Source organism: Macrosteles quadrilineatus, unplaced genomic scaffold, assembly GCF_028750875.1.
Source record: "Macrosteles quadrilineatus isolate MER2022 unplaced genomic scaffold, UCM_ALF_1.0 Scaffold_153__1_contigs__length_253293, whole genome shotgun sequence".
Taxonomy (NCBI): Eukaryota; Metazoa; Arthropoda; class Insecta; order Hemiptera; family Cicadellidae; genus Macrosteles; species Macrosteles quadrilineatus.
In genome coordinates, this window is record NW_026542746.1 from 1 (window position 1) to 253,294 (window position 253,294).

Below are 253,294 nucleotides of genomic sequence, written 5' to 3' on the forward strand. Positions count from 1 at the left end.
CAATGAAAACCACACAAGACTTACCTTGATGTGTTTCATGAGTTGGCAGAGATTTATGATCCGACGAGTGCCGAGTACATTGGTGTTCAAGGCGTTAGGCAAGGGAGAGCTGAAGTTGAGGCTCGCTGCCACATGGAACACCACCGACACTCTGGTCTCTGAGTGTTTGACAATCCGAGGGGCTCAGTCCGAGACCCACAGCTGACATGTCTGCGCCTACTACCAGCTACACTTCTCTAGGGAGGCCTTCTTAGTCTGACTGAACACCTGCAGACAGTTAGATCAGTTCTGTAGATTAAAAAGAATATAAGAGAAAGAATTGGCTTGGGATATACTATTGAATCTCCATGATCCATGTCTATCTTATTTTGCATTGACTTTAAATACTTGTAGACATTCCACCTAAAATGAACCAGCTGCAGCTGGTTGTTTAATCAAAGAGAATTATACCTGAAGGAGCTTCTCATAGTGTGCTATCATTAAATTTTTTATTTTATCTTTCAGTTATTGGTTATCAAATATAAATGAGTAGTTGTTTGCTGAATTATTTTGAAAATCCCCCTTTCAGTTGGTCACAATTAAAAAGTTAAGCAGCAAACTCTCCACATATTCGAATTAAGTTATGTTAATATTCTAAGACTGTCAACAACTTTAACATGGGGAATGTCTACTTCGCACTAGTTCATCTTTAGTGAAAGGTTATGGTCCCTACCTAGATACATTTTATAGTAATAGAAATAACCTACGCGGTGAAGCCAAAACTTTCTTGAGACGAGTTTCTGCATCTTGTCCCGTCTTTTTGTTTGCCCTAATCAAGACATAGACGGTGTCAATATCGGGACAAGAAGATCGGAGAAGTTTTTCCAAAAGCAGTTTTCCCAAAAATCCAGTCACCCCAGTGATGCAGAACCTTCTGGTTGCTGAAGAACTTGGACACTGGTGGCGTATTTACATCAATCTCCTTTTGAATGAAAGGTGTTGTTTTGGAGGAACCGAACTCTGTCTTGTAGGAATTCATTGACTACATCATCCACTTCGGTAGCCATAGTTGACTGGTACCTGAAAATCATGTAAAGATTAAAAATACGAGCTTAAATTCTGTATCAACTTATGATCTCATACTCAATGAAAATTATGTTCCACTAAATTAAATCTTTAAGCAAAGGGCTTTGTTTAAATCTTTCATCAAAAGCACAAGAAAATCTTATGCGCATTTATAAAATGGAAGAAGACCACAACATTCACGTTATTAAATGGATTATTGCGAACATTTTCCATCAGAGTAGTAAAATAACAAAATGACAATTACTAATCGTGGTGGAAAAACTGTGTATAGGTACATCTCTTAAAATAACTTAAACCCAGCATCACTTTTCAGATTTCTTATAAATTTAATTTCAAGTCTAATAGCCAATGTTAACATAATAAATTATATTTTCAAGTCATAATAGCTGTCGTACACTAGGCATTGTTCATTATTAGTTTAAAACTCCAATATTCTACTTTAAACTTTTGCTGAGAGACTCTTGCTTTTATTTATTGCAAAAAGACTGTTTTTGTTTCCAGAATTTATTTTTAAATTTGCAGTCATGTCTATGGATTGTTTCCACATTTAGTTCACGTCAGTTTGTTGTTTTGATTTGTTAAGGAGCTCATTTCTTGTTTTTAAATAAATCTAAGTTTCTGTCATTGAGGTATTCTAATCATTTCGACATCATATGATGTGGGATTGTCCCTGAACTGGTTAACAACTAATATAATGGTTTTAAATACCTTCCATTACCAGTTCAAATTAAGTCGGCTGTTGCCCAGAGGCCAAAAACACTATCCGTTCAAATTCATATATATGTGTCCGTTATCGCAATAACTCGAGCAAAAATGATCTGATTTTGATGAAAATTGGTACAAACTTGTAAACTTAGGTTTATTCGAAGGAGTTCGCAAACCAGCATAATCGTAATATGGTAACAGGAGTTTATGGGGGGGTTTATGAGGTAAAAATGATTTTTCCCATTTTTGGCCCTAAAACACAAATTTCATAATTTCTCTCCAAACCATTTTGTAGAGCTTGAAAAAAGAAATAATTTTGTGAAATGAAGCAATGTTGTATGGCCAACGGTTACGGAGATAATAAAAAAAATTGTTCATTTAAAATACCCATGTTATTATTATGGAGAATAAATAAACTGTTGTAGTTTGCTTGTTATGGTTATATTTTAACCAAATTTGGAAATATTGTTTATTTCATTTACTAAGCTATCAACTCAACATTGCAATAAAAAACACACCTCAATATCTTCCCTGTAGCAGAAAACCTAAGTACCCGCTAAAATTAATGTTATTTAAATAGGAAATAAATCTGACAATTTTTAGGGAATATTTTACTAGAAATCCAGCCAGGTAAATGAAAATTCGCTTAGTCTGCAGGTTTGCTGCGGCGGGGGTATTATTTATAATTGCTAGCCTAGTGGTTAGCGTATCGGACTTCGGTGCGGGAGGGACATGTTCGATTCCCCAGCACATCCATAAAATATATGGGGTTTGGACCGTTTGCCCTAAAAGCGTTTGTGTACCGTACAATACCTACTTTGAAAATACCACAGACGCAGACATTTTTTTTATATTTTTATTTGCAGACCCATTATTTAACTACTAGGTCACCATATAATTAATTATACAGGGTGGTAATAAAGTCCGAAAATCTTAAATGGAAGCATAGTTCAATATGCACATCAAATGAAAGGTATTTTTTAGTAGAATACAATGCCGCAAACCGCACTTTAAAGGTTGATCCTGCGCAAAATGGCAGCCGTTCAAAAATTTCTTGAATCTGCCATTTTGTAGCTTTGAAAGACTGCCACTTTTTACTCAGGCGTTCTTTCGAGCTTGAATTTACGGCATTGTAATCTACTAGTGAAGACCTTTAATTTGATGTGCACATCGACCTATGCTTACGTTAACAATTTTCTTCCGATTCCTAGGGGGCACGAGGAGTAAGCGTATAATAGCAATGCAAATTGAATTAATCTTTGAACAACTGTCATTCTTGGCTCGGTTGTCCGTTTGAGTTCAAATTTGCGGCAGTATATTCTGCTAGTAAAGACCTTTAATTTGATGTACATATCAACCTCTGCTTCTATTTAAGATTTCCTCCTGACTCCTTGCGGGACGTCCCCATGATATGAGAGAAAATTTATATTTCCTAAAAAAAGGTAGATTTTTAGGTGTTGTGTTGACGTACCAAATCTTATTGATTTATCTGTTATCGTTTCGAAAATATTTAACTGTCTTCGGACTTTATTACCACCCTGTATAATTATCTAATTACACTATAATATTGTTTAAAATAGACAAGCTTTATACACACATTTATTAAGTTTTGACACTTGTGTCTACAAAAAGGTTCGTAAAACGCTAATGTCTCGACATAATCAGAATTCTAGGATAATGGAACTTGGAAATCGTTGTTTGATAAGGACTATGGGATTCGGCAGAGACTGCAAACATCTGATTACGAAAGTACTACCGGTAGTGATAATCCGTCTCAAAATTCCATTCCAGCTCGAGTCGTCCGGGCGACAGATGTATGGATTACAACCAGTGAGATGTATAACCAACTACACAGTTCCCTTGATTTAATGGTTGCGCATAACCTACACCAGTTCAGCAGTATTTGTATTACAGTCGTCTCCCTCTCCCTTCCCCGCCAACAAAGAATGACAAAACCTCAATGTTTGTTTAGGTACGGCACTTATTACAACACGACACTGTAGTACGGTACTCAACAACATAAACAAACAACAAATATTTGTATTTGCGTAACATAAGCTATTATACCCAATGTGGGGCTATATTTGGATTTATCATTGAAGCAGTTGTTTGTTTGGGTGGGCATTAGACCTAATTGCGCCAACTACTCCAAGTAGCCAGCAGATAACGTTCCTTAAGTCAAGTGGCGGCCGTCATTGACGGTATAATTGGGTAGGTTAAGTTAGGAAATGAATACAAAAGGGTTTTTATCATTGGATTAGGTTAGGTAAGGATGACACTAACCAAGGACATTCCTTCTGCCTGCAACTCCGCGGCAACTCACCCCTACCTGGTTTGGGCTTAGCGCAACTAAGGAACGTATTTTGGGAACCTTTGAGGCCTTGGCGCAATTAAGGAACTCTTTGGCACAATTAATGCATGACCGTTTGTTTTTGCTGTTATTTAAAGCCATTTATTTTATTACAATAAAAATAAATACCGATCTTCACATGAGAAATTAATTTTGAACATTAAAAATAAGGATAGGCTACTGTACCTAGTTAAAGTTAAAGTTAAAGTAGCCGTTGTCATTATAAAAATTTCGAGACCAAAACAATGCAGTAACTAACACTACATACTATTAAGTATCCTTTATTGTTTTTCCTGCTCTCCGCAACGGGAGAAGGATACAGAAAGTAAATGTGGTTCTTTTGTACTGTAAAAACTAATACCTTCATTGGAATTTTTACGTGGAAAATTAATTAAATCCCTAAATAAACTGTTAACTCCGGAAAAAAACAAACAAGCATAAATGAAAGAAAAACAGCTGACACATATTTAATCTATATATTAATATTTGAAACTGTTTTTCTTTGTCACAGCTATTTTGAGAGAACGGCTGGGCGTAGAAACTCGGTAGAGGTGTCTAAAGAAAGGTCTTGGTCTGTAGATGAGCCATCAAAAAAAAACATGGTGAATTTCCTTGGGGCTCTGCCCCCGTGGCCTTTAAATTCCCATCCCATGTTATTCTTATGGAGGAAAACGGGGGTTTTGTCAGAGCTAATTTGAGAGAACGGCCGGGCGTAGAAACTTGGTAGGGGTCTCTAACGAAAGGTCTTGGTCTGTAGATGAGCCATCAAAAGAGGAAAGAGGTAAATTCCCTTGGGGCTCTGCCCCAGAAGCCTTTAAAGTTACCTCTTCAGATTTGTTTACATTACGACCATATGCATAATTCTACACTACTTTTTAATGCAACAGCTGTTAATATTTAAATTGTGATTTATTGAATTTGTCAAAATGAAGTACAAATGGATTTTTCTGATTTTAAAATTGATTTTCTTCTGCATCGTGTCATGTTTTGCAATATAATGTTCTATTACCAAATCAGTGGAAAATCCTAATATAGCAGTAACTTTTAAAGTTATTTATTATGGAGTTAACTTATATCTATTGTATGGGTTGGTTTCTGCCTTTTTTACCACTTCTTGGAGATTGTACATAGGTGATATTCTTTGGCATATTGCATCTGTAGACGAAACTTGGGTTGGTGTAATTATTACAATGGAAAAGAGCGAGAAATCTTGGACAATTTGATATAGGCTAAAAATAAAACTGAACTAACACTGTGCTACATGTCTTGAGCAATCATTTAAATAACCGATTTGCAAACAATGGAAACATAGAAAAAGTCATAAAACAGAACCAAGTAGAAGAAACAGAAATAATGTGTGTTTTTTTTTACACTAAAAAAACAAGATCAGCTTTTTGAAAAAAGATAAGATATTTAGAAAAAATTTTGATTATATCTAATTGTTGTGTAGATCGTGAGTATTTCCATAATCTTTGAGTCACCTTTTTAATGCTTCGCAATTGCTCGAATTCGAGCAACAGGTACACTAGTATTTAAAATTTTATAAAATACGGCCCATTATGGTTCATTAAATTTCATTTAAATATGTAGTTAAGGTGTGTGGATTACGGGTTTCTCAGAAGTTCGTGATCCTTATAGCTTCGGGATTAGCTTTAGACGAGCTGCTATGCAATGCTCAAGGGGCCGAGGACGCGAACGAAAATAATGTAGATCTTCAGACCTAACATGAAATATGACAAATCAATAATTTATTTTATGAAAAAACTTAATTTTACTAATAACCGTAAAAAAAAATATTTTCTTTAAATTCAGGAAAGGAGTTTAATTTTCCAAGGCAACCTAGTGATCGTTGCCTATAGTACGGAGTAATTTTCTACCTTGCTTGTTTAAAAATACTGTAACTATGGTTTAATATGAAAATATAAATTAGGCCTACTTGGTATTGATGTTTCATAAGATAACAAATATTATGTAAATAGAAAGTTGAATATGATTTTAAAGCCATAAATTAATTATTTTTTGATAAAAACATTCTGAAGTAATATTTAAATGTTATAATAAATTATGGATTTAGTTTTCATAGAGTTTGGGTTAATCTAAATACCAGAAAAAAGTTATTTTCAACAGGCTGCTGACCTTTTAAAATCGTTGTTTGTAATAAGTTGTGATAGATTGTATAGCAAATCAAAAACATCCTGGCATTAGTTATGATACGCATTTGATATAATAAAGTTATTATTCACTTGCAAAACTTATTAGTTTGAGTGAAAATTGTAAAAACATACCATATATACATACCATATTGGGCAATAAGTAATATTGTAAACAGAATTTTTTATATTATAACTTTTTTAGATTTGGATTTTTTAAGTGCCAAAATGGATAAAAATAATCACGCAAACTCGGAAATAGGTAAACTTCTACGTGGTGACCTATCTGATATAGAGGGTTGTAGAAATTCAGAACTATTGTTATTATCGTCTTAATTAAGTTAACATTTTACATAATTTTTTGTACACACAGTAATTTTATACTGTACCAATATAATAGGCCTAAGTTCTAAATATTGTAATTGCCAATGAAGCATATTTGCATCATGGTTGTTATTATTATTATAATGTTTAATTATAAGAAATAAATTTCAGTATATTTTTGGTATTTGACCCCTATTTGACAAAACAATTACCAACAATTTGTTCACCCAACCATACATTTTTGGGCTGGAAAGAGTTAAACAGGCCTACTGAAAAAGGCAGTTTCGTTGATGAGTGTATGACTTTACATTTAGCAAAATTAACTTTGTAAATTTTTTTTTTTATAGTTTAAAACCAATAGACAGTATTTCGCAATATAATTGTTGACGTTTTAACAGTAATTGATTGTTCAAATGACTTCTTCCCTGAAATGTAACTAGTTTAGGACATATTCGGAGAAGAGGAATGAAATCGGCTATATACTATACAAAGTGCATTGTGGTACTTGTACTACTTTGCACCCTGCGGTCGTAGCAATTGTTTGAATAATATTAATTAATCTTACCATCGATTTTAGGTAGTTAGCTAATTTTATAGTGCTGATATGGCTAATGGGATCAATGTAGAAAATCTAAAATCAATGCTTTTGTTGAGATTAACTTTAACTCGGTACTGAATCCGTTTCATAAAATTACATCTGGCATTTTATAAAAATGCGTCGATTACGTTCATACGTTTTCGGATTTACGCACCTTTATGGGATAAAATTGGTTTAATATACTTATCAATATTTTTTTTCGAAATAAAAAAAATATCTTTGAATCTCGATCTTATAATGTAGAAAAGTTTATAATTTAAAGTAGGCCTACTACTGATCTTAAAATTTGTGGTAGGTCACTGGGGCTGAAGCTTGGAGTTTGTAATTAATTGTTACTCACCTCGGCAGTGTGCAGGCGCACTACGACTGTGGCACTGCGGGTCTACGAGGGATGCATCCGGCACGACGGGTCACTTTCACCTTCCGCCCCTTAGGGTGAATCGCGACTTCAATTTACCTCACCCCCAGTGAAAGTGTGGGTTTCCTCTGAGGCTATTTCGGATAACACCCTCATGATCTTATCTATTATAAATAAAATCTAGTTATATCTCTGTTACTGAGAATAATAAATAGGCAGGCGACAAACAGGATGCGCATTTTAACACTGTTCTCTTAGGCTATGATTTTATGACATGTTTAACATAGATGTAAAAATGTCGATCTAAAGTCAGCTTTCACGGCAGCATTCCTGAAAATTCCTTCTTTATTTGTTTATTTAAGGGTAAAGTTTCATTCTAGTCAGCTCAGACAACAGAGTACTTGCGGTTCAGAGATTTTTTGGGAGAATTTTGCTTTACTTATTGTCATTGCCGATTGTATAAACTAATAAATAAGTAGCACAAACTTGTTAACTTTGTACATTATTTACACTTGCAACCAAATGTTGGATATTCACAATAAAAATTAGTTTGTCGTAATAACACGATTAGGCTTTCAAGATCGTGGGAGATTTTGTTGCGATTTCGTCTCCGCGATCGCAGGGGATGTTCAAGATATTGCCGCGGCAGCGGGAGTTGAACACGATAGTGCCGCGATCACGGACTATAGTCATGATAACATTACGATAAATTAACACTACACCATATTTATTATCAAATCATATCATAATTATTTAGAAACGGCTTTACAAAAATGACTGTTATAAAATACAATAAAAGTAATTGGAGAAGCATTACTGGGCCTAGTCATTCATAAAATAAAACTATCTTAACAACCTGGAAATCCTTAATAAATAAACAAGTATTGATTCTGTGAACAAGTTATGGAAAAGAGCCTACAAGGGACTCAATGGTCTGTGCGTGCGAGGTTTTTAAAATTGAACGTGTTGTTAAAAAAATTTTGAGACAGTTTATTTTGAAAAAAAAACTTTTGTTATGAGCTATTGGTAACTTGTTTATTTGAAAAACTTAAAACATGATCAAAAACATTTGATTTTTTAAAATCATAATAGTGGATGTCAAACTGGGAAATAAAAGTGAATGTGTAAATAGTGGATGTGAAAAAGAGTGATGGTTTTGGGGAGTACCTATGCGAGTAATCTTTCTCACCCGCCAGTTCAGTGCTGTCAGTCAGTGACGGATTCCTTATTATCACTGAGATAAGGGCCTCCTTCCTCATCGATGATAACCAATAACCACTATTGACCGATTTAAATAGCCTGCAGCACTTCATGTTACAAAATTCAATATTTGAGTTTCTTTACAGTAATTAAAGGAATAGTTTCAGAGAAGAAGAATCGTTGGTTTTTCAAATTTGTGATTTTTTAATAGTGAATATTTCAATTTTATCTGCACATATTTTACTATGAGAGTGAGGGGTCCCCAGGATTTCACCCCCAGAGCAAAACTGACACTGACGGGAATTTACTCCTTTTGATATGAGAGTCTAATGAAAATAGACAGAGCGTGATGGATTAGATTAGCAAAAAGAACCTTTTACCTGTTGATAAGATATAGAATTTGCTGAGTATTGTTATTTTTGTTCATAGTACGATTCTTTAAACCATTACAAGTTTAAATTAAATTATTAACTAGTTTCTGTGGTTTATTTTAATGTCAAATCCTCATCTATTTTTATAAGATAATTATGTTGAAATTATAAAATCCGAAATTATAAAAAAAATACAAAAATTATGCTTCCAGTATAGTCCATATTTTATTAAATTTAAATTATTTGGTTACTTGTGAACATGTTGAAATAACATAATAAATAAAGACTTTTATATTTATTTAGAGTAACGCAAACCATTTGTCACAAGATCAACCATATCAGTAGGTACAGTTTCGAGATGTTATATTCCATTTTCAAAATTGTGTTATGGATTACGGAAAATACTCTATGACAGGTATTGCGTGTTTTGATTAGCCTTAGAATACTTAGAAGTGTTTGCTCTTAATTTGTTGCATTATTATACAATTTAAGTGAATCTTTTACAAATCATATCATACAGTTACAGTATATTCATATGTGCATCATATGTGGCCTCTTATATTTCGTACTTGGTTACGTAGTGGTTTTAACCACTGAATTAAAAGAAAAAACTTTTATCAAATCATGTGATTCAGTTAAATTTTGTTTCTAAAATCAATATTTAGACCTGTACCTATCGTTTAACGATTTTACACTAATATAAACAGCTGAAAATAATAGTTAACTGTTTAAAGTTCTTTCTCTAAAAGAAGCCCATTATGTAAAAAATTAATTATTCTCACCAATCTCTCTTTATATCTAGTCAGGGAGTAAGTTTACAGAGTTGTAAAATTTCGACTATAGCTACTATGACGACTAAAGCTACTATGATACTTTTACGTGCGGGGTAAAATTTCAGGGCAAAATTTCCAGCCGTACATTTTGAGCTGAACTCATAATGAGGATATAATATTCAGTCCCGTACACTCTACTTTTTTTAATTTAATTTTTTTTGATTAAATTCATAACTTTGAAAAGATACGTTTAGTTCCACCTTTAAGCTATTCATGTCTTGTTGCGCGACTCAAAAGTCCGCTGGCAGAATTTTACCCCCATGTCTGTGAAGTTAGTTTTGCTCTGGGGGCAAAATTCCACTACCCCAGAGTGGGCTATGCTGTAATGAAGTTTTTAAATATATGATAATTAGAAATTCTTTAACAAAACATTTTTTTATAGAAAATTCCAATTTCTTGGAATAATAAATCTGATGAGTATCTTTTACACTGAATGAAGCAGCTTTTATGATATACTTTTGAACTAGAATCGGACCCAGAAGGTAAGAACTGTACTCCCCTCTGCAAGCTAATATTCTGCATAACAAATCAGACTGTACATAATGCTAAGTATGTTGATTTAATTTCATTTGAAAATATCACTCAATTATCTAATTTGAGATATATAGCTTTTTATAGTTTTATTTTGCAACAAATATACTCTGTCCATTTCATGCGTGAGTCAAAAGTTAAAAATAAGTATTATGAAGTTACTTTCTCTAAAGTCTTGTAATTGTTATTGAGGTGGTTGTGACAGTTGTGGAAAATCAACTTGTTTAAGTTATAGTCAGCTGTTGTTGCAAGAGAAATGGGCATGAATTTTGTTTTGGAAACATTGAAGGAAAACACATTTTGATTGAGCAAAAATTTAACCATTTTGAAATAAGTCTTTTGACAATCTTAAGAAGTACCTACTATATGCAAACTCAGTAGAATAACATTGCTTTGTCAATAATGTGTGTGACAGCTGTGCAAAAGTTTTAGTCAGCTGTTGTTGCAAGATAAATGGGCATGCATTTTGTTTTGGAAACATTAAAGGAAATAGTTATTTGTGCAACTAGTGAGTAAAGGGAGCAATTGACTCACTTGAGAGAAATACTTACTCACGAGCCGTAGGCGAGGTTTCTCGAGTGAGGCTATCACCCAACTACACTTAGCACTATATTGCACATGGCACTCGAGTTGCACATTATATTTTTCCTACAGTTACCATAAAACAAATAAATTGGTAAAGAAACGTGACATATTTTTACACAGAAGTGAACTTTTAATATGACATTTAATCATACAACAGTACAACAGCTGACCAGCTGATTTACAGCCAGTTCTGCCAACGTATTTCGCACGCATACAACCTTGTCTGCATGTTACGCGCTCACTATTTCGTGCCTTCACGTTGCAAATCTGGAGTGAGACAAAGTAATTAGCTCACTGATGAGCGAATTGGCCACTTTGCTTTCTCAAATCAGTGAGAGAACATGTACATTGTTAGGTAACTGTAGGAAAACACATTTTGATTGAGCAAAAATTTAACCATTTTGAAATAAATCTTTTGACAATCTTAAGAAGTACCTACTACATGCAAACTCAGTTGAATAACATTGCTTTGTCAATAACTTATATATGTATATATGTGTTTTTTATAGAAACTTAGGAATCAACATACAGCCGATTAATATCAATCTAGTATGCAAACATCACAACAAATATTTACTAAAATAAAATTGAACTAGGTCCTACTATAAAACTGAAAATGTCATCAAAGATAATAATTCATTTTATAAGACTGCTTGCACTGAGTTTGTACAGTATACTTTTTAAATTAAAATTCCTTGAAAGATTTTCCAAAAACTTAGTATTATAATATATTTTTTAATCAAGAAGTTCTGTCCCCAGAGCCTTCCATCCTGGAGCCCCTCACAAACATACAAACATAGAATACTATACAAATTACAACTGTTCTCTCCCCCTCTGTCTCTAGTGTACTGTCACTACATCAAATTATCTTTAGTATGTTGACTAATCTTATTAATTAAGCTTTCTTGATGAAATATTACAATAATTTTATTTAAAATGTCAATATTTCAAGAAACCAAATATTAAAAAAAATAATTAAAAACGTATTGCGGAATTGAGTTTAGCATACAAAATTAGTTCAAAATTATGGGTCACAACACCACCTTCATATTTTAAATAATTTTACATATTAAAATGGCAGATCCAAGATGGCGGCCGGAAATATAGATCCGTCATAACCAAGTGAAGATAGGTCGACAACTAATGGTGTATACTTATCTTTACCTAGCACTATTTTGAAATTATGGTCTTCTTTGTAAAAGCACAATGTTAAAATGGGCTAAAAATAAAGTTATATAGAGGTCTCATAACTTTAGAATGGATCAAGATTTTTTTAAACGGATTGCAGCATCGTATTCAGTGGTAAAAGTCTAGTTTGAAACGATGGGTCAAAACCCTACCTTTACATTTGGAAAAAATTTTTTTTTCCAATATGGCGGATCCAAGATGGTGGCCAAAAATTTATACCCAGTCAAAATGGAGTAGGTGTAGCCGGCAAAAGATGAGTCATGACTGGGCCGGCTACACCACGCACGCTACCGTACCAGTATTATAATTGGCCAATTTTTGTTTAATGTTCAGTTGTTTTCGTGTTTGTGTCTAGTGTGTTATAACGACTCTTCACAGTAATGAAGAGGATTGTGTGTTTGGAATGTATTTTCAACTTGGTATCAGCTTGAAAATGAACCTTTAGGTTCGAAACCTGGGTCGCTGACCTAAATTCCAGGATCACTGACAAGTACTACAGGTATTTAACCTTTTTATTAGTAAATCACGTGATCCAGAGGCTAAACATGTGTGTTTATTTGTACTTTAACATTAATAATAACCCTTTGATTACACAATATATGGTTATACAATGTACTAAATATTAACAATAATGCTGGGAAGATGGGTGGTTAAAGTGCTCGCCTGGTGATCGCTATAGTTCGATCCTGAGAAAAGTGTATAGCTTTTTGATGGTTCGAAACTGGACGCACCTGTTTGATCATTAGGCTTTAATTAATGGTCCTGGCTAATGAAACAGCTGGGTCTGAGTCAGTAATAATGCTACACATGGTATCTCACTCCATTTTTCACTCATATTTGTGTTAAAATAGTAAATACGCATTTATTTCGGCGTCCCCATTTCAGTTGGTAATTTAATATGCTCGTAATACAGTAATGGTAATTTTTAGGTTGGGTGTAGATTCGTTAAGAAATGTATAGTAACTGATTCAGCCTGTTATTTATTTATTTTTCAAAAATAGAGGAAACAGAACTAATTAAATTTTATCCCACTCATATTTTATGAACACATGTTAAATATCACTTGTTATTGATTTTTCAGACGGAAAACTATCTCTACAGTTTTGCTGTGACTTACATATTTTTTTATTTACTCGTAAAATAATAATTTATTGTACAATATTGCTTTAGTTATTAATCACTACCTATTCTAAAACTTCAAAATATTACCTAAAAATCACAAGGTAATGAAGCACAAGAAATATATCAAAATACTTCATATAATTAATACATTATTAAATAAAAACTAAAACATATATTACAATAAATATACATCATCTCCCATATTTCAAATTTTCTCAGATCTTTAATACTATACAAGTAGCTCGAGGAAACATGTGGAGAAGACCTTTAAAAATAGTGATAACATACTATTTATCCATCAAAACTATGAAAATGAGCGATAAAATGGAATACGAAGGAAAGTTGCTAACTAAGAGAGTCAGGTACTTAGAAACACCGAGGAGGAAGCTCGGGTATTTCACTAGATGACTAAATAATACAAAGTTAGAAATATGAATACGATCTCAACAAATTAGCATCACATTTACGAAGGACAGAGGAAAATATTTACAATAGTCACAGTAATAATCAAATAGAACATTTAGGAATCACATAGCATAGCTTGACAGGGACGGATTACTAAATACTTATAAAGCCTCTAAGAATTAAAAAATTCATTTAAATTGTATAAATAGATCTTAGGCTTCATATTACCCTGACAGTTCATTAATGTTCTTAGAACGCAGCTATGCCTTTGATCACAAGATAGATTCCCTTTTTATTTCTTCACTGGACAAAGCTTGTGTCAGTGGATTGTTTGGTTCTTCTGAGACACTTTTATCGTTGTGCAAATTGGTGTTATTTCGTTTACTTTTTGAATGTGGACTTCTTTATTACTGAAGAAGTACTTGTAGATACCTTTGAGAGTATAGCCGAGACCCAAAGCCATAAAACCACACGAGACGCAGACAAACTAAAACAAAAAGTAACATGTTAGTTCATTTGTATTAGTGTGTACAGTGGTTTATTTCTAGAAAGTAGCTTACTGGCACTAACGTATGTACTATGGCCCTATATCTATCATACACTATTCTTCTTGTTCCCCCAGTTTAGATACTCTGCTAAAACGACAAAAAAATAAATCGTAAATGTAATGCTTGTACAGTGTTATATATTTTATACGGCACTGTGCAGTTTTGGTTGGATGGTCGATGTGTTTGTTGCACTGTGGTTGCACTGTGCAGTTTTGGTTGGATGGTCAGTGTGTTTGGTGCATTGTGCAGTTTTGGTTGGTTGGTCGGTGTGTTTGTTGCACTGTGCAGTTTTGGTTGGATGGTCAGTGTGTTTGGTGCATTGTGCAGTTTTGGTTGGATGGTCGGTGTGTTTGGTTCACTGTGCAGTTTTGGTTGGATGGTCAGTGTGTTTGGTGCACTGTGCAGTTTTGGTTGGATAGTCAGTGTGTATAGTGCACTGTGCAGTTTTGGTTGGATAGTCGGTGTGTTTGGTGCACTGTGCAGTTTTGGTTTTGGATTGAATTTGAATTTGGATGGTCGGTGTGTTTGTTGCACTGTGCAGTTTTGGTTAAATGGACGGTGTGTTTGGTGCACTGTGCAGTTTTGGTTGGATGGTCGGTGTGTTTGGTGCACTGTGCAGTTTTGGTTGGATGGTCGGTGTGTTTGGTGCACTGTGCAGTTTTGGTTGGTTGGTCGGTGTGTTTGGTGTACTGTGCAGTTTTGGTTGGTTGTTCGGTGTGTTTGGTGCACTGTGCAGTTTTGGTTGGATGGTTGGTGTGTTTGGTGCACTGTGCAGTTTTGGTTGGTTGGTCGGTGTGTTTGGTGCACTGTGCAGTTTAGGTTGGATGGTCGGTGTGTTTGGTGCACTGTGCAGTTTTGATTGGTTGGTCGGTTTGTTTGGTGCACTGTGCAGTTTTGGTTGGATGGTCAGTGTGTTTGGTGCATTGTGCAGTTTTGGTTGGATGGTCGGTGTGTTTGGTTCACTGTGTAGTTTTGGTTGGATGGTCAGTGTGTTTGTGCACTGTGCAGTTTTGGTTGGATAGTCAGTGTGTATAGTGCACTGTGCAGTTTTGGTTGGATAGTCGGTGTGTTTGGTGCACTGTGCAGTTTTGGTTTTGGATTGAATTTGAATTTGGATGGTCGGTGTGTTTGTTGCACTGTGCAGTTTTGGTTAAATGGACGGTGTGTTTGGTGCACTGTGCAGTTTTGGTTGGATGGTCGGTGTGTTTGGTGCACTGTGCAGTTTTGGTTGGATGGTCGGTGTGTTTGGTGCACTGTGCAGTTTTGGTTGGTTGGTCGGTGTGTTTGGTGTACTGTGCAGTTTTGGTTGGTTGTTCGGTGTGTTTGGTGCACTGTGCAGTTTTGGTTGGATGGTTGGTGTGATTGGTGCACTGTGCAGTTTTGGTTGGTTGGTCGGTGTGTTTGGTGCACTGTGCAGTTTAGGTTGGATGGTCGGTGTGTTTGGTGCACTGTGCAGTTTTGATTGGTTGGTCGGTTTGTTTGGTGCACTGTGCAGTTTTGGTTGGTTGTTCGGTGTGGTTGGTGCACTGTGCAGTTTTGGTTGGATGGTTGGTGTGTTTGGTGCACTGTGCAGTTTTGGTTGGTTGTTCGGTGTGTTTGGTGCACTGTGCAGTTTTGGTTGGATGGTCGGTGTGTTTGGTGCACGCTTGGATGGTGGACTGACCTAAGGATTATACAGTGTTGGTATACGTTCGCACAGGCTGCTTCTGCAGAGAAACCTGTACTAATTTTTATACCCTACTCTAAAGGTTTTAAGTATATATATATAAAGTATATATAAATATATATAAAGAAGTATTTGAATTGTGATGTGCATCCATTTCAATATTCAAATATAAGAATAACATTAAACTTTGTAAAATTTGGGATTTCTTATTTATATCAACAAATTCTTCAAATTATTACAACCACAGTTTTAACGTCTATACATCTGCTTGTATCTATAATTGTAAAAAAAACTTGAAAAACTCACCTGTTCTCTGATTGGCAAAGCAAACATGTGCTTATTGGTCAGAATGTAAGTGAGAAGGGATTGCCACACGAGACCCAAGAATGTGTTGGTGCCAAATATGAGAGCAAAACTTTCATTCTTCAGGTGCTTAGCAACTTCGGCACTGCAACAATAAATATATTAAATTCACTGTAATACAAAATAAGACAATCTTGACAGTTAAAATATAACGTTTTCCGCATCATAAGCTAAAAATTTTATTAAATAAATTATGCTTATATTCTGACAGTAGATAGATTTTCAAAAGTACGTTTACACATGACTGCAAATGAGATTGGGAAAATAGTATCAAAATGCATAGTTAGACGAGAAGCAAAAACAATTAATTATATTTGGTGGAAAAATCTTTTCATTTTATGATGAGTCTATAAACCATTATTGGATGAAATAAATTTTGAAGTACTGTAAAGCAAAGATGTTTGACTTAAAAGTGTTTTAAACCATATATCTTTTAACACAACTTTACTATGAGGGTGGTTAAATAAGTCCTTAGAAAAATATAGAATGACATAACTTTTTAGGATAAATTTGATTTATTTTTCAACATAATCTCCTTTTATGTTGAACACACTTATAAAAATGTTTCACCGACCTCCTTATGCCGTCCAAATACTACAAGCTTGAAAGGTCTTTGAAATACTCTTCTATTTTAGTGATGACCTCATTATCAAACATGAAACTTACCCACCAAGCCACTTTTTAGGTTAGGAAGTAAATCAGCTGATGAATTTTACAAAATACTTTTCCTACAGTTACCTAACAATGTACATGTTCTCTCACTGATTTGAGAAAGCAAAGTGGCCAATTCGCTCACCAGTGAGACAATGTTAACATTGTCTCACTCTAATTAGGTACTTTGTCTCACTCACTCCAGATTTGCAACGTGAAGGCACGAAATAGTGAGCGCGTAACATGCAAACAAGGTTGTATGCGCGCGGAATTAATTATTAATTATTAAAAGTTAATTTAATAAATTTTAATTATTAAAAAATTAATTATTAAAAGTTTATTTCTGTGTAAAAATATGTCACGTTTCTTTACCAATTTATTTGTTTTATGGTAACTGTGTAGGAAAAATATAATGTGCAACTCGAGTGCAAAGTGCAATTGCCTCACTCGCCTACGGCTCATGAGTAAGTATTTCTCTCGAGTGAGTCAATTGCTCACTTTGCTCACTAGTTGCCCAAATAACTATTGTCAGCTGTTTAAGTTGTGAAGTTGGCTGTAAACAAATTATTTGCAATACTATGAGTGGTGTTTATATCTTTTACTAAGGACTTTTTGAACCCCCTTGTAACTGTTAAAATACTTATCTACACCTTATTGTAGTAAATAACAAAAACAAGTAATTGTTGATATTCACACCTGCAGATTAATAAGCTTGAAATGGAATCTTTAATAAGTGTCCTAGTTTATGGTTTAGTCCTTGAAATGTACAGTAAAAATACTGTGTTTTAGGTAAACCTCCACGAATAGCTATCAAATATTTGACAAGTGCAAAGAGCACGTGAGATCATCTCCTAAGTAAAGTTACAACATTGAAGAGTTATATCAGCTGTGGACTGTGAGTCCAGCTGTCACTTTTGTTTATTAGCTTTGTTATCAGCTATAGGCTATATATAAGTGAGTATAATTTCATCTGTGGTTGCATCTGGTATCTTAGGAAAAAAATACCAACTCATAATTTAGACCCTGTTTTGACGTTTTTATTACCAAATTAACAAACTGCTCTTGTCCGTATCAATACAAATAATACTTTTTGTCAAGGTGTGAGATTGAACTTACTTGGCAACTACGCTCATAATGTCAAACAGCATACAGAAAGCGACGTATATACAATATGAGACGATGATGGATGATGTGGTGGCGTTAAATAGCAGAAACATTCCCTTGAACAATGTGCAGATTCCAAGAACCAGTTCACCTCTGAATCTCCAGTCTATTTGAATACTTCCGATTAAATAGCAAGAAATGCCACCTGGAACACACCAAATTTAATTAAAAAGAAATATTAATGGCACATGTTTATTTAGCTGGAAAATCACAAATGTTATAATCCAACTGCCTAAAACCGTTGTTTGTTTGGATGTAGAACTCAGAGAAGTGACTTTTTGCCTTGGACACAAGCAACACGATTCCCTGCTCAGGTAAAGCTATAAATCACTAAAGACGGTGACACACTATCGATCTTTTCCCCAAACGGAGAAAAGGGAGGTCGAAGGGAGCATGTTCGATAGTGTGTCAGGGGTCCGTACAACGATTCAGACAGCAAACCAGACATCAGGCCGAGCAGGGAGATGAGCGCTCTGGAGGCGGTTTTTTAGCGAAAGATCAAAGAAAAGATCGGTCCGATGTATGGAGTGATGTATGATAGTGTGTCACGGTATATTTTTGCCCCTTTACGTTGTCGGGAGCGCCACACTGAGTGGCCGCCTGCGCTAGCGTTGATACTTCTAATTTAATATGGATATTAAACTCTTTAACTGGTAAAATAAATAAATGTTGGGTAATATTTTTCTGTAGTATATTATAGGCATTTATGTTGTAATTTTGTGGTTTGTTTGGTCAAGGTTGAAAATGTATTTTACATGTTGAAACCGTTAAATGAATGATACCAATAATGCTTAACTTGAATTAAGTAATTGATGTTAAAACCTACTTAAATTCTTTCAAAATTAATATAAACACAAATATTATTAAAGACAGTTAAAATTATCATTCCATGTTTTACTACTCTTTTAGGTACTTACGTATTATACGGAGGCCACTTATTTTACAGCGCGCTGCGGCGGTTAGGTTATGTTGGGTTATCATAAGTTTTTATGACTCATCTCGTATAGTTCGATTCATAACGAAACTAGGAAAGTTCTACAAACATATTTATGATAACCCAACTTAACCCAACCGCCGCAGCGCTCTGTAAAATAAGTGGCCTCCGTATAATACGTAAGTACCCTCTTTTATTATAACTGCCTCTGCGCTCTTACTTACACATGCTCTCCATCTCTCTCTAAACTCCCTTTTTCCGCACTCGGTAGAACTTGTCTAGTCTTTGTCTTGTTCAAGGAAATGTCCGGATTGAAATTTTGCTTATATTTACCTCCCATCTCTCTTCACCCTGCTCAGTTCGGGATCTTGATCGGGGAAAAGATCGATAGTGTGTTTTAGTCAATGTTTGCCGTTTGGCTCTTTCTGTTTGATTGGCATGAGGGAAATTAGGCTTCTATCGCCAAGCACCTTGGATTTTACTTTTTTAAACTTTCTACTTAATTTTTTTACAGCTTAAATTATTTATGGCAGCTGATTAAAGAAATCAGCTAGAAGAAAGGTCAGTAAGAAAAATCTTTTCAAACTTAACTTTAAAGTATTGCTTTAAATATAGAAAATTTACCAATTTTATGTATGGAAACTGAAACTTGCACTTTCACTAACATCATGAGAGTAAATGTTAATAGCCTAAAACAATCATCTTCACATTGTAATTTATGGTTTTGCTGTTTGAAAATTTTATGAAAATATGTATACCTAGAACTCAACAACTCTCGAGAAAATAAATATAGTTATTTGTTTTGTAAATATTGGTACAATACTTACTAACGATGGTATTCACAGCTTCCACCCCTCCGTTGTACTTATTCTGACTTCCATGATTGATTTCTGACCATAGAACTTGGATATAGTAATCAGTCACCTATAACACCAGAACATATTATCAAAGGGTTATTCTTTTCTTGGCAATAGTATCAGATGCTGAAGCCATCGTAAACAATGAGTAGATTTAACTTCCTGTAATATCCAAACATGGCCTTTTGTGTTGTGTTTACTTAGTTAATACACCTAAACTTTGGACTGATTTTCTCAAATGTAGGGATTTTGAGAACATGAATGAAGTTGGGTGTGTGTCAGATGTTCAGGAAACACATGGCACTTGTATACAATTTATAACCATCTCTTGATAAAATGGTTAGTGACCTGAATAGTACTATTAGCCTATTCATCTTATTGACAATATGGTCAAATGGCTTTTAAGTGTTTGACTAAAACAGGGCTAATGCTGCGGATAACATCCGCTATTTGATGGCCAGACTTTCTTTTTTACTCCTATATACGAAGATAGATACTACTTTGTAAGACTATTTACTTTTTAGAAGAGCTAAAAATTTCCAGAATCAAGTACAAAAGTAACAGTATCCAGCAGTTTCAAAACTTTTTAATTTAACAACCCACCTCTTCATCTTGTCTTTTTTTTTTTTTGCGACTCACTCATTAAATAATGGTACTAATTATTTCTTCTTTAAAAGAAATGTGATTATGACTGTTTTCATCATGATCAGTTAACTTAATAAAATAAAATCAAATCAAAATGCTTTATTCATAAAGTACAGTTTTGTACATTTAATGGAGTATACTAAATCTATCTTAAATTCATAATTTACAAATGTGCATATCTTAGACCATTATTATAATTAAAAACCTAGAACTAGTAAATTAAAATAAACCAAAAACCAAGTAAATTATCAACTAACGCTAAGAGGGGAGGTGGAAAAATACTCTTCCAGGGAATAAAACGCTTTCTCCACTAAATAATGTTTTGGTTTTCTCATGAAATTCCTCCTGATTCGTTCATTTCTGATTTCATTAGGGAGATGCTTAAAAAATGTTATTCCTATATAGGATGTTTTTTTCATAGAATTTTAATTTATGTTTACTTGAAACAAGGAATTATTTATGCCGAGCTTTGTAAGGGTGATAATTTGTCTCAGAAGTGCTCAAGCTGTTTTTTTCTAGAATAATTGTGTTGTAAAATATATTTACCTACGACCGTTTTTTAAAGTAGCCATTTCAGTCCAGTTCTAAGAATTGAAAAGTTTCACTTTACAGCTGTTTACTTTCATATCCGCATAGTTTCATTTCATATCCGCATAGTTTTCTCATATCCACACAGGTAACGGACCGATGAGGTTCAAGTATTGAGAGAAAAGAATTAAAATTGTAATGCTTCGAACGTCAACTAATCAGCTGATCAGCTGATCAGTTGACCAATTTAATTGTTGATCCGACTTGTTCATGTTGATACTCGTGTATTCTTAATTAAGTTGGTGGAAGTCCAAAAATAAATGAAATATTTGCCGAATTGTACCTGATACAATATTATTTATGGTAAGAATGCTGCTAGCAATGTAATATTTAACGAAGTTTAACAAACACGTAATTACAGGAAATCAGCTGATTATACAACAAGTCGTTGCATCACTTTCAGTGGCAATGACAATACACAAAAACATAACCTCTCTAAAAAGTTATCATTAGTGATTGTTAGTAATTAAATCCAGATTGATAGTAATTAAAAAACGGTCGTAGGTAAAGTAGTGTACGCAACTCGCGTTAATAGTCTTTACGACACTCGTAGAAGTTTTAAAGGCACTCGCCAAGGCTCGTGCCTTAAATTTTCTACTTGTGTCGTAAAGACTCACTTAACGCATTCGTTGCGTAAACTACTATTGCCATATACTGTTACAATTTTCAGTTCTTTGAATTTGTTTTTGGTTGTTTCGTTGTGTTCTAATTAAAACATTATTCTGATTGCTATTTTTTAAAGTATTATCATTATGTAAAGGGAAATCTGGGAAACATGCCTCTAAAAATAACTTAAGTATCAAAACATAAGACATAGTAAATGGTGGCTTTTTATAAACATGGATTTAGTTATTTTTAGGTTCGTAAAAAACCCCAGAGTCAATTTATCAAACTTTATACATGTGAAACTTGCTTGACAAGCTTATTAGGACAAAAGACCGACCAAATATAAATTTGTTTTAATGTAATATAGTTGGCCGCTCATAACTTTGAATAGCCAATAAACATTAAGTAGTGGTGTTCTGATAAAGCAAATCTGCGTAAAATGTACTTCGACACCTGGTGACATTATGACCACTGCAGGTATGTTAACAAGCTATTGTGTAAAGTGAAGTTTACGAGGAATAACATGGCTGATGTCATCATAAATGATTATAATGAAATAATGGAACTGAGTTTGGTAAGGTTAGATTAAAGAGCAAAATTAATTAGAAATCAATACAGGTTTTATAAAAAGAAAAACATGTGGAGAATTAATTTCTCATTATTCTACCTATTTGAAGTATTATTTTACTATACATGAGATAATGTTAGACAAATATAGTTGAGATATCTATCTTACTTGTTGGAATCCTCCGGTAGCCAGAATCCACCAGATGCACCATTTCACAACATAAGGGTTTGTGTAGGCTTCCTTGAAGTCCTGGAGCAATAACCACACTGCGTAGCTGTAAGTTTTCTCTTTTTCTGGGTACAACAGTTTTCATTAGAATGATTTTTCATATATGCATTAAGATATTGGTTGCATCTTTATAGTTATAATTTTTTGTTTTGTCCAAAAAATAGTATATATTTCATTACTAGGACCGGAAGTAGCATTTTCCAGTGCGTTCTCAATGTTTTTAGGGTTTTTTTCACATGCGAGGAGAAGCCGAGTATGTGACAGCTATTTTCACGTACGAGGTGAAACCAACGATGGGAATAATGGAGCAAGTGCCGGAAAATAACTCTCGATATGAGTTATAAACGATACTCTTCATCACACAAAAATACACAAACACAGAATAACATAGGTACCTCAGTAATATTACAACTATTTTATTTCTCAATTAATTTGTTTAAACATCAACATAAAATAAAATCTTCTGAAAGGAAACCTACGTATATTTTCGATAAATTTTTAAAACATGAAAATAAATGAAAATATTTTAAAGGAAACCTACATATATTTTTATAAATAAATTTTTTAACATCAAAATAAAAGAATAAAACAACCTTTAACAATACATACAGCTGATTCAAATCATTAAATTAAACTGTAACAAAACAGTAGCGCGTGTAGTGAGTAAAATTGGAGAACTAATCGAGAGAGAGGGAAAGTAAATTTAGAGCGAGGGAAAATCAGCTGATCGATTTTCCCTAAATTAGAGCTTGGGAAACAACTACTTTCATTGATGTCAGCTGTTATCAAAAATAGTTACTTTCATTACGGAGTGATGAAAAAAACATTTAAAACTGATTGGATTGAACGGGAAGTATTGATACATAGAATAATTGTTATGAGAGGTGAAGTGCCTAGGGACCGAGTCAATATTTTAGAAGATGAAAAATAGGTTTTGCTTGAACCAAACTGACCTTTTGTAAGGATAAAAAAAACAACAAAGCCAACTGAACCATACTAAGTGGGCATGTCTCTGTTTATAAACTATTTCACTATTTGATACCATTTGAGCAGATGATAGAATCAGCAAACAGTCCTAAAATTGTGATCCACCTGTAGAAATGTTACCATGTGGTATTTCAATTTTAAAAACCATTTAAATACAATCCTCAATTGTTTCAAAACAATGATTATAAGGTAAAATGAACAGAATCGCTACAACGACTAAATTAATATATTACATTTGTCCTAGTATAACCTTAAAGGAAACTTATGGAGTTAAAACTTAACAGAAAGAAAGAGAAATGAAGAAGTAGATGAGTTTGAGACGTAGGATAATCAAATTATAGTTTAAAATCTAAAAACTCAGAACAATCAAATTTAAGATTACCTGTAATTCCACTCTCTGGGTTGGATTTGCTTTCTTTAGCATACACACCTTGCTTCATTGAGGGTAGTAAAATAGCACATATTAATGCCATTACAGACGCTGAAAAATATCAATGCATTATACTATATTATATTACTTTAAATAGTTAAACTACATTTTAGTCTTGAGATATAGGACTTTATAAGTTTCAGGAAGGGGAGATGTAGGCATTCCATTGTTAATGTTTCTTTTCAATGTCATATAATTACCTACATAAATTCCTATTTATTTCTCAAAATCATTGAATTTTGTTCAAAATTATATCTGTAAGATCTTTCATCGGAAGACCCAACCTAAGGTAATTAAAATATAATATATATAGCTGTTTATGAGAATAGTTTTGAAAATAGGATTAAAACACATTTCCTAATTCTCTGAATTTTCAGTGTGTATAATCAAACAAACATTACTTTTCATGGTACAGAGGTTTTCTTGAAAATCTAGACTAAAAGTTGCTAGGAGATTGTCTTAAATAAAGCTTAAATATGACAATATGAGAATGAAAAACATCAATTGTTTCACTAACTCACCGACTAAAGATATTTTATTGAGATCTTCAATCTTGCAGTAGAAGAAGGAAAGTGCCACCTGAGCGAGGACGGCGGAGAAGAGTGTTCCAGCCTTCGGTGCGATCCTGATTACTGCAGTCACAATCTGGTAGTGCTCCCGATCTACTTTATTGTAGATGTATGTTTTGTACGCTAAACTGCAGGCTTTGGTTGTAGCGAAAAAGAATTGATTTAGCTGAAAATAAAACAAGAGTCAAAACTATTTCATGAGTGAGACAATTTGCAAGAAAATTATTAATAATTCTACAAGATTTTTTCGGTCTAATTACTCCAACGACGGTTTAAACTGTTTTCATGACAAACTTACATAGATTCACACTCTCAATTCATTACCTATCTACAAAAATGAATTTAATTGTGTCCTTTACATTCAAAAATATCAATTTCATCATATTTATTATTTAATTCTCTTAGTTACACAAACAAATTATATCATGCCTATTTTCTTCTCTTAAAATCTCTTTTTAATCGTTCATTTGCTAAATAATCAAGTAATAAATATAATTTAGGTATAATTTTTAATCACAGAAGAACATTAGATAGTGAGAACTTCAGATAGTGTGAACACTTCTCTAATTATCTCAAATTTAATAATACACAAACTCTTTTAATAGAACAAAATGATAAGATACCTTGATAAGAAGCTCTTACAAACAAGCCTTTATTATTTAAGAGCAGAAATCAAGGTATAGCTTAATCTCAATCACTCACTTGCATATCTAGCAATGTAACTCCAAATACAAGCAGAGATTTGTGCAGAACAAACCCAAGGGCACCACAGACGATGATGGGTTTGTACCTGAGGATGTCAGTGACCAGTAGAACCACTGATGTTTGTACCACGCTTCCATACACGGACACAGGGTAAATGTCTTGCGTCACCTGGGGATAGTAGGTTCGGTTATATTTGATTTATTTGTGTTTTTGTACAGGGTGTAATAATTACCATTAAAATAATTCTCATAAGCCAAGTTAAAAATTTTGGCACAGAGCCTAGACAACAACGGTTATTGAACCTTACTTATTTTCATCAATGACTTATTTCCCATGTAATTTGATTAAATCAGTGTGTGGAATTGGGAAATCAAGTGCATTTGGCAGTTCTGTTTATTTAAATTTAAATGTTAATGCAAATGTAAACATTGTGAGTTTTCCAGTTTTTGCCATAGAGACCATTCGAACTGTCAAATTAAAGTGTTTACAGCTGACTACAAGTAATATTTTTCGATTTACATTCTTTCAAAATGTAAACATTGAAACTTTGGAAGCCCATGGGTCATAGCCCAAAGGATGTATAAGAACAGAAATACATGTGTTAACTAGGTATATAAGCTACCTACAATAATGAGAAATTTTATTTAAATCAGTTCAGTGGCGTGATTGAGTAACACACACACCAGTCTCATTTTTATATATTAGTATAGTGAGATTGCTGCTGAAAACGAGTTTTCGTAGCTTGAAACATCTGTGAAATATACATTTAATAGGTAACCTATATCTGTCACTACTAGCAACTGGGTAAGTGGACTCCCATCTCATCTTATAAAATTTAATATTAAGTGTGTCAAGGCTGTTCAATTCAAAAATTATCATTCCGTTGTATAAGACTAATAACTTTTACAGGAATTTAGATTAGAGACACAAACAAGTCATGTTTGTTTATTTTGAAACTTATGGATTACATCAGAGTAGGAGTAGGCCTACTCTGATAAGTCAATACAAATGATAAAATAACAATGTGGACTAAGCCTTATCTGCATCCATAATAAAGACATAATATTTATCTTTTAAATAGCCATTCTAGTTCAAACATAAAAAAATATTCTATGATCCAAAAGTAAAAAACATCAAAGAAGTACCAAGACAATTTTACATTCCTTAATGTCACTGAAGTGAATTACCAAACTCATTAACTAAATATCAATTAATTGAAAAAATTAGCCTTGATCCAGAGGCTAACCCATCATGAAATTAATTGAAGGAAGTAAAAGGTTTGGTTTTATTTTTCGTGTTGTAATCTGTTTTTATTAAATTTACTTACAGACAGTCACATTTTAAAAAGTATAAACATTTAACTTTGTTTTCATTGTTTCTTGTTGGCTGAACAAACATTTGAATCTTTGTGGTGAATGTTACCATAATGTGTGTCCAACTGTGACTGTGGAAACTTTTGAATGAATCACAGCTGTTTATTGTGTCAAGTCTCATATTCTACATGAAGAATCACCAGTGACTGTAGTTATATAAATTATTATACTTTACAAAACTTACCCTTCTAACGTTTTGTGTTATCTGATTTTTAAAGACATAAATATTAATCACCTTATTTTGTTGTCTTCATTCTTGAGGTAAAGGTTTGTATTCACCCTGTACATTTCGCCAGCTTTTGTGGCATCTTCAGGGGGTCTTCTAGATAATAGACAATAGACAATTTGTAGTGTTAGAGTTATAGAAGATATGAAGGAAGAAACCCCCTGTAGATGCCACACAAGTTGGTGAAATGAACACAGGGCGAATACAAGCTTTAACCTCAAGAAGCAAAGGCAACAAAAAGTTAATTAATAGTATATCTTCCAAGTTTGACACAGTTAAGATAAAACTATGTAAAAAGTATACTCCAAGCTAAAATCTCACAACCAATGAGACATGGTTGGAAACGATTTTTTGAAGAGGGGGTGGATTAAATAAAGTTTAGAAATATTCAGTAAAGATCCTACAATACGAGAAATTACTTTATATGATTCAATCATCTTAGATTGTTGTTGGACAAATATTCTAAAACATTGTCAAATGTAAAATGTCAAGTTGCAGCTTAGTACCATGTGTAAGAATGAAAAAATGTTAAAAGTATTTAAACCACATAAACAAATTGTATTTTGGTACGCTATCTGTATCAGTGATTTTAGTAACAACTCGGTCATTATGTATTGCTCTGTTCAAACAACTTTAATACTAATAGAGAACACGATCGATCGCTCTCTCAGTGAAGTCATTAATTAGGATGGCAGAAAGTTATTCAACATTAAACCTAGTATTAAAATAGTAGTGGTTTTTAAACCTCCCTAGTGTTTCTTTACATACATCATTGATTTTTTAAAGCATAGATAAATTTATACAAACTATAGATGGATTGTATTTGAAATCATTACACTTATCAAGTCTAATAGTTTCTCCATTGAACTTACCTGTGTCACTGTGAAATTGAACTTTGGACCGACGAAGAACTCAGCTAAGTAAGGACTTTCTGGTGAAATGTTTTTCAAAAATCCGTAGGTTGCGATCAGAGCTGTGACAATAATCCATCTGTTCTGAGATTTCTACAACACAATCAGTTTGTTTTAACCTTCTGTTTTGCTGAGAATAAGTGAGGGTTCTAAGATTTTTGAAAATGTCTCTATGCTAGTTAGTTAAGATCGCAAAGTGATTATTATCAGTATAGAACTTACATATGTTTATGGCTTGATGGGAAACACCATAAGAAGTATAGGAAATAAACCTATTAGCTTTATAGGCCTAATATGTTATACAGGGTGAGGTAATGAAAGTGCCCAATTTTCTTTTACTGTTACATGGTAAGTAATGCTACAATGATTGAACAGCTGTGCTTATAATATCGATAAAACTATGCCATTGTACTTAACATGGTGCTACGGAGTTATTAACGCTTTGAATTTGACGTGGAAACCTTTTTAAGAGTATTGATTCTTTTGCAAACACTCAGAGATTGTTTTGATCACATTTCATCGTTTGGAACAACAGCTTCAACCCAAAAAATAATCTGTGGAAAAAAAAAAACTTTCTACCATACCAGTAAATGTGGTAAGAGTGCGAGTCGCAGTAACTCGACCCCCAAAGAGTTCTGCAGGAAGGCTTCATTGTTGAAAGCTTTTTCGTTGACTCTTTTATTTCTTTGGAGCTCTCCCTATAAGCTACTTAAAACTCAAGGTTTTTCAAAGTCGTCCCAAGGTGTACTAGAATATACTTGAACTGAAGCTACAAATTCCCCACAAAATTTAAGCAATTCCTGAAGAAATAATGAAAGTTTGTTTGATGGAATTTTCCAGCGACTATAGGAATGTCAAGTAGGATAAGGACATCACTTGAAGGAGGTTGTTTTAAATAAATGAAAGATATTATCCCATCAAATTAAAATGGAATAAGATAAGCTTTGTTACCATGTGCTATTCATATCTATAGGGTAAATATTATTGAATGTTACTATTTATAAATTGTGGTCTTCTCATTGCCTCATCCTATACAGTACATATTTTCAAAAAATATTTTCTTGTAATTAATTACAGTACATATTTATACACATATTTATTACATACATTATATGTACATATTCATTTTATTTTTAACCATACAAAATTATTGAAACCCTCCACCTGTGTTCAAAGCTACAAAATAATTTTTTAGAAAATAAATTATGAATTGAAATAGTTAGCAGTTTATAAACTCAATATTTTGTCAAGAACTTCAGTAAAAATGTAATTTACATGTTATAGTTCCTAAAATTGATGATACAAAAATATTTTACATCGTATAAAATATCTACATCAGTTAAACAACAGTAATTAATTAGTCATTATACACATTATTTTTTTATCAAATGAACAAAGAATAACCAAAATCGAGGTAACACACCACCTCTCTTCTCTCACTATAGAAATTTGGTTGTGCCCACAGTAAATTCCAATTCCATTGCCAGGTATATCAGAACGTTTTTAATTAGTGTAGTAAGTTTAAAATTAGTTTTTGTCCTTGGATGTGAAATGACCTATAATGCAGGCTCCTATTAGATATTGTTTCCTTTTTAAATCTGAGTTTTTATACTATATAGGGAATGTGTACTCTTATATCATGGATTCCTTCTACTTTAGAGATAACCAAAATTTAAAAAAAAATTAGAGAATCTGAGACATAGATGTTAGTAAATATTGCTTTAGAGCAGGGCTTTAAAGGATTTGGTAATGAATAATGATTAGGTTCAACAGCAGGCTTAAAAATAGATGAAAATTAATGAAAATATAAAAGTAATGAATACAGAAAGACTTTTCTGAGCTATAACTCCTTCTTCAGTAGATGATTATTTTTGGGAATCTACATTTTTCACCACAAATACTAAAAAAATGTACATGTTCAAAATACAGAACCACTTTCTATCAATGAGGAGGGTGATATAAATTCCTTTCCTGGTTGCACATAAGTATTATATTAGACACTTATTCTGGAAATATCATGTTTAAGGGGTTTTGAAAATCCAATATTCTGACCTTATGTGTTTGTTTATTGAATTGTATTACTTCAGACATATGGTTTGCTCTGGTAGGGGAAATGTCCAACTGCTTATCACAGTTTTTTACAGTTATAGTTAAAACTGTGTAGTAGATGTTCTGTTCAAGTAATCATTACATTTGCAAATTTTGAATATGTAAAATCCGGAGGGCAAACACAATTGTAAGAGAGAAATTAATTAAATACCCCAGTAAACAGCTGTTCTTTTGCATCAGGCAAACTTCAAACAACATGGCCATTTTGAGAGCTAACTGGTACATTAAAAGAAATAAATTGATAACATAGTCAGCCTAAATAATGGTACAGGATGACAAAAAATGTTCATCACAAGGGAAAAAAGTGTCTTTCTCGACCCTCACTCATTTTCCAACCTCATCTTCACCTGGGTCGTTAAACTTATGAGTTTTTGTCAAAAATCCGCTTGTAATTAAATAATATATATTGATATGAATAAATATTATATTGATCTTTTAGATAAGCACTAATTTTGATTTGTTTCACTTAAAACTAAAGCCATTTTATCTTTGATAATTAAACTTTAAAAACACAATCACACATCATACATCTTGTACTTATTTTAGCAATAAAATAAATTTCTGATACAGGTTTGATGTGGCATTACGCTTTACATTTTCTTAACAGATGAGGTGAATCATAAGATTTTGGAGATAATCATAACAACGGATCAAATGTGATAAGAATGTGACGCTAATGAAATCGTCAACAAATGTGTAATTATTCACTCTCCCAAATTAATTGTTTAAAACTCGTCTGAAAAAATTCATAACAATTTTAAATAGTTTTTGATTTTCAGAATATACCTACTGATTTTTATATTTTTTATTTACGGTGTTGATATTTTATTTATTTATTGTATTCACATTTCATAAAACAATAATTGATAGCTGTTTTGTCAGGTACATACCTATTGCGCTCAGCAGTCACTTTCGGGTACTTCAGGACTACCCTTCATTTGGTATTTCTCAAATTGAATTCTTTTGCGTAACTTCAGAACACATACTATTATAAGGTGACCCACCAAACAGCACCTCATAGTAATGGTATCCTTAGTTTGTTTGTGATGTACGCCAAAAGGGTCAACATACTAAGTATCCAGATGCTATTATTTTTCATTTGTTTTACTGCTATAAGATATTGAAACAGAATGCAAAGGCTGAAACTTTAACGTTAATAGGATTACATGACACAGTAAACGTAATTGTCAAATTTCAGACCAATAGGTCAATTAGTTGGATTTTGATGGAGGAGCATCAAACTCACCAACATCCAGATTGTTAGTATAATGATTATAATGAGTAAAATTTATCCTTACAACAAAAGTTCTAAGGATGTTTGATTAGTTAGTATTTGAAGCACATTGTGATTATTTGAATACATTTGTCTGGATAGCTAAATTTAATTTTCATTAAGGATTCGATTTGTCAGCCGGGTGCTGTAACGAAAAACACATTTCTGTCTCTTGGAGTAGTAGTACAGATAACGAGAGTACTATAAGAAATTTTAAAACCTACATTGTCCATTCAATTCTATTAAAATTCAACGATGTATCCCTCCTAGCTGACTGGAATTCGGAGTTGAGGAATAATTTCAGGGATTATATGAAGTTCAATGAGCAGAGTGACCGCTGAGCGCAATGGAGCTGTACCCTTGAAAGACCAAAAAACTAATCCACAACAAAAATCTGACCACTAAATGTAAGGTGTCCGTTTTGTCTGTCTTAGGACTCAAATTAGTCATAACAACTACAAACACTACTAATTATTCTATTTGTAGGAAATCATCCACTGAGTAGAAAACCTTCTCCAATAGCTATATAGTTATAGTTTTCATAAATTGGAAAATAACATCAATATCTTTTAAAGATGAAGGGAGTCTATTTTGAGTAATTGGGCTGGCTCTATACGAACTGTATATCTAATTTACTCTTAAACATTAGAGCATATGTGCAAGCGCTATATGCGGGTGAGAATTTTCAATCAGTTATTCTTTGCAGTGTATCTAGAGAAACTTTGGCTATAAGTATAATTGCCCTTTTTTGGAGGGTAAACACTTTCATTGAACAATCTCCACACAATAGCATTTTATAATAATTAAAGAGGAATAAGCATTGTATGTTACAATTTTTAATGAAATGTTATTGTATCGCTTCAATTAATTGAAGACAAGCCCTTATAATACATATTCAACATTAGTTTGCCAAAAAAAATTTTGATTCTATTTTATTTTTAATCCAAAATAATCAAATGAATTTTGAGGATTTATAAAAAATTTGAATGTTGGAATTATTGGAGGCAGAAAATTGTATCAATTGTGCTTTGATTATGTAAAGGCCATTGACAGTGAACCAGTTCTTATGAGAGTAAATGTGAAATGTGAAATGATGAATGTGTGAGTGTGTTCAAGGTAGAGACGAGCATCGATAGTCGATGTTTTTGAAACATCGATGGTAGGTTACTGCTGTTTTTGTTTTATCAAAGTTTTTCTCGCAAATCAATGTTTTTACCCAGGTATTGAAACTTTGATGTTTCTCATAACTGAGTTTTATTAGTTTCGATGAAAATGTAAATGTTATGTTGGCTTTAAAACAAAATTGAATGTTGGTATGTGTTTATCCTATTGAAAGGGTGATGAACTATCGAATCAAGAAATATGGCGTACTGGACTAGACTATTGATTATGCATCACCTAAGGGGTGATGTATAATCAATGACTTAGATAAGTATAGAGTGAGTTAGATAAACATCTATATTTGTGAGGTGCTTGTTCTAAATGCTACCTAAAAATCAATTTATATTTGTAATAAATTTCAGTGGCAGCTGGTAGCACTCCTGCTCTCCAGCATAATAATTTAATACAGTATTGATATTTATTTTGTCATGCAAATGTGAAAGAGAAACTACCAATCTAGAACGTCTAGTTAGCAGCATAGACTAACCGTAAGGGGGTGTTTAATCAATGCTAGTAGAGTATGCTAATAGGTTAATTAGCCAAGGCAGTACAGAGAGCAGATGAAAAACTGAAAAAAACACTAATAAACATTGATGTTTTAGCCTTGAAAACATCAATGTTTTCGCGGATTGATTGGCATCAACGTTACCATTGACAGTTTGAGTTTGGTTTGGTGAATGTAAAATAAATTTTTCTCTGATCATTGTGTCATCTGTATATTAAAAAGTGGCCATTTTTCGGACACTTTCAAGGTAATTTAGAAATAAAAAAATAAACATGGCTCTAGGACTGGTCCTTGAGGCACTACAAATGGAACAGCTTCCCAATCTCACTTGTAGTTTTTTATAGTTTTAATTGCTTTTTTTATTATTCGATAACATTCTTTTCAGATAATGAGTGTGCAATTTTAACACTTCAATCCTTATAGTGGAGTTTGATTAGATTATTGTTTTTTAGGTATTGTATAAGTTTTTGCACCAGTTTTCTCAGGGGTTATTAACATCATCTTTCTTATCCCTTTGATTGTAGATGTGGTGCACTGACAAATATAAGCCACTTTAGGGCCTTCTTCGTCTTAAATCTTCAGATTTTTGTCTTGCAGCTAAACAGTAGTTTGTTGTTTCAAGGTTTCAAAAAATCATCAAAGTAAAGTCCAATCCAAAGAACTCTTTTTCTCATTGTACTAATTCACCATGTTTTATGTATAATTTTGAGGATCAATCAGAAGCTTAACGTAATTGATTTCCGAGCATATCAGTATCTTGGATCCCTATCATTTTAAGACTTGTTTTCATTGACTGGAGGCTTCATCAAACTAGGTAACTGAACGTTGGGAACCTGCACATATGTTTTAAGGGGATTGTTTTTCCTTTATTTAAAGACTGTCATCAACACTTGTAGACTTTCTTACTTAAATTTATTTAGTTCTTGTTTTAAGATTCAGTCATCGTTGCTTTGTAACATTTTAATGGAGGTTGTGTTGGCACATGTGGATGCCTCTTCACGTTGGTTAACATTAAGTTACACTCAGTAAATTCATTACTTAAAGCGGAAAAACGCATTTTAACTCGTTGGGATGGACAAGTACCAGAAGTTAAATGTCAAGTAACAAATTACCTAAATATACCAGGTTGAGCATGCTAGACTGCTTATTCATCATTGAAACTGTGATGGCGCTGCTATTTGAAGAGTCTGGAGTTTTTTTTTTTTTTATGTCCTACCTTCACATCCTAGGACGCTAGCTCTTGCCCGGAACTGTTTTTCACATTACTTCAGGCTAGTCCTAGAGGGTTGCGGCATCATCCCATAGATAAAATCCATTGGTGATTGGCGAGATTTGAACCCGGGACCTCGGGCTGGGCTCTACAACTAGACCAGCTCGCTCCCCAGAGTCCGGAGAGTAGGTTTGTTATATAGTGAATTGCGAGACAAGACCTTTGTATTCAATCTGTTGCACTGATGTCATAACGTAGTGGACATGTGAGGAGCCATCAGTTTTAGTTGGAAGTGTATTTGTTCAATTCTCCTCTGAATTAAAAAACGCAATCAAAGGGGTATAAATAGTTTCTCACAACCGATTCTTCGTAAAAAACTGAGTATTTACCCATATAAATTTTGTGTGGGCTAGCAATTATTGTAAGATAAGGGTTACGTCTGCTCAGAACATCTTGAGAAAACATTTCTCCAGACATACTGTAACGCAGCTGTCCTACATCCTCAACAACAGAATATATTGTATTGGAACACTTCATACCCCAAAGAATTTCACCAGAGTACAGACATTCAAACCACATCTCTTTGTGTTGTTTATCACAACTACATACATGTTTTATAGACTACAATACTACTTATATAACTTGTTTGACATTTTGTGGGGTTTTAACACTTGTCTCAGTTGACTTAATATTTTCTGTTCGGAATACATTGACCCAATACAACTCATTATCCAGAAACATGACAAACTGTGCATTGCAAATAAAAATCACTCCACACAATGATTGAGTAAAAGTTCAAAGAGTACAATTCAACACAAAATGAATGTCCCTCATGTTTACTACACATTATAGCTACTGACCGACAGATGAATACCTCCTACTCATCTGTTGGGAGGTTGGTATTCAAATAGTTAAAAACAGTTGTGCTGTTGCAGGTGTTGTGATAAAATTAAACTATTTCAATTAAGTATGTGAAAATATTTGAACACTTTCAACTCCATGGACTATTTTTGATGATTTAGTTGCCGCTAGATTTAATTTAATTTAATTTTTTAGTTGGCTATTTCATTTTATTATTTTTTTTTATTTTTTTTACAAGTTTTTTGTGGACACACAATAAAGATAAGTGAAAAATAAAAAAAAGCTTATTAGAGGAGCAAATTTCAAAGCATCATCTCATCAAAGATCACCCATTGGTTATTTTAAATAGACAAGTATTAGTTGTAAGCTGATTCTCAGATTTTAAAAGATTAATGTAGCCTATAGCTTTCAGCAGTTTTCGTTCCGTTCTTGTATAAATACAGTATTAGCTAAAATAAATGGTACTAAAATGGTAACAGCTGATTCAGTTTCAGTACTGTTTATTTTGGCTTATACTGTGGTTATAAGTGGAAATTTAACTATTTTTTAATGCAACCTACTATTAATAAAATGAATTAAAAATGTTATCAAGGGGCTTTCAAGTTAATAAATAAAACGTAAATGTATAAATATAAATAAGGTGCAAAAATTATAAAAAAGTCACTCACCATTTTGTGATATCAACATGACTTTTCCTAAATCACATATCCTAGATCAAAATTACTAATTAAGTCCACCAGTGTACACTACTCTACTGCCAAAACTGAATCCAGTCGCAACTATCACTTCATCTCAAACCACGATGAATCATGAACCTCCAGTTTTAATGCTTACAACCTTTATCAGCAAATGGTTTAGTAATGGTCTCAATTCATTAATGACGAAGCTCCTCTTAAGAATAGCTATTGGAGACATTACAATTTGTAGATTCTTTGTATTAGGGAGCAATATTCTTTGATACTTTTGCCTGGCCTGGAAACCTTTTTACACCAGGTAAGAGTTTTTGGCATTAAAATTATTTAATGTAAACCACCCTGTTTGGACATCCAATTGTTAATACTTTTTGCAGCATTGTTGCTTTGTTTTTGTTAATCTTGTGTTCAAATTATAGTTTATTTGTTTTTATAAAAGGCAAATTTGGATACCTAATATTAAAGTAAATACATAAACAAAATGTTTATGACATTGTTTAAGACATGTTTAATAACATGTAATGTACCTTGCCTTTTATGATATACATTACAATTAATTTACGAGAGAAATTACACTAGTAAATGGATTAGTTTAGTGAGGGAGAGAGGGTGATAGTTAGATATAGAGAGATAATGAAAGAGTGATAGAAACTTAATATAGAGTTAATGTTAACCCTCTATTGCATGTTTGAAGCTTATCACCATGGTAAAACTAAATGTACACAAAACAGAGCTAGACTTTTGTAAAACTTGGTTCCAAATCACACTGAAACGGTTGGTTACATAATGTAACCAATAATTGTCACCTGTTATATGTGGTATTATATGAAATTGCTGTCATGGAGGGGCAACTAACTAAATCTCACAAGACTGCTAACAACAAAACTTTGTGCATGATTTAACCAGTGCGAGCGTACATTGAATATTCAATTTTAATATCAAAAATATTTCTTTTTTTGTATGTCATGGTTACACTAAGGTATAATTTAACTAGAGTATTTATCGTATTGTGATAAAGCAAACAAAATAGAACCTGTTGAGACTCCTGAACTAAACGAGGTCCCAAAGAAGACTGGTCATTATGAAAACCAAGGATAACTTTTTAACCACAAAATTTACATTGGAAAGCCATGTGTGACGCATAGCGGCACGCTATATTTTATATAGTGTAAGCATTAGTTATGTGGTTATAAAGGTATCTTCCAGTATCCATGCTCTGCAACATAAGTACAGAATATGCAGTTTAGACACTCTAAGCGTTGTTTATTTCTGATTAATTCATTCACATATTTCATATGGAATTGCTCTATGTGGAGCAACAAATAAAACTAATTTAGATAAAGTATTCAAGCAAAAAAAAAAACTATCAGAGTGATGAAAAATCTTTAAAAAATGAGCCAGTCAAGAGCATCTTTCGTGAATTAAAAATATTACAGTTTATAGTCTTTACATTTATGAAACAATAATTTATGTAAAACAGGTCCAACTATCATCCACCTCAACACAGAACAAAGTGTCTAACACCAGATTAAAAATTAACCTACCTCGGCATAATTTAGAATTCAACACTAAAAATACATCTTACATAGGGCTAAAATTTATCCAGATTTTACCAGCTCACATCCGAAAAGAAACACAATTTAATAAATTCAAGCAACTTCTAAAAGACTTTTTTATAAGAACTCCCTGCTACTCAGCAACAGACTTCAAAACAGTAAACTCAATTTGAATTCCAAATAATCCTTAAATCATGGTTTTAACAAAAAAAAAAAAAAGTAATCCGTTCATCTAAAATTATAAAGGCTAGTTAAGAGCTACAGGCTTAAACCTACCAACAATAGCATGAATTTACTTAGCTGTAAGCAATTTTGTACTGTATTTAGTTTATGACTTCATTCAAGTTCATGTAATGTGACGCTATAAAAACAATAATTAAAAATCTTCGCTAACCATGTCTCTCTGGTTTTAACTCGAGGTTTTTTAATTTACATTTTTTAATTTTCTCCGTAACCAATAACTGTAAAAAACATTTTAATGTACTAAATTATTTGTTTTTAAGCTCTACAAAATTCTTTAATGATACAATCAAGGTTAAAAATGAAAAAAAAAAAATTCTTACCAGCAAAATACCTATAAGGCAACCGTTTCTATGGCCTTATCATGCCGATCATGCTTCGCGATCTCGTTTTAATAAACAAATGTACGTTTACATGATTCAATGATTTATTAGGCCACTAAGCAAAAGCAATAGGCTAAATCACTTACAATACAAAGTAAATGATAAATAGTCCATCTCACTGATTCACAAATAAAAGTAATGTTTGTACCAAATTCCACTAAATCGGATGATTTTTGGGAATCATCGTGCTAACGGACGATAATAACTTTTTTGGATACAATTTGGTAAAATCTTTAGTTTTTTTGGATACAGGGTCTCCAAAAAACGCACCTAGTTTGAAAATTTATTTATTTATTGTACTACTATTTATTGATACAAACGACTGTTCAACGACTGATACCATAGAGAAGGCTATGCTGATACATTAAATGAAAGGTAATAAAATAAAAGTTATTTTAACACTATCACACCTCAATATGCGAACCATTTGTAGCCCTGCAGACATGCAAGCTATTTTTACACATTTTTATCATTAATATTTTATTATTTGTATTATAATTTATTACCAAAACTATGTTCAAGGTCAAATAGGTGTACGCAACTTATTGCCAGTACGAAACTAAAACTTTGAAGTATACTCTACACAGCACGAAATTATTATTACTCATCCATTTGAACAATAGTATCGTGAGGTATGTTTAAAACTATGGAGTCTTTTTCGGACACCCGGTATAGGCCTATATACATATATATATATATCTCAATTTCGTTGTCTCGAGCAATGCGAGAATGGCGCACGGCAACATGTTGCTCACTGTTAATGTTCAACTGACGTCATTTTTTATAATATTTCTCAACTTCCTACAGATTTGATGAGGACGGATCATACCAAGCGCCTATCAAGTTACAACATTTTGTCTGTTATCCCTCGTCCTCGAGTCAATCCACCAGAGCTTTTCATTGTCTTTAAGAGGGCCTGTTCGATGGCCCAATCAGACCAAATTCCACACCAGAACTTGTCTGTACGTCTTGTAGTGAAATTTCCGATCTTTGTGAATTTTTTGTGTTCTTCAATATCAATCCTGTATTTCAATTCATATTCAGCATGTCCTGTATAGATGGGCGCACTTGGCGTGAAAAAATAACCCGCTGCATGGAAGATCTGTAGAGTGATTGTAATTGGAAGATATTATTTGCCTGATCTTTCAGCCTCAATAAACTGTTAACTATGTTAAACTGTTTTATATTTGTTTTCATGTGAAAGTATTGTACCCAAAGCTTATGTTTATGTATAAACGTTTGACAGCTTTAGGAAGAGTAGTTTTGCCGTTGAAGGCATATTTTGAAGGTCTGTTTTTCGGCATGTAAACCTACATTTATTAAAACGAGTTCGCGAAGCAAGATCAGGCCATGGGAACGGTTGCTTTATAGGGTTTTTTTGTTAGAACGGGTTTTTCGTATTTTTGACCCACAAAACATACAATTTTACAATGTATCTCTAAACCATTTTTTAGAGATTAAAAACAAATAATTTAGTTCATTAAAATGGTTTTTACAGTTATTGGTTATGGATAAAATTAAAAAATGTAAATTAAAAAACCTCAAGTTATTCCAAAAGCGAAGATTTTTAATTATTGTTTTTTCCTTATTTATAGACACATTTTTATAAAATTGGGTAAATTTATTTGTTTCTTATCAAACTATTATTGTTTTATATACTATATTACCCTCCCTGTAGCAGCAAACCTAGGTACCAGTTAAACCTAATGTTATTTAAATAGGTTTGTGAAAATCAAATCAAGCAAATGGAAATTCGCTTAGTCTGCAGGTTTGCTGAGGTGGGGGTATTTTTATTCATACTTTCATTTATTTTCTAATAATAGCAAATAAACTGGCATACTCTCTAAATCAATACGGTGTTTGCTTCAAACAACTATATTGTGGAAATATTGAAAAAAAACACAATTTTTATACGTCTTTGGAAAATTTATTAATTTTGATGGTCTGTATTTTGACCATTATTTACGCTACATACTTGCTGTTGGGCTTAAACTGTCACAAATTTATTCTTCTTTAATGTAATAATATACAATTTTCGGTAAAATCAGCGGTTCGCGAGATTGAGTGAAAAACAATAGGAATTGCCATATTTTTTATATTTCGATAACAAGTGGCGCGCCCCGCGGCGAGCGGCAGTATCTCGAGGTGGATAACTTGGATTTTATGTTATGGGCCCAATACTAACAACATATCCAAAAATCAGAACTACCCGACTTTTTGCACAGCAACCCCATATTTTCTGACAGATTTACTGGACTATACTAGCTCAGCAACCAAGCTTAGCACAAAAAATGAGGGTCAAAAACACATTTTGGCCCAAGTGGTGACCTATATTTTTTGTCATACTGCACCATTTGAAGCTAAAAAAAATGAATTTTTTTTTTTTGAGGCGAACTTAGAAACACATGGTCCTTTCTTACAGCCAACCTCTAAAAAAAGTTACTTAAGCTAAGAAATAAACAAAACAAAACTTGTTCACATTGTACACCCTTATGAATTAGGCTGCAATTAATTAGACTAAATAGGGTTTCTCATTTTATATCAAGGTGATATGATGATGAATGTTTCTTCCCTGTCCCAAAAGAAAGTGGCTAAAAAAACTGATTCCTATTTTTTTAGTTACAAAGACCGAATTTATATTAGTTAAGATGTAGTTTACAGACGAAACCCTGTGAATTGTATGTTAATATTTTACTGTGCAGGGAAACTTTATTTGTAAATTACCAACGCCAATAGTCTATTTACGTTTACTATCGAAGTTCCATCGGTTTTTTACACGCCACTACGTCAAGGATAAACTTGCAATGACAGAAAATGAAGACATGTACCCAAGATCACATATGGAATGATCACATTCACCGTGATTACGTTTGGCGTTTGTTCACAAATGAAATGCTACCGCTTTTCCAATGTTTTGGGAGGGTTTGGATTTTAGTTTAGACAAAATCACCTATGGGTAAATAAACAATAAAAGTGTCTTGGCACCCAGTTAGGATTGCTTTACAATTGCCAAGCCAATGATTTGTGTGATTCGCCATAGTAGTCAGAAAATGCCGTCAGTAGATCATGCTGTGTTACTACCAAAATACCGGTACCTCCCCAAGAAATGATGGTACCGAGAGTTGTCTTCAGGTACCAACGTCTCTACTGGTCAGACACAATGTGAAATAAAGTAAAATAAAACCGTTTAAATAAAAAAAAAAACTTTTGTGGCCTATTCCAGCAAATGCAGCTAACAACATATCTTTGGAAGAACTATCTGGAGAAAAGGAATTTGATATACTTTTGTTGAACTTAACTTAAAAATATTCACTGCCATCCAGTAGCTGCAAACAATCTGCATCTGTCTGCAGTGTTGTCCCTCACTGTTGTTTAGCAGTGGATCATTACAGTAGTTGGTGTGATATATTCAAGCAAATTTTCAGACAATATTATCAGTGACATCTGGATAAATGATATCAGTCAACTTATGATTTAATTTTTGTGTAAAATCACACATCTCCTGATGAAAGTTTATTTCACTTTAGCAGTAAGATGAAACCCCTTTTCACATGGCATCTTTTAAAATTACAGTACCCACACCGCCTCATCACCAACAAAAGTTTCCCATCACCAAAAGTACACAACAGTTTAAAAGGAAAAAAAAAACTTGTTAAAGAATACATAAATAAATTTAGTAAATGTCTACTAAAATAGTTTTATTAGATTACCGTTGTTGTTTTTGCCTGTGTTCTTGAGAAGGTAAGATATTTGTGTTACCCTATGCATATTGCCTGCTTGTGTGACATCTTCAAGGGGGTCTTCAATAGGATATTCAATAGGAATAGGGGTCATCATAGGATGACACAAACATCTTACTGTCTCAAAAACACAGGCAACGGCGACAAAGATAATTTAATTTCCTGAAACTGGGTTAGCGAAAAAAGATATAAAACTTTTCACTCCTATAACATCTAGTTTATCTACAGGTCTTAGAGTTTAAAATACCAAGACATTTTAACTCAAAATAATTTGCAACATGGTCCTATACTGTTAGTTTTTTGCAAATTTTCGTTGTTAGAGCATCGTTTTATTTTGCAAGTACAACGAATGTTTATTATAACAAGAAAAGTCTTTTCTATACAGTTGATAACCTGAAAGTGGTGGTTTTCGTCTGTGATTTTTTGTGTTTGATTTCATGTTATATTCCAAAGTAAATGTCCAAACTAATCACCATCCCCTACTGTAGTGCTTATTTGTCTGCTATGAGTCTTCTGCTGGTCTAGCAGGCATTATAGATTCATCGTTTAATCTTTAGGAAGACCAAAACATTGTCAGCTTAACTGAGAAAAACAACACCAAAAACCATCTAGTTAGGATAAGGTGTGTTTATCCTTATTAGTATATCGTAGGCCTTAATGAATAAATCCTAAATATGCGGTTCTTGGTCTGACTCTTCCTCATAATTTCAAGCTGAATCTAAAGTTTCATTTATGGCTACTGGACCAGTAGATAACCCATAGCCCAGATCTAAGACAGACATGTAAGTCTACAATATAGGTGGATACTTGCTTAGCTTAGTTGGGTAAAGTAAACTCTATGCTGCCAACAAGTTCCCTGGCAAAGTATGATATGTTATGACCAATGGTTGGAACTGAGTGACAAAGTTAGCAATTACAGGGGAGATGATTGATGACTTTCTGTTCCATCACCCCAGAGTGATGAATTTAAAACACTTTTGGCTACTATGCTACACATAATTTGTGAATACTTATTTCCCACAAGTAATAATTCATCATTGATGTACAGGTGTATATGCACTACAGGTGAGTGTGGTGAACCTTATAAAGTTTACATACCAAGGTAAAATGAAAGGATTGCAGTACAGAGATCCTTTCATTTAACAAGGTGTACATGAATAATGTTGGATATAAGCAGTTTATTTTGTTTATTGACAGGTCCGGGGTGGGTATAATGTGACTCACCCTCCAAGCGAGTTGTCAGCTCGGACCCCATCATCTCGGCTTGTCCTGCCGTCATGTCAGCATCTGTCTCTACATAAGAAACTGACTCAGTTTCACATTACCCCAACAGCCGAAAGGGGGTTAACTTTTTGTTAAAGTATACTAAAAGATCTGTGGCCTTTTACCATTATTGTGGGCTAATTAGACATATGTTTGCTTTTTTTTTTAGGTTAATCTGACTTTAAGTGGCTTAGTTCTTTCATTGGGGACATATTTAAAGGAAAAAAATTATTGGGGATTATATTAACATTCCAGCAGTGAATTTTTTTGTGTAATTTTCTTCCCTGCATAAAAAATTTAAAAGGATGTACTGTACTGAAACTCACGAAAGCAAAGTTTTAAAGTAATAAGTAATATGAGAAAATTTGAACGTTGTATTCAGAAATTGAGTTTGATTGAAAGTGACTCTAAAAACCCTTAAAAATTGTCAACATTGTTATTTATTGCCTATAAAACTGTATATTTATCTGTTTGTTCAAACAAGGATGGTATCCAATATTTGATCAACTAGAAAAGTAGAAAGCAGCCAGAAAGCTTGTCAATTGGGACACAACCTAGGTGGTTCAGTTATCAAAACTGTTTGTAAAATTAGAATCCAAATTGTAAAAGAGGGTGAAATAAAATCCTCTATATGAACAAATCATACACAAGTTCAATATTAGCAACATTGGCGGGAATTAAGGGGGCATATATGAGGAATATATAGAAATATGCATGTAAAGCCTATGCAAAATAAAACCACCGCCCACCTATTTTAGTGGTCAATGGCCGCTACTGAATAGCTAGGTAAAATAATGTATAATGGATGATAAAACTAAAACAATCATCAACAATTGATCTAATTTCTCTGAGAGCAGTGTTTATTTTACCCAAGGAAGGAATTGGTTTTAAAATCCTTTAAAATAACTATTATGTTAATGGTTTTTCTTTTTCTCTTTTTCTTTTCATCCTCTACTGTTAAACACTACAACACAACAAGAACTTTGACTGATAAGTAAAAAAATGTTTAATAAATTAGTTATCAAAACTGATACCCTAATATAAGTGCTTTAGTGATTTTATGATTTTTCTAAGAAGTTGGTTTTAGATTTAGTTTATGTTCTAATTTTTTAAGCTTCCTTGAAGAGCAAAATATGAACTATTACCATAAGACTGTCTAGAAGTGAGTACAGAGAAAAGTTTCAACTTCATTAAAATGTTAGAGAGCCACTGTGGAAATGAAGACATGCTATACTCAATAAATTGGTGTTAAATAACATAATATAGTGACTGTACATAGCCTCTAAGTTAAGGAGTTTGTTTAGTAAGAGTAGAATCAAGATTCTTCATAAAGGAATGAAAATTATCCACACAATAAAGTACACGGAAGGAAAAAAAACTGCCTCTGATGAATTACTCTACAAAAAATGGTTGTTAAAGCTTGAATAGTGTGTCTGTCTTGTTATACATTTGTATGCCTCGTAAATTAGGTTTACATTACGTTATGTGATCACATATATTTTGGTTTGATGAAAACTGGTTTTGAACCTAAAGGTCCATTCCCATATTGAATACGAAGCTATTAAAAATCCTTACAATTTGAGTGAAAAGATTTATAAGGCTATTCAACAAAAAAGTACCTCTTAAGTTTTGTATTTCAGTTGTTAATTTTAATTAATCATTCCTCATTTTGGATTCCCCAAAAGGGCAGGATTATGATATTAGCTGCTATGAATCATTAGCTAATATGGCATAAGCGCTTAAATTTGTAATGTTTACAGTAACATGTTAAAATTTGGTGCATTCCTCTGCCCAATAAAAAGTGTTGATAAAGATAAGGGTAGTTTGAACATATGGCTGAATTTCTATTGTCATGTTTATCTATTAATTAATTATTTTTGTTTAGTTTGGCAGCTATGAATTTGATTTTTTTTAATATCATGGATGTATATTTGGTTAAAGTTGAGGCCATGTTGACCAGAAAATAATATTCCTTTTGAACTAGTTGATCAACAAAATAGACACATTGACTAAGAGTAATTTGAAAAGAATTATTTATTCCACCCCTGATAAAATAAAACTCAATTTGAATGCAATATAATTAATAGTCCCCCAACCTTGGTGTCAGACCAAATGTGTTTACTAAAAGAATGTTAAAAATATAACTTAATTTGAATGCAAAATAATAAGTGAATACTCCTGTTGCAGGAATATTGCTTACTAAAAGAATTAAAAGTTGATTTATTCAGTTCCTTGCTAAGCAGGTTAAAAATAAAAGGAAAATCATATGCTTGCCCTATACATACTAAACATTGTGCTAGAAGGACCACCAATATGTTTTGATAAATTTTCAAAAACTACTATAAAATAAAGAAATTTGTGTAGTTTAATGATGCTTTATTCATCAATTACTAATGTACATTGATTATTTGATTCCTCATTAGAATCATTATTAGTAGAATTATTATTATTTATTAGAATTATTAGGGGAAATATACAGAGATTAGAACTAAAATCTTTATAGATACCGTTTCGTGTAAAATACCCCTTTCAATAGGCACATTAGGCTGATTACTCATTTAGATTTTTTTTTATTTGTTTGAACTAAACTTTATGGAAATAACAGACATACAAGATCAGAATTAACAATTTGAAAGAATGTTTATTTTTGTATTTGGATAACCCTGAACTAAAAAAGTACAGTTTGTGGCTTTAAAATAAGTTCTCGCCATGATCACTGCAGTAATAGACATTTCCTTAAAGGGAAATTTGCTCATATTCTGTCATACAGAATAATGTTAAAATTTTCAATTTGTATTTGTTAAAACAATATTTATGTTAGTATGGGGGTTATTTCCAGATTAGGCAAAGTATTATTGATATTATTCATTTATAAAATAAAATTCCACATTTTGGTAGGCCACAGACTTATATTACCTTTATAAATAAACTTTAAAATATGATTTAGTAAATTCTGCATTCCAAAGAAAATACCCAAAGAAAAAAAGCATTTCCATTAAGTTTAGGAAATGTCACACTGCAAGTATATATCATAGCAAAACTGACACAAGTTGATTACAAATCTCCAGCATAGAATCATTGACTTTATATCTATGAACTTACATTTGATTTTAATCTATTACTGTTGATAGTTATAAATTATAAGAATGAGTTGCTGTTTGATTAAATTTGGATGTTATAATGATATGTCTTAATTTAATACTCATGAATAAATGTGTTTTTTTATGATGCAACATGATCTTCTTACTCTAAAGAGACATTTAGACTTTACAAGGTTTTTACAAAGAATGAATCTTGTGTTCCCATTTTAGGTTTAGTATTTAATTAAGCAACAAATAAACTTCTACTGACCAAGTTGATCTAACATCTTATCAATTTTACCTACCTCTCTTATCAATAAATTTACATACATACTTAAAATTAGAAGTACCGGCAGTAGTATGGTTATTTTTAATTTGTTAATATGTTTTCCTTTTTTTTAATAGTAATACATACAAAACAACTAATTAAAACACATCCCAAAATCACAGGAAAGGAACACTTAGAGGTTAGGTTTTCAAACACACATTTTATTTCATTCTAAAACCAAACTTATTGTATTATTTTGCTAAACATTGTGTTAAAACGTTGAATAGGTGTTTTTTTACTCACTTTGGTTTCCTTCGGTGCTGATATTTGAGTGTAAGGCACTGGAATGTGCCTATCCATACTCTTGTAAGCCTTCACCATTTTTGTTTTCATGTCTTGATCTAACAAGTCACCTTCCTTAAGTAACCTCACCCCCTCCCCTATCAACTCATTGATGTCTATCCCTTTATGAGGGAGTTTAGCAGCAGGCATTGTTAAAAGACAAGTTCCCACGTGACAAAAATACTAGATACAACTAAGTTCTTTACTCTAAATCAAAAAAGCAATAATAACAAGTGAAAAATAATTCCCCAGAAAACTTAAATCCCAAGTAATAGACAAATATTATTTTAACCTAGCAAATACAATTTATGTGAATGCCTTTCCCTAATTCTCACATAGGTCTACTTCTGACCAAGTTTGAAGACAGAATGGGATCAGTGTGAGCAGATATCTCACAAGTCTACATTCAAAAGGTTATCTGCAGTTCATTGTGCTAAGCCACAAAAGATAAACCTAGGAAAATTACTTTGGCCTTATCTCCAACAGACAATATTGTCATTTATCCATATAAGAATTGGGCAACCTGTTTTTGCATTCTGGAATTAACTGTGTGTAATTAAATTAAACTATTTAAACCAATGAGAACATTGTCAAGATAACTCAATAATGAATAAATGAATTGACATTTTTATGGGATTTCCGCATCAGGGCTTATCTTAACTAGACCCTGGCTATTAAATTATGTGTACCATTCTAGAATTTAGTAAAGAAAGTTGTACCTAGTTGAGCACAAAAAAAGATCCTATTTTATCTAAGCTCAAGCAAAGATATTAATGGGTAAGTGATCAAAATATCCCCTGGTCAACTATTTGTTTGACATACTTAAATTGAATTATGTATAGACATAGCCTATTATGTAATGTTTAATGGCCAAATAAACAATTTGAATTTGAAATAGGTTTTGCTGATGCTGACATTGATGAAACCCTGATTTACATACTAGTATCAACCTGGCAAGAAATCTTTAATGGAAATTCTACATTGTAATTCTTACAAGTTTACATTTTAAAGATGATCAGTCTTGAACAGAAATAACTAAAAATTGTTTTTTGTGTTACAACTTTCCCCTATTCTGTGTTCATAATAGAATAAAGAGATAATTTTACACACTACTTCGATAAATTTATACAAATGACTTACCTTGTTAGAATTCTTCTGTGTTAACATGAAAAACTTAGCTCAATATACATTAAGATGAACCACAAGCACAATTACGTGTAAACTATTTTGGGTAAAAGTTGCCGTACATTAAATTAATTCACATTTCAGGAAAATTAAGTGTAGAATAATAAAATTAAAACCTTAAACCTTAGATATATTACTGCATGATTTCCAACATGAACTAAACACTGATGCTGATGTCATTTTTAGTAATTGCAATGACAATATAGGAAAATGTGTCATTACATGTTAACTAAACTTCTTGTTTTAGACTAGTACAAAATATAGCTAAACTGCCTTGAAGTAGGAATTCTATTAAAGCTTCAAACCCCCGCCACAGCAAACCTGCAGACTAAGCAAATTTAATTTGCCTGATTTGATTTCCACTTAAATGTTCCCTTAAACATGTAAAATTTATCCCCCCTTTTTAAATACAATTAGGTTTAATGAGTAGCTAATTAGGTTTGTTGCAACATATAGGATAATAAAGTGTGTTTTAGCAAAATGTATACAGAGTGGCTGAAAAGTACCTTGCACCCCGTCCCCCCCCCCCCTTAACTTTGTAACCATTTGAGACATTTGAAATCGGTTTGCGGCAACCTTCAGAGGGGCTACAATAATTATCGTTAATTTTGAAAATTTTTCCCTTAAGAGGAGTAGGGGTTACCTCTAAATTTTCAAAATGGAAGTATTGTCGACTTTGGTATCATTTTACAGATCTTGTCAAAAGTAAACAATTGACATAAATAAGATGGAAATATGACCCCAAATAACAAAATGGCAGCTAAAAAATACTTTTACCAGTGTCTTAATCAGAATTCATGTAAAGTGGTGGTAAAAATATAGCTAATTTTAATTCACTTTCAATTTGTATCAAGGCAACATTTTTTCTATTTCGGATCATTGCTAATAAGATGTGTGGTTAAAAAACAGTACCTGGAAAATCCCAAACTCTCCATAATTGCTGTTATCAGTAATCTCTGTCCGGTTTCCTTGGTTTGTCGAATTCTTTTTTTCTAGTTGAAGGTTCAGTAGTACTGAGAACTGCCCATATATTGTACATGACCAAACTGCAGGCCTAAACTATTGCGGCTTTTTGATTGTTGTATGTTGGTTTGTAATTTGTCATGGTTTAGTCAGAATTAGTACAAATTGTTTTACTGTTTGGGCAAACTGGCACTTACAGTGGAGCAACAAAAGGCATCCTGAACATCAAATCACTAAACAAGCTGTGTCTAATCTAGTAAAAAAGTTTCATCGTACAGGGAGTGTTGTGGATGAGCCCAGATCCGGTCGGCCTAGCACAGGCGAATTAACAGAAGCAGGCGTTTTAGCAGAGTTTTCTGTTAATCCTCAGCAAGTGGAGTTGCACAACAACATAATATAAGTAGGTGGGCAGTGAACAAAGTTTTAAAAAACCACCAATTCCATCCATATAAGATCACGTTAGTCCAGGAACTGTCTGAAGATGACTTTGATAGAAGAACTGAATTTTGTGAATTAATGACACAGAAGTTGGAATCTAGAGAAATCTCTACTTTTGAAATAGTTTTTAGTGACGAGGCTTCATTCCAACTTAATGGACACCTTAACCGACATAACTGTAGGTATTGGGCACAAGAGAACCCCTACTGCTGATACTGAGAAAGCCACACTCAACACCCGCAGAGGCTAAATGTATGGGTTGGAATGATTGGTGACTTCATCATAGGTCCTTTTATTATAAATGGTAATTTAAATGGCACAGTCAGTATACAATAATATGCTAAGAACACAAATCATTCCAGCTCTTAACAACCTAATAAAAACAACTGCAACACCAGATGAAAATCCAGTTTTCAACAGTGATGCCATATATTTTCAACAAGATGCAGCTCCTCCACATTATGCTAGGGATGCAAGGGATACATTGAACATTGAATTTCCTAATCATTGGATTGGTCGAAGAGGTAGTATTGAATGGCCAGACCTAAATCCATTAGATTTTTTTCCATGGGGCCATTTAAAATCATTGGTTTATGCCTCACAGCCAAGGTCCCTCGAAGAATTAAGAATAGGGATAGAAACGGACTGCAGACAAATTAACAATCAAACTTTCCAAAATGTAAGGAACATATTTCAACAGAGATTGTACTACTGCAGGGAGGTACAGGGAAAGCAATTTGATCATCTGATTTTGAAAAAAGGTAATTTTTTGTACTATTTCTTAATAGACTTTTTAAACAAAAATTTTCATTATCATGGTTGATTGGATTTAATTAATTTTAGGGTGCCATTTTGTTATTAGTGGTCCGATTTTTATTTTATTTACATCAATTATTTAGTCTCGTTAAGACCTGTAAAATGATACCAAAGTCAACTATATAGTTCATATTTGAAAATTTTGGGCTGACCCATACCCACTCTGCCTTAAGGGGAAAATTTTCTAAATGAATCATCATTATTGTAGCCCTTTATAACTAGGAAGGTTGCCGCAAACCAATTTCAAATATCTCAAATGGTTAAAAAGTTAAGGGGGGTGCAAGTTACTTTTCAGCCCTCCTCATGGTTGATTAGGTTTTAATCGTTTTAGGGCGCCATTTTGTTATTAGTGGTCCGACTTTTATTTTCTTTATGTTAATTGTTTATTTTCGTCAAGATCTGTAAAATGATACCAAAGTCGACTACCTATACTTTCCATTTGAAAATTTTGAGCTAACCCCTATCTGGGGAAAGGCAAACATTTCAAAATTAACCATCTTTACTGTAGCCCCTCTTATCTAAGAAGGTTGCCGCGATTTCAAATATCTCAATTGGTTAAAAAGTTAATGGTGGTTGCAAGTTACTTTTCAGCCACCCTGCTTAGTATGAAACAAAAAAAATTACAAAAATTTATGAGAATGTTAATACATTTTGTGTTTATGGGTGCTTTTGATGTTTGTACTAAAATATTTGGGATTTTTGTAATTAACATGTTTTTTTCAACGGTGTTTGTTTTATCACATGGTTATCGTTTATTTTCAAATAAGCAAAGAAAACAACATAGTGTTGTTTCTGGCTGCAGTATGTAATGACTGGGTTTTGTGGTTTAAATGTTGAAAGAAAAGAAGATTGAACCAAGTAAGAAACTTAAGACACCCAAACAGGTAACCTTCAAGCCATAGGCTATCGAAGGGCTCACCCGAGCGCTGATAAATACTGATAGATCAACAAAATTTGACAGGATCAAAAATTATCTTATCGTTTTAATGAAGTGAGACCCCTGTAATGAGATCTTTGCTCTTAAACAATTTCTTAGATACTTTCATCACGTTTTGAGACATGCACTCATACTATCATCAAATAATCGTGTGATCGTTACATTTTAGTATCTAATCTTACTTGTAGCAAAAAATTGCATTGCTCAATCAAATTCTTAAAATAGGTTCGTAAAAGGGTATAAAATTGTGTACCTATATAAGCTATGATTTCACTAAATGGTGTTAACAAATTGTGAAATGTTTTAAGTCAAACATTTATAAAAACTCCCAGTTCAGAATCACTAGACTTAAAAATCTGTGTATGATAGTAGTGTATAATCTAATAGTAACGATTCTTGAACATTCCAATCCAATCCAATCAGCAGTGAGTAAAGTTTTTGAAGGTCTGGTGCTGGATTTTGTCAAGCCCTGTTTTAGGCAAATGGTCGTGGAAGAGCAACATGGATTTACATTGGGCAGATCTACAATCTCTAATTTACTGGTTTTCCAAGACTACATTTTGGAAGCATTTAGCAGTGGAAATCAGGTGGATGCTATATACGTTGATTTCGCTAAATCCTTTGAGAAGGTCAGCCATAGCCACCTTCTTGCCAGGGCCGTCCGAAGGGGTGGGGGGCAACCGGGGTAAGCTGCCCCGGGCGCCGAGCAACGGCTGTTTGTATTAACATAGTATTAAAATATGCGAATGCGACTATTACTGCTGGGGGGGAGGGGGCACCATGACCATGTTTGCTCCGGGTGCCGCCAACCTTTAGGACGGCCCTGCCTCTTGCCAAGTTGCATGGTTATGGAATTGTTGGGAATCTGTGGCAGTGGTTCGGTAGTTACTTACAGAATCGGACTTTTGCTGTAAAATATGGCTCTAACATGTCAGCTTCCTTTATTGCCACGTCAGGTGTTCCTCAAGGCTCACTGCTAGGACCACTTTTATTTGTGCTGTTCATCAACGACATTGGTAAGAACTTGAGTGTTAGTTATTCATTGTTTGCTGATGATGTCAAGCTATACCAGACAATAAGAACAGGTGATGACTTTCGTTTGCTGCAGGCTTCGCTCCACCAACTCTCACATTGGTGTGATTCAAACCTGATGGAAATAAATCCTTCCAAGTCCAAGCACATTACTTTTCATAGAACAAAATCTCCAATTGCCGAGGACCTGTACTTGGGTGGTGATCTCATTGAAAGGTGCAATATTGTGAGAGATCTTGGTGTGTATATGGATTCCTCTCTGAACTTAAGTACCGTACTCACTTTGATGGTATTTGTTTAAGAGCATCAAGGATGATAGGTTTGGTCTTTAGGCTGTGGAAATTCGGCCTCAACACCCGGACTATAACATTGTTATACAAGTCATTAGTTAGACCGATCCTGGAATATGCTTCCTCGATATGGTCTCCATATCAGCTGGGACAAATTGATAAGCTTCAGTCAATACAGAGAAGATTCATGAGAATACTGGGAGTGAAGAATGGATATGCCTACAGAGAGGTTCCTATTACCGAGCTCGAAATCAACCGAAGTTTACCGTCTCTGTCTTCTAGACGCCTGATTGCTGATTTGGTATTTCTCTATAAGCTGATAAATGGAGTTACTGATTGCCCCTACCTGCTTCATCTAGTCCTATTCCTAGAATGCTGAGAGCTGGTAACGAGGTCTGCAATCTGGTGGATTTCTTCTCGGACTCCTTGGGTACGTTTAGACGCTCAGTCCTCTACTTGGAGCAGTGATAGATGGAAAGTCTTCTTCAAGTACGAAGTGGCTAGGTCCGTTGTTGGTGGAATTGAGCTTCTGTGTAGTGCTGGGTGTTTGGTGGCTGCGTTAAAGGGCCACATCTGAGTGTTTGTGTTTGTTTTTTTGTAGTGGGGGCATGGTCTCCTTACTTTTCATAGTTTTTTTCAATATAATGTAGTGTTTGTTATCTTTTGGTAGCTGCGTTAAAGGGCTACACCAGTGTCTGTGAGGGCATGGTCTCCTCACTTTTCCTCCAAACACACTTCTCCTACTCTATTATTGTAGTCATCTGTTCTGCTACCTGTATTTTTAATCATGCTGTAATAATAATGCTTTAATAACGCTGTAAATAATTATGTTATCTTTGAGTATTCTCTTTATTATCTGTTGCTATTGTATTGAATAATTATCAATGTTTTGTTGTACAGTAGTGCTTTGCTTATTAAAATTGTAAATTACTTGTAAATACTTGTAAATTGTGACTTGAGTGCTGATACAGTTATGTTATTGTTATGTCATTTCTAATATTCTATTATATTTATTGCTACTGCATTGAGTATTATATTGTTATGGTTGTATTGCTTTGCATTTTAGAATTGTCAAATGTATTCTTGAACCATGAAACCTATGTGTAACTGTTATTGCTGATCTGTATATCAATTGTTTGTATAAGTCAATAATCTATTTAGTATTAATATCTTAGGCTACCATCTTGATGTACACAAATTTGTAAAATTGTTTTAACCGTGGGAAATAAATAAATAAACATTTACGCAAAGAGAAACAAAATTCACTTAGCCGAAATACTAGCTTTTAAAATCTGTATAGAATACCATTGTATGATCTTGTGAATTTAGAAATAAATTTTTCAAGAAAAATATATTTCAAGGGAATTGAAAAATAAGCAGAAATAATTTCTAATCAGTATTTAGACTATGAGTTAAAAGTGTGCAAGCCTTAGATTTTTGTTCAAGCCCAGTTCTCGGTAGAAAGCCTGAGCCTTAAGTTTCAGACAAGCTGTTGTATACGGGCGAATAGTTATGATGACAAGTAATAAATTGATTTTCCTACAGTTACCTAACAATGTACATGTTATCTCACTGATTTGAGAAAGCAAAGTGGCCAATTCGCTCATCAGTGAGACAATGTTAACATTGTCTCACTCTAAATTACTTTGTCTCACTCACTCCAGATTTTCAATGTGAAGGCACAAAATAGTGAGCGCGTAACATGCAGACAAGGTCTTATGCGCGCAAAATACGTTGGCAGCACTGGTTGTAAATCAGCTGGTCAGCTGGTTGTACTGTTGAATCATTGAATGTAATATTAAAAGTTCACTTCTGTGTAAAAAATATGTCACGTTTCTTTACCAATTTATTTGTTTTATGGTAACTGTAGGAAAAATATAATGTGCAACTCGAGTGCAAAGTGCAATTGCCTCACTCGAGAAATTATTCCTCACTCGCCTACGACTCGTGAGTAAGTATTTCTCTCGAGTGAGTCAATTGCTCCCTTTGCTCACTAGTTGCACAAATAACTATTTATTACTCAACTCTTCTTTTCAAAATCCATTTAAATATTAGGATATTTTTGAATTTGATATCGTATTGTGGTCCACTGTGGTATAGTGGAAATCATAAATTTGGTGTAATGTGTAAATATGTTTAATCATCATGGCTATAATCTGTGATTTTGGTACTATCGTAATCATCACCAATGATCCTGGCGACAATTTGATCAACTCTCGTGATTGTGATGATATTGTGAACTTTTGATTGTGCAAACTTTGCAGATGCTTTGTGATCATGAGTTTAATGCGGGATTAAAAACATGGCAGGTCTTGATATTCTGACTCAGTATTCTTTTGGTATTATTACTCGTTTGACTTGAGCTTTTATGCTAGGCTCGGCTCAAACATTTTTCACTGAAATCAACAAGTATTAGCTTTATTGATTTCCCTTAAAAACTAAAATAATGTTAGGTAGCGAATTAGGGATGGAGGTAAGAGCAATAGCTATATAGCATTTTGTTTTGTATAAAAAAGTTTATTGATCTTTAAATGCAGTAGAAAATAACACAGATACCTTACATAGATACAATATACAGAAACTTTCCCTATTTTATAAATAAACTTAATATATTCTATCCTAAGGTTATAACAGGTAAAATACACGCACAAACACACACACACATACAGACTCACACAAACATACACACATACATATACAAGTATTCTAAAAACAAAGGTGAAACATATTTACAAAATGGTATAATACTAAACTAATGGAAATAGATATTTCTTATCACATATAAAAATTTGTTCAGTCGATAAAACTACTTGAAAACATTCAATGTTGTGATCGTATGAAAAAAAGAAATTGCTTATTTATGTCATCTCTGGCAAAAAAAATATATTGACACAGACAACCAAAAAGTCCTAATAATACAAAACTTAACTATATTGGTGCTACGACTGAAAAGTCTACATCTTTCAAATGATTTTGGAATTGTTAAGTATCACATTTAGTTTTTAAATACCACAACCACAATAACCTGTGGCAAATAGGAAGTATTAAGTGAGAGTTAAAGCTACGACTGTCACCAACACACATACTATCAGCGGAGTAGCTCGAGTGGCCCCGCTCTGTCTTGGAGGGGCTCCTGCAAAAAAAGTAAAATTATCATACAACTTTTTGTTGAGAAAACTTGAATTTTACAGAGACAAAAAACTGAAGTGAACTCTTTTTTTGCATCTCATCTAGGTGGTTGTGTAGCCAAGTGTTCTACTTTATACTTCTACTTTATACTTCTATGACAATAACAAAAGAATAAGAAACCCTGCTATAATATATTAAAATGGTTTTAACCTAAGTCAAATTGTATAGAAAATTGTATTTTTGTGATTTTAGTTCATGATGTAATCATGCAAGCTTTAGTTCATTGAGCTAGAGCTTTACACGAGAAGACAATAATCCACCATCTTGTGAAGTCTAATTGTAAATGTAATAATGTTCTGGTGGTCCAATGCTCCAATACAACCATAAACGTATTCTTTCAATGTTAAAAGTTGTTAATAATTATGTGATGTTAAAGTATTCTACAGCCCCGGTGTTAGTGTACACACTCTCAACGAGTAGTGCTCCGACAGCGCAAAGCTTCAAAGGTACGAATTCACAGCCCAAACGAGTTAACATATCACTTTTTTTTAAATTCCAACATACATATAAATTTTTTCCAAATACAAACAGCTATTTTTAAATAAAAAAATTTTAATTTAAATTTATTTATGAACAACTAAATTTTAAAAATTTATAATTTTAAACAGCTAGTCATTATTATCTTATTTTTTCACACCTGAATGCCAATTTTGGTGAGAATCGCATTACCCATTCTCCCTGTGAATTGGTACCAAAGATGAAAAATTTACTACTTTCAAGCTCCATATCTCGCTTAATATTCAAAATATAAAAAATCTCTTATAAATTTGTATCTTTAATTTTTAGAACAATTGAACAATAACAAAAAATCAGACATGAAAATTTACGACCAAACACCCTTAAGGTGATACAGTGACTATCAATAATTGCAAGGAGACAATTTTGACGAGTGGTAGTCAAGCAAATGTATTGAAGAATTCTATTAAAAACAGTATGTGCTCTTTATTTTTTTTTTATTTTTTTAACTGAATTACAATTTCTATAACTTATTATCGCCATTCACAATAAATAAAGGAACCACAAAAACAACCAAAAAGATTAATTTTTTCCAGGGTTATTTACCATCAAACGTAAGTGTAAAATATAAGTTAATACGATTCAGTTGAATAGTTGGATAGAAGAAGGAAGTAAGCATGTTCAAGTTATTTTGGGTTCATGATCTAAATTGCAAAAGAATGTGTAAAGAAAAAAAAATCACTGTGGTAAACATGTTTACATTATAAATTCAATAATAGAAATTGAGATAAGTTTTGACTACGCTACTGATACAGACTATCTAGTTTGGTAAATCTGTAAACAAAAAGATAATTACTAGCGTTATCTAAAGTAAAACAATGTTTTCTTGAATACCCTTTTGCTGAAATGTACTTTAGTTAGGCAATTTAATGTTATGGCCACAAAAATATGACAATCACAAATAGTTCAAATTTATACCAACTGCTAATAATTTAACCTATATTTTTTGAAATTAGGTAATTTTACCATCCAATGAAATTATGTAATGGCAGCACTAAAAATATGGCAACTGCCAACCTGCAGACTATGTCAATCTCCAGTTGAATCATTCAATTTTTATTCAAACAAATTAACTATAAATAACAGTAGATAAACAATGTATATTAACACTTTGATTTTTGCTACACTTTTGTAACAAAGAGTGTTAACTAAACGAGGACATACTGGGAGAATCATAGAAAAATTATATTTTTGTTACAAAGACATGTGGTTTCAAATAAGTTTTCATATTCATTTCACGTTATTTTTCCAATTTGTTTGTTCTTGTTAATTTATTTACTAAATTTTTTTGTATTCCAAATCTACATAGGTATGAGAGTCACATAAGATCTGTACCTGTGATGGGCTTCCAAGGCTTGGTGGGGATTGATGGTCGTTTCGTCACAAACCACGAAGTTGCCGGAGGAGTGGTGGGAGGGTTAGGATCAGCAAGTTTGGCACCACCTGTAAACATAAGGATGGATAAGCTGTGGAAAAAGAAAACGTCTTTTGCAGTGCTTAATAGTGGCACTTCCTCGCCATTATACAGGATGTTCAAAAAAGGTGGGGACATATTTCACCTAGTGCTTGGGTGAAAATAAAGAGAAAATCACGTATAACATTTTTTCCAAAATCGCTTCATTAACCAGACTATCCGCCATTTTGTATTTTTTACATAACAATTTTTATCTTTGGACTTTTTCAACCAATATTTATAAAACTTGGTATGTATGATAAGGTAGAAGAGACCCATGTTAGAAAAAAAATCATCTTGATTCAACTTAAAATTTCAAAATGGCGGCCATTTTAATTTTTTAAACTTAAATTACTCAAACAAACAGCTGATTTTATAAAAAAAACGTCTAGAGCACTTTTAATTAGAATTTTTAATTCCCTATCAAACAATACCAAGTCCAAAAAGATCGAATAAGAAATAGCTGAAATATTAAGATTTTTAGTTGTAAAATGGGGCAAACCTGACTAGCCTTACAAAACCCCACTTCACCCCTTACAGCCTTATTCTATCCCATTTTACAACTAAAAATCTTAATATTTCAGCTATTTCTTATTCGATCTTTTTGAACTTGGTATCCTTTGATAGGCAATTCAAAATGCTAAATAAAAGTGTTCTAGAAGTTTTTTCATAAAATCAGTAGTTTTTGAGGAATTTAAGTTTAAAAAATTAAAATGGCCGCCATTTTGAAATTTTAAGTTGAATCAATATGATTTTTTTTCTAACATGGGTCTCTTCTACCTTATCATACATACCAAGTTTAATAAAGATCAGTTGAAAAAGTCCAAAGATAAAAACGTTTTGTAAAGAATACAAAATGGTGGATATCTGGTTAACAAAGTGATTTTGGAAAAATTGTTATACTAGATTTTCTCTTTATTTTGGCCCAAGGAATCACTAGGTAAAATATGTCCCCACCTTTTTTGAACACCCTGTATAGCTCTGTCATCAGGGTCTTGTAGACTTGTAGACTTATGACTTGGCTACAGATAACCTTTCCACACACTCTATATGCTGCCACCTCAGTCCGATACTGCTTATTCACAAAAAGGGGGGTTTCTCAAAAATCCACCAGATATTTCCACAAGATGCAAGAAGAGGATGTGTCTAGAAAATAAGGATGCATGATAGCTTTTTTCATGACTCAAACAGGTTTCTAAACACCGAGAGACTACCATAATATTGGTCCAACCACTAGAACAAGACCTCTATCCTGGGGTCTGGGTTCATATTCCACTAATGGCCAATGGTTTTTAGCTGATAATTTCGTTGTGGTTCAGAACCCCCCTTGAGCTACAGCTTACTTACAGGTACAAGGGAAAAAGGTTTTATGAGAGAGGAGAACTCTCCCCTTATAGATCCATCACAAAAAGTCATTAAATAATTTAACTGAAAATGTCAACATGAAAAAATTACCGTAAAATAAGTCTTATTACATCAAATAACTTGAACTTGAGATAGTAAAGAAAAAATAAGGCAATATGATACCTCGGACTTGAAGCTTCATGCCGGTGCGTAAAGGGTCTATTCCTCGTCCACAATGCTCTCCAGCTTCTTTGATGTAGATTTCATTGTTGGATAGGATAGAGCCAACAAAGCACTCATAAGAACCAAAATCTCTCCTTTGTGTGTATGTGTAGGTGACGCCGTCCTCCTCCCATTGGCCCAAACACTGATACTCTCGTTCTGCAAACACACAAACAAAGATTGGTTATGATATCAATATAAATTAAACGTTGAATATTTAGTTCCCATTTTACAACAATTTACTCCTACGCTTGAGGTTCTTTTTTGGTGATGGTGAGTTTACACTGTCTTACAGATTATTATGGACGTTTTTTGAGAAAAGTTCTTGCAATAATCTGTAATGTGAGTAATTTGTAGGTTGGAAAAGTGAAGGTATTCAACATTTCAATAATAAGGCATTTTTACTGAAATTCAAGAAACAAAGCAGCATTGTTATTGGCAGTAGAGGAAAATTGTTCAATTAAAATATTACAAACAGTTTAAATTATTCTATTTGTTCAAATAATTATGTGTGTAGTTATTATTTTACATCATAAGTATTGATAAGTCTAAACTACCAATAACATTTTACAAGTTTAACATAAAGATAAATTAAGACAAAAACTTAAATGTGAAGTCAGGCGTGTAAAAAAAGTGGAAACGACACACAGTGTAAATTTGCACCCAGACCTGTACTCAGTACACATTGTGCAGCACACAAATCCAGTGCGGAGTGAGAAAGCGATTGAGATGAGGTACCTTCTCTAATTGTACGTGGTCGTCCTACAGTAATAGCTCCCTGCACTGGTCTGGACATGTCCGGGGGCAGAGGGGGAAGCTGGATAGGGGGAAGGGCGATGGGGCGTCGGTAATTTGGGTTGGTATTTTGATAAGGTCGGTATGGAAAATTCACAGTCCTGTATCTTCCTTCCCAGTTCCAATTCTGCCTTGGATCTTGATAGTTGTAATCTCTTGCTCCAAAGTGATTAGGTCTGTTGGTAGTATTGAAGTAATTCCGAGGCGGAAGCTCAGGCCATTGTTGCGGTATGAGCCAAGGTCGACTGACGTATCCGTCCCTTGGCACCATCGTACTCCAGTTGTTCCTTACATTATAGAATGAACTGTTCATCTCTCTGTGGTCATAGCTTGTAGCCACAGTGCCTCTGAAGTTGTTATGATAGCCTCTGTAGGGGAATTCCGTTGGGCCTACAGTACGGTAGAAGTCCACTGGTCTGGGGTTCTGATAACTCGGTCTTACATTTGTTTGAGAAGAATAATTCCAAAGGCCAGGGGTAGGGGAAAAAGTAGTTCTGATAACATTAGGCGCCGGCCAAGAAGGGGAAGGATGGGGTGGCCAAGAGTTTGGTGGATTGAATGATCTAGATGGTCTGTAAGTGGTTGGAAAAGTAGGAGTGTTCGACAATTCAATACTCGGGCTACCTGTGCTGACTGGGCCATTTGTTGAAGAGCTGAAAACCGATATGATATCCGGCACAACTGTTTTCTCTTTCATAGAACTCTCTATTTGCTCAGAGTCTTCTATTCTTACTTCAGTACTTTCTTCAGTACTTGGTGTTGGCTGGGCCTTCACCTCTTCTGGGTTAAGCTGGGCAGGTGATGTAGGATGGACTATTTCCTCAGTTACAGTTACAGGGGTTGTGTTTGTGACACCAATAGTTGTAAGATTATTTACAGGTTCTGGAATGTCTTGATTCTCCCTCTTTTGTCGACCAGAACGGTATCTCCCTACAAGTGTAACCAAGTTAATGCTAAACAAAATGAGAACTAGTAGTAGATTACAAAGATATTACTTTTTGCGTTAGAATTTACATGGTTAATATCACTGAATAAGTAAGTATTCTGCAAGGAGGACTAAAGACACTTTTTTCAGGAGGAAAATAAGCTTTGAAATATTGTTGGGCTGTCTGTACAGTCTAAACACTGGAAACAATGTGTTTAGCATAATAAAATAAGTAGGGTAGTTTCTATGGAAGCGATCTCAACTTACCCGTAAAAGTGCTGTACAGAGCATAGAGAAAAGATTGTCAAATAGATAATATTCTAATTCTTTATATTGTTGTAGAAGAATCTATTTTTATTTTTAATAGGTGATACCTTATTTGACAAACGTTTAGGTCTTACATGAACTGTGACAAAAATAAGCTAGCTATGTGCTTACTACATAGTTAGCAATGGTAATGATTTAAAACATTCAAATGGTTAATTACACTTTAAGATAATGTTACAATAACCATAAACCTAAAAGTCAAAGAAGGGATTCTCACAACGCCATTAAAATAAATTATTTGCTTCTCCTTTTAGTAAAAGAATGCCGCTAACTGGCTTTTTGAATGGTTGAAAGCAGAACGGAAGTGGAAACTCACCTTCATAAACTTCTTGCTGTTCACAATCGGACACAGTGAAGTACATAATTTCTGGATGCAACTGATCAGACGCCATACGAGCACATAAACCACTGTCATTGGTGATAAAACCTGTGTAGTCACCAGTGACTGGGCAAGGAGAAACTTGCCTTCCTTCTAGCCCTGCAATCCAACAGATCATGTAATCACAAACTGTGGCATAGAAATACAAAAAGGCAATTGGTGGTAATATGTACAGTACATTCATGCCCATAAAAATATCAGAGCCCCGTACGAACATATCCTCTTCCTTGTGTTTTAGACTCCACAGTTTTTCTCATCCTCCTATCATATCATTCCACTCTTCTACGATCTCTTGTACATTTTGACACTCGTTATCAACTTTAGAGTAAAGAACTTGCATTAGAAAAACATAAGACTTAAAAAATTACTGAAAACATAAAATTAAAAACAATAAACTTTACTCATTCTACTTTGTGTTTTACCTGAATGGTTATGTTTTTTTGTTGTATGCACAATTATATATAACATTTCACAGTTAATTCTTCTTTAAAACTAAAATATTATATCTGTTGCAAGTCACAATTTTTTTTCAAATTCGGAGGGTTTAACATCATTTGCACATCGAGCTCAAAATGCAAAACAATTTGTAAGAACCCATGAAGATCCATGTAAGAATATGTTATTAGGACTGGAATTGTTGAAATCGTTAGTTCTTGTGTCTTTTGTTTGTACATCTTTGTGCTGTTTTATGTAATGTTCTTATTAAAATTTGAAATGACTAATTGAATACAAATTTTCATACTATAGAAGAACAATGGGTTACAATTAGTAAAGGAAAGCTGTTATTAGCATATTTGATATAACAAATCAATAGCATGATTTACTCACTTGCTTGTGTTACCCAGATGTTTCCTAGAAAGTTGGAATCACTACAGAGAGATGTGTTGAAAAATATGCTTGATGTAAGTCCTGGAAAAAGATTACTACAATAAATAAAAAGAACAGCAATTTTAACAATAAAAGTTAAAAGACACAAAAAGTGGTTAAATGTGACTAACGAGTATGTTGAAGAATAAAGCAAGGATATAGTTTGATGGTATACTGGTATATAATAAATTGTTACATTTACAGAGTTGCTTTTACTATAAAGGTTACCTTCTTAAAAAAATCAAGAAACCTACACTCTAGTTCATGTTAATGTCTATTAAAGTAAACTACTTTTATATTTACCAAGTTGGAATTCCAGAACATTTCCACTTCTAAGTTTCATTTTGATGCATTTGTACACTTCTTCGCCACTGTAAAGATACAGAACTGTTTTACAGTATACATATTATAAATATGATCATCATATTCCAGCAGCATTAAAGCATAGCATCAAATTGTGAAGTTAGTTTCATCCAAGTAATGTAGAATTAAATAACCTGCTGCCTATAAATAACAATAATTATTTTTAAGAACTGTAAAATTTGGATTCAGGGATTAGTACACTGTAAAGGGTTTGATTACATTTTGTCACATAATGATATGTTAAACACAGTGTAAAGGATAAAACCATTTGATGAGTTACTTTACAAATTTAGAGTGAGCAAAATTTGTTTTCAACCTACCTTATGTGTGCCATAAATAGCTAAAACTTATAAATTATAATTTTAATTTTTTCATCTGATTCATCTAGATTACTTTTAAGGCTAGTACTCACTAGGACACCCGGTCGCTTGTCAACCGGCGACCTGGTTGACGAGCGACTAAGTTGATGATCGAACGTTTTATTGCCGGGGGGTACACACTAGGATACCTAGCACTTTCAACCGAGCAGGAAATCAAAATTTGGTGGGGATGGACTGGGTTAGGTTCTGAAATCTGGTTCGAGCTCTAGTTGCACCAGACCTAAGTGTTGTGACAACATGCCCACCTACGAAGAAGAGATTGCTGCCGCAGTTATAATTCTAATTAATTGCAGTAACCATAGAAGAAGCAAGAAATTGTTCAAAAGATTTTGGGCTAAAGGGTGGTTTCAACGCAGACACAGTTACAGCCACATGGCACTTCTACGAACTTTGCGAGATGATAATCCTCAGGATTACAAGAATTATTTGAGGATGTCAGACGACAATTTCCGTCACATTTTTCAATTGGTGACGCCTCATATTGGAAAAAAGGATGCCCGATTGAGACAGGCAATTCCCGCCGAAGAAAGACTCGTAGCAACACTTCGATATCTAGCGACTGGAGCAGTCTACAATAGACTCAAACAATCGAAAAACCCCTCTAGCTTGAAAGAGACCACGTTTAGCACTAGCACTGTTTAGTTTTGACAGTTGACACAAACAGTGTACTGCGCATGCGCTAGCCGTCTTTAGTTGATCAACTTGGTCGCTGAAGCGTACACACTCTAGTTTTTTGAGAAATCTGATTGCCCGGCGATAAAATGGTTGATCGGAAACCCCCAGGTTTTCGATACATATCCGAAAACCAAAAAGTTGCCTGGCAACCTACAAATCGCCGTCAACCAAATTGACAGACACGTACACACACGGCGATATTTGTGCAATTTGGTCGCTCGTCAACTAAATTGTTAGACACGTACACACACGGCGATATTTGTGCAATTTGGTCGCTCGTCAACCAGATCGCCGGTTGATAAGCGACCGGGTGTCCTAGTGAGTACTAGCCTTTAGGTACACCTACAGTGTTAGCAAAACGGGAGTTTCGATGGAGACCAGGTCAAGTCCCTTCAAACGCACGCACCCCCACATCTCTCCATCGGCACTCCCGTTTTGTTAACACTATATGTATTTAGCCCCTCCTACAAATAAACATGTATTTATTGGTTAACTAACATAGTTAATTTATTTGAAAATCTTTCACAATCTGAACTAGGCGGCCAAAATACTCAATTTGTTAACATTTTGTTATTAATTAAATTATATAGTTACAGGCACAACATTGTTCCTCTTGAAATAACAAGTTGTTCCTCTTGAGGACAAACAATTTGGCAACTGCTTAAAATTCAAACTCTTTAGGTATGTGCAGAAAAGTATTTAGACTAAATAAACAACAGTTTATTTATCAATTCAGACTTGAGTATGATAACTTACCAGCCATTTTTAGAAAAGACAACAAATCGTTCTTCATTTACTGCCTGTGCGCATCTCATAGTGTAGGCGTTATAGCTGTAATGGTCCTTGTACGTGAGAGAGTTGAAGTCTATGTTCAGATGCTCCCATTTACCTTGGCTCCAATAGGGGAAACTGAAATTTAATTACCATGTTTTACACTTATGAAGTACTGTAACTACTTAACTACGACAATATAAAGCATTGAAACACACATGTCTACTTCATTAGCTTTTCACCTGGGTTGTGACATTGCTCTGACAAGAATGAAAGACTAAAGATCTTCTTCAAGAGCTGTTTCTTCCTCTTCGGCTCTCATCTTCACTATTCAAAAAATTCATAAAATATCCCACTATCATTTTTTAAATATGACCTGGTTGACTGGTAACTCTTCCTTATTTATTTTATGTTCCTACTGCCCTGGGCTGAACCCTTTTTGGAAAATTCTTACTTTCCTACAAAACTCTTTCACATAAATTTTTTTGCAGTCTTCTTTAGCTTTCAGGAGGGTATTATAACTATACCTTATCTTTTAAGAGTAATGGTAATATTAATAAGTAAGTCGGGAATAGAGTTACCTGCATTTACTGTTGATGACAACTGATGGCCAATGTACGCTAGGGATCGCAGTCAAATTCCATGTCATGTGGCCGTAACTAGCATTGTACAGGTCTGACGTACATGTGGAGTCACTGGAAAAAGCCATCATGATACTCCCTCTTTGTTCATCTTCTTTGTAGAGCTGAAAAAATCATAAGAAATTAATTATCTAGAAGCGTAAATATTCAAGCATATATTCTGAGATATTATTATAAAATGTGAGGGATATTGATGTAAATATGTGGATTAACTCATTTAGAATTGTTCCAAGTCTTCAAGATCCCTATAGCACTAAGGGGCTTCTTATTTAGGAGTCCAAATTTCAATTTTTGATAAATACAGAGACTGCAGCATTACTATTTTGTCTTGAGAGGTGACTCAAAAGGCGGGAGAGTACATATGGTTTTTCTCGTGTCTCCTCTTCTAACACCCATTTTCCACGTCATCGTAATAGCCTGTTTTTTTCCATTTCAAGCTGGTGCACTTGACAGATAGACTTCGCTGAGTTGGTAGTCTTGAACGAGCAGAGATTACAGGTTAAAATTGGGTTCAACACCTCCCAAACTCCCGGAGGGTGCAGGAGCTCAAATCAGCTTAGCCAGAAATTACCTGGCTGCCCTTTTAGCTGGTGAAAATCCCCTTATTTGTAGTAGATTAGATTGGACCATGAGAACTCTCTCCGAGGCCATTGCTCTTCATTTATGACTTGTGAAAAATTGATGCTGTGGATGCAAGGGAGCACAGACAGTTGGTCTGTTTAACTTTTGCTTTGGGAAGTTTTTTTGGGGGAAACAAAAATATTCTTGGGAGCCAATCCATACACCAAACAAGTCAAAAAGCTAAAATTGGAACTTTTTACTTTGCGTGGTGTGTTTATTGGCTTCTAAGAATGTGTGTGTGTTACCCCCAAAAATAAAAGGTGCCAAAACCTACCTGAGGTTCCGAAACCCCAACCATGAAATGGAGGAATAGCCGATACTCCCTACACCTAGCCATGACAATATCAAATAGGTTGAGAATCGCCCTTGAGTATCAATGGAATCGTTTTGAGAAGAGGTTTGAATTTAGATATAACACTCTGCTGGGTTGAGTCCAACAAAGGTTGGACATACAAAGAAGTTCTTCAATAGTTACATGCTCATATAAGAAAAATAGTCTGGGTTCTTCAACTGGGCATACAGTAGACTCCCTCTTACCCGGACTCCTCGGGACCGAGGCCAGTCCGGATAACGGTTTTTCCAGTTAAACGACGTCCCCCAAAACTCGTTAAAACAGACCGCTTAGATGCATACTGTATACAGTATTTGACTTAAATTTAGGTGAGCATTGTATCTAGACTCGTGATCACTGGTTTCAAATCTTTCCCACAAGAACAGTCGTTTCAGTACCGCCCACTTCCTGCCGATCTAGTCCGGTTAAACCGATGTGCTGATAAAAGTTGTCCGGTTAAGGAGATGTCATTTTCGCCGAGTGTAGTCCGGTTAAAAGGTGTCCGGATAAGAGGGAGTCTACTGTACATAATAAGTAGTGGGAAAGCACACAATATTTTTGATTTGCCATGGAGCAAGGCTCTCATATTCTTCTCCTTAGCGGACAACAGTAGAAGTAACTCTTTGCAGTGGCTTTTAGATCCATCTAGCACTGTTCCCTTGGAGATAAGGGTTTGGTTTTTGGGTAAGGCTTTGGTGAGTCCCACAATCCTTAAGAAGATTCCTATCTCCTTACAAAAAATATTAGTACCATTAAAATCAATTATTCAAATTTGGAAGTACTCACAGCACATCTATACAGAGGCCTCTCGCCAGTTGCAGGTACATTAGTCTCCTGAAGAGCTAGGAACCTTTGGCCATTCGGTCCCGGCCAATCACCCAGACAGTCAAAGGTCATTTCTGTAACAGACAAATTTCATGAATTAAATAAATTATCTTACATTATAATAAAAGTCATACAAAGTTGTAAAAGTTTCTTAAAGAAATTCACTATCTGCATTCAGCAGATGTTGATGAGCTATAAAAACTTGTATGTAAATAATTGTCTAAAATTTAAAGGCCACTTTTTTGTCAGCTAGTCTTCCAACCAGGGATGCCTTTGGCTGTTTCCAGTCATTGTTTGAACAACATTAGGCAGAAATAATCTTAGGTAGGAAAAATAAAATAAAACCTGAATAATGAAATAAGTGTATAATCAAAGGATTTTCAGATTTTGAAGAACTAAAATGCATTTAAGGACTGACAAGAAATAGATTTGGGGGTGCAGAACAGAGTCAACAAACTTATGGGCTACATTTGGCTGCTGTTTCCATTACAACTGCTGGAATATTCTTATGGAATATTCAGTGGCCTTTAATGCAGGTGTTATCCATTAAGTTTATATAAGATAATAAGACATAAGTAGCTTAGCACCAAGTATGTTTTATCAGGGATGAAAAACATATCTTGCTCATATTTATAGTATTGTTTTTCTGGCTGAATTGGTCCTGTTATTTCAAACACGATTTTTATCTTAATTAATACAGAGGTCGACGAAGGTTGAATTCCAATATTGGATGAAGAGCCTAGGGAATCTAGTCAGCAACTTTTAGATAAGATGGTGGCTGACCAAAAACATATCCAGTATGTACAGCAATTAAAAGAGATTTTCAACAAAAAATATGAATGCAGTTTGGATGTTCACCCCTACCATTGTACTGATGAGCGCACCCCTGGAAATGCACCTCCAAACCAGGTCCTCCAGTGCGGTCAGGACAGTTTTCCAGCTGAGACACAGAAGGACTACATTCCACTCGGTTATCTGTCTGGTTGTACAAATTGTATGTAAACTTGTACCTTCCTGCTATCGGACAAAACATCTTCCTGATGCTTCCTCCTCCAATCTCTCTTGTGCCTGAAACAAATTTTACCTGGTATAAATTCAAGGTACCAACTCTTAGATAAATTAAAGTAACAGAACATATTAAACAAATATTTTTGTTTTTTAAAAGTTCTTCATTAGTGTCATATTTTCCCAAGATAAAATTTTGAATTATTAAATATAAGCCAATTGGCCAAAAGAAGATGGAGGGTCCACTGGAGCTTATTGTGTATAGGAACATTGATGTAAACAATCAGTATATGACTGTAGTATGATCTAAAGATTTTTATGTTTGCTCAATATTAAGACGGGTTTTCCAAGGTACCAAATTTGGCTGCCAAATACAGCTGTGAATTTCTGAATATGTCATGCACGTTTTTAGAGCCTGTGTTTTTCAGGGTGCAGCTCCTGCCTGATTCCGCAACTAGGAAAACAGCTGTACATGACCCTTTTATAAAGAGTCAGTGCCAAAAAACACAGCAGCTGTATTTTGGCAGCTAGGAAAATCCGCCTTTACTGTAACACAGTAATGTAATACAATAAAATGGCTGGAACAGTTAGGGTTAATATGGGTTCATTTTAGTACTTCACTTTTGTATTATGAGAGAATGCTGTAAGCTTACCCAGGGAGGAGTTTCTAATCACTGTTAAACATAGGGTTTCCAACATTTCCCAGGGTTTACAAGTTGGATACTTTGAAACTATACCTTATTTGTAACAACTCTAAACCAACTCTATTATATTACATGTGTAAAAGGCTAATGTATATTGTCTTTAGTCTTTTGAGGAGTCAGTGGATTACTATTTTGAGGTCAAATGACCGAATATCGAATCCCATAGAGAATCAGGTTTATTTGACTTTAAACTATGGGCATTTATGACCTAAGTTAATTGCCTATAAAAGTTATATTTTCATTAATACATGTATATTCAAACTGATTGTAAGTAAAATAGCAGTTTTTTTTTTTTTTTTTTTTTTTTAGTAAAATAGCTGGTAATCAGAATAAAAAGAACAAATGAAAAAATAATTAAATTATCAATGTTTAAAAAAAAAAAAATTATGTTTTTTTGCTGCAAAAATGGTTAAAATTACTAAAGATTTGGTTATGACTAAACTGGTGCTGTAAAACTATTACCCTGTCTTCTGTCCTCAATATAACAAAGAAACCTGCTGGGGGGAGAGTGTGATAGGACTGCAAGAGTTGAAACTTGCCGTATTATAATTTTAAAAAAACCCAAAAATGGCAAGTAATAATAACAAGAACCAGCATGATTTTTGTTCCTCAGTTAATGTTTGACTTACGGAAGAGATTGATCTCCTTGTGTCTGCCGCTGGCCAAGTCATCTCCCTTGGGACATGTGTTGCGTGCAGCCTCTTCCGTCAGATAACACTGATCTAGACATGTAGGGCACGTGTGAACTTGCAGCACATTGGGCGAGTGCAGCTTCAGATGAAAACATCTTATACAAGCAGTTCCATTAAAGCTGCAACATACAGACATTCCAGTCAATAACAATAGAAACAGGAGGGTTTATATTAGATTGTTGCTCTAAAAGTTGCTGCATAAAATAATGATATGTTTGCTAGTCGACGTGGGCCACGGTTTGAGGAGAACCAAAGTCAAAACTGTTATTCTATCTCCAAAAAATGGCTATGTCAAATGTTTCCTCCTCGGAAAAGCATTAATCCAACAAAGGACATTAAACTTTCTGATTTTACCATCTAATTACATTCTTGAGTCTTTTAAGCCTTGTCCACAAACAAACTCTCATTTGTTTGCGCAAACCTGATGTGTGTTAATAGATGTGTGCAACCCGAAATCATCCACATGCTCAGTTCTAGCCTTTTATATTGAGAATTACATCTATAAATTATCAGTTTGTCTTAATCCGAATCAAATCAAAATCCCAAAGTTAGGTTTGTAAACATTGTTGTCTTCGGCACCTGAACCCATTGACGTTTTCACTTTAAACAGTTCTTTCCGACAAACAGTAGGCCTACTGATTGAATGTATTTTTTTGAAACTGTCTTTTCTAGCTTCCTCATCATTGGATTTATATAGTAACATGTCATAAGCAAGATTCTTTATCATGGTCACTGCATTCTTTGGATTTTACTACAACACAGAACACTTTTATGAAGTTCAATTTACTCATAGAAATTCTTTCTGTCGTACATCGGTTATTTGAACAGCAGATACACACACTGAAGAGTGAAGAAATTACAGACTGGCTGAGTAAGATGTCCCAAAATGTGTACATATAGGTGCGCACATATCGAAAGAGTGTCCATATGCTCCAACCACAGACACGAGATGTGCGGTCCTTGCCGACATTGGACGTCTTTTGATCAAACCTCACATGGCGTTGTAGAAATGTACATGCACATTTCAATTTTGTTCAAATCTGTGGTCCATGCGCTCACATTTAAACTGTGCACATCAGGTGTGTTCCAAATGTTCAGAACTAAAATTAAATGGCAATTTAATTTGCAACATTTTTAAATTGTAGAAAGGGAAATTTTATTAAACTGAGTAGAATATCCTTTAACAATGTTTGGTTGACGTAACACAATTTGTGACATTTCACAGGGTGAAAACCCCTCAAAAGCTCAGGTACTCTTTTCTGTGTTGGATTTAAAATTGAATGGTTAATGCAAAAACTGAATTGTTAATCCGACTGATTCAACTATTTTATCATTGAGAATGTAAATCTATAGGTGAGCTGGTAAAGCACCACGATGGATGGACTTATTAATGATAGTGAAAGAACTAGGATATTAATCGTCAATGTCGCTGCCGTTGTCATGATTATCATCACACAGTAAAATACCGAATCCCTTCTACAGTAGTTATTACATTACTAGTCCTGAAAATAGTCGTTCCCGTGTGAGACAAAGTCGAGAGTGGGATTACCATACGAGTACGGTAAACACATTTTGGACGAGTGGCGTACAATATTTTACGCTGTAATACTACTCTAGGAAAACTTAACAATAAAAAATCCTTATATACCCACCAACTAAAGGACTAAAAATCACTACTCATAACCAACCTCTAAGAGAGGTTATGTTAATTTGATTACCACTCATTGCCAAATATAAGCTGGTTGGTGTCCGGTAAAAACTCATTACAGTACAGTAGTACGTAATGAAACCCCATTTGATTAAGCTGGCGGCAAACAGCTGTTTTCTGGACTAAATCCTTGCGTGGGAAGTTTGTTAAAACATTGTAGTGTATTTTTCAATCGTAAGTTCTAGATTTAAATGGGAACTATTAGAAAATGTTCTCTGTTTAAATGGCTTATCTGTGGCTATTCTCAACATGAGTTAAATAGTGAAGGCTATAACAGGCAATTGAACTTCATTATCTTTATTATATGATTCTATTATACACGTACCTTCCTCTTTCACTCTTTCACAGTTAGTTATGAGATTGAAATTTCCCCAAACTTCAATTTTAAGAGGTTTTTGTAGCATATTATTGATTCTATTTTTAATTATTCTAATCATGTCCATTTATTGGTTTAGGAATCAAACTTGTATCATCAAATAAAAAAATTAACTATGCTCTGATATTTTAAGTGCAATACATTCATGAAGAACTATAAAGGAGGCGAGAAGAGATGATCCAACAGACTGGATGATGTCACAGGATATGCTAATTAGGCCAAGGTCTCAGAGAACAATTTTGGCTGAAGAATTGACAGAATATAGGTACCAGTAACTCACAACAAGCCAAAGATGGGAGGGCTTACACTATTCTTATGTAATACCATACCTTTGGAATTCATTAAGGGAAGATTGGATATTAAAATATTAGTTACAGAAAAAAATCTATTAACTCCCCACCAACTGCATACGATATAACAAAACAATTCTCATCTAAGTTGTTATTTCTTAGGTTTGTGCAATCACCCCAAAATATCTTGCCTGAAAGTAAAAACTCGCTGTGTGAATGAAAGGTGTGTCGAGATAACCCTTACCTTAGAGGTACTGTTTTTTACCTGATGCCGAGTACGAAGTTCCAACTACACCGTATTGTTTGATTAAAGCAAGTTCAGGAAAAAACTAGAATTTACATCTTAGTGTTGTTTTAAAATTTTCAGAATTGTCGCGGTTATTGCTATTTATTTTAATGAATACTACAAGAGTAGTCAGTTTATCAATATGTTACAGTAATTATTTTATTTATAGGCCTAAATACTTTACATCGCAACAGTAGATGTTACTGTAGCTTTTATTTATTTATTTATTTATTTATTCTCTCAACGGTAACACCATTTTTACATTGGAATATACATCAAATAGGATTAAATCACTTTATAAACATAGCATAATTATTTAATAAATATGAGCAATAATAAGAATAAATTAGAAAGCAGCTTTTGTTATGGACAGAGTATGAGCTGTATACTTGAATGGGTTAGACTTCAAATCTAATAAAGTTATATTTTTTTTAGTCCAAAAATTTAATTTATATCAATCTCCATATGAATGAAACAGTTAAATTCACATTGTGGTAGGTGTAGTTATTTGTAGTTTAGGATCCACCAGATCTGACTACAGCTGACTGATTGATTAATAATGAGCAAATAATGAATCCGAGACGTGGTTTGGCTCTGAAAGCCAGTGTACTGTACATCATTATAAGCTCATTTTGCCGCATTGTTTTTATGAAGAGGCGAGATTCGCCTGGGAATGCTTGGCGACATAAATGAAATGACTACATTGAAAACCAGGACCGAAATTGAGCTGAACCAGTGCAAATATTTGACCCTGAGGATAATGTTATAAATATGCGTGCACTTGTTTTGAGAGGTGTCACTATACAGTATCCATCGCAAATCTATACTGCAGTTGTCACACTATAGTCATGATGTTGATGTATTCGGTAGTCAACAAAATAATCTTGTATTGGTCACAATCATTTTGTCCCATTGTATCAAGCACATATATTTAATTAGATCTATTAATTAGAAATAAACAAAAATTAATATATTCAAATAATCTTCAACTAAGTATAGAAAGAAAATAAAATTGTTTATTTTACTATCTCCCCCCCCCCCCCATACACAAGTATTTGGAGAAAATATTGTTTTTTGTAAAGATTTTAGAGTTTTGGGTGAATATATCGAATATCGCTTTGAGCCCTCCGCCTGAACCCAAAAAATTGGTTTTTGACTTGATGTCTGTGTGTTGATGTGTACATAGACTACACACGTGACCAGATTTTGATTAAATTTGGTATGTGGTCACTAATCAATCCATGGTTTTCCTATGGTTTCCCATTTTTTAATTTATTAGTGATTATTTTCCCATAAACCCCATAAAGTGGAGAAAACTGATTTTGACAAAAACGGCTGGAACGATTTGTATTAGAATTTAGTAAATTATGTTACTTTCGAATATTAAAAAAAATGTACAACCTCTAATCCTGTAAAAATAACGTTTCAATGTTATTGCAATTTTTCGTGATTACATGAATTTTAACTGATGGTTTTTTGGCCTCTGGAGTCATCAAAACGAAAAAGCATATCGGTCCCGGTTCCAGGTCTTAGGCCTACGAGAACGAGACCTACGGTTATAGCTTATTCCCCTTATGGGAAATTCACTAATATGCTTTATTCATAAAATCGGTTGAATTACTTTACCATGCATTACAAAGGGTTGTTTTTTTTTATTCACCAAGAATTGTAATCTTGTTTAATTTGTTACGAACTTAAATAGAGACAAACACAAGGCATAAAATACTTCTATAACTCATATGAGTTTCGAGTTTTAACATTTGATTCAATAATTGTACAACTTTGTTTTCGTGATTTCTGTTATGGCGTCTACTTAAATGCCCTTCAGGTCTACCGAGAATCCCCCTCTTTGTCTTGTCGTTGAAACCGGGGAGGGCGGAATTATAAACAATGCCCTTTGTGCAGTATAACAATGAAATATTGTAGGTCAGCTTGTGCCTTTCTCAACCGTTGTGTTTACTGAAATTGCGAATAGCTACGTATCTTGGCCAGTTAAGTGGAACTGTTGTCAAACCCAAAATATATGCGAAAGGAATTGTTAGCCAGTACAAAAAACTGTTTTATAGAGTAAATTATCAAATAATATATGATAAAACACCAACTTTATGTACAATAGTTTACAATTTAGCTATGTTTCTTTTGAAATCTAGGACCTTTAACTGTTTTAGGTTTAAGGGGAGATCGTAAACTTTGGGACCAAAGTTAGAAAATCAATTTTCGAAAGTGGAGCAAGACGTGCCGGGTCTCGTGTTACCTCCCCACGAACCACAAACCTTATCACCACAGATTATAGAGAGTAAAAGTTTATTCTATAGTAAACCAAGTACTCTCCTATCACCAAGTACGGGGCCTCTTGCTGAACCAAGACCCGGTGAATTTACCAGTGCACCCTGCACACGGAATCCATTGGATCCCCCGCAGCATCAGCCATTAAGTGTGGATACCCGTAAACGAAACGCGCAGTTAAGTTCTGATCTTAATGCAAGCGGAACATACATTCCCATTAATAGTGTATTAAGTTACTAGTCCGGAAAATAGGTGTATAACAGACGAGTATGGGAAACACATTTTGTAAGAGTGACAAAGGGCCTTACGATATTTGTGTTGCCATACTACTCTAAACTAACCTAACAAGAAAATACTGTACAACTACGTTATAAGGATGTCCCGTAAGTAAACATCCAAACTCCAAGAAATGGTTATATGGGTCAAAACAAAGAAAAAACAACGATAACATTTTTTTCAAAATAATTTCGTTAACCAGATATTCGCCATTTTTCACATCAACATTTTGATCTTTGGATTGATCATACTGATTTTTATGAAACTTTGTATGCATGTTGGTCATGGTGAGCGAAGAATTGTATTTGAATTTATTTGTACTAATAGAAACGATAAAATGTTTGACTATTGAACTAAATTAACCGTAGTAATTTCAATGTTTCAAAACTTGATGTATTATAGCCACTTCATACGACGTCACTTAGAATTCTACGATCTGAAACGTCTAAAAGCCATTTTACGTGGAGCCAGGGAGCCTTATTAGATCAGGCAGCGTCTTTCTACTGGACATCATGACTCCTGATGCTGATGTCGGAATCACGACATTCCCTTGGAGGTCGAAAATCGTGTTATTATTTTGTGGAGCCGACGTAATTCTTTATCCCAACGATTTGAGTTTCCGGCATGCGGCAATCACCAAGTCGCCACCTCCAAATTACCTGGTTCCGGCGGCTCCTGTCCCCCCTGTCCCCCCCTGTCCCCTGGCTGTTCGACGTCCAACTAAGTTGCCATTGTCGGAGATGAATCTGTTTCAAAATTAATTAACCGTAGTATAATGTTTTCAGCTACTACTTTACCACTTTCTGTCTTTTACCATCAAGGAAATTATTTTGTGAACAACGTTTTAACAGCAACGTAGGTAATTTATCGTCTTAGTAAAAGAAAAGAGTATTGGCGAAATACCCCCGCCGCAGCAAACCTGCAGACTAAGCGAATTTCCATTTGCCTGATTAGATTTACACTAAAATTTCTACTTAAAAATATAACATTTATTTCCTATTTAAATAGAATTAGTTTAACAAGTACTTAGGTTTGCTGCATCAGGGAGGGTAAAACTGTTTTCGTTGTTTTTTTTTTTTTGTAAAATGTTAATAGTTAGTAACAAATAAAAACATTTTCCACATTTGATCAAAATATGTTCATAAACAAGCAAACTACAACAGTTTACTTGTTCTCCATAAGAATAACATGGCAATTTTAAATTTACATTTTTTTTTATTTTCTCCGTAACCATTAGGCGCATAATAACGCTTCAATATACTAAATTATTTGTTTTTTAAGCTCTGCAAAATGGTTTGGAAAGAAATTGCAAAATTTTATGTTTTTTGGGTAAAAAATGGGAAAACCCTATTTTTACCCCCCTAAAACCCCCCGTTCCCATAGTCCGATCATGCTGGTTCGCGAACTCGTTCAAATAAATGTAGGTTTACACGTTTATACCAAATTTCGGGTAAAATCGAGTAATTTATGCTCGAGTTATCGGGCTAACGGACACTTATATATATAAATATATGTACCTATATATATATGAATTTGAACGGATGGTGTTTTTGGCCTCTAGGGACCTCAAAACGAAAAAAAAAATCGGTCCCGAGTCCAGGTCTTACCATGAGTACTACGGTAATAGCCCTATATGGGAAATTCGCTAAAATGTATAATGTAAAAAGTAATAATGTAATGAATATACATTCCGTATATTCAATGGAAATTGTTGAACTTGGTGTTGTCACGTTGCTTCAGGCTGAGGCATTGTAGGCTGTTATCAGGGAACGCAAAAAACGACGATTTTCACCATAACGAGGGAGAAAGAAATATTCTACGCCTTGGCCAGTTGAAAGTTGAAGCCCAAATCTACTGACTCATTTTGCAACAGTATGGTGGATGGTGCGATACACTTAATAAATTTATAAAAACGATAAAAATGAATCAATCAATTAAATACGTTAGAACGATATGTACGGACCAATGCAGTCCTACGAGTAAAGTAGGCGACAGGATCCAGGCTGGTAGGTTGAGATAAGATAAAAGCTATTTGAGATGATGATTAAACGGATGTTGTTGGGGTGGTAAGACGATGGGACAACCGACACGGCGCGGCGGCACGTCGGTCTAGAAACATAAGTCACCGTCTCGAGTTACACGACAAAAAACGGCGCATAGCATAGAACAACTGGGCACATGGTGGTGACCGGCTCATTGTGTGACACCTACACTACTGTATGTTCCTATTTATGTTGGCTCTACTCCTATCAATGGAAACCAACCATAGTGTAACGTAACACCTACACTACTGTCTACTTCTGTTTTCGATATTATATTGTCTCACCGTCCTCTATCTCGTAGGTTAACTTTTATGAAGGTATTGTTTGTCTCACTCTCTGGAGGTTTTATATTTGTCATATATTGCAATATTGTAAGCATCTCGAACAGGCTTCGATCAAATGTTCTTAAACATTTCAGCTCTGTAACTACATTTATTAGTGGAAGATGGGTAATTAGCTATCCCCGAGTTCCGTTAATAATTAACCAGAGTACTGTATAGTGAAATTGGTATAGTTGCTTAGTCACACTGGTTGGCTTCCCTGCTAAGATTCGTAGAATCAATAAAACCTTATTCACGACTTTAAGCTTACCATAAATTTAATTGTTTTGTTTTGAAGTGATGCCGAACATTATGCTACAAAGTACTAGTTTTGTCAACTGATCAAACGAGTACACGTACCGCGCTCCTTTTAAATCCAGCGAAACACTAATATGACGAAATTTTAAAAATCTAATGAAACCTGAAACAAAGATTTTGAAGAGTTAGGTCTTCCCCAATCATACTGTAATTGGCAAATTTGGTGACAAATATAGGAGTCACTATGTGTAACGAACTCTGTAATCCCGACACTCCGTCTCAACCTTATCCTAAAACATTAAGGTGCAATTTTGTGTATTGGGGTGGCACACGCGCACGAGCCCACAAGCTACCTGTGTCAGTAATTTTCTACCCTCGGCGCTCGCTGCTGTTGGTAGTTGGTGACTCATCAAGGAAACAGCAGCGAGCGCCTATGGAGGGACTGACCCAGGTAGCTTGTGGGTCCGTGCGCCACCCTACGGTACACACACTATAGAAGTAATTTCTTCAAAGAAAAGTCTTTCCATTTCTACGACAACCTATGACAGCGAGTGATGACGTAATCTACCTGTCGTTGAGGATGACGTTGTCGCCCTCGCGTTGGTGACAGAGGCCCCACATAGGGATCGCCTCCGCGGTGATCTTGACTACGGAGTACTGGATCTGGGTCTGCGCCCCGGAGGTGATGGTGATGGTCTGCATCAGGTACTCGCCCTGGAGCTCTGCTGAGAAGTAGCAAGATCCTGCACCTGTAACAAAAGCATAGTGTCATTAATAGTACATCAATGTTGTCTGTTTAGCGATCATTGTTGGAACTGTTTGTTGTAAGTGAGCCCCCCCCCCCCCTATATGAGTGGCTCTGTAGGAGGGTTGACTACGCGACCGCATAATCTATGCCGCAACTAAGTAAACTAGAAAATATAGCATTTTTTTGGTTTCTCGACACATAGCTAAAATCAGCACCTTCAAAGAAGTAAAATGTCTTCGTGTTTTAAATCCTCATTACATTTATATGATATTCATTGCTTATTCATGTTCTTCTACTGAGATCCAGACATTTTTTCCCTTATATCTCAATAATAACCACTTGTTCTGGAATTTAGTATATTTTGGAACATAAAAGAAAGGCGATAAATGTGTAATATAGTTGTTTAAAAAAAATTAAGCTAATTGTGTTGCGACTGCTTGACGGATACTACATTGCTGGGATGACCATCAAAGGCTGTCTGACAACCACCTGACTCTACATAATAGCCTATGTTATAGGACAGATTGTCATTTGACACAGATCATCTCACGGATTTACCACGGGGTTGTTGAATTGAGTACATATTCTTGTTTCTTTGTAGCTGGGTTGTTATTCTATTGTGACTTTTAGTTACCATGCATTAATTGCGCCAAGAAGCCAGGTAGGGGTAAGTTGCCGGCAGAAGGAATGTCCTTGTTTACGTGTCATCCTAACCTAACCAATCCTGACCTAACCTACTGAATTATACAGTCAAAGAGGGTCGCTACTTGGCTTAGTTAAGGGACGTATCTGGTGGCTCCCAGTAGTTGGCGCAATTCAGGAATACTCGACTACCTGACTCAGGTCAGTTGGCACAATTAATGCCCGCCTGGAAATAACATCGAAACAGTGAACAATTGCTACCGACTATATCTCACGTGTGAAATCACAGTAGCCTACATGTCTCAAGTGAAGAAGGCTAGTCTATGATGAATCGTGCTTAGAGGAGGTTGAGGCTGGCGACGACTCTTCATTCTCAGGGAATGTTGCAACAAGGCCAGCCTGCAACCCGGTTTGTTAAACAAATATGAGAACGGAAGAGTATCAGAAGACGACGCCGCCCACAGGAAACCGTTAGAGTAATTGGTGTTTCATAACTCTAGTGATCTACTTGGCCATGGTGTGTGTCGGTAGCTGAACATGGAGAGAGGAAGTAAAAGGTGAAAATATTTGTGGATAAAAAAATGCGTTTAGACGCGAAAACTGGAAATACATGGATCGAGATTTTAGATATTCCATCGATTTAAATCACCCGAAACGTGACTAGGATAAAACAATCATAGAACTAAGTAGAACCTTGATCGAATATGACTCGAGGTTGTTATAAATGTTGACTCCTTATCGAGGTTTGCAAAAATAAGTAATATAAAACAAAGTTTATTTGAAAATGACATTTGTTATCAAGGGATTTGTTATCGAAGGTCTTCTTTATCGACGTGTCACTGTACTTGCAAAGAGAGACAAGTTTGGTATTAAAATACCTACAAGGTTAAGTGGCAGGGAGTCGAAGTTTAAACTGCAAAGTCTTCGATGGAAAGTACCTAGATACAAGTTTGATATTGTTAAGTTGGTAACACTTGCGATATTATGTGTCCCGGAGACTAAAAAGGCCAGTTTAGGATTGCAAAGGGCGCGAGTTGATTTATCAAAGAAGGCATTCAGCAATGCGAACGTTAGTCTCCAGTCTCCAGATATATTGGGAAACAGTCCACGAACCATAGCATAATCCATACAAATAACATGTAATACATTTTGTAAAATATGGTTTAGTAAATAATGAGTGAATGTTTTAAGCGCCCTCTTAAACTTGTATTATCTTATAAAAGACGTAGTTTGGTTGTAGTCACTGGGAAGTAAAAAGTAACGAGACTATAAGGGACATCGTATCGTAACTTTGACTTTAATCAACGTTCTGTAGCTTAGTACAGTTACAAATAATATAGATCTCAATGTACTGTTTATATTAAACTACTAATTGCAAAAACTATGAAAGCGTTAACATTATCATTCAAGTCTACTCTGTCTTTTTACAGCATATGTATTTTTTTACTTATACGTGTTTTAAGCAGTTTTAATTGGATTGATTTCTAGGGACTTAAAAGGAAACAACCGCTTCCATGCTTCTTAAGTATTAAGAAGTTAATTGAAGTTATCTTTCAAAAATGTTTTAATTTTGTTGTTCCCATTTCACAGCATCACTGTGGTGAAGAAGGGATCAAAGTTGTCTTTTTTAAGAAAGAGCAGTTAGAGCTTCAAGATTAAACAAAGCATCTATATTAAATAAATTATACTCATTGATACGTTTACATAACGTGTCGTTGCATAAAAGCGAAATTCCCTATATGGGCACTGAGTGGTGCACGGTGGTGGCCACTTGATAACTATGGGATGGCCATAAAAACAGTGTTACAAGATTTGCACTAATATTGAAATGTCATCACACGGCCTATTAGGGAGCGAGCTAGTGTAGTGGTTAGAGTGCGGGACTTCGGTCCCTGACGTCCCGGGTTCAAATCCCGCCAAATCACCAATGGATTTGATCTAAGTGATAATGCCGCAACTCCTACTCTAGCCTGAAGTAATGTGAAAAACACTCCCAGGCTCGTTCCTAGCATCCTAGAAAAAAAAACTGTGTGGTGCAGAATGATTTCTGAATGTTTATGTAACACATGAATCAGATTAAGCACAGAGGTATGATGCATATAATCTCAAAAACATTTCTGCATCATACTGTGTGCTTCATCAGATTCGAGAACCACATAAAACTTTTGAGAAGTGTGTAATAAGAAACCTGCATAGATAAGGAACGCCACAGAGAACTATTTGATACAAAACTGCATAGGTAAGGGAGATAGCAGAGAACTATTTGATACAAAACCGCATAGATAAGGGAGATAGCAGAGAACTATTTGATACAAAACTGTATAGGTAAGGGAGATAGCAGAGAACTATTTGATACAAAACTGTATAGGTAAGGGTGATAGCAGAAAACTATTTGATAGAAAACTGCAATAGTATAAGGAAGGTAGAGATAACTATCGAAGATACTTTGTGCTGTAGATACATGAGACGTTGAGTAGGAGATGGGGAGATGGTCGACGCAGTCACTGGTGCGTGTGAGGCTGTGGTCAGTCTGTGGTTACTGGCTAGGGCATTACTCCTCGCTCTTAACATGCAAGTAAGATCAAATGAATAAACAATAACATGAATTATGAATTGATCCTTGGGAATAATCATTGGTCCTGGCTATAAGATCGACCACTGCACTGTTCGGCAGCAACCAGTACTGTTTAGTAGTAACAGTCACTCTTAATTCATGAACATCACGCAACTAGACGTACGAAGACAGTACTTCAATGACTGTTCCTTTTAACCTTTAAACGTGCAAAAAGGCAGGCAAACTCGAACTTTCAGACGTGCTTTAACGGTTTGGCAATTTAAATGAAAAGTCGCACAGATTTATTAATACGTACAATTTAAACTTGCAAGGTGCAATTTCCGTTGGATTCGGTAGAGGTTTTATTATACTGTACCGATATAAAAGATGTTAGGTGTATTACATCACTCTATAGTTATGGATCTGCATCCATCATTGGGGATTATTATTATTTACTATGAGTTTCATCAAATGACCCTATCTATTTATTCTTCTGGTGAGATGAAATTCACGAGTAAGCTTAAAGTTAGTTAAGAGACGGACACATTTTGAAGATACCCGGTAAAGTTCTGGGTTGAGCGGAAGTCTATCTCAAAGTTGTTCATAGCCAAAGATACACACAATGATTACCAATTTTGTAAATTGAATTGCCAATTATTGAATCCACAATAAAACTACGTTGCGGCCGTGGTGCGAGTAAATTAATTAGTTAGTAAACCACAATTTGCGGTTCGGTTGCTAGTTGTTAGGTATATTGGTGGATCTATGAATTAATAGAATCTGTGGTGTCGGTAAGGAGGGATATTGTTTTGCTTGGACTCAGCAATATTTTACGGTTTTTATTCAAGGAGATAAAAATAATCCTCACATTTAAAATATGTTTTATCCTCCGTAAAGCTAGTCTTCTCAACTCAACAATGAATACTGTTTCACTTATTGGAAGGTAATTGTTCATACTGTATAATTTGTAGAAGAACGACTTGGTTTGAGGTTTGTCTGTGCTTCAGCGTTTTAGGCGTAGAGTCGACGGGAAAGAATTATCTTACAAAAATGCACATATTAATTGTTATGCAATTTTGAAATTGGTAGAAATTAATTTGCGAAATAGTATGTTAAAAATTCTTGTACCTGGTTTAAAACTTATTAATTGTAAGAACTATTCCCAGCATAGAACAACTGAGACATAATACGAGTATAGATGATGAATATTTGGCTTTGATACAGGAGGCGAAGTTTTCAAGGAAATGAGAAATGTCCCGTCTGTTAACATAATAAGATAAATGACCTACAGTAAACATAATATTATTTAATTTGTAAGTGGCATAAATAAATATTACGATTTTGTGGAAGTGCCGCATTTTTCTTTAGAAGTATTTTTAAATACTTAAAGAATATTTGTAAGAAAAAAATGAATACGAAAAGATCGTGAGTCTGTGAAAATTAGTATTAGTGTCTATTTTTAGTCATTAATTAGTCATTAGAATGACTAAAATATTATACAGTTAAGGAGACGTTTAAATATTTCTTTTCTTTTTAATTCCCGTAAAACAAGACCATTTATTAGTCACTAGTAGATAAAATAGGTATATTCCACTAACTAGTGGCTACTAGTGGCTAAATCTGAATATCCTACTAATTGCTATGTTATGTAAAAGTTACTATAGAGGTGAAAACCTGTATATTTTACTGGTTGCGATTTCATATTAGCTACTATAATTGTGGTTATAACCTGTTTATATTATTTATTACTATATCTTATAAGCTACTAGTGGCTAAATCTGAATATCCTACTAATTGCTATGTTGTGTAAAAGTTACTATAGAGGTGAAAACCTGTATATGTTACTGGTTGCGATTTCATATTAGCTACTATAATTGTGGTTATAACCTGTTTATATTATTTATTACTATATCTTATAAGCTACTAGTGGCTAAATCTGAATATCCTACTAATTGCTATGTTATGTAAAAGTTACTATAGAGGTGAAAACCTGTATATGTTACTGGTTGCGATTTCATATTAGCTACTATAATTGTGGTTATAACCTGTTTATATTATTTATTACTATATCTTATAGGCTACTAGTGGCTAGCTTATCCTACTAATTGGATTTGGTGGCGGATTCTCCGAGGAATATTTTCCACTTCACTCACAAGACACAAATCAAGCGATCGTAAACTATTGTTTTATACACAATCTGCAATAATCGTCCTCTATGGTGCAGGAAACACCATAGATTAACCCATTATAAAGGGGCTCGTTAGTTGCAACGGTAAGTTAATGAAGAGCAGCGTGTGATCGCGTTGGTCTCAATTAACCCTCAGCAGTTTCCTACAATGTGGGTCTGGTGGCCTATAATCCTCTCCTCCCAAAAGGTTCCACTTTTGTTTGGCAGTGAATAACAGTGGAATTCTTAAAATAACGTCCACCGCAGCAAACCTGCAGACTAAGCGAATTTCCATTTGCCTTATTTGATTTACAATTAAATCTGTTTCAATAACAGTATATAAACGAGTACCTAGGTTTTCTGCTACAGTGAGGTACTAAGGTGTGTTTTTTAGTAAAATTATAGCTTAGTAGGCCTAAAAAGTAAATAGATTTGCCAAGGTTTATCAAAATATATACACAAACAAGCAAACTACAACAGTTTACTTATTCTCCGTAAGAATAACATGAGAATTTAAAATTTAAAATTTGTTTATATTTCTCTGTAACCAAATAACCGTACAAAAACACTTCATGTACTAAATTATTTGTTTTTTAAGCTCTTAAAATGGTCCAGAGAGAAATTGAGAAATTTTATGTTTTGAGGGTCAAAAAGGAAAAAACCATTTTCCACCATAAATCCCCCCATAAAACCCCGTTCTCATGGTCCGATCATGTTGGTACGCAAACTAGTTGGAATAAACGTAGGTTTACACGTTTGCACCAAATTTAATCGAAATAGTATAATTTTTGCTCGAGTTTTCGTGCAACATATATATATATATGAATTCGAACGGATGGTGTTTTTGGCCTCTGGGGACATCACAACGAAAAAGTAAATCGGTCCCGGGTCCAGTTCTTACCATGAGATCTACGGTAATAGCTTATTCCCTATATGGAATAATCGCTAATTAGTGATACGTCCAGAATGAGCTTCATTATTCACCAGAGGCTACAATGATGTAGACTAGACGTCGCCGTGCTAAAGTTATAGCAGTTGGGACAAAAGATCGAAAAACGGAACCTCTTCTAACGGACATTTTTCTGTGTCAATTGTATGACTAAACTAAGTGAAAGATCGACATAAATACAGTACCTTTTCGATTACACTGTCATAAAATAAAAAGTAAAATTTATGCTATACAGGTTGTTTCCAAATTGTCTGGACATATTTTTTTGACTTGTTCCTTGGGCTAGGACAAACATAAAATGTCAAGTACGGGTCTAAAATGCCTAGATTTCTGTTTGTCGGTCTGTTTGTGATTTTTAAGAATTACATTATATCTTGGTCATTTTTCAAGATAGAATGTTCAAAATTGGTAAAAATGTGTAGTTTAGAAGGTAAAAAGAGCTTAAAAAATTTCTTTCCAATATCTCAAGCCGTTTCAATTTGGCGGCCATTTAAAATCTGTAATGCCAAATTTCATGAAAACCGTAATTATTGAGAAAATTGTTTTGAGGGCAAAAAGATAGAGAATTTCATTCCAAATCAAATGAGAACTTGTTTGTTAAAATCGGATGACAAACAACCGAGTTATCAGTTTATTCTACATTCGATTATGCAATTTAGGACTGCCATACTGCTATGTAAAATAGCAATAACAAACCTATCTTATGTCCAGAAAATTTGGAAACAAACACCCTGTATAGTACACTTAGCGAGAGGCATACTCAACTGTTCTGGTTGTCTCTAAATAAAATACCGTAATTAGTCATAATTCATCTGCCGTCAACACCACGTGTTCGCCATCAGTATACAAAATTTGGAAAAATTAAAAATTTAAATTTTCGTGCTCGTGTAAGGGTTTGTGATGACTCTTCATGACCATAGACGATTGTTACTATTGTTTGGTATCACGCCTGAAATGAACATTAAGGTACATTGACCTTGGTAACCTGACAAAAACCGGATCATTATGCATTACAACAATAAAAGATTGGTTGCAGCTTGTTCATAACAAAGGGAACTTTAATTTCCGATTAAAACCCCCATGTAGAGTTTAAGGCTTGTAATATATAGATAGATTCTGGTTTCAGCCTTTTAGACGCTCACCAATATACTGTACGTACAACCGGACAGGCAAATCTAACCTTAAAATATATACATTGTATACATCTATTTTCATTACTACACCAGTCCCGATTCGCCTATGGAAGGGTATTATTTACCAAATGGAGGCCAAAAGCGTTGTCTATACATTTTATCGTGGTTTTGAATCAAGTCTGAAACACGCAAACATAGTCGAAAACAAAACCACAGGACAATGACGTTGAAATGGGTGATCGCACCCGTCCTTGGTACATGCTTCCCGCAGTGTACCAGGATGCATGGAGTTGTGTACCAAAACAGAAAACCAACCACCAATGTGGCCGTTGTAATGTTCTTTATGAAGTTGGAAAGTTGGCCTTTCGAATTATTAAAAATATATTGTCTTTCATAGTTCCACGCCTTAACAGATTTTCTTTTATTTCTCCTTTCACGACTTCTTGATCAGAATCGTACGTATTATTAAAGTATATGGAAATACAAAAAATAAACGTCTAACAACACTTGTAATAATATATTTACACCACTGTTGACTCATAAGACTCATACGTATAAAAGATGGTAAGTGGAAGTGGATCACTTACCATCTTTTATATGTATTTGCCGTCTTGTGAGTCAACTAAGTTTAGGCCTAAATACATTATTACAAGGTTATTAGACGTATTTTTTGTTTTTTCACTTTAAATTTTCAGTTTTGTTCTTTACATTTGAATGTAGACATGGAGAATACAAATTCTGTTACTTGATTGTGTGTCAGACTTTTTAAGGAATTTTGAAATGTAAAAATTAAATGTTATGGAAATATGCAGTATCTTTATGAAGAACACTTAGGTGTACTAAAATAAACAATAATATAAATTTAATATTACATCCTATATGACCCGATGCTTTGTGTATAGCTTTCAACTCTAGTCCTGGGTGTTGTTATATGACAGAATAAAACTAGAACACTTTGACTGAACTATTATTTCAAAGGTGTTCTTTAAATTGTATAGCCTACACTTAAAAGTGGATTCCGTCAATGGTCAGAATAATATATCCAAAGACTTCGTCCTCATAACGTAAGTAATCAAGCGATATTTTACAGTGTTCAAGGAGAAATTATTACTTGCGTAGTGTGTTGTATCCTCTTAAAATCTGCTTATAGCCAAGTCAATTTTGCCTGTATGAGTACACGCCGAAGTCATGTATGGGAATGAAATAAAACGATTCCATTCATACATAAAATCGTTATTAAGTAAACGTATGCTTAACAAAGAATCAGTTGTCCGGGCAGCTTTAGTTTCAATCAATAATTTCCATACAAATTTTCCACAAAAGGATACCAATTAAGAGCAAACACCTGTTACCTTCAGCGGGGTACCTGATATAGCTAGGGGCGCAACACGAGTGTTCGGATTTTAGTCTGTATGGTGGAACCTGTCTCATGACCCTTCGTCTACGTGCGATTGGTCTGAGCACTGAACCATTGACCAGTCCCCATATAGACGAAAAGTCAGGAGACAGGTTACATCACACAGCCTTCATGATATTATCAGCACAATTGTTGTCCCAATGAAGCGAGAGACTTCGGGTTTCAAACCCTACTAATCGCCAACGACTTTTAGTTATGCGGAAATTACTGTGTCGTGGGCATTCGACATTCGCGGACAGAGGTACCTGCTCTACTGGGAGACGCAGACGATAAATCAGGTACCTAGGCGCAACTCGGTCCTACCCTGGCGAATTCTTCAGCCGAGGAGTTGACAGTTTTATGAGTGACGCTCCTCTGTCCGTTTCCCACGTTGCAGGTATTAGGTCCTAGAAAACAAAAACAGTTGTCTAGCCGAGCGGAAAAAATCACTGCATTAAAATCTCCTTTCACTAAATATGCAGAAGGTACCATTGTGTGTTTCATCTGTAGTCTACTGCAAATGAGAGTGAAACAAATGACGACGGCGGCGGTAGTGGGCAGTGTGTGAGACTAGGCCTAGATCCGGCCCATTGTGGACCGTGGCTACCCACTACGCCTGACGCCCCCATACCGGACGATGCTCCCGAGTTTCACCATGACGTAGTTTATGTAATACGTTGCTGTGTTACTTGGTCGTATAAATGTGCATATTTCGAAAGGCCAAAAATACCTCGTTTTCGAGCTGTGGCTCTAGTACAAACAATTATCTCAGGAAAAAGAGTGAGTGTTTTTCGAAGGATTGTAAACATGGGTCGCAAGAGTGCCTCCAAGCGGACACTGATTTATGGCGGTCCGCCGGGATTTCGCCACTGGGGCGGTAGACACAGTCAAAGCGCCACTGCCAAATCTACCCTACCTTAAATGCACCGTGATTGCGCCAATGCGGCATTTCTTCAAGTTCATTATCAGGTTAGGTTAGGTTAGGTTAGATTAAAATTAGGTAAGGTTAGGGTTAGGCTAGATTTGGTTACATTCCATCTTTCACCCGATTACCTGGCTACCTGGGGTAGCGTTTGGCACAATCCTGGTGAGTGCCAGGCTGACCCTTTTTACCCCTCACATAACTGGCGCAATCCGGGTCTACCCATTTAAGGAACTTATACTAACAGAGGAGTGTGATTCCCTCTCCAATTCCCACGCTTCCTCACTTAATTGGCGTATCATCCTCGAAAGGAAGTAAGATTTCTGACCCTGTTTTTGAACAAAATATGTAGATCGACCGGACTCTACCGTCCGTTTTCCAGTACAAGCATAACACAACAATTGAACAATTCATAAATTAAAAGGTCGTCGGCTGCAATATGTTTTTGTAACTCTTTAGAGTTAATATAAGATAAAGTGTCTGAGTTATGGTAAAATCGGCCTTCACATGTCGGGGTTTCCGGCAGTAACCGGCCACCTGACGTCGCCCGTGCCATCTGGGCTGCTGTGCGGGGGTGGGGGAGGGGGTAGCGTTTAGTAAGGTATATGTTACGGAAGTACCATAAAATCAATACAAATGGCTTGCATTAAACCTACAAGGACTTGGGCAAAGAGGTCTTTGACTCTTCGACCTGTAGGCTCGGACGGAAATCCGGAAATAGGTTATGTGTTGTGGAGGTATTATCCTGTACTAACTAAGCAATCAGTGACTAGCTGTGGGCTTGACCTGGCAATTAGTGCTCGGAAAACGCGACGGCTGGCGCCACAAGCAACCTGCGACTGCGGGGTACAGTATACATGCGAGTGTGCAATTGCATAGGCCTATGTTTACAGTTGATATACAAACAGCTGGATGAAAGCAATTACCTAACCTTAATTGTATAGGGGTACTATACAAAATTGTAATGAATTACTATAGAAATACTTGCATACACTGCAAATCGTGTGTTGGGTGATAATCGACGATTGTTAACAGCTAGAAAATGTTGAGAACACAACCCTAGCCTTGGAACTGTTTGTTCTCAATAACATAGCATTGAGCAATAGAATAAACGAAATTAATTTATTCTGTACCCATCGAAGTTTTGGATAAACAAATAATTTGATTTTATAGGTTATTCGAATTTATAAAAATCGTCAGAGCTGTGAAAAAATTACAAGTACGCAAACCTTATTCAAACTCTTCTACCAAGAGTTGAAGCAATAAGGGGTTTAAACGGGCAAATGAAGTAAAGGAAGCAAGAGTAAACAAAATACAACAAGAAATGCGTAAAATTTATATTTTCTTACTGAAAGCAATTATCCGCCCATCTAAGAATTTGATAACGAAGTGTATTCCCAATAATCCAGGTCGAACAATCCTAGTACAGTGATCCGTGTCGGAAATCCGGGGCAGCGCACTCCACGTGACCACTCTCTTTCCTCTCAAGTGGCGGGGAGGAACATAAATAAAAGGGTTAGCTTAAACAATCCCTGGAGCTGTAAAAATTTCCATATAACGACATTACGTTTAACGGAATTAGTTGAACAATCGATTGAGAAGCGTGTTTATTCTGTACGATTTCTTTTATAATGTTTAACCTTAGCAAGTTTCTAGTAACGTTTTCTCTGCCCCTATTATCCTGCTTATTATTCAGCCCTCAAAATTATTTCTGCTGGGTGAATAGAATATTTTGTGTATAAAACTTATTTATCACAAACGATACGCCATAACCATGTTTTGCGGTAATAAAGAATATTTTATTTGATAAGCAGTGTCACATAAGTTAGTAACTATGGTAAGTCTTAATTCAATTCAATTTTTCGTGACAGCGACACACACTTGTGTTTTTAAAGCTGGATATGAATGATGAGAATGGAGTGAGCTGAGACTGAGATGATCTGTGTAGTTTTGTTGCCAAGACCAGCTGTTAGGCAGGACCAATTATTGAGTAGCTAATGCTCAAGGACAGCTGGGTCCAGATCGAACCATAGAAATCGCTGAATTTTCTCAGGATCGAACCGGCGTACATTCCATTATCTGGCGATAACTATAACCACTAACTGATATAAAGAAACCTACTACGCCTAAAATCCCTCTATTCTGGGCTGTGAGGACAATAAATAACCTATTATCCTTGTTGTTAATATGACAACAGTATGAACTCTCTTTATCAAGACCTGGTGTTGGGTACTCGGGAGTGGCGTGGGTGTGGATCTCACGCCCACACAACACACCACACAGCTGCCCATCTGGTACCCAACTGAAATGCTTAATACAAATTCCAAATAGATCAAACCCGATTAACATTAGTGTTACCAAAGGTTTAACAGTATCAACTACTAAATAACATCACATTATCCCGAGTCTCTTAATTGTTTATCCACTTAGTGTTTATGGCCAATATTCAACCGATTCAGAGATAGTGTAGATTTGCAGATGAGAAGATTAAATTAACTATACTCTCTACGCACACGGAGATGCCAACCGCTTTCCATTTGCAAATTAAATATACCAACTATATTACTTGTAAACCCTACCGTTCCGATTACATTGTTATTCACCCATCGCACGAAGAATAAATCTTCTCAGTATGCGCAAGACGTTTCAAAGAGTTTGGACGAGAGGGGAAAGAAACTTGAAGGCGGCTCATCAGGGATTCATGGAATTCGGGAATGAATCACAATACAATCTGGATGGTCAAAGCAGACGATTATTCATACTACAGAATAGTTGGCGGAGACGAGCTATTGTTATGTACCAGCAGCAGAGAGAGGTATATTCCCACACTATTCATCCTACTCGGCATATGACACCACAACACTACAGTGTACAACTACAGCAGAATGAGAATGATATTTGCCACCTGAGTCGGCAAGAATGCTGTGTTAGTTCACACGTGGCTATAGTCGGGTGGGATGGATGAGCCTGGATGGAATGTCGGAATTCACCGCGCCCACTAAAGAATTTCAAAGCCTCTCACTTTAGCCCAATTTCATTGTGACTGATGGCTGCTAGTTTTATGTACGAGGTTTCAATGAGTTGTTAAATTCATCCTATAAATTTCAGAACATCGGTGATGACAGATTATTGACTTTACCAAACCGTTTCGCTTATTCGTGTTTAGAGTCCTTGGAGGCTATCGGCCATATTGGATGATTTCAAACAGCTGCTGAAGAGTAATTTAACGCCCAAAAATAGTTTTTCAAACACCAAAGTGATTATAATTTAAACATTTATACTGTGGGATTATAAATGTTCTTTGTAGTTTTAAATTTTCTTCAAGAAAATCCCATGGAAGCTACCGGCCATCTTGGATTTGCCCACCATAAGAGCAATGTTAATTTCGTTAATTTCAAACAGCCGCTGAAGAGTTATTTACAGTCAAAAATATATTTTTTTTGAACACCAGATTGATTGTAATTTATTTAATATTATTAATTATTATTTATTAATTATTAATATTATCAAATTATTAGTTTAAAAAATATTTAGCATACTGAGAGATTATAAATTTTCTTTGTAGTTCTTTAATTGTTTTATGAATTAGAACGTCTAGGCTCCATTCTCTCATATAATAGGACCTGGAACATTACAGCAATACAATTTATTCACAGTAAACACAGTTTTTAGTATCCTGCATGGAGTGTCATTTGAAATATTTTTACGAGACTTTACCTAAGTACATTCTGTTTATCCTAAACACAGTTTTCTCATTGAAATGTTTAAATACTCTTCTAAATTTTTACGATAACCCTGGTACATAGGGAATTGACATTTGAACGGAATTGTGGACTACAATTTCGGAGTCACTACGTTTAATCCTATTTTTCTTAACGTTTTAATTGTGAATCGAAAAAAAAACTAGCCAAATCGTTTTCTACTTTTTAAGTCCGATTATAAGATCTTACTGATTGGATGAAATGCTCTTAGCTCTGTCAAAAGGAGTAAGGCAAGGATTAACAAAATTCAGCCATACAAAGTTTTGTTAAAAAACAAAACATACAAATGGCAGAATAGCATACTACTAAAAACTGAGCTCACCTATCTATGAAACACTAACGGACATTTACCTCTGGCGGAGAACTTTCTCTGTGTTGGAGAACTATCTCCACTAAAAGCTATAAGACAATTTGCAAACTGCATCGACGTTTGAAAATTATTTAAATAATAAAATTTTTTTTAAATAATTAAAGAAAAACTATTTAAAATTTATAAATAATTACAAATAACTTATTTAAATATATATATATATTGTAACTAATTCACTTTTAATTAAAATTAATTTTAGAAATATTTAAATACATTTTAAAAATATTTAAATTTATTTTAAAAATATTTAAATAAATTTAAAAATATTTAAATAAATGTTAAAAATATTTAAATAAATGATTTAATTATTTGATAAATTATTTAGTGACCAGGAAACATTCGTCACTACATCAACTACCGCGTCGTTGCCTATCGGACCCACTTCCTACGTTAACTCAAATTTCATTACCCGGGCTACGGGAAATAACTTAAACAAATCAAAATTCGTGAAAGGATGTGGTCGGGGCTCGGCAAGGGGTTTGTGGGCTTGTTTTTCTAACCACCGGAAGGGAAACTGTGTGAACCTATCCGACATTAAATCCTCACTTTTTTGTAGTGTCGAGCAGGCGCCTCCTCCAGACATCAACTAGAGGTTTTTCATTCATATGTCAGACGACCGTCTGTCGAGACAAACTTCAATGTACTAATCCTAGGTACAAACTGCGCCTCACACTCAAAACCCTTCATTTTCACCCGCTATATTCGATGTGTAGGTACAGAACTGTAATTTGTAATAGGTAGGTAGGTCCACTAAATACTAAATTATAAAAAAAAAGTCATAGGTTGGTAAAAAATACTTTTTTCCAATACATTTTTACACGTTTTCCTGCTTATTGATATACGTATATTTAGCCGTTTTCCCATTTTTTATCTTTGATGTATTATATGGTATTCACATGCAATATATCAAATTTAGTATGTGCCACGATATTAGTTCTCAACCTGTTTTTAACCAGCAACTTTTAGTAGTCCTAATTAACGTCAAAAATAATTACATCCCAGCAAAGTATTTATTTTTGCAAATAGTACTTTGTACTTCGAGCAAAACGTGGTACTCGTTGAGTAAACAATATATTGAATATTCATATATAAAAATGCTTTATATGATTGGTGTTAGAATTATTTGTTTGTTGTATTTATTGTCAAATTTGCAAAACTTCCCTGTAAATCAAATATTGAATCTGCATCTGTATACATAAATAAATAGATTTAAAAAAGGAGGGTTGTACATGCTGTGGCTAAAACCCAGAATTTCATTATTGGCACAAAACCCTAAGAAAGTGCTAAATCAACATTTAAGTTTTGATTAATTACTAATGTTGTTAACATTCACTCGAATTCTAAAAGTCGTGGCGTGGTACTGTAACGGTTAAAGGCAAAATATAGCAATTTGTTCATAAAGAATCGATAAATATTTATAATTATGAATAGGATCCGCCTCCACACAAGTGACCGGTCGTTAGTTGGATAGTTATCGCTAAATTAATTGTCCAATTAGCGACTAATTGGACGGAGGTCTGCAAGTCCATTATAAATGCAGAGACACACCGACCCACTCTTTTTCTGATTACGGTATATCGGTTAGACTATAGTATACAACCATTTATTCGCTGATTAATTTTATAAATTCATGTGGGCCTGGTTTGGCAGGAAACTTCGATACATTTTGTTACCAGACGTTTTGGGCATTGAAATATTAATATCCAGTTGATAGTTTTAATTGAAAAAATATAACCAATTCAGCATGTAAGTATGTGTTGTATTTTAGCCATAGTATTTTAATCACTATTTGGAATAAGGGTACATATATTATAATATTTAAGGACAAGGGGAATCTTGAATTGTATCAAAAGTAATTGTTTCTAAATTATTGCTTAGTTAATTGATCGTGTTTATAGATGAACATAAAATACACCAAGACTGCAGGCAATAAGCTTATATTTATAAATCGGTTGAGGAAATTAACTCACAAAATCAGAACCTAACTTTAGCCGGGCTCCATTCTTCGATTCGGTCGCTGGCGTTGAAGTCTCTACTGCTCTAGCTAGAGTTCTAGTCATAGATAAAACTTGGCGTTGCTATGCAGTTGAACGAAGAATTTGTATAGACCTAGTAATTTTTTTTACCACACGGACATGAACAAGGGAAATTTGTTAATAATATTTGTTTACGAAGTTTTATAGATGTATTTAGAGCTGAACTTTATTGGTCCGTCTTCATTAATTTTGTCGAGCACGAGTGGTTAAATACTAGTGTTATAGTGCTAGCCTTCAAATGCGAAGGTTGTTAGTTCAATCCTAGATCTGGACGAACATTCCATTAGCCAATGGGCTATCAACCAATGATGCTTTTTGACAAAAGGTAGACGTCTGGTAAAATGATCAGGGATTGAGCGGTTCCCTTACGATAACGTTAAGAATATTTAATAGCGAAGACAAGCACAAATGGAATAAATAAACAAATCACTGTGGTTCGAATGTTTAAGTCGTAAATATACGAATATATTTTAAATTAGGATACACAATCAAGAATTGTTATACGTTGCTAACCTAATCGTCGGCAGTTGTTTGTTTGATCTTATTATATTTACTATTGCAAAACACTGATTAAACTAAGGATAAAAACTACCATCACCGATCACCGGAGTCTAGAGACTCTCTTAGTCGCAGTCACGCAAGACCGGCCTCCAGGAATGTTCGGTCCAGACTCTAGAGACAAAGATACTTTGAACATTAGTACTTGGGTACTCACATAACTGTAACAGATGTAGGACTAGCAACAATGTCGCTAGCATCGTGGACTTGAATCACAGCAGCAGTGTCCACACACCGGCCTAGCAATATACACGCACTGAGCACAAGCACTGACTGCTGACTGACTGTAGTGTAGTGCCGACTCTGCCGACACGGGACACGGGCCGACTGAATGGAACGGACCGCATGAATGGAGGGAGTGGTGGTGGGGGCTGCCGCACCGGGGGATCCGGAATCTACTTCTACTACACGCTTCCCGGAATAATCGGAATAGATAAGCTTAAAATTCCTCGGCCGACACAACAAAACCATTTGGGATGATGAAGGGTGTGCTGCAGCCGACCTGCTAGACCACCCGCGACTTTCGATTCTCAACTATCAGCTGTTCTGTTAGGGAGTTCTGAACTATCAGCTGTTAGAGTTCGTTTTCATCTGTTTCTGCAAGTAAAACTTGAATTTTACCTAATCTAGGTTTGACATTTTTCAAGATTTAAAATCATTTATCAGCATCAATATAAGTGAACAGAAGAACCTGTCATACCCGGCCATACTGAACCGAGTCCCTGGACGGATAAACCGACATCTTATTAAAAACGACCATTTAAACAATACCTGATAATATCATAATTTATATTTAATATAATATGTACCGTAGTCAAAGTAGGGAGTGTTAAGGTCCATTTTAAAGTTATTTTTTTACAAAACAACATGTTTGTAAAACCAATCGGAAAAGTGGTTAAGTAACTAACATAATAATATAAATTAAGATAGGTAACTCAAATTATGAAGGAGGTAAAAACTGCTCACAATTAATTGGTTATGGCAATTATTAGGCCGAAATATACCGTAATTGTCTTCTGAAAAACCAATGCCTTTGAATAGTACACGCATAAAATAAATAAAACATCTATTCTATGGTACAAGTATACTAGGTACTCATACTATTTCAAGACTGTTTTTATGCGTTTCTTGTTGGTGACAATAAGTACTTGTGTTGACGAAGTGTGTTTCACCATTGACTATATATACGTTTCACCTATTATGGGGTCGATTAATTTGTAGTTTACAAATCTCTGGCGAGGTTTCCAAGAAGTGGCCAGATAAATGAAGGCTCCGTAAAACGAGCAGGATATGAGGGACTTTACAGTAGGCATTTCAATAGGTTTTTAACCAAATATAAAACATAAGAATATTAGATCTTGGAGATACTAGAAACTTTTTGAAACAGGGGTCATCATTATAGCTGGAACCCTAGTTTGCCAAGCGAATTTTATGTTATTGGATACAGTTGAACTGTAAGTAGTTTTTGATCAAGATAAAGGCGCATAATAGCTACAATTCGCATGTGGCGTAAAGCATACAAGCTCATCTCAGTCCGCCTTGCGCACAAGGAGTAAAACACGTCCTACACAGTATTGCCTAGGGTAGAGCAATAATAGCTGGAGTAAATTCCATTAGTCGCAAGTGGAAATGTAATAATCTGAATATAAACACAAATTAACGAAACAAAATGGTGAGTCGGTGGCTCAGTTGGTAGCGTCACGGACTTCGGGCCCAATGCAGAAGTGTTGTGGGTTCGGATCCTGGTCACTGCCACAAACTTTTATCAGTACAGTTCACCTTTGTACTGTACCGGCTCACCCCTTGCTTTGCTGGATACGTTCCACGCACAGATCTGTAGTCTATGTGGACGGGCAAATGCAAGGTTAAACGAGGCCGCCAACCTCTTACGAAAAAAAAATAGTTATAATTTTATTATTTTGTAGTAGATAATATCATTGACTATATATACCTATAGGTATATATAGTATAGGTATATACTATACAGTATATACCTGTAGGTATATATAGTCAATGATAATATGTAACAAAGATACATAGTTACGTACTGCATTCATATGTATCTTGATAAAACAAAGGCGTTTGTCCAATGTTAATCGGTCGATTTAAAATTTATATTTTTGAAGATATAATACCGGATAGGTAGATAAGATAGATAGATAGATAGATAGATAGATAGGATAGATATAATACTTGATTATATAATACCGGGTGTCCGAAAAAGAACTCCCTAGTTTTAAAAATACCTCACGATAGTATTAGTGTAATTGAGTAATAATCCTTTGGTGCTGTAATAAGTTTTAGTTTCGTACATTATCAATACGTTTGGGACAGCTGTTTGACCTGGAGTGTAGTTTTGGTAATAAAAAAATAATAACAAATAATGATCAATAATGATGAATAAAAATCGCTTGGGTATCTGCAGAGCTACAAATGGTTCGTATACCGAGGTGTGCTAGTGTTAAAAAACTTTTATTTAATTATCTTTCATTTAATTTATCAATCATTGTAATTTGTATATTGTACAATAAATAAATAAATTTTAAAACAAGGAAGTTGTTTTTCATAGACCCGGTATAACACAAACTTAAATATGTATCACTCAATAAAGGATGTACTTACGATGCATTATTTAATTATGAATAAAAATGTGTAATAATTTCAATGATGTGCGAGTTAACTGTTCTACTGTTTAGGTGGTAGACGAATGTTTTTTTTTCACCCATAGTTTGTCATTTATTTAAACTGTTAACGTTCAGGACAAAACCTGCACAATAGCAATGAATAACAATTTATTTACATCAGCTATCACTACTTATTGCAACCAGAGGTGCCCCCCCCATTTCATACTGTCCCTTTCTTCAATCCCCTAACCAATCTTGGCCAATATTTCAAGGATTTTCTAACAAAAAACAGCTAACTGTAAATACGAATGTTTAGTCAAAATAAATGATGAAATATCCAGGATCTGGTCCTGTCATGTAATTAGTTAAAGGTCAAATTAAAGCTAGTTTAGTTTCACTTACCCTACTGTTAGTACTGTTTATTAAATTTTATAAAATGTATTGTTTGTGACATGAGTTGTCTTGAAAACCAGTTTTTACTGAATACCGCTTTGAATAAAGGTATTACTGTATTTATTTATAATAATAACATTTTAATAAATAGACAACTTTTCACCATCCCTAAAGCAGCAAAAGCTTACTCATGAAACCTAATGTTATTTAAATAGAGAATAAAACTGATAAAAGAAACATTTGAGCACAAATCTAATCAAGCCAATGGAAATTTGTTTGCAGCACAATAAAATTGACTACAACTTTAACTAATAAAATATCCCATGAAAATTGTCAGATTTATTTCCTAAAAATAACAACAATTTTAATGACTACCTAGGTTTGCTGCTACAGGGAAGGTATTGAGGTATGTTTTTATTGAAATGTTGATAGCTTAGAATGAAATAAACAAAATTGACAAATTTTATTAAAATATATCCATAAACAAGCAAACTACAACAGTTTATTTATTCTCCATAAGTATATAACATGGGAATTTTAAATTTAAAGTTTTTTTTAAGTATCTCCGTAACTGTTTGGCATACAACAATGCTTCAATATACGAAATTTTTCTTTTTTAAAGTTCTACAAAATGGTCTGGAAAGAAACTGTAAAATTTTGTTTTTAGAGTCAAAAATGGGAAAAATGAACTGGTACCCCATAAACCCCCGTTCCCATAGTCCGATTATGCTGGTCGCGATTTCGTTCGAATAAACGAAGGTTTACACGTTTCTAACAAATTTCATCAAAATCGGATAATTTTTGCTTGAGTTATCGCGCTCAGGGCCGGTTCTAGGAATTTTTCAGAGTTAAGCGAACACCCGAATCAGCGCCACTTAGAATCCCCCCCCCCCAAACCCATGAACATGTAACTTAACCGTATTTGTGAATTTTTCCCAATAATTTTGGGAAGAATTTTTTTTTTAAGTTTAGGTAGAAGAATACTTACTTGCAATAAAAGGCTGTTTATTATTCGCAGAAATGTGACATTTATACACTTTTACTCATCATATAAACTATAGCAAAACCAAGGACACACTAAAAAAACAGGCCGTAATGTAATGCTCGTCAAGCATGACGTCACGATAGAAGACGGCAATGACGTAATGTTTGCCGTTTGTGATCAGCTGCTTGTTTTAATCTTTCCTTGGCAAATAAATAAATAAATACCTACGTCATTGCCGTCTTCTATCGTGACTTCTTTGGGCTGACTGGACTCGCCACCAGGGGCCCATTTCATAATAAACTAGATTTGCATTGGGCGATCCGCTGATTTACTAATAATATTAGTTTGTACTTTATTATGAAATGTGCCCCAGATGTTTTCTACAAAAGTCTACTCATTGATTTGGCTTTTTTTTCTTCCTCTTCCAAATTCGCCTTACGCTTTCTATGATAAGTGCCAGACGGTTTTTTTTCTGCCATTGTTTTCATAGTTTCGGCTCGCAATATGTTTTACTCACTCATTCAGTTTATACTTTCTTTTTATTTAATGTGCTAATTATAAATTAAACTTAAAACACTCGTAATAATTCGCTTATCAACAATCATGAATCAAAACAATGCCGATACGGTATAGGCCTACGCACCTACGTATACAACTAAAAGAGTGCAATACAACGTAGTGCTCTGCTCTAGGATCAGAGGCAGAAAGGAGTGAGGGGAAGTTTCTTGTTGTGACAAGTGGCGCTGCGCGCTTGCTTATCTCGAGCATGAGTGATTCGTGAAATGAATGAAACCCAAAGGTGCCGCGCTGGCGCTGACGCTGCCGACTGCCAAGCGTCAGCTCAGTTCAAATCGAAACTGAAAATGGCATATTGAGTCCTTGAGTTGTAGTGCTGTACAAATATACAAAATTTTCAAATGCTGTTGGTACAAACAGAATAAATGCCTTTATTGTGGTGCTTTGAATACTTGAACTCTGAGCAAAAATAAACAAAATTACGTTGTTCACGTAAAAAAAATGTCCCGTTGGCGCCACGGCGCCACTTTTTCGTGGCGCCATATGCGGCCGCGTAGTTCGCGTATGGGTTAAACCGGCCCTGATCGCGCTAACCGACACACACACACACACACACATATAAATATACCTATATATATATACACTATCAGAGTACCCGTCCTTCGTACGGGGTTGGCATACAAGTATAAAATGCTTATTGCAGTTATACTCAAGCTTTGAGTTTGCAATGAGGGAGGACACAGTATGATAAAATTTGCTTCTTTAAAGTTACAGTATTCTATAGTATTACACATGTACCATAGCAATAATGTTCTACCACTTCACCTAAACAATAGAGAAAAATAAATTATCAAAAATTCGCAAAACATCACAAATTATTCATTAAATTAAAAACATAAACATAACTGTAAACAATCCTACTTTGACAGTTAGTTCTGATTGCGTATCTCAGTTTTTTGTTGCTGCTTAGTTCAAATTAGCAGTTTTCATAAATGCAAAAAAATATAGTGCTGCACCCTGTTGGTAAATCTTATAACTTTTTAATGCTTTTGCATATCATAGAACCAACTTTTTAGTTGAAACAGCTGACTAAATTCTTTAATTCCCTTTACTACAGAGCCCGAAAGGATTTTTGAGATAAAAATATGCCTATATGTTAATCGGGAATGTGAGCAATAATCATGCCAAATTTCAGCCCAATCCGTCCAGTAGTTAATGTGTGATTAAACTTCAAACAAACACACAAACTTTTAAATTTATAATATTAGTAAGATGAATTTGAACGGAGGGTGTTTTTGGCCTCTGAGGACCTCAAAAAAAAGTAAATTGTTCCCAGGTCCAGGTGTCCATGAGTACCTACTACGGTAATAACTTATTCCCTACATGGGAAATTCGCAAAAACCATTGTGAACTACACTACTTTCCAAAGTAAATTTAAGTCCAGCAAGGTCATTTGGAAAAGACTTCTAGCTAAGAACTCTAAGATAGAAGTCTTACACATTTTGCTCTTAAGAATTTATTTACAGAAGGCTGTGTTGCGTCTAAATGATAGTTCGGACATCCAATTGGTATTGTGTTATTAAATTCTAGTTTAACTATGAGAAAATGTTAACAGTTTACGAAGATGGATTTTAAATAGGCTACTTTTATTTATAATCGTAACCTGATTGAGGTAGGTACACCACTCTTTATGGTGTCGATATACAATCGTGTTTTAAATATTTAAAATTAGTTTTATTCCTCATAACGGTTTTAAAAAACATATTATTTTTTATATTATATTTTTATATGTTTTTCTTGAATTTAAAATTTTTCTTCAGTTATTCTTTGAAAGGTATTAGTAATATTCCTTTTGCCTTAAGCCGGGTTTTCCTAGGCGCGTAGTCGGCCAGCGGAGAGAGGAACGCGGAGAGCGGACTCAGCTGGTCTTAGGTAATTTAATGTTACTGTTTTCCTAGCAGCGGAGCGGAATGCCATGTTAATTTCAATTCCGCTCTCCGTTGTCCGCTCTCCGCTGGCCGACTCCGCGTCTAGGAAAACCCAGCTTTAGAAACTAGTTTTGGAACACTAATAAAATGTGCAAATTGTGCTCTGTTGTTATTACCTAATTGCATTTTTAATGAAATTACTACAAAACCAGTTACAACTATAAGGTAGATAAAAGGAAGAAAAACAATTATGTAAAAGAAGTAGAACTATTTATTTTGAACAATCATCGAGGAATAATTAAAATTATGAAGAAGAAACCATTAGGAAAACGGAAGATATGCGCAACAAAACTTAACTAGAAATTTAATAAGCAGGCAATGGTACATGGCAATCTGAGAATTAAATATAACCTAACAAGACAGACAAAATAGATTAAACACAGGACATCAACAAATTGTGAAATATAATGGTGGCAACAAATTTTAAAATCTAATGGTCCTTCTTCAATCTAACATTTCAAAAATTTAACATTGTCGAGTTACATTCAAAAAACCCATCAGTACTAGAAATAAATATTATAATAAATAACCATGAGTACACCAGTGGAAATTATTTATAAATCATGCATTTTCCCTCTTGCTTTGTTTAACATTTATAAACAAACCACTACAACTTTTACATTTTCACTTTACTATTTTTTTTAAGAAATGGTCAATAAATATAATGGACATGATGATTGTTTAGATGGATGGTGAAGAGAATTCAGGTAGTTTTAACACTCTAAAATAACATTTTAAATATTTTTTTTACATAGAAAAAACAAACACAGTAAAATTGACTAGGGCTTTCTTAATTCATACAAAGTTAATGAGAGTGTTGTTTGCAAAGGAAACACTGGTTTATTGCTCTTTTAAGGCTTGGAATACTGACTTTACTGGAAAGAGGCACACTTGACTATTGATGGACGTTAACAATTTAACTGTCTAACTAGGTCGTCCACTAACATATGGCAAATTAAGTGGTGTATTGCACTAACGGAGCGAACTATATCACGAGGAGCAACCAGTCAGCATTTAGCTACGGTGACCGAGGTAATATCTAACACGGATACACACTCATTACAACAAGAATACGTGCCAACAACAAGGGACAATGAGACTTCAAACCCCATTTTTATCTAGACAGATTACATAACTGTAACAAATAAAACTAGTCTAGTAAGTACGAACAATAAATCAAATGGCAAACAAGGATCCTAAATCCAAAAAAGGAAGAATCCTTTAGATAGCATCAAAATATCACACTTGCGCTTTCACACTGAACAGGAAAACCACAAAAGACAGGAAGGACAAACCGAGCAGCGTTTAACGTAGTTCAATAGAAATTAAAAATAAATAATAAGCAGATCTTACTGTTTAACTCACGTATGTTAACACTTGTAACATGAAACAAATCTTGTAGAAACAAAGCATATACGGGACAATTAAAGCAAATTATTTTAAAATGAATATAAACAGTTTTAAATTTATTATACATTTTAAAATAATACTTTAAATTAAAGATAATTCCAATAAGTTTGGTTTAAAGAGAAACATCAAGTGGTACTGTTTTCATTCAATCAATTGTGCATTCCCTCAACTTGCCCTGAGACAACATTGATCACAAGAGTAAGCTAGAGGATAAAACCTTTTATGTCATTCATCTGTAGTTTGAAAGTTTAATGTATCATATTATAAAGCATAAATATTTTAATGTAATAGGGTATTATTTTTTGAACACTTTATAGTTTATATTTAACAGGTTTAGTGTTTAATCTTATAAATGTCAAAGCAAATCACAGAGCTTTTTTTAACTACAAATCAGGTTTTAGATTTTAATGTTATGTTTAAAAATCTGAATAAGCTATGAAAAAAATAAGTTCAGTATTCAACGTATCTGCGATATTGGGACTACTTTTTTATTAAGGCAGATAAGTTCAGTAACTAACAATTTAGCTATTTGAGGGCTCGGTTCATCTATTTTAACTTTATAGTTTAAGTTTACATGCTACATACATGGATAGATAATAATAATATTAAATACTGTTCAGCAAAGAACTTCCATTGACTCATCATGGAGAAAATACAACAAAGTATTTTTATTTTTACTACGGTAATATTTACAATTTTTGAAAAGTTTTCTTCCAATACTTGGGTCAAATAATATTTACCAAAGTATTCACCTGTCCTAGGAGGTAAGAGTAAGGATAACTACACGAAGATTATCAAATCTAAAGGAGTTTAGGCTATTCTGAGAAACAGCATTGGATTGAAAGGTATAACACCTGCACTTCAATTTAAATAAATATAAAAATAAAAACATTTACATTCAGGACAAAAAACTCCTACCACAGAAAAAGACAATTAAACACTTTCTTGCTAATATACTTAGTATATTAAAAATGTATTTCTGAACCAGCAACTTTAAAAGTAATCACAACAAATTCTTAAAACTATTTGTTTAACTTTCAAAATAACCAGCAACAGAGCTCTTCTGCTGTGGCCGCATAAGTTAAGATACAAAAATATAATCTATGTTTAAAAGAAAGAAAGACTGGTGTTTATTTCACTCAGATCGCAATTCTGTCATACTACAGTTATGTACTATTTAAAATCACATTTACATTTTATGTGTACATATTAACAGGAATACTCATAAAATCGAACATAACTCGGTAAATATTATAAACTATACACATTATAAAAAAACAAAAAAAAACTGAATGGTAAGTATGTAGTACAAGTAAAAAAAGAACTTTACAGAAAAATATTTATATATATACACAAGCACCTACTTGAAAGGTACTACCAAACTACTTTCGCCCGGATTTCAAAATACCAGAAGTCGAGGGGGGTCCTGAAGTTTTACTGTCCGTTGCATCTTCATCTTTACTCTGTTTTTGAGTCTGATTTTCTCTCATCTTCCATTTCTTTCCTGAACAGATTCCCTTAATAGTGGATCCTTTACTTCTCGGTTTCTGTGGCAAGGGGGGTGGCTCTCGGAGAACTGGGCTGGGTTCTAATTTCAGAGCGGGAGGCTGAATCTGAGATGATTCAGGTTTCAAAACACATGTTGTAAATACACATTCTTTTGGAAGTAGCGTCGGGTCTGATTTCAAATTTGCAAGTTCCTCTTTCAATGCAGTCGGAGAATCTTTTTCTTCAGCGATACGGGGCAAAGGCTGATTGTTGCCTATCATGAACTCTTCTTCTATTTTGTTACTACTCCGATCATTGTCAGCCATAGCTTTGACAGAAGGCTTGGATTTGACTTGCTCTTTTTCTTCCTCAACAACAATGGGCTTCAAGACTGGAGGTGACTTGGACGTGATAGTCACCCTGGGAGCTGATGTAATTGTAACCTTGAGGGCTGGGTCACAGAGCGGGGAGATGGAGGCGGGTCCAGGCTTCTCAGCTGTGCGAGGGTGAAGTCTATCAGGGGACAACGCTCGTCTCAGCAACGGCGACCCCGGCTCAGCACTCTTAGCTCGTCCAAAACCCTTTTTAGGACCTGATGAGGGTGTGGCAACAGAGGTTCCTGGACTGTAGCTCTGAGTGGTGTTAGAGCTGCCGGGTTGGTGGCCAGGGGGGAAGGCTAAGGGAGAAGGTGATCGGGTGGGGGATGAGGGTAGTGGGGAGGGGGATGGTGTCCTTGCTAGAGGAGAAAGAGGAATATGTCCGACAGACTTACGACGGCCAGGAGAATGAACTGACTTGGCCGCGGTGTGTAGTTTGTGTTTCAGTCCGTGTAGAGTCGAGGGACGTTGGTAGGGGGTAGTGGGAGGACCGGGACTGCAACTAGAGGGAGAGCTAGCAGAGCTAGATGACAAATCTGACTGGCGGGGGGTCTCCACAGTAGGTGGGGTCTCAGGGGTTGATTGAGAGAGTGTTCTACTAAACGACTGGAAACTACGGCTAGGAGTTACTAATGGAGGGGACGACACACCTGCAGCCATCTGAAAAAAAATCACCATAAAACATTCACAGGACTGAGGAGCTGAAAACATAAAACAATTTGGTGAAGTCTAGAATTTGAATTTGTTTGGACTTGCTGCACAAAAAAAAACTTATTTACCTTGCTACAAAACATAGTGAATGCAATTAGGAGGAAGTGGAGGAATCAATACTTAATAACTGCCAGCCATGCAAGAGGTGTGAAAACTATTTTCATGACTTGAGCATTTTCGAGCCAAGCTTTTGTATGGAAATGAAAGTGCTGTTATGTTATTCAATAGATAGATTTGTCATTACTCTACATTCCAAAATGAAATTTAAGGCAATTAATTATTTACATTAAATTAACTTTATGAATTATAATAAACTAACTACAAAGTTTAAGAGTCTTCAAATTTAAATTCCATCATCTCGTTACACCTTTAACAATGCACAACAAAACCACAAGTTAAAGCTGTGGGGGCTTTAAAGTATGTCAGATATGACTACCAGTATAAAAGCAGCAATGCTTTAGTAAATTTGATGTAATGTGCATTTATCACAATGTCCTCATTACTATAATCCTCCTAGCTATCTGCAATCGTGATAACAATGTAATAATAAAAGCTCCCCACAATTTTCTGACTTGCTGCTTAATCGCTCGAGCTTTTAGACTTGGCTCGGCTTGAAAATTTAGTCGTTCCCACACCTCTAATAGATAATGATTGATATAAAATTGAGTCACCTCATATTTTTTTAAATTGATATTGCTGCATATTTTTTAAAATTGATATTGCTGCATAATATGCACAATCAGTTGTACTTATATATTAACAATTAATGGTACCTATATATTATATAAGTAGGGATACAATTTTTTAACACACCTGCTGCATCTCCACACTAGCCCGTTTACTGCTGATGCGACGAAAAAGTGAAGTTTTTCGTCGCTTATCCCCAATATCACGCTTCTGTCGCCGCTGCTTGGCCTGACTGCGGCGAGCCAGCTTGCTCTGGCCCGGCTCCCTGCGCCGGCCACCAGACTTTATGCTGGTGTTCTCTAGAGGTGTGGAGCGGATGGTGACGTGGTCGCCCCCAGCCAGCAGCAGTTGTAGCACCTGGGTATGGTACAGTCCTTGGACGGCTTCACTGTTGATGTGTGTAATCAAGTCCCCAGGACGCAACCCAGCCTCAAATGCAGGACTTCCACATTCAACTGCCTGAAATTTTGATAACATTGTAAGCCTAGCAAAACCTAGTCCTAGTTGTGCAAAACCTGATCCATCATAAGAATGAGCAAAACTTAATTAATGTTTCGGAACAGGATTGGGATGAATCACTTATTGGAAGAAATCGGCGGAAGTGAATGAAATACTTTTAGACTGGAAATGGTATTAGAATAGGGGTTTCTTCCTCCCTATCAGTAAAACAACATTACTCTGAACTGCAAGGAAAATATGCTTTGGCGGCTTATGAGCATGTATAAGCAGTAAGCACAACAGTCCAGTTTGTTTCAACAATCATCAATTGGTATGATATACAATATCACAGTGACATTGTGACTGTCGTGGCAATATATTGACTGTTTTTGTCATTATGACAACATTGTCAACATACCTCACAACCGTAGTATTTTTTTTTTTGTAATCATAGAAATGTTGCTACAGTGTTCTTTTTACAACGATCAATTCTATGTCCAAAAAGATGAATCAACACTGTCTGAAAAACCGAAATATAATTCTTTGCAATTCTTCAGGTTGCGTTTTGGAGTTACTGTCACATATGGAGAAAGGATTTGTTCTTTAACAAATGTTATGTTATAATTGATTTAAGAATAAAGTTTGATTCGGTTATAACTATAACTGTTCATGGCACTAATGCTTACCATGACAAGGTGATGCATGGTGTAAAAGTCAGTGTCCCCATAATACACACGGATGGTATGGACGGTGAAGCCAAAGCCCGCAGGTCCTCGCCGGATGATGATGGGGGGCTTCAGACTGTTGACCAAGGGGGAGAGTTCTCGACAAGGGGAAGTATCCCGGGAACTGGCTGTACTTGAGCCTCCGGGAGACTGGATAGGTGGGGGCATGTCTTCCGCTGCACATCATCAAATGATCAGTATTCAATAGCTATGGTTTGGTAATGGAAAGGAAATACAGCTAAATCTTGCTTTAATTATTCTGAAAAATTAAAAAATGATTAATATGTTAAAATTGTTTACGTAACTTTTCAAACGACCCTCAATATAAAATATTAGTAGCTATCCATCGTTGGGGCAAACTACTATTTAACATAATAGAAGTTGAATTGTAGTTTGCCCTGTAGATGGATAGCTGCTCCGCATCCAAAACGTCAGCCTCTAGTTTAACTCTTTCAACGACGCGGTCATCACCCCAAGACCTAGATATTGCATAACAGGTAAATAATAGAGGCTAATTACCTTCTCTCACAGTTCTTACATGTTAGGCCTATAACTATTAGACGTGTTGCTATAGTTAAAACACCACCAGATAACACAATTCAAAATAAAATTGACTCTTACAAGTTAAAGTTTGTTACATTGAACAGGGTTGCCTCAGAACTCCTGAAATATGCACACATTTCCTCCCAATTTTTCCAGCAGCAGAACCTGGTTTCCCTGGTCGTGATAACTAACTTTCTAGTTTTTAGTGTAACTTTTGACTTTTGGTCTGTGTGGTCCCGGATAGTTTTGGGTCGGGTTAGGCCAATAGTTAGCCCAAGGGATAAGTTCGGGCCAAAAACAATCATCAGGCCAAGATCAGGTCGACTTGAGTTGAGCTGAGTATATATTTCTGCGATTGCAGTAAGCGTTTAGAACTTGTGTGATTGAATATAGATGATTGTCACGATCGCGGATGATGTTCTCGATTTCACAGTGACCACAGAAGACATTCACGATTTTGCCGTAATTGCAGACGATGTTCAAGATGTTTAAACAGTCAGATTTTTCATGCGCTAATGGAGTTTCATGAGCATTTACACAAGCAAATAAAGTATGTCACTGAGTGTTGAACACTTCTAAATTCTTCTGAAATCCTAATTGCAACAAAACAGCACTAAAATCAGGTTTTCCCGGTAAAATTAAAAAATCACACATAATAAGGGGTTTAACCAATCTGAATACGTAACACGATCAGACATCAGACACTGACATTTTCAATTTTTTTATATTTTAAATGTTACATGCCGGTGTTTGTTGCTGTATTGTCTTGTCTTTAATGTAACTAACAACTCACATTTGAACGAGAAAATATTTGTTGTTGTTTTGAGACACCTGATGATGCTTCAATGAGCAATACGTCTTATAATTATTAGGCATAGGAACTGTGAGACAAGGCAACTATTATCGTCCAAGTGATGGTCAAACCCAGAAATTTCTAATCTCAAAATCAAAACCAAATCTTAACCCTAGAGCTGGCACTAGTGTTACGCTGTACTGGCATAGGGATATTATTGATTATGTAATATCGTTTTTAAACCATCATACAAATCAGAAATAGCAACATAACTATGGATAATTATATATCATTTTGTTCAGAATAAGACAAAGAACAATAATATAGGCCTAGGTGGTTTACATGGTTACAAAAAAAACTTTTTTTTTAGTTTTTCCGAATTGTAGGCATTATTAATTTTTTTATAAAATGTTTTTATATTCCGTCGTGTAGCTAAGTGCAGGTAAGACTTATCATCATAAGGTAAGTTGTAAAGTTGTAGTAAATTTTGTGCTGATTCCAAAAATATTTAAGTTTATATAGCTTATTTTGTGTATTTTGTTTGATAGCCCTATTATTATGTTGATCGTACCCCCGCGCTAGTACGGTACCAAATAATCATCCAACCCAGGTCATGTACAAAACCGTACACCTTATACACTAATATATTACATACAATCAAAAATAGTGCATATTACCCACTAACATGTTAATTCACCTTATTTAAATACTTACTACAAATAATAACACTAATAAACGCATAAAAATAAACAAAAACACATCCAAACGTTGCCGATCGACACTGTTTACTGTTTATAGCGGCAGCGGCAGACGACGAAATCAATAACAAGCGATCGCGATCTTTTAAATAGAGTTCAAATCACTCCAAAGAGGTATACAAATTTTAAAAGTATTGTAAATAAGTACTATAACTCGTGAATTTTCATTTGATATGAGTTTTGAGGGGTTTTTAACGGATTTTCGGCTGAAAAAATTCATAAACATTGACGCCTGCATTGGCGCCATATATCCAGCGTTTGCCGGCGCTAGGGTTAAAAAATTGAATCCTGAATCTCAAAACCTAAATGTGAAACTTTCTTAGTAACTTGATCAAGGTTACAAAAAATTCAGGTAATAATAAAATGTTTATTATGCAATGAAAACTGACAGATATTGACTCCTGACCCTAACAAAATAAAATAAATATGAGACTGATAAACTTCAAACACAAAAAAAATAATAATTTTGATAACAAAATCTCAAAAAATGTAACTACTGATATGAACATAAACATGAATATTAGATTAATTAGAACATTTATTTTATATTATATTATATATTATCTATACTTATTTAATACGCAAGCAGGATTTTTGTGAGATTTACTCCTCCGAAACTACTGAACCGATTGACATGTTTTTGGTCTCATTGGAAAGAGCGTAACGTGAAGTTGTGCAGGAAACTTTCTTTTTAGGTAAATAATTAGAGGGTGAGGCCCTGGGGCCTTTTAAAGTTTCGTATTTCTCCATAAGATTAACATGGGAAACAAACATTGTTTTGAAACTCCAGCTGTTGTCAGAAATTATTTAATTGTAAACAGTCAATGTGTAAATTATCTATGTTGTATTAAAAAGTTTAGGATGTTGGTTTGTGTTTAATGATATAAGTTATTAATCATTGCATTTTTATTTTAAGGATTTGGCATATAAGTATGCCTATGATAAATAACTCCATTTCAGAGTTCTGCCAGTTTTTGCCTAACTCTGTTCTGTAGAGTTTAAAGTAGCCTACACCCTACACCTACAAATTGGCTACATAACTTAGGTACGGTACATTATAAAATCTGACAGCCTTTTTACTTTGACTTAAATTGTAAGCTTACCTTTTCCCGTCCATGGACAGTTTGATAGCTAAACATTAACCCTTTAAACTGGAATAGGATTGTTATGTAAATTGTGAGTATTTTTATCAGTTAATAATATTTTAGTTGACTCTTTTAAAATCATCGGAAATTATGACTGTTATTAGTTATTAAACAAGTCATTTGTTTATTTGTAACTCCTCGACTCATGTACTTATTTGAAATTGCTCGATTTTGAGCAACATGTACACTAGTATTTATTAGTGGACAATTTTCATTTGTGTTTAATAAGCTTGATGTGATACTTTGTTGTACGTTGTTCCACTATCAGTATTTAAGATGCCTTTTGCAGTTTAGAATATAATTTACTTGTTTCATTAGCGTTGTTCAAGGTGATCTGTTTGCTCCATTGCTGCCAAATGGTGTGTAAACTGTGTTTTAAACAATAGTAATAACTAACAACGCCAAATAATTCCAGAAAGTTCAAAAACAAAACGGACAAAATCTTCAATTTTGAAACTTTTTAATCTCGAAACTCACAGATCGAATCTCAAAATCAAAACTTTTTTTCTTCTTCTTAAGTTTTGATGGTTTTGTGATTTGAGATTCAGTTTTGACACATAACTAATAGATATAGTATAATTTAAATTTCCATAGAGTTGTTTAGCCTCCGGATTACTTAAAATGATTTACATTACCTGCATAGAGTAATCCTTAGTTGCTGTAGTGGCAACTAATTAAGGTTCTTAGGTTAAACCACAATTTGGTCAACAAGGAGTCCAAAGGCTTCATTTGAAGGTCATTTATAGAGTTCAATAAAAAAAACAAACACACAAGTCATGGATACATAAAACGAACATACTTTTACACAAAACACTAGATGAACAAAAGGACATTGACACAAGCGACTCGACCGAGCTATAATAAAGTTTAGACTTTACTGATAATGGTTCAACCTATGAACTGAAACTAGTTGCCACTACAGCAGCCAATAATTACTATATACAGGTATTTTAAACCATTCTAAGTACAGTTTAGAGTTAATAATGGAGTTTAAATTATTGGTTCGAATGTCACGGAGGGATGTTCTAACCTGGTGGAATAATAAGAGAGAGTCCGGAGGCAGAGAAACTCTTTATGACAGCTCTGGAGCGATGCTTGGATATCGGGAAGATTGGGGAGATAGCCATCCGTAGAGCAGCAGGCAGACCCTTAGTCTTCTCTACCATGGGAGACAGATCCTTTGTGATCCCTTGGGTCGGTGGACAAACCTCCGAGTTGCTGTTGGCAGGGTAATCATATTAAAATCAGGAAATTATATAGCTTCTGTGTAGCTCGGTTAAGTAATAAATATTTAGTAAAAACAAATTTTTTAAATAGAGGGTTAATTTATAAGTGATGAGGGTAATGACTTCTGGGCTTTTAAAACTTGGTGATACATTCAAGTCATGATTGACCAATGTGACATTTGAAGTGCGCAATATGTGTTTAACCCATTGGCACCGACTTACGAGCGTTACTCGTCTGGCCGCCGCAGGCCCGCAATCCGACTTACAAGCCCAAATTGTTTTTTTTTAAATTTTTTTTTACTTTTATACAATGTTTATGAATATCTTGCTTCTTGTTTTGCGTATTTTTAATAATTTATTTTTGGGAATAACAAAGGTTGTGTTTCCATGGAAACCAGATATGATTCAAAATCATCTGTGTTAAGGTAAAAAAAAATTTTTTCTATGTTATTACTTATAAAGAAAAACAACTGTTGATTTTCCTACTTAGGGAATCAATTGAACGTTATGATAATAGTGTCATTTGGTGTCTGGATTAATCTTGGAATTTGTAAATAAAGTTTACTTTAAAAAAATTATTTTTGTTTCTTATAATTTTTATATTTAATTTTTTTAAATTTTACACTTTGATTATCCAATTACAATATTTTGGTAGATAATTTTATTCTGAACAAAATGGCAAAAGAATTATTTAATTATTACCTACGGTTTTTTTATATGACAATTAGAGTGAAAGTCTACAAATTCGGTAAAATTAATTGCTGACCGAGGGCGCTGTAGGCAGCACATTAATTTCTTCCCCAATGGGTTAAATCCTTTCCTCATCATTCATAAAAAAAACAAGCATTTCAGTTTATATTTGACTAATTTCAATAGTAAAAAAATAACAGTAAATAATAGGAAAAAATTAAATAAACTAACCAAAACGCACGACCAACACACATGGAGTTAGCAAGGGGGGAGTGAGTGAGTGAACTGGACGAGTCCTCACTTGTAGCACCACTGCTGCTTGACTTGTCCACATTCCAAATTAACTGACAAGTTGTGCGTCTGGTAGTAAAAGAAAGAAAAACGGTGAGAAAATAAAAACAGTACAACGTAAAAATATATATATTAATTGAAAACAGTGAAAACTAAACAAAATTTTAAAGTCATATAAAGTAAATCTAAAGAAATTATTTTATATTCAAATCAAGAATCAAGAAACATAAACGGATTAGGGGATACCAGAAATTAGGAGTAGTCATACAAGTAGTTTTATGTGGTTTATGTGGTAGCTTCACTTTTGGTTGCCTCCTGTGCTTGAGATGTGACAAAGTAAAGCAAAGCAAGGTGAGTTTGGAACAGTCCCAAGAAACAATCAATGTATTGGTGATGGTGTACAAAGAGGACCTAAATTTAAAGTCCAACACAGTGTTTCCAAACAATAAGCTATGACCCTCTAGCAGTAGGTCAAGGGAGCAATTTGGGTGGGTCGCTGAAAGAAATAAAACACAAACAATTTTCAAAATGTTTTCTTCCCTGTAGGAAAAGTGGGTACTGAAACAGAACTGAAAATCAGGCAGTTATTTACAGCACGAACACGGTCTGGTGGTTATTAGAATACCACTGAGCACGGAGCAAGGTGATAATAATAACTTTTTACTTCAAACTAGGAACGTCAATGACCTGGATATTCTGGTTATTGTTATTCCCTTATTATTGGAAAATTTGAATTATATTGAGGTTCTTTTGAGACGGGTATATTTTATAGCAATTGCAGAAGACATATGCAAAGTTTCTTTGATCGACAATTTAAAATGTTACTGCAACCACAGGCCAATCTAGCCCCTTTATTTTGATAGTATGAATGATAATGACAAGGAGACAATTAGGGTAGGCACAAACACTGGGGGGTAATCATGAGGAAGACCCAGATGCCGGAGATCATGAAACGACGTGACTAATCATGTCACGGGGATCATGATGTGTGATCACGGATTATAATCACAATGATGAATGCATAATAGGGTAAGTGCACCAGTGAATGACCTTTTAACACAATCGCTGTGGCTGGGTCCCTGGGCATGGTGTGCCGTGGTGCGAGGCGGCTGCGTACCAGGGGACACAGCGCGCAATGCATTGTTTGCTCAGTCAGAGTGGCTCAGGATCTCGTCGAAGACGGTTGGTACGCGTTAGTATTGTGTCTCTAATACCAGTCTATTAATTGTGGTGTAGGTTGGTAGTAAATTTCCTCGTAAAATCCATGTCTGGCAAGCTTAGAAATCAACTTGTTTTTTTAACACGCTGCGCCGCACCAGGGCTATGCCTGCCATTGATGGGCCGCAGCGAATGTGTTCATAAACGGGTGATACAAGGTCAGTTCATATGACAATGTGATGCTTTCGTTTTGCAAAGAGAACATGGACAAACAAGGTTCAAAAAATATATACATAATGTAATTGAAAAAAGGCAATCGTTACTACAGACACACAAACCTGGCCTGATCATCTTCTGTTGAGATGGAGAAACGAGGCAGTCCCTCTCTGGAGTGCAGACGACGTTTGCGCTGCACCTGTGGCGAGACATCGTCACTCTCTGTCTGCGACGACTCTGGTGTGCTAACTTGTTCAGTACCTAACACTGTAGTCTGCTCTTCACCCGACGACTGTTCTAGAGGGAGACGATCGAATCCTGTAGGAAAACACAGCCAACTGAACAACACATCTCCTGGCATCTTACCATACGTTACGCCTAGTCATGAGGGAAAGTTTGACTATCATATTATAATGGATGGAGTGGATGACTTTATATCAAAAGTAGCATTCAATTAAAAAGTGAGGTGCGTACTAAAACGTAGTCTTTGTATACATGTTTGATTTAATAAAAATTTAACTAAAGGAAAAACTCCCATAAAGAGCGGAGATTGTATCAATTACAATATTTTGCTGTTGCACTGAGTAAAATTCTCATTTCACATTGGATCAAAAATTATCTTCTATTCAAAATTATGTAGCCTGCCTTCAATTATATTGTGTTTTGACATACTTAAGATAGTGCAAACATTTTTTTAAATCGGCACAGAGCTCACTGATTTGTGCTCCTTGCTGACTATTGGGGTGACACTCAATAAACAATATAAAAAAGTTACTTTAGAATGCTAGAAAAGTTTTTCTCAAACGGTTACACACCAGGGAAAGGCGCTGTGGAGGGTTGTTCACTCGTGTTTGAGTTGTCAGAGTCACAACGGAAGATGAACTTGCGAGCATCATCACTAGACCCACTGTTGCTGTGTGTGCTGAGTCGAGACTGAACCTTCTTGTACTGGGGAGAGCATGAAGAGAAGGTACCAAACAAAATGCTCTCCTCGGGGTCATCCGTATCCTCCCCGATGTCATGATTGTAACGATCTAAACGAGCTGTCAAAAACACACAAGATACATGTCTTTGCCTCAGCAGGATTACTTTACCAACAGGAGAGGAGAGAAGTAAAAGAAGAACAAGAGAACAAAGGAGGGCCAGGGAAAGGTTAAGAGTTAAGAAAGAAAAAAAAGGACAGAGGAATAAAGAGAGAGATAAAAGAGAGAATGGAGTATAGGGGCACAGAAAAGATTTAGGAGGTAGAGAAGAGAAAAGTATAGTAGGTACAGTAGTTAATCACACGCAACGCTAGAGTACAGTAGACTCCCTCTAGTTCGGCTTCGGTTGGATCGGCAGCCGGATGGTCCGGCCCGGTCTCAGGGGGACAAGTCATATGGTCACGGGCGTTTGATTTTCGACAGAAATCAACTTGAATGTTTAATTTCCGGCCATAGAAGTAAACAATTCATGTCAGTTTGGTTGACGGGTGCTTATATAGGTAAATTGTTGCATATTACCCATGGTAAACTATGTAAGGGCGACATAACCTCAAAAATAGCAAGAACATTTTATATCAGAATTCATTGTCCTACTTCTGGATATTGCTTTATATTAATTAAATTATTATTGTTACCTTACAATATCCGTTTAGTGTTGGTAGATAAACAACTACATGTTTCGTGGCGACTGCCACATCCTCAGGTTATTCTCTTCTTAGATTCGTCATCAATTTAAAACATAAAACACAGAACACACGTAGAAAAACACATTACATTAAACATTTATTTTGATACCGTCACGGTGCGTGCACGCGTTTGGTCGGGACGGCGGCGACTGGCATTGCAGTGTCCAGTTCAAGGTCACGTGACGTTTCGATCAGCTTATTCCTGGTTTACTCTAATTATTGTGTCAAACATTCCTATAGATTGCAGAGGTACTTGATCTTTGAGTTTATGTCCTTGAGGAAACATGGGGTGGGATCATTTTTTAACTGTTCTATGTTATTGTTGGTGATGAACTGGCTTATTTTTTGGTCGTACTCATTTTCATACATGATTACTGTGGTGTTACCGTAATCCCCAAAGTTCAAAAACAAAAAAATTCTAACATTAAAGACTTCCGAGTGGCTAAAGAAATTAAAGATAAACTGTCCTCCAATAACGCCATATTGACCAAAGCCGATAAAGGTAACACCACAGTAATCATGTATGAAAATGAGTACGACCAAAAAATAAGCCAGTTCATCACCAACAATAACATAGAACAGTTAAAAAATGATCCCACCCCACGTTTCCTCAAGGACATAAACTCAAAGATCAACAAGTCGAAGTACCTCCTTTTAGACGGAACAAAAAGATACCTCAAAATCACAGCCCCACACGCCCCGAAATTTAGGGGACTCCCAAAAGTCCATAAACCAAACATACCAATAAGACCACTAGTAAATTAAACATCAGCCACAGCATACCGTACAGCTAAGAAAATTGACAGAATAATTAGAGACAACATAAAACTGAACCCCAACTTCAGCTTGCGCAATAGCATTGAACTAATTGACAAGTTAAATGAAATCAAACCCGCAAACGGACATACTCTCATGTCTCTTGATGTTAGTTGAGAACATGTACACCAACATACCTGTTGAGGAATCTATTGCAATACTCGAGAAACGATTGACAGAAAACAACACGTTATGCCAAAACAAAATCAAAGAATTGATAGACCTAACCAAAGTAATTTTACAACAAAATTACATTGAATACAAAGGCAATTACTACATACAGAAGGAAGGGTTAGCAATGGGTTCACAATTATCCAGCATATTAGCCGAATTGTTTCTTAACGACTTTGAAACCAAGCATATCATCAACGAAACATCAAAATATAAAGATAAAGTTATATTCTATCAGAGGTGTGCTGACGACGCAATATGCGTATTCAAAGGCAATGCCAGACAAATCGATCTTTTCACCAAATTTCTGAATGACAAACACCCAAAAATCAAATTCAAAAATGAAATAGAACAGGACAGAAAAATTAATTATCTTGACTTAACCATCACACGCAATAGTGACAAATTCCAATACAGTATTTACCGCAAGCCTACCCAATCCAGCCAAGTAATTCATGTGTTCCGTATTCAAGCATCTACGCAACCTAGGTGAATCCAGACTTCATTCATATTTTGCTCTGACCCTTGCCCTGTCACGTGATGTCTGGCAATTTCCCCCATTCCCCATGTACTCTTCAACCCGGCATCATGTTCTCGCCATTTTCCCTAGTTTTTTATTATAATATTCCCCTACTCTATTTGTGGCATATAAATTGAACTTATATATTATCGTATGTTTATCTTATGTATTTATTTGTGACACACCTAACAAAAAAGTGAACTGAATAGTTAAAAACTGTATTCAAACTGTTCTTGGTGCAACTACCGGTCGCGTACGCGAAAGCTGGCCAGCAAACATCAAGTGCGTCAACGGTCTACTAGACATCACTTCAGTAAAAAGGAAGGTACCAAATCACATTTCTTCCTATTTAAAAGTTTATTATTTTGTGCTCACAGTGTGTCTCTAAAGCTGATCTTAACATAATATATCTCACATCCCTCATTTTTTATACAGTCCACCTCCACCATATCGAAGTTTACCCCCCATTCGCTGGTCCTGTCAACCCGGATTACATTTGCCAATTAAAATATAATTGATACAGTACAATAATTTATTTCTCAAATGAATGTTTATGATCAGTGTCACATCCCTAACTGGTAATATTTTGTCTTGTGAAACATTATTACGAACAATTTTAATGTCCATTCATTCCTGTTTCATACCAGACAATTATTTTCATGTTCAATTTTGTCACTGTCACCTAAATCACGTCAAGTTAGGCCTACCTAGTTTGTCTTGAAATAAATCAAGCGTAGAACATTTTTAGGATTGAATATTTATTCACATCTCATCCATAAAATCCTTTTAAATAATAAGGTCTCACAATCAATTCAGCCTTATTATTTGGGTGTATAAATAAAATTGCAAAGTTAGTTAGTAGTTATTTCCCTGAAATATTCTATCCCATTGTCCGCCATTTTGCAACAACGTTCTGTCCTTTGCGATACACCTTGGTAGTTGGTAGTTCTCAACTTCGCCAACAGATCGCTCTGCGCTACATGGCAACCAATAACCTGCAAGATTAGTGAAACGGTGGAACTGAGGACGAACCAATCACCTGTCTGCTATTAAACTGAAAACTCAACTCATCAAAACTCTGTTCATCTACATCAGCTGTTTGTTTAAATATAACCCGATATTGAATTGAACATATCAACTATCAACATAACCTGCAAGTTTGTTTATGTTGTTGAAAAATGAAGACATTATTTATTTAATCAAATACTAATTGAAAAGGGTCCTGAACTGGAGAAAACTGGTAATTATTGTTATTGCTATGCTCTCTTTATTCATTATTGTAAATATTATTGTCAACAGAGATTATTGGTGATAATAACAAATTGATAATTGACTTCACTTTACTATTGAAGTTGAATTGCAAATTGATTTATGCACTTCAGTAGGCCTAGATTTATGAGATCATTATTAATTTAAGATTTTGGGCTATTTTATGAAAACTCATCTATTCTTGTTGTGTGTTATTTAATTTGTTTGTTCATGATGAGATTCACTACCCTACAAAGAAAAGCAAAACTTGTTAAAAACAGGTTTCAGAAAATAAATAAATATTTGTCAAACCAACTTCCTCGAACTGAAGGTCAAGAATTGACTCCTGCTAATATACAGCGTTTACACAATTATAATGAGGAGGTCAGAGATCTATTTACTGACTTTAAAACTTTATTTAATAGAGTTGTGACTGATGACCCTGCTTCTGATTGTGATGAGGAGGAATCATTTTCAATGCATGATGAACTTTCTGACTTGTATGTAGCCCTTATAAGTGACATTAAAGTTCTTTTGCCAGTTGAACCTGTTGTAACACCTACTCCACCTCCAGCTTCTCTGCGCCTGCCTAAATTTGAGTTGCCTAAATTTAGTGGTAACTATGAAGAGTGGGTTAGTTTCTATAATATTTTTGAAGCCTCTGTCAATGCGAATAATTCTGTCTCCCCAGTGAATAAGTTTCAGTATTTGCTTAGTGCCCTGAGTGGTGAGCCCTTAGACTTGGTTAAGAGTCTTAATATTACTCCTGAAAACTATGTGGTAGCCCTTCGACTTCTCAAGGATCGCTATGAAAACAAGAGACGTATTGTCACTCAGCTCGTTACAAAAATTCTGGATTTGTCGCCCATTACTAGTGGTTCGCTTAAGAGCTTACAATCATTTCTCACTGTATATAAGGAAAATACTCAAGCCTTGAAAAACTTAAATCATGACATTACAACTGAAAACACCCTGTTAGTCTTAACACTTTTAAAGAAGATCCCAGCTGATATTAGAAAATCTTTTGAAGACTCTCGCGCCTTAAACAACGAGATCCCTCTTGTTAATGATTTAATGACCTTTCTTGAAATGGAATTCAAACGTTTAGAAGGTGCTAGTATTTGTCTCAGTTCACCATCTACCTCAAAGTATTCCACTGGCCTAAAGTGTCCTACAAACATAACTAGGCCTAATAAGTTTACGCGTGAAAGTAAGCCACATTTCACCAACCATACAAAAACTGCTCTTGTCGCCACAACCAACTCTTGTAGATTTTGTCAAGCTGCAGATCACAACATATACAAGTGTCAAGCTTTCCTAGCTAGAAGTGTGAGTGAAAGATCTGAGTTTATTCGCAAGAATAGGATTTGTACAAACTGCCTCGGTTATCTTCATAACACACTCAACTGCCCCTCAAGTAAAGTGTGTCAGATTTGTTCCAAACATCACCATACTCTATTGCATGAGCCCACACGTAGTTCACTTCAGGCACAGTCAAGCTATCAAACTAAGCTGTCTCCTCAAAATAAGACCTACACACCTAATTCATCTTCAAAGAATACAACAACTATTAATCCTACTGCTTCTACAAACGTTAATGCTTTTGTAGGATTGTCTAGTCAACTCAATCCAACTAAAACCACAATCCTTCTTGGTACATGTTTAGTTCATGTCTCTTCACAACATGGTCAACATACTGTACTCCGTGCTGTGCTCGACTCCGCTGCCCAACTTACCCTTATATCAGAGAAAGCTATTCAACTCATCAACGCCCCACGTACTCGACTCCATGATGAAATAAAAGGAATCTCTGGTGCAGTTATTAATTCTAGAGGTATCGTACATGTCAACATGTCTGCGATCAATGGAAATCCTTTGGCTAAAAACCATCCTTGTATGGTTTTGAGTAGTATCACATCACCCCTGCCTCAGATACCAGTTTCACACCAGGTTAAGGAATCTTTGAAATATTTTATCCTAGCCGATCCCTGTTTCGATCAGCCTGGAGAGATAGATTTACTTATCGGTGCAGACTTATTTGCCCTAACCCTCACAGGCGAACAGCATAGATTAGGACAAAATTTACCTCAAGCTCTTGGAACCATTTTTGGTTTTGTTGTGATGGGCCTCGCTCCTGTAGCCTCTGTAGCAGGAAACTCATCAAACACATTTCCCATCTCACTCTTGACAACTCATGATTTGGACCTTCATAATTCACTTCAAAAATTCTGGACGCTAGAAGAACCCCCAATACGGATCAAGGCTCAGACTGAGGAAGATACCCTCTGTTTACAACATTTTGAAAACACCCATAGACGTGATGACTCAGGTCGTTACATAATCGAGCTGCCCAAGAAACCAAATCATTCCCCTCTTGGTGAATCTTGTACCAAAGCACAATTGAGACTTAGCTCGATGGAAAGGAAATTCTCTAATCAACCCGAGTTACAAAGGCTCTATTCTGAATTTATGGATGACTACATTGAATCAGGTCATATGACTATTTGTAAAGAACCTCCCACCTCTGAATACTATTATTTGCCTCACCACGGTGTCTTCAAGGAGAATCCCCCAAATTCAAAAATACGTGTTGTTTTTGACGGCAGCGCTAAAACTACTAATGGCATATCATTGAACGACATTCTCATGCCTGGTCCCAAACTTCAAAATGATATCAGTGATGTTTTATTGTATTTTAGATGTCATAAAATTGTATTCACCTGTGACATACGTCAAATGTATCGTCAGATCTTGGTTTCTGATAAGGACAAAAGTTATCAAATGATATACTGGCGCGCTAGTCCAGATGATCCACTCCAAACGTACAAACTCAATACAGTTACATATGGGCTTAATTGTTCCCCTTTTATTGCAATCAAAACCTTGCACCAGCTAGTTTTGGACGAAGGTCAACCATACCCACAAGCTTCTGATATCTTGACCAAGTCTATCTTCTATGATGATATTATAGCTGGAGCTGAAGATCTCGATAAAGCTATGTCAGCTCAAAATGAACTGAAAACATTGCTGTCTAAAGGCGGTTTTGAACTCCGTAAGTGGATCAGTAATGCACCCCAACTCTTGGATCAGATTCCAGTCGAACACAAAGAATCACCAGTGGAGTTGACTGATGGTAGTGAGGCCTTCTACAGTGTATTGGGTTTAAGATGGACCCCAGAGACAGACATGCTCTCATACAAAGTAAAGAATGTTGAAGTAGGCCACTTGCTAACCAAGAGAATGATTCTCTCAACAATCGCTAAACTCTATGATCTCCCAGGATTTCTCACACCTGTAATATTTTGGGCTAAAACACTCATTCAATATCTTTGGACCACAGGTCTAAAATGGGATGATCCAATTCAAGATGAGATAAGAACAAAATGGATTTCCTTTTTAGAAGAACTACCCGTGATCCAAAACCTAAGGATCCCACGTTACATCTTTACCTCAACTCATAAGCTTGCAGAACTTCATGGTTTCAGCGATGCTTCGGAGAAAGGATATGCTGCAGTAGTCTACCTCCGTGTGATCAACTTATCGAATGATGTTAAAATTAATCTGATAATGGCCAAATCTAAAGTCGCCCCACTAAAAAGAGTATCTCTGCCTCGTCTCGAACTGTGCGGTGCTCACCTACTTGGAAAGCTCCTGCAATACTGTTCAAATCTTCTTTCGTCCCACATTAAGATTGACTCGATGTATGCTTGGTGTGACTCTACCATTGTTCTTACATGGATACGCACTCACCCCTATCGCTTAAAAGTCTATGTGGCCAACCGTGTCTCAGAACTACAAGAATTAATCTCTCCTGAATCATGGCATTACGTCAAGTCCCTAGACAACCCAGCAGATTGTGCAACCCGAGGACTCTCCCCATCTCAACTCTTAAGCCACCAATTGTGGTGGAAGGGACCTGAATGGTTATACTTGTCATCAGATCTTTGGCCAAAGCCCGAATTCAGTTTAATCACTGATCAAGACACTCTTGAAGTCAAACCAAATCCCTTGAATGTCCTAGTTAACGTTGAAAAGTTAGAAAATTACAGATTTGATTTACTTGAAAAATTCTCATGCTTTAGAAAACTTGTAAATGTCACTGCTTATGTTCTACGATTCATCCATAATATTTGTGGGAACGCCCGACTAGCTGGACAACTTAGTTATAAAGAGATCTCTTCTGCTAAAATGAATCTCTTCAAACTCATTCAAATTTCATCTTTCAAGGATGACATCACAGCTCTGAAAAAGGGCACTCAGTGCAGCTTAAGACTGGCTCGGTTATCACCTTACATTGACGATAACGGTTTGGTAAGAGTAGGCGGTAGGTTGAAACATTCAAACCTTACTCAAGATGCCAAATACCCAATCCTGTTACCTAAATCTCATAATGTTGTAAAACTGTTGGTCATGCACTATCATCTCAAATATTTACACGCAGGCCCTCAGTTGCTGCAATCGATCCTCACTCAAGAAGTATGGATATTATCTGCTCGTAGTGTAATCAGATCTGTAATCTTTAAATGTCAAAGATGTTTTAAGTTGAAACCTACAAATCAACCTCCACTTATGGGAGACTTACCCGAAACTCGACTACGGCCTGTAAGACCATTCTATCATACTGGCATGGATTATAGCGGTCACTTTGAAGTGAAAGTACACACCACTAGGAATTCTCAAAAGCTTAAGTCATACCTCTGCCTATTTGTTTGCTTTACCACAAAAGCGGTGCACTTGGAAGTTGTAACTGATCTCTCAGTGGACTCATTCATTGCTGCTCTTAAAAGATTTGTTTCTCGTCGTGGACTTTGTGCTCACCTATACTCTGATTGTGGAACGAACTATGTCGGTGCCTCCAAGCAACTGAATAAGACCTTCCAGAATTTCATTGATGAAAGGAATACTCAAGATGCTCTCACTAACTTCGCCCTCGATCATTCAATTAATTTTCATTTCCAACCACCAGCCGCGCCTCACCAAGGAGGCCTTTGGGAGAGTGCCATAAAGAGCTCAAAGTACCATCTCAAGAGAGTAATTGGAGATCAAATTCTAACACTAATGGAGCTGATAACCCTTGTCACGCAGGTGGAAGCAGTATTGAACTCTCGTCCACTAACAGCTCTATCAGCAGATCCATCTGACATCACAGCACTCACCCCAGGTCATTTTCTCATCGGGACATCTCTTGTCGCAGTACCTGAAGTAAATGTATCCGATATTCCTGACAATCGACTAAAGCATTGGCAAACAGTTCAGGCTCTACATCAACGCTTCTGGAGAAGGTGGCACCAAGAGTATTTGCACCAGCTTCAACAAAGGAAAAAGTGGATAAAGCCAAACAAGAATCTTGAAGTAGGTGATTTAGTCATTATCCATGACCCAAAAACACCACCACTTCTCTGGCCTCTTGGTCGCATTGTGAAGACATCACCTGGAGCAGATGGCATCGTTCGAGTTGTCTCCATCAAGACTTCGAGAGGAATCTTCTGTCGCCCTGCTACCAAGGTGTACCCGCTCCCCTAATCACAAAATATTTCTATTTAATGTCCTATTTCATGTTTATTTATATTTATAATTATCATATTTATCATATTTTATAATTAGGTGTGTCATCATTATCTATTGTGTATATATATCTACATTGTATTACTTGTGCCCATTTATGAGTCAATGAATCAATTTATGAATCTGTTGAACCATGTATGGTTCAAGGCGGGCGGCATGTTCCGTATTCAAGCATCTACGCAACCTAGGTGAATCCAGACTTCATTCATATTTTGTTCTGACCCTTGCCCTGTCACGTGATGTCTGGCAATTCCCCCCATTCCTCATGTACTCTTCAACCCGGCATCATGTTCTCGCCATTTTCCCTAGTTTTGTATTATAATATTCCCCTACTCTATTTGTGGCATATAAATTGAACTTATATTATCGTATGTTTATCTTATGTATTTATTTGTGACACACCTAACAAAAAAGTGAACTGAATAGTTAAAAACTGTATTCAAACTGTTCTTGGTGCAACTACCGGTCGCGTACGCGAAAGCTGGCCAGCAAACATCAAGTGCGTCAACGGTCTACTAGACATCACTTCAGTAAAAAGGAAGGTACCAAATCACATTTCTTCCTATTTAAAAGTTTATTATTTTGTGCTCACAGTGTGTCTCTAAAGCTGATCTTAACATAATATATCTCACATCCCTCATTTTTTATACAGTCCACCATATCGAAATTTACCCCCCAATAACTTTGACCTATTGCTGCGAAAACACAAGGTGGTCAAGGATGGACCAAGTGACCAACGACGAAAGTCAAAACAAGAACTAACATGCGTGTTTGGCGACAATTAACCCAATTTGATTGTTGCCGCTATTGGCCATCTATTGGCGCATACTGTGATCGATTGTAGCAATCTGACTCGGGTGTCTACCACTCTATTGGGTTTGAAACGTGAGGTTACTGATAACCTGAGTTATAACTATAACTCCCCCACTCCGTTTTCAACTTCTCCCCATTCTCCCTCCCCTTCCCCCATCCCACTCCCACCTGTAGACGACAGACTTCCCCTCAAATTCCCCCTTTCAAACCCCTATCCCAGAGGAGTGTTAGATGTTATTAACTCGAACACTGGTCTACTCAATGTAAAACTGCCTTTGGAAGTTATTTTATTTTAACTTTGACTAATAAATGATTTAGGTGATCTTTGAATATTCTAGACTTTGGTTTATGTTCACCAAACGGCTTCAGATTTTTTTATGTACTGTGAAAATATCTGGTTTGATCCTGAGAAAAAGTAGTCGATTTTGGTGGTTCGAAATTGGCCCCAACTAAACTTTGGTCGTACAATTAGGAAAAGGTCTTCTTTAAATTTACTCTATTTGTATGCATTTCTTTCAAATTCTAAGACGCTAGGCTCTAAAACTTAGTCCAGTAACGTTTTACTTCATAAGTTTAGATGGTCACGATATCGTATATAGTCATTGGCGAACAGCGGTATTCGAACCTTGAACCTTGAGGACCGAAACCCCACGCTCTACTAGACTCACACTCCCAAAATACTTAACTCTGACTTGAAAATACAACGATAAAATAAGTTATATGCTACGCAAATTCAAATTCCTAGCATTGTTGGTGCAAACGGCAACGTCGACGAGATACAGAAGGCATTGACATGACAGGTGAGCTGGGCTGACAGGTATCGATCATGAAGGCAGTGTTTAGTGTCTAGTGTCTAGACCAAGAGGCGTCTCACGCTTACGCTTACAATCCGCGTCATGTCAGAAGGAATTAACTACGACTACTCCAATCCCTCTCAAAGGTACTAAGGTGCGCAAATATAAGCATTAAAATTCAAGGTTTTAAAAATATCCGAGCATATTTCGGTTGAGTAGAGTACTTTTCCGATTTTTTAGGTTTTGTGAAAATATCTGGTTTTATCCTGAGAAAAAGTAGTCGTATTCGGGGTCAAAATCTGTTTCGAGCCCACAACTCCAACACTTGCACATTTAAGTGTACAAAACGTAGTTTTTCAATGACAGAGTACTTTGTATAGTAGAATGGGATCATTTCGGTAGTTCGAAATTGGTCACAACTAATCTTTGCATTGGGCTTTTAAAAATAGGTCTGACTAATAAACAACCAATCAAAAATCAAAGTAAGTTATCTGACTCCTTTCTAAGCTCATCCTTCAAATTTGGGCGAAAATACGCTCAGTTGATATTATGTTATATCATGTGAAAACCAATTAGACAAAAATATTGAAATTCTTGATGAAATGGGGAGTTGTTTTATATGGTGTAAAGTTCAAAATGAATTCAATATGAACATTCTAATTCAAAATCAAACATATAAGTTTGTGTATTGCACATTGTACTCCTTTAAACACTAATATAACAGGTATACAAAATAACGGAATAATTCAGAGCATAAAACAAACCACTTAATAAAGCAAGGGTGGTGAAAGTACTGTTTTGCAGGGAACAGTTTGTTTTAATTAAATAAACACTTTCGCGACTGCTTGTAGCCTTGTAGCCAAGCTGTACGTGATTTAATTTCTAAATGAATTGAGGTTTTCCAACCACTATTAAAACTGTAGGTGAATAAAACTTATTACTGTAATTGCGTTCCACAATACAAAATATTTAGTCTTTTTCAATTGTTAAGTATTCGTTATTACTTGATACACGGCATAAAAAATGTTAACAGTTTTTGTATAGGAACAATCCAATTTTTTTTATATCTCTCATATTCGAACTGTTGTTGCTTCAAAGGACTAATTGTTTTAAGCCTCCCCATCGCCTACAAAAATGAGATATTAGTTCAGAAGCAATCGAATAATCAAAAATTATAAAAGTTAAACAATAAGATAAAGATATAAATTTCTAATCTGACTTCAAAATATAGTTTGCAAGTCAAATTTTGCCAACAAAGAAAAAAACTGTCTTCACAATTTTTAATAATATAGGGTAAAGATATAGATAAAGGATGTCAAATATTGCTAAAGTCTTTTTTAGAGTCAGTTTTAAACATGAAATGTGATGGTTAGGTTATGTTAGGTTAGTGGTTAGGTTAGCCTAATGTTAAAGGTATCATAAGTTTTGACATAGTAAGGGACAGAGTTCGCTACAATTCTTCCAGAACATGATAATTTCTTATCAATGTTTATCAGTGACCGGTTCTAACGTTGTGGTCCTACAAAGTTCCTCAAAACATGGACAGTAGGAATATTTGACAAACCTGGGCAGTGACCAATGTTTTAAAGGATCATTTGGGAATGGAAATATTTCATGTTACATCCAATATTATTTTGGAAAATGTATTTATTTCAAACTATTAACATTTCACACATCGTTGCCCTCCCTGTTGTAGCAAACCTAAGTAATCGTTATACTAATGCTATTTAAATACGGAATAAATAAGGAGATGTTTTAGTGTAAATCTAATCAAGCAAATGGAAATTCGCTTAGTCTGCAGGTTTACTGCGGTGGGGGTATTTTATTATTCAGTGATAGAAATTTATGTATTCGTTATCGTCTGACGAGAACTTTTTGTTCATCTATAAATTAATATTGTTACATCTAGAGGAAGTATTTGTTGTTGTTGTTATTATCTGTACTTGATAAATTACGTTGATTGTTATTATGGTTCATTTAAATTTTCTTGTTGTATTTTTTTGTTGCAATGCTGTTTTGGTCAATGCTTGTATATGAACCTCTTGTGTTATTTGCAATGCAATTTGATCATTTCTATCTGCTCTTGTGTCTAAAACATATTATTTTGTAAATGGTGTATCCGTTGATATAAATAAATAAATTAATAAATTAAAGTGCCCTCAATAAACAACAATCAATCAATTATCAATTATTTAAGATGGGGACGCCACTATGTGCGTATTTTAACCCAAATATGAGTGAAGGATGAGTGGCGCGATCTTGTAGTCTTGTTAGTGACTAAGGCCGACATGTTCCTTAGACACAGCTGTTAATTAATAGCCCATACAGCTAATGGCAACTAAGGGACCTACAGTTTATTGTGGAATCTGAACCTGAACCACATTTTTCCTCGTAATTAACGAATTGGTCTAATTATTAGGATCTACCACGATTTGACTTAACAACAAATTCCTAGTACAATCATGTCCCTATTTAACAATTCCTTATTTTGTTCAACTTCATAATTTACTTCCAGCTAGAAATCGATGGTGTCACTAGGTCTACAATCGATGGTTTACAGTAAGCAATTTCCCATTGGCCCCCCATTGGCCCAATGGTGCCAGTCCGTCTGTAGCGTGCTTTCCTGGTATACCGAGCCCTAGGTTATTACTCCAGCTGTTAAATATCCTCCTGCCTACAAACATTAAATTTTAAACTTTACACTACCTCTACCCCGTCGGTAAGTGTTTAAACAGTTTAGACGCGATTTTCCACAAGATTCTCACATATTTTGACGTTTCAGATACCAATTTGAAATATAAAACAATTTCAATTTCAAGTATCCGATATTCTGCACACGTTTTACTTGTCCGTGATAGAAGTTGCACATGTGGGAAGTGTTAAGTGTGGCAGTAAATCAAAATAATGCGGCAACTTTGGGGAAATCCGTAAAATATTACTCTGTGCGCTTCATACTGTGAGAGCTTGGTGACTGAACAAGACGTTGCAATGTATGCTGTATATTATCACTTGGCTTTGCAATTGCACGTATAGTACTGTAATAAGCCATAAAAACTCAAATTAAATTACTGATATTTTAAAATAAAAATTAATGGAAAAACACACCCCTACCGCAGCAAGCTTTCAATAGAGAATTTCCTTTGCCTAATTGGATTTATACTAAATAACTTCTTTATCAGCATTGTGTTATTAAATTACCTGAAAGCACAACACATACGTCAAATAACACTTGTAATTATATATATACACTTACTGTTTACTCCCAAATCAGTAAATACATATAAAAGATGGTAAGTGGTGATCGATTTCGATTGGACACTCCATTCATCATCAGACCCAATAGGTGAATGTGATGTTGACACTGTATTGGGTCTGATGATGATTGGAGTGTCCAATCGAAATCGATAACCATTTAAAATCTTTTATACAATGTGAGTAAACAGTGTATAGGTGTATTATTACCGTACAAGTGTTATTTGACGTATTCTTTGTGCTTTCATATTCAAAGTATACTAAACATTTCCTTAAAAAACATGCGAGATTCATTTCGATACGAGGGACTACTTAGGTTTGCTGATTTTGGTAAAATTTAATAGTAGGGTTATAATAAAATAAATAAATTTGATCAAAATATGTCCTTTAACAAAAAATCTACAACAGTTTACTTATTCTCCATAGGGACATCATAGGAATGTTAAATGTAGCCTTTTTTTTAAATTAACCGTAACCCTTAAGCGATTCAATACATGAAATAATTTTCAGCTCTACTCGATGGTTGCAATGACAATTGAGTATATTTTCATGTTATAAGGGTAAAAAAACTTATTTTCTCAAAACCTGTTTTTATTACCCGATCAACCCAATTCAATTTAACCAACCGCACACATTCATGACAGTAACCGCGTGATACAATACAATATTTAAGTGGTAAAAATACAACAAACAAGCACCAATAAGCTTAGCTGTACATATAAAGTTTCAATGAAACGTCATTATTTTTTATCTTTTTCAAAATTCAAGAAAAAAGTCCAGTGATATTTATTCTAGTGTATGTTGAACTGTACAGTTTCTCTGCCAATCAACACTTGAACTCAACGACGGAGGGTGGTCGACAGTCTGGTAAATGAATCAACAATTTAATCAACATTCTCCCACCCCAGACAGCGACTCCCTCCTCATGCTGTGCTTAAAGCTATACTCATTGTGATTATTACGTCTGGGTAAATTTAAAATGTCTGGGTAGTGCTCGCCTTCAAATCTGAAGGTCGCTGGTTCGATTCCATGCAAGATCGTATCCAGAGCCAGATGCCATTTGTCATTGGGTTATGAATTAATAATGATATATAACAAAAAGATCGGCCAGGGTTTGGACCGTTCCCTTTCAAAACTAAAAAAATTAAATTGGCGTAGAAAAAAAATAAAAACTCTCTTAGTGTATACAGACATTAAATAGCCAGCGATAGATGCAGAAAAAAAACAAAATTGTACATGATCCAATTACTATGTACCAATAATTGAGATGGGAATGCAACTAGGTGGTTGTATTAGTGATTTTGAAATGCTAAAATATTAACAGTATTAGCCAATAATGTTTAATTTTAAATGGACTACCGGCAGATAGATGAAAATATTAATGCAGTATAATCAGTTTTCTTCGTAAGTAAGAAAGTAAAAGCATCGATTAAACTTGTAAAAGATACAAAATATTTATTATTTATTTAACAAGTAATATGAACAAATTCAATATGTAATTCATGATCATAGTGTTTTTGTTGCACTCGAGAACGAGAAACTATTTTGTTCCTCTCATCGCACTGAATCGATAAATTACTTTTTTCAATTGATCTTTCGCTATCGTGTTCAAGTTATGTAATATTGTAATTTTACGAAGCTTTTCCTTTAATTTGCAGTACTTGTTTGCTAAATGAGACGATACATTTTCTGCAATCGTAATTTCAAGTCGCTGACCTTTCCTTTTCTTTTCTTGCGTCATGGTAAAAGGCATGAGTCATACAACCAACATTCAGCTGATTTTATGACTATTGGAAGGACAGCTGACTTAAACTTTCTTGCAGTGTTTTTGCAACTGCAATTTTTTTATTGGATGTCATTGCACTTTTGATGATCTCATTTTGTCTACTCGTAACTATCCCTATAGCATATTACAGTGGAACCTCAATAAGAAGAGCCTTATAAGTGTTATTTTCAAATGTCCTTGATTATACCTTTAACCTGTCATTGAAACCTTGATAAGGAGTCAACCTTGATAACAAGTTATATTTGATCATCCCCCATGGACTTTGTTATCCAGGTTTCTACTGTGTAGGCGAATATAATATACCAACTACCATCCAAAATTACATTTTTTGTCGCTTTCCCTTCATCCACGGATATGTAAAAATAGTTCTCTTAGAATTTTCTATCTGAAAGAAGGAATCCATCTTATAGGAGGTATAAGAATCAGAATGGGCTACAGTTAACATTCTATTTCCCCAATTGTATATTTTTCTAAGTTTGCGCATTCGAAAGGATTCAGTAATATTACCTACAAGTGAACTAGTCAGTGGAACAATTCACTGCGTTAATTTTTATTTTAAAACCAGCTTTAACTTTAAAACATAAAAAGGGATGTTTAAGGTTCTAATTGCAAAATAAATATTTTTTAACAGCTGTAAGCACGAATCAGCTGTGTATGTAGGCCCGCCACTGCCACTGCGATTCGGACGAAGGCCAGTTTCCGGAAATGCTACAATCGCCGGATATGCGCTACCAACTTTGTTTTTTAAGTCGCCGATCGCACAGCACAAATTACGTAACAAGGCGTTGAGTTATATAAGGGTATTTAACATATAGATGTGTTAGTACAGCTATTTATTGTAGTGCGTGGATAGCATTAGTAGTGAATTTAAACAATACAATGCAGGCGCAGTCCGTTTATTTCTTTGTATAGGTTACTCCCAAGTGATAACCAATTTATTTAGTCAACTAACAGTAGATTTTAATCTATGACTTAGTAGACCTATTACAGTATAACGAATACTAGAAAAATACTGGTATGGATCATAAACATAAACAAATTATGACGTTTTTGGCCCGAAAGTAAACCAAACCCCTATAGTAATAGCATTAATTAACATATGGTTTAGTTTACTTTCGGGCCAAAAACGTCATTTGTTTATGTTTATGATCCATACCGGGTCTTTTTTAGTATTCGTGCCTTTTATAGATTTTTAGTTGTTCGGTAAAATTATGTTAAGCCGTTATTATTTTACCTCAAACCTTGCAATAGTAATGGAAAATACAGTACATAATTAAACTGAAATGTACAAGAAAAGTAATTCATTCAAACAAAGAATAGGGTACGGTACAAAATGCATTAGTAAAAAACTTAAACTACCGGTATTTGTTTTTTCCCGCGCTCTGCAACGGGACTAGGATAAGGAAGTGAATAGGGCTATTTTCGTGTGTAAATCAATAAATAATATTTCTCGCTGTTAATTTTATCTCATCAATAATATTTAATGTTTCTAACTTTATTTAAATTTGCATACGATTTCTTGGGTCCCGAACTAAAACTTGCAATTGAATATATTCCTGTTTTGGGCATCTAAAGAAATAGGCCTACAATCGATTCAAAATAATCCAACCAATAATAGACTAGGCCTACTAATGGATAAGCAGTAACCCATAATAGCATTGTAGGAGTCACTTTATACGGCCAAAACAAATACGGGAATTAATTTAAAAAAGAAAACACAGATTCCATAGACAAGGGAATAAGTCCATTGTAGGCCTTATCAAAATTATCCAGAGCGTGCCAAAATAGATAAAAATTCAGTTTCGAGCAAGGGTATGTAATAATTAAACGCGTTAAGAAAATACTAAAATTAACAAATAATCAATACGTTGCATTACATAATATTTTAAAACATGACGCAAAAAAATACGCAAAAAATAACCAAACAAATAAATCACACAAATTGTTCTGTGTCCAAATATTTTAACACTTATGCGATTTGAATGAGCTGTAGGTATGCAGATGATTTTACTGCAATAGTCTTACAATACGACACACAATAATTGCACAAAACAAAAACAAAATAAAATTGAAAAACAAAAAAGTTCGCGCAAATTATTTAGTGCGTGCCCAAAGACACGTAGACTGCGAGATAATTTTGTTCCCTCGCACCCATATCGATCGGCCACGCCCTACCCAATGCGTAAATCCTACAAGGGGGGATCGAATTTGAGTCTGGCAGACGCAGGGGTGCTGAGGGTGGGGGGAGGGGTGGGGTGGGAAAATGGGAGAGGGCGAGACACTCCTACTGACACACCTGTTGATATTCTACCATATGGCAACTTTGATGTATGTGAAATAAAAATGCTTCATGGCAAAACTTCGCCAATATAGGCGTTTGAATTTTTGAATTTTGATGTATCGTTACTGAACTGTCAAAAATTTATTTCATAACGAATGGAAATAAAGTGAATATATTTAAATTTGTTCATAATTAAAATGAGAATTTGGTTTAAGGGGTGTGTGCTTTTATTATGAAGTTTTTTAATAAAACTAACTGCATAGAAATGTAATGTAAATTTGTCGAATGGTTTTAATGTAGAGCTAACCGTACCTTATAAGATGTAGCCTATGGTATTGAAGTTTTTGTAAAAATGCTAAGCTAGATGCACACATTTTCCCCCAGTTTTAAGTGTCAATTCTAATAAGATTTGAAAAGTATTCATCATAATTTAACATGGAGCATATATTTAAGCTACATGTATTTATTTAAGTAAAATCTATATTAAGGTATACATGCATGTAAGGTAAAAAATCAGAAATATTTAACTTATTTAAAAATTTGCGACAAACCAACAAGATTCTACTTGTCCGAAAAAATTTGGCAAGTCAAATCACAATTTGGACCCAGCCGGCTCGCCACCCGGCTAACCATATGGAACCACGCAACATGTTACAATATGGGAAATATTTATAAAATTATAATTTAAAACACTCACCAAGCCTTCACCCTGATTAGAACTTCCCCTTCGGCCACGGTCGGTTCTGGTTTCTTCAACACTTTGACGGATTTCAGCCCGCCGAAACCGGTCAACACGACGGCTCGCATTTCTTTCGGCGGTTCCTCCGCGGGTTTTTCCGGTTCTTCGGTTTTCACGGCTCCGTCCTGGTCGGGTTTCGGAGTTTCCTCGACTTTTTTCGTTTCTTGTTCCTCAGCCATGGCGAAGTGTCTCGGTCACGTCAGTTCAAGATGCGGATACTTCGGCACACCAACAACGACTGAAAGATGCGCCGCGTCGAGCGTCAGCGGAGGGATACAAACACTCCGCGCGTAACAGGTAGTCCGCGCGGAAACTAGTCCCATCTGTTATCAAGAGCGCGTAGTTATTTTCTGTAGCTTTTAATTAATGCAATAATTTCATTTTAATACCCTCAATTTGTATTTACTAGCAATTCATTTTGAATCAAGCTGTTAGGGTAGATTGTAATATGTTGAAATCATTCCGCCCTTAGAATGCTATTGAATGTGATAGATACGAACCCCCAATCTGTTTTATCATCGGGAAGTACATTACCATGATATCGGTGTAGTCATTTCGTTCTTGAGTCAGAGAATTTTACTCTGATTTTCTGGATTTCTGAAAAGAGTATTAAATGATTGTACACCTTTTAAAATAATTCATATTATATTTTTTATGAAATTATAATCGTTGGGAAGTAAAACTTAAATTAAAAAATTGTATTCCTTAGAATGCTGATACAGTAGATACGAACCCCCAATCTGTTTTATCATTGGGAAGTACATTACCATGATATCGGTGTAGTCATTTCGTTCTTGAGTCAGAGAATTTTACTCTGATTTTCAGGATTTCTGAAAACCCCCAAAAGGATTGTGCATCTTTTGAAATAATACATGCATTTTATATTTTGTAATCAATTAGAATTGTTCGGAAGTAAAACTTAAATTTAAAAATTATATTCCTTGTACAATGCTTGAGCAGTATTTAATTCTGGTCCCTTTATGGTTAAAATACATTTGGATGGAACCAATACTACCAAGGAGTATGCTATAAGTGCATGTAATTTATATTGTTGACTTGTTAATCACATTTAATTGATTGGTTGGAATTCCTATCGGCGTTATTAAACCAAGCCCTAAATAATATGAAGTTTTTAAATCTTACACACTTACACATAGATAAAATTCAATCTATATTAAAAGTTCCTGAAAGAAACCCAGCTATTTTAATACCTTTAAAACTAAACATACATCATCAAAATATTACCGTGTAAATACTGTTAAGCAATGTGTGAACCATACGTCTATAGACTAGTCTAACCTAACCTATGACTATAAACAGTAGTCTAACATTATGTGAATTATGTTACACATATTAACCCCTCCAGGGGCCCATTTCATAATAAACTACAAGTTACAAGTTACAACTTGTAACTTGTAATTTCCATTAGATTTGCATTGGGCTATCAGCTGATTTACTAATAATATTAATTGAGGCGTCGAGAGGCCAAGGGAGATATGTGACTTTTTAAAAAATGTCATTATATTTTTTCCATGGTCATAAAAAAAAATATAAAAATAAAAATACATTCACTTATACCCCTTGGCTTCCAACTCTTAGGTGTTTAGTTTGGAGGCCAAGGGATATAAGTGAATTATTTGTTGAAATCCCACCCTTTTTTTAACAAAACCCGTTACCATGACAACTATTTTTAAAAAGTCACATATCTCCCTTGGCCTCTCGACGCCTCAATTTGTACTTTATTATGAAATGGGCCCCTGATGTAAATTTGTAATTAATTTGTCTACCTCAATGGTCAATACCTATTTTTGCTGAATTGAATAGGTACTTTTTTAATCGTAAAAAATAAATAAGTTATTTAACAAAGTATGACGAACTTAGTACTCAGCTTTGAAACAGGTAAGATTCGGATTGTTGCCTTGCAAATAAGTTTTGAACCCTATTGAAATGCGTAGTTAACTCTCAACTAACTTGTTATTCCAAATTCTTACACATAAAATTGCATTCATCCAGTAATGCAACAAAAATATCATGAGGTTTTAATTGCTAGGATTTAAAGACAATTTCAGAGGTAGAGACACATTTTGCCTTCCCTTATACCAGATTACGTTTTGAGTTTTTAAACTCGTATTGGTTGTAGTTAAATTCTTGCCAAAATCTTTCGATTTCGAACATCTCTCCCAATAAATTTATTTTTGTTTTGTTTATTTCATTAATTTCTCTCTGCTTGGAAACGTTTGTATAAATGAAAATTCGCACGGTTCCATCTTTTTTCATAATTCTCTCAAAACATTCCCTAATATACAAATATATGTCGAAGAATACAATCATTTCGGACTAAAAGAATTGCATTTCCTGAATTGATTACAAGTCCTCGCGAAAGAATGTAAAAAATAATTCATTAGACATTAGACTATCTACCGGTGGCGGGGAGGGGAGAATGTTGGGCATGTGCTCTTTGGAAAGAATGGCCAAAGGGATGCCCTGATTTCAATTGTGAATTATCTATTATTAAAGAAATCGGGAATCGGACGTGTTCGAATGCTAAAACAAATGCAGAATTTTTATAAATTTAAATTATAAGCCAATCATCGGTCTCAAGGAAGAGGCACGACTCTCAGCTTCTTATATAATATAGTTAGTTAATTTTGGTATAATTTGATACCATAAGTAGCTTATTATGATCAGGTAGCCTAATATATGGTAAAAGCCAAGAATAAATACCTAATAATAATAGCTAAGTAACGAACAACACAATAACGAGAGGTATTAGGGATAACATCGAATTTCAACTCGTAAGGGTAGCTGTGAATTGGGCTTGCGCTTGAAGGCTATCGTGAGCTGTGAAATTCATAAGATAAATAGATTATGATGATATTACTATTGTCTATAAGTTACAAACTATGACATTAATGTTAATAAATACTAGTTGATATAAGCCAATCATCGATCTCTGGTAGGAAATACGATTCTCGGCTTGTCAAACAATATTATATACTAACTCATCAAACAGGTCCTATCATCTATTCCGGCACTGAAGTACTAGCATGTATGGTAATATCGTTTTTTAAATATTAGAATTTGTTTTACATTATTGAGCTTTTTTTATTATTAAAACGTTTTTATTAGGTCGCTTTCTTGTCCGCTACAAATTTTGCAACCGATTTTAGACTAACTTCCCGATGATCTAGGGACATGAAACTTGAAACATATCTCACAAATGGAAGACAATGCAATATTATACAATTTAATTTTCATATTTCCCTTGGGCTACGCCCCATGGGCTTGTTTTTATTAAATCGAATTCTTGCAAATTTTGATACTTCCCGATGAGCTAGAGACTTGAAATTTGAAACATAGCTCACAAATGGATGACATTGCAATATTATATAATTTAATTTTCATATTTCCTTTCGGGCTACGCCCCATAGGCTTGTTTTTATTAGCTCACTTTCCTACAAATTTTGATATCAATTTTAAACGATGTTCCCGATAAGCTAGAGACTTGAAATTTGAAACATAGCTCACAAATGCATGACAATGCAATATTATATCATTTAATTTTCATATTTCCCTTGGGCTACGCCCCATGGGCTTCCAAATTTTTCATGTTTACATTTTGAAAGAATGTAAATAAATATATCAATTAATTTAAGTCAGCTGTAAATACTTAAATTTGACAGTTCAAAGAGCAGAGGTTAAGAGGTACAGGTTATGCTCCTAAGAGATTCTTTATACAAACATTTCAAAATATAGATAAATAATCTGATTGCAGATATAAAGATGTTCGTTAATAATGTAAATTGTTATTTATTTAATGTTCTATAAAGTAAACAATAAATTAAATAGATTGATATATTTATAGTTAGTAGATAGGCCATACATTCAATCTAATACATAATTATATGAAAACAAACTCAAATAAACCTTAGATTTCCCACATGCCTTTGTCTTAATCTGATATAGATGCTTGAAATAGATTTAACATCCTCACGCATTAAAAAACTAAAAAATAGAAAATAATTTATAAATAAAAAACTTTTTTAAACAAAACGTTTTTAAACGCCCTAAAAAGTAGAAAATAATTTACAAATAATTTATAAATATGTTGAGGGAGTATAAATACTTGTACGATTTAAAACGAAAAACGTGGGGTGCATGCAATAGATAGTTTACAATTACCTTCACCTACTGAACTAATGTATTATTATCAATTAATTGCATGCACCCAACGTTTTTCGTTTTAAATCGTACAAGTATTTATACTCTCTCAACATATTTATAAATTATTTGTAAATTATTTTCTACTTTTTAGGGCGTTTAAAAACGTTTTGTTTAAAAAAGTTTTTTATTTATAAATTATTGAGCTTTTTAGGGACTTATGTCCCTACAAGCATAGATTAAAAGAAGTAGACATAATCCTTTTACCTATGCTACAAGCCACTAGTTATCTGAAATTTACAAAATCAGACTATACAAGCTGCTATACCCGTGCTTTGCAACGGGAAGAACATGTGACCTAGAGAACTATTAAAGTGGTGCTGATGTGTGTTTTAAAATACATACAGCAACTCTATGATTTAAAAAAATATAAGCTGATTTAAAAGCGTAAACCTACTTACTTTCAAACCCCTACTTTTGATGTAGATCCCATGACAACATACCTTATATAATATAAACCTTATATAGTATAGTGTAGCAATAGCACCAATTATTGCTTCATATTGATGCTTTATGAATGACATGTTTGACCATTTTCTTTAATAATTTTATTCAAGCTTCTCCAAACGTAGATTACTATATACATTAAAAAAATAAAACTTTGAGCAATACTTTACAAAATGTAAAGTACACTTTAAAACCAAACATAACCCTCCTCAATCTACATAAAGCGTCACAAACATCTAATTCGAGTAAATAAACAAACACTAGTTCATTGTACTGACCAGCTGTTTCATTAACTAAATTAAATTAAATCGTGTAAACATTAGAAGCATGCCAGGTGCAGCCCTGTGTAAATCAGCCTGTGGGGCAGAGCCCTTAGGAAATTCGTCCATATCAATACTTTTCGGCAAATTTACACACTCCAAGCTTCATTTTGATGTGCCATATGCCTGTATTTTTATTTGGTAAATGGCCTTAACCGTTTACATAAAATTTAGTTGTATCACTTTAATATTATAATAGATGTGACTGATAAAAGATACCAGGGCCTGGGATAGTAGCTAGTATTAGTATTAGCAGTAGTACTAGCTACTATCCCCGGCCCTGAAAGATACATGCTCCATGATCTTATAAGCCAATCATCGATGTCTGGTAAGAACATCGACTCTCGGCTTTTCAAACAATTTCTGCTTATTTGAATTTTATATGATAACAGTTGAGCACTGAAGTTTGGTAGTCTTGTACTTGGGGCCCGAAAATCACTCCGAGAACCAACGGACATAAAGGTGTCTTTGTTAAATTTCACTGTTTAATATGAAAAATGTTTGCAACATTTTCAACGTATTGCTTATTATATTATCTTTTAACTCAAGACAATTTCGTTTTTATTTGTATACACTTAAATTATTGATAAATATATAAACTACAGTGGATAACTAGCGGTGACAAAGCAAACTGCTAGCGCTACATTTGTCAGCGGCAAATACACAAACTACTGGTGCAGTTACCACTCATCGCCGCAAAAGCGCTAGCTGTTTCAGTCTTCAAACCTGCAAACCATTCAATGCTGCAAACTAAGCGAATTTCCACTATCTTGATTGGATTTACACTAAAATGCCTCCTTAAAAATATCACATTTATTCCCTACTAATAGCAGAGTACCCGTCCTATGTACCGGGTTGGAATATAAGTATGAAATGCTTATTGCAGTTATACTCGATCTTTGCGAAGACACGGTTTGAGAAAATTTGCTTCCTCAAATTTACGGTATGCTATAGTATTACACATCTACCTTAGCCATAATGTTCTACCACTTCACCTACACAATAGAGAAAGATAGATTATTAAATACCCCCGCCGCAGCAAACCTGCCGACTAAGCGAATTTCCATTTGTCTGAATTGATTTTCAATTAAATATATTTTAATAACATCAGGTTTAACGAGTACCTAGGTTTGCTGCTACAAGGAACGTAATAAAGTGGGTTTTTGAGTAAAATATTGATAGCTTAGTACAAAATAAATAAATTTGCCAAGTTTGATCAAAATATATCCATAAACAAGCAAATCACTACATTTGACAATATTCTCCATAAGAATAACATGGGAATTTTAAATTTACAATTTTTTGAATTTTCTCCGTTACTAATAATCGAACAAAAATACTTTTATATACTAAATTATTTGTTTTTTTAAGGTCTTTAAAAAGGTTTAAAGAGAAATTGGGAAATTTTGTGTTTTGAGGGTCAAAAGTGAGAAAAACCAATTTTTACCCCATAAAACCCCCCCTAAAGCCCCGTTCCCATGGTCCGATCATGCTGGTTCGCGAACTCATTCAAGTTTATCTCGCTTTACACCTTTAAACCAAATTTCATCAAAATCGGACCAAAATTACTCAAGTTATCGCGTTCACGGACGTATATATATATATATATATATATATATAAATCTATATATATATATATATATACATATATAAAAATTTGAACGAATGGTGTTTTTGGCCTCTGGGGACATCAAAATGAAAAAGTAAATCGGTCCCAGGTCTAGGTCTTACCGTGCCACCTACGGTAATAGCTACTTCCCTAAAATTATTAAATTTAAGCTTTTTTGCAATTTTAAAGTTGAAATCAGAAAATCTGTTACGCAAAATCAATGTTTACGTAATGTTTTTCACCTAATAAATGAGCTTTATTTGTATATCTTATAGTTGTATTCATTTTATACACTTTTTATGCAATTAAAAAAGTCATAATTGTATTCAAAATTATAATACTTAAGCCAATTTTAAGCATTTCAAAGTTAAGACCCAAAGTTAAATGTGTTAGGCCAAATTAATTAATTTATGTAATGTTTTTGAAACCTTAAATGGGGTTTATTTGAGAAAAAAAATACGATTGTAATCCTTTTATACACTCTTTATGCTATTACAAAAGCCATATCTGTATTCAAAATCATAGTATTTAAGCCATTATTAGGTATTTCTATGTTGTAAACAGTTTAATTTAAAATAATTACGTAAAAATGAATACCGTTCGTCACAGGCCTGTGTTCTATCCCCGAGAACCATTTATTGTAACAATGTACGTGTGTGTTTATGTAGATAGATACAATAGATTTATTTCCATTTAAAAATAAATTGTTATAACACAATCTGTACTTGACATGAAATACATTTGTGTATTTCTTATTATGGTTCTTTTATAAAACTTGACCAAATTGAATAGCTTGAAAGTTGTATCTTAAAATACAAACATTTATGGAAAATTTTATAATCCTTGAAGAGGCATATCTCTCATCGTGTTATGCCTATAATCACCATTTTGGTCTTAAATTGTTTGTAGTTTAATGCAGTTTCAAAGTAATTATGGTTGCTTTAATGAAAAATAACGATAAAGTTATGCTTAAGGGTTAATGTTAGGCAAACTTACAAAAAATTCAAAATTTGGTAATTTTAGCCGTTGTTTGCGGAGTCATATCTTGAAAACTATTAAGCCTGTAATAACCATTTTGGTCTTATATGATAGGTAATTTAATATACTTTAAAAATGGTTATGGTTGTTCTTTATGAAAAAGTGATGCTTCAGGGTCAAAATTGGACAAACGTAAAAATAGTGCGTAATTCTGCCGATTTTTAAGCTTTTTGGAGGTGATCCGGAAGGTCGCCGAGGTCGAAAATTTGGATTTAGCAACTCGGTACTATTACAAACAACATAAAAAAAAGAAACCTACTACCCCATTTCATGCAAGGTAAAATGTGTTAGGTTACTGGATTAACAGCTGATCTTGATTTTTCATTAAGCCAGTAAGCAATAACATTTGGATTACTCATTTGCCAGTCAATTCTGTATACTATCATTGACTAGTTGTTGTATTAATAGTCAAAGATACTATAAAACAGGAATAACGTTACCTATAATAATTCAGACTTTTAGTTACGTCTTAGAAAGTTGAAATAATTATTTTACAGCAAAGATTTTCAAAGTTGTGTATTTTTAACCTTTAACATGAAATAACCACATTGACGAAAAATGATTCATGATTAATTGGAAAACTTCTGATTTGTTTTATTTCAAAACATATGTTCAAGGCGAGTGCCTTAAAAACTTCTACGAGTGTCGTAAAGACTATTAACGCGAGTTGCGTACACTACTTTACCTACGACCGTTTTTTAATTACTTTCATTTATTTTTGGACTTCCACCAACTTAATTAAGAATACGCGAGTATCAACATGAACAAGTCGGATCAACAATTAAATTGGTCAACTGATCAGCTGATTAGTTGACGTTCGAAGCATTACAATTTTAATTCTTTTCTCTCAATACTTGAACCTCATTGGTCCGTTACCTGTGTGGATATGAGAAACGCAGAGGATACGCGTCCGGTAACCGGGCGTGGATTAGGCGTCCGGCAGTTACTGTCATAACCTAACCTAACCAACCAAACTTGCTGATAGTGAAAAAAATCAAATGAAGGTTCAATTCTCATCATAACATAAAATTATAAATGCCAAAAATTCTACTAACAAAAGATGTACAGTTAAGAAGAAATTACATTCAAAGAAAAATCTGTGACAAAAAGTTAAAGCTACCGATAGGTTTCGAACCGGGGTCCTCTCGCATATCAGTCGTGCACTCTATCCACTACACCACGAACACTGATGGCTGAATATCGTATCATTGTGGTAATGGCGTTCCGGGACCCCCTACCGGACGCCTAATCCACGTCTGGTTACCGGACGCCTAATCCACGTCCGGTTACCGGACGCGTATCCTCTGTGTATGAGAAAACTATGCGGGTATGAAATGAAACTATGCGGATATGAAAGTAAACAGCTGTAAAGTGAAACTTTTCAATTCTAAGAACTGGACTGAAATGGCTACTTTAAAAAACGGTCGTAGGTAAAGATTTATTCCACATTTTCTTTGTAAATTAATAACATATGTATGAGATTTGTATTGTAAATTTATTGCAATTTGAGATTTATTGTAGTGTTTAATCAATATTTAGTATGAAGTGGAATTCAAACGGCTACTCTTAGAAAATATCCTGGAAATAAAGAGGGAGTACAGGAAATATATTTTTTATTTAAGCAAGTACACAATGACAAGTTCCCAATAGGCGGGAAAACAATATTGTTTGGAGATTTTAAACAGACTGTTGCTCTATCAAAAAATGTCAAAGTAATATAGCCTAGCATGTATGGTAATACCATTTTTTAATATTAGAATTTGTTTTACATTATTGAGCTTTTTAGGGACTTATGTCCCTACAAGCCACTAGTTATCATCTGTAATTATTTACATAATAAGTACTGTAACTGATTAAAGATATAATGCTCCGCGATCTTATAAGCCAATCATCGATGTCCGGTAAGAACATCAACTCTCGGCTTTTCAAACAATGTCTGCTTATTTGAATTTTATATGATAACAATTAAGCGCTGAAGTTTGGAAGTCTTGTACTTGGGGCCCAAAAATCACTCCGAGAACCAACGGATATAAAGGTGTCTTTGTTAAATCTCACTATTTAATATGAAAAATGTTTGCAACATATTCAATGTATTGCTTAAAATATTATCTTTTAACTCAAGACAATTTCGTTTTTATTTGTATACACTTAAATTATTGATAAATATATCAACTACAGTGGATAACTAGCGGTGGCAAAGCAAACTGCTAGCGCTACATTTGTCAGTGGCGAATACACAAACTGCTAGTAGAGTTACCTCTCATCGCCGCAGAGGCGCTAGCTGTTTCGATCTTCCGGATCTTCCTGCTCCTCAGTTCAGTTGAGTTGAGATTACAAAGATGTAATTAAAATTAAATCATTGACTATATAACACTAATGATTAAATACACCCACCGCAGCAAACCTGCAGACTGAGACTAAGCAAAATTGATTTTAAATTAAATATCTATCATTTCAGCCTCTGGATTGCTTATATAATCAAATAAATAGTAAAGTCTTACCTTAACAATCCTTATTATTGTGGTCCGATATTAATTTCAAACCCGTAGGTTCATCATCAGTCGGAAGATTTAGGTAGACCAAATTTGTTATAAAATCCACCCGATGGGTTCCGTAGAAAAGTTGACATTTAACACGAAGACACACATTACAGTTGACATAAATAATATTCGTAGTTTAGGGATAAAAACCATGGTTTTATAAAACAGTGGGAACCTCACTTCAGTCAGGGAACACGCTGCCGGCAGAACTATATTTTGACAGTTCTGCCGGCAGCGTGTTCCCTGACTGAAGTGAGGTTATCCCACTGTTTTATAAAACCATGGTTTTTATCCCTAAACTACGAATATTATTTATGTCAACTGTAATGTGTGTCTTCGTGTTAAATGTCAACTTTTCTACGAAACCCATCGGGTGGATTTTATAACAAATTTGGTCTACCTAAATCTTCCGACTGATGATGAACCTACGGGTTTGAAATTAATATCGGACCACAATAATAAGGATTGTTAAGGTAAGACTTTACTATTTATTTTATTAAATTAAATCTATTTAAATAACATAAGGTTTGGCTTAGTACTTTTTCTTTGAAATGGCGACCATACAATGGTAGGTATTTTAAGCCAAGTATGAATGGAGTAATGGAGGTGAATGACGCGATCTTGTAGTCTTGTTAGTGACTTAGGCACTTAGGCAGACATATTCCTTAGACACAGCTGTTAATTAATACAGCTAATGGCAACTAAGGGACCTACAGTTTATAGTGAAATCTGAACCACATTTTTGCCTTGGTATCAACGAATTGGTCTAATTTACAGGAAAGCACTGCGCATAACGTGCCTAGGGTTACTGCTACAGGGAGGGCAATAAAGTGTGTTTTGTTTATACAATATTAGTTGGTTAGTATAAAATGAATAAATTTGCCAAGTTTTATCAAAATATTTCTATAAACAAGCTTACAAAATTCTCCATAAGAGTAACATGGGAATTTTAAATTTGAAATTTTTTTAATTTTCTCCTTGCCTTAAACCTTACAAAAAACTTTACTAAATTATTTGTTTTTTAAGCTTTTTAAAATGATCTAGAGAGAAATTGGGAAATTTTAATGATAAATTAATTTTAATGAAATAATATTTCATTTCAATATTTCATTTCATTTCATAGAGAGAAATTGGGAAATTTTGTGTTTTGGTCAAAATGAGGAAAACTAAATTAATTCCCTGGTGCTCCGCCCCAATGACCTTCCCTCCCCAGATTAGTTTGCATTATGGGTATATGGATAATTTTTCACTACTTTTTATGAAACAGCTGTTAATATTTAAATTGTTTTTTTAACAACACACATTAGGGAGTTGAATTAGTCAAAAATAAGTATTTGCAATATTATTTTCTGATTAAAATTTTTTTCTGCATCATGTCTGTCTGCACATGCAATATAAAGTTTCATTAGGAAATCAATGGAAAATCTCAATATCTCAGTAACTCTCAAAATTATTTCTTATTAAATTTTCTTATATCTATATCTATTGTACGGGTTGGTGTCTGCCCTTTTTTTACCACTTTTGCCTATATTTGATCATGTAATTCAAGACAGATCATCATTGGGTACAGTATTATTAGATTTGGCAACACCACTGGTTTTAACCATTAATGGAGAAGCTAATTAAGAAATGACTCAAGCCAAAGCAGCTAGAATAGAGGGAATTTTTACTCAAAAGATCTAAATAGTTGACTTTAAACACCCAGAGGCGGATTTGAAGATTTGGTGCCCCTTGGCTATCTACAATTGCCCCCCCCCCCCGCCACTTTTTTATTGAAGTGGGAAGGAAATCAAATAGTTAATGGTGGAAAAAAAACTTACTGGTTTGATTCGAGGTGTTTAATTTTGTTATGCAAATTTTAGTCAATTGAAATAACATAACTTACATGTTCGGCGACAGTATTTTCATTAATACTGTTACTGTTACTTTATGTACAGAATCAGAATGGAATAAAGAAAACTTCTTTGATTTTCAAAATACATAAAATTATTCTCTCTCTCTCAATTATGTACTCATAAGTTTCACAGTGGCGGTCCCAGAATTTCAATTTCGGGGGGGAGGGGAAGACCATAGATAATAAAATATAAAATACTAGCTGGCCCGACAGACGTCGTCCTGTCCTAATGTGGTTTTATGTCAATGCTCGTTCATTTTCAAGATGAGCTCGTTCCCATGGCTTAATCAATGGTTGAAGTTCATTTGCTACGCTTACTCGCCTCCAGGTTGAAGTTCGTTCGCTACGCTCACTCACCTTTTGGTTGCAAATTAGCTGTTGTCATAAATGAAAAAAAATAATAGTGCTGTACCCTGTTGATAAACCTATTAACTTTTTAATGCTATTGAACATCACAGAATCAAATTGTTTAGTTGAACCAGCTGTTAAGATTCTTTAATTCCATTTAAATATGAGTACTCATAAGGTTAACATGGGAAACTCCAGAGCCACTGGGGCGGGGCCCTTGACGGATCTGCACCAAACTTCACAATGTTGTGTGATGTTACTGGAGGTTAAATGTGGAAAAGTTTTATCATTACAGTACGTCTGATTAAGTAGTTACTTTTATATTTAATTTTCAATCCTCGACTTTCCTGGCTAAGAAGTTTAATTTTCATTCAAGCTAAATATATTTTACAAATTTCAAACTAAAAAAACATACTTCTAAAATAACATACTTCTAAATTTGTTGCCCTGGGCTGCGGACCCCACCCTAAATCCACCACTGTATACACATATTGAATTGCAACCTTGTAATTGGGTCACAACCAGTAATTGATTTCATCACAGTACTCTTTGAACTAGACTTTTTAGTTCAACAAGTTTTTCATAGGGGGGAAAGAGAGGGGGTATTATCCACCCCTAGCTACTTTGGCCAACAAAAGGTTAAGAGCAACAAAAAAAGAATAGAACATATTTTGCTTTTAAAAATATAGCTATAGACAAAATTATCTGCACAGTGTACAAACTGTTTAAATTTTCCTTATACTGTAGATTGCACAGTGACTGCTCAGTAAAAAAAAAAAAAAAAAAAAAACTAGATCAGGATTTCTTAGATGAAAACAAGTAAAAGAGTAGTTTATTAATTACATGATTTAATTTTCATTTTATGATTTTTTACAAAAGAACAATCTTAACTTAAATAAAACTTGTCTTTATCACCACCTTCGTGCTGGACCTTCTCATGACGAGGCACTGAAAACAAAAAAACCTTGTTAAACCTTAAATAATATTACAAGATATTCTTAGTGTCATTCCATCAATGCGTTGCTTATTTCTGCAAGAAAGTTTGTGTTCTGTTTCAGAAAAATCTTTATTGTTATGCTACAACAACAGAATAAAAACCGAACTCAGAACTCCCACTCAACCAATTAAAAGTTGCGTATGAATCTGCTAGAGTCTACAGCAGAATCAACGTACGGCTGTCGGCTATCACTGGCTGATAGGCTAAGCCTGATGAGAGGGCTGTTAAGGTCCAATTCCTTGAGCCGCACAGCTGAAATAAATGACTGCTTTAATGCAAAGTAAATGCACCCGATTCCTATCGAGCGTCTACAGCCACGCGGCTGTAACAAATTTATAGTTTAACATACGGAGTTCGTGGTGTGCATCTTCATAGATGATGGAACTGGTTTGTCACCACCCATTCGTTTTCAACCCCAAGAATCCCCAATACTTCAAGGAGAAGTCTCTGAATGAGAAAATACTCTTAAATCCCTTTTTACCAAAGTACCTTTTTACCCTTTGTACCATGAACAATGGATTAGGTTGTTCGTTGTTTTTTACCATTCACATTCACATTAATATTTTCTTTTCCTCCTCTTCTCCAAGTAATATTTTCGCTGCCAACTGTGACGGTCAAGAGTGCAATTGCACTAGTCACTAGTCGTGGGAGTCGCAGCATAGGAATTAAGACAAGCGTCTCGAGCCGTACAGCTCTAAACGCGCGGCTCAACAGTCGCAGGATAGGAATTGGACCTTTAGTTGGAGAGATAACTAATGTCACTACCATTGCTATGAGCTGATCATTTATACAAGTGAAACGTCAACTTTTAAAGAAGCCACAGTGACATCAGCGCTCCTAGATTCAGTTGTAGATAGCAAATTAAAACACAAGGTTTTTTGGCTCAGTAAAGAGTTCTGGATCGGATCAAATTAACTCTGTGGTATATAACACATGTTTTACAAAGCTAGAGAATAAATAGTTGTTACAATGTAAAAAAGTACACCTCAATGTCTGCTGCTCAACTTTGTGGGGCCTATATTTAAAAAAAAATTTAGATGATGAATGTAGGGATTTTAGTTTTTTGGTGAATTACAGTTGCAAGAAATTAACAACTGGATGTAACAAAAAATTATCAAAAGACAGCAAAAATTGTAACAAAAAAAAGTAAAGACATGTTTTATCCAGAGTTCATTTTCCTACTACTGGCTATTGAAGATTACTAGGCATGCAGCCTCAGGTCCGCCAATTGAGCGGAGTAAGCAAGCTTTGATATAAACAAATAACTTTAATTTGTTTTCATGATTCAAATTGAATACATGATTACGTCACCATAGCAACAATCCCATTGAATTCTCGTGGTTGGTTGGAAGAGTTGAAGGAAATATGAATCCAGTCAGCTGTTTCTATTAGGTCATTGATTTTTACTTGTATATATGAGTAATAGTAAAACTGTGTGTTTGTAATAGCATAAAGATAAGTATTATTTTGTCAATATCCAAATGTTTGTTTAGCTCCCATTTATGTAATAGGCCTCTAGGCTTCCTTCTCATTTTCTCCAACTAAAACATTCAGCCAATTAGTAAACTTTGCTCAGCGAACAGAATGACAGAAGAAGGTGACTATATATAGCAATACCATAGTCATTGGTCACCACAGGAAATAAGGCGTGGCTAATTTCACGAGCTGATGATACCCTGAAAAAGATGCTGGTTGCCGCGATGCTAGTGGCATTGAATTGGTGACGTTTGCGCTAGCTCCGCCCCGTTGCCAAAATAGGCCTACTGTACTCAATAAATAGGTTAGATTTTAAAGACTGCACTGGATAGAGAATTGATGAATTAAACAAGAATATATTTATTCCTCATGCTAAATTACAGCATGATTAAATAAAATACTGTATATGCATAATAAACTAATGTACAACCAAATTATTAAAATCAAATATAAAAGACGTTTAATCTAATCGTCGTTAACAGTTCCCACACTCCGGACTACTCGCCTTTACTACTTCCTTCGCCACTTCCTACGCCGCGGACCTATTTCCCTCCATTCCCATAGCATTTTAAGATTGTGGATACCTTAATCTAATCGTCATAAACAGTTCCCACACTCCGGACCGCTCACCTTTACTGCTTCCATCACGACTTTCTACGTTACGGACATGTTTCCCCCCCTTCCCATAGCATTTTAGGATAACAGATACCTTAATCTAATCGTCATTAACAGTTCCCACACACCGGACTACTCGCCTTTACTACTTCCTTCACCACTTCCTACGCCGCGGACCTGTTTCCCTCCCTTCCCATAGCATTTTAGAATTGTAGATACCTTAATATAATCGTCATTAATAGTTCCCACACTCCGGACTACTCGCCTTTACTACTTCCTTCACCATTTCCTACGCCGCGGACCTGTTTTTCTCCCTTCCCATAGCATTTTAGGATAACAAATACCTTAATCTAATCGTCATAAACATTTCCCACACTCCGGACTACTCACCTCTACTACTTCCTTCACCACTTCATACGTCGCGGACCTGTTTCCCTCCCTTCCCATAGCATTTTAAGATTGTAGATACCTTAATCTAATCGTCATTAATAGTTCACACACTCCGGACAACTCGCCCTTACTACTTCCTTCACCATTTCCTACGTCGCGGACCTGTTTCCCTCTCTTCCCATAGCATTTTAGGATTGTAGATACCTTAATCTAATCGTCATAAACAGTTCCCACACTCCGGACCGCTCACCTTTACTGCTTCCTTCACGACTTCCTACGTCGCGGACCTGTTTCCCTCCCTTTCCATATCATATTAGGATAACAGATACCTTAATCTAATCGTCATAAACATTTACCACACTCCGGACTAATATTTACCACAAAACTAATAACAACAAATAAAAGAAATAATCTGCTTGGAATAATTCAGTAAGGCCGCCAGAAATTATGCGAATCGGTGTATTGTTAATCAACGCTTAATGGTATTCATCGGACTCCTTTTCTTTTGTACTGTCTTTTGTAAATAGGCCATATGTGCTTGTGCAAGCTGAGTTGCCCGTGGGTACAGAATGTCGAGTCGCATACGCTACGATTCTTTGTTTACATCTACGTTGTTATCTCGTAACCATCATGGCAACTCATAAGACTCATGTTAAACATTGCAAATTTTATGTCAGTCTTAAATTGTACAGGTATCATCAAAATGAAATTTGTTTGTTTCAAAACATCAAAAATATTTGTCAAAATACCCCTGGTAAGTTTGGATTCAATATGTTCAGCCATTATTTAGTTAATTGATTACATAGTTTGCATAAGGTCCGATCTCAAAGAGCTTCGCTCGCTCCGCTCAATTAATTAATTAAGTTAATAAGTTAATTAAATAAAAAACTATTTCATGTTGAATATCCTCTGATTCTGTTATGACGACCGGTTTCGTGACGACGATCACATCATCAGGTCATTCCTCGTAGATGATTCGTTATAAGTACACCGTACACCGTTTGTGTTTACCGAACACAAAACACATTACATTTACAAAGTATTTACAGGTAGATACCATCGCGATGTGTGCATGCTTAAGTCGAGCCGGCCGGTTTGCAATGGTTTCTGTCGGTAAGAACTAGTGTACTTAACGAATCTTTCTACGAGGATTAACCTGATGATGTGACCGTCATCACGAAACTGGTTGTCATAACAGAAAGGATATTGAACAGGTAACAGTTTATTTAATAATGTTTTTATTCATAAGGTAAAAAGGTTTATTCACAAGGTAAACAAGTAAGAAAGTCTATCCCTCATACTTAATAAAAAAATACAGTAGGGATTAGGCCTAAGGGAATGATAATAACCCAAGACTATCTTTTGACTTTATCATAGTAACTTAAATTTGAGTGTCCCAAAATGGTAAATTTTGGAGGAAATTTAAAACTTATAAGCAATAGGTATGCTGGTACGGTATAACATTTTAAATGTTTGCTATGGATTTAGATTGTACATTTATACATATTTTTTGGCACTTTGTTTTTATCTATCTAGCTGGTTTGGAGATGATCAGTAAAAGTGAATGGAAAATAACTGTAGAAAACGTTGAGCAAAAATCTCTAAAACAGTTCTACAGTAAGTCAATATTCTATTTGACAATCATGATTTGAAATAAAACTTTTTTAATGTGTTTGAAAACATACACATAACATATTTTTATTATTGTTAAACTATGTTAAAAATGGATCCACAAATATTTGAAAAACTAACAATTTTTATAGGCTGTAAATATAGGTATATATATTTGAATTTTGAATTACAACTGTCTATCGGACTTGACCTAATTGTACTTAAGTAACTTTTGTTCTAATTGGTTATTTGAAAAGCTGTACCTGTTTTTTGCATAGTGTGCCGATTCAAGAAGATGACTTAGAATAGTTGGCTGCAATGTAGTGATATAAGACGACCAACAGGAATAACGAAACACCCAAGATGTTTGCGAAGACAGACAGCTGTATGTCGGTTATCATTCTGAAACAAAATCAACTGAGAGTTAAAACAGAAGGTACACTCTGTGAATAGAATTAGCCATGAATTAAGCTTAAAATAAGGGAGTCATTACCCAAGTTAAGTTTTTATATAGTTTTTGTCGAGATATACAACTTGTATTATTTCTTAAACCGATTTTGAACTAGGCCTATTATAAAATTTCCATTTGCCTGATTGGATTTACACTAAAATGTCTCCTTAAAAATATCACATTATTTTATTCCCCATTTAAATAGAGTTAGTTTTAACGAGTAGGCTACTTGGGCTTGCTGCAACAGGAAGGGTAAAAAAGTATTTTTTGTTGTAAAATGTTAATAGTTTAGTGAGAAATGAATGTATTTTCCATATTCGATGAAATATGTTCATAAACAAGCAAACTACAACAGTTGACTTATTCTCCATAAGAATAACATGGGAATTTTAAATTTACAATTTTTTGGAATTTTCTCCGTAACCATAAGGCGCACAATAACGCTTCAATACTAATTTATTTGTTTTTTAAGCTCTACAAAATGATTTGGAAAGAAATTGTGAAATTTTTTGTTTTTAGGGTCATAAATGGGAAAAACCTATTTTTACCCCATAAAACCCCGTTGCCATAGTCCGATTATGCTGGTTCGCAAACTCATCCACTAATAAAAAAAAGTGGACAGTAGAAAAGTAAATAGGCTAGTGACAGGACAAAGGTTTGAACTGCTCCCTTAGGGCTACACGGCAGGGTTGTCACCTTAGGTCAGGAAAAAATCGGGACATTGACCCCTCCCTCCCGGATTTACGTAGGCTTAAACACAGTCATAAGGAACCAAAATCGGGACTGTCCCGGCAGAATCGGAACGGGTGGCAACCCTGCTACATGGCTACACAAAATAAATACTGACAATGGCGTGGATAAAGAGGAAAAAATAAGAACCTAGTAAGTTACCTACCGGTAGCTTTCTATAACAAACACAAAACTAAAGCCATATTTTCTAAAGACATTAACGTCACTGTGCAAAGTTATTAAGTGTATTATTTTACCAAACCTGCATTTCATCTTATCTTGTTTAGCCTACTCCTCTTCCCTAAGACTCTCCATCCATGAAACTGGTTGGTTACCATTATGTGTTTTGATATTTATAAACTAGGCTACTTTTAGGACGGTAGGACGTAAAACCCAATAATACAGTTTTATAGGATTCGAATTTGAAATATTTTCATAGGACTGTGAAGCCGGCAATCAACAATCAACTAGGCTAGGACTACCTAGTTTGAGGCAACAGTCAACAACAACTTGAGTTTAAACATGCAAAGTACACAAATTACCCTCACCTTAGTCTGTGATACTAAACTGGCAGAGGCAGAGACGTTATCTCGTGTAAAAAATAATACAATTTAATGCAAAACTAGAAGTGAAGAGCCGACCTTTTTCGCCTCTACAGATAACGATTTCCTTTTCTTTGACGTTTGTTTGTGTCTGTCTATGTCTACGTGTGACGTGTGGGTGTTCGTGATTTGACGTTTAGATTTTTTTCTTCTCTCAAACGCATGGCAATGACTAGTTTAAATGATTACCATGGAACCTTTTAGTTCATAGTGGTGTGTATAGTATGTTTTAAACTACAGTTTACTTAATTTCAATGCTAAAACTATAGATTGAGGAGTATGTTTAATCTATGCTAAACCGTACCTTAAGCCTTGTTTAAATAAGTTCGGCATTCAAAGAAATCAAATGAATTTATTAGGTCGAGTAGGCATACTTACAATGTACTTCAAAGTTATACCTATGGTTATGCTTAGGCCTAACATATTTTTAGAACTTCTATCTTGTCACACACCAAGGCCCCACTAGAAAAAAGTTTTTAGAAAAGTTTTTCTATTGGGGCCTTGCACACACACAGCTTAAAATCTCCTTCAGTGGTGACTGTTGGTGGGTAGTGTTGGTTAGTCTATGGTAGTATCATAGATGAAACATACAGGTAGTATACTCGTTTATAAATGGAAGTGGATTGTTTAGGAATTTTACAGTTGATTGCGGAGTGCAAGGGATAAATGCAGGGAATGAGAGTCGACATACAACTTTTGGAAAGGTTTTGCCAGACAAATGACAGAGTCTCAAGGATGCAGATGGAGGGAAAGGTTAAATTCCAAACCTCCTTACAAGAATGGCGACGTGGGAGGGAGAAAATGGTTCTTACTGTGTTCTTCTGAAGCCTAAACAAGAAAAGTGTTCTTTGATTTTCAGCACCCCAAATCGGCAGAGCATATGAAAGAAAAGGATATATCAACCCGTAGTAGGCTGAAATAAGACCATCAGTATTAGCAGTTCTGGACAAAGTACGCAGGACGAAGAACATGGGCGCCCGCAAGATTTGGAACAGGGGGATGCAATATACATAACGAACGAACGTCTGGGGGGGGTCTGGGGCCTTGGTGTTTAATTGTGCTTGAGGGAAGGTTGTTAAAACAGAAGTAAATACCCGATAACAGTTGATAACAGAAGGAAATATTCTGTTATAAACCTGTTAATTTACTATGTTTACTGTATAATTCAATTTATAATTTGTTGTCTTATAATAATTGTTATTGATAATTTTCTGTTTTAGCGAATTTCCCTATAGGGAAGTAGCTATTACCGTAGGTGGCACGGTAACACCTAGACCCGGGACCGATTTACTTTTTCATTTTGATGTCCCCAGAGGCCAAAAACACCATTCGTTCAAATTTGTCCGAGAACGCGATAACTTGAGTAATTTTTGTCCGATTTTGATGAAATTTGGTTTAAAGGTGTAAAGTGGGATAAACTTGAATGAGTTCGCGAACCAGCACGATCGGACCATGGGAACAGGGCTTTACGGGGGGTTTTGGGGTAAAAATTGGGGTTTCTCACTTTTGACCCTCAAAACACAAAATTTCCCAATTTCTCTTTAGAACTTTTTAAAGAGCTTAAAAAACAAATAATTTATTATATAAAAGTATTTTTGTTCGATTATTAGTAACGGAAAAAAATTAAAAAAAATTGTAAATTTAAAATTCCCATGTTATTCTTATGGAGAATATTGTCAAATGTTGTAGTTTGCTTGTTTATGGATATATTTTGATCAAACTTGGCAAATGTATTTATTTTGTACTAAGCTATCAATATTTTACTCAAAACACACACTTTATTAGTTTCCTTGTAGCAGCAAACCTAGGTACTCGTTAAACCTAATGTTATTAAAACATATTTAACTGAAAATAAATTCAGACAAATGGAAATTCGCTTAGTCGGCAGGTTTGCTGCGGCGGGGGTATTTAATATGCATGCTTATTGTTTTCAAACTTATCGCAAATTATGTACCTACTCTCATTAATGACAAATGGTGCATTGCCATGAATAAATAAATAAATAAATTTATTAAATCATAATATTACCCATTTCGTGAGTCAACTTAATTGTTGTTATTTTGTACGAGGATTATCAGCAGGTATAGTGCAGTGTAAGTCAATTTACATATTAATTTATATTGATTTAGTTACATTTAATTTCCCACATTGATTAAACATCTGCTAGGGTACATAATCAATGCTTCTTGCATGCAAGTTCTGTTATATATTGTTACTTCTTTCTCTATGAATGTTTATCCTAAAATTAGACTAGACGTCAAAATCGAGAACAGCAACCAGCAACGGCAGCAACCAGTGTTGCCACTTTTAGGGTAATTACCCTTTTTTAGGGTAATTTACTGGTCTTAGGGTAAAGTTTAGGGTAATGGTAAATTTAGGGTAATTTTAGGGTAAAACTAAAAGTTAGCATAACAATGGAAATTTTACTAAAAAAATGAGAAAACTTCAAAATTTGGCAAAAAAACGTTCATTAAATACTATGGCCAAACCATCATATTCGATTCAAATCGGTTTAAATCGATTGCTATCATGAATTTTTTATAATAAGTTAGGGCCTATCCTAATCGATCTTATCAATAGTTGGGAATTATCTGTTTTAGAATGTATTCGATTCTATAACACGTTATAGGCCTAATAATATATGAAATATTATTCATTACTGGGTTTGATATTTAATTATGTGGCTGAATTGAATTAAACTGGATTATTTTACAAATTGTGTCAAGAAATTACTACTACTATGTATAGATTAAAGCTTTGGTGGTACCGTACTGTATTTTAAAGATATGATTGTCCAAAACCAGTAGTAATGGGTCGATACAGTAAAAAAATGCGATAGTTCTTGATTCGATATTTTTCGCTATAGTCGATAGAGCTGATCAATATCAACATTTTGTTCTTCTTTCGGGTGGTTTTTTTATAGAATCGAGTATAATTTTACGTAAATTGATTGATATTGGAACTTCATTTAGTATAATTAACCACCTTATGTAGGATTTATATGATTTTAACAATGTTTTATAGCATTAAACGCAAATATTAACATTTAGGGTAATTTTTAGGGTAACTCAAAGTAGATTTAGGGTAATTTAGGGTAATTTTAGCCCGCCTTTAGGGTAAAATCGCAGCAACGTGGTGGCAACACTGGCAGCAACAGACAACAGGTTTACGTTTTGTCCTCTAGTTTTGTGTTGTGTATGTCGACTTAGAATATCAACCCTTCTAATTTGTTTTTATGTTTATTTTGTGAATTTTTTTAATGTATTAGTTGAAAATAAGTGATTATGGTTTGTAACCTTTGCATCGAGATTCTTGGACCAGCTTTGGCAATGACCACTTTTTAGCATTCCCCTACAAAGTGTTTTGTAAAATGCTAAGACCTAATCAACATTACAGTTGTTTACAGTATTTTGTTCTTCAAAGATGAAGATAAATGAACTCAGCTAATACTGTATTTCTAGTGTGTTCAAAATAACTAATACAACACAGTCATTATTTATTAGATAATGTTAAATTAAAGCTTAATTATGGCGGCAAGCAATCTGCAGAAACAAGCATCAAAAGATGTGCCTGGTGGTATACCAAGCAAAGAAGAGTGCATTTACACATCTCATTACTGTGAGGAGAATATCTGGATGCTCGTAAAAAAAATTCAAGAGATCAACCCAGAAAATTTACCTAATTGCTTCGTTGTGTTTATTTCAAATGAAAATAAATACATACCATTATGGAGGCAATCCTCAAGCAAACATGAAAACGGGCTAGTCGTGTGGGATTATCATGTTATAATGGTGTATTACAATGGCATCAAATCATGGGTCTATGACTTGGACACACAACTTTCGTTTCCATCACAGTTTAGTGAATACAGTAAAGAGACTTTCAAATCAGACGACTTTCTGAATCCGCTCTGCCACAGGTTCTACCGAGTTGTACCAGCTGAAAGCTTCTTAAAATATTTCTCCTCTGACCGAAGAGATATGAAGAATGAAGATTCGTCATGGAAAATGCCACCTCCTCCTTATCCTCCTATAAGAAGTTGTGAGGATATTCACAACCTCCCTCATTACACGTCTATGAAAGCAAGCAACGATTCCGGCCTAATAAGTAAGTTTGGCAATGTCTTCAATTTAAAAGACTTTATAGACAGATTTACATGCAAGAAAAGTCCAGATGTGAACTATATGTATCCACCAGACCCCTTGCAACCAAGTTGGATGGCTTAACTTAAGAGTTTTATAGGCCTATAGATTTCAAATTCTTGAGCTCTAGGCTAATGTTAAATTTGAATTTAATGTGGTTAGTAGTTTACAGCATTTAAAGACCATAAAAGCTGTGCTAAATTGTACCTAACAAACAAAATATCCCTTGATAAATACAAAAATCAAACAATGCTCATAACAGTAGCCTAAGTTAATTATTTTAAGTTTCATTTGCATTGTTCTGTGTTAAACTTAAGTAATTTTGATTCCCTGTAATAAAAATAGGATATTTTAAAATGCTTTCTCACAGTCAAAAGCTTTACCTAACTTACTACCTACTTCTAACATATAGACCTAAATAATTACAAGCAGCTAAACTGCTACAGTAGGTACATTACAATTTGGCTTCCTGTATAATAGTTCAGTGATGCGATACATAACACAAGTTCACCAATTTAAACACTATTGTAAAATGGTGTTTGCCGTACATGTATTAAATTAATAAAATAAATTACACAGGCTTACAAAGTCTTTTGGGTTTATTAGCCTAATTTATTTGAAAACATCCATTTCTTACGACTGTCTCCACATGTTGATCCTAAAAGGCGGTATTACTTGTCATAATCCTTTTAGCCCATTGTTCACGCTATGAGCAGTTGACTGAAGTAGAAGTGCGGAGTCCGCTCTCCTTTTGTATTAGGCAATTTAATGCTGTTTTCCTAGAAGCGGTGTTTTCCATTGAAATCGCTTCCACGCCTAGGTTGGGTGCCTGACTCCAAGAAACTGCAACTTAACTTACATAATCTTCTCTTTCATTACCTACCTTTTTTTCTGGGTAGTCCGTATAACAGGGTATACAACTACCCACTAACAGTCCCTGCCCAAGGAGATTTTAAGCTGTGTGTGTGACATGATAGAAGTTCTAAAAATAGGTTTGGCCTAAGTAGAACTTTGAAGTAGGCACGGTACATTGTAGGTTATTCAGCCTAATCAACTCATTTGATTCCTTTGAATACCAAACTTAATTTTAACAGGGCTTAAGGTACGTTTTAACATTGAAAATAAAAAAAAAATCATCAATAGGTAATTCTATCTACTTGCTCAAAGTCACCAAGTTTTTGTAAACTGTAGTTTAGAGATTATTTTGGAAAACTAGTTTGATACGGTTGAAAATAGTTTAACATTGTAAGACAATGTTATTTTTGTTAAAGTGATTTTATATGCGTAATTAAAACACCTACCTATCACATTTAGTCTGCACAATTTTGTTGCCGGAGAACATTAAAATAATACATAAATGCATAAACATAAACATGGTACATGAATAAATGTCATATAAAAAATCACTCTTTAGGCTATGTTCACAAATGTAGGAAATCTATCACTGAATTTAATTATTGTTATTTATTAAAACAAAAGTTGTTCTGAAAGGCAGTAGTTGTAGGTACTGGGAAACGCTTTATAAATAAGACATTTTTGATCAATTGTCTGTTACTGTACCTGAAATGATTGGGATTCCGGCAAAAGAATTTGGAATTAGAGGACTGATGGGTATTGGTCTCCTTAGAGAGTGCCATTTGAACCACTGTTACATTTCAGGCAATTGTTTAGTTGATAAACTCTTTACAAGAAAATCTCCTCTATTTGCAGATCACCCATACCTGGTATTAAAATTATCCTTGTCATAATTGATTTATACGTTAATTTTTCGGCACTTTTGTATTATATGGAGGCCACTTATTTTAGAAGGATTTTTTTACCGGAGATAAAAAATAGCTACCGTAGGCTACATAATTTGAAAGAACATACTTTAATTGACTTACTGTCCAAATTTGACATGATTACGAATTGTGGCCTAAGAGTTCTGCCTCCTAGAAGGCAGCGATGTCGGCAAGGATTGAGTTGAATGCGTCGCTGCCACATGTACTCCGCCAAGTAGGTATACAGTGCGCTGTGGCGGTTATGTTAGGTTGGGTTATCGTTATCATAAATATGTTTGTAGGACTTTTCTCGTTTCGTTATGAATCGAACGATACCAGATGAGTCATCTTTTAAGACACTGATACTGGCGGTGACAGGTGCTGCTCGTGCTCTGGTCATGACCTGACCTTGGCCTTCTTGGAGGGGATTTGGCGGGCAAAAGTGTATCGTTCGATTTATAACGAAACAAGTCCTACAAACATATTTGATAACCCAACCTAACATAACCGCCGCAGCGTGCAAGGGTGGACTCCCTATAACACGAAAGTACCAATTTTTCAGTAGACCCTTTCTTTGGATTAAAAGACATATTTTTATTGTTTATTTAGTGCATCTGACTTAGCTGCTGAGACAACCTTAAAACAACGTTAATTTTACCAAATGAAATATACCTAACCAACTTTGACATCAAACTCACAACTTTGGATCACTTTTAGCACAAGAACCAATAGCATTTCTTCATTCAGCGGATTAAATACTTAAAAAATGAGCTAGATGGAAAATACTCATGATTTTTGTACATCCTTTACCATTATGTGTTTGTTTTATATTTAACCTTTACAATTATTTCATAAGAAGATACATTGTTTTAAATAGTTTAAATTTGTTCTTCTAAGAAGAAATTATTTTATCATTTTGATATTTGATTGTATTTCCAATGGAAAACATAAGGAATCACTCGGTTCTTTTGAAAATAGGCTACTTAGGCCTAGAATATGGTGCTAAATGTTTTATTTTAAGCTTATACATTTGTATTTGCTCTAGATAATAATTGGTCAAGCTACTAAAAATTCAGTTCTATCCTTCAAAAAATATTTGATCCGTAATGTAGTTATTATCATATTTTGTTGATCATATATGTTTGAAGATCATGACAGGTACCTAATTAATTATATCATAGTGTAATTGTTTATCATATTTTGATGATCATATGTTTTAAGATCATGGCAGGTATAGGCCTACCATAGTTATTTATAGTGTCACTGGCTACAAACAAGAAGCCTACTACAAGAAGTGAGAACATACAATGTTGCTTGTACTTAATACAATTGTTAAGTGTCTCTGTTACATCCCTAAGGATTTTCTCCCTTCCTACTTAACTGATTGTTACGATTGAGACAAGTTTGTAACCCATAAAAGTCACAATTTATGCACACGCCCCCAACCATATAACTTGTCACAAAAAATTGGTTTGTCATTTACAAGAATGCATTTTTTATCTCCAAATTTCATTGGAAGGGATAATTAAAAAAAAAAAAATTAAAGAGGTTGGCAGCCTCTTTAACCTTGCATTTTTCTGTCCACATAGGCTATGAACCTGTGCGTGGAACATATCCAGCAAAGTAAGGGGTGAGCCGGTACAGTGCATAAAATGTACTGATAAAAAGAAGTAACAGTGACCAGGATTCGAACCCACAACATCTCTGCCTTGGGCCATTGACTTACCTTTGAGTACTGTATTACCATAACAGTGACAATTGGGTAGGGGGTAGCATGTGTCCAAATTAGAAAAAATCATGAAATTATTACATCCTTGTCTTGTCTAATAGCCCGTAACAGGTTTAGTTTTTAGCTCTTGTAAAAACATTATTTGAATGTTTAATTTAATGGGAAAAAAGGAAAAAAATGCTCAAGTAGTCTTCCAATAGTAGTGAAATATAAAATGACTTTTGGCACCTTATTAACAATCTCAATGGTTTAAGTGATCAAAATAATGTATAATGGTATTAATGTATGCTGTACCCTAATGTTGTGATATATGTTTATTTTTGTTGATATGTGTCAAATACATTTATTTATGTTATATTATGTGTTTGAATTTCATCCTTGTAATTCTAGATCTGATAAAAATTCTGGTAATTTAATTTATTTTTCCTACAGTTACCTAACAATGTACATGTTCTCTCACTGATTTGAGAAAGCAAAGTGGCCAATTCGCTCATCAGTGAGACAATGTTAACATTGTCTTACTCTATTTACTTTGTCTCACTCCAGATTTGCAACGTGAAGGCACGAAATAGTGAGCGCGTAACATGCAGTCAACGTCGTATGCGCGCGAAATACGTTGGCAGCACTGGCTGTAAATCAGCTGGTCAGCTGTTGTACTGTTGTATTTGTCACTTCGCATTAAATGTTATGTTAAAAGTTCACTTCTGTGTAAAAATAGGTTATGTTTCTTCACCAATTTATTTGTTTTATGGTAACTGTAGGAAAAGTATAATGTGCAACTCGAGTTCAAAGTACAATTGCCTCACTCGAGAAACCATTCCTCACTCGCCTACGGCTAGTGAGTAAGGATTTCTCTCGAGTGAGTCAATTGCTCACTTTTCTCACTAGTTGCACAAATAACTACTACAACAAAGTAAGAGCGCCTTTCCACAATCAAATGTTAACTCTCTTTTTCATTATGGTTACATTTTTAATTTTTCTTCCAATTACATAGCTTAGTGGAGACATTTATTATACTACAGATAATTATTTCAATGTGTTGTTCCCCAGTAAATTTGTAATGTCTAAGCTATTGTAATAAATATCGTTTAAATATTACAAAAAACCGAGCACTTGGTTTTTTGTCAAATAGGCATTTATTTAAACACTAAAATGCAACTAGGTTTCAAATAGGATTCCACTGAAATCTCACTGTTTTCAAATTACTCAATTAAGCACTCATACCATTGAAATGCAATGAAATTAAATAAAATCATCTTCAATCTGTGGTGTACTTTTTAAAACTTCCAAAGGCAAAGGAGGGAGCTTAAGAAAAAAACAGATAAAATTTCTCTAAGGATTTATTAAATATTTGGCACAATGGTTTGTATAGAAGAAAACATGCACTTGTAGTGACATAAGAAAAATTGGCACAAAAACAAAATATCACAATCTATGCTGGAAGGCTTTTAAAGGAAGACAAGAAAAATTAGAATAAAATATTACTGACAAAGTAATATTTACAATGCAAAATAAAGAAAGCCAACATCTTTATGCTAATTAACGTGCCAATAGAGTAACAATAAAAGGCTAAGTGTACAAATCTCACAAGTTTCATTTAGATTCTTAACAATTTTCCCTATGCTAAATGTCAACAATATTGAATATGTATGATGGATGAATGAAAGGGATTTGTGATGGGCTTAAACTCAACGTCGGTGCTGATGAAGTAAGCTTTGAGGCCTTCCAACTTCTTCTTCTAATTCTTCCTCCTCCTCCTCTTCTTCTTCTTCTTCCTCCTCTTCCTCTTCTTCTTCAGCTACTACTTGCCTCGAATTATCTTTCTTTGTTGCCATCAAAACCTGAGGTTTGCTTATGATTTCGTCTTCATCTTCTTCAAGTTCTTCTTCATACTCTTCGTCATCCTGAATCAAATATAGTAAGACACTATTTGAGACATCTACTTTAAAATCATGGAATTAATTATTAATAGATGAATCTACTTACACAGCGAGATTAGATTTTTATATATACACACATAACTAAATTTAAGGGGAATGCATTATTTTTTTTACTAGTATGAATTGATAAGGTGGTGCCACCTAGGTGTGTATTTGAACCCAAATACGAGTAAAGGATGAGTTATTGTTTCACTGTTGCTCTTCTCTTTATTTCAACAACGTCATAGCTTCTCTAACGCCAGGCCAAAGTAATCGTCTTTGACAATCTTATTTCTCATGATCGCAACAATAAGTGAGATTATATGCCGCGAACACTGCAATGCCCGTAATGATTTCTTGCGATGTTGAATTACCATAATCATACCTTGCAATCGCCGCAACATGTGAGATGATTTTTGGCGATCGCAGCAATACTTTGATCAATACTTGCAATAGCGGGAACATCAGAATTACAGAAACGTTATGAGAATCTCACACGATAGGCGAGTTCTGTGATAACTTCTCGCGATCGCAGACACATAGGTGATGTCAAAGAATCAAGGCGAAATTTGTGATAAATTCTCACAATCATTGCAACACACGTGATTTCTTGCGATTGCGGCAAATTTAATTTTCCAGCCATTGAGTCAACATCTTCGATTTGTCACGATTTCATACTATAATTTTACACGGTGATCTTGAAGAGACTTATTGATTTCTGGACATCATGGCAACATCCCCAATCATCTCTAGTGATTATTTTTCAACCCACACCCGTGATCATCCAACACCAACTTTGTGATCACGGCCATATCTCCAATCTCACCAGACCTACCTTGCAATTGTTGCAAAATTCATAATGATCTCCTGGGATTGTAGCTTCAGCCGTGATCATTTCCTGCAACCGCGGTAAAGTCCGTGATAATTTATTATGATGGGGGCATTGTCCATGATTCGCAATTTTCAATCACCCAAAACAAGAAAAATCAGAAATTTTTTGGCAAAAAACTATACAAAATTTACGTAGATTCCCGATTTTCAGGTCGGTTAGACACCCTGATACTGACAAGCCTTGTATTTGTTTATTTACTGTAAGTACATTGAATTTTTCTTATACTTACGTCATGGTGAGGTTCCATAGTCGATATGTCTGCCGCTGTTTCATCCCCTAGACCTGCTGCGGCACTCGCTGCAATCAAAGCATTTATGTCAAAATATCAAAACACAGTCACATGCCAATCCATGCCTCTACAAATAGAAAAGTGTAACAACCGGTTATGCTTTCTGTTGGCAAAATCAATATTTACTTCCAAAATGGCATTATACCTATAACATTTCGATGGATTAATTATTGTTTGTGTGAAATTTCATCTCAAATTTTCTAGTAGATTGTACGAGAACAACAAGAAAGACACCTAACTTTAAAACAGTAATGATTTAACAATCTTACTGTTAATTATAAAAATTCCAGATATATTAAGGTGTTGTAAAAAAGTCTTTATCCTCATTATACTGTATGTGTACCTTATGCAAGTTCCCTAAAAGGCTTGTGAAAAGTTTCTTCAATTTGAACAAATTAGGATGATTAAAAGTTTCTTTGTGGCAAAAATAAGTTTAGAGAATTCAGAGATATGAAACTGTACCTGTGGTGTAGTTTGTAGTCAAATCTTCTTCCACATTAAAACCAAGATTATCAGCTTCTGCTTCATCTTCAGAGGCTAAAAAAAATTTGGAGAGTAAGTCTGATAGTTGGGTAAGTAAGTATTTAAGAGTAAGAAACCGTTATCGCTAAACCCACAGTAAAAAGCCTAAATAAGAGTTGTGTAATTTTAAATTCCAAAACTTCCTGAAGGATACCACACTGACAACTTCTACTGAAACAATGTCTCAATGAGAAAACAATATTGATTCTCCTATGCTAATTGTCTAGAAAGTGTTGCTGTTGAAGTTGAAGCTTGCCACAGGAAAAGTCATTAACATAAGCTTTTCTTTCTACCTCCCATACATAAAAAAAACAATATTGACTGTTACAGGATGTGTTTTTAAACGCAACCCAAGTTACAAGTACTGTAAGACACATTTTGACGACAAAACAAGGGCAAGTGTTGGTATCCCTGTGTTCTATACTTCATTGCCAATCAGATAATATGCATTGTTGCATAGTTATCTATGAGAATTAGTGTTATTGGGAATTTATTGTTAAATAGCTGTACTCGCGGGCTTTGCCCCGTTTTACTTCATAAGTGAGCTCGTTTGCATGGCTCAATCACGTCCTGGTTGAAGTTCGTTCGCTACGCTCACTCACCTTTAGAATGGAGCTCGTTCGCTGCGCTCACTTGCCTTCAGGTTAGCTCGTTCGCTACGCTAACTCGCCTTCAGGTTGAAGTTTGTTCGCTACGCTCACTCAGCTGTACCCACGGGCTTTGCCCCGTTTTACTTCATAAGTGAGCTCGTTCGCATGGCTCAATCACGTCCTGGTTGAAGTAATTGTTGCATAGTTATCTATGAGAATTAGTGTTATTGGGAATTTATTGTTAATAAGACTCAACATGAGGTTTTCACAAGCTCATATAAAGTATGCACCCCATTGTTGGTCTGTTTATTTAAATATTAGAAAAATTGATTTATTAAGTATTGAAATCATACCTGGAAACTTAATTTCAAACCTTTTTTGGCATAAAAACAATTATTTACTTTTAATGTATTCTTCAACAATACCCTGATAGAATATTGTACTGTATGTCTACGTTTATGGATTTTCTACAGATCCGATTTCTTGATACAGTATATTTGACAATAAATCATTGAATGGTTGATTTTTTAGCCATTGTAATCATACATGGAAACCTGATTTCAAACCTATCTTGGCATTAAAATATTAATTTACTTTTAACCCTTTGGGTGCCAGAAATTTATTTTGGTACTTTCCGAAAAGTGCCAGAGTTTTTTTACTAGGTATGTCTGAAAAGTGCCAGGCTTTTTGTGGGGGCGAAGCGTAGTGCGCAAGAATAAAAATCGGTTAAAGTGTAAATTTTCATCCCAAAAGTGCCATGGAACGATATATTGTCCCTCGATCATTTGAGAAATCGATTGAAATCATTGTTGTTTTATAATAACAACCGAGTCAACCGATATGCCCATTAAATCACATTCTCGAAAGTCGCGCCGGCCCGATACATCGTTGTGAAGTATTTTTCAGATGTGTTGTGCAAAACGATATATCGTTGCGTGTCACTCAAAGGGGTAATGTGCAATAGATACTCTTTTTAGCATTGGGAAAACACCATGTTAAGTCTTATTCACAATGAATTCCCAATGACACTAAATTTCTTAGTTAACTTTCCAACAATGCATATCAGCTGATTGGCAATCCAGTAAAGAACACAGGGATACCAACACATCCGCCTGTTATGTCATTAAAACATGTCTTGCAGTACTTGTAACTTGGGTTAGGTTAAAAAAAAAGCACCTCGTATCAATCAATATTGTTTTTCCCCAAAAAGAATGTAAAATAATCCTTATTGTGCTAAAAAAAAACGGCATGGTTCATATACGATGTACGCACACTGAAATGTTAGTGAGCTCTGGCGTCTAGCCAATAGGATAAAGGTATTGGTAAAGTGGAAGCAGTAACATGCATTTCCGAATTCTGAGGATTAATCAAATCGTGCATCGACAATAAAAGAAAGTACAGCTGTACAGAGTTGATATAAAATAATGTGCTGCCAACTGGCAGGAGTCAATACACGTCATAGCCTCCTCTAATACAAGGCCAAGGCACGAAAAAAGTGGCAACATTGCTGTACCGTCCAACCGAAACAGCTGTTGCACTGAATTTATAAAGGATAGTATAGGAAATGTTTATGTTTACACTTTTATTCCTGTTATTACCGTGGCAATAGGCATGACGTTGCCACACACATCTATGGTAACGAATATTACGATAGATTCTCCTACAGCTGAATTCCTACCTTGTTCAATGCCTTCATCCTCTTCTTCTTCTTCTTCGTCTGACATAAACGTGACTTCAGGACCTCCATTGTCTGCCTTCAATGTCTGTAACATCAAATACAGTCAGGCTTAGATTCCTGGGAGAAAGTTAACAATCAACTCCAAAGTGAATTTAAAAACTGCTTTGTAAGTTCACTTCTGGTTTATTTTAAATTAGCTCAATGTAGTTAAGTCTAGTTTGCACCAACAGCTGCAAATAGTTTGATAAAATGGTGCATAAATGAAATTGTGGCAAAAAGTAGACAGGTTAGTTAAGGACCATTCCTTCTTTAAATGTCTAAAGGATTGGATATTGCGGGAGTTTAACCATTTTTCATAAAAAAGGCTAAATGAAAAATAAATTTATCCAAGGTTTAGGATTACCAGCGGCAGCACTCGCAGTTAGAAATTTGTCCAACAGTAGACGCTTGATACAATAATGGAAGCAGGAACATGACTTATTCCCCACTGACAGGTTAACTGTAAGAAAGGACCATGTGGTCCTAAGTTCAACTTTATAAAGAAGGATCACTTCATTTCATTGATTATAAAACGGAAAATATTACTATAAAATCTACTTTATACTTCTTTTGGCACACAAAAGCACTTTAAGGGTAATTGATAGTTGTAGGGAAACATTATTATTGAGAAACTACACCTAAAGGCATAATTACAATCGTTAAACAAAATTTTAAAAACTTTAAGATTTTTCTTATTTAATTAAATACGTAATACTGTCAGCTTCAATATCAATGCTAAGTAATGTTAGCGTGAAAAAATGTTAAAAACAATCCATATAGGAAGTTAAATAATCATAAAACAACTTAGGGTTAAACACAACTTGGTCAAATCTAAATCCTAGGTTACCAAAGACAAGCATAGGCAAGTTAGACAAATAATATTTGTGTTAGTCAACACTCGGACACTTGTTCTTACGTCGTCCAGCCCGATGAGTGACAAAGTAACTTTCCCCGCCAGAATGACCGGGGATTCGTCGTTTTCCTGGGACAATTGTTCAATCTCTGATTGGCTAACTAACAGCTGACTCTGGGACGGAAGAGAACCTTCCAAGTAAATACTCTGAGGCGGTGGTGGAGGGGGAGGGGGTATGGTGGGTGTGGCGCTACGGGGGGTTAGCGGAGTAGGAGGACGACTCCATTTCTGTCCCCCTTCCAAACTCTCCGTCATTTCCATCCCCACCACTTGAACCCCACGTTCTATTTCTTTCTCTAATTTTTCTTCTACTTCTAGATCCTTTGATTTTTCCTCTAAATCTATTTCTTCTACCTTTTCCGGTTTCGACTCGACAACTTCGGCTGCTTGCTCTTTTGTGACGAGTTTTTCTTCAACCTCCTGGAAAATAGGAAAATGAATGTGAGAATGGTTGCAAAATAATTACTTTCTCAGAGTAAAGTACCGGTACTGAAGTGTTACTTTGGAGGGGTTGAGTTATTAATGGTAAAAAAAAATTACAAACTCTTTTTGTTTTAATTTAATATAGATTTATAAATTATTGTTTGATTCACAATTTATGTCCAATAATATGCCAATTTATGCAATTTTGATCATATCTCAAATATTTTAAAGTTTTACCCATGTTGTTGGAATTAATTATTTCAAACTGTGGTCAATATAAGTAAATGAAATAAACAAACAGGACAAATGTTTGCCAACAAGTAATTTACTTATAATGAGTAAACTATTATGCTAGTTCAATACGAAGTTATAGTTAAAAGTTGTATAACAAATATTGCAAATTTTTAAAACAACAAAACTGTTTGCATAAATACAAATCTCTTAGTAATGATATAGACATTGATGAGTTATATTAAATTAATCTGCTTTACACACAGACAGGTATTAATATTAATTCTCAGTACATCGCCAGAGCAGTGAAAAGTGTACATTGAATAAATAACAGATAACTTAAGACTAAATCACAAAAATAAAATTAAACAACTTGTCCATGCTAATACTAATACTACCTTTTGAAACAAGCTTCACTCAAAAACAACTAACAACTAGTACATGAAGAAGTGGTAAATAATTTGGAAAAACACTAAAAACTTAAACAAACAATCACAAAATCATAATGAAAAATTTCAAGTCGCTACATTTAAACAAAACACATCGTTTACATGCACAATAAACACACAACTAAACACATTTGTGAACAGAAGTGCCGGCAATCTCAAGCCTGTAGTTGAACGAGCCGAAGTCAGTACTTTGTACATCGCTGAATACAATCGGCCATGCAAGCTCAGGTTAACAAACGATGATATTAAAAAAAAAAACACTTAATTGGACATAATTATAATTATTTTATCAAAGCGCAGCAAGAAATTTGATAATTTATGTCTGTGAGTTTTAATTTTTCACATATTCGGTACATAAACTTACAAGTTTTTGAAAATAGTCATAATGCATGTTGGACTTGGAGCCTAAACTCAATTACAGAGATATAATTAGGTTTAGAAACAAAATTAAATCTATTACGGTAATTTTAGTTATTAAAGCTCCTCAGGAAATCTTACCATCTAGGCCAAAGGCTAAATTGAATCTTTTACCTAAACCCCCAAAACTATAACTATTTTTTTATGAGAATTAAAATTCTAATTGAATGTAAATTTTATTTCCATTCTACATCCAAAAGTTTAGCCTTAAATAATCACTTTAAAAACTACCTAGTTAAAAATAAAAAGTATTAAAAAAGTTTCAGTAAAATTCAGTGCATTAGTACCTAGTGCCACAGTTGCAAACTAAACTATGGGATTTCAACACAACACGTCTAATAAAAAATGTAGAAAAATGCTTTGTTTATTTTAGAATATATTACAGCAAGAAGGAAAACGGATACTGTTGTTATGAATGTTTACCATGTTGTTTAGACGATAAACTCTTAGAAATATTTTATATTTTTGATTATAGTAATATTTACACACATTTAAAAAAATTGGACATCACATTGAGCACAGCAAATAAATAATAAGCAAAATACAAAACGGAACTGAAGAGCTACAAAAAGTATTTACAAAACTAATGAAGAAATGAACGTTAATTTAATGACAATTACGTTTTATGTTATTTAAGCTACAATTGGCAGTTAGATTGATGTTTTATTAAAGTAAGCGCTACGGTTAAATCATCAAGATCAAAAATGTTTAGGTGCAAAAATAAATATAGACAACATAAAAAAGCTAACATCACCTGAATTCCGTCCTAAGTAAAAAAATGGTTTTTACATACATATAAGAAGTTGGTTTATTTGGAAGTTTGTGATGTAGATCTTTTGCACCTCGCGGTCATATCTCAAATTATGTACAGTATTACTGATAGTCCAGGCAAATTAGATTAAAAAAAGGTAGTGCTCCCCGAAAAATCGTCTAAAGCTGGAAAGTGTTTTAATACCTTTTGGGGGCCCCAAATAAGAGTCCTGTGAGTTTGCGACGGATTCTGACGTCTGCTTAAGTTTTGGGAGTCGAAAAACTATGAAAATTTTGCACTTTTTTCAGTTTTTCGCTTATATCTCCTAAATGGCGAATCCTACGGAAAATGTTGTTCAAAGGCGTCTTTTAGTGCATAAACTTCTGCGTCGATTGGTGTAAAATATGTTGAAATCGGCTGAGCCGTTTAGCCGCTACAGCTTTTCAAAGTTGGGATATTTTTATCAAAACGCCAAAAAAGTTGATTATTTGATCGGTTTTCGGCATACAACTCCTAAACGACCCATGCTATAGAAAAATGCACATGTAGATAGTTTGAAGAACACAAAATTCTGTGAAGAATGTTTATTAATTCCTCAATACTGGCAATTGATTGTTAATTGATTGTTGTTTGAAATTTTGGTACTGTAAAGTAGTTTTGTTCCAAGATAAAATTTGTTTACCCAGGACAAAATTTCTTTCAAAAAAGCGCATAAGAGTTGAAGTTAGGTTATGTTCACTGTCAGGTGATGCTAGCCGTACCTCTGTTTCTTCCGTTGTCCCTTGTTTGGACAGAATGTCCCGATTCACTTCCGCTACCAGGCCTGAGATAGCCGACACAACTGTCGTACAAAACATACCATCACTAGGTTGCATTCCAACTATAAAAATTTGGCCTCGGTCTGTGACCTTCCAATGAATTCCAGTTTATTCATTGAACCACGCTTCTTATCTAAAAGACAGGCTAGGTACCTTTTGTCTTTGTTAATGTACTATTTAGATTAACAGTTTCAGAGCATAACTGTTCATTTTCAAATCTCACTGGATTGTCAAAAACACACATTGTCACAGGGAAAATTGAAATATTTGAAAATATGGGGCCGGCCGAAGAGTGTCAAGTCCAGGTATCAACAAAATACACAGAAAGTAGGATAACGACTCAATGTCTTATGAGACGATCTTATGAGATTTGAAAATGGAACACTAATACTGTACTTCAAAACTTGTGGTAATAGATAGTGAACTTACAACGCCTATGCAGTACTTACTAATTTTAACATTTGGATTTGAGTTGACTAAGTAATTGATTTGAAAAAAATCAAACTTATTTAATGTGAATTCACGTCAAGTTTACCATTAAATTATTGTAAGTGTACTATTTCGTTCGATTGAGATGTTTAAGAAGTTTTCAAGTAATCAGGTAATTTGTTTTACAAAACTACGGCATTGAGAAGAATTATGTTTGTTTACTTATAATAACTACACACAGAGTAACTTAGTAATTTTGCCTTTTTGTAATTTTGTAGGAATTTTGAGGAATCAGAGAAAACTGAATTCATGGCCATCAAACTGACACAGGTAGAGGCAGGTGAAAATCATTTTTAAAATAACCATAAGCACATACAATCAATAAAAATAAAAACATACAAGAGTAAAAAACACATTTTGTCTTCAAACTGAAGTATTCTATTGGAAAACCAACAAAAATACCTTACTAAGTTGGCTTGCTTGAAAGCGACTAAAATATAAATTTAACAGGGAGTATAAACACACACAATTCCAGATACAGCCAGTCTCGTAAAGGAAAATTGCTTCCATGTCACATAATGTCAGTCAGGAAGGGTATTTTTGTGGGAAAGAGATTGTTCACAAAACCAATTTAGGTCATCACTTACTTTTCCTCGAGCTCATAAAATACTTTACCTAACTTGTGTTCTACGCCAATGTCAGGTTTTTAACATTCAAAGGGGAATAGTCTAAACCCTAACAAGAAGGTGCCATAGCACCGAATCATGTTTTTAGTCCAATTTGCCAAATATCATGTTCGGCATTGTAGGATTTTAAATTCCTACAGCGCCGAAAGAGATGTTTGTGAGTCTGAGCAGAAGTAATTCTTTTAAAATCCAACAGCACCCAACGAACACTAAATAAGTGTCATAGTCTACGAATAGGGGTGCACGGAGAATACTTGCATTGGGGCACAGCCAGACTTGTTATGCCACTGGGAGACTATTTCTATTTTTCGACATTATAGGACTGTTGCTACATTCTTTCGGCTCTATAACACAAACATCTCTTTCGGCGCTGTAGGAATTTAAAATCCTACAACGTTGAACGTGATATTCGGCAAATTGGGACTAAAACATGATTTGGTACTATAGGATTTGACACAGAAATAACTATTCGGCACTATTGTATCCCAGACACTTTTAAATCCTATAGTGCTGAATAGTTTTTGATAACGTCCTATAATGCCGAAAGAATGTTTAAATCGTCAAACAACATCGAACAAAATTCAGCAATATAGGACTTATTTGGCTTTCGGAACTATAGGATTCGGTGCTATAACCACCGGATTCGGGTGACCAACCCTGACCTTGTTACGATCCAATGTTGACTTGTTAGATAGCATAATTAATTGGTACCGGTAGCCCAAAGTGTTTAAAACCCTTTGGCTCTGAAAGTCAATTGAATGTTTTAATGCTACATAGCCTATTAGTTTCAAATCTTTTAATTCGTAAAGTCAACTTCGTTAACACTATCAGTAATGCTATTAACAAATCTTACATGACTCGTCCTCTTTAAAACCCCTCACTCTCATTTTCACCACTAACACACTGTAGTAATATGAAAATGTGATCAGTTCCGAAAGGGACGGAATGCATTTTAATTGAATTATTCTTGAGTAAACATCACTGATGGTTTTTGTTAAACGTTTCTGACTTAAACCTTGAATAGCCCCGTACTATCAGTGATTTATCAATATCTATTTTTTTATCAATGGCAATATAAAAAAAAATCAATAGCAGAGACTTAACAGCTTCATGAACAATCTCTATTCCCGCCAAGGCTGAGGGAAAGGGCCTGACCTGACTAGGTTTGTGGGGGACTTTGACCATCTGGGCAACAATGCGTTCCATTGCTGCCTCTGTTTCTTCCAATCTCCTTCTCAGCTGATCCAATTCTATGTCCCCTGCACACCTCTCATTGTTACCAACTTGTTGGAGTGAAATTTCTCACAAGAAAATACCATGTTTTCCATTCAGAATTATATACTAACATCTTTCCCTAATATAAAAATTTGGTTAACACCAACCTTTATTTGACCTTCAACTTTTATTTGTTAAATAGCATTTAATGATTTTTGGCAGGATAACAAGCTTACTAGAATGGGAAGCAAGAATGGGAACAAGCTTACTGTGCATCGTGGTGCAAGAAACACACTAAATTTAAATACAAAAAATTAGCATATTAAAATCTCACTGACACAGTATTTAGCGAAGGAAAGTTTGATTATTGAGAAATGTTTAGTCTCAATTTCTTGGATCAGAATTACTCTTTTATCTTCAGGGAAGCTCGCTAAACTATAACGAATCTTTAAAACTTCTACTCTTGCGGCGTCCAACCCAGTTAACATAAATGAGTACTGGTAATTGGTTGGTTTTTCTTTCAATGATTTATTGTTTGTTTTTGATATATTATGTTATTATGTTAGTAGTTGAATATACCGTATTGACAATTATCACTCAAATCACAGACGAGACAAAAATGGAAATGTTAGGGATAAAAACCATGGTTTTTAAAATTTGGGTTAACCTCACTTTGGTATGGAAACACGTTGCCGGCAACTGTCAAAATCATATCGGGATTGCAGGTTATGTAGACTATGAATTGAAAAATACAATCAAGACCACCAATTTTTTCACTTTTAGCTGAATCCAAATTTTAATTCCAAAAGAAAATAGTTAAGCGATCATAGAGTGAGTTAATTTATATTTTCTCCTTTATAATCACAACATTAACAAGTTTTAAGAAAATTGAATTGAATCAGAAAATTTTAGATAAAAGATATTCACACGCAAAATTTAAGACATTCATCAACTTTGAACAAAGTTTGCAATTGCACCTTATGTTAGGCTAGCAAAACATTTTCTTTGAGATTCATGGCTTTTACCCTCATAATACTTAATACTAAAAATATAATTTTTATGACTTAATTTATACTTACTTGCATCTCTCTCCTTCCAACCTTTATGAAGCATGCAATAACAGTTACAATATTTACAATTCAATGAAGACATGATATGTAAATAGTCTAATGACAACACATACCTTCAAGCATCAATGATACCAACGTCAAACAACTACGACTTAGGTTGTTATTTAGGGTAAACCATTTTGGTGAAACTAATTTTTCGTTTACAGGGGTTCAGTTACAGGGTTTTGTACAAAAATAAGTCTAATTTTGCCAAATAAAACTTCAACTCCTTTTCATAAGTGTTATTCTATAGCCTATTTGAAACAATAACAATAATATTGTTTATTGATTGGTAATAATTTTTGAAAGGGTTTAAAGTACAAGGATTTTATTTCCATCCGAATAAACTGTACTAAGCTATTATTATTACTCTATAGAGCATTTTATTACAATTTCATTACGCGTCTTAAACTAATGTAATGTACGGAAATCAACTCTACGTCAATAAAATTGTGTGGTTTAGAAACTTCCTCCAACAATGTATAATCTCTGTCAATAAATTACCGAATAGTCTTTAATAGAGGGGAACCTCACAAATAGTAATTCATATTTTATTCAATGCCAATTGACTAAGATATCTTTTTTGATACTTATTTTTGTCTAGGCAACCTCCTCTTTCATAGTAGGCCTATATGTGGACAAACTGTTACATATTTACTACACACCATCCCAACATTACCTATAGAAAATATATATCATAGGGTAGAAATTCAAACCTAGGTCCCTTAGACAGATGAACCACTACAAGTCATAACCAAGGTCTTTTCTGAAGCTATTAGACCTGATGTTAGTTATTTATTAAGTACAATAATTGATTATTGAAAACTGAAATAGACATCCTATCAACAAGAATCAGCAGTAGCCAATCTTTTGTTTAAATACAACAAAACTGATTGACCCAATCATTTAGAATGTGCTGTAATAGTATATTTTGTACCTAGGGGCGAAAATGAGGTTTTGCCGGCTCGAGATAGTTTTTAACTTCGAGACGAAGTCGAGAACTAAAAACGATCGAGAGCTGCTAAACCATTTCGGTCCGTGATACGAATGTTATTTTTTACCACACTATACCCTATTTTTACTATTCACCACAATAATAATGCACACTGATAGTCAACACAACTACAACTTTAAGGTTATGTGAAGAAATAATTTGAGAATCAGCAAAAATAATAATAAATAGTTGCTAGGCAGCGGTGACAATAAAACAATTCTATTGCAATGCTCTGGATACTGATTGTGTATTTAATATGCATTCATGTTTTTAAGAAAGTAAGCGGGCAGCTGATTATGCGGCCCTAGGGATGTAAAAACTTGCTCGGTCCCCAAATGACGATCACAGCTGGCATGGTCAGCAAAACGTAACTTTCAGCCACCAATTAACGTATGTAAAACAGCTAAAAACATCATAGTGTGGTGAAAAAAATCATATTTTCTATTTCACAATTAGTATTTGTCTGATAGTTTGGATTTGTTTAAAAAAAGGTGGTGTATTCAACGGAAATTAGGACTTGATATCAACACAGTCTGTGAGTGGTTCAATTCAACTTCGTTTTCATTCTAAAACTGGTTTATGGTTATGGACACTACTTTAACACGATGGTTTTGCACGGGCGTTTATGGTGGATTCTGTTGATATGTAGCTTAATGTTTGAGAATGGGATGTCTAGTTATATCAATAGTCCCAACAGTATACCAGAGTACATAAGCCATTTACCGAGCTTGGTATTGTTGTCGTCTGCGTGACCTTGAGCAAGTTTTGCTTGGTAGACTGCTGACGGAGGAGTATCGTTAAACACAACCCTGCGGAACTCTGGGTCCGGCTCGAACTCTTTGTAAGTGCTGCTTTCATCTGACTTCTTGAAGATCAGCTACAACAATTAGACCATTGTTGAGGGAAACTCTGCTAGATCTTTTTTATGGCAAAGCAAACAGAAAATTTGAAGCTAAAAACATTGAACTAGGTAAAGTATTGAACTAAATCTCTTAAGCCTCTCTTGTCTGACAATCGAGATCAGCCAAACGTTTGAAAAATCGTGGAATGACCTCAGGAATTAGATGAATACCTTTATAAGCGCCGTTAATGTCTGAGGATCATTTCATACAATCATAAGGTACTCCAGGTTTGGTTAGTATTCTTACAAGGACTGTCCTCGCCTGAAGATCAAACTTAATGAAAGGTCGTGAATTGTTCTAACTTTACTGAATTGTAGTGTATGCACCTTAGATAACACTCCCGAGTAAAGTTTTAAGGCATTATAGTTTTTGTTGATGACTTTAGAGGCACAGAAACTTGATACATTTATTTACGAGCTTCATTAGCAATTGTTTTGTACTGCTGTTCAGACTGGTGAAGAAGAAAAAAATTTGAAAGTAAAATTCCCTGACTTTTCCAGGTTTTCCAGACTGTACTTTTTCCAGGTGTACCGTAAGTCGATATCAATTAATCAAAATCAAGAAATATTAGAAAAAATTTACAGTAAATATTTAACTTAATTAATCACTCCTAAATACAAAACTTGTTTCAAACTATGTACATATAGATTCCTCCCCAATAGGAATAACTAACTATCGATAAAAAAGTGTGCATCAGTGCTTATGTCGTTCTTTTCGCCATTAGTCATCACCCTGACAAACGTAGCTATCAAATTTGTAATACTGCAGGCTTCACTTAATCTAAACCTACCTTCATCATAGTGTACATGAAGAATATGACAATGCCGATGGTATAGAGAGGCATGATGATACCCATAGTTCCTCCTGTCTTGGGTGCAGGCACCACATGTCCGGGACCTCCCATCGGAGGCCTCATCCCAGGCATGGGCATCGGCTGTGAACATACATCAGTTGTGTGATAAACCTAATCTAACATAACCTGATAGAAAAATAAAATTTTATGGCAATTGGTATTGGTAGAATGTCAAACCTTTTTTTATAAAACACAGTATCGTCAAAACTTTTCAGTAGCCTACTAAAAAAACAATTGCTGACTCATACTGGTGTTAAAAAAGCGATTTATTTTTTTGACCTAAATTTTATTGCGCTTAGTAATAAATCTTCTTTCTTTATCATTTTTATACATTATTTGTAAACTTATGACTATTTATCTACACAGCCTTAGTAATATCAAACTGAGTTTTTATTGAATTTCAAGAATCATATTCAAAAAAGCATTTTAACAAGAACATTTCTAGGTGCCCAAAGGAAGAAGGAATTAAAGATTCAAAGTATTTAAATGTACACCAAATACTCAAATAAAATTAGCAAACAAAGTCAAATGGTTTGAATTATATACGTTCGATAAATTATTAGACCATATACTAAAAATATGAATAATCAACAGTAAAAGCATTACAAAAAACACTAATAGAGAGAAAAAAACATAATCTTTCTAACACAACTTGATAAATTCACACTTATAGACTAGACACAAAACGTTTCTGGATTAGCTCATTTTGGACAGTCTCTCTTATATAAATAATTCATTTGTAATTTTACTAATTTCTGATTGCTCAGATTTGTTTAGCTCAGTAAATGGTTTGATATTGAGGTGTCGAAATGAGAGAGTGATAACTCTAATAATTTATAAGATGGGAAATAATGTACTAAAGTTGTTATGTTGGCTTTTTGACCATTTTGTCACCATCAGTCCAAATCGGAGACTCTAAGTTACGATTGAAACATCCTAAAAGGCTGGATAAATTAATTGATTAATTAATGGATAATGTAAAAACTTTGATATTTTCTACTATACAAGTGTAAATTTATCAAACAGTATTCAAAGACATCTTAAATTATAAATAGATCACATCACCAAACCTATGAAATTCTTATCAACAAGATATTAAGTGTCAACATTAATGAGGGAAATTTATAGACAAAATTGCTGATACAACAGATTTTAAGTGGCTCAACATTCAAAAGCACACACATTTTACTTTCAAAGTAACATTATTTACGAGTCTTTGCGAGACATGATAACTTTTACACGTTACGACAACCATGAGCATTGAGTAACACACCAAACATAGAATACCTGTTTTCTCGTCTGCACCTCCAAGAAATAGCAGCAAACATGAAGTGTTTAACATATGAAGTTTTTAACATATCACAAAGAACTTGATCATAACACAAGATGGTGGTTTCACTCTTTGATAAAAAGTTAAATATACTCGTATAACCTTTGGCTATCAATAACTAGACATTCCATCCCCATGTTAAATTTGTAGCAAGATTTTTATCAAAATCGTCAAAGTTGATGTGAGCCACCAACAGATTGCGCTGATCTAAATTACTAAATTCTGTTGAATGCACACACTTTTGTTATCAAGTCAAACTTAGGAATGAATTATAGTGAGCTATAGCAACGACCCATAAACCTGATCAGCGTAAAAATATAAGGCATAAAATAGAAATTTAAATACTAATGAATTCTGTGACTGACTTACACAACTACGTTTTTTTTTTTATATAAATTCGGCGACATCTGATCCATATCTAGATGGGATGTCTACTTCAGTATCCAATAGTCAATGAAATAACTTATTGATGAATTATAATTTTGTTAAACACTTAAAATTGTAAGGTTTTACATTTCTTTTATCCCTTCAGCTAGCTTACATTTCCCTGCTGTAGGCCTACTTACTGTGGACATATAAATTGTTTAACACTTGAATATTTTAATAAAATAATTTTTATTCACCGGTGTCTTTTTACTTCAAATAATAGTTCTATTGTAGTAGTCTATGCTTGCTGACATTATTGTATTTTCAAATATGTTAAAAAATAAATTTAATAAATTTAGATTTTTTTTATGTTAGGCTATAACAAAGGTTTAAAGTTGTGTATTTTTCTTTAGACTGATAAAACTTGTCAAAAGACAGCATACTAAATAGCAGTAGGCTACTATAATAGTAGGATGAAATATGAAAAAAGTATATTTCATTTTAATAAAAAGTTACATTTTGTAAATTTCATGTAGGCCTATACGCTCTATTGTAAAATAAATTAAGTGTTGATGTAACAAATTCAATCAACATAAAATGTATTAAATCTTTTTCAAAATGTTACAAACATGTTTGAAAACTATCTAGTTGAGATTCTGGCAAAACGTCAGCTAATACTGTACAGAAATAGTCAGATCTAAAAGAGAACAAATGTAAAATGGAGCATTGTTACAAAACTGTAACAAGCTATTAAGCGTTTAGTCTGTGAAAACAGCAATCTTAAAATGCAGTAAAGCATTTCAACTATTTCGTTGACAGAGCTCAGTGCATCATGGTCTATTTTTGGTAGACCGAACCCCCCCAAGCTTGTTAATTACGTTCAAGCGACTAAAAATATCTGCATGTGGGTTTGTTTCCCCTGTTTTATCTGTACTGTTAGTTATAAGCTGCATGGATAAAATTGCTGTCAGTTGAACTAATTTCTCTGATTATTAAACAAGTAGCCCTGCCTGATTCTTTAAACCAATTCTACACTTAAGTTTTTAATTTTATTATTCTTAATTGTAGTAGGCCTAATAGTAATAAACGATTCAACAACAACGTTATCTAACAAAACTTATTTTTATCGCAAAAAAGATTTTTTATTTCAAATCCCAGACTAATTCAATCATGGTCGATGGCTGTATTACTTGTGCGAAAAAAATATAAATAAATTCAAGCTGTGATAAAAATTGTATATTTTGAACATATTTTTTGTATATTGATAAAAACTATGTAGAATGATATGCCTAATTGCCTATGATAGTGGTAATGTGTTAATTCGTTGTCAATTAACACTTACCTTTGAAAAGTTAGTTACTTATATAAAAATGGGCTCATTTTTTAAGCCAGTGGGTTACCCAAATTCAGAGAATAACGTCATGTTCATAAAAATTACTAGCTTTACACACAGTATGGTGAAGACAATCCTAAAATAAAAATTTGAATAGGGTGTGGACCGTTCTTTTACACAGAACCATGCCAGAGGCAAACACTCAAATTGGAGAAAAAATTAGGCCTACACCTCAGAGATCAGAAGCAGTTGGATATTCAAAGAATAAAATATCCAGGTATTAAATATTTTGTGGAAAGGATTCTCCTGTAATAACATACCAAACACCTATGAATGAAAAATGTTCTTACATAAGTGCTACATGTGTGTATTTTTATTGACTTACCACGGCCGGTGGTTCTTTTTCAACAACTCGAGGGACGATATGGGAATGGGGAATAGCTCGCCCCTTTTCTCTCAAAGCAGGATGAAGCATATGTGGCCGTAAATGGGGTGGTCTCTCCTGCCTTAGGTGCTCTAAAATCATTCATGTTCAAAAATTAATTTATGGGATGATATTTTGTCGATAAGGCAAAAACATGAGAAAAAACATTAAAATACATGAGAAAATCAAAAATACAGAAAAGCAAATAGTGTAGTTGTAAAATTTTCTGTTTTTATCGTAGAAAACAGGTAGCCTATTGATATATTTTTTAAAAGGAAAGTAGCAATGCCAGTCCCGCCCCACTACACCACTGCATAAGAGAAGAAGCGGAACACAGGAAACTTTTATATGAAATTAAGATCTCCATTTATTTGTAGACTAGTTTTTTTATCAGTATTGTGAAATTCAGACCTACAAAAAGAATAATCATTTAATCTGAAGAATAACTCTTTAACGTAGCCTAGTTCTTTTGTGATTTCTTTTTATAAAGGAATATCAGTCACAAAAGAAGTAGCCTATAGCGAGTATTTGGTTAATGTTTAATTTTGTGATTCTGTTCATAACTCAAATTTTAATAATTCATCCTGCATCAAAACAACTTGTTATCATATTTTTTGTAAAATTTTGAAGTGACTAAGCTAAGGTTAGTTTTTTTTTTCCTTTTTTTACCGAACACAATTGAGTCTACATGGAATATGTTTAGCACAGTATTGTATCAAGCAATCATAAGTTAACACATTTTCCTTAAACACACTCAGCACTTAAATTAACTGTCTATCTTATGTTAGTTCTAACTGTTGCCAAAAAACAAATTAGTCAACCAAACCCACTAAGAGAATTAGCGTCTACTAAAACCCACACAGTTATTTCACATATGATTTCAACTCAATAGAGTTAAGATTCACACGCCTTACTTGTTTCCCATACTCGGAATCTTCGAGGAGCTCCAATCAGAGCCGGGGAAATACCAAAATTGATTTTCAAACACAAAGAGCTATTTAAGGTTCGCAATTCATTGAGCATTTGCTGGTAACTTTTACCCAAGCGTACTTTGTCCTTGAGAAACTCTGCAATGTCTACATTGCATTTATCATGAACTTCAGAGTTACACTTGTCGACAATTTCTTTGGTCAGCCTTCCTTGTTGGAAGGCCAACAGAAATCTTTTATCTATGTCACTCTGTCCGATAAGAATTTTTTCGCACAGTTGAGACATGATTTTAATAGCGTTTAAATCTTTATCAAATATGACATCACAGCAATCTGTAAAAGATCAAGTATGTGAAAGAATTAGCAAAATAGAGGCTTAAACACATTCAATAGTCTTATACAGTAGCCTTACTTATGACCAAACATTAGCCTACTGGCTGCACCCCAAATAGGCTTCCCATAGGCTAGCTATTGAAGCAATCGAAGACGATCTTGGCGAGTGTTTAGTTTCTGGATAGTATGTTTAGGCCTGGTGTATAATAATAATTTTCAAAGTAGTAGTGCAGCTTGGTTAGAGGTCGTGCGGAACGAGGTGAAGCCTGAGATTTTCGGCGGGAACGTTCTAAAGCGGGGAAATCCATGGTGGGGGTAGGAGACGAGCCGATCGTCACCTCGCATAGCGACACTTCCCCCGCCACACCACTATTCCCCTCCAAGTTTCACCTCGTTCCGTACAACCTCTACCAACATACAGTTAGGGTTTTCATAAGTTAAATCCCGTTCCATATTGTGATAGATTTGGTAACCCTTGTGATCTTAAAGATAACCAGAATATCATGTGTTTGGATAGATAATGTGAAAAATAGATTCCTACCTGTTTAAAACCCCAGTTATAAGAAGAAAATGTGACCAACAACAATATGCAGTTAAAAAGGCAAACAATAAGTTTTGCATAAATCGAATCCAAAAATAAACAATGAGGTCTTCCTAGGATTTACCACTGAATGAATGTTCAAACTTATTTGCTAGGCCATCAGTTTTGATTATTTGCTTTTAAGTGCTTTACACATGTAAACTGGGACTAGGCCTAGATCCTGGCCTAAGGAAAACAAACCTTTTTGTAACTAGGAATTTATAGCCAAAATTATTGTTAAATTAAATTTAGACGCCTACCTGCAGTTGGAACTGTAGTGGGTTTAGGTGCAACTGAAGACTGGAGCATTGGATAAAATATCTTCGGCCATAATATAGCAAAACAACCTACAACTATGGCCAGTATGAAGATTGTTTTGCCAGTTCCAAATTCAGTCGCCATTTTCGTTCGTTCGTTGGGGGGTGTAGAAAACACTGAGGATGGTGTCCACTTTAACAGACGTAATATTACTTAATACACTAATAAGCTCACATTATCACTCAAAACATAACTTCAGATTTCCTCCTCTGGTCCACGTTTCTACACCACTCAACGAAGAGGAGGCGTTTCTGTTGAGCAGACGACGATCTAAAAGCAGACGACATTAGCAATGGAAACAGCCAAGACTAAAATAAACCCAATGCCTGTAGAATATCGTAACTTTATACATTAGTGCTGTATACTATACTATATAAAGTAGCTCTCTTCATTGAATTAAGCAAATCAAAATGCAATAGCACACGGATTTGCATATACATTTTCATCAATTAATAAGGATATAGTGAAATAAGATTGATAGGAAGAAATATTAAATTAAATTGGAAAATTTGTCCCGAGAAAGTAACAACTCATAAAAATTGTTGACACCACAAGTGATAGTGAATGAGGTGTTCATGACACAACAACGTACAGTGCATGTATTGTTTATCCACACATGTATGCATTACATATATTGTAGCATTTTATTTTTTATGTAGTTTTCTTAATTGTAGCATTAATCTTTGACCATATAAACCACAGACTCCTGCTGTAACTTCTTACGTTTGAGCTGAAGATAGATCATTATTTTGTTTACCCAATTGACTCCCTATTGGATTTTTTAAATAAACTGTTCTTAAGAGGCAATGTTTAATATGTGCACCTGGTAGTTGAGTCAGTTGACCTATCTGAATTTTAAATACGGTTGATGAAACTGTTACACGATTATTCCTAGAACGTTATTCGGCATATGGGAAGAATTGCACTAAAACAACCTAGGGAATAACCTTGAAAGTGCTTTAAACACATGCAACAATTTAATACATAGCAACGTAGCAATTTCACATTGCCTCTCTTCATCACCCAGTAGGGTACCTAGCTATATGGAATTAATTTTCTTGTGGTAGGGATGGGTTATTTTACTGCATTCATACTTATGAAAAGAAATAACATTCTGGCTCACAGAAATTCAAAGAAAAACAGGACCAGGAATCAAGTAGGGTAAAAAAACGTCTTGGGGTAAACACTTTTACATTTCTACTAAAGGGGGGTCACCAGAAATTTTATATTTTGAAGTCAGGACTAGTACAGTACCTAGCCTACACCTGTTTCAGATACCTACACGGTACTTATTGAGGTATAATATATAGTACCCGTACCGTACCACTACCAGTGGAGTTTTGGACCCCTGCCCATTTTTTCCCAGGCAGGAGGCAGGATGAAAGCTCACAGTGACATATGTTATTTTTCTGTAAAGTCAAAAGCTCCTTTGCTTCTATTTCTATACATTAAGCTCACACTTCACAGTGACATAATATGTTATTTTCCTGTATATTCAAAATCTCCGTTGGCGCTTTGGCCCTATTTCCATCCTCACATATTTCTCATTTCTATCTCAATTTCAAAAATGAATTGGAAGGAATTGCAAGTTCTTGTAGATAAGATGTGTATAATTTATGTCACCTGGGTGAAGTACCTCACATATGTATGGGTTTCAAAGAACAAGTTAACACCACGCATTTACCCAATCTGGGAGGTTATATCACCTATCATACATTATATTCACTTTTAATGAGTAATGTCTAATGTCTTACTTCATTTTTTTAACTGAGACCACTCACCTTTCCTAACTTTGTTGTCCGTTAAGTTTATTAGGTTTACTAACACGATGGTTAGTTAGCACCGACTATTGGATAGTATAGTTCTATCCACAGTCAAAGCATTGAACACTGAAGGACATCCCATATATATTGACCATTGACTTTCAATAGTAGGCTACAATACCAGCTGTAGGCAATATTTTACTGTAGATTTTATTTGATGTGTAACTCACAAAGATTCCACTTGAGCCGCCCTTTTTTAGGTAGATCTCTCCCACTAGCTCTCCCATGCTGGTAACTTCTCAGTTCTGATTTGCACACCAGACCTGACTCAAAACCCTCAATCTAGGTGTTGTCTTCAGGTCTAGAAAACGACTCTGATGGTAAATGACTAGACCCAATGCTCTATGCTTCTATGCACCACAACCCTGTAGCCTTGTAGTACAAGTTACAACCAAGCAAGTCAAGTTCTAAACTTGACTTCTGGCCTCCAGCACATGTCTAGAATAGCTTTTGCTGTTTTTCTTGAACTATACAGGGTGTTTTTTTCACACAACCTAAATTTAAAAACAATTTTTGATAACAAAACAAGCTCATATGTTGTTACCCATAGTTCATTGCCAATCTGCCAATGCATTGTTGAATAGTTATCTGAGTTTTAGTGCTATTGGGAATTTATTTAACACTCAACATGGGGTTTTCGCAAGCTCAAAGTGTTCTGGATGCATTGTACATCAAAAGTAAATCATTAGTTTAATACAAAGACAGGCTTGAAATAAGGTTTCCATGTGTGATTCCAATGGGAAAAACAACTATTCATAGAATTGTCAAATATTTAAGGAAATCGAATCAGTAGAAAACCCCAAAACGCAAACATACAATAATTTGAACTACGGTATCAAAAACACATGTTGAGTCTTGTTTATAATACACTAGTTGTACCCGCGGGCTTTGCCCCGTTTAACTTCATATGTGAGCTTGATCGCATGGCTCAATCACGTCCTGGTTGAAGTTCGTTCGCTACGCTCACTCACCTTTAGGTTGGAGCTCGTTCGCTGCGCTCTCACGTCCTGGTTGAAGTTCGTTCACTACGCTCACTCACCTTTACGGTTGGAGCTCGTTCGCTACGCTAACTCGCCTCCGAGTTGAAGTTCGTTCGCTGCGCTCACTCACCTTTTGGTTTAAAATTAGCTGTTGTCAAATATTTAAAAAAATATAATAGTGTTACACTCTGTTGGTAATCCTTGTAACTTTAATGCTATTGAACATGATAGAACAGAACAGAACCAACTTGTTTAATTGAAACAGCTGTTAAGATTCATTAATTCCATTTAAATATGAGTACTCATTAGGTTAACATGGGAAACTCCAGAGCCACTGGGGCGGAGCCCGATAGTCCGATCAGAATAAAAACCACTTAGTTTTCCTATTTAATGCCTAAAGAATCAGTGTACAAAATTTCAGCCTCCTAGGTAAGTGGGAAGTGGGAGAATTAGTGATGAGTGAGTCAGTCAGTCAGTCAGTGAGGGCTTTGCCTTTTATATATATATATATAGATTCTCCAATAACACTAAACCTCATAGATATCAATGCAACAATGCATATCAGCTGATCGGCAATCAAGTAAAGAAAAGAGTGATACCAACATATAAGCTGGTTTTGTAGGTAACAAGTCTCTTATGAGTAGTTGTATCTATGTATTTGCATGCTTTAAAAAACACCCTGCATATTGTTGTAACAGGAGATTTGTTGATGGGAGATGTATCAGCCTTCAGGGTTGAAAGGGTTAGGCAACAACGAGGGAGGAGGAAATAATAACTACGCTATTTGATTTTAAACATTTTAATGCTGCCTCACAGAACATATGTCAGTGACACCATTCACACACTTATATGAACATATAAAAGAAATATCAAAATACAAATAAGTACAAGTTATACATGTTTAACAACAATATGCCACAACACAAAAACATCCTTGGCACAGTAGTTTAAATATACACAATTATTAAACCTCTTTTAAGTTAAAGAGTAAAGAAGTTACAGAGACACTTTATTTACAAAAAGGTTATTTGTACATACAAAATAAATTAATAACATACAATACTTTTTCTATATAATAAGTCGATGAACTACATAAATTTGTACAAGTATGATATTATCATAATGGTGAAATGCATGAGAAAAGATAATAAAAAGAGTAATATTTTGAATTCAATTTTTACAATTACAATAAAACTTATATTAATAAAATTGCAATTTAAATTTGCATTTTTTGATTGATTAATTAACTTATAAGTGTGTTTTTTTAGAGTTTCTACAACTTTATCAGTACATGTATAATATAGTACTATATTACAGTTATGTGAACTTGGAAAAAATGTATTCAGTTTAAAAATTCTAAAGGTAATACAATTTACTACAAAAAATGCAATTTAAAGTATAAGAGAAATTTTAGATTTATTATACCATGCATTTTATCACACATAAACCAATGAAGTTTTAAAAATGATTTAGGAATGAACTATGTACTAAAATTATTTTCTCAATAGCTGTACATTTTAAAGCTAACACATGAATATCAAATGATCGAATGGAATATTATAAAACATTTTGTGAATTTGTACTATAAAAATTCAATTTCTGAAATTAATTAAGAAATTGAATTTTTAAACATGATTTTTCTAGGTGGGATTAAACAGGAGTTAACAAGATTGCATTACTTCTTTAAACTAAATACAAATTTAACTGAAAATTATGCACACTTGTTAAAAGATGATGTGTTCCCCTATTTGAATTTATGCGGAATATTTTCAATTAGGTACTTTAATCGTCTGAACATAAAGCTGATACATACAGTATACACGGTTTCATCGTCACGCCACAAAAGGTCTTTAGGGTAATGTTAGCAATGGCAAATTATTTGAAAATTGCTAATTTTTTACACCATTGCCAACAGGAATATTTTTTTAGGAAGCTTTAACCGTAAAAAGTCCTCACTGCAAAACATATTTATAAATAAAAAAACACTTAAACCATATTTTGAACTGTCTAAAACCTTGTTTACAATATAACTTACTAGTTTTGAACAAATTCATTGATTTAGTTTGAAAAAGTAATGCACCCCTAAAATGGGTATTTCTATGGTTTTCCATTATTTGTCAATACCTTTTTTGGGAAAGATGTTATATAGCAGGCAATATAAAAAAGCAAAGCTCAAAATAAAATGCTCCATTGATAATTTTAATTTGCACCATGACATATATAGTAAAAATAATGGTGGTATTTACCATAATAATAATTTACAGGTATAAATAATGTTGTTGCTTGATACACCAAATTAGTGTTATTAAGTTATACAAACCAAACTCTGAACTAAAAGAAAAAGTGTCAAAAAGGGAGTTTTTCACTTTACAATAAGTTACATTTAAGGTAAACAAATTTTAAACTGAGATGATTTTGAGTTTGGAGCACAAATACTTGAAAAGAATGATTGAAGTAACATTGCCTCTCTTTGAAAAAGTCAAAATACAAGTGTTATGTTTATGAGAACTTTTACTATGAATCTGTTCACCCCTGGGCTGTAATCTATAGATGAACTCTATCCTTATTCTACTCAATGGACATTCAGTTAATTAACTGTTCAAAACTGTTGGACCATTACCATGGTGGTATTACCATTTTTCACAACCTCATTTTCATGATTACTCATTACAAAATAAATAATAACAGACAATTTCTCTGTATGTTCCAAAATTTCAGGTTGGCATAGCCTCAAGTAATCCATATTCATACTGTTACCCCCTTGACCAAAGTCAAAATTCAAATAAATTAATTGAACGTGCTGACCTCTGAATTGCTCAATAATATTAACAAAAGTTTGAATACTATTAGGCAATTGATAAAATTGCAGATGGTGCAACTAGTTTCGGCTTCTACCTGAAGCCATCATCCAGCACAAGGATCATAACAAGCCATCATAAATACATGGAGCCATCATCAGGCACAAGGATGATGGCATGTGATGACCATTGTTCCTGATGATGGCTCCATGTATTTATGAGCCAAAACTAATGCACCTAAAATTTTATGCCTTTCAAAATATTTCAACTTTTTCCAATTTTGAAGTCTAATGGAAAACCTCCTGCGTCGTTTTTCCGTCTACTTGCACGTATGGATGTCTACAGTCCTCACACAAGTTTTGCAGTCCACAAAACAACACCAGTGGAACTTGCAATGACATCGCTCCTTGATGGTAATCTTCTGCGTGTTATAGCCTCGGCCACAACACATGAGACTGCATCCGTCCATGCCGTGAGACGTCCGGTTGCACACTCTACCCTGTGTACCTGCGGAGGAAAGTGTAATAAATGAATTATGGAACAAGAAAACGGAGTTTAAAGTAAAAGTTCTGTCTCAAGCTGGGTGAGAGAATAAGGTACTGTAGTGCTTGCCTAGTAATTGGAAAGTTAGTACAGTTCGATCTTAAGAAAAGACAGAAGATTTTCGATGGTTCGAATCAGGACACAGCTATCCTTGTTCATTGGAATAAATGGTCCTTGGTAAAGAATCAGCTGATCATAGTCAGTAATTCAATTGGCTTATGGAAACTGAAGAAGGAATTCTCCACATGAACAAAATGAAGTCAATTGTTTATTAAATTAGCACATAAGTGAATTAACCACTCGCAAAGTGCTCTGCTGTCAGAATTCAATTTTCTCATAGATTTTGGTACTATGATATTTTTGACATAACATAAAATATTATGCTATACAAATAACATGAAATATTTATGCATTTAAAAATTGTGCTGATTAAAAATTCGTTGTATATCAAAGAAATAAGAAATTATTGACATCAGCTGAAATTGAGCCTTTTTGAAGACCTGGTCACCCTAACAACATTGTCCTGGTCTAAAGCAATTGATAGGTATAAATATAACTGTAGACCTACATTTTGCAAATAGACTTCAGAGCAGTAAATGTATAACTCATATTTGAGTATCAGCACATGGAAGTAAGGTACAGAGGAAACACGCTTATGGGCAACCATGTGCTTTTAACAATGAGAATTTTGGCCAGAAATACTCTTGTGAGTAAGAAAGAGCCTGAAGGGCGAGGACTGTAAGGAAATTCCTATCGCACAGGGCACAGGGTCTTCATCCAAAGGGAAGGCTGTAATACCAACATGATGGCGAGAGGGGCGATGTTGGAATTTGCCCTAGACACCAACACTAAACTCCGTTCATAAAATTTAGGCGGTTTGAGGGGAAGCGATTCCATCTCCTCCACTTCACCCTAACCATGAACAGCTGATCAGCTGTATGAAATGAAATGAAAATGAAAATTTATAAATAAAAAACTTTTTTAAACAAAACGTTTTTAAACGCCCTAAAAAGTAGAAAATAATTTACAAATAATTTATAAATATGTTGAGAGAGTATAAATACTTGTACGATTTAAAACGAAAAACGTTGGGTGCATGCAATAGATAGTTTACCTTCACCTACTGAACTAATGTATTATTATCAATTAATTGCATGCACCCAACGTTTTTCGTTTTAAATCGTACAAGTATTTAAACTCTCTCAACATATTTATAAATTATTTGTAAATTATTTTCTACTTTTTAGGGCGTTTAAAAACGCTTGGTTTAAAAAAGTTTTTTATTTATAAATTATTTTCTATTTTTTAGTTTTTTAATGCGTGAGGATGTTAAATCTATTTCAAGCATCTATATCAGATTAAGACAAAGGCATGTGGGAAATCTAAGGTTTATTTGAGTTCCTTTTCATATAATTATGTATTAGATTGAATGTATGGCCTACCTACTAACTATAAATATATCAATCTATTTAATTTATTGTTTACTTTATAGAACATTAAATAAATAACAATTTACATTATTAACAAACATCTTTATATCTGCAATCAGATTGTTTATCTATATTTTGAAATGTTTGTATAAAGAATCTCTTGGGAGCATAACCTGTACCTCTTAACCTCTGCTCTTTGAACTGTCAAATTTAAGTATTTACAGCTGACTCAAATTAATTGATATATTTATTTACATTCTTTCAAAATGTAAACATGAAAAATTTGAAAAGCCCATGGGGCGTATCCCAAGGGAAATATGAAAATAAAATGATATAATATTGCATTGTCATGCATTTGTGAGCTATGTTTCAAATTTCAAGTCTCTAGCTTATCGGGAACATCGTTTAAAATTGATATCAAAATTTGTAGGAAAGCGAGCTAATAAAAACAAGCCCATGGGGCGTAGCCCGAAAGGAATTATGAAAATTAAATGATATAATATTGCAATGTCATCCATTTGTGAGCTATGTTTCAAATTTCAAGTCTCTAGCTCATCGGGAAGTATCAAAATTTGCAAGAAATCGATTTAATAAAAACAAGCCCATGGGGCGTAGCCCAAGGGAAATATGAAAATTAAATTGTATAATATTGCATTGTCTTCCATTTGTGAGATATGTTTCAAGTTTCAAGTCCCTAGCTCATCGGGAAGTTAGTATAAAATCGGTTGCAAAATTTGTAGCGGACAAGAAAGCGACCTAATAAAAACGTTTTAAAAATATACATTAATTTAAAGAAAAGAGGTGATGGAACCCAGGAAACCTTTCCCTTAAACTGCCCAAACTTTGGGAAAGTACTCTAGTGCTAGACACCTTTTAAATATTGAGTGTATCCTCTGGTCCTTGATTCTCTGTAGAATCAGTCAATTAGAAAATCCTGGAAACCTCCAAAAAGTCTAAATTCAAGGAATAAGGTTGACTACTAAAAGGTACCTTACACAGCATTGAGCTGCTGGAGCTTTATTTCAACTAGGAGTACATTCTATTTTCAGTAAAAAAATGGCTAAAGCCAGTGTGTTTTATATATTCTAAAGCTTTCTAACATGGTAATGGAATGCTACACCTATATCAATTACCTTGTGGCTTGCGTTCTTGAGCTAGTAGTTTGTGTTCAGCTCAAGAATGCAGGCAACAAACCAGGTAACTAATTCGAATTTTTGAAACTGCGATAACACTAAAAATAACTACACTCATTAAAAGTAAAAGATTCTACATCCAGTGTGCATTCATAATCAGTTTAAAACATACACAAGTTTTAGTGAAGAGACTTTAGCTATTGGTTCCAAAATCGATCCTCAACATACCAAGTGACCCCAGAGTGAGGTTGCGTATGCAGTAGTTTGGTGACTCCTCTAAGTATACGAGATCGTTGGCTGTAGGGATGTTGAACTGAGGGTCCTTGATCTGCAGCTTGCCTCGTCTTGTCGCCCTTACTTCTGTGGCTCCGTCGTACTTATCCTTTAAATAGTCTCCTGCAAAAGAAACGTACTGGATGAGAGGGCGGAGACGAGGATGGAGTAAAGCAAGTGTGTTGAATGTGAGATAGCTTTACTAAGCAACTGGTTCTTTAGCTAAGGGCATTAAAAGCTAAGTGGTCCAGGACAGGGGTTGTTTCAAACCACCAAAAGGTCCTGACCTTTCTCAAGCTCGAACTGGTGACCATCTGATTAAGAGACAAGGAACACATCCACACAGCTTAACTTGCATCTTGCATCATCAAATTCTCTGAATGCAGAGATCTTTTATCCATATATACAGGGTGGTAAAAAAGTCCCAGGACGGTTAAATATTTTAAAAAATAATGTAGATAGAGCTACAATTCTTGGTACAAAGTTACAGGGCATAAAACTCTATTTCAACACATATTCAGTGATCCAATAACTCTTCAGGGGGACGGCCCACAAGGAGTCGGAAGAAAATCTTAAATGGAAGCATAGGTCAATATGCACATCAAATTAAAGGTCTTTTTTAGTAGAATACAACACCGCAAACCAAAAGGTTGATCCTGCGCAAAATGGCAGATGTTCAAAGATTTCTTGAATCCGCCATTTTGAATCTTGGAACGACTGCCATTTTTTACTCAGGCATTCTTTTGAGCTTGAATTTATGGCATCGTAATCTACTAGTGAAGACCTTTAATTTGATGTGCATATCGACCTATGCTTACGTTAACAATTTTCTTCCGATTCCTAGGGCTGTGGCCCCTGAGAAGTAAGCGTATAATAGCAATGTAAAACAAATTAATCTTTGAACAACTGTCATTTTGCGCAGGATCAACCTTTTAAAGTGCGGTTTGTGGCATTGTATTCTACTAAAAAAGACCTTTAATTTGATGTGTATATTGACCTATGCTTATATTTAAGATTTTCTTCCGGCTCCTTGTGGGCCGTCCCCCTGAAGAGTTATTGGATCACTGAATATGTGTTAAAATAGAGTTTTATACCCTGTAACTTTGTACTAAGTATTGTAGCTCTATCTGCATTATTTTTTAAAATATTTAACTGTCCTGGGACAATTTTACCACCCTGTATTTGTAAGATAAGCATTACCACTTAAGTTTTTTAAGTCTTGCCAAAAGATAAGTACAATCCAACATGTCTGTTCTTCCTAAACTACCCATAGAGGTCTTTTATTACTAAGGTAGGAATTGGGAACCATGCCACTAAATTGTTTGGTTGGATAAGGTATTGGATTGGATTGCTTGGAAGGAGAACGATACGTGATCTAAAGAGGTACAAAGGTCAAGTGAGCGTGACCGCCACCCAAACTGTGGACTGACCTTGGCGAATGTATAAATCTGGTATGACAAGCTAAACCGAGCGAATACCTGTCAAACGTCTGCAGGAGTTCAGCTGTAGTTGACGGGCCTAGGTTATGTAAAAACTACTAAACAAGGACAGCCTTTAGTGGATACCGACAATAGATAGAATACTCTATATAAACATGCGAAGGAACATTTGAAGGTTAGAGGAACTATGAAAAATCGGACTTAGGCCTATATATTTCTTTCTTCTTGATGGTAATGTTTGTTTGGTTAATTGCAGAATACAGTAAAGCTACTATATGAAACTAGATATGTTCTCGATTCACAATCCCAAGTGCCTTTAAACGTGCAACAGGCGCAAGCTAGGCGTGGCTGTTGACAGTAAATATTGTTGGTCCCAAGAATAAGCCTTGTGGTAATCCTCACAAACGGTTCGGCCGCTTTACAAGAGCGAGTAAACGAAAACGGATTTAGACAAGCGGTGAATAACTTAAGCTTTTTACACTAGACGAGACTTGACGTGCGTGTCTTTTATGGTCGTACTTATCAAAAGTGAAATTAGAATGAGTCCACGGACTTTCCTTAAGACGTCTCTTAGAATAAACAGATAGCAAAGGATTAACTTGTGTGTTTATCCTGTGTTGGCAGAATACTCTCGAGACAAGATAATGTTTATTACTTCCTTGGCTGTTTGGTTAGGTGTTAGAACTGCCTATGTGAAACATCGGTTGAAATAAAGTTGCTTTCGTCAGCTAGATAGGTTAGGGTGTGAATATACGCTTTGTCATGGGAATGCCACACTAGATAACATTTAAACAATACTTTCTCCATATTCTAGGTATACATAGGGGGAAAAAGTAAAAATTAAGTTCAGTAGAACATACTATTTATTAGTTACGGCATTAGCTATTTATTATTGATTTATTATAAGGTTGACTAATTATTAAAAATCTAATCGAGTAGACAGTACATTCGTATAACAACCACGTGCCACAAAAGATCCAGAAAAGACCAGCACTGTTACAGTGGCTATAATTTGGCCCGGTTTCAACATACCTAATGGAATGAGAACTAATCCGTGTAACACAAGACGATAAACAACAGAAACGACACGGGGGAGCTCAACGAGAAGAATGTTTAGCAGATTTTTAGGAATATCAAACAGGTCGACCCACAGCTACAAGAATAGCGGCGAGTCGCATAAACTAAAGCTACATGCAACTAGGCGCCGCTCGGCTACATACACATCTGGCCTCATATACTTACATGTATTGAAAAACAGTCAAAGTACGATACAAAGTGTGGAACATAAGTTTAGCTTGTGTTTGAGGATAAATACATATCAGATGTACAAAATGAAGTACGTAATTTAAACCGTGACTTTCGGATACTGAAATAAGACATTTTATATGTATATGGATCAGCTTCCACAAGTTTTTATCAAAAGATAACATGGTTGAGTTGGCTTCTCACAGAGAGTGTGTTTCTGTTAAAATTATGTTTTCCTACCTTAGCTTATTTTTAAATAGTTTGCTGCAGCATGAACGATTCTATAGATTGCAGCGAAGTTGTGCTTTTAGCTTGCTTCAAGTTATTACACGGAAATCAGTGACTAAAAGCAGAATATTCTGTCAAGACAGAGGACAAGGATACAACTTTGACATTGGAATTGAACGTCTAGTTCAATCCACAATCAAAGAATGTGACGTCTGTTTCAGGATCTTGAGTCAATGGCTGAACACAAACTGAATCACAGCAATGATACTAACCAATTTGTCGGAATGAAGGCAGTTGCTGCCAACATGTGATAAGACTGCACGATCCAGAGACTCCATGGCATTTGCAAGTTACTCTCGAGGTTTTTATCACGGCCTGAAACATAGAAAAGGTTTTACTTATCAATAACTGTGAGTTTAATATTTTGGCAAGAAACTCCAATGAGGTAAGCTTGAATAATTTCCATTGTCAAAAAACAGAGCATATTGAAATGTGTTCTTGGAAAATCTGTTGTTCAAGATATTTCAAAATCTCTTTTTTATTAATCAGGAATCTCCCCCGAGGAGTTGCCTGAATTGTTTGGAATTTACAATAAAGGATATGGCATGTGAAAAAGTAGGTTCTTCAATCTGCAGAGATCTCTTTTCTATTTACTAGAAACTTCTGAAGCATTACTTAAGTCATTAATTCCTGTCAGCAAAGAATAGAGCACGTAAAGAGTTCTTAAAACTTGCTTTGGGTGACTAATAGGCCTAACTTTCTCTTATTTAAAACACAATTTGACTAAGCTTACCCTTCTGCCTGCCTCGTTGTTGTGAAGGTTCATGAGCGCTCTGCCTTGTTCTCTTGAACCTCTTCTGAACGTCCTCTCTCTTTCCCTCACGTCCACAAACCCTTGTGTGAACCTGAGACACGAAACCACGAGGGATTAGTAGCTTGCAGCTGGCATAGCTGAGTATTCAACAACCTTAATGTCAAGCTCATTCGAAATTGAGCTAAAATTAGTGTCCAGATGTTAATCTTTTGAGAGAAAGTGTACTAGTGTAATAGTTTTTTGTCCCACCTTTACATCCTAGGACGCTAGGTTCTAGCAGTTTTACACAATTTCAGGCCCTAGAGTGTTGCGGCATTATCACATGGATGAAATCCATTGGTATTTCAACCCAGGACATCGAGCTTTGAAGCCACTAGACAATCTCGTTCCCCAACATAATAATAAAACTGTTATAATAGCATGTACGAAAGTAGAAAACACATTTTGGGTTTGAAATAGGAATACAAAATTATATCGGAATCAACAGTGGTTTTCGGCTTCAACCACGTCGTCAGTTGGAGATTAGGCCTACGCTAGACGTTTTGACTTAACTTAAAACTTCAATTATGTTCAAGCTCAAATAAACTACCTTTTCTTAACTTTAACAAGTTTCATGTTCATGTGGAAAATGGATTTCTATGAAATGCTCCACAGGTAAGTCAGTATTTTTTTGTCAACACTTACTTGTACCCGTACTCCAGGTTGTCCCCGCATCCTCCCCAGATCCACTCCCGGTGTAGATCCCTCGGTCGTCCAGACCTGGAGCACCCGCAGGAGCCCAGCTGGCCATCCCTGCAGGCGCGGGAGATGCTGTGGACAACTCCTGCAGCGGCAATGGCGTGAGTGAACGCCGCCTCTCTGCTGCCTGCGGACATTCCAGGAGTAGAAGTGTGGCACTTTAGGAACATATGTGTTGACAATCCAGAAGTAAAAATGTGGACAGGGTAGGAGGAAACGTGAGATATACCAGGAATAGAAGTGTGGACAGCCCAAAAGAAAAGTTTGGCAACAAGACCATTCGGAAGTAGGAATGTGGACAGTCCATGAGGGAAAGTATAGACAGGAAGAGAATTGTAAATATGTTTCGCCTAGTTAGATTTAAGAATTACTGAGTCTGCAGAATATTATTTTCCTAGACTGAAGAAACACAGCAGTTTCAGAATATTTTTTACTACGCTGCAGAAACACTGCAGCTGTAGAATATTGTTCTTACAAACTTAAGAATCACTGCAGAAAATTCATCTTATGGCTAAATACGGTTGCAGCCACATAATTCTTTTCAATACAATTACTGTATCTAAAGAATATTCTATAGTCAAAAGAATCGTCACGTCTATAGAAACCCCTTTTTCTACATACCTATTTTCACAACAGGTCCGAACACTGTTGAGTCATGGACGATTGAACAGTTCCAACGACGATGCCTGAACTGGTATTGACACTCGTCGATGCCGGCCCTCGCCCCTCGGCCGACCCCGGGCATGTGGTCCTGGTAGAGGTGGCACAGCTTTGACTGCCCAGGCGACAGACCAGGAGTCTGGCCACAGGGGAGTACTTCTGGAGTTTCTTCTATGAGCCCCATGTGTCTGCAACAAAGAAAGTGTTGAAGAACTTGGAGTTGTGGGAATTGTCACAACGAGTTTTTACAAACGTTTGACTATGAGAATAGCAAAGAGACATCTGAAGGATGTTAGATGCCCAGAACAGTCAAACACTAAACTGCCTATGATTTACTTTGTTTGGGGCGCCCGGCGATGGATCTTTTATAAAAGAAGTTGATCTTCTAGTGGGCGTTCAAGGAATTCTCAAAAGGAATTTGATTCAGCTATCCATGGAAATTGGAAATATAATGTAGACCTTTATTCTATCCGAAGGTTATTTTGATGCCCGGTGAACCAAAGACGTTCATGTCAACTGAATAACTCTGTCTATCTGAGAGTTAGTTACATTTTACAGTGCCCGTTTTTACTTTTCAGCTACGGGAAACAGAGAAGATAGGAAAAATAATTGATAAAACAGCCTCCATTATAGAGTTAGTAATCATTTTGGAACATTTAAATAAAGTGGTACAATGTACAGTGTGTTTTCATCTATCTTTACTAATAAAATTGAGGTGGTGTCTGAACAATTATCAATTCACTTCTGTTCTTTGTTGTTTTGATATCGGAGTTCTTAATTTTGTCTGTCTGTCTAACTGGGCGGCTGCCACGAGTAAAATATTAAAACGATACAGCCAAAATTAAGCACAAAGATGGTCCACATATCTAGGAATGTAATAGGACTATTCACTTCCCTGAGTTCCTCTCGGGTTACGCCCCTTGGATGTCCAAAGTTTTGAGGTGAGGTTTTCAAAAGTAAATAGGCCTATTAATTGGTCTCCATGGAAGCATCAGAAAATTCACAATGTTTACCTTTGCGTTGACATTTAAATGTAAACAATCAGAACTGTCAAATGCTCATTTCACAATTTCAGACAGCTGATCCAAAGAAATTAAGTACATTTTTATACAACTATGCGGTAGAATTATTGAATCTAAAACTTGATAGATAATTTTTACTTTCTCCCCCTATACCATAGTATATGGAGAAAGTATTGTTTTCGTCAAAATTTTCGAGTTTGAGTTTTGAGTGGATATATTCGTTTTGGGTCCCCCTGGGCCCAAAAAAGTGGTTTTCGAAGTGATGTCTGTGTGTGTGTGTGTGTGTGTGTGTGTGTGTGTGTGTGTCTGTGTGTCTGGATGTGTACAGAGCTAGAGACTACATCTGTGGTCCGATTTCGATGAAATTTGGTATGTAGGTTCTAATCCATGGTATCTCCAGGCGTTTTTTTCATTTTTTTGCAATTTTTATTTTTAATGGGGATTTTCCCATAAAAACCCATAAAAAACCGGAAAAATCGGATTTTCTCAAAAATGGCCCGAACGATTTTGATAAAAATTTAGTATGTTGTAGCCCTTTAAATTCTGAATAAAATGGCACAAACCCCATATCTGTAAAAATTACGGTTCAAAAGTTATGGTCAAATATTGTTTTTTCCCATAAAAACCCCATAAAATAACAAAAAATAGGATTTTAGAAAAAATCCTGTTTTGATTTAACAGTATGTTATAGTCCTTACAGTTTTGATAGTTTTTTTTAATTTTTTTAGAAATTTTTTTTAATGGGGATTTTCCTATAAAACCCCATAAAATAACGGAAAAATAGGATTTTCCCAAAAATGGCCCGAACGATTTTGATAAAAATTTAGTATGTTATAGTCCTTTATATTCTAAACAAAATGGTACAAATCCCATTTTTGTAAAAATTACGGTTCAAAAGTTAATGTAAATTATGTCATTTTCCCATAAAACCTCCAAAAAATAACAGAAAAATCAGATTTTCCCAAAAATGGCCCGAACGATTTTGATAAAAAATTACCATGTTATATTCCTTTAAATTCTGAACAAAATTGTACAAATCCCATTTCTATATATTTACTCTCACCGCTTACACATGATAAAGGTTGTTGACAAACTTATGGGAGAAAGTATGTGTCAGATTGCTGATACCGTTTATTTCTAAATCTATTTCACTGGACACTGATTTTCTTCCCGTTGCGAAGCACGAGTACAGCAGCTAGTATTATGTAAAATGCTGATTGTAGTATCCTATTAGTTCAGTGAAATTTAATCACCTCTACTGAAATTCAGTCTAAGTTAAATGATCTCTATAAACATAATATTGCTTTTCCTCTGATAATTTACTACAAGTGTGAAGCGATAAATGCAAAATTTTCCCTAACATAAGAATGGATTATTTGGCAATCTCAAATATGTACGTACCATAAAAATTATAACAAAAACATAAAAAAAAATACTTCTTACAAATGGGGTTTCAAAAATAATTACAACATTATTTACAAATGCCAGCACTCAATCTCAAAACCAACGCTCAATTCCCATAATGAAAATATCAACAGAATACAATCTTCAACGGCTTTATTAAGGATGTTAAAGACGCTGCTCTTCAGTTTATGACGACGCCTCGGGCTTTTCTTTCCAATCAGCTGTTAAAATACGACCGGCTGAGACTGAAGTAACGAGGGAGTTATCTTACCTGCTGGCCACGTCTTCATTAAATCTGGTAATTAGATGGCCCAAACCCTCATCCAGGCACAATCAAGTCATTGTCCTTGCTTGATTAGATTAGCTTACACCCTTCTTTGTTTTAATTTCGGCTTAGGGGGGTTCAAATCTGTAGGCTGACTGGGTAGGGTAGTAAAAAGATTCAGAAAGGTATGCCGTTGTGACGATGAGTTTGGTTTTAAAATATACAACAATGTTTTGAATATGACAGATTTGCAAAGCTAATGATGAATGGGGGTTTGGTTTAAATCTAACAGTAAATAGCGGGATTTACGTTCTAGACACAAGGGTAAAGTCACACTAATAATCAATTACTTTTTTCCCCGCAAAATGCCTCCAGTGCATAAGGCAACTATAAAACTGGCCTCGACTAATGTGAAGTTTATTAATTATCTTAATTGAGTCCATTGCACGAGCGAGTGGGCTTGGTAGGTTTGGTCTCATTAAGTGGGTTTATGACTCATTCATTAAGTAATGGTTTTCCATCAGTGGAATGGTGATGGAAGTGCGTTACCACAACCCCACAACTCACTTCAGAATGAGTGAGGAATTACTGACAAAGTGTTTACCTTAAACGATTGTTGAGAAATTAAGTGAAATGATCCATCTCTTAATTACATAATTATGTGATTAAGACTGAGAATTATAGAGAAATCCATGATATATTTGACAATTGTTGTGAATTCTATTTTGATAATTAAATTTTTCCTACAGTTTAATTTTGTTTACCATTATGATGGAAAAAGTCCACAATAAACCTTTAAACAATATTACCTCACCATCACCAACAATGAACTTCATTCTAGAATTAAAATCAGTCCAAATTTGAGACTAAAACGTAAAATCGTAGAATAAAACACGAATATTGTCATTGTGTTGTTTATCGTTTTGAAATAGTAGCAACGAATAAAATATGCATCGATTGTTACGCGAACATTAAAGTACTTTATAAATTGTACGCAGAACTGAAATGACACAGTTGTAAAGTTTAAGTAGATGTACCTATTGTAAATACACTGTAAAGATTCTGTAAAATAAATTAACATTTGAAAAGAGCGGAAGGATTACTTAGAAATAATTACGGTTTTCTAAAATAAACTTTTTATTCTTGACAATCGTCGCTAAGAAGTTTGCAACTTGTAATCTTTTAACACGTGTACTTTCCGTTTGTATGTTTACGATTCAAATATTTAATTAGACCTCTGCAAGCGTATTGGATTATTAAAAACACCCTTAAATACTTTTATTACCTCGTTTGATCAAATTGTAAAACTAAAAACTAGTTTAATGTTTTCTGTTATCTGTTTAAACAATTTTAACAATATTTTAATGGAAATATAAAAATTTGTTGTTACCAACAATATTTTAAGCTTTCTCATATTAAAATAACTTAAATTTAGGTCGATTAAGGCTTAATGTGGCTTTGATTCTATAGCCAATATGTTTAGTGAATTTTTAGTGGGAAACCATTTTAGGAGACTACTGTCCTCGTACGTTGTTGTTCATGTTCCCATAGTTTGATGTGTGTTTTTGCAAAACGCGGGAAAACGTTGTATATAGGTTTTTTTTTTATTTTAATGGAATTTTCATTCAAGCTTCCATAAAAGTCACTTGTTTATTATTGTTAAGCATAAATAGGCTACTATCGATTTTCAATAATACAATTCAGCTTTGCAATTTTATACCATCGTAATCAGAATATATAAGTTTCACAAACAACTCAAGATAAAGTGTTCGTTTGCAGCCAGAAAAAAACACTTTTAACTATAAGAAAATATATAACACGCTTGTCACAAAAAAAAAAAAAAAATAGGCCTATAATTAATTATTTTGGATTTTAAAACAGATGGATTTCAATTTTTGTAACTGTACTATCTCACCTCTTGCCTTGCTTTATCCGTTTCTCGTGGGCGGATAGATGCAAGGATAAATAGGAAGCCAACCTTTAAACAATTTACAACATAAAAACGTAAATAGTCTTACTCTAAGTTTAGATAATAAACTGTATTAAAATAATTTTTAAATTATATAGAATTACTAGCTGACCCGGCGAACTTCGTATCGCCTAAGTTATAGGTTTCCCCTAAGACAGACCGATGGAAAGAAAGTACCGTTACGTTTAATTTTCAAGATGATCTCGTTCGCATCGCTCAATCACGTCCTGGTTGAAGTTCGTTCGCTACGCTCACTCACCTTTGGGTTGGAGCTCGTTCGCTACGCTCACTCACCTTTAGGTTGGAGCTCGTTCGCTGCGCTCACTTGCCTTCAGGTTAGCTCGTTCGCTACGCTCACTCGCCTCCAGGTTGAAGTTCGTTCGCTACGCTCACTCACCTTTTGGTTGCAAATTAGCTGTTGTCATAAATGTAAAAGAAATAATAGTGCTGCACCCTGTTGGTAATCCTTGTAACTTTAATGCTATTGAACATCATAGAACAGAACCAACTTGTTTAATTGAAACAGCTGTTAAGATTCATTAATTCCATTTCTCATAAGGTTAACATGGGAAACTCCAGAGCCACTGGGGCGGAGCCCTTTTAAGAATTTCGAAACGGGAAATAGTTTACGTCCGATTCGCATACCTACAGAATTTACACACCAAATTTCATAACGATCGGTGAAGTCGTTCCGGAGGAGTTTGCAGACAAACACTGTGACACGAGAATTTTATATATTAGAGATAATATTTACTGATAATCCCATCAACATAACTAGGACTAACGGCTAGGTAAACAAAGCTTCAATCCTCAAAGACAAACCTTAGATCACCTTAATCATATTATACGGAACCCTTCATCTTCTAGATACAACAATGAATATTCATAACAGTTTGGTGTAGGTTTTAAACGCAGCCGAATTCCCAGATCAGCTGATTTATAGTCAGCTGATTGTTAATTAAACATCTGACAAGATAACAATCCCATTCATCACAACAGGTGGTTTGATTGGTTTTTACACTTTGAGTAATTGTTGAGCTGTCTTGTACATGTTGATGCATGAATTGATAGTTTTAACATTGAGTTTTAACTGAATCACTGATTCACATTTTTTTGTGGAGATAGTTTTAACACAATTAAGCAAGTTAAGAAACTAGGCCTAATTAAAGTAATACTTCAAGAGTGAGATTATCTTTTACTATTGACTTTTAATACGGAAATATGTACATCACCATTTAATTACCGACCATCAGTCTTTTAGCATTGGACTAGAGCTCGTCCCGTGGTCGAAAACTCGACCAAAAGTATGTAATGTACAGATTTCTCTATTTTTACCCTACGCTGTAAATAAAACATGTAATCGGAATTTCTTCCATTTGTTTTGATTTTCCGTTTATATTTTGTTGTTATAAACATGGCAACCCATAAAGCCCATCTTATTTGTTTTTTAATTATAAATTCATTTTTAGTTTTTATTTATTTCCTATTTTAATTTATTAACGGATTCTGCACATCTACAGGCAAATATCTTTCTAACAGTGCCTATGTGTAGATTTTCCTTGCGATGCACAGGAGCTGAGAAAAAAGGTTTTCAATAAACATCCTTGTCTATTAAAGATAGAACTAGTCCCATGTTAAATCACTATGAGAAAAGTTGAATTTCCATATTTGGCCCAATTTACATAAATATTCTCAAAATACAAATAAAACCTGCACATATAGGACCGAAAACCTTTCTTGTGGTACAACCCTCGTGTAATTCGGTCCAGTAGTATAGTCAAGCTAGCTGTCATAAGTTTTGCAAAAGTTTTTATAGATAAGATTACCTTCCATTTAACACAACCTGCATGTAAATCGGTCCAATAGAACTCCAGATCTCACTCTTAATAGACTAAACATTTGACCGCATGTTTAATTGTCAATAGAGATTTTATTTCCGTTTTTATAACATTTAGTCGAGTAATATGAAATCGAAGCAAAATGGGCAAATATTTAGACAATTGCCTTTCATTTGGCACCAACTAGTGGTACCAACATGGTGTGTAGGCTAAATCGTCCCAGTAGTATGGTCAGGGTGGCTGCTGTAAGCTTAAAAATTAGCCCTATATGAAATTTCCAAACGAAAAGTTTAATTTCCATTTTTGACCCAATTTTGTCAAGTCAGCTCAATAGTAGTCATAGTTGAATGAACTACACACTTTGCATGCGTCTATCAAAATTCTTTTCTCCTTAAGTTTTTAAAACTACGCTAATTGACGTGACAATAAATGTGCTTAAGTTTACAATAATTTGTTTATTTAGTTTGGTTTGGTAAAAAATTTTATTCATAGGATCAAAATCAGCAGTTGACAATATTACTATCTGCCATAGGCAACTACTAGAATGCTCATTTTTAACATAAAAAACTGGCTGTAACTTCAACTTTAAAATGCAATCTAAAGTTCTAACCAAAGTCAAATAAGCGTCAGCGGCGTCATAGTAACACGGTTCGATAAGTAATGAGGATGATCAAAATGGAAATTAGAAAAAAGTTTGAAATCAATTTTCTAAACCAATTACCTAGCCTTGCCATGTTTTAAAATAGTGATTGCCCTTTAAGTAGTCGTAGACTAGGACGGTGGCATGGTCCTGTAATCCGGCTACTAGGAGGTCACGAATTGTGGATATTTATAGGCATGCACTGTGGATGCGATACTCTCTGGTGTGGATTTACGTCCGCACTAGTGAGTACTACGACTATGCGCAGTACTATCATGATAATTAGACAATTTAGTTATTACAAGGCAAAAATGTGGTTCGGACTCCAATATTAACTACTTTAGGTCCCTTAGTTGCTATTGGATGTATGGGCTATTAATTAACAACTGTGTCTAAGGAATATGTCGGTCTTGAGCCGCGTTTACAGAAAAGAATCCCACTAAGTTTTCCACTTTGCGGAAACTAGTTGCCTTTTCTACAAAATACTGTAAACTTTTCTGTCGTCCACTAGAGGAGAGGCAAGTTTTCCACGCGCCATTCTTCCTAAACTCATCTCCATTTATACTTGGCTTAAAATATGGTCGCCATTTCAAAAGAAAGTATTAAAGTATTAAGTATTAAAACCTCATCCAGTTTCTACCCAAAGATAACCTAGCCTAAGTTAGGTATTTGCATTTGCATCATACAAAGTACCGCTGCAGCTACACCGTTATCTAAACTTACTAAAACAGGTCTGTTATCAAGTTCCATAAAACGACGATACGGTCCTGCATATTATACCGTTATCCTGCACTTCCCACAGAGGTTTGGTCGATTACCTTAAGTGGCGGCAGACTTGCTTTGATTCTGTTGAAAATTCCCGCCAATTTGTTTAACACGTGATTTTTTCGTGGGAAATCTCTTGAATACGGAGTTATTCATGTTGTTCCCTGGGTTGATTGGTATTTCCCTCTCTGTCGCAAAAAAGTTCCTTAAATGTCACACAGATTTTAGCAATTTTGTTCACCAAATTTAGGAGTGTACTTATAATAATAATAATGACACTAACCTGGCATTAAAAAAATTGTCAGCATAGAAATCCTAAGTTTTTTATAAACAATTTTCATTTATGGAAGTTTTCATTTGTCACCACTTCAACCCACTTCACAAAGAAAAAGTTTCAATATAGCCAAACTTTAGGAAATAAAACATAGTTTTCAAAAACATACAATGTTTATGGTCTAAACCTTAAAATATTTACACTATGTACAAAACCCTTACGTTGATCACAGACAACAACACACAACTAAGAACTAACCCTAACCTACATTGCCAGTCTGGCAGCTGAATACATCGCATATCCACTGCTACATAAATAATAAAAACATTCGTCGCCAAACATACAAAGTGGTACTATAAGAAAGCTTATGGTTTCTACTTTAAAATAGTGAAAACATAATGCCGAAATTATTAAAATTATGTAAACGGTGAGCATTCAAGTGAACGCTTGCTAAATGCGTCGGATTAATCTAATAATGCGTAAAATGGCGATTAAATTAATCTGTATGTAAAGTTTTCCAAGCAAGTAATTGATTTATTGTCTTCTTAACACGTCACACCTTTGGCCATAGATGTAGGTACCACATTCCCATACTAAGGATATAGCCAAGTTTAGAATACAAAGGAAGGCAGTTTTATTGATTTACCGACAGATCTTTGGTGTTAATTGCTGTTTTCTGCTGAAAATACCTGTGTTCACCAAAATAACCGCTACAAATGTTTTACATGGCCTAGATGAGACCATAGATGAAGTAATATAAATATATATGGTGTTTATTTATTCTAAAAGTTAATTGATATAGAGACTTGCTTTGCAATTACCGTTAGGTGCTTAAGTAAGCAAGCAATAGTATTTATAACCTAAAAGTGACCTAAAGTCCACTTCTATGTTATCTTTTGATAATAATTTTGAATTTCATCGCCCTATAGCATCAACAATGGTGGTTTGGAGGTAGTTTTTTTTAATAACAGTTGAAAGCAAATTAAACACAATCCAAACCAATAAACGAATTTCCTTCTATCTTTAACAACAAGAAAATAATTATATTCATTTTTCTTCATTATTAAATTTCCCCCATAACCACAAATGATCAAGTCCAATTCTAACAAAGACTTAATCACAACGTCACTTGATATAACCTCAACCATTCAACCGCGGTTTCTTTGTGGTTCCAAGGTTACGATGCCACTAATGGTCTTCAAGGCAGTAATGAGGGTGACTCATCATTTTAAAGAGTCAATGAGTCTGATGAACCAATCATGGCTTTTCTCCCTCATTAACACTAATCCTGTATCAATTTACAACAGATTATTTCTGGATCGAGCCTAATCGTCGTAGTAATTAATATGCGCATAACTTAACTCTTGCAAATTGGCGGATGTTTTCTACTTGGTTAGTTTCTCGCCTGGGTGGTATTTTGATTGATTTTTTGAAACACGGTTAGAAATGTAATAGAGAAATGGGAGAGAGAAAAGAAGAGTCAGCAGTTTCGAATCACAAATTAGCTAATTCATCAGTGATTTGCAAATTATACAAGTACTTTTTATAGTGCAGCTAAAAAGGATACATCGAATACATGTGTTGTGGAGCAAAAAGTCTAATTGAGTTGAGGTCAGCTGTATATTTTTCTCTTTGTTCATTCACCCACCGATTGCTGAAGAAACCGATTCCGAATACTAAGTATAATATCGTATCTATATAAATAAAATTAGAGTTTTGTCCGTACATTGCTCAGAATCATACATTTTTAGGTTATTTTTACGTTTTATACATTAAAGAAGCCGAAACAAGTCTCATCTAAATTTCTGTCTGTCTGTCTGTCTGACACACTCAAGATGGCATTTTACGCAATCTTCTCCAGGAAAACGAGAGTACCTATCAAGACCCAAGTCATTTTAATGTATTCACTGGATTGTCGAGAGTGTCTTTAGCCATTAAAATATGGTCTCACTACTTTGTAATTAAAATTACGGCCGTTCAAAAATGCAGTTTTGTGCGATTTTTGTCAAGTTTTCTTCCAATTTGTATCACATAATCATCTATGAAACAACGAACAGCTGTTCGGATCAAGATTATTTTTTCTAGCTGTCACTGAAATGTTTACAAATGTTGTTTACAAACACCACAACCATTTCCGATCACGTTTTGAAGGCAAATCCCATCCAAGTGAGATTAAAAACGTTTTTATTACATAAAGGATTTAATTAATCGCAAGTGGAATAATATAGTGTAACCGTAAATTAAATAACTAGGCATCATCCAGGTCAGGAACCAGAAATATGTGTATAAAATTGTTTTGGAGTTTTGGTAACCAGAAAGAAGACATTGAATCAAGATTGAATCAGTGTTGTATACGGCTGGGAAACTTAAATTTACTAATGACCGTCGCCAATTGCTTAGAAACAATGTTCCACTCATTGACGGCTCTTCAATGGCGGTTGTGTAAAGTGTAAAGCAAAAAATTACAACTGCAGTGGGTGATTGTAACAGAGGTTTACGGATGATGCTGAACTCGATTTTCCAATGTGTCACTTTCTGTTCCTACCATTGACTATATAAAGTCAATAGTTCCTACTCACCTATACAGCCAATAGGCCCATAGCCCTTCTCTTGGGTACGTGTGGTACGTATGCGTACCCAATTATTTATAACAACCCTTTCGACAACGATCCTTGATACCGGTACTTTTCCATAGAATACACGGCCTACCTAGGTACTTAAGAAATAAAATTATATGTAAACGTCCAAAAACCCAACGTTGTGTGATTTTTGTCACATTTCCTTATAATGTTAATATATATACCAGCAACCATTGTTTAGAGAATACGTAATCTATTAAATAACAGAAAGTTATGTTGTATAAGGTTTTTTTCAAACTGACACCGATAAGTTTACATTAAGAGTTGTGTACAAATAAAGCAATTAATGGGAAATAACTTTGATTGCCGATAACTTTTTAAGAGAAAATCCAAAACCAAGAGATCAATAACCTTGATTAACGCATATAATTGGTCGGCTGTACTACAGTTCTTAACTGTAAACGTTGGTTTTTGGTACGGTACTGGTTCTTTTCCTTTTAACCTTTAGTAGCAGCAAGAATCATTTTTACGTACCAACACATCACAGTAATTTACAAATTAGTTATCGTTGGTGTTGCACCTTATTTATTACAGGCGTAGGCCTATTCAATTTAATTGATGTCTTAACTGTATAATTTTTTGCTTTTTCTGTCTGGATTCCAAAATGTTATGCTAAGAAAACTATAACGCATTTTAGTAAAACATTTATTCAGCAAACCATCATGAATTGTTCAAACACTTTGAACGTTGTTTATGTATCAATAGTTCGTGGCCTATTTTGGTAATTTTTATTACAAATTACCAACCTAAATCGTCTATAGTAGGCCTACTGTACTTCATTTCATATAGCAAACCGATTCAGATAGCATTTTGACAGAATTTCGAGTCATCTCCGGTCCAAGCAAATATAAATTGTTATGATCAAATTTTATGGCATTAACAAAGATTTCAAGTACTAATTTTATATGTACCTTTTTATGCTTAAAGCGTTGCAGATTCCCTAATTAAGATAGGTATTTTTGTGTGTATGTATGATGGTAACGCATTAATGTCCTAGTTTCTCAATGTTTCACGGAAAGGACAAGAGCGCCTTGATAATGCAAATGTCAATCCGAATAAAGTGTTAAATTAAGAGGTTGAGGTAGTACCTTAAATACTTTTAACCATTATGTTATAGTCCTTTAAATTCTGAACAAAATTGTACAAATCCCATTTCCGTATATTTACTCTCACCGCTTACACATGATAAAGGTTGTTGACAAACTTATGGGAGAAAGTATGTGTCAGAATGCTGATACCGTTTATTTAGTTTAATCATTGGATATAACATATGGACCAACAAGATTCGGGTGACATTTAATTGCGAAGCATTAGTTTTGGCTTGAAACTGTCAGATACTGTATTTGCGAAGGAATAGTTTTGTCAGCATATCTGAAAGTATGCAAACCAACTGCTGTGCTTTATATAAGAAGGTTTTAACTGACTATGATAAGATCCCCGTGCGTAGAACGGGCACACAGCTAGTCATTAGTACAATCGATTTATGTTTATCAAGCTGGTACATTGTATACTTCACTATAAAAAATACCACTTCACCAATATGTAGACTTATACAACTATAGCCCATTTAATTTAAGTTTCTTGTAGATTGAATAATAACTACTAGTGTACATGTTGCTCGAATTCGAGCAATTACAAAGTATTAAAGGAGTTATTTCAGAATTAATAATAGTCATATTTACAATGAGTTTAAAAGAGTCAACTCAAATATTACCGTTGTGTAACTCAGACCCTGGTTATCTTCGTTATTGATAAACCTAAAGCATTCCGGACGGTTCTCTCCTTCTCTAAATGCCTCGCTGTACAGGCAACACAGGTCATTAATAGAGGGCCAATTGAGAACGAAAAGTCGTTTTGGGGTAGTGTAAGGGCGCATTTGTTACCAAATAGTTAAAGTTGTCCAGGTTCAGGTTCAGACTGTGATGAGTTAAGCCTATTACGCGCCACTGTTCTGTAGCTGCGGTCGTTATCACGATTACGCCTCCTGTCTATGTTTCGTTGTCGTTGCGTCGGAGACATTTAAAAGAAATAAACAACAATTAATAAACAAATTATAGCTACACAAAACAACGATAAATGCACAAATTTAAGTTACAATCATGCTAACACAATCCATCATAGCGATACAAAACAACGATAAATACACAAATTTAAGATACAACCATACTAACACGATCCGTCTTGGGGGTTATGTTTACACAAACTCAAATAGTAAATAAATGTACTCAATGTGTTTCATTGAATTGAAAAGTAAATAACAGCAATAAAATTATACAGCTGATCAAAATGTAAACAATTATGTTCTTCATAAGGATAACATGGGAACTTTCAAAGCCACTGGGGCAGAGCCCAAGGGACATTTTCAAAAATATAAGGTCAGTTTGCAAATCTACGCGACACGCTCTTTCCAATGAGACGTCAATGGATAAAATCGGTTAAGAAATGGCGGAGGAGTTCAACCGACAAACTTTCGTGTAGCGTATTAATTATATAGATTGTACACCGAAACGGCACACGGAAGATTTCTCAGGTGCCGTTTGACGTCACTACTGCTGACGTCACTTTGAGGGAACACCAATACCGCAACGATACGGTGTCAGCCATCGGCATCGGTGGTGCGGTGGATAGCGATGCGGGTTGATGATCCGAATGATCCGGGTTCGAATCCCGCCGGCGGCACTAACTTTTTATCAACAATTTTTTCATATCAGCAAGTTTGGTTGGTTTGGTTAGGTTATGACAGTTTAATTTTATAATTAAAAGATTATAAAATTGAATTTTAGACAATTATAATTTTATTTTATGAACAAATCTATTTTTTAGATTAGTAAACCTTTATTTGATTTTTCCATTATCAGCACGTTTGGTTAGTTTGGTTAGGTTATGACAGTTTAATTTAATAATAGAAAATTATAAAATTGTCTGTTTCTTCAGACGCAGCAGTTAGTGACGTCAGCAGTTAGTGACGTCAAACGGCACCTGAGAAATCTTCCGTGTGCCCCACCGGATTGTACACAACTTTTCATTTTCAAAACACGATTGGAGCCGTTTTGGGAGCTAGTTCTAAAGAAAAATAACGACTAAAAATGCCACGTTGTAAATCGAATAACAGCCATCAGTCAATCTGTAGCAAACGCAGTAGAGTGGAGATAAATATAGTTCATCACAAGGGTCTTCGCTCAACAATACTTTCCCTCGCTATTTCTCAAACGTTTTTCAGGAACAAGTTCCACAACCAGTTGCATACTCCCGGTTGTGTTTATCTGATTAAATAAATACTTTCACTGTGCCAGGAACTTGTCCTGGAGCAGCTAAACAAATGACCTTTGGAAGCAATATACGAGTCTTTACTGATACAGTAAAAGAGAGACTGATTACAACTTCAAAAGTTTATGTTCTCCAGACTACCACTGTTGTGTATTAAGTAAAGGTCAGGGCTGAATTGATAGTTTTGTTATTAGACTATGTTTGAATTATTATGTTTGTCATATAGAGCGATAGCATATTTGTTTTTAAGTGTTTAACTTATTTATTTTACCCTTTCGTATAAAGTGTATCCATCTATACCATTTATATGGTACCTTTGACTATTAATACATAGTCAATGATGGTACTTATAAAAGCCAAATACCCCTCACTCACTCACTGACCACTGTACCTCAAAAACTAAAAGCCATAAAAACTCAGAAATTTGAATGAAGGCTCCAATTAAGCTGTAGCTTGCAATACGAAGCATTTTCAAGAAATTCCGTCAGGGCTCTGCCCTAGTGGCCTTTAAAGTTCCCATGTTATCCTAAAAGGGTTAAAGTTTGAACAGATGAATATTATTTAATGTCAAACTATTTACTAAAGGAACAGCTGGTTGTATTTATTTAATTGAAATGAAAATATTTGCATTATTTTGTGGCCTAAAATTGGTGTTTTACTACATAACACTTTTTGTAATCTTCAAATGATTTTTAAAATCAAGATATGTACACTATTTGTTGATGTTTTGAGGTCTGTGTTTCTTATCAACTATCTATATATTAATAGATTCAGAATATCAATGTCAAGGAAACGATAATGTGCAATCGAGTTTCATCGGTATGCAATCTGCCTTTTCTATCACTGGATTATTTGTAATGGGGCTCAAGAGAGAAGATCAGAAGTTCTTGGTAAGTTCAATCACTTCCATCCCTAGGCTAATGACAATGGCACAAACATGTAATTTCAAATGAGTATGTTGCTTTACAATCCGAGTACAATCCATGGACAACAATAAAACATCATGCAAAGTTTTAGCAAATTTATTATAGGGAATAAGCTATTAGTACTTATTCGGGAACCAGACCCCAGCTTACAAGTTCTAAAATAGGTTTTTCCCATTTTTGGCCCTAAACACGCAAAATTTCACAATTTCTTTACAAACTATTTTGTAGAGCTTAAAAAACAAATAATTTAATTGAAGCTTTATTATGCGCCTAATGGTTACGGAGAAAATTCCAAAAAAATGTTAATTTAAAATTCCCATGTTATTCTTATGGAGAATAAGTCAACTGTTGTAGTTTGCTTGTTTATGAACATATTTTGATCGCATTTGGAAAATACATTCATTTCTTACTAATCTACAATATTAACATTTTACAACAAAAACACTTTTTACTCTCCCTGTTGCAGCAAACCTAAGTTCTCGTTAAACTAATTCTATTTAAATAGGGAATAAATGTGATATTTTTAAGGAGACATTTTAGTGTAAATCCAATCAGGCAAATGCAAATTTGCTAAGTCTACAGGTTTGCTGCGGCGAAGGTATTTATGTTACCTAATGTAGCCTAAGGATACATAAAACCTTTCAATAAGGTTATGGAAGGTCTGGCAGTTGGAAAATTAGGGTTAAGCGTGTAAACCTATATGAAAGGAGATACAGCGTGAATATTTTCTGGCCAAAAATATTATGTAGGTTTCATAGTGAGCAGTCGGAAGTTTCCGGGCAGTTAATGTTGTAAATGAAGAAGTTCTTTCTTAGTTTGACCATTTAACTTAAGTAGTAACAAAAGTTTAACTTAAATTTTCGGGAGCAAAGCCACGATGGGCTAAGCTACCTTAGTAATTTGTATGTTTGTTGCTTTTACTGGTGTTTCTTAACGGTACGATGACGCAATGTAAAAATAAATCAGTCCTAATTTACAAACATGTGAGTGTGTTTCGCGATTTTGAACCAGTAAAGATTCCAAACCACTTTCGCATTATATGGCATTCAGCGGGTCTTGGACTTGTCCGGTCCATTTTAGGCAGATATTTCCCAACTCTCGTCCAATGGCAACATAACGGTCAGGGAAGCTCCGTTAGTTGAATCAGCTGTGATAGTAAACTTAACAGCTGATAAGGGAGTTTTTAAACTAAATTAGATTTGTGTGAGCTTTTAAACCGAATGGCGCGTTCTGGTGAATGTTTTGAATTTTAAAATGAATTGCTGAGCTGTTGAATGTGATCCAGAATGTAGCTAAGGTATTGAACTTTTAAATAAGGATGTTACTTAGCTGCTGAGCTTTCATAGCTGAAATAGATTGAGCTACTGAGCTTTTATGGCAAATGAGATGTTGCTAAAGAAAAGAGCTTTTGGAGTTGGATGATATGGAGCTAAAGAGCTTTTGGAGTTGAATGAGCTGGAGCTAAAGAGCTTTTGGAGTTGGATGATATGGAGCAAAAGAGCTTTTGGAGTTGAATGAGCTGGAGAAAAAGAGCTTTTGGAGTTGAATGAGCTGGAGCTAAAGAGCTTTTGGAGTTGAATGAGCTGGAGCAAAAGAGCTTTTGGAGTTGGATGAGCTGGAGCTAAAGAGCTTTTGAAGTTGGATGATATAGAACTAAAGAGCTTTTGGAGATGGATGAGATGGAAGTAAATAGCTTTTGGAGTTGAATGAGATAGAGATACTAAATTTGATAACTTAAATACAATAATAATTTAGAGCTATTGGAGTTTAATGAGACAGGACTTATAGATTTGTTTAAGATAGAGCTACCTCAGGGCTAGAGATATACATGTATATGTATATCTATATCTATATGTATATCATATGTATATCTCTAGCCCTGGAGCTACCTACAGTGTTTTTAGATTTGATTGAGAGAGAGCTACAAACTCTGTTGAATTTAATGATATAGAGCTTCAAAGCTTTTAGATTTGTTTGTAATAAATCTACAAAGGATTTGTAATTGAATTAGATGGGACTAATGTACTGTAAATGAAAAATGTAATATTATCAAACAGTAGCAATACCAAATAGGACGAAGTACAATAACGTTTTCCCAACACATACGCTGTTTTCATTGTTACTTTCTCTCCAGCGCTGAATCAGTTACAGTTGCGTTACATCTCCAGGTATATGATGATAATCTCCAGCTCCACGAGTGCAGTAATCTCCATTGAAACGCCAGCGTGGTTTACAGCCTATCATCGCATGCGCATGCGTAAAAGGTGGGACGCATTGGGCAAGAATGATGCAAGACTCTTGAGACTCTAAAGTCACAACTTTACATGTATAGTATTAAAGGTTAAAAGGGATGTATTAAACATTTTCCTATTCTAAAACGAACTATTACATTTCTTAATTGCGGCATAAAGTGGCTGAAGCTTATAGTTTGTGAGGTGAAGCAAAGGTTGGAATAGATCTAGGCTCGATTTGTATACCACCGGGATTATTGTATCATTTTTATACATGTTCACGAATAACGTGTATATTTGCAATTTCAGCTTTGGTGCGTAAAGTAACGAGATATAATTGGACACCCAATGTATTTGTCAAAAATCCCAATGAGTTACCAATGTAATTTATTCAAATTCAACATACAAATAATACTACAGGAGTAAATTCACTTGACAAAAATCTTTGACACAACAAAAGAAAATGAAGAGTAAAGGATTACAAAAACGAGAAAATAAGAGAAATCTATAGACACGAAAAAAGAGACAACAAGTAGGATATTGACATGGACAGAACATATAAAAGAAGGAGAATCAAACCTTAGTAAAATCCTGAAGGGAACACTCGAAGGAAGAATATTCAGAGGATGGCTGAACATGTCATTGTGGGACCAAGCAGCAGGACAAAAGGCGTGCGGAGACAGCAGAATAAGATACACATAATAAATCCAGACTTTATAAATGACCTGATGTAATATCCCAGTCGTACCAACCTCACCAGTCGAAGATGTCCCCAAGACCAGCTGTAAATGTAAAAAGACAGGGAGAGATTAAGAGGAATCTATAGAGACACGAACATTGTGGAAGAGACAAAAAGTAGGATATTGACACGGACAGAACATAACAAAAGAAGGAGAATCAAACCTAAGAAAAGTCCTGAAGGGAACACTCGAAGGAAGAATATTCAGAGGATGGCTGAACATGACATTGTGGGATCAAGCAGCAGGACAAAAGGCGTGCGGAGACAGCAAAATAAGATACACAAAATAAATCCAGACTTTATAAATGACCTGATGTAATATTATCACAGTCGTACCAACCTCACCAGTCGAAGATGTCCCCAGACCAGCTGTAAATGTCAACCAATACAGAAGGCCGGTAATTATGAAAGTTAAAGGTCATAGGCGTGCGTGTATGTCGTGTGACGGGAGGGGGGGAGCTCGATAAGGTATCTGCTTATGTCCTGAGGACAACAATTATATGGCAGTTAAGTTATGGATATGCATTGAGAGAGGCCAAGTCATGTATGCTGACAGACAACGAAAGTTGCTTTGAGCTTTGAGTTCGCTAATTTATGACTTGTCTCTTACACTTAATGATTGTTTGGTATATGAAACTTTGAAACGTTAATAACGTTGACCGTGTAAGTTCATGGATCGATGTATACACTACATTAACAATCCTCTAAGTGAGGTATTTCTTTCCCGTTTTTTACACAGTTTTGAGATTGCCATACAGACAGCGGAGTGAGGGTATTTTATTTGGATGAGACATGTTGTTCTAATTTGCTATAACAATCTTTGCATTGTGTTATAATGAGGTGAGTCAACTGTTTTTGTAACTACTACAGCATTCAAAATGTAGTTCCGGTATTTCAAAAGAATTTATTACAAGTCTTAGGGATAGTATCTGGGGTTCAGAAAAGATATTTAATCACGAAATGCACATTGAATTTCTCCTTCAGTGGCCAAAACCCGTAATAAAATATGTTACAGCAGTGCTTTTGTTTAATGTTATCTAAAAAAAAACAACAAAAAAAAACACTTAAATACAAATAGAGTCAACGTTTTTGTTTGGATTTATTTATTTACCGAATTTATTCCTACAAAGACTTCAGCTCAGTTGGTGCAGTAGTTTTCACGTAATTGACCATGAGACACACTCAAAAACATCAACATTTTCACATACATAATTTTAGGAAAATACTGAATTTTCTATTTTGCGATCTCAGGTTGCAAATCTGGAAAACAAAGTGAACGAGTACCAAAGTCAGTTCCTCGCGTCAAAATAAACCTTTGTACATGTTGGAAAAGAAACTAGTAAGTTCTAATTTCAATGGCATCCTCTCGTTTCGTCCAACGCACAGCCTCCGACCCTAGCATTGTTCGACGACGTAGATTAATTATCTTCCATTGACGAAGTCTGTCTTTAATTGGAGATGTTGAGATAACGTGACGTCGATCAAGAACGAGATGTCCTCTGAATAGTTATGATTAATGTAACTCTATGTCTGGATAAGGCTCTCAACTTGTATAGGATAGGTGTGGGAGGAACTAGGACAGTAAAGATTAACCGAAACGGTTGAGAAAACTTAAGAAAAATTAAGAAAACTATGAGAGAAAAAATGTAAAGGATTTCCTGTAGATTTTACGTTCCCCTATACATAGTATTGTTATTGTCAAAGTTTTCCAGTTTGAATTTTGGGTGGAAATGTCCGTTTTGGGTCCCCCTGAACTCAAAAGTGGGTTTCGAAGCGATATTGGTGTGTGTGGATTTGTACAGAGCTACACCCACTTTATTCTACATTCACCATTTATTAATTTTCTTTTCTAGTTCTATTTTAGGAAACTCAACATTTAGTAAAACTGCGGTAAATGAATAAATTATAGAATATACTATTTATTTCGATTTCGAGAGTGCGGTGTAGAAAATAATAATAACTTAACCAACCACATAACATTGTCTGGGTCAATGTAGTAGTGCTCGCCTTCAAATCTGAAGGTCGCTGGTTCGATCCTTAGTATGGATCCAGATGACATTGTTCAATAAAGAATTAATTAATGGTGCTATCCATTAAAACTCAATGTTAGTAACAAGACATGGTACGGAGTACCTATCAAAGTTTCTGCCCTATCCACAGTCTAAATCTTCAAAAGATTTTAGCGCGCATAATACGTCCTTCATGATGTTTCAATGAGCTCACTTCAATTTGTCCAGCGATCAATATTAATTTGCTTAATGTGGTATCGTTTAGTTACTTTAGATAAACCAATGGCATGTTTAAACATCTATGGAGCCTTTGGCTTTTGAAATTACACTTTAAAGTTTGTTTATCAGACGTATATCCGTTTTCTAACCAGGACAGGACAAAGAAGATTTACAAAGCTGTTATACTTCAAGAGGATGTCTACTCAAAAAGGTGATGTGAGACATATTGTCCTCCGGCGCGACAAAAATATCCACCGACTTGTGAATAGAATGGAAGAGTAGGAGAGAGAGAGAGTCGGTAAGTGTAAATAATATAGTTAGAATAGTTGAATTTACAAATAAGCAGTGCAAATAGTTCAACTACATGTCTGTTGTTTGTTGTGACTATAAATTTAGCACAAAGTTACGTTTCTTGCTCAATAGCTGAGCGGATATAGTATTCGCCTAGCGAAGTTTGTTTGTTCAACATTAGTAGAAGTCAGTAGCAATTTGATAGTTCGAAACTAGACCCAACAGTTTTTGACCATCATCAAGACATGTTCTTAGTCAGTAACAAAGTGATAAACTCATTCTTTAAATGGCCATCCTTCACTTAGATCTTGTCTTATTAGTTGCATGACTTCCAAAAACAATTGTAAATTTGTTAGTACCTTGGGGCCGAACCCTTGTCAGGTAATACAGCAGTACAAAGCTGAATTGGTATGTTTGGGAATTCGATGTCCACTTCTTTTAATAGTCAAAGGTTCAAAAATAGATTAAACATACTTCTTTATTTGAAACCATGGATTAAACAAAACATTACCCCTTATAGGCTTGTCATCATAATAACAACAACACATTATATCTATGCTTGTCAAAACAGTTTTAATGTTGGTTCCGTCCGGTCGGTCCGTTTCTTTTAGGGTTTTGTTTTTGTTTACAATTTGTTTATAGTTATTTAAATTGTTTCAAAATTTGGTTAGCCCTCTACTTAAACAATAGCTCGCCCTCTGAATTAATAAACCAAACAGTAGAGCGGTAGAGCACAAAACATATAATTAATCGTAAAATACGAGAGGGGAAATGACTTTAGATTCTACAATGGGGTGAGAAGTTTAATTAGTGAGTTGTTAAACTTACGGTTGTTCACTACTTCATTTATTTGTAATTTATAATTATATATTACTTTGTTAACCTACGATTTATAAATATTCCTCACGACTGAATTCCATCCTTTGACCAAACACCGTGTTTCTCACATGCTTTATTCACTCCGGAAATCCATTAATATTCATCACCCTCCGATGTTCGGCGAAGTAAGCACCATGACGGTCCGCGGGTCACACTGCCATTGTCCCGGAGGAGTCCGGAGTCCGGCCACGACGTGACGAAACCTCAAAACTCGGACGAGAATTTTAGGGGTTTACCGAGAACTCCTTAGTATTGAAATTGCCAGAGTGGTTTGTTTGGACGTTTTGATGGGTCGCTAAAGTGTGAGGTAGTAAAGTGTAATTGAATATATGTGGTAAAATGTCTGAAAGACAGTATGATGCACTTGACGGAATTGTTAACGGTTATGTTGGTACAAACACTGGTATTGCTACTGGTTTGGCTATATCTATTCCATGTCGCAGTTTTAACCAGTTTTATAGTAAATATGTTTCCCGACAGGTCGTGATGAGAAAAATTACCGACTTCTTTCGTAAACACACACTTTTTAATCAATCCAAACTGAATGGAAAAATTATCGTAAAAATACTATCTTTTGTCATACCAACGTTCATGGTAACAGAAACTAAGGGTAAATTTATAATTTTAATAGCATACTTGATGAGTGGCTCATTCAATTACGTTCTATTTGATAAGATATTTGCTATAGCTGGTCCATATGGGATGTTTACTTCAATCTTCAATATCTAAAAGTTAATAATAACTCAAAAAGTAGAAAATGGCATCTAGACCCAAAAACTATTGAACAACCACCATTCAGATGTTAAGGGTAACACTAGGCCTTTATGCTATATAAGCACTCGGATACAAATACAAAAATTTAAGTTAAGGGGTTCAAAAAGATCGCTGAACTAAGGGTGAGCTCATTAAAACATTACGAGAGGTTATGCACTCCAAAAGTATTTCATGTGCCACTTTTGACTAGTAACTGGCTACCTATTCTTTGAATTTTTCAAAAATTGTCTGCCAAATGAAATACGCAAGGTGGCAGTGGGTCACAGACCTCGACAAACTAGAACCAACAAAATCTGAAACTCACAAAAAAATCTTACATCAATCACCTGTCCACAGTTACATTTACAGAACTCAGCTGTTTGGACAGATCTGAACCGGTCCAAAGATCAACAGCTGATGTGTTTCCCGCCATTTCTCAACTGCTGGACTTGGGCCAGACCCTGTCATTTATTCATGGCTTCATCGCCTGCCTAATCACAAGCCATTCTTCATCGTACATGGGGGGGGTTTAGATATATTTCGACCCTAATACGAACCGAGAGCCAATCTATCATACGGGTTCGCGAAATGTTCAATCGTTCCCTTGTTGTTTATTGTTTCAAGGGCGAATTTGTTACAGCCTATTTAATGGCAAACAGGTTTTGGAGGTGTTTAATTGCTTGGGGTAAGACTTGGATCAAGGTAAAGATTTCATAGTTTCAATTTACCTTTAGTCTATCAGTGTGATTGTGATATAATTATAGCACAGTGTCCAAAAACCAGTGTAATGTTTGAGTTTCAACTTCAAAAAGAATAGTTTACTTCAGTGTATCATAGAGAGAAATTCTCACTGAGTCAAATAAGAAATATTTTTATCATTCGACGAATATATCTTATTTTCTATGTGGGAAATTCGCTAAAACTATCTATTTGCTATTGCATTAGGTCATATTCTATGAAAAAGTCACGACTAGAAGAACTGTCTCTGGAAAAAGAGTTAAGTATGAATCAAGTCATTTCAGATGCAGCAAATCATGTCAGTATCAAAACCACACAGTTCATAGCCTATCACTCCATTTTACACTCTCCTAACTCAATTTTTCATATTCAATTTGAAATACGTAGCTTACTCAACGTATGTATCAAATTAAGTTATCTTAGTGAAGCAATTAAGTGAAAATAAATACGAATAAAAACTCATTAGATTCTTTGGGACAGAAATCTATCGTTAACGTAATTTTACAATATCTAAACGAATTAAAGGATTGGAATTTTTATGTTGTGTTCAAATTTTTGATAGTGAACACGTTTTTATGAATGAAACCCTGAGAGGGAAGTTGATATTACAATGACAGGTTTCTTATCTCCCCTAATGGCGAACTGTCAACAACGCTGGGGGAACCGGTTGTATTAGAGCCCACACAAACCAATTTCATCATATTAATTTAAATTGGCTTTTAACATTTCTTATAAGAATTTTCAGATTGAATAAAGGTCATCAATACAAACTATTTAGGAGTGTCTTCTTCATATTAATTTTAATTTTCTGTTGACATCCCGTACAAGGATTTCAGACTAAATAAAAATTAGATATTTTTAAGAGACTTAGTTTTTGTAGCTGAAATTTCGACCTTTTCAACTGTAATTACAAAATTACCTATTTATAATTGCCCATTGGTACTTCTAGGTAAACACAAAATCTACCGTCAGGGATTCAACTCAATAAGCTTTCAAAGGTCATGTAAAGTCAATGTAATTCAGTTATGTTTGCTGATTTTCACAATTGAGTTGAAAACAATTTAAACAAATTCTTAGCAAACTATATTAAGAAGCGATTTGTCCCCTTCCACAACCCCGTAAAGGGCTATTTTCAGTAAATCAGTATTAGGGCTACTGTTTATTTCTCTATCGAGCAAAAATGAATCAGTTGGAGTTCATCAGCTGTGCATTTTCCCCAGTTAGAATTTTATCAGCTGATATTGCGTAAGAAAATAGTTCCAATTGAATAGCCTAAACATGCGTTCGAATTGTTACTAAAATGTATTTGTGTTCGTTATGGTGATACATTGTAGGGATATTTAGCTATAACACACCCCTTCATCGATAGAGGTAGTAAGTTGAACTCATCATTACGTCAGCGGAGTAATTCCTATTTCCTCAACTTGTTCAACACACCACAGACCAAATAGACCCCTTGGTAAACAACGAAATCCCACTTTAAAAACTGGAAGGAACTAACTTGATGTTTATCTATTCATAAATTTGATGATCCACAAGAGAACATGTTTATGCATCTACCACTAGAAGAGCCACATTGACCTTTTACCTAGATATTTTTACAAGATTTTCCAACTACTTGTCACATAATTCGTATAATCTCATACCATCATGTGGTTTACTACCTTTTAACGACAAGTGTAAAATTAATGAACCAATCCATTTAGCAGAACCGTTATTCAACCAAAACCAGTTAAGGTGATCCAGTTTCAAATGGAGTTAATGTCATTGCACTGATATACTGAGCAACCACGACCATTTCAAAATACTAATCATATTTGAGAAAGATTTCGTCCAATGATTAAGGTATTTATTGAAACACATTGTGGGCGGGGTCTCCCGATATTGGATTTTGACTTGTAGTTTTCGGTGGCCGCTTATTTTCTTGTTGGATCTGATTAATGCATTTCTGTAAAGGGCTGCAACTGTTATAATTATCAGTTGTTGTATCAATTGTTATCAGGTTTTTAATGTTGGTGTGGTAACAACTTTGATTGTGGGCTTAGACATTTCAAGCTGTGTCAGTTTTGGATTAAAAATATTTGTGGTTGAATTGAGCCAAGATTGAGCCCCCTACAGAGTGTCCTGTTGTCAATCACTGATTTTTTAAATACAACTTTTTGACCAAGCCAATCTGAAATCAAGCTGCAGTTAACTTGATCAACTTGTATAGGAAATTGATTGAGGAAATTATAATTACAATATTGGTCATAGCCATATAAATAGGCTAAAATTGGCTCAGTAATTGGATTTATAATTTTAAATCAACGAATGTAAAGTAAGAACAATACAATCGTAGAGGTTTCCAAATGAAATGTAATTAGGAATGCATACATTAAAATAAGATAGAAATTAGGACGTATAACTTGTAAGAAAGGAAGGAAAATTTATTGAATCAGTACTAACTAGATATTAGGTTATGTTTGGTTTATGTTTATGTTTGGTATATAAGTATGGTTTTCATTCGTGGATTTCTTTGCTACTTCATTAGTTACTGATATAGTAAAATCTGACTTGTAGCAGCTATTTTGGGGGTTCAAAAATTATTATTAAGTTCAGGAAAGTAGTGCAGTTATGTGGCATATTGAAAAACTTAACACACTTCACTTTAATTCGCCGAAGTTGAAACTACAGTACATAGGGCTAATGAGTAAAGTGGTATAAACATTTTAGTTGGTAGAACAAAAATTGTACCCAAATTTTGTAAAACGTATGCGTATAAACGTATGCGTATATTTAAATTATAAACGTCTTCCTTGACTTTTATATAGTTCATAGCTCATTTAACAAATTTCTACTATATAGTTTATCTGTACAAAAAGGGGTACAAAAATGTATTCAAAATCCGGACAAAAGGTTACCAAAATTAAATTTGGAGAAAACTGTCTATACAACTGTTGATACAGCTGGTTTCGCCCCGAAATTTCTACCTCACAATTTCTAAAATTAGAAATCATTAACACACGCTTAACCCATAACTAAATATTATATAATAGATTTCACCATCATAAATCGAGTGGTGAAGAAGTCAGTGATTAAAAATCTCGAAATTTCGAAACGAAATTGGTTCCGGGTATCCCACTATATCGTTTTGGAAACAACCAATAAAATCGCTGGAATTGAAGTACGGTCGGCAAAGGGGCCGACGACGACTACAATAGCGGAGGGGGATTCATTGGCTTGTAAATCCCAGCCTATTTCCCGCCTGTTACACCGAAAATTATGTTAATTGCATTCAATTTATACACCATTAGTCACAATAGAGTTGCCGCTGGGCGGGGACTAGTCACCAGTCAGTGGTCACTACAAGTTGTGTGCTGGTCACAAAATCTTTGGTTTGATACAAGGCTTCTTCAACGCCACAGAATCAATATAACCAATTTTTAAACAAGTCTCACAACGAAAAAATTAATTTAATTAAATTCACAATTAATTTAAGGAAGGGACGTTGTACCATGTATTAACCAGTGGAAAGAAGCTGGGCTTGTAAGTTTTTTCTAGGTACTGTAGTATGTTTAAGAGATTGTACAATTAAATATTAAGATAATTATTTAAAACTGTTACGCAGACCTTGGTACTTCTTTTAGCTGAATACCATGCAAAGATTGCAAAATGAGTGTAGAGCGGAGTGCGAGGATATGTTTAGATTTTCTACTGACCAAGATAAGTTTTTCCTAAGCCAAGACTATTTTAGCCCAATAATCTTTAGGTTATTACTTCATTTGACCTGGTCACCACATGATAACTCTTTTAAGAGAATAATCAAGCAAATGGAGTATCTTTTCCCAATAAAATATCTTTTCATAAGAAAGTATCAAGGAAAATGGTTCCAATAGAAAATTGGTCCTTCGATGCCGGATTAACAACATCCAATTGATTCTGGTTGTGCTTGCAAAACACTGCTTTCTCATTTTAGCTGATGTTTTCCTTATGCGAATATTTTTCCTAAGAGAATATTAATTATATGAATAAAAAATATCCCTCTATCCCAGATGGACCAAAGATAGTACCTTTTACACATTGTCTTTCTCATTTTAACATTTCATTTTACCTATTGACCATACAGGTAGGTTCATATATAGGTAGGCTTATCAAGCAAATGCACGTTTTAGTAAGCGCATCTTTTAAGAAAATTGTTTAGCCATGATGTGCATGAACGCCAATTACTAGGTAGCCAATAAGTGTTCACTTCTTATCTGAATTAAACAAAGACAATTATATCAAACTAGTTAATTAGGTGGTACAATGTAATTTGGTTTCTAAACTCAATGGAAGAAATTCTACTATTTCATGCAGCAGATTTAAAAACATCTTCCACGTCCTCTACCCATTGCTAAACACGGCTACAACAGCTAGACTAATAAATCTGCTGAGACAAATTGTAGGAACTCAAGAAACAACTTACACACATACATTCTATCACATTAACATAAAAACCTAACGCAAAATTCCTCCCATTTAAAAAATCGAAACCAAATTTCCCTCGGGTCGATGAAAATCTACCACAACACAATACGCAAACGTAACTTGCACCTTTCAAATCGTAATGCATATGAGCTTTGCAGCACCTTCAAGTATTCTATAGTATTGCACGCGTATTACAACACATAATCCCATGTTTTCAACCCTCTCAACAGATGGACAGCCCCTGGGCAAACCTCTATAAACTAATCACTAATCGGTCTACTGGTCTATTTATTCTTCTGATCCCTCCCCCCCTTTTGTCCGAGATTGTTATTTTTCCCCTCCCCTGGCATCAATCTGTCCATGAGCCCTTCTGGTGTTCCTAGACTACTATAACTGTCAGTCGTGAACAAATTATTTGCTTACAATTACTTGATTATTTTGTCAAGACGAAAATGTAGAACGCTTGTATCACCCACTGTTGCGAGATCAGGACGTAACTGAGGAGAATATTTGAATATTAACCCAAATATGAATGGTGGATGAGTGAAAAAGTGTAGCTTTGTTACCCACCAAAATCTAGCTGTTTCATTAGTCAAGATATATTTACAAGAACCAACCAATCAATCAATCAATCAACTAATCAATTATTTAAGATGGGGACGCCACTATGTGTGTATTTTAACCCAAATATGGGTGAAGGGTGAGTGTAGGATGAGTGGCGCGATCTTGTAGTCTTATTAGTGACTAAGACAGACTTATTCCTTAGACACAGCTCTTAATTAATAGCCCATACAGCCAATGGCAACTAAGGGACCTACAGTTTATAGTGGAATTCGAATGAAATTTTTCCTTGTTATTAACGAATTGGTCTAATTATCAGGATAATACTGCGGATAGTCGTAGTACTCACTATTGCGGACGTTAATCCACAACAGCATCCACAGTGCATGCCTATAAATATCCACAATTCGTGACCTCATAATAGCTGGATTGCAGGACGACGCCATCGTCCTAGTCTGAACTAACGATGAACAACATTCAAACTGGACGGAAAATTTTGAGTTCAGTTTTAACCATTCTATATTTTCCCAGAATATTACTTAAACTTTTGGAGTATCTCCTCATCATGAGGACTTTCACTTTTCCAAAGTATGAATAACAAGATCATAAGGGTGAGCTTGGTAACTAAAAGCCATTAATGATTGGCGGTGGATTGTTTATTAATTAATGATTGCCTCTGGTACAGAAGTTCAACGTTCTAATCTCTTTATCAGCCTCACGCTTTTGTAACAATAACACTTTCTTCAATGCAACAATGGAAACAGATGATGCTAGATCTAACTTTACGCACTGAACGGTTCAATCCCAGCACGCTTTGAGAACATCTCTTATTTACCCTTCTGAAAGGTCAGTGATATACAAGTCAAGTGCGGGAACCAAAGATTGATGATGTACCAGTTCACAGCGACGCCGCCCGAAGATCGTATGTGAATCGGCCGCAGCGAACCAGGAACGGTACTTCAGACCGAGGCTTGTTGATTTATAATCCTCTGGACCTGGAGCTGGTGTTGATCTTGTGGGTTCTCTACGGGGAGACTGCAGTCGGTCTTTTAAACATATAAGTGTCGGAAATGAAATTTGAATGCAATCTATACAGTTGTAACACTTATGTGTCCAACCAAAACAACTAGACTGCATTGGTTAAATAGTTGTACAAATCTACCCATCTAGGAATACTATAACCCTACTTTCCGTTCAATTTCAACCTAGAGATGTGCCTCACAGTCTTTGGAAATTCCGAGGTAGGGCTTCGTTGGGTACATTGAGGAAGTATTTACGGATATTTTAATGCTACTAGTATAAGATATGGGCCAGCAACTTCATTTGTTTATGTTTATGATCCATGCCGGTTCTGTTCAACTACTCGTGGATTTAGGTATCATTTTGTAGCTTATAATCTAGCTGAAGGACGAATGTTAACTAAAAAAAGGTAATTTTATTTCTGGCTTTTGTACCCCAAGCGTTTGATTTATTTATATAGTTCCTTCTGATTCAGTGATGCTGGCCACATTTCTTCATAAAGCTGGGTTTTCTATGCGCGGAAGCGGAGCGTGGAGAGCGGACTCATCTTCTTTGGTAATTTAATGTTACTGTTTTCCTAGAAGCGGAGCCATGTTAATCACTTTTCCTCCCTCCGCGCTCACTTCTGCGTCTAGGCAAACACGGTTTAAAATGTGATTTTTCATTAAAAACAGCTGATCCTTCAGTTGTATCAATGTTTGAATACAGACTATATTATAACCTCTTCTCTAAAGAGACGAAACAGTTTTTGAACATGGATTGAAGGTATTTACTCAGGGGAGGTATAGAAGAGGCTAGGATGACAGCTGTGGGCTTCTTATTAGCTGAAGGAACGCCATTACCGTAACAAAACGGTTGATAGCCATCGGCTTCGGTGGTCTAATGGTTAGCGTGCCGGGCTGATATACTGTAGGTCCCGGGTTCGAATCCCGCCAGTGGCATTAACTTTTTGTCCAAGATTTTTTCATTTTCAGCAAGTTTGGTTGGTTTGGATTGGTTATTACGGTTTAATTTTATTATTAAGTCATTATAAAATTTTAATTGAGCAATTTCTAGTTTTATTTTATAAACAGAATTATTTTTCCGATTACTATAAACTTTTGTTATATTATTTCTTTATCAGCAAGTTTGGTTAGTTCGGTTAGGTTATGATAGTTTAATTTTATAATTAAAAATTAATAAAATAGAATTTTAGGCATTTATAATTTTATTTTATGAACAGAACTATTTTTGCGATTAGTAAACCTTCATTGCCAAAGTGCTCTTTACTACAGCGCTGTTCACGGAGGAATTTTGAACTAAATGCCTCATTTGTACCTCCCCTAAGTCAGACCCTGGATTGAATAGGTAACTATTAGGTAACTAAGTAAATAACTATTCATAACCTAGATCTATAATCAACATAATTTAGTTATTTATTGTTAAATAGTAGTTTTATTCACCTAGGTCTTGAAAAAACATGATCTTTGAAAGGTAAGAACTAATCACATAGTTTGTTTTGCCTCGGAAACAAGGTTTTAAGTCCTATTAAGATGCACAATTTGCGTACAGGTCCCTGTCATGTTATATGCTACAATTTATGTTTTAAATAAGTGATGAAGCAACTCACAAGCATTCTAAATAGGGGCATTTGTGTTTATTGTTATAGACACTCTGAAGATGACACAATGAAGTGAAAGACGCATCAGTGACTAGATCAACAACATCAAAAACAAAAGGCAACAACCAAATATAAAAGGTAACTTAATTATTCTTATTTTTGTTAGTCCGAGCATCTATTAACATGGTTGTGAAGATTAGTAAAGAAAAATTAAACTCAATCTCTGTATTACTATTTATGAAGGGAAGATTCCAATTAGTTGCCAGTAGCTAGTGCGCCTAGGCGTAGATGATGTGATAATAGATAGTTTCTGTACTGACAGAACCAATTTTGGAATATCACATTTGGGCGTGGCTAGGAAACTGATACAACGGAAATGGAAGAGCCATCTTCTCTTTGGTAGGTCCTTATATAAGGCTGGAAATTTCATCCTGCACATTTATAGGACAACGCGTGTAGCTTCTACTAAAACACTTTATCGCAAAAGGATACAAAAGTTTGTCAAATGTGCCCGAAAGACGGGTTTTAAGAGATGCCAAAACTTGGGAGGAGGAATCGAAGCAGGTCTCTAACGGAGAATAAAACGTTTTTCCTCTCAAACAATGCATCCGCTTAGAACTCCTAATCCAAAATAAAGTAAGACACAAAAAATAATATAGGCTTAAACCATCAATCTAAATAACTACAGTACGAGTGTACCGTATACAAGTCGATGTCATTGTTCTGTCGAATTTTGTTCTCTTTGAGACAAAGTCCCACCACCTTTGTCATACTTTCTAATTATGAATACAAATTACGTGTTAGGCACATTCGACATGAGTAATCTTTAACACAAAAGACGATTAGTATCACATCGCATCAACTATTACACATATTTCAACCAAATATACACTACATTGGACAATTCTTCTATGCGATAAAACGGATTATAATGCGCAACCATATAACCAACCATCCGAAATCAAGTAGTTAATAAAGTGCAGTATCACGCTATGTGGGAACGTACATAGAAACGTCGAAGAATAACACATGACTCTAGTCAGTCGCGGGTTTCAATCCATTACGCAGAATAAATTTATCGCTGCGCACAACTTGGAGTGAGATCTGCGCATGCGTCATGTCGCTCAATCAGCACGGCGCAGCTACATGCACAAGCGCTGCCTGCCCGATTAATGAACTCTTCAGCTACTGACGTTCAGTGAGAACTAAACAGTTTCCCTTCGCTGTATAGGTGTGAGTGATATTTTATACATTCTTTATACGGAGAAAGTAGATCCATTAAACATCTGAGGAGATTAATTATTTTTGAGATTCATTCATAACTTAATTCCTTATTTAACTTACCATCAAAAAACGATTACTTGAGAATAGAAACATTACATTTTAGGCCACCCACTTCAGCTCGGTACAGTGTTGCAAGTAGTTGACGACGTTGACGTTACCGTCATTCAGTTGACGGTTGACGGTTGATGTCAAAGTGTCAACCACACATGTTACAGCTTGCTGGGAGAGTTGAGCTATTAAAGCATTGTGTCACTGGACACAGCATTATAATCACAATGCTGAAGTGGCGCGGTGGAAACCGTAGAAAGTCCAGGACGTTTACATAATGTGGACGAGGATTCGAGATTTTAGTAGACACAAGGTGGAATGCCGCTCCTTGGGAGTTTTGACTATGTTGAAAGGATTTTTGGATAATGTAATTTACTTGTGGATAGGCAATAGTTTACATATAGATCGGTATATTGAGTTAAAGTGTATGTAAAGCTGATTAAAGTACTGTAGTGAAAAACAAAACATCAACTACATAAGCCAAACATTAGAACTTAAAAATTGGGGTTTTTCCTGAGCTGATCCAGGTTTCTAAATCAATACGGCCATACGGTAGGGTGTTTAATCAATGATCTTGGCTTTTGGACATTAAATTAGACTTGCTAGTTATATATAAATGGACCAGTTAGCATATTTTAATGTTAAAAAAAGACACATAGTTGTATGATCTACTCACAGACTGTGCTACTATCTACAGTTTTATTTCTCCTTAATTTACAGTCTAAGTTCAGTACAGTGAAAGCTACAGCGATAGTTTGTTGATGTGGAATAAAGGAAGCTAACGTTTCGAATCCTTTTAGTTTGGTCCCAGTTAAAACGTGGTGTATTCCAGAGAAATTCGTAATTGCCAATATGACACTGTGCTAACATTCCATTGTAAAATGTTTAATCGTTCAAATAATGTATGCTTCCGAATACCCAGTGAAGAAACTACTGGTTTAAACCTATTGTCCAACCAAAAGCGAAAACACTGCGTGACACAAAACTCAGCATATTCACAGAACGTGGAACAAACACGAAAGGTCACACACAAAGAGATACCGACGAGATAATCCAAGCCAATTACCACTCGCCAGCGGCCAACGAAAGGATCAGATCTAGACCACCTTTGGTACAAAACTGAGTTGCCATTTAATCTAGATGGCGGTGGATAACGAAGTTAAGCGGGTCACGGCTGGTCGACTGGTTAGTGGATTTACATTTCAATTTGTCCGCAGTTATCAGTAATGGCCCGGTATCAGATGTAAGGCTGCCGCTGTCGTGACTGTCTGCGATTCTTCACCCACGCTCCACTCAGCCACTGGTTTTTGTCCATCCATCGAGGGATTTTTCTTATTGGATGCATTTACTAGTTACTCGCTTTAGAAAAAGATACTCGGTTGGAAAGAGATCGCAGAATATTCAGAATTTGAATGACTGCGTTCAACAGCCACTGGATACGTCCATCCTGAATTGGGAGACCTTTTTTTAAAATAGACATACACTTAATGCTCTCTTGGGGAACAGATATTAGCTTGGGAAAAATTGAGGAATGTCCAGTTAAAATGAGAACTACAGCGTTTTGCTTGAACAGTCACTAGTTATTGTCAATCTGGCATCAGAGACCCATTTTAAATTAGCAACTACTTAAAATTATCTTGGGAAAAGATACTTGCTTGGAAAAAAATCAGGAATATCATGCTAAAATTGGGAATACAGCACGCACAAACGCACAGCCACTAGTTTAAGTTTTTGTGCATCCGGCATCTAAAGACCATTTTTATTGGGTACATTTACTTATTGTAAAAATATATTTGCTTGGGGGAAAACGAACTGACTAGTTAAAACGAGAAACACAGGGTATATGACTAAAATAAATCTTACTATAATGTTCTATCCAAACACTTTTATCAATCACATTCGTCCCTCGCTTATTAACTTGCATTACCAGCGATCACATGGTATTGCCATAGACGAAAAGAATTAAATATAGACTGTCAGCCGTGCAGCGGTAACCATGGTTACCATGGGTTCTGGCGCACACTGCTGGGAGCGCCGTGTAGTTACGTAGCACGTAGGCCGTTACAACATGGCGCTCCCAGTGGTGTGCGCCAGAACCTATGGTAACTGCAGCACAGCTGACGGTCTATATTTAATTCTTTGGTATTGCTTTAGACAATCGATACAATAGTCAATTGTATTACCAATTATCATTTAAACTCCACCTCCGAACGTTGCCAAACCGGTATAAATCATATAAAAACTGTGGAACTTCCTGTTTATCCATAAATGCCTAAAAAGGCACCCTGCAATAGCATAATCAAGTGAGATACGTTGGAGTCTGTCGGTTATTCAATATTAATTATCTGTACAACTTTCTCCCGTCTCGGTTGGTCGAATAAGAAACCAATCAGAATCAGAGCCTTAATGAAGCAGTTGTACTGTGAGTCTTGCGTCTGCATTGACACCTGTCAAAATAATCAACGCTTAGGCATTGGACTTTGAATGTTTAATATCAGAGGGTCATATCGGTGGGAGTAGTCTGGTGTTTCGTTCTGGAAATACCAGGTTAAAGTAGAAAAATAACCAATGGGCTTTAACCATTTGATTGTGATCCTATTGTTTGGAGCCCAGCTGTTTGATTATTTATTTGATGTTCGTTAGACATTTGACATTATTAACCAACGTGATCAAACGGATTATAATGCGGATTAGACAAAGATACTCTCTTGGGGGACAGATACTAGCTTGGGAAGAGATCGCAGAATGTCCAGTTAAAATTGGAATGACTGCGTGCAACAATCACTGGATTCGTACATCCTGAATTGGGGGACCTTTTTTAATATCCATACACTTAATGCTCTCTTGGGGAACAGATACTAACAGATTCACTTAACGAAGAATCACTATCTTGTATTATATTTGTTGTGAAGTCTTCAAGTCATTGGTCAGGCAGCCTTGAAAAATTTGGATGCGTTGATCACACAAGTTGACCAACACTAGACAACTATTGAAGCCACGAACCACATATTTTCCCTACAGCATTCAGCTAGACTGCCTACCAACAACCTGTACCAACAGACATACTGTACAAACACCAACATACAGGGAAGGTTTACTGTTCAGATAAGGCAAGTGTAGAGAGTCGGCCAAGATTCGAGCGGAAAATCAACGGTCCTACTTTATCTCCTTGCAGGACCCCGTACAAGTGAGGCCTATTTACGATGTACAAGCGTTACTGTACAGTGTACATGTACGTGGATGGGGACTATCTAATGTTGCGCAATGCTAATTACGACCCTTATATTGCAAGATATGCTAGCGGGTTATGTTGAAAGGCTGTATGGATATACAACTATATTACTCAAATATATTTGATTTTAACACCGGATGTAAGGGGTTCATAGTTACAGTGGTCTTCAGGGGTTTTGCATTACCCAAAAACCAAGATAGAGTATTTGTTTTAGCGAATTTCTAATATGGAATAAGCTATTACTGTGCTGTAGGTCTCATGGTAAGACCTGGACCCGGGACCGATTTACTTTTTTGATCTACTATGGGAACAGGGGTTTATCGGGGGTTTCATGGGGTAAAAATGGGTTAATTTTTCACCCTGAAAACATACAATTTTGCAATATCTTTCCAAACCATTTTGTAGATGAGAAGAAATAAAATTGAGTATATTGAAACATTGTTGTATGCCTAACGGTTACAGGAAAAATCCCAAAAAAGTGTAAATTTAAAATGACCATGTTATTCTTACGGAGAATAAATGAACTGTTGTAGTTTGCTTGTCTATAGACATGCTTTAATTAAATTTGAAATTTTGTTTACTTCATACTAAGCTATCAATATTTAAATAAAAATCCCTATTTTCTTACTTGTAACAGCAAACCTATCTACTCATTAAAATTAATGATACTTAAATAGGAAATGAATCTGACAATTAAGGGAATAATTTAGTGTAATTCCAGCCAGGTAAATGGAAATCCGCTTAGTCTGCAGGTTTGCTGCGGCGGGGGTGTTTTTTAATGTGTTGGATTCGTAGAGAATAGTTAGCAACAGTTTTCCCCATTTAAGACATGATCACTGTTAGTTCTGCTTTTTAGAAACGGTTAAATATAGAATAATATTGTACACATAAAATAAAGTTATGGAACAGCAAAACTATTGTAAATTGATTCCAAACCCCAAATAAAACTTTGTGACGAACTATTACCATTTCATTTTTTAAATCGGTAATCCAATTGGTTGCTGTAGAAACTAGTTTCTATGTGACACTATAGTAACACCATTTACTACCTATTTACTACCCTTGATCAATAGCTAACTGAACGATCGATGGAAATTGCCATTAGCTGTATGGGCTATTAATTAACAGCTGTGTCTAAGGAACATGTCGGCCTTAGTCACTAACAAGACTACAAGATCGCACCACTCATCCTACACTCATCCTTCACACATATTTTGGTTAAAATACGCACATAGTGGCGTCCCCATCTTAAATAATTGATAATTGATTGATAATTAATATTCAACGTGAAACCACAAGAGAAAATTAATCTAAAAATTGTAATAAAGCATTTTTCAATCTAATTCTTAACAATTACACATCTTACATAATCTTACGTAACAAATTTCGCAACCCGGTTTCAACCGGTAAGTGTTCAGCCGGTATTTTATAGACCAGGTTCATTATTTGATATAACGTCGCTCTATATGGGGATCAGCTGATTTTATTGGTAATCTCGTGAAAAATTAAATTAAACCCCCATTACAACTTCCTCTCCGACCCGTGAACCTTAATAACAGTGATTTAGCCTTGCAATTTTCAAATTTGTGCCAGTTTTTGAAATAGGTGTAATTGGTTCCTGCGAATTAGGGGGTTTTACTACGTAAAATTGGTTTTATGGTTTGGAAATCCATGGATTGGTGGTGGTTTGGAGTACTTTAAAAGTGAGATGATGCGTTTTAAGATACTCGAAAAAGTTAAAGAGACTTAAGATACTTAAAAAGTTGGTGTATAAATCAATTATAAAGTAACTGAAAGGGTTTTAAATAATTCACACATCAGCGGATTGGAATATTTAAAACACATTTCCAATTTTTAAAGATTTTGAAATTGTAAAAATGTAAAGAGTAAGAAGGCAATTGAGTTAATATTGTAATACACCATAACTGAGTAATTAGTAATATAGTTTAAGTTAAACTACTGCAAATTTAATGTATACTATTTTCCCAATTACCTACAAATGAATTAAAAAAGAGTTAGTCTCATCTAGTGGCATTAGCTGTTAAAACCATTACTAAGAAACATTGAGGGGTTCCAACATTGACTATATAACATTATATAAAGAATAATAATAATATGTATACGTTTTTCTTCAAAGTAAAATATTATATCAACTGTTATTTGTTTCAAAAGATACCGAAAATTTTAATTTCAAATTAGGTTGATATTTTGACTCGTTTTCTGGTGTAGTTTTTTCTAATGAAAATCCCCCCCCACCGATTACTTTTTTCAATATTGTAGGTATATATTTTATGATTACTTTTGTTGGATTAATTTTCTCTGTATTTTCATTCGCAAAAAATAAGATCGCCAAGAAAATGGTGAAGTCAAACGGACACAAACCATCCACAATATATGGACATCGAAAATCTTGAAGAATTAAATAACCAAAGAAAACTTGAATGAGAAACATTAATAAGAGAAAAAGGTAAAGAAAAATGAAACTCTCCACATCAAACTAAAGCACAACACAAATAGCCAAACTAGCAAACGAGAGAAAATTTTTCGATTTCATTTATCAGTGTAAAGACAGAAAATAAATCAATATTAAGGCTCCATCAATTGAATTTAATTGTAAAAGTAATTTTGAAGGCAATTTTCTCGTTACAAAGTTGGTCATCTTGATACAGGATTAGGGTTCCCGGAGGAAAGACAGAACGATTTCCGCATCCAAGAAGACCGCACTCGATAAATCACAACTGATAGTATCAGGTAGGATAGCATTGCGGAGATCACTTACAACTGACTAATACACCACAGATGTCTGTATTGGGGTTGCTACAGTGGATCATTGTATCAAACCTTACCTTATCTGCAACTTTATTTGAATTTTGGTTTTCAATATATAGTACACTTACTTGTAGTGTAATCCGTATAAATAGATAAAAACACAATAGGGGTGTTCATAAATAGTATTTATCATGATTCATGATTTTCATGATCGTCTTGTATTGATATTTGAAACTGGTGTAAGGGGTGTATCTGGTTGTATATATAGTGTGAGAAGTTCTATGTGAGGCTAATTTAGTTAATGTTTGAGGAAAAATGCTTAATATACGGTTCTTGAGGCGGGATGCATATCAGTATTCAAATTCGATAATCTTATGAAGCTTCGTTCTTGACAGATGATAAGAGTTAAAAATTACATTTACCGTCACCAAAATTACAAAACACCATCTGGCAACGTGTAAATCGCACTAATATCTTATTTGGTAAACGTAAGAGAATAGCGGCGTCGGCGAAAGGACTGAGAGTAGTAGTGGGCCGAGTTTATAGCCTTGTAGTACACCTGGGATAATAAGTAGGCCTGGTGTCAAGACATACACACACACTCACGATCAAATATATGACTGTGCAATACACCGACGCATAAACAACTCAGCACGCGTGCGGAATGTTAATAAATAACGTGTGAAATTGACAATTTTCCTCAGTGATAATTAGACGATTGTTTTAATTAGAAAAATATATGTGACTTAGCAAAAATTACACTCCGTTTAGTCGTAGTCATAAGAATCTTGGAAGTTAACTGAATCATTATGTGAAAATATTAGCCAAATCTTTGGATGTGTCTCTGGTCTTGGTTTTTTTTGTGGGGTATGCCGCAGCAGATTTCACACCGAGGTGATGTCCCCATCTCCAATAATTTATAATTAACACCAAGAAGCATCATTTGAATCATCAGTACACCTATCTAATTGGATTAACTCTACATTATGGTCTTCTTCAGTTGTTATGTTACTTTACTCGATATAAAGATGCTGCAACGCATCCAAAATCTCGGCCAGAAGATGCTCTAGTTCAACGCCGAGGTCAAAGCCAGAAGACCTTGGTTAAATCCTAAATTGGCTAGTCTACTTTGATCGGTAATTCTACTCCCTGGAAAAACTTTTAGTAAAAAAAATATTTTGACTGTATACAACAATGTGGATAGAACTAAGGTTCAACAATTTAAAGGAATTTAAACTTGTGAAACGATAATAGTATTATTTATCAAAGCTAAAAAAGATGGGTGTGTTGGTAGACTAGTCGGACTTTTTGTGCAGGAGGGCCAGGTTCGATCCCTGGTGGATTCGAATTAATAAAAGTGATTTGAATTAACGTTTTGCCTGATAAGAGTTTGTGGTTTTGTTCAACATACCACTAGTGGAGACTTTACGAAAAAGGAAAAACAGTTCCTTTAAAATTTTAAAAATCCAGCCCTCTAATTTTGTTTGTTTCTCTCGAATCGGAGTCCGAGACGTCAACCACTAGGCAGGAAAACATAAAATTTTGAGCTATAAAAACCGAAAGTTATTTGAAATAGGGGAAGGGATATTAATATTTACAGACCTCTTCCTGGATACTCCTATTGATATCCATTCGAGCATTTCTTGAACAGGATACTTACCTGTAACAGAAACACCAAATTAATTACTACAAATCTAATTCATCGCCAATTTCTAAAATTATGTACAAAACGTTTGAATACATGTTTATTTTATACAATACATACCAATGCCACCCAACGTAATGATTTTAACCGGTTTGATCGAAATACACTCGCTTTTTGATGGTAATAAACAGGACCCAATGTCCTTGATTCTTGGGATTTTAATAAATGATTTTGTCCAAAGAAGTACTGTAGCTAATTTTGTTTAGTCAGGAATAAACTTTGCCTATACAAAGTATCTCACTCCTTTGTAAATTCAACCTTCACTAAAAAGATTTGGATTAAATCCACCCAGTTGTGTCAGTATCTCACTTGGTAACATTTGGTAATAATAATGAAGTGCAATTTACATCTATCAAGAGTCACATCTACTTTGGCCAATAAAATGGTTAGCATCGCGTTAAAGGTGACATTTAGGATACTTCAAACTAAAATGCATTAAAATCCAAGCTCACAACCATAACCTCTACAGAAGCCCCACCTCACAAAACCATCCCGTATTGATACGAACAAAAATAAACGTGTTCGAAAGGTGATAAAATGTCACGGCTTATTATTGTACACCATCCCGCACTCTGGGAGAAAAAGACCGAAACGTGACTGCTTTGAGTACTAAAGAGGTCAACGCTGTAGGAATGTAAATGAAGGCACTAACAGACGGTTTATGATAATATATTGCAGAATGAGCAGTAGGTTCCAGTTGTACGTTGGAGATAGGCTGCATTCCTGGTCTTGCTGGTTGTGTAAATCAACCTCTGTGACCAGCTGATGGAGACTGCAGCCAAACAGCTGATTATGTTTGAAGCTGCTAAAACAGCTGATTGACTATAAATATGGTGGAAACCTCATAAGGCTAGGAATAAAGAGTTTGCACTTGTTAAATACTCCTGATTGACTATGTAGGTTCAAAACAGATGATTTAGTAAAGTTTTGATGAAGACAGCTGATTCGAGTTTGCATTTTTGATCGAAGACTCCTGATTAACTGGACAGTTGGTTTGAAACAACTCAATTCAGAATCAATATACCCTTGAAAGACAAATTTATCCGTCCAAATAAGTTAGACTATTGTAAATGAGTGCATTTATGAGTTTGAAATAATATTTAGATTTTCATTAAGACGTTGTATTTATTCTACCAATGTTTAGCCACTGCACTCTTGTACGAGCCAGCAACACTACTATCACTAAATATGAACCAATACAATGTAGAAAGCAATTTTTAATACTTTTTTAATACTTTTCAATGAAATGGCGACCATACAAAGTAGGTATTTTAAGCCGGGTATGAATGGAGATGAGTGGCGCGATCTTGTAGTCTTGTTAGTGACTAAGGCCGACATATTCCTTTTAGACACACATAGTGCTACCAACAAGATAGCCAAACCGATCGGCAAAAACGATGAGTAACTAGTATACTGCCTCAGAGAATATTGGTTATATTATTTTAATTGCGGTTATTATAGAGATTGATACATTAGGTTGCGGGCAAATAGCCTGAGGATCGAGCAAATTAGAAATTAAAGTTTAGTTTACACAGGAACTGGATGGTTATCTAACTGTACTTGAATTATGTGTAAATAGCTTCAAGGTATCCAATCAATGGTGGGGGTTTTAATTATGTACCCCCATTTATAACAAAAAGGTTACAAATAATGAAATGATCGTAAGGAATTAATCTTTAAAAAATACCAATGGTTGAACAATAAATAGTTTAATTCCTTGTAAAGTCTTGCTAGAATGGGAAAATAGTCATACAGTAGACTAAGGCCTCAAATTTTTACTTAATTAGCACTATAATCTTTCATTACAAAAAACTGATGCATTTTTCTATTTGGATGGCAGAAAAATGTAAATATCTGGATGAAATACATTTCAAATTGTATATTTTAAACTTAAGACAATTACCCATCTAATAAGTGTGCTGTTTGAAAATCCTTTCGAAATAAATATACAATCCCAATGAACAAACAACAAAGAAGTCAACAATAACGTAAACAAATGATTTTCCTAGATGGTATGATTCCATGGTTCAAGAAGCCTTTTGAACCTTTCTCCTTCTTCCGGAACGAGTCATTGAACTAGCGGAGAAAAATATAAACTTTAAAATGCATTTGATAGCCATCATTCAAAATATCCACTACACTTTTGGATGTGCCAACGCATTCAACATAATAGAAGATCTAGAAATATGTATATCGCTATAGTCATCCACCCCTCCCTACAAAGCCTTTATAAAGTAAGTGATTTGTTGGTGCCATAAGCGTTAAGGCAGCCATAAACAAGACTTGGTGGCTGCCATTGGTGACTGGGAACAATAGACGATCAGAGTGGCAAAGTCTACTAACACCAGATAGTGTACTACCTACAGATCTTGACTGTGAACCATAAATAGTAGTAGTTGTTCATGATAGTCCCGACAGCCAAAAGAAAATTTCACAAGAATGCGAGGTGAAAAGCACGGGAAACACTGTGAAAGGTAAAGAGAAGAAAAAGATAATTGCTTCAGTACATCACACAAGAGCCTTCTATCAACAGTTTCAAGAACCTGCTAAAAACATTTAATTCAAGCGGCCTACTACAGTGTTGATGAAATATATGTCTAGGCCATGTGCATTCCTGAAGAGGAAATGAATCCATACCTATATTAATATCAAGAAAAGTATAAAAAACCTGACGACCACGTCGCTGATGCGATACCAGTGGGAATGCTCCAAGTATCCAATTACCCGCGTATTTTTAATAGTGTAATTGCGTATTTTGGCAGACCATCGGTGAATAATTGAGGTATCTATGCTAAGAAGTCTCTAAGAATAACTGCTAGGGTGGATAGCTCAAGTGCAATAAACTATACTGAATAGAATTGTTTTAAAAGAATTAGTGTTAAAGGTTAGTGGCTGATTTAGTTTATAGGAATGCAGACTTAAAAGGGACGGAGAAGAAAATGCGTCTAATTACACTATAAGACAATCGGCAAAGAAGCAGTTGCATAACATCTGGAAGGTATATTGGCTCTCAACCTTGGTGCTATAAGACATCAAAAGTGGGGTTGATGTTGTAAAAAATAGTCCCAAAAGCTAAGTTGAAATACAATTCACGCAAGAATGCGTATAAAGGAACGAAAACGTTCGCAAGAGCAAGAGGAAAAAACAAAAACTTTGATGTAAGTTGAAGCATCGGTCCAAGCTTGAAGAATCACAGATGGATCTTTTCTGAATTTCATGACATAAATAGATTTACAATGAAGCTAACTAACTCAATTTGGAGTTAACATCGGTTTCCAGCGTTGGTGTAGAGATAGAAAACAATAAATTAAACGTGAAAACCGTCTTATCAACTGAGATTTTTAACTTACTAGAATGCAGAGTTAAAAGAGGGTATTGAATAGGAGTAAAAGACAATATTAAAAAAGTAAAAATAGAAAGGTATTGATGTATTGACGTGAATAGACCATCGGTGAAGCAAAGCTCTACACTGGAAGAAAGTTTTCGATAAGTAAACGAAAGGAATAAAAGAGGCGGGTTTTTTTCAAGAGATCTTTAAACATGAGTCCTGTATCATGCCATAAATATACTCGTAGGATAGAAAAGAGGGGAAAACAAAGTACAGTAAATGGTTTGTTGAAGAGATGTAAAATGCATCCATCTTCCTTCATATAATATTTAGATTATAAAATAATCGAAGACTCATTTTATGTTGAAGACTATTAGAAAAACATGAATGAAAGTAATTCAGGAACGAAGAACTGATCTACCGTTCGTTCAGGTACAGAGCAATGCTAAAGGATTATTTGATTGGTTTGATAAACCTACAGAACATGGGGATGTTATCAAATTTGTAGATTCGAAAAATCCGTATTCATGACTTGATTGCACTTCATCAGCAGAGTAAGTCAAATGTATTCATAAAATCAAGGCAGTAAATATTTCATTTCATATCGGACGAGTGCTGAGACAATTTTGTACAAAAGAACGAAAGGCAAAGGGGTATAAATACATTATAGTCATGTTTAAGGCCTTATACAGGAGTCTATTGCAGGGTCTTTATTAAGATAGATTATTTAAAATCCTAACATTCTGACTATTTAAAGAGGAGCCATAACCAACTTCATTATCCTTTGGCTAATTATCTTTTGCCAGAATAAATCTTTTAGAAGTTTCTGATGAATCTTCTGTGTTCAGTTAGAGCTCTGCTATATAAATTTCTTTACAAATCTACAGTATACAGTTTTCAATCATCCAGTTACTGTTCTACAAATTTGTTCATTTCACGGTTTTATATAACCGTAATTTTAACTATTATTTGTGTGTGTGTGTGTGTGTTTTAGTACCATTAGAAATCTTTTAAAGATTGTTTGTATTTCCAGAACTAGTCCAGTTACTATCTAACGAATATTTATTTACAGTAATAGCACAGAAAACGTACTACTATAACCCAGAATGCCAACCGCATGGTAAAAAGCATTAAGCGGTTTGAGAGAGCTTTGCCTGTCAATCCGTAGGCAGCGCACCCAGCGTTGCTATGCTATTGCTTTTTACCATGCGGTTGGCATTCTGGGTTATAGTAGTACGTTTTCTGTGGTAATAGTTGATCTCTCAACAATTATGGTCATCTGGGACCAGCATCCCTCTTGTTACCGAACCAGCATATATCAAATTCGGAAACAGCACTCCTTCAGCCACTTACCCAGATAATATGTTATAATTTTCAATACATATAAAAAAAAAACTTACATCATAAAACTGTACTTCGTTCACAATTATTAAAGACGGTTTGAGGGGAAGTTCCCCCACTATTTCTTTGTGTTTTAATGTATGTTGCTTAATCAGCTGTTGAGCTATAATTTTAAAGGTAAGTGGAGGGGTTAGATTTCTTCCCCTAAAACCGCCTAAATATAGTCAACAAAGTATAACACGGCAACTGGTTTATCAAATTGCAACCCATATAGTCGATATTTAAATGGTAATGCACGAGCCTGATATCTACACCATCAGAAGCATAGTGCATACATTGGTGTGCCCTTAAGCTGACTTGTTCACTTCACTTTCCCTTCTTATCAGTTCACGACTCCCCCTCCCCCTCTTATCAGATGCTGTATAGTACTCATTATAGATGCTGCCAAGATGTTTCAACTGATAGTCTCTTTGCGGGAAATTGATTTCGTATTGGTTCTAAATCCGCTAATGCTAGGGTCGCCTTGTGCAAGAGATCAATTGCTTTAAGCCATTCGCTGTAAAATAAGTGGAATATTGTTTTTTTGTTATTTTGCAATGTTGGTTTTCTATTTTATCTCAATGATGTGATTTACTCGTTTACGTAATATTTTTAACATTATTTCCTATACTGGTGTGAGCATAATAGAACTTTAAATTGCATTCTGAGATCGAAATGAGGATACTATGGTGAATTTTCAAGACTAGATTCATATTTGATTTGGATTGAACACAGTAAGCTTACGAATAGATGATTTTGTAGCTATTGGGTTGAAAACATCAGTTTGTAAATTAATGAAATTTTTTACCTATTATTAAATAGCCTCTTGAGTTTCTAATAAGGTCTGATGATGACTGGGCAAAATGAATCGCCATTGTAACATATTGTATGTATATACACCTGGTTAATATGTACAGTAAGTGTAGATCGAAAAGTATTGGCAGATGTATTATATCCGTGAAATGGTTTTTGAAATGTTCTTTTCAAATTTGATTTATGATTAGACACATTTTTATCAATTTTCCCTCTTCCACGAAAAAGGAAAAGTCCACTGACAACCATAGTTTACTTTTTTACAACCAATCCTCTTTTGTACGTATTTACCAAAGGAAACTCATGCTATTTTGCTTTGACGATATTCTAATACCTTTTACAATATTCTGCTGAATTAGGTCAAAAGTTAACGTACCAACTTTAAACTAAGCGCATTCCTACCGCTGACGTTATATGATTGGATAGCCTATATCATTAACCACTTGGCAAGAAACTATGTACTAGTATATCATTACTTCTAAAGCCTTAGAGAGGTGTGGCATTAAAGTAGGTATTAGTCAAATGAAACCATGCTTGACACACATAATAGCGTCTTCTTCTTCTCAATCTGTTATGTTAAAGCGTGTGATTTATTGTGAACTTTCTCCTTCATACTTGTGTTAAAATGCAAATTTACTACAAGAATATTCAGGTTTTTGTGACCTTTGCAACAACGTAACATTTACCATTTATTCGTAAATTTATGTCTGTTGCATTTGTACGATTAATGATTCGATTAAAAGGGGCGTCAAAGAAACGCATTGATATAAATTAAACAAGCTCTAAATTAACTACCATAAGGCAACGAACTAGTTTTTTTTTTATTTCAACAATACGACTAGGATTCAAAGTCACTGGTAAATATACAGGGTGAGTTTTAAATGAGTTCCCCCCCTACTTTTTTCTACATTTCTTAAGATATCAACTCCGGACCACGTCAGATCATTGTAGAGTAGTAAGTACTTTATTTTGACTGGGTATAAATTTTTGGCCGCCATCTTGGATCCGTCATATTGGATACAAAGTTTGTTTTCTAATGTAAAGGTAGGGTTGTGACCCATTGTTTCAAACTAGAATTTTACGCTGAATACGATGCTGCAATTCGTTTTTAAAAATCTTGATCCGTTCTAAAGTTATGAGAACTTTTTATAACATTATTTTTAGCCCATTTTAACATTGTGCTTGTAGAAACTAAGAACATAATCGCAAAATAGTGCTAGATAAAGATAAGTATACACCACATAATATACTTAAATCTTTGTTTTATTACTCTGAGGTAGTACAGTATAATTATTAGTCCAATGGCAAATACACATACATTTATAACTCCAAATTCGATCACTCTTGGCATTAAACTAGCAGCCTCCACACTTAAATACTATTTTACTCAATGCAAGCATGAAATAGAAAAATTGAAAACGTGAGATCCAACTATTAAGTCACTTTTTGTAATTGCTGTTTAAGTGAGTCTCAAACAGTGAATAAGACAATGGGGTGGTTGAAAAATTATACATGTAGATGAGTGTGACTCATCGGTGGATCATTGTTATGTATGCCTAGATGTAATGTCGTACGAGTGTTAACAGCTAACAAAGAGAATCCTAACAAAGAACTAGGGCTACAGCAATTGATGTACTACTTACTAAACATGTATCGTTGGTATAATATTAAGTGTGTTATCTTTTAAAATTTATTGATAGTTTATGTTAATCATATTTCATGTGAAATCGTATGAGTTTTACTGTTTTGAAAAAAAACTGAAATTTTAAAATAAATTAACAGTCACTTGATTTTTACTAAGACTTACCAATGGTACCAATCCAGGCTAAAGAAAATTGGTATTAGTACACAACCTTCCTAATCACTGCGTATTTATTTTAAAAAGTAAACTGATGACTACAATTGTAAAACTTGACAATAAAACATATAACATTTTAGAACTTTTGTTTGCAATTTTAAAATACATAACTGTAAATTATACTAGCTCCCTTATAGGCTTGTCGTCCTTAATGATTAGTCTAAGGCCAATTTGACAATTCGATGTAAACTAGTTATTTAATGCCAACGTTATTGACTTTAAAACTATTTTAACCAAGGAAAACTAACTATTTGTAAACGTTTGCTTGACATCAGAACTATTTTACCATTAAAGAGTCAAATCCATAATATAAAATTGACTCCTAAAAACATAAACACTTAAACAAAATTTTAAACAAATAAATATACAGTATCCAAAGTCAATGACATCCCTTAATGGCTTTATAAAAATTTTATATATATATACACAACATCGTTCTAAACGTTAAACACATAACATGTAACCTAATTAAAACCAAGCCATATCACAAACACCACGATTCGTTCAGTCCTGCTGAATCATTAAGACTACAATAGACTTCTTAAAATAACAGTTTATCTTTCTTCCACAATTACTAATCCTCTTTCTTTGAAGTATCGAAATGAACATTTAAAACAAGCCATCTTGCCTCTTTGATCCGCGACTTAGCCTCTGGCTGCGATTTAAACAGTCCACTATAAATGCTAATGCCACGTCAAGTGTCAATTGGTAACTAGAATGGTTACACTTAGCAGCTGGTTTGCATTTCTGCATTTGCATAACTTATGTTCGATTTATTTGGGCAGTAATGCCAATTAGAATGGCAAAGTGTGTGGCTTTACTGATTGTGTTGAGTATATGTTGGTTTATGAAGAGGTTGGGGTAAATGAGGGTTGAAAATTTGAACATCGTAACTGGGTTGGAACTTGGAACAGATAATAATTTCTTTTGATCTATTTCAATAACTTTTTTAACCTGAAAATCTGAAAAAATAGATACGAACAGGAGAAATACTTTAAGATGGATCGAAACTGGACCCAGCTGTCCACTGTCCTTGATAGTTGTTTTTTTTATTGGTTTTGGATAAAGAAAAATTGATCTTTGGTCTTAGCTACCAGCTACCCAGGTCATATAACTCCTTTCTACACTCACTAATTAAGCTTATAAATAGGCGTTGCTGCATTTCCGATATTTATACTTCAATTGCAATCCTAGAGCTATAGTTTCATCTGGTGGATGTATTGGCATGGATTTTTAGTTCGGTTAATTTCAATGGCATCTTTTTAGGTTTGGGGATTGTTTTTTTACGAGTGACATCAAAATGTGTATATTCACCAATATCTAAGTGCGGAAATTTAAATTGGATATTGCAGGTACACTCCTCATCTTATTCTCAATTCTTGGGTTTGTATTATAGTACCTCTTGTCCGTTTACGTTTGCTTGAGTACACTATAGTCGATTACATGTTTTCTCCTAATTTATTGTGAATTTTCAATTTTGTTTGACAAGATAGGACAAGAAATAAATACTTTCATTGTGTGTCATAATTTTTAAGTTAATCAACAGAAACACATTTTATTTTCCTACAGCTACCTGGAAAAGGTACCTTCCTTGCACTAATTATAGTAGTGTAGGAAAAATATAATGTGTAACGGGAGTGCAAAGTGCCTTTGCTGCACTCGAGTCGCCTGGGGCTAGTGCGTAATCATTTCTCTCATGTACAGCAAAGTGCCACTTCGCACACTAGTTACACAAATAACTATTTCAATATACCATGGAAATGTCTCCACCTGATTCAAAAATTTTGAGAAGTCAGTTTAATCCATAGTGCTTCTGAAAGATCTACAACAGGTCTCATATTCATTTTTCATCAATAATAGACGACGAAAAGGTCGCACTATACGACAATCATCCAAACCACAATTATTCCAATCCATCATCGCCAGTTTTAATCTTGTAATCCCTGGTAGGCGTACAGTTATATTATTATCATGTAACCATATGTTCACGAGTTTTTTGTCCCGTAGAATATCCTACTGCACCAGCCGCTGCACAAAGCCAAAGAATCTCAACCACATTCTTCAAACTCGGGGACAACATATTTCTCCATAACGGTGTCGTTGGGAATACTCTGAGCGAGAGGCTATTGGGAATCGTGCAAGTCTAAGGGTAAGAATGGTGTGAATACCTTTTAAAGTAAACTAGGAATAGGTCTAGTGGTCTAGTGTTCTTTAGCTCCCAGTTAAAGTACACAGGCATTTATGGTATACCATCTGTAGAAAGTCCGATATATATTTTTCGACTTTCGGAATCGCCAAAGCCTCTCAAAAGATTTTTACAATTTTGGTCTTGATTGCTCAGAAAATAAAAAAATTTGGAAGAAGCTCTTGTTATTTAAGTGTTTTTACCTTACCATTACTTTGAGGCAGCAACACGCATAGAAGAGTTTTAAGCTTAATATAAACGCAAGATGCGTACAAAATTTAGTAAGATTATCTGTTTTGATTTGTTACTTACTAAGATCACCTGTTTTTAAACAGGGCATTTTTTAAAGCCAATATAAAAGCTGGGTTCAGGATTCAACCGTCGCAACCGGCGACTTTTGTTGTGGTTACAGTGACTTTTTACTGCTAGTCAAGCACTAATCATCTGCTTAGGAATACCGAATAAGATTGATGAATAAATGCTAGTAGTAAAGTTAAGTTGGGTTGTGTACGAGTATTTTGAAAATAATCTGATTATTTTACTACATGGATCGCGAACAAGGAAAAGTTAGTAACAAGTCGAATTTATAAGACGACCATAATAAGCTGAAATATGAAGCCACCAGCTACAATAAAATAGTAACTGATCATAGGCTGGTATAGTGGGTTGAGTACAATACTCGAAGACTATCTTGGGACCCAGGTTCAAATCCCACCAATGACAAATGGGTTTTTTACATTTGATAATGTCACGACCCAAAATAATATTATCAGTAGACCGACTTATTTACATCAAAAAATTGATAAGGTCTCTAAAGTAAAAATATCTTCCCTTACTTTTAAAAAAATATCTCAACTTGAAGCCATACAACTATCATTCTGTATACTAATTAGGACAGGGCAATGATAAGGCAGTAAATAATTACTATAAAGCACCTTACAATCCCAAAAAGTTGTTTCTACTCGATCAAGATTCGTCTAGCATGTGCGGAATCCCTGAGTTATCGATCAAGCCGAAGACAGTCCATAGGTGTAGATACTCTGATAGCAAAGAAGCTTATAAATCATCAAGACAAGTATCTGGAAGTGAGTGGTTTAAGATCAATTAACAGGCTTTATCTTTACCCACACGCACCTTCTTACCTCTCTGTCTTTCTGTTTTCTCAGTTCCTCTCTCTTCACGTTGCGAAATCTTGCAGATCTGACCTCGATCAAAGAAGGTAGGAGTTACCAGCTGTTTAAGCTTGAGGAGGTTCCTCTTAAGGGATTTTAGAAGAAAAGTACTTAGTTAAGAAGACGAAAGGGAATGATCAGGTGAAATAAGGTTTTTGAAATTCTTCTTCGAACTGACCATTATCTTATGACTTTAGTGAATGGTCATGACCACAGAAACTGCTGGTCTTGCAAAGGTGATAAAAAAACATAAGGCACTCATTTCTACACTTTTTACTCATTTTAGCTTGAAATACTTAACCAAGTGTGCACTGCTACCTTAAGAAATTATTACTGATAAGTGTATCGTCCCAACATATCCTCTTTCTCTTGAACTCCTAATATAGTGGAAATTGTCTTCGGTGATGACCGAATTGGAATACAGTCCAATAATCAATATCATGGTCATCTCCCTCAACCAAATCGACGAAAAAGAAATAGTCTATTGTACCTTCCCCTTTATGTGAACTAATCTTCGTCAATAGTACCCTGCCTGTCTACCATCATTGAACAAACGACGAAGTCGACATAGAAAACATTCGTTTAAGTCTGTGCTGGCATAGTCCAATCACACTGGTCATAATGTAACACAATTTAAATTCACTACCTCCCTTCCACGCGATGAGGATACAAAATACAATAAAGCCTGGACGTAATTAACTTCCGCGAAATAAAACGAAGTACAGACCGGGGGAAATGATCGACACGGTGACCTAAATTAGCGTTGATCATCTCCTGGAGCCCGAGGCCAGGAAACTACAATCACGGACCTTCCGCAGCTCCCGACACGGGTGAAAACAGCCGTTCTGGAGAGATTTACCTCCCATCATGGCTGCCTACATGTGTTCCAATCAGGGTACAAGGTTATTTAGGAGGTACAACTTAATTTAATGGTAGATCCAAGACCTAGTAGGACCCACCATAATGAGTGAATTGATACAATGCCAAATACTTGAATGGAATAAGATTGAGAATCGTGTGGATATTTGTCATTGACTTAAGAACGCCACAAGAAATAGCAAGGATGCATTACTAAATTTCCAACCATCAAGAAAAGTTAGGTATAGTTTCCAAATAAAAAGCCACGGACTTTTCTCAGAATCAGAATCGAAGCGGTGAACTTGTGATTTCGTGACACATCTAATATCTAATATCACTCACACCACAGAAAACGTACTGTATAGTAGTACGTTTTCTGTGCTCACACCCAGATATAAAAGTGTATATGTTAGGATATGATAGATTATATATTGTAAACATTGACGAATATGTCGATTGAATGTTGAATATCGACACATACTGTACCGTATGAAAAAAAATTTGTTTCAAAAGTAGTTCTAAAGCTTTATCCAGTTTTATAATAAACGACTACCCACTTACTATAGTTCAATTGAACAACTGTCTGAAAGGGGGCTGTTCTGTTCTGTTCTTCGTGACGTTCCAATCCAGAGAGCTGAGACCCTACTGGACTGAGGCTGTTTTAGGACTTAGTCCTCTTCAGCCAAAAAGGGGGCTCTGTAGTAACACACTACCCTACTTCCTTTAGACACCAAAATCATCCAAAACTAATTACGCAACTATTAAAGCATATTTTTGTTATGTTCTCGTAAACCGATACTGTATGAAAAAATTCTCGTGAAGGAAATTAGTATGGAAAACCAACGGAGAAAATATAACTTCAATAAGGGAATACTGTAAATGTGACAGCTTAACTATGCATTCTTTGCCTGAAATTTGGCTACAGCTGGCAATCATAAACGAGATGTCTACCTCACTATCTTTAGCAATGATTCAATGATTATCGTCAATTCCGTTTCAATACAATCAAGTTGTGTTCTCAAACTGAAAACACACATAGATTAACTATGGTAATAGCGACTTTCATTGCTTGCAAGCCTAGGTTAATGTAAACTTCAACCGATTCTAATAGTTTTGATTTATCGGAAAAGCTGAAAAGCTGCTCCTGACTACTGAAAACTGAATCGGAAACTGATCTCGAGATCTCTCCAACCAACAACACGAAGCAGAGTTGAATATCGACAAAGCTGGTAGAAGGAAGACAGAACAGAGGGCTTAGTTGGGATGTTACTTAACCCCGACGATACAATGGGAGATCCACCGATGTAGAGAAGGGCCCGGGTATCAATGGGTGATAACATCTATAAAGAGAACGGTAAGAAGCTTAGTGACATGGGAATGCTGCCTACCTACACATACACACACACACACACACACACACTAACAGATGTTTACGAGTGGGTGAAGTGGATGTTCGAAGGGGACACGAGAACTAGACAATCTATAATTTTATGTTACACAGATAAGATTTTGAATTGTCTTTTTGGATGCTGTAACTAGACTGCTAATAGACATGGTTGTAAGTAGTGGTTATTCGAGTCGGTAGCAATTTATTTGTGTAACTATTGCACGAGATGAGAGAAATGTTTACGCACGAGACGCAGGCGAGTTTGGAAAGTTTCTCTAGTGCAGCAAAGGCCCTTTGCGCTTGGGTTACACATTATATTTTTGCTACATCTACGACCTACTATTAACCATAGAAATAACAAGTACTATTAACCATAGAATAGAAATAATAAGTCTCTCAATCACTATACAACACGTTTTAGGTTAAATCCAAGCGTTGAACGAGATGGGAAACACTGCACCAGCTGATCGTAGTCGTAATATATTTAAATGTTGCAAACTTATTTTCAAGCGTACACGTATTACGTGCGTAATAAAAGCACATATGTTTGTGTTGTTTGGGTGAAATACTGGAGTGCGGAAAAAAAATTAGAGCGGCAAAAGTAAAATGAGTGCGCAAAAGTAAGTACATGCAGCAATTAGCTACTTGGTGTGCTATAATCAGTACAAGAAAGCCCAATTTGTCAAGTAACGTTAGGAAAAAAGGTTGTGAATCTACGATAGACATTTTTGAGCCGAAAAAGAAAGAAAATTGAAAATATGCCTTTTTCTTTGGTACTTTAATACCAAAGTGTGTTTAATCCACTGATTTGTGTCCACAGTAAAGCATGATTAATTCTCGTTAACAACTCACACATTAATTAACTAATGCCAGAGAACAAAGTGTAAGCAAGTGTCTGACAGACATATGGCTGTGTTGACAGACACGGTGATTGTTGTCTGACAGACACCACGTGTCTAGCGTCGAGTTGTCTAGACAAACAGACAGGTAAACAGAGAAATCCGTACCACGTGTGTGTAACAGGGCTGGAAGTGTTTGTGGTTGTGAGTGATTATTTAAAACTCGAATTATGATAAAATTTACAGAACTGCAGAAACTTTTACTTGATTTAACAATAAGTGCAGGGTTTGAAACCAGGTAAGGATCTAGTTAAGAAATAGCTAAAGGTTTTGCCTGTGCAACAAAACATGTATTGGGCGAGACTAAAACATTGTTAGATAAAATAGTAAGATTAAGAAATTTTTATCAAATTATTATTTATACACGAGAATACGAGTAGCACTGAATAACCAGGGTTTTGGACAGTCCCTTTAGAAAAATCTTTAAAATGCCAATGGTTTAAATAACACCGAAATGGCACAAAAACTACCTCAACAATTAAGAAAGGTCATAAAAAAATCTATATATATAATACGTGAAGCCGTATTTTGTTAACGCAACTCCTCCCTTATTTGTAGACCAATTTCGACGTTCAAGGTGTCAAAAGATCCGTCTCAATATGTAGTTTTGCAATAAGGTTTTAGAACTTTAAAATGTCTACTCTTAAGGGCGCGAGACCCTCTCAAAGGTCGGGTTTTCCCCATAAGAAATACATAGAACAAATTTAAAAACAAAAAACAGCTGTTTATAAAAAGAAACTCATTAGCTTTAAACATAGTAGGTTAAGACCAAGTTAAACAGTTAATCAGTTTTGTTGGAAGAACGGAAAATGCCTGAAGATCAAAGAAGAAATATTGAAAACGGATGGAGGAGACAATTAATAATAAGGTATCTTATGCGTATAAGGAGAGTATAGAAAGAGAGGCCTGGTCTAACAGATACACATCCATATACACATTCACTTGGTGAGATGAATAATATTTGCCAGTACTGCTCTGCAACTTACTTTGGAAGTGAAAAAATATACGAAGCACATAGTGTTGTCACGATGGTAAAATAAACTTGCTTAATGTCAGATCAAATGAATGAACGTGAGAAATGTTTACTTCTAACACTGAGAGATCTCAAAAAATTTAGTACAAACAATAATAATACGTCTTGACTATGATAAGTTCAAGTAGTAAGATTATACCAAATCTTGGCGGACCTTATGTTTTTATTGTAAACTTTTGTATTACTAGCTCTACTTTATTGAGGAAAACACAAATGGATTGTTTACTTCTAGGTTATGTTGCCAGTTCCTCGGACAAACTTATACAAAGTGTTTGACTGAATTTTAGTGGCAATATTAGACATAAGTGAAGGAATTAGTGTTTATGTATTCAACGATCGAGTAGTTACAGTCAAGTTTATGTTTATAATTCAGGAGAGGCAAATAATATACGCTGTTCAAAAAGAGAAAATGAAAATTGCTATCCAAATCTTATAGCTACAATAGTTATCCAACCTGTTTCGACAAATGAATCCATACTATCAAAACTTTGGGATAGGTAGCCTTTTAAGAAAAACCCCACTGAACAACGTGAGAACGTTCTGCGGGTCATATACTATGACTAACACACAACACGTTAAAATATGTTAACAAACTTCAATGGTGTTGCTGCTTTAGCCTATTCAAAGCAGATTATGGCTTTCCAGTTGATAACCCAGAGTTTATGGGTAAAAAATGGAGCACATTAAATGGTTGATATCACTCCACTTTTCAGGATTCTCTTCGGAGAAAATTTGTTTGATTAGGGGGATGTCTAGGCAACAGTTTACTTAAATTCTCAATGCTGGAAAAACTTTGTTGCAACATGTTAGCTCGAATTGAAGCAGATCATTTATCATTTATTAGAAGTTGTCAGTTAAAACTGAGAGCAGAAATAATGTAGGTGAACCTTGACGATACAAATAGAGATATTTAAAATTAGTTTCTAACAAGTGTTTAAACAACTCTAAGATGTAACTAGAATTACTCGAATTTAAGCATAACGTTTTCCTCGGCGGTATGTTTCATACTATGCGGCTCATTGAGCCGCATGGGTTCTCTAGTATATCTTTAAAAGTTGTCATTTTTAACATGTGATATGTTACAGTGTGTACACGTCTACGAAAATAACGATTCTGATTCAGATAAAAAGGGTCATTCATTTTGGTAAGAGAAATTTTAGTAATTTGCTGCAAATTGTGAATTTTGCCATACACAAACTCAATATGCTGTAATTCGAGTTCTTACAATATTTCATTTTGAAAAAATAACCCGCCATAATCGTTATTCTTCACAAAACCCCTATAGAAATATCACCACAAGTTAGTCATTCACACACGCACTTCACCAAAAAATAACTAAATTAATCACTTAATCCTAACCAATCTGATACGTTTTAGCCGACACGGTTTCCCCATTAGGGTCTCCTCTCAATTATACTAATGAGTAGATAATGTCTTAATCCTTGAGCTAATTAATCGGAGCACCTGGCTAGGGTGGGACCTTTTTGAGATCCTTTGTGGGACCCTGATACGCCGCTAATAACGACCCCTTGGCCCTTTTACCTGGCGACCCTTGGTAAAATATCATGTCACTCTTATTCGCGGCACCCTTTGCTGCACGGCGGGATACCAGATCGGAGGGGTCGACTTGTAAGGCCACTTTCTGCCCGGAGTGGATATTTGTTAACGTTTATACGCATGCTTTGTGATGTAGAAAAGGGTTTAAAGGTTTTTGCTAGAAATATTTATTTTATCGTGATTAAACAATGTAGGAGTGATCCAGCCCTATGAAAAACTAAGGTTCAGTTGGTACTGTCCGCTTGGTAGTTTCATATTTTACTATGGAAATTGACATTTCGTTCAAATTCTACAGAAGGGATCGTAGTTGAACAGAGCTCCCCCCAACTGAGTACGCTGTGCTTATCAGCTAAATATTTGTTTCAATTTTTGTGTGTTAGTATGCTTACACTAGTCCACTAGTGGCATTTTAGACGTTCAAGGGGACGGTCTAAATACTGATCTTGTTGACGACCTTTTGATATATCATCATTAATTGTTTCGAATGACAAATCGCATCTGGGTTCAGATTAGACCCCGTTAAGTATCGATCAAGCTAACTTCATATATGAAGAACACTCTAACCACTTGGTTACCAAGACTGAAGTTGCACATTACACATACAAACAATAAAAAAGGACATTTTGATTTATAAAATTGACAAATGAGTAGTGACTACACAGAGGGTACAGTATATTGATCAGCATTGGCAAAAATACCTGGGGCGGAATAAATAAGTAGAGGGTAATACTGATATTCTCCCGATAAGTTTGATTCCAAATGAAATTACTTTGTAGTTACCATAAAAACACAACTTATGCTCTCAATATTAGTAATTACTGGTTTAGGCGTAGAATGGATTTAGAACCCGTGAGTGTTATAAATAAGATTTGTAAGATAATTGAGAAAGGATAAATAGCCTACTGTTTGGATGGTGGATTGAAATTTTCTCGATAAACCTTCTAAACTCATATCTCTTTTTACAAGAGTGCTACCAAATTGTCCTTATTTTTACTGTATTTGCTCGAAGAAGTGTCACTCCAAGTTCTACAAAGTCAGTTCGTAGACAATGTTCTGACATTCTCCTCAGCGTCTATTTCCATCTCAGAATTAGTGTTCTGGGTGCCAGGCTATTATACGCTTCACCGACCGCTAAATTATGGTCAACTTTCAGATTCTGTCTTTTCTCTAGTCTACATGGGATGTGCTATAAGACACGATCAGGCAGACAATCATATTCCGGTGAAATCTTGTCACAATGACTCGACGTGAATGTGCAAATTAGTTTTGAAATTTAACTGCGAATCATTTCATTTCCTCAGTTGAACGAAGGTGAGGGTACTTTTTTCGAAAAGGAAATAGTGGAATTCCTTGATGGAATATCTACATTATCACTTCACTTTACCGATCTTAAGACAACCCTATGTACCTATGGACCTATGTACCTTCTGCACTTATTAAAACACACGAAAAGTTTAAAAGTTTCCTTT

General features: G+C 34.8%; 8 protein-coding genes across 13 annotated transcripts; 2 read left to right on the plus strand and 6 right to left on the minus strand.

The window, feature by feature from the left end:
• Positions 1 to 14,007: 14,007 nt before the first annotated feature.
• LOC128982182 (folate transporter 1-like) lies at positions 14,008 to 46,849 on the minus strand. The gene is made up of 10 exons (XM_054401246.1): positions 46,449 to 46,849; positions 27,766 to 27,897; positions 25,292 to 25,462; positions 24,542 to 24,755; positions 23,973 to 24,071; positions 22,544 to 22,668; positions 19,939 to 20,035; positions 18,130 to 18,322; positions 16,306 to 16,447; positions 14,008 to 14,272 (listed from the first exon to the last, which is right to left on the minus strand). Exons 1-10 carry the CDS (start codon positions 46,635 to 46,637, stop codon positions 14,105 to 14,107), a joined length of 1,530 nt encoding a protein of 509 aa, XP_054257221.1. The 5' UTR covers positions 46,638 to 46,849; the 3' UTR covers positions 14,008 to 14,104.
• A 7,805-nt stretch (positions 46,850 to 54,654) lies between these two features.
• Positions 54,655 to 94,533, minus strand: LOC128982180 (uncharacterized). The gene is made up of 13 exons (XM_054401244.1): positions 94,409 to 94,533; positions 77,584 to 77,764; positions 69,111 to 69,292; positions 67,637 to 67,840; positions 66,734 to 66,846; positions 64,936 to 65,099; positions 64,340 to 64,492; positions 62,469 to 62,536; positions 62,127 to 62,207; positions 61,236 to 61,397; positions 58,834 to 59,031; positions 57,189 to 57,296; positions 54,655 to 55,281 (listed from the first exon to the last, which is right to left on the minus strand). The coding sequence occupies exons 1-13, from the start codon at positions 94,449 to 94,451 to the stop codon at positions 55,193 to 55,195; spliced, it is 1,746 nt and encodes a 581-aa protein (XP_054257219.1). The 5' UTR covers positions 94,452 to 94,533; the 3' UTR covers positions 54,655 to 55,192.
• Positions 94,534 to 100,945: 6,412 nt separating this feature from the next.
• Positions 100,946 to 114,791, minus strand: LOC128982176 (microtubule-associated serine/threonine-protein kinase 2-like). Its single transcript, XM_054401234.1, has 8 exons — positions 114,686 to 114,791; positions 114,229 to 114,456; positions 113,536 to 113,731; positions 111,980 to 112,108; positions 110,863 to 111,050; positions 106,555 to 106,769; positions 105,557 to 105,889; positions 100,946 to 104,692 (listed from the first exon to the last, which is right to left on the minus strand). Exons 1-8 carry the CDS (start codon positions 114,789 to 114,791, stop codon positions 103,550 to 103,552), a joined length of 2,538 nt encoding a protein of 845 aa, XP_054257209.1. The 3' UTR covers positions 100,946 to 103,549.
• Positions 114,792 to 117,760: 2,969 nt separating this feature from the next.
• On the plus strand, positions 117,761 to 123,360 carry LOC128982177 (uncharacterized). Its single transcript, XM_054401235.1, has 2 exons — positions 117,761 to 117,829; positions 118,263 to 123,360. Exon 2 carries the CDS (start codon positions 118,315 to 118,317, stop codon positions 123,358 to 123,360), a length of 5,046 nt encoding a protein of 1,681 aa, XP_054257210.1. The 5' UTR covers positions 117,761 to 117,829; positions 118,263 to 118,314.
• A 22,952-nt stretch (positions 123,361 to 146,312) lies between these two features.
• On the minus strand, positions 146,313 to 150,974 carry LOC128982181 (dolichyl-diphosphooligosaccharide--protein glycosyltransferase subunit 4). Its single transcript, XM_054401245.1, has 2 exons — positions 150,837 to 150,974; positions 146,313 to 146,432 (listed from the first exon to the last, which is right to left on the minus strand). The coding sequence occupies exon 1, from the start codon at positions 150,972 to 150,974 to the stop codon at positions 150,861 to 150,863; it is 114 nt and encodes a 37-aa protein (XP_054257220.1). The 3' UTR covers positions 146,313 to 146,432; positions 150,837 to 150,860.
• Positions 150,975 to 155,509: 4,535 nt separating this feature from the next.
• Positions 155,510 to 160,303, plus strand: LOC128982184 (protein N-terminal glutamine amidohydrolase-like). Its single transcript, XM_054401247.1, has one exon. The coding sequence runs from the start codon at positions 155,883 to 155,885 to the stop codon at positions 156,579 to 156,581; it is 699 nt and encodes a 232-aa protein (XP_054257222.1). The 5' UTR covers positions 155,510 to 155,882; the 3' UTR covers positions 156,582 to 160,303.
• Positions 160,304 to 161,310: 1,007 nt separating this feature from the next.
• Positions 161,311 to 182,006, minus strand: LOC128982179 (resistance to inhibitors of cholinesterase protein 3-like). 6 transcript variants are annotated; one of them, XM_054401243.1, is made up of 12 exons: positions 181,661 to 182,006; positions 180,473 to 180,820; positions 179,520 to 179,650; positions 176,043 to 176,186; positions 175,074 to 175,227; positions 173,327 to 173,347; positions 172,188 to 172,291; positions 167,183 to 167,248; positions 165,877 to 165,961; positions 163,549 to 163,623; positions 163,027 to 163,094; positions 161,311 to 161,890 (listed from the first exon to the last, which is right to left on the minus strand). In XM_054401243.1, the coding sequence occupies exons 1-12, from the start codon at positions 181,800 to 181,802 to the stop codon at positions 161,675 to 161,677; spliced, it is 1,554 nt and encodes a 517-aa protein (XP_054257218.1). In that variant the 5' UTR covers positions 181,803 to 182,006; the 3' UTR covers positions 161,311 to 161,674. The 6 variants fall into 6 exon arrangements, with proteins under 6 accessions (XP_054257218.1, XP_054257213.1, XP_054257217.1 ...); XM_054401238.1 differs by having other exon boundaries at positions 166,832 to 167,248; XM_054401242.1 differs by lacking the exon at positions 180,473 to 180,820 and having other exon boundaries at positions 166,832 to 167,248.
• Positions 182,007 to 187,574: 5,568 nt separating this feature from the next.
• LOC128982178 (protein Wnt-5b-like) lies at positions 187,575 to 246,957 on the minus strand. Its single transcript, XM_054401236.1, has 9 exons — positions 246,901 to 246,957; positions 246,062 to 246,176; positions 235,253 to 235,310; positions 195,784 to 196,010; positions 195,109 to 195,289; positions 194,404 to 194,515; positions 193,883 to 193,985; positions 190,654 to 190,821; positions 187,575 to 187,826 (listed from the first exon to the last, which is right to left on the minus strand). Exons 1-9 carry the CDS (start codon positions 246,955 to 246,957, stop codon positions 187,639 to 187,641), a joined length of 1,209 nt encoding a protein of 402 aa, XP_054257211.1. The 3' UTR covers positions 187,575 to 187,638.
• Between the last annotated feature and the right edge of the window lie 6,337 nt (positions 246,958 to 253,294).

What these genes read in the sequence shown, in the direction of transcription:
- LOC128982181 (XM_054401245.1), bottom strand. Translation starts at nt 150,974, where the DNA reads ATGATAACCGACATACAGCTGTCTGTCTTCGCAAACATCTTGGGTGTT.
- LOC128982184 (XM_054401247.1), top strand. Translation starts at nt 155,883, where the DNA reads ATGGCGGCAAGCAATCTGCAGAAACAAGCATCAAAAGATGTGCCTGGT.
- LOC128982179 (XM_054401238.1), bottom strand. Translation starts at nt 181,802, where the DNA reads ATGGCGACTGAATTTGGAACTGGCAAAACAATCTTCATACTGGCCATA. An exon ending in AAAAAGAACCACCGGCCGTG is followed by an intron (nt 176,187 to 179,519) that starts GTAAGTCAATAA and finishes GTATGTTCACAG; the next exon opens with CCGATGCCCATGCCTGGGAT. An exon ending in GGATGAAGGCATTGAACAAG is followed by an intron (nt 163,624 to 165,876) that starts GTAGGAATTCAG and finishes AATTTTTTTTAG; the next exon opens with CCTCTGAAGATGAAGCAGAA.
- LOC128982180 (XM_054401244.1), bottom strand. Translation starts at nt 94,451, where the DNA reads ATGCTAGCGACATTGTTGCTAGTCCTACATCTGTTACAGTTAT. An exon ending in TGTTCTGGAATTCCAACTTG is followed by an intron (nt 62,208 to 62,468) that starts GTAAATATAAAA and finishes ATCTTTTTCCAG; the next exon opens with GACTTACATCAAGCATATTT. An exon ending in ACAGCAAGAAGTTTATGAAG is followed by an intron (nt 59,032 to 61,235) that starts GTGAGTTTCCAC and finishes GTGTGTTTGCAG; the next exon opens with AACGAGAGTATCAGTGTTTG.
- LOC128982176 (XM_054401234.1), bottom strand. Translation starts at nt 114,791, where the DNA reads ATGACTTGTCCCCCTGAGACCGGGCCGGACCATCCGGCTGCCGATCCA. An exon ending in ACAGAAGATGATCAGGCCAG is followed by an intron (nt 112,109 to 113,535) that starts GTTTGTGTGTCT and finishes TTTTACTACCAG; the next exon opens with ACGCACAACTTGTCAGTTAA. An exon ending in CCATGCATCACCTTGTCATG is followed by an intron (nt 105,890 to 106,554) that starts GTAAGCATTAGT and finishes TCAAAATTTCAG; the next exon opens with GCAGTTGAATGTGGAAGTCC.
- LOC128982177 (XM_054401235.1), top strand. Translation starts at nt 118,315, where the DNA reads ATGCATGATGAACTTTCTGACTTGTATGTAGCCCTTATAAGTGACATT.
- LOC128982182 (XM_054401246.1), bottom strand. Translation starts at nt 46,637, where the DNA reads ATGCCTGCTGCTAAACTCCCTCATAAAGGGATAGACATCAATGAGTTG. An exon ending in AGCTGTGAATACCATCGTTA is followed by an intron (nt 18,323 to 19,938) that starts GTAAGTATTGTA and finishes GGTGTGTTCCAG; the next exon opens with GTGGCATTTCTTGCTATTTA. An exon ending in ATTATGAGCGTAGTTGCCAA is followed by an intron (nt 16,448 to 18,129) that starts GTAAGTTCAATC and finishes TTATTGTTGCAG; the next exon opens with TGCCGAAGTTGCTAAGCACC.
- LOC128982178 (XM_054401236.1), bottom strand. Translation starts at nt 246,957, where the DNA reads ATGGGAGGTAAATCTCTCCAGAACGGCTGTTTTCACCCGTGTCGGGAG. An exon ending in GAAAACAGAAAGACAGAGAG is followed by an intron (nt 235,311 to 246,061) that starts GTAAGAAGGTGC and finishes TTTCTGTTACAG; the next exon opens with GTAAGTATCCTGTTCAAGAA. An exon ending in ATAGGAGTATCCAGGAAGAG is followed by an intron (nt 196,011 to 235,252) that starts GTCTGTAAATAT and finishes TCTTTGTTGCAG; the next exon opens with ACACATGGGGCTCATAGAAG.